This window comes from Pituophis catenifer, unplaced genomic scaffold (genome assembly GCF_029215685.1).
Source record: "Pituophis catenifer annectens isolate HBS135680 unplaced genomic scaffold, rPitCat1.0.hap2 SCAF_2, whole genome shotgun sequence".
Classification (NCBI taxonomy): domain Eukaryota; kingdom Metazoa; phylum Chordata; class Lepidosauria; order Squamata; family Colubridae; genus Pituophis; species Pituophis catenifer.
The window spans coordinates 52,293,488-52,537,280 of NW_027256882.1; the positions used below are offsets into that span (position 1 = coordinate 52,293,488).

At 39.7% G+C, this 243,793-nt stretch overlaps 1 protein-coding gene across 2 annotated transcripts; it reads left to right on the plus strand.

Annotated features, from left to right (window-relative positions):
* Positions 1-105,916: 105,916 nt before the first annotated feature.
* On the plus strand, positions 105,917-241,552 carry SLC25A26 (solute carrier family 25 member 26). 2 transcript variants are annotated; one of them, XM_070933541.1, is made up of 10 exons: positions 105,917-106,004; positions 112,372-112,528; positions 116,533-116,642; positions 126,863-126,967; positions 128,809-128,856; positions 206,706-206,750; positions 217,883-217,952; positions 231,451-231,515; positions 232,471-232,544; positions 240,731-241,552. In XM_070933541.1, exons 1-10 carry the CDS (start codon positions 105,972-105,974, stop codon positions 240,825-240,827), a joined length of 804 nt encoding a protein of 267 aa, XP_070789642.1. In that variant the 5' UTR covers positions 105,917-105,971; the 3' UTR covers positions 240,828-241,552. The 2 variants fall into 2 exon arrangements, with proteins under 2 accessions (XP_070789642.1, XP_070789643.1); XM_070933542.1 differs by lacking the exon at positions 206,706-206,750.
* The last annotated feature ends 2,241 nt before the right edge of the window (positions 241,553-243,793 follow it).

The window sequence follows — 243,793 nt, forward strand, 5'->3', positions numbered from 1 at the left end:
TCAAGCCTTACCATTATGTGTGGACCTCATCATAAATGCAATAAAGGAAACTGTGCCAAAATAAACCAATCTCAAGTCACTGGTCTTTGAGTTTTTATTTAAACCTCCTTTTCCCACTCTGCCTGTTTTCCTTATTTCCTTGGATCTATCATTTAGTTCTCTGTGTAACCGTTGCCTTGATTATTCAAAACTGGCTGAAGTAACAGTGAATGCGAAGTGTCTCCATCAGAGAAGTGCTATTGCCTTTTAAGTAAATCTATTTCCTAGCACGCAAACAGTAGGATGCTGATCGCTGTGTTATGGCATTGATTGGGGCATTTTTGTGTATCATTGTTGACTTCTGAATGTTTATTTTTAAATGGCATCATGTATCCATGTCAGTTTAGATATCGGAAATCTGTGTGTGCAGTTTGGGTATCCCTCTTTTTTTTATTAATTTTTATTTATATATATTAAACAAATTAGTATAGCTGCCCAACTCACACATAGGTGACTTTGGATGGTTTACAAAAATTTCCCATCTGACTATTCTGCAGTTATGCAGAGAGTAAGAATTCAATGACATATTTATATTCCAATAGGAAAAAAAGATGATCCCAAACTGAGAATACTTGTGGTTGCTTCATCATTCATTCATTCATTCATTCATTCATTCATTCATTCATTCATTCATTCATTCATTCAATTTCTATAGCTGCCCATATCAACCAGGTGACTCTGATTGATTTAAAAATATTTATTTACATATACTATCATTATGGGAGAAACACATATTTAAAAATGATCTAAACCAAAGCATTTTGTGTTTGGCATGCATTTTTAACATTCACAAGAGCCAGACACACATCCCAGCAGAAGCTTGGTATGTTTCCAACCAGCTATGAAAAAAGAAGAAAATGGACAGGTTCCTTCTTAACCACAAAATGTGAGACCAGATGCAAAAGCTACTCTTTTTCTATTGCTCTTTGGTGTAGGTAGGTAGGTAGGTAGGTAGGTAGATAGGAAGGAGAAGAAAGAAAGAGAAAGAAGGAAAGAGAAAGAAAGAAAGAAAGAAAGAAAGAAAGAAAGAAAGAAGGAAAGAAAGAAAGACAGACTAGAGCAAATGGAAGCACTTTGAATGGGCTAATGTTAAGAGATGCAACCACAGCATATCCTTTCTATTGCCTTTCACTGAATGAGTAACTTTCACTTAAAGTGGGAGCTATTATATACAAATAGATACTAAGTCATCCTGGGCTTGTAAACAAAAAACAACACTTTGAATTGCATAAGAAATGTTACTCTTAATTACGTTGTTTTGTTATGTTATCATGAGCCACTCTTGATTCTTGGCAACTACATGGCAACTTATCTGGCAGACTTCTGTTATACATGTGTAATACAAGCATGCCGTCTTTCTGGGGCAGAGTATTGTGTGGGCTGAGAAGAATAAAAAGATAAGGTGGCACCATTAATAAGGCTGACTTTGATGTGGGCAGCATACAGACGAAGAGGTGCTGCGTAAAAGATCAATTTTAGAAAAGGGAGAATGGTGATGAATAACTAGAACACAGACTTGATAACACTGCTTGATTTACGAGCCCAGGATTTATAACAACGCAACACTGAAATAGATCCTCTCCCTCCACCCATAGACACACATATATGGAACCACAAAGCAAATAGAAGTTTTCTTTCTAGGAACTTTGCAGAGATTTTTAACTTCAAGGCTTTTTACAGAATTACTAACTGGACAATTCAAAAAGTAACAGAAAAGCTAGCAATCTTTTCCCCCCAAAGATTTATTGGGTTTTTATTTTTAAACATAAATATGTTTAAACATATTTAAACAGCAATACATGAACAGTGTGGCCTCTGGGTATGGTTCATATTAATACAAATAACAACAGTCAATTATTACATTAATCAAACTTATATAATCTTAATATTAATGTACTTGATTATTTTAAAGTAGTTATTCAATATTTCAGTATTACATTCTAACATCAATGATCTTGAACATACATATTAATACCATCATTCAACCTCTCAATTTTCCATCTAATTATTACTTATTTTCAATTTATATAGAAATTATAACTACTAATATTCCCCCTAATTCTTGTTTCTACCTCTATTCTGGCTTCTGGTCAGATCATTCTTACTAATCCTAATGTTAAGACACATATTTACATAGTCCTTCACATAAAGGTGTATATTCTTATTTCTACCTCTATTTCTAGTTTTTAATCAGGCCATCATTATATTAGAAAAAAGAAGAAAGAAGAAAAAAAGGGAGGGAGAAATAGCTCTATTCTATCCATCATCCCTTGCCTGTTTTAATACTTCAATTCTTATTTGTTTTTTGGCTTTCCTCCCATACTCGTCTCTTGGATCTTTGTCTCTGTCAACATCTGTATCTTCATTATTTCATCTGAATATTTCTCCTATCTCAATCCTCCTAAACTGCCATATCTTCAGAGAATCCACCCGTACTGCTATCTTCCTTGCAGAAATATCTCCCAGATTATCCAATTCCAATTCAATTTTTATATCTCTCAAAAAGTTTTTCTCATCCTCTTGTTTTATTTGGTGACTTGGCTGTTCTATCTTTTCCTCCATTCCGCCGCCTCCTTCCTTTCCTGCACTCTTTGATCTTCATTCATTGTCGGTTGTATCATATTTTCTACTTTGTCACTTATCCCTTGGATTAAGTCTTTTATCTCTCTTTGGTTCTTTGTCATGGTATCCCTGATGCTTTGAAACATCCAAGCCATTTCTCTTGAAATCTCACTCATTTCCCCCTGAAAAGGCATCTTGTTTTAGTTTAATAAATCCACTTTTAGTCAGGGCCACAAACAACTTTTAGTCAGGGCCTGGTGGCTCAGCAGACTGAAAGCATTGTGATTAACGCCAGCTGTCTGCAATTACTGTAAGTTCGAATCTCACCAGGCTCAAGGTTGACTCAGCCTTCCATCCTTTCTAAGGTAGGTAAATTGAGGACCCAGTTTGTGGGGGCAATAAGCTGACTTTGTATAAATATACAAAAGTATGAAGGCTATTGCTTAACGCATTGTAAGCCGCCCTGAGTCTCTGGAGAAGGGCGGCATATAAATCAAATTTATATATATATATATATATATATATATATATATATATATATATATATATATACGGCCCCCAGGGGGAGAGCTTTCTCTGTGAGAGCACCTGCCCTCTGGAACGAGCTCCCCCCGGAGATACGGACGATTCCGGACTTACGTACTTTCCGTCGGGCCCTCAAAACTTTTTTATTTCATCAAGGCTGGCCTAATCCCTCCAATTGTGTAATTTTAATTTGAATTTTTAAACGGGGGATTTTAACTGTCAGGCCAAATTGTTTAATATATTTTTAAATTGTTTTTAAATTTTGTATTTGATGTTTTTTACTTCTGGCTGTTCACCGCCCTGAGTCCTTCGGGAGAAGGGCGGTATATAAATTTAAATATTAAATTTTAAATTAAATAATGTGCAAACCATAACCACAGTCCAGTATCGTTCAGCTTAGTGTGATGTGTGAATCCAGCCATTCTCAGTTGGAAGAATTAGTAAGTGTGGCTAATATCAGAATCCTCCATGTGAGATAAATTGTGATTTAGCTACGTTATAACATGAGAAGTCCATTTTAGTGCCAGGATAGTATAAATGCTGCCATCTACATTACATTTTACATTACGTTTTACATCTATTCTTTATATTCAATGCTTACTCTTACAGTTTTCATTTGAGTGAAGCTTTATTTTTTATTTATTCTGGATGATAATGCCATGCATGTTTTACTACAATTAGGAATGTAACCCACTGGAAGTACTGATGTTGGCAAGCAAAAGAATTAGATCAAGTCAATCAATTCATCTTTATTCATTTTCTATTTTGTTTATGCGTCACTAAATCTGCCAATTTAAAAGAACCTGTTAAGGAAAGATGTAACCACTGCAGAATACCTTGTGACTGGAAGCTGAAACAGCTGCCTGAATATTCTTAGACTTTCCAAGGATCTATGTAACAGCCTATGGTGCTGGGTTAAGCACAGAGGTATCTTATTCCTACAATATGATAGCTAATCCCTCTAAATTCCTGGTCAGTCGGAGGTATTAAGCACAGATAGGAAGGAAGTTAGGATGACTCCTCTGACCTTTTTTAATTCCCTTGATTTTTTTTTTAAGACTGCTGGCTATTGAACTCTCTCAGCAGTTGATAATAAACCAGGCAAGATTTTTGCTTTTCTCCTAAGCTTGGAGAGTTCATTATTCATCCTTTCACAATCCTCTCAGCTCGGTGCTGCATTCGATTATACAGAATGAATATTGTATCATATGCTCAAGTAACCAATACAATGGTGGGTTGCTACCAGTTCGCCCCGGTTCCAGCGAACTGGTAGCAGTGGTGGCAGGAGGCTCCACTCACCCACCCGGACATCATCAGAAATGCTCTGCGCACATGCGAGCGAACCGGTAGCAAAGGTAAGTAAAATTTACCACTGAACCAATACTGTAGCATGACCTTCTACATAGCCTTCATCGAAACCTCCCCAAATACTGCAGTATGGCAGAAACTGGCTGCAACAAATAAGGAGAAATTTTCAGACAATGAGAACAATTAACCAATGGAACAGCTTGCCTTCAGAAGTTGTGGGAGCTTCACCACTGAAAGCCGTCATGAAAAGACTGGACTGCCATTTGTTAGAAATGGTGTAGGGTCTCCTGCTTGGGCGGGGGGTTGGACTAGATGACCTACAAGGTCCTTTCCAACTCTGTTAATCTGTAATCTAGTACATTACCCCAATTCATCCTCAAAAAGATCATGGGTATCACAGAGAGCTATTTTACTCCCATGTCCAAATCATCAAGAAGGGCTAATGTGGCAAGCCAGTTTCCTAACACAATTCGGAATTCCGGTTCACATCCAGCTTCATCCAGTCTTCATGCAAACCTCAGCAAGAAAACAACCAATCTCAGAGAACACCAAGGACCCCTCATTTCAACCCTGAGCTTCAAATTTTCCTTCATTCCCATTAGTGCTGCCTGGAAAATTAAATACACAAAAATGATATTTGAAACCAGTCCAGGGGTGAAATTCCGCAGGTTCTGACAGGTTCTTGAGAACCGGTAGTGGAAATTTTGAGCAGTATGGAGAACCGGCAAATACCAGCTCTGGCTGGCCCCAGAGTAGGGTGGGAATGTAGATTTTGCAATATCCTTCCCCTGGAGTGGGGAGGGAATGGGGATTTTCAGTATCTTTCCCCTGCCACGCCCACCAAGCCATGCCCACAGAACCAGTAGTAAAAAAAATTGAATTCCACCACTGAACCAGCCAATAACCAAGCCATTGTGGTTAATGTATTATGTGAGAGTTGAAGAAGCTTCTTGGATGAGGAGTGAAACGTCTTCAAAGAAAAACCAAAAAGTCCAGTTGCCTCTTGAAAAAGCACCTTTGGGATTATGTGAACTCCCTCATTACTCTGTTGCATGAATTATGTCATAGGTTTGATTCACACAGACTTGTATACCCTAATAGGTTGGGTGGGGTTGGAATTATTTTTGTTTAAATTGTCATGGTTTATAAAACACGGCTTATGATCAAATCATGGTTAAAGCAAAACTTACTGGCTCATGCACTCTGTAAGTTGACAAGCGAGATGAAAGGCCAATAAAACTCTGAGTTTTGCCAAAGAGCCTGTATTTCATCTCGCCTGCCTAGGGAACAGATGTTGCTATTCCTTTCAAACGTTTCGTTTGTTCATTTTGACATATCCATTTTAATGCTGATTGTATTTCTGCATTTCAAATTTTAAAATAATGTTTAAACTGCTTGACAAGGCAGTTGTGATAAAACGCTCATCCGAATCAAGCAGTGATCCAGGAATCCTTGCAAACTTCCTTCCTATAAAGTTGACCTGGTCAACTCAACTCATCAAGGCTGGAGAAACATTTTCTTCTTTTAACTGTGTTTTAAAAGCTCCGTTTGAAAGAACAAAACTCTCCATCATTGTTGCTGCTGGCCTTGACGCCAGCAAATTGAGACTTTACAAGTAATTGCACAGCATTGTACATAAAGAACAACCAATGGGAATTTTCCTTTGGATGGTTTAAAGAAGTATTTTATATGGTTGACTAGGATGTTTCTTCTCCACTGCCAATAAAAGACATTTAAAAGTCTCCAAAGAATCACCGTGCCATTAATTTCTCTACTTGATGGGTTAATACCCAGCAAGAAAAGCTTTGGGTCAGAATTAATCTCTTCCTGTATGTGATGGTGGAAACAGCAACTTGGCTCAAGTTTTTATCTATTTAAATATGATGGAAGACTTACAGCATTTTAAAGAGATGTCCCACATCAGGTGATAGAAAATATCAATAAGTCAGTATAGAGAAAGAATTAAGGTGTTGGCTTACAACTTGGTGGCTGAGTTTCAATTTGCTATCCAACTACAAAGCAGGGATGAAATACAAAATTTTTCCCTACCGGTTCTGTGGGCGTGGCTTGGTGGGCGTGGCAGGGGAAGAATACTGCCAAATCTCCATTCCCACCCCACTCCAGGGGGAGGATACTGCAAAATCTCTATTCCCTCCCCTCCTGGGGGAAGAATATTGCAAAATCTCCATTCCCACCCCACTCTGGGGCCAGCCAGAGGTGGTATTTGCCGGTTCTCCGAACTACTCAAAATTTTCTCCAGAATCTGTCAGAACCTGCTGGATTTCACCCCTGCTACAAAGTATTTCTTAGCTCAATCTTCTATTTAAGTTGTTGTGGATGTAAAATTAGGGGAAGATCAGACAGTCAGACAGACAGACACAGATGTTTTTGCAACGCCTGGGCAGACAGATTTTCTTCATTTGCTTTACCAATTTTCAGTTAATATTCTGTTTCACTTCCCTTTCATTTGCACAGTTTTGTATATTAACAAACTTTTGCATAATTTAAATGTTGTCATGGGCACTAATCATTATGTCGGGGAGGAGATGCATATTTTAGGCTGTAAGCAGAATTGACAATCACGCTTAATAAAATACCATTGTGAAAAATCAATAAAAATTAAGAGAATTTTTCACTGACAGAATTGATAGACGAAAGAGTAAATTTAATAACCCTTCCTTGGATGTGGTTTTTTTTTCTTTTTGCCTAGGGACTAAATCAAATGACTCATCATTCATTTCTAACCAAACTTGACCTATGTTGTCCTTGATTCACTTGCTATGCCAGGCAATAATGAATAAAATATCTCTATTTCTCATTCTGACTCCTTACACACTGTGCATATTGCCAGCAAATCATTAATTGGCTTCTTAGATGCTTCCTTGCTGTAGCATTTGTGGTCTGCGTATGAAATCCAGATGTGCAATTTCTTCATTTTGACTTTCTCACTTTAAAAAAAAAAGATATTGAATACCTCCACATTATATTATGTTACCACAAATCACCAAGAACAGATGAATGTTGACACTTATATACAAATGCAGATAATCCTAGGAGAATTTCAGGAATGCCTGAAAAGAGGAAAATTCCCTTTCACTACATGGGCTCAATAGCTGTATTTAGGTGTCTGTTAACTTTCACAAGATTTGCTTTTGATTGTCAGTATTTGCAAGCAGCCTTGATCGTCCCTACATTAACATGCCTTGTAGTACATGTATACATTGGATTACTTCCCTAATGAATAGTTTCAAATCAGCTCAGAGCACAAACTAATTCAGAGCACATTTGCTATGTAGGTAAATTTGCTCTGATGGGAGGCAATAATTTGTTTGCAGCAACTCCTGAGCCTCTTAATGAACAGGAATGCTACTTAAGATTTTTTGCAGCATCGAAGCCTACTGCCAGACTGAATGAGAATATGAGAACTGAAGCCCGAGATATCTGAAAACTCCCAAGTTTGGGAAAGCTGCTGTTAACTGCTATACAGGTAGTCTTTGACTGACGACCACAACTGGGAACAGAATTTTCCAAAGCAAAACGGTTGTGAAGTGAGTTGCACCTGATTTTTTTGGCCAGTGTTGTTAAATGAAACTGCATTGGTTAAGGGCATTATGAGGTTGTTAAACGAATCCAGCTTCCCCTATTGACTTTGCTTGTCAGAAGCCCTCTGGGAAATTTGCAAATAGTGATCGCATGACTTGGAGTGCTGCAACCATCATTCATTCATTCGTTTGTTTGTTTGTTTGTTTGTTTGTTTGTTTGTTTGTTTGTTTGTTTGTTTGTTCGATTTATATGCCACCCTATCTCCGGAGACTCAGGGCAGCTTATAATGCCTTAAGCAATAGCCTTCATACTTTTGTATATACCTGCTTAGTAGGGCTTTTGCCCCCCCCACCCCCAGCAGTGTTCTTTTTTATACAAAGTCAGCTTATTGCCCCCACAATCCGCGTCCTCATTTTACCTACCTCAAAAGGATGGAAGGCTGAGTCAACCTTGAGCCTGGTGAGATTTGAACTTGCAGTAATTGCAGGCATCATAAATATATGCTGGTTGCCTGATCATGGGGATGCTGCAATGGTCATAAGTGTGAGTATTGGTCATAAGTCACTTTTTTCAGTGTTGTGGTAATTTTGAACAGTCTCTAAGCGAATGGTTGTAAGTCAAAGACTTCCTGTACATTCCTGTCCCCATTTATTTGTATTCATTTCCTTCGTTCATGTACATGTTCATATTTATACCTGCTATCTTGTACATGTTTGACAACCTAATAAATACATAAATAAATAAAATAAATAAATTCCCCATAGCACGTAAAAGACACGTCTTTGATCATCTGGAGTTCTAAGGCTATAATCAAAACCCAAATGATAAAGTTGACTCTTCAGAAGGAGAATACAGGTAATCCTTGATTTACAATCACGAGGGAGCCCGAAATTTCTGTTGCTAAGCAAGACATTTGTTAGGTGAATTTGGCCCCATTTTACGACCTTTCTTGCCACGGTTGTTAAGTGAATCACTGCAGTTGTTAAAAGTTGGTAACTCGGGTGTTAAGCGAATCTGGCTTCCCCATTTCTTGTCAGAAGGTTGCAAAGGGGGAATCACATGACCCTAAGACACTGCAATTGTCATAAATATGAGTCAACTAGCTGATAACCCGGCATTGCCCAGGTATTTATTTATCCCAATCCTGTATTAGACAGGAAGAGCAACTTCACCCTGACCCCTGATTTCAGCGAGAATTAAATTAGTTAAAAATGTTTTCCATGTGCCCCCAGAAGCGTCAAGTAAAATGATACCACATTGCTGTTTTGCTAGCTGATCCATGATCATTTGGTATGCTTTTTTCTGATCTTGATTTAGAAATGGCTTCTTGTCCGCGATATATGCACGATTTTTCCCCTTACCAGAGGGAGCCCCGTTGTGGAGTACTGTGAAGCCGTTACTATGGCAACTCTACTGTGCTGTACAGTAAAAGCCATTTTAAGGCACAACAGGATGTATCTTAAGAGAACACACACCCTGAATTGTGTTAGAGTTGTCTTACTCCCACAATATTTCTTTCCAGAGAGTAAATCATCTGTGTATCAAGTTTGGTTGAAATTGCTCGAGGCGTTCCAGAGTTATGCTGGAACATACACACACACGCACACACAGAGCCGTTTTTATATATATTTAGATTGCCAAGCATCCAAATTTTGATCACGTGACTGTAGGGAAGCTGCAACAGTTGTAAGTGTGAAAATCGGTCATAAGTCAAATTTTTTCAGTGCCGTTGTAACCTCAAACAGTCACCAAATTAACTGTGGTAAGTTGACGACTACCTGTAGTTCCCCTCACAACAGTGGTGGGTTGCCCCTGGTTTGGACCAGTTCTATAGAACTGATAGTAAAACCAGCGGGAGGCTCCACCCACTGACCCCGACATCATCAGAACGCTTCTGCACATGCTCAGAAGAGCAAGCACACGAGCGAAGCAAGTGTGCCTGCGTGGCCCCATTGCGAATCGGTAGTAAAGGTAAGTAGAACCCAGGGGTGAAATGCTCCCGGTTCGGATCGGATCGTCCAATCCGGTAGCAATGGCGGCGGGTGGTTCGGAGAACCAGTAGCAAAAATCCCTGTGCCCCCTCGATGCCCAGATGAGCCGCGTGATCATCAGAGGCTTTTTTTTTTACTTTTAAAAGCATTTTTTCTACAACCTCTTTGGCCGAAAAAATGCTTTTAAAAGTGAAAAAAAAGCCTCTGATGATCGCGCGGCTCAGCTGGGATCGTCAGAGGCTTTTAAAAGCATTTTTTTCTGCAAATGCTTTTAAAAGTGAAAAAAAAAACCTTGGCCACGCTCACCCAGTCACATTATCCCCCCCCCCCAAGCCATGCCCACAGAACCGGTAGTAACTAATTGTACATTTCACCACTGGTAGAACCCATCCCTGCCTCACAATATTTGTTGAAAACAGTCAACTCCTGAAGAGATCTGTATCCAAACCTATACTCAGCACTCAGAACTAGTGAAGAAAAACGATGGAGAAGCTCAATCAGCAGCAGGGTAGTTTGCCAAAGGGACCCTATCATAGAAAGGGTGGCAAACACACAAAAACTGCATTTCTGTCCAAGCTTTGGCAGACTAGCTCATTCTAGGCCTAGCCTTGAAGAATCCCTTGCAAGGTCAGGAGGAATCTGGCGATAATGGAGCTCGTTTCAAACCAAGGAGCTCCACCAGCCAAGTGGAAACATGTTAAATGCTGTTGGTTTCAGTGATGAATTAATCTAGGGAGTCAAGCTACAAAATTCTCTTCGCTCACCTGCAAATAAGCTCATTGAAATCAATCAAACTTTCTTCTGAATAGGCCTCTACAAGGTTGCTGAGTAAATCTCCCTGACTGGAATCCCTAGGACCCCAAAAAGCTTAATTTCAGGCCTCATTGCAAGAAAAGAAGTGCATGGATAAATAATAAAAATGACACATTATCTTCTTTTATGGACATTGATTATATGGGAATGACAGCAGGCAGAGCGATGCTCTGCAGTATAAAAGCTCTAGCCTTATTGTTTAATTTTAAGTGGGAAGCATATGCGTAGAGTTTGAAATTCACCGCTTTCAATAAATGTTGACATGCCATAGATATCCAGAGGAAACATCCTTCAGTGCTGGATGCATCCAGCCCTTCTCTGCGTTTTCTCTTCTTTTGCCGTTTGACCCTTTTTCTAAAGCATAAAGTGGAAATATGGGTTATAGAGTTGCTTCTGATGGAAACCAGAACACTCTTGGTTTTCTTAAAAAATTATTGCTGGGCTGCGGCCTTAGTTACCAAAGGATAATGTTTCCTGAAATGGACTTTGAATTGTTTCATGCTGTTCCCTGATCTTTTGCGGAGTCATATCCCACCCAGCCCACAATACACATTCATCCTGTAACTCAATCCCGCCTTTGCCTTTGATTCTAGAGTTAAAGTCCTGGGATCAATCTATTTAAAATGTTCACGTGGCAGTAATTAATTTGGCCTAGTTCTGGGCTACTGCACTGAAATATTCATATTGTCAGGATTATTAAGAAAAAGCAAGTCAACAGAGCAGAGTGTATGGAAGAAGGGAGGCAACTGTAATTATAAAAACATTCACACCCCATATTTTAAAATATATGGGAAGCATTTATAGGTGGTGTTCATTTATCATGTTAAACCATAATGTGTACTGCTTGTTTGGGGCTTAGAGTAATGAGAGAGTTCAGCTGCTATGCCTTGTATTATGTATAAATTGGGTCATTATGGTTTTGCAATAAACCCTAATTAAAAATGTTCTGGTTTAGTGTTTTTAAACTTAATTATACTTAATTATATTTGATTATATTGTATTTATTATATGAAGACAAAGACATCAAACTATGTTGGCTTTGGTACACAGAAACTGTAAACTCTCTCTCTCTCTCTCTCTCTCTCTCTCCCTCCCTCCCTCCCTCTTATCCATTCTTGAAATATAAAAGGAAGGACCATCACTTGAGACAAGCTGAAGGATATCCACAAGATATGGTCAAAACAAGCCAAGATAGTGGCTGTAAATTTATTTATTTATTTATTTATTTATTTATTTATTTATTTATTTATTTATTTATTTATTTATTTATTTATCAAATTTCTATACCGCCCTACTCCCGGAGGACTCAGGGCGTTGAACAGTCAAGATAAAATACAGATAATATAAATATTAAAAGTCCCTTAAAATTATTAAATATTTTGGCTGAAACACAGATTAAAACACCCAATTTATAAAATCAAACGAATTAAAAATTTTAAAAAGGAGAGTTAGGCCAGGCCAGCCTGCTGAAACAAAAAAGTTTTGAGAGCACGACGAAATGTGCGCAGGTCCGGGATCCTCTGTATCTCTGGGGGGAGCTCGTTCCAGATGGTAGGTGCCCCCAGCCGTAAAGACGGCTGTTCATTTTTAATATGCATTGCAAGCATCTCACCTCCATCCTTATTTGTGTTGACTATATCCTGAAGATATAGCCAAGGCCAAATCTTGGCAATTTCATGGATATGTCCATATAATCATCATGGCAAAACTACAAGTAACTGTTAACTTCTTAGAGATTTTTTTTTTAAAAAAAAAACTTTCCTGTCTAGCCTACCACCTGGATTTTCTGGTGATCTTCAGCCTACCCATTAGACCCAGCTCAGTTTAGGTTTTTCAAGATCAGTCAAGACAATCACACTTGGCTAATAAAGAATATTCTATATTCTATTAAGCAATGGCTTCCTTTTCTTTTTCCTTGTCATCCAGTCAAGTTCACTTTCTCCCTTGTCTCTCCTTTTCCTGAAAAACCTTCTTCTCTCAGTCTTTTTGTCATCATTCTGAAATCATTCATTCCCTGGTAATAGCAATAGCACCTAGACTTATATACCGCTTCATAGTGCTTTACAGCCCTCTCTAAGCAGTTTACAGAGTCAGCATAATTGCCTCAACAATCTGGGTCCTCATTTTACCCACCTTGGAACGATGGAAGGCTGACTCAACCTTGAGCCTGGTGAGATTCAAACTGCCAAACTGCTGGCAGTCAGTGATCAGCAGAAGTAGCCTGCAGTACTGCACTCTAACCACTGCGCCACCACGGCTCTTATAATGGGGCTTGGATTTTCTCTCCACTGTAAAGTTTCCTTCCTTCCTTCCTTCCTTCCTTCCTTCCTTCCTTCCTTCCTCCCTCCCTCCCTCCCTCCCTCCCTCCCTTTCTAACTCTAATGTGTAATCTGCTTTGGTCATATTATAATGTAGGTATGACAACAGTATTCTTGAATAGTAATTACTTTTTTGAATTTATAATGTTGTACTTGAGCTGGTCCTAAACCTTAATCCTGGCAAATGACCTGTCTAGGTTTCTAAAATATATCCCACTGGTTCTGAAGATTGCCCAACCTGGCCCTACTTTTTGTGTTGGGATAACAGCTCAGTAATTCCAATTTCTACTCCCTATCTTCTACATCAAGATTTGAAATCAGTTTTTTCTCCCTTCCCCAAAGATGGTGAGGCTGGAGTTTGTGACAAAGGGAGCCATACCTCACTTGTGAAAGTGGCTTGAAGATATCTGCAATATGTCTGCATTATGTCTGACAGGATATGTACAGGTAATCTTCGATTTGCAATCATTCATTTAGTGATTTTTATTTATTTATTTATATGCCGCCCTTCTCCGGAGACTCAGGGCGGCTTACAATGACTTATGACCAGGGTAGGATTCAAAAATTTTAGCAACCAGTTCTCTGTCCAGTTACTGGGTGGCTGTGGCCATGGTGGCCATGGCCTACTCGGCCTTCTGCAGCATTGTGGGGTGTGTTTGTGTTTTCACACTCCCCAGGCTCCAGAGGCTTTCCTTGAGCCTCTGGGAGGGCAAAAACAGCCTCCCCAGGGCTCTGGAGGCCCTCCAGAGGCCAGAAACGGGCCTGTTTCCAGATTTCCAGTACTTCCGGTAGGCCAGTTTTTCACCCTCCCAGAGCCTCCGTGTGGGCCCTGCACTTACCTGGCATCCAAAACAGGCCACATGAAGACTCCTGGGAGGGGTAGGGTGGGATGGGAAGGGCGGGGCGGGGCGGGTGGGGCCAGCAAGTCCTTGTAACTACCGGTTGCATATGGTTTGCCCGAACTAGTCCAAACCGGCTGAATCCCACCATTGCTTATGACTGTTTTTCACACTTATGAAAAACAGCATCTCTGTGATCACGGGATCACAATTCAAAGACGTGTCAACTAGCTCAGATTCATGGTGATTGCAGTGTACATACTGTTGTATAAAAGTAAAAAGTTGTGGTTGTAATGTTATCTTCTACTTTTCTAAAGAGTCGGAAGTTGCTGCCTGTTTCTTTCCTTTTCCCTCTTTACACCATATTTGTTTTCCTTTTTCCTCCCCCTCCTCCTAGCTTTTATTACTTTATTGAATTTTCCTTTGTAGTTTATATTTTGATAAACCAATAAAAAGTTCCATTGAAAAACAAGTGTGGCAAGAAAGGTCGTAAAATGAGGTAAAACTCACTTAACAACTGTCTCGTTTAGCAATGGAAATTTTGGACTCATTTGTGACTGTAAGGTGAGAACTTGTCTGAGCTAATAGCTTCTACAAGCTGCAGACAGAACAGTGGGTGCCTCCATTAAGAAAGCTTCCTCCCAGCCTCCCATTCTTTTTTTACAACAGAGGATCCTAGCAGACTGTTTTGGGATGAGCACACAAGGTGGCCTAATTTTGTCAGTCATGATGACCCTGGAAACTTAGGCCAAGCTAGATAGGACTTGAAAGGTTAAAACCAGAGATGACCTACGACAGGCATGTGTGCACCAAGGACATAAGTCTTTTATGCTTTGGGCCTAAGGAATATAAATTGAGATGTAATCTCTTTTATAGCTTTGTAACTTATGGCTTTGATCAAAGTGGAGAAAATGATTTACTGGCAACATTTGCCTTTTGTTATATATGGCAATGCTTTGTGGGTAGAAGCAGAAACTCAAGGATTGATAATATCTTCCAGAACCTTTCTGTGACTGTTGCTAGTTCAAATTAGATGTGAGCTAGTATTACTTAGGCCTGCTTCAGTTACTACATTTATTTTCTGATGTTCTGTGCGTAGAACACAGTTATTACAAGTCCTGCACATTTATTTGGCAGGGAGGGAACTTGGAAGATCATCATTTTTGCTACTGAAATTCTAAACAAACATTTACACCACACACTATTTGATGACTTTGGCACGCCCAAGGCAGTGGTGGGTTTCAAATTTTTTTACTACTGGTTCTGTGGGTGTGGCTTGGTGGGTGTGGCTTATTGGGCATGGCAGGGGAAGAATACTGTAAAATCTCCATTCCCTCCCCACTCCAGAGGAAGGTTATTGCAAAATCCCCATTTCCTCCCGATCAGCTGGGATTCAGGAGGCAGAGAATAGATGGGTCTATTTTATTAATAGAAAGGTCTATACCAGTCAGAGGTGGTATTTACCAGTTCTCCAAACTACTCAAAATTTCTGTTACCAGTTCTCCAGAACTGGTCAGAACCTGCTGAAACCCACCTCTGGCCCAAGGCCGTGATTTCTTGAGTAGGAAAACATGGCCGCCATGGCAGATTTTCAAGTGAGCGATCCCCTGAAATGTCTTAAGTTTATTTTCTTTGTAAAGAAGGGTATGGGAAAGGAACCATTATTCGGTGCAACCTAACAATACTTTCCTTTGGTTGGGCAAGAAGTGATTTAATTTTCTTTCTGAATCTTCCCATCTAGAAAAGAGGGACAAAAGAGAGATCTTGGGACCTTTGGGTAAACGGCTGGATAATTTGCAGGATTTATGAGTCATTGTTTGAGAAACAAAGAAAGCCAATAAAATATGCAATAAAATAATCCCAGCTCAAATTTATGACGTTTACAATATTCTGAGATCATGTGATTACCTTTTGCAGCCTTCTGACAGCAAAGTCAGTGGGGAAGCCAGATTCACTTAACAAACGTGAATTAGAATCATTGCAATAGCAACACAAGTTTGTTGCAGATAATCCCTTTTATGTCTGCAAGCCTTGAGGAAATTCCATATAGCAATAGCTCATAGACTTATATACCACTTCACAGTGCTTTTAGAATAGAATAGAATAGAATAGAATGTTTTATTGGCCAAGTGTGATTGGTCACACAAGGAATTTGTCTTGGTGCATATGCTCTCAGTGTACATAAAAGAAAAGATACGTTCATCAAGAATCATAAGGTATAACACTTAATGATAGTCATAGGGTACAAATAAATTTAAAGCCGTCTCTAAGCGGTTTACAGAGTCAGCCTATTGCCCCCAACAATCTGGGTCCTCATTTTACCCACCTCAGAAGGATGGAAGACTGAGTCAATCTTTTTTTTTTTTTATTGAAAAAGTTTTAAAACAAACACAATTTCCCCACAACCCCCCCTCCCAACCCCCCCTCCCCCTCCCCGACTTCCCAGAGCAGAACACAAGGTATTTCTATTGACCTTTAACAATAAGCTAAATTGCATAACCAATCATTAAACTAACACCCCTAAAAAAAAAATTCCTTAACCCCCAAGACTGAGTCAATCTTGAGCCTGGTGAGAATTGAACTGATGAACTGCAGGCAGCTGGCAGGCAGCAGAAGTAGTGTGCAGTACTGCACTCTAACCACTGTGCCACCACAGCTCCTATATGGTGATAAGAATCGAGTAAAGCTATGCAGCTCCTTTGGAAAGTGCTCTCAGCTATGTCCAATACATAGAATCCTAGAGTTGGAAGGGAGCTGAGATGTCATGAAGTCCACCCCTTCACATTACAGGATTCACGATCTCCACTTGATAATTATCCAGATTCTGCTTCAAAACCTTCAGGGGAAGAAATCACTCCATGTGGTAACCTATCAAGAAGTTCTTCCTAATATCTGATCTGTATCTACATTCTTGAATTTCAACCCATCAGTTCTAGTCTTACCCTCTGGAGCAAGTGAGAATACGTCCGAATCCTCTATAATGGGACAGTCCTTCAGATATTTATCAGTTATCACGTCTCCTTTCAACTTTCTATTCTGTAAGCTAACCATATCTAGATTTTTTAAAACCAATTCTTATAGGACTTGGTATTCTAGACCTTCCATCATCTGTGTAGCCTTTCTCAGGACTTGCTCCTGTTTATAAATGCTTTTGTAAACTGAGGTATGCAGAATTGGACACAATGCTCCAAATGAGTCCTAAACAAAGAAGAGTGGAATAGAATAATTAGCACCTGTGATTTGGACTCTATGCTCCTCTTAACCCTCCTTAAGATGTCATTGGTCTTCTTTTCAGTGGCATTACATTGATGGGACATGTTGAGTTTGTGATCTACTACTACAGGTAGTCCTCAGTCCTAAAACTGAGCCCAACATTTATGTTGCTAAGTGAGAGATTTGTTAAGTGAGATTTGCCCCATTTTACGACTTTTCTTGCCACATTTATGAAGTGAATCACGGCAGTTGTTAAATAAGTAACACGGTTGTTGAGTGAATTTGGTTTCCCCACTGACTTTGCTTGTTAGAAAGTTGCAAAAGGTGATCACATGACCCTGGGACACTGCAATTATCATAAATGTGAGTTAGTTATTAGAATAGAATAGAATAACAGAATTGGAAGGGACCTTGGAGGTCTTCTAGTCCAACCCCCTGCCCAGGCAGGAAACCCTACACCACTTCAGACAAATGGTTATCCAACATCTTCTTAAAAATTTCCAGTGTTGGGGCGTTCACAACTTCTGCAGGCAAGTTGTTCCACTTATTAATTGTTCTGTCAGGAAAGTTCTCCTTAGTTCTAAGTTGCTTCACTCCTTGATTAGTTTCCACCCATTGCTTCTTGTCCTGCTCTCAGGTGCTTTGAAGAATAGCTTGACTCCCTCTTCTTTGTGGCATCCCCTAAGATATTGGAACACTACTATCATGTCTCCCCTAGTCCTTCTTTTCATTAAACTAGACATACCCAGTTCCTGCAACCATTCTTTATTTGTTTTAGCTTCCAGTCCCCTGATCATCTTTGTTGCTCTTCTCTGCACTCTTTCTAGAGTCTCCACATCTTTTTTACATCGTGGCGACCAAAACTGAATGCAATATTCCAAGTGTGGCCTTACCAAGGCATTATAAAGTGGTATTAACAATAAAGTTATCAAGTATCTGAATGTAAATTGCATGACCACAAGGATGCTGCAGTGGTCGTAAGTGTGCAAAATGAACATAAGCCACTTTTTAAATTTGAATGGTTACTAAGCGAACTATTATAAGTCAAACATTAGCAATATATCCAAATTCTTCTCACATGTACTGCTCTTGAGCCAGAGTTCCCCCGTTCTGTACATCCTTTTTTTTTTGTTTGTTTGTTTCTTTTACTTAGATGTATGACTTTACTCTTCCCCCTGTTAAATTTCCTTCTATTTGTTTCTTCCCAGTTCTCTAGCCTAAATCTTTTTGAATCTACTGCCTATTACGCAGATACTTCACCTTTCTGGTGCACACATATGTGGAAACAGCCGCAAAAAGCTTCATCTGACCAAGACTGGAACAAGATGTGTCTGCTTGGACAATTTGAAAAGAAATACTTCAAACATGCCCCCACAGTTTTCAAAATTGTCCCTGTGAAGGATTTGCAAAGACCCAATACTGAGGAAAATTAAATTTTTGCAAGCCTAATCAGGTATTTGCATCTCAAAATTTGTAATGACATTTTTTACATTGCTTTGTAACAAGAAACACAAGACCGTAGTGTTCCATGTAGAGGTTTCCTTTTGACAAAGAGTTTGAATGTCAGCTTATGGAAAGCTATAAGAGTCTGGTGCAGTATTGCATGCTAACTCACCGCTCACTCCAGGAGTTCGATTCCTAGTGGCTCAAGGTTGACTCAGCCTTCCATCCTTCTGAGGTGGGTAAAATGAGGACCCAGATTGTTGGGGGCAATATGCCGACTCTGTAAACCGCTTAGAGAGGGCTGTAAAAGCACTGTGAAGTAGTATATAAGTCTAAGTGTTATTGCTATTGTTATGCAATATGGTAAACTTTCATTTTCAAATATGACCTCATCTCTCCACCACCCAAGAAAAAACCCCTGTAGACAGCTAAACTTTTGTTACTGAGTTAGGATAACAGGACAAGGATGCCAACAGCTATTCTGTTTCTAATAAGCTTGTCTGTAATTCTTCTCAATGCTGGCGTGTACGTAAGTTGTCTCAGAGTAGTTACAGGATAGTTCATGGGAACATTGGCTTAATGAAGGCCTTCCCTTTCTAAAAGATGTGATCTGTATTATTCGTGACAGGGGGCAAGAAACATTTAAGTTATAATACATTCCTAAAATTCTAAAGAGGAAAATTTTCAGCAGATGTTTCTTTTTTTAAAAAAAAAATCACCATTGTGGTTTTTTTTTGGTCTTGTCTGTAAAAGGAGGGGGAAAAAATAAAAGGAGACATGTATCACAACATAGTCTATCAGTACTTCAAGCATGTCACATGGTTTTTGTTATTGTCATAATAAGTCTTATTTTTTAAAAAAATAGACCTTGCCTATGAATATGCACAAACATACTTAAGTCATGCCCAAGTATAATGTAAACTCACATATACAATTCAGAGCACACTGGGAGTGTGGACATTATGTCAGTAATACGATGCACTACTGGAATTATTAATTGGACACAAGTTGAACTGGATAGGATGCCGGCTGCCAGCAGTTTGGCAGTTCGAGTCTCACTGGCTCAAGGTTGACTCTGCCTTCCATCCTACCCAGGTCGGTAAAATGAAAAGCCAGATTGTTGGGGGCAATAGGCTGACTCTGTAAACCGCTTAGAGAGAGCTGTAAAGCCCAGTGAAATATAAGTCTAAGTGCTATTGCTATTGTATGACAAAGTTGACGAAGCAAAGCCTGAGATACCCATTAATATATGTGATCAGTAGTGTAGGTAGGTCTTTGCATGATATTCTTCACAGGAAATCTTCACTATGTAGTAGAACAATACAGAGATCCAGATTTGAAAAGCAAACAGTGATATGGAGCATTGTGAACCTACAGGCAGCATGTGTCGAGATCATCTTAAACCAGACCTGTCTTTTCCTGGGATCAGCATCTACAGCAGGCCAAGAAAAGACACAGCTGCGAGATTAGACAATTTACAACATTCCAAATTCTAACAGTCCAATGGATGGTAGAAGCTATGGGTCAACATCATCTGAAGGGCCATAGCTTTTCATTCCTGGACAATCCACTCGCTACTCCATAAGGGATCTTTAAAGGGTTATACACAAGCCCAAAGGGATTATTCAATTTGTAGGAGATTCAGTTGAATCATTCCTTCAAACAAAAATGTCAGAGCCAATCTCCGAGTTGCTCTACATTGTCATAATGAATTAAATGCATTTGAATCACTATATATGTATGACATTTATCTGACTGCCTGAAGCCAGCTGGACTCTAGGCATCTGGCAGACTTTAAGTATTAAAAACTGAATACAAATCAGAAAAAAAGAAACAGATGATGACTAAAAAGACCAAGCTAAAAATTTGACGTGGTTGTGAGACTTAAAAATTATTGAAGTGCCAAAACAAGCATCTAGATTCTAAAACAATGATTCTCAACCAAAGCTGGCTGGGGAATTCTGGAAGTTAAAGTCCACACATCTTAAAGTCACCAAGGTTGAGAAACAGTGAGTGATGGGCAGGCAAGCAATACCATAGAGGAAGAACTGCTAGAGCAGGTCTGTCAAACTGGCGGCCTGTGGGCGTCACATGCAGGCCACACCCACCCTGGCTCCGCAAAGGCAAAAAACATCACAATATGTCATGTGACATGATTGAGTTAGACACCTGTGTGCTACAGCAAACTTCTTAACAAGATTTAAAGGTGATCTAGAGATTTGATAAGTTTTTTGGTGCTTTCTGGCTTCATAGAGCCTCTAATATTATTTTCTTTCCATAAACAGGAACGGAATGTGATGTGCTGTCTAGTGCAGAGGTACGTAGCTGGCTATTTATTTATTTATATTTATTTATTAAATTTATATGCTACCCATCTCACCGATAAGACTATAAGCTACTTGTTGCCAACAAGAAGAACAATCTGGAAAAGCATCTGTCAAGAAGTGGTAAACTCTTTCATCTTTACTAGAGCTTAGCTCTTAAAAGGTGTTTGAAAGTTTGTTTTATTTCTAAGTTGGAGTAGGACATTATTTCCAGTGATTTCAACACAATTCCTCCAAAGGCCTTTTGATGGACAATTGAAGATGCCTCTCTTCATTCCTTAATGCCTTAAAAGTGGTACCGAGGAAACATTTCATAAAATTATTGTAGTAAAACTCTTGAAGCTATTCAGCTTCAACTTGGCAGATTTGATGCCTCTCTAAAGGATCTACCACCTTTGATGTTTTGATCATATTCTACTAAAAAGGAAGCACTTGAAGGATTTTGATACTTCCTCATTACAGTCTATAGCTGAATCATTTATCGAACTGAACCTTAAACCTCACTTTAATTGGAATTGAATCAATTTTGTTGCTTTTAAATCTCAAATGTGAATTAAGCCTCTCTGTCTTTGAAGCTGGAACCCAAAAGAGATTTGAATGATTCACATCCCTGCAGTAAGAAATAAACTATTCCAACCTAACAAAAAAGTGAATCTCCATTATTAGAAGCAACAATGACCTTTGATTTGGAAAGGCATGGTCTGAAAATTTAAAACCTCCCCGATTTTTGTGGAGATTTTCTACGTGTGCAGAGACATGCTGGGCATTGCTTTAACTTTCCTGTTTAAAAAGAAACAGCAGCAGTACGTGATGGCTTTCAATGGATTTTTTTAAAAAAATCAGGGGAAAAAAAAGAACTTTCAAAGGCAAGATGATAAAACCATTTTTAAACTGTGTTTCTCTGGCCAATAACAAACCAGACTCAACTAACAGAGCACAGAAGCCTGCCTGGACAGGAAAAAGCTTACCTAAACAAGATGATGAACAATGCATCTCATAGACAAATATGGAAATGCATTGGGATTTATTGGGATGAAAGAGATTCATCCTTCAGATCATCTGCCTCTTTGCATTACGTGAAATTGCATGCTGTCCACGTGCACAAGCGCACAGGCAGGGAAAGACACAAAACAGAATTAGTGGGTTGTTTCCTAGTGTGCGCCGGAGATCCAGCTGCACTCTTGCCCTCTGCTGGATAGAACCAGATTCTAATTCTTTTTTGCCTTTTCTCTCCAATGGTCCTGCCCAGTGGAAACTATACATGGAATGTTTGTCCAGACTGACTACACCCGGCTGATAAAAACATTTTGCTAAATGATTTTTTAAAAAAACTTTCAGGCAACAAATACTTTTGGTAATAATTTGACCAACTCATCTCTCTGGGTGGCCTACAATTTAAAAGAACAATCATACATTTTTAGCTTAGGTTTTCAGGCATTTCTGTAATCTGAAAGTAGAGAATGTTCCGTTATAATTTGTTTAAATTATAGAAATATGTAGTAATATTGTGTATTTATTTGGAATTGATAATATATATTTTATTCAGATTATGAGATTATATCATAAACTGTTGCCATAACTATTTTATTTATTTATTTATTTTTCATATTTCTTAACTGTCCATTTCTCTCAGAGATATTTGATTGTTTGGTTTCTATATTTATATTTTTTTTTTGGGGGGGGTTGGTTAAACTAAAACAAGAGTGTATTTTATTATATGACTGCATCTATATTGAAGAAAATTGGAAGTAATCTTTTTTTATTACTTTTGTTATTTTGGTGGGTTTTAAACTTTTCCAGTTGTGCTCCTTCCCTCCTTTCCTCTTTGGTTGTAATTTTATACTTTAACCTTTCAAAAAAAAAATTTAAAATAATAAAATTCTGTTTTAAAAAAGAACAATAAGCCCATGCACAGACACAGAAATTAACCACAGGATGAATAAACACAGATTTATTTATTTATTGAGCTGATCTTAGCTTTCATGGTTAAGGCAGGACTTGAACTCATGGTCTTCTGCTTTCTAGCCTCATACCTTAACTACTGGACCAAACTGACTTAATTGAAACAACTCATGTAATCTGGGTGAACAAATCCCTGGCTTATCCCACAGCTCATGAAAAAGGCCAGGTAATTGAGGATCTATGAATGTTAGAAGATAAACAAGGTAAATGTTTGATAGGAAAAAAAAATGTTTGACAGAAAAAAAAAAAATCAATGTTGAAAAGGTATCCGGGTAGTTAGAGATCATCTTGGCAGGGCAACAGTTATTCCATTCAGGTTTTCTTTATTTGTTTGGTTTTTATAAACACTTCTGTTCTGATGAAAAGCTGTTTGGCTCCCTTCTCCTGATGACTGTCCTTGCTGCTGTGTTATATGAAACAGTAGAATGTAAAAATAGGCCATGTGGGAATAATGATTCAGAACTACATTCAAACGCTATTGATTTAAATAAACAGTCAGATATATCTTAATTTGAAGTCCATTTGCAGGAAATAAGTACAGACTTCTGAAAGTCTGACAAAGAAAACAGTTCCACATATAAATAAACATGCTCCTTCCTGCACTTAGCTTCAACCACAGTCTACAAAACAGCTAACAAAGTTAACTCTTGTAAATTTGGCAGATGAAGTAGGTGGACATACAATGGGGAAGGAAATGCATAACAGAAATGCAATTTATTTTTACAGAGTTGCTTTGAGTTAGCCCAGTTATTGGACGAAAAGGAAATGATGATCTCTTTTCTCCTGGTTTTTACCAATTAAATTGCTGTGTCTTTTGCTTATGACAATATAGACATCATAACTGCAGCACCTTTGCATGCCTATTTAGCAGTCCTGTTGAATTTAATGGGATTTTCTAAGAAATGTGTGTGGGTCACTTTTAATGGACAGGTAGTCTTTAATTTACAACCAGGATTAGGAACCAGAATTTCTGTTGTTAAGTGAAGTGGTTCTTAAGTGAGTTGTGTCCAATTTTACGGTCTTTTTTCACCACCGTTGTTAAGCAACTGCAGTTAAGTGAGGTTCTCTAAAAAAAAAAATAATCCTAATAAAATGATATTAAAGAAGAATTTTACTGGCAACCAGATTTAGATTTAGATTAAAAAGAAGATAGCAATAGAATAGCACTTAGACTTATATACTGCTTCACAGTGCTTTTACAGCCTTCTCTAAGCGGTTTACAGAGTCAGCATATTGCCCCCAACAAGCTGGATCCTCATTTTACCCACCTTGGAAGGATGGAAGGCTGAATCAACCTTGAGCCTGGTGAGATTCAATCTGCCAAACTCCTGGCAGCTGGCAAGTCAGCAGAAGTAGCCTGCAGTACTGCACCCTAACTACTGAACTACCAATATCCTTTTCTTTAGCTAGTCAATGCTGTTTCTACTTTCAATAGTGTGTTTTCATGCTACTCTCTGAAATACTTTTTCTTTATTTTGACTTTGGTACTTTCTAAAAATCTCACCTTGGTATTTTTCTTTATTCAATGCATTTCATTTTTTAAAGATCCCTTTAAAATAAAAATGAAATAGGAAATGTAGGAAACCCCACCCCCGAGAATGAAATATTTTGGGGAATATTAAGAGGCAGAATTTTATATTTCCCCAAAGGAGAAATGGAGAAAAATCTTAACAAAGGCAGAAAGCAGCCCAGACAGCCTCCAGCAGATGCCTTTTTAGAGATGGATATTTTGTGCCCATTAAGAAAGATTGGGCCAATCTATTCACAAACAAATAACTTCAGCTCCATGTGATAGGATTAAGAAGGAGAGGACAGGATTTTTAGGACATAGTAGGATTAACCTACCACCATTAGAATAGCAAAAGACATAAAGCTCACTACATTGCACAACCCCCGGAGCATTTCAAATACAAAACCCCAAAGAATGTATAAAAGCCCACCTATTCCAACCCCATTTTGTCAGCTGTCCCAGAACTACATGCTGTTGTTAATTCTGCTCATCAATAAATAGATTTTGATAGATTGAATTTGAAGATCGGAATTTCCCCCATTGAAGCTTTTATTCTAGGCCCTGATGCTGCCAAATCATTGATTTTTCAACGGCTGGACGACATTGATAGACAACTAAATCTGGCACACGGATCGGGAACATGCTCACTGTTTTCCCTTGGTATTGTTCCCTCGTCTCACCCTCCGCCTTACCTCTCCACGTTACACTCTATCAAACACAGGCTCACATTTATGAAGGCACGATTTAATGTGATCCCCTCAAATGTCCTCGACAGTAGGCTTTCGGGGGGGGGGGGGGGGTAAAATCCATCCATTGTACATGTGACGGCCGATCCCTGGAATCCCTGTTCCATATTACATTCGTATGTCCCCACTACCGGGATATAAGATCAAGACTCATTTCTCCTATTTCCCAGAGATTCCCTGGTTCACCTGATATGTTCAGCCTTTATTTCCTACTCCAGGACCCAGACCCCAATATAACTCTAAAGGTGGCAAAAAATTTTGCTACAGTCGTGGCTGGAAAAAACAGGAAAAGAGACGGGTAAGCCCGACGGCAGAGGATCACCAGCATTGACAGTACAGATTGTATTTGAGGCAGTAGATGGTGTACTGTCCCACGATCTATCCATATTTGTAAAATATGCTCCCTTTCTTTGTCTATTTTAATTTGGTCTCTGACTGCAATAAAGCTTACTTACTTACTTTCCAGTGCCTTTCTTCTGGCTTGGAACTAGATCAGATTTTTCTTCCAACAGAAATTAGCAAATCCCCAAGCAAATTCTCAATGCTCATCACCATCACAGGCCTGCCTTAGGGTGCCACTAAGCTCAGACTGAATGGGAAAGAGTTAAATGAAAATTTTACAACTGGCCACCTTCGTTAGGACAACTATTTTGTGAACAAGCAAGTATACCTGGCAGCCATTTTATAAGTACAGTATGATCATCAAATGCTCCCCTCCAGAAAGGCTTTTGATAAAATGAACAGGCCTTCTGATAGGTTTGCAATCTGACTAGAAAAGCAAGGAAGTCCTGTCCTGTACCTGTTAAGGCAGATTATATTTATGTCAGGTGCATAGCACTAGAAAAGACAAATTAACTTGTTTTCATTTTTTTCCCAATCCCTACTAAAAGTCCCTGAAATGTGAACATGGGGAATAGCTCTGGGACATTCTAGAGCAGTAAAACATGGCATTTTTCTGTATTATTGGTGGTGGTGAATGAAGAGAGAAATAATCACCAAGTAGGCTAACAGCAATGCATTTTGAGAATATGACTATTGACTAGAGCAAGAAGATAGATTGTAGCTTCCGCTGTATAAAACACTCTGTGACTCAGCAGATTAATGCTGGCCATACATCATGCACCGCCAGGATTAGAAATAAATATGAATATTCTTGTAACTTCTGGTACATCATGTGCTTAGCTATTTCCCTGTCCTCTTTCCCATCCTTTTCTCTCTTAGTTTATTTTTAGCTTTTGATGATGCACAAAGTTCAGATTTTAGTTAAAACACCAACACTTCAACCCCTTTTCTAATCATTCCTATGTGGAATTCATTTTTTTAACCGAAATATTATATGTTATATAATATTATACTAAGTGTTGTATCTTTTTATTCTTGATAAATGTATTTTATTCTCCTATTCTATTCTATTCTATTCTATTCTATTCTATTCTATTCTATTCTATTCTATTCTATTCTATTCTATTCTATTCTATTCTACTCTACTCTACTCTACTCTACTCTACTCTACTCTACTCTACTCTACTCTACTCTACTCTACTCTACTCCACTCCACTGTACTCTACTCTACTCTACTCTACTCTATATGATGGTGATTTTTTTCATGGTGCTCTCTATTTCCCATGGTTCTTTTCCTTGTTCACTTATTGCCATATTAGACTTCATTACTATATATGTAAAATTTGGATTTTTTTCCCTCATTAATTTCACTGGGCACTTGCGTTCACTGAACTATATTTGTTATGTTAAGTGTGTTTATTCTAGTCTGAAGCTTTGTTTGTTTTACATTCCTTAATGCTTTGTTAGCATTAGAAGGTTTAGCCACTTCAATAGTCCCTTTTAATTCTCAGTTAATTACAACAAATTCAAAAACACCAGTCCCAATACCGAACTTTGAGGTATTCCATTTTGCATATTAATGCAATATGTGAATTGTTGATTAATTCAGACACATCTACAGGAGAGAGGGAATTAAAAAAAATCAAGATGGGTCTACTGCATAACTGATCATGTAACTAAAAGTGTAATGTAATGTAATATAATGGAATGGAATGGAATGGAAATAGAATCAAATCAAATCAAATCAAATCTTTATAGATTTAATTATTTGAGCATATCAAAATATAAAACTTATGCAAGTAGGTACAAAAGAAACAATGGGATATATTCATAGTAAGTTGGTACTCCTGCAGTTAACCCCATTCCAAATATTCTGTCCTCTTCAACATGGGCTTTGATATAAACAGTGCAATCTTACTAGTGATATGCAAGTTCGTTCTCTGCAAAAAAAAAGAAAAAAAAAAGAAAAGACAGTTTCTCCTGAGTGCCTCAATATGAAGTTTTATTTATTTTGCAAATTGCTGCAAGTAACAATGAATGACTAAGGAATCCAACAGTGATTTCATAACCTGTGATCAGGGGTGGGTTCTACTTATCTTTACTACTGGTTTGCATCATGCCTGCACGCGCTCTTTTGCACGTGGGCAGAAGCTTTTGCGCATGCACAGATCACTTATGATGACATCTGGGTCAGTGGGCGGAGCCTCCCACTGGTTTTACTACTGGTTCTTGTGAACCAGTCCGAACCCATACTGCTGTGATAGTAGCTCGTCGAATAACTACTGCCCCCCACCCCCAATAACATAGGAATAGGCAAAATACTAATAAAAAGCATTTTTAAAAACAGTAAATAATTTGATTAGAAAAGTTTTGGAGTGCACAGAGATGGACAAGCTCACAAAAGAAATATAAGAAAAGGAGGAAACATAATACTACATGGTATGGGAAAAATGGTATGTATGGTTAGAGCAAGGAAAGAGTAAATGAGAAAGATATACGAGTTGAAATGAAGTGGAAATGGAACGGACACAAAATGTATGATTGAAATTGAGTACATTGTTATTTTTAAGTATATAAATCAATATTAGAATCATATGTATAAATGGTAAATTGAAGTAAGGGAGAAAAATGGATATGTAAGAAATGTTGAAAAGAAGAAAATTGTAAAAATTTCTTTTTTTGTTTTTTTAAAAAAACTGTTTAATAAAAATTATTTTTTTAAAAAACAGCAAGAAAGTACAACCACAAGAACACTTTTGTTGGCAGGAGCACGGAGGGAAAAAATTGATCCACACATCTTGGCAGCAATTCACAGTTGATAAGACCCATCTGACTTTTAAGATTTGAATTTCGCTTCTATGCAGGGCAGGACTGAAACATTGAAAAAGCAAGTCTAAAAGTCTGTTAAATTTGTGCACGTAAAGGAATCCCTTAAGACCTAGCACAAACTTCCACAAAGCCCTGGTCAGAAATTATGTAGGGAGAGGCCTCTGTAAAAGTCAAAGGACAGGTCTTCCTTGTCTTCCAAGCCAAGATGGAGAGATTGAGCAACACCTAGCAACCAGTGAAGAGACGATTCTGTCACAGCAACCTTAAGGTGGGCAGCGGAATTTGGACAGATCCCACCCCTGGCAATATCAACAACAATACAGTTTAGTGAAACATACCGAATGTCAAAACTGTGTCAGGAGAAGAGAGAAAACACCACTGTTCTTTAAAACTAGTAGTTAGATACAAATTTAAGCTCTGTCAGATCAGGGGATGAGATATAAGCCACGTCACCTTCACGCCATGCAAAGAGAAGGATGTGAGGACCTATGCTTCCATTTGTGCCTCAGACAGAAGTTTATTCATGATCTATTTACTCAGGCTTGGAGGCTGTTTCTGTAGGAAACAGACTCTAAGCAGCTTTTATGCCCAATTAGAGTAAAAAGATTAAAACAGTAAACAAAAGCTCAATAACAACAACAATCTCATATGGTGCCACCTGGTGCCAAGCGACAACAAAGCAAATGGATGTCTAAAGAAAAATCTTACTTTAGGAAAACACTGGTCCCGTTATTTCTCAAAGAGCTGTTGGACCAGCAAGCTCTTAATGAGAGAGGGCATCCATTTCTCTTTGGGAGCAGTTATTCAATAGAAGGAGGCAGCCATTAAATGCCTGGAATAAACAGTGTAATAAATAAATCTTTGGTGTTTCTTCTGTCCTTTCCCTAAATCTGCTTTCGATTGAAAGCTTCTTAGGTCACCCAAGAAGAGAGTTTAATAATTTTAACAGCCTGATACACCCGCAGAGAGAAAGACACAGACACATGTATCTGTCAATTATATTGTTTTTGTTTCTTAGTATGATTTGATAGCTTATTAGTAACCTTAACTATCACTAAGTGTTGTATCTTTTTATTCTTGATGAATGTATTTTATTCTCCTTATGTACACTGAGAGCATATACACCTAAGATAAATTCCTTGTGCATCCAATCACACTTGGCCAATAAAGAATTCTATTCTATTCTATTCTATTCTATTCTATTCTATTCTATTCTATTCTATTCTATTCTATTCTATTCTATTCTTATGTAAATTTGGTGTGGGTTTCCCTCCCTTTTTAGTTGTTTTGTTTTGTCGTTTAGTTACATTTTAAGGATTGTTTCATTTTCCAGGATTTGCCTCCCCGCACTTTTTTCCTTCGTCTCCTATAATTTGTTTTATAACAGAAGTCACCAACTGGTGGTCCGTGGACCACTGGTGGTCCATGATAAAATTTTGGTGGTCCGCAGAAAAATTATTTGCATTTTTAATATTGCACTAAATCAGGGGTTCTCAAATTACGGCCCCTGGGACGGATACATGCATTGAACATTTGTGTTGCTGCAGAGAGTCTCCCCCTTTGGGGTCTTTTTGTATGGGTTGGAGGAGGGAAGAAATTCCAACTCGGGGTTTGTTTCAGCCTCCTGGTATCAGCCTCCTTTGGGCGAAGGCTTGAGGAAGTGCCGCTGGTGGCAAAAAGCTGGAGGGCCTTGTTCCAGTGGGACTGTATCATGGTCTGGAATTGGCTGTCCATCTCAGCCTGCTAAGCCTCCAGGCATCGGTACCTGGCCTTGCACTCCCACAGGTCTTCCCTCTGTTTGGAAAGCCTATGCTCATAGTCTTCAGTGAGGTGCTTCTTCTGAGTCTCCTTCTTGGTCAGATCCAATTTGAACTGAGCCAGCTGTTTTGCCAACTCTTGGTGGCTGCTTAGCTCCAACAACTGCTTCTTGTTGGGGTCCTAAGGAGCCCGGGCGGGGAGGAGAGGAGTTGGTCACGCCCACCCAGTCACATAACCACCTAGCCACGCCCACCCAGCTGGTCATTAGGCAGATCATATTAGTGGTCCGTGGGATTTAAAATTATGAACTTAGTGGTCCCTGAGGTCTGAAAGGTTGGTGACCCCTGTTTTATAAAGATCAAAGTCAGTCCACTCACTATATTTCTCACTGTATATCCCTTTTTATATACTAAATGTCTATATATTTTTTTAACATAGACATATAATTATATAGTTACGCTGCTGTTTGTATATAACATTACAAATAAATATTTTCTTTAAAATGTAGGTATCTTCAGAAATAAAATAAAAAAACACTTTGCTGAGTAAAGGGCTTGTTCATTTTCTTAATCAGCTATGAAAGAATGTAGACGTTGTCCTTTAGAGGAGACGGAATGAAGGAATTATTAAAGATCTTCTGAAAATTTACTCGGTCCTGAGAAAAAGAAAAGCAGGAGAAAAAAAAACTTGTCTTGATTTTCTTTGGTGTAAGATGGATAGAGACAGGCTTTCAAAGCTCTTTATATCATTTACTGTTTTATTATTATTCTCTGATTATGGTTCGTCACAGATGTTCAGACTGGATTTTTATCTACCTGTTGAGTCCTTCCCAAGGACCTGGGATAGGTACAGTAGATGTGGATGTTTGATGGTGTTATAGGTGTCACAGGATGCAAGCTGTTCCAAGTAAAGCTGATTTTTTGCAATTGACTGATGGAAAATTTGTCAATGCCGATGGTGTTCAGGTTGTCTCCAATTGTTTTGGGATTGTTATTATTATTTTATTTTAAATGAATTTTAAATTTAATCTCCTTATTTATTGTTTTAATGTTTTATAATGCGTCCAACTGAATGTTTACAAGCCACCTAGAGTTGATTCAGCAAGTTGGGCAGCATACAAGTTTGGTAAATAAATAAATAATTATAATCAATCAAGATTATACCTTTCTTTCTTTTGCTCATTCACTTAAAAAAAATACAATGTTTTTAAAAAATATTTTCTTGTCCTATTCTGCAACAATAAAGAGCATTTCTAGAAACTTTGCTGCTTCTGTTTCTTAACCTTGCCTACCTTGAAGGGCTGACACTAATAAAATGTTATTTTTCCAGTGAATAGATTTAATAAGGTTTCTATATGTATGCCTTCCAAAAGGATAATTGAGCTGTTGATAAATAGTTCTACAGATTCTGAAGCAGTCAAGTATTTACTCAGAGACATGATTTATTTCTACAGGTAGAACATTCTGCTAATGCATTTATTATAGTTCTGTATGAATTTTTCATATTTCAATCTAAGCAAAATTGGTATATTTTAAGGTTATAAACAATCTACATAGAAATTGTCTTTCATGGCGAAGTGTTTCATTTCAGACAATCCTAACAATGAATAAAGAAATATGTCTGCAGCTCATGGTAAGAATCATCTTGAAATCCTTACAAAATTCATACTAGGCATATTTTGCTGCAGATAAGTGGAACACTCCATATTTCAGTAGTAGAGTACATGTAGAAAATCTAAGGCACTATCAGTTGTTGGAGGGCTGCTGCTATTCAAAATCAGAAATGTAGAGTAAATTAAATGGCTGCCTCAGTGCCATGTTCCCATGAAAGGAAAAAGTAGAAGAAATTCTAAAGAATTTTCTCAGAACTCAGAGTTGTTTAATAAAGCTTAATAGGGCAGAAATTTAAAACAGAAAAGAGGAAATGTGTTTTGCCTAAGTACGCTTTGCATTCACTAGGCTTCATGGTTTTAAAGAGGATTTGTATAAATCCTTTGATGATACCACCAAAATTAGAGGCAATGTCCTAGATCTCACATCCCTTTAAGCCATGCTTTACTAAATATTCTTTTTACCCACATTGGCATGCTACCTACTCATATGACACCAGTGGGCTCAAATCAACAGCAGTTGGCTAGGATTTCACTATATGATGAGTCTAATTTATAATAGAATAACAGATTTGGAAGGGACCTTGGAAGCCTTCTAATCCAACCTCTGTTTCCTGTGTACAAGTAAAGAACAGCCAATTGCTGGCCATCAACGCAGCAATCAACCAATAGGAAGGCACCACATAAATATGACTCATGGAATAGCCCAAAGCATATATTCCGGTACAAAGAAGATGGGCTGAAGATGGGCTCCAGCACAAGTCTGAAAGCTTGGAAGAGTAAACCTCTGGTCCCAGTGACCAACTCAGACTGGATCTTGCAATTTCTTGTTATTTCAAGATTGGTTCTCATCTTGATTAGTTTCCATCCATTGCTTCTTGTCCTGCCTTTAGGTGCTTTGGAGAATAGATTGATCCCCATCTTCTTTGTAGTAGCCCCTCAAATATTGGAACACTGTTATCATGTTATCCCAATCTTTCTTTTCACTAGACTGGATATACCCAATATATATATATAAAATTATAAACCAGTTTGGGTGGCTCAACATATCATGTTAATTCTAAACTCAATATTACTGGTTAGTGGAGACAATTAGTAGTGCAGTAGGTAATGGTGAGGAAGAACTCTCAGCAGTGTCCATTAGCAATGGTTACTAGTGATTCAGGGACTTTCTAGCTGAGCACCATCTGGACTATTAAAGACTGCTTATCCCTGGCTTAATATTACATGAACCCTATTAGAATGTGTGGATGAGGAACATCAACTATAGAAAAAGACTACTGCCCTCATTTCCTGCCTGTTGACTCCTACAGAGCACTATGAATATTCTTTCAAAGAGGTTTTTGATCCTATGTAGAATGAAAATAGTTGTGGCTTTAATGCCTGAATCTTCATCTGGAGATTCTGTCAGTTCTGGTTTAATTAAGCTCTTCTATGCCACACCTATTGTAGCCTATCTGGATCAAGAAATCTCTGTTAAAGCGCCATGTCTCAAGACTGATTTTTATTAAAGTTTTCCCATCAAGTTATTATTAAAGGTCATTTCATCAGAAATTTATCATAGTGGAGAGTCCAATAAGCTCTGCTTTGACAGTAACATTATTTTCCCATTACTATGTATGATGCCACTAGCAAGGAGGAAATTTGTACATTTCACCCTGTTATCACAAATATCTACTGAGGAACAGAGAGTGGTTGCTGAGTATGCAATAATTATTTCCACCATTTAGCCACCACTTGTTTAAACATATCATTTTTCATGTAGCTTTGATGGAGATGTCTCAATAGCACACGACACGTGCCAACCTGTAATCTCCAGAATCTTGTTCTGTCACAAATTCACACTGAAACAACAGGAAAAAAATGTAAATTCTGACACAGGAAGTAGTATATGTACCCAGGAAGTCCTCAAATTAGAACCATTTATATGACCTGTGAGGGTTCCGACGAATGCCCTAATTAATTCATGAGCCTCGAGTTGACATTCGAAGTGACCATTCGAACTTACAATAGCAGTAAAAAATGTGATTTATGATCAGTCCTCATACATATGACTTTTGCAGTATCCCTGCAGTAATGTGATCAAAATTTTGGCACTTGGCAACCAGTATGTATTTATGATGTTTGTAGCATCACAGCAGTGGTGGGTTTCCCCCGGTTTGCACCGGTTCTATAGAACCGGTATTAAAACCAGCGGGAAGCTCCACCCACTGACCCCCACATCATCAAAACGCTTCTGCGCATGTGCAGAAGATTCTGTGCTTGCGCAGAAGAGCATGTGCGCACATTTGCTTTGCTCGCACATGTGCACGGCATGAACCGGTAGTAAAGGTAAGTAGAACCCACCCCTGCATCACAGACAAGTGATCGCCATTTGTAACCTTCCCAGCTGGCTTCCTACAAGCAAAGTCAATGGGGAAAGCCAAGTTTGCTTCAGAGGCAGTCTATGAGAGAGATTGGTAGTTTATAAATATGTTCAATCAATAAATAATATAAACAGCTGTGGTGATTCACTTAGCAGCTTGGCAAAAAAAGTCATAAAATTGGGCACAATTCAGTTAACAACCACTTTGCTGAGCAATGGAAATTCTAGTCCCAACTGAAATTCTAAAGATGCAAAATAATCTAAAAGAGAGGTGTCAAACTCAAGGCCTGGGGGCCAGATTCAGCCTGAGGGTGCTTAGATCTGGCCCGCAGAGCCGCGCTGGAAACAGCAAAGGACCAGCCCGTGGTGCTTCTGCCAATGAAAATGGAGCTCGAGAGGGCCACATGTGGCCCTCCCGAGCTCCATTTTCTTTGGCAGAAGGTTGTAGGAGGCCGTTGCAGTCGAAAGCTTGGTACCCTGTTTTTGCTGGCAGAGCGCTCGGGCCACCACAGGTGCCTCCTGACATGAGTGACGTCATGCTGTCCATGCCCACCTTGGCCACATCCCAGACCCCCTGAGGTCCAGCACAACCATGATGCGCTGGATGAAATCAAGTTTGACACCCCAGACCTAAAATGATAAAAATCTAACATATCTACATAGATTTTTTTTTAGATACCTGCTATGCTCTTCCCTTTTGGGCAGGGATGGGGAACAATGGCCCTTTTATGATTTATGAACTTCAACTCCCAGAATTCCTGAGCTAATCCATGCTGGCTCAGGAATTCTGGGAATCAAAGTCCACAAATCCTAAAGGGACCATCTTTCCCCATCTCTGCTTTAGGGTAAGCAATGCCATGCAAAGAAGAGAAAAGGAGTAATGATTAGTAAGCAAAAGAGATAAAAGAAAAGGAATAAGAGCCAATTCTGAATCATACTTCATGATCACACAGCATAGACATCACATACAAACTTTGTACATGATGCGTGTCCATATCTTTCTTTCTTGGCAAATCATCCTTTACTTCCGGTATATTTGAACATCATTCATTGTTCTTTAAACTTTTCACCTTTTTTGTTTTGAAGAATTCAACTGCCTCATTTAACAGATTAACAGAGTTGGAAAGGACTTTAAGGTCATCTAGTCCAACCCCCCTCTCAAGCAGGAGACCCTATACCATTTCTGACAAATGGCAGTCCAATCTTTTCTTGAAAGTCTCAAGTGATGAAGCTCCCACAACTTCCGAAGGCAAGTTATTCCATTGGTTGATTGCTCTCGCTGTCAGAAAGTTCCTCCTCGTTTCTAGGTTGAATCTCTCCTTGGTCAGTTTCCATCCATCATTCCTTGTCTGGCCCTCAGGTGCTTTGGAAAACAACTTGAACCCCTCCTCTCTGTAGCAGCCCCTCAAATTTTGGAACACTGCTATCATGTCTCCCCTGGTCCTTCTCTTTACTAGACTAGCCATGCCCAGTTCATGTAACCGTTCTTCATATGTTTTAGTCTCCAGTCCTCTAATCATCCTGGTTGCTCTTCTCTGCACTTTTTCTAGAGTCTCAACATCTTTTTTATAGTGTGGTGACCATCAGAATGATTTTCTCATTTTTCTCGTTCCTGTCAACCCATTCACAAGTTTTCTTTGTGGTTTGGACCTCATTCATTCTTTCTAGGGATCAAAACCATTCGAAGTATTTTTTTCATATTGATAATTCACTCTTACATTCAATCCAAATTCCTTTGGCACTCATTCATTCTTGATCCTCTACCTTCTGGTTTTATCACCGTCACTTCTGAAGCAGCCCACACCCATTGCATTTTTCAAAATTATAACTCTATAAATTATAACTCTGTAACATTTAATAATTCTAAGTTGCTTATATCTCATAAGCCATTAAATATTCAATAAAAACATAAAACCCAGCTTGCTTCAGTGGTTGCCTCTTCTCACTTGCCTCCTCCTTCCAAAAGTTTCAAGGCTCTGCTGTCAATTTGTTAACAAAGGACTTGCTCATAAAATGTTGTAGAAAACTCTATAAATTAGATCCCCATATGACTTTCATGGAATATGTATATAAAGTATTATGAAGAGGAGCTTTACTACCATGTGATAGAAGGAAGAGTTGGCTTGGGACATAAGTTGGAATTGCATTCCTTCCAAATCCTTCTCCTCCCCTCCCCAATAGCAGCCAAGTAAAGATTTATTTTCCTCAGCAGAGACATCTCCAGTGTTTTTGTGAAGGCTGCTGGAGTTCAACATGTTGTAACTCCAGGACTTTATTCTGGCTCTTGCAGGTGACTAAGAGGTCACAGGGGGTAGGAAGAGGAACAATTTTGCCATCTGCTCTTCTTCTGTTTACCCCCCCCCCCAAACTGTCATGGGAATGGCACTGCCATTGCAGCTGGTGCATTTCACTGTTTGTGAGATAGAGAGATAGAGAGAGGAAATTATGATGGAAAATGGCACCCAGGATTCCTTGTTCCAGTATCACCAGTTTACAATATACCAGTTGTTTCATTAGTCTTTATGTTCATTCTCCCTCCCTCCCTCCCTCCCTCCCTCCCTCCCTTCCTGGCAAATAAAAGTCTTGAAGAAATTGCAGGCAGGGATGGAGTCCTAAAGGAGGGGATGCATTAAGAAAACCTTAGGATGCTCAGAAGTCAGAAGACATTAAGAATCAACTGGAGGGGAACAAAAAGTCAGAAATCAAGGTGGGGGAGAGAATGCAACAGCATATCCTTAGATGAAAACTCCATACTGTGACATTGGCTGCAATGTTTTGTTCCAATACCATCCATTCAACTAGAGTAATGGCGTGCTGATTTCTATTCTAGTCATCCTGTTTGCCAATATGAGCAAGAGCAGGCAGGGAGAACAAAGGTCTCTATGGCCCTCACCAGTTGAGTGCTAATTCATTGAGAAAGGAAGCACTGAGGAGAAAACCAAAGCTGAAATACCCCAATGAATTTTGACTCTCTTTTTTTGAGTGCAAGACTGGAACATGGCATATTTATTTTTCCCCACAATGAAGATGAGAGCAAGAATGGCAATAAACTAAGACAGAATCTTATTTTGGTCCTGGAGCTGTAATTTTAAGTTCCCTGGGCAGTCAGCAGGCAAGCAGTCTGCTAGGAGTGGTATTTAAAATTCACAGTCTTGGCTCAGAGTATTTATAGCATCTTGAGATCACCTTGATACAACTTTAAGCCGATAATGCTCTGCAAAATCTCCTTGCAATTAATTCTGTAGCGCTAGTTTTCATACACATAACCAGATGGTATAACCTTCCTTACTAGATTCTTTATCAGGTGTATACAGTACATGTTGATAATGCTTTCTGGGTAATAAACAAGCTGGCTCTAAATTCAGAGATACCAGTAATTATTAACAAGGAAAACCAGCTACGTTGGGGGGGGAAAATCACTTTTTGTAAACCGAAGAATGTTACTAAAGAATGTAAGCTTTTGAGTTTCCAAGACCTATTCATCAGGAAAGATTTAAAAAGTTAAGACGCTGGACTTGTCAATTGGAAGGCTGGCAGTTCGAAATCTAAGTACTGCATGATGGAATGAACTCCCACTGCTGCCTCAACTCCTGCTCACCTAGGAGTTTGAAAGCATACAAATGCAAGTAGAAAAATAGGTACCACTGCAACGGGAAGATAGCAGCGTTCCAAGCATCTTTGGCATATACACTGTAGTCATGCCGGTCACATGACTATGGAAGTGTCTTCAGACAATGCTGGCTCCTCAGCTAGGAAATGAGATGACCACTGCCCCCTAGAGTTGGACACGACTGGACAGGGAAAATCTTTACCTTTTTTAAAAATCTGACCCATGTTGGGAATTTCTTGGAAATGGAAATTCCAAGGAGTCAATCCCTCATTTTTGGAAATCCAACTTTTAAAGTAAAACTAGATCCCAAGTCTATAAGATTGTTGGAAAGGTGTCAGAAGAGACCTGAACTAGCACCTCCGGAGTCTGCAGTTTTTAAAAAGCAGAATCTCACTGCTGAATGGCCAGATCTGATATTTCCCAAATCACAGCTGTTTTGAGCATGACAAGACAAACAAAAGGCTTCTGCTTTGCTTGTTCTACATGCCTAGCAACACCTTTAAAATTATGCATGGATTGTGGTGTTAAAAAACAAGTTGCCTGGAGCCAGGGCATTCAAAAGAAGACTGGTGTGATAGTTGCAGGAATGGATGGCTGAGATTAGAGAGAAGAACCACTGTGAATGGGTGAGACAGGACATTTAGGTGGTGTCATATTCTACCAAGCACTTTTTAAAAATTAAATAGAATATTTTATGAAGTATTCAAGGATAGATTTTTTTTAAACAAATATTTCCATTAAATTAAAAAAATATATAAATGAACATAAAGAGGCAAAGGAAAAGGGATAAAAGGGATAAAGTTAAAAAGTGACAAAAATATGTAAAACCAATGTAACAAAGATGACTTCCAACTTTTTCCAACACAGAGATAGCAGTACCTCCTCTGTCTAAGTTTATTTTATTTTATTTATTTGTCAAGTACGTATTAGATAATATATATATAAGTGAATTGAATACATAAAATGAATACAAATAAAGGAAACATTAGGACAGGGACTGTAGGCACTTTAATTAATTAAATTAATTAATTAATTAATTAATTACCATACTTAAAGCCCTTCAAAACACTAATAATATTAAAAATAATCACATTATGTTCTTAATTTACTTTTAGTCTAACATATAATAACCTATCGACTATAAATAAATCACAACCATATTATTAAGAATCCACAGTATTTTTCTAACCAAATCAGACCTAATTCTCAATTCCCCAACTCCAAAGTTGAGTTTTCTTCTTTTCTTGTAGGAAAGAACTTCCAAGCTACAATAATTTTTTCCAGGGTGATTGTCTCTATTCAAAAGCAGTCAATTTTGCCATCTCAGCTATTTCCATTAATTTCAAAATCCATTCTTCTGTCGTGTATTCTCCTCTTTCCATCTTTTTGTATGTATAGGAGCCTTGCAGCCGAAGTCATGTATAAAGTCCCATATTTTCAAAGATTGTTGTCTTCTTGTGTGCTGCCTCTCCATTCTATGTCTTACTTTTCAACAACCCAAATCCAGTACACTGCATTTTTTAAAAAATTCTAACAAATACAGTAGTTCCCATTCATTTGCAGTTTCTTCAGAATGCAACAGAACAATTGCTACTAGTCTGGTCCTAAGAAGTGATGTCTTTTAGTATTTGTTGGCTTTCAAATATGGGTGCGAGGTGTTTCCTATCATTTTGAGTTGTCCTTGAAATAGTGGCCAAGGGGGCTGCTACCACTTGAAATCTAAATGCTTTCCATAATGAATGTGCTGGTATAAACATAGGCTTTGGGGCTGATTTACAATGGCATTCTGATATTTTATCATATAATGACTCACAGCTGAATGCCTGGGCCACTTCCCTATAAAAGCTCTCTGCCAAAGCTGATGTGAAATTATAAACATTTTATGTTGCTGCACCAATGTGCTTTGTGCACGCAATTCCTATTCCAACAATTTGATGATAAAGTTAGAAAAGTGAATAAGGCCTCTACTCCTGCCTCTTCTACTGTAAATAAATACTGAAAATGCCTATAGCTGGTTGTTTAGAAAATCCACTAATGTGTTTATTTGTCTTTTTTTAAATTCCTCCTTTATAGATGGTCCTCGACTTACAACCATTTGTTTAGTTCAAAGTTACGATGGCACTGAAAAATGTGACTTATGACCATTTTTCACACTTAATGATTGTTGCAGCATCCCCATGGACACAGGATTCAAATTCGGGTGCTGGCAACTGGCTCATATTTTAAAATATATTTTAAATTGTTTTTAAATTTTATGTATATGTGTGTTTTATTGCTGGCTGTGCACCGCCCTCAGTCCCTCGGGAGAAGGGCGGTATAAAAATTTAAATAATAAATAAATAAATGTTTATGATATTTGCAGTGTCCCCTGGGTCATGTGATTACATTTTGCATGGGCATCGCGTGAGCACGATGCGAACCGGTAGTAAAGGTAAGTAGAACTCACCCCTGAACTGAAGCCTAAATCTTACACTTGTTTTTTAAGATAAGTTATTGAACTTTCTTGAAACAGGTGATTGGAAACTAATGCTAGGAGGATTTAGATGTGTTTACAATGTCTATTTGCATAAGATAATATGCTATATACCATAGAAAAAAAGTCAGAGTGAACCCAAAACGAAAGCTAAAGAAAAACAACTATTTTTCTTTTTGTATATTTGTACTACCAATGCAGAATTATCACAAGAGATGTCTATATCATATGTTTGCTTTAAAAATAGCTCCAGTACTGAGAGCCATCTGTTCATGGAAATCTCTTTTTACAACATTTATCATTATTAAGTGGCAAGAAATAATATAATGTCTTAAACATCAGCTGAATTATGATAACTTTCCTAAAAGGTACAGTTAAACAAAAGAATAGGTATGTGGTAAAGAGAGATAGAATCTTAGAAGATCTGGTCATCTAAAATCATTTTAACGAAGTATGATGGACAGGTGGACGGTTGGACTTATCAGATAACATAGCAATGAAGATAAGAGAAGTGCTATAATTTCTAGGTTCCTCTACTGAAAAAAAACCAAGAAAGGAAAACCAGATGAAGTACTGCACACCAAAAGGCAGCTCTCTTATACCCAGAAGAATGCAAGAATGAGGGCTCAATTAGCTGCTACACTGTTGGGATTTTCAAACAGCTGGCAATATTTGAGCACAGTGAGTAGTATGTCTCACACATAACTGGGGGCCTGTATGATACATCTTTATACAAAACCAGGAATTTCTTTTACATATGTGTATAGGGCATGATATTTCTTTCTGGTTGTGGGATGCCAACAACATTCAGAATCTTACAGGGTCTGTGGCATATCTATTTTACTTTGAGAAAATGCAATGCAATAATACATTACCTCAACAAGTTTCCTCTCTCCCTTACTTTCTATTAATGGACAGATTTAAGCATCTGCATTAACATGGTAAGCTTTCCTAAGATTTGAACAATTGCTAGGAGAAGTATCTATTCTATCTGTAATCCTGTCTTCTTGTGTATTTAGCTATTACTTGACCAGGTAGCAATCGGCTCTGGTATTTATACTGACAAATCAATAAAACAATGGTTTTTATATTTTGTTTGTTTTATGCCTTACAGTTCTTAGATTCTCTGAGATTTTGAATACAGTAGAACCTCTGGTCACGAACACAAATTGTGGTTCACAATTTTTTTTTCCGCAGCTGATTTCCCCTTCCGTGCCATTTTTTTTTTTTTTTTGTAAGCACCAAATTTCCAAAATTAGGTTCGGGTCACAACCAAATCAATTTGTGACCAAAGTTATGGAACGAATTATGGTTGTGACCAGAGGTTCTACTGTATGTCTTTTTCTTTGGATCTTGTCTTCTGGATTTCACATGCCAATCCATGAATCTTTGCTGCATGTGAGACTTGAATCCAATTATTCTGCAATTCAGCTGAGAAATCCATGAACTAAAATAAATTGCATCTGCTTTCTTTGTACAAAAGAATGGTTTAGTGGTAAGCCTTAGAACAGAGGTGTCCAACCTTGGTAACTTTAAGACGTGTAGACCTCAACTCTCAGAATTCACCAGCCAGCATGGCTGGCTGAAGAATTCTGAGAATTGAAGCCCACAGGTCTTAAAGTTGCCAAGGTTGGATGCCCCTGCCTTAGAAAGCTGTTTTTAAAATGACAGAAAGTAAATGGAGCCTGAAGTTCTGAAAACCTTGTCATGAAGAGGTGTAGGAAACCAGGACTTAGTCCAACTTCAGTGGTGGGTTTCACATTATGTTATTACTGGTTTGTCCCATGCGCGCACGCTCGCTTCGTGTGCGCCTCTGGTTCATGCGCGTGCCTGCTTTCTGCACATGCGCCCGACTTTCTGCGCATGCGCTTTGCTCATGCGTGTGCCTTCTGCGCATGCGCCCGGCCTCAAAAATGTGCCTAAATAGGATGGCATAGAGATGGGGCGGTGGGTGGGTGGGTAGGCCCACCAGCGATTTCCGCTACCGGTTCGGGTAAAACGGTCCAAACCGGCTGAATACCATCTATGTCCAACTTACTAATATAGCTTCCTGCACATCTCAGGTGGTAATGGTAAAATATTAATATTTCGTCCCGACAATTGTCAAATGGAGAGCCTTTGCAAGTAAAATTTATATATCGCCAGAAATGCATGGTCATTTTCCTCCAGGGCAGTCCTTCTGTGACTGGATATATGGCTTCCTCAGCTTCATATATAATCATCTTTTTTTCTTGAGAAAATATGGGATTTTTGGATTCCAGTGTTGTGGTTTGTGCTAGGATCATTGACACCTATGAGATCAGTCCTTTTGACACCATGAAGTGAAACGGCATCTCCACAGCTATCAGCAGGCTGTGAATCGAGCTTTGCAAGGCACCTGAAACAGACTAGCCTGAGATGTGAATAAGCTATTCAGTTCCTTATCTGTCAGCATTCAGATATTTGCTTTAAGACTTAAGCTGGATTTTGCTCCTAAAATTAAATTGTCAGGGGCTTTTAAAGGCCTTTTTATAGCTGTAATGTTTTTTCTTTGAAGGATTTATGGTTAGTTTAATCTTGTGTGTCTGGCTGCTACTTTTATTGTTCCTGTTTTTGGGGAAGCTGTCCCTGTGAATTCTATATTAAATTGGGAAGGGGAAGTGTTTTACAAGAAATAGATATAGACCGTTTTTTCCTGGATTTTGCTTTGGGACTAATTAGGCCATGATAGGGGGATGACCTTATTTATCTGTTTACTAATGCTGTAAGACCATTATTGGGCAATGGGGACATTTTTCCTCCGATGTAAATAATATTGATGGAAATTGTTCTGGATTACATCTATAATGAGGACTAAGAGTTCCGCCTCTTTCCCCAATACCATTCTCTCAGTCTAGAATGAGATTGTTGCAGCTGCTATTTTTTAAAAAGGCATGCAATTGCTAATTGCCTGAATAATCTAATGAGTGTTTGGCCTTGGTTTCAACTCCCATTACTGCATTCATTTTTCAAACTGACCATGCATGATCTCTTCCTCCCTCCTTCCCTTCCCCCCCACTTTCTCTTTCTTTCCCTCTTCTGCTGCCCCTCTAAATGAACTCAAGGAAAACTTTCATAGATTTTCATAATGAATGTAGATTTGAATGAGGTAGATGAGAGGATTGCAACACAGGGAACTTCAAAGGGATGAAGACTTCTTCCTCTTCCTCCTCTCCTAGCTTCCCACTATGGTGGCTCAAGGTCAGGGATGAAATCTAGCAGGTTCTGACAGGTTCTGGAGAACCGGTAGCAGAAATTTTGAGTAGTTTGTAGAACTGACAAATCCCACCTCTGGCTGGCCCCAGAGTGGGGTGGGAATGGAAATTTTACAATATCCTCCCCCTGCCACGCCCACCAAGCCATGCCTACCAAACCACAGCACACCTACCAAGCCATGCCCATAGAACCGGTAGTAAAAAAATTTGAATTTCACCACTGCTCAAGATTGAGGCAGCTGGGCTGCTTCAAATCCAGCTTGAAGAGAAGAGAAGATGGGAAGGGATGCAATTCTCATTTAAATTTCCAAAGGGCACAAATGGCCTTAGTTATCCAACTGCCATCACATACAAAATTCTGCAGAGGCAAGGTCTTTTTCAACTTCAAAGTGTCATCTTAATACCTGGTGATTTCATGGACACATTCAGATAGTTTTCATGGCAACCATTGGAATCTTATTTGGAAATCTGTCTTTTATGGGTTGCTTCAATTAATAACAGGGACATATTGTGCGGGCACAAAGTCAAAAACCACCTTCAAAATATTTTTCAGAGGCCTATTTGGGTGTGGTTTGCCATTGCCTTCCTACAGGATTTTTGTTAACTTCCTAATCAAGTTTCCAACACTGGATATCCTGGCGGGATCAAATGATTAGCAAGGTACAGCCCTACTTAGTTTTTGAGTTCAAGCTAAGTGTTGCCACCTACTGCCACCCTCTTCAAATAGGATCATTCCACATATATTAATCTTGGTTGCATATCATTACTCTTGGAAATGTGGAGGAGGCTGTACTCCAGCATCATTGTGGTTTGTGCGACTAATGATGCCCAAGTAAGTAATGAATTGACAAATACTGGATTGAATACAACAGCAAAGCAAAGTCTTTTGGAAACTATTAATTTAACAAAGAAACAAAGAAAATATTGGCATAAAGAAAAAAAATACAGAGTGAATATAGTGTATCATTATCTTAAATGTCTCTCTACTAATGCACAAAGTATGAGTAACAAACAAGATGAAATATTTGCAGGGTCACAAATATAAATAATTCTACAGAGATGAATCAAAACAGTGGAACATTAGGCTTTATGGATGCAACTTGTTTCAAAGGAACAGATAACACAAGAAAAGAGAATGATCTAACAGAACAATTATTTTGCTAGGAGTCTGTTATAAACTACCAGATTAGTCAGAAGAGGTAGATGAAGATTTATTAAATCACAAAACTGAAGCTACAAGAGTCATGAAGATGAGATGTTTCAACTACCCAACATCTGCTAAACACAAGATACCACATAAATATTGAAGTGGGCACTGGGAATCTGCCACCTTGCATTTGTCTGTTATAACAGGAAGGAGTTGAGTGACTACAGTAAAATAGTAGGAACTCTCAGTGCAAAGTGGCTGTGTATTGATAAGAGTTCTTGAGCTTAACACAAAGCTTGTAATTTAAAAAAAAAATAAGCAAAAATTCAAGAAAAAACAATTTTAATTAGTTTATCAGATGAGTGAGTGACACGGAATTGGGTGTTTTGGCCCACACCCAAGATGTCAGCACAGGACTGCAATCAAATCTTGACAGAATGGAATATTAGGTTAAGAGGAACACATTGTCCTTCACAAAAGCAGAAATAACATTTAAGGAGAAGATATAAACATTTAGGGAGATATATAAAAGAAGGGGAGAGGGATTCAGAGCTTGAAAACAATATACTGAACCTCAACCAGCAGTATTAGTCATCAGCTAAAAAGGCTAAGCCCCAAAAGATGAACCCAATTCTAGCTTAGAGGAAACACTGTTTCAGAGATATATGAAGTCTTTATTCCCCTCTACTCTGCAGTGGTGAACCACTCTTGAAGTAAGATGAGAGTGAAATGGGCGGTACCTAAATTTGACAAATAAATAAATAATGCATATGTATCTGGACATCATAGTTCTAGAAGGCTATTGACAGATTAGAATAGCTTCATGGGAAAGTGACAAAGATGCTACAGAGATTCAAGGCACATCCTGGGAAGGCAGGACAAAGGAAGCTGCAATGTTCACTCTGCAGAAAAGACAATTGAGAGGAAGTGACAGCTGTTCCTTTACATTAAGGGAAACTACAGAGAATGGTCAAGAACTATTTTCCTATCAGACCCAAGGAACAAGAACAACAGGAGGAGTTACTGCATAGACATTTCTTTATTGCAGTTTCTCTATAGACAGAACTCTTGCCAGACCACCGCACTTATTTGCATAACTATTAGAGATATCCTGTGAACTGCTTAGAAGGGTCTGCCTTTGCCTGTTTTTTTTTTCCTACATGCCAAAGATTCCAAGCTATGTTGTCTCTTTGCTCCTGAGAAAAGACCCTCGCTTCTGCAACTCTGGACTCCATTCCACCATATTTCCCTTGCCACAAATATTACAAGCAGAAAGTAGCAGCTATCTAGAATGTGTTCAGATATATATTTTTTAAACAATTCCTTGTTGTAAAATCTGTACAAAGGCTATAAATAGTCTACTCATAAAAAAGACCACAAAATATTTTATTCTGTAGATTTTAAAGAAAAGCCTGGACAGCTACCTCTCAAAGGTGGCTTAACTTGTTTTCCTGGATACTGGAGAAGGTTGGACGGATCCAAATGGTCACTTCCAAGCCTGTAATTTTTTGTTTTTCTGAATCTGTCTTCCTTTCTATATACTTTGAGAGAGGTTGTTGAAGAGTCATGGCAATTATTATATTTTAATCAGTCCTTAAATGTTGACTAGACTAGTGTGGAATTCATTGTTTGCTCACTGATGGTAGCTCTAAACCAAATGTGTGATTTGAAATATTTATATATAAAGGTGCAATTTAGAGAACTAATTTTAAATTTCTCCAACACAACCCATTAATTCATTTCTCACCTAAATCGCTCAGATTCAATTAATATTCACACCACTTTCCAATGTCTGCAAACATTTCCTTCTAATTGTTTTCCCAGTTATTATTCCAATTCAGCACTAAGGAAATTGGAACGGCAATAATTCTGCAACTGAACACTAGAAGGCTGGTGCATGAAGCACTGATCTATCTTAGCATAAGGAACAGTCCTCTCTTTTATTTTGCTAGGTTTAGTCCTAGTACACTGCTTCTTGAATTAAATTGTCTCCTGTCTTAGAATTAAAGCATTTAGCTAAGCTCTGGGCTTACTTATTTAAGTACGCTTGCTTATTTAGATCATTTTCTACCTGGTGGAAGGGAAAAAAGATCCATATAGAAAAGGATCTTCTCTGAACACATTTAAATCAAGTAATGTAACCTTGAATCTAAATTTGCCTGCTAAGGCAGCCTCAGTGATTCCTTGTGAATTGTAAAAACTTGATTAATTTCTATTAGTTTCTAAAGTACCTTATTTTTTAAAAAAGAGAGACAAACTAGTTCTAGTTTTATTCTCCAAATATTTACAATTTGATTACAGCTATCAGATGGAGGTAAATCAGGTTTGTTGTCAGAGACTATTTTATGATGACTTCATCCCCTTTGCACTTTCTCCCCTGGTCCATAAGAATTCAGCAATAAACCAAGAAGCTTACATCTTTAACTATGACATTCTGGGGGAAAAAATATTTCCATAAATTTCAGACCTGAAAGGTTACAATGATGTATACCAGGGGTGAAATTCAGCCAGATCTATCTGGATCATGCGACCCGGTAGCGGAGGCAGCGGGAGGCTCCCCCCACTCACCTGGACATCATCACGTCCCATTTTTGACCCTCTGCGCATGCGCAGAAGGCTCTGTGCATATGTGGAGGAGGCATGCATGCTCACATTTATGAGCCAGTAGGGAAAGGTAAGTGAGTTTCACCCCTGATGTATACCATTGTTGGTTTGGTCATTCTTTTTGCAGGGAAAAACTTAATCAACAAAAGGAATTTTTTCAAGCTATTTTTCACTATGTTATCTAATAAAATGGCAAATATTAGCTTTCATGTGTTCCCAGGTTGACTAAGCACATTGTGTTTTTTTATTACCTGTAAATCTTAAAATAGCTTCTTAACAGAGTAACAAAATAACAGAATTAGAAAGGACTTTGAGAACTTCTAATCAGCCCTCTGTTCATGCAGGAAACTCTATACCATTTCAGACAAATGGTTGTCCAATCTCTTCTTAAAGTTGCTGCTCTAATGCAAAAAAAGTAGTTCATTTATATTAAACTGTCTTCCTAAGTGTTTGCTTCTCATGCAAAAACAGAAGGAAAAGGATGGATAAATCTGATGCAAATATGGATTTACTATGAGAAATAGGGAAATTACAATAACTTGGATGCTGGGAATCTGGCTACCTAGGTTATATAACTAAAAGGAATCAGAAGTAGAAAACAGGATCCTCAGATGTTAAGGCACAAAGAAAGTAATAAAGGTAAACTGAGCATAGACGAGATAAGGGATTTATTTGCTGACAGTGCAGAGCCCACAAGGAAATCAAAATTGAGGATCTCTCAGGGAGAACAGGTAGTTTGTTCCAAAGAGTTGACAGGAAAGAAACAAAACTTAAAGTCTGGAGGATAGTGTAAAAAACAGTGAAGCTGTTGAGTGCAAGGTACCTTCAGTGTTTAATTTGGGGTCTTTGAGTCAGTCTCAACTGCTTGCAATGATCTGAACAAGTCCCTGCAGTTTTCTTGGCAAGATATTGGAAGTGGTTTGCTATTACCTGCTTTCTAAAGTTGAACTAGAGGATTGGCCCAAGGGCACCCAGTTTGGCTTTATGCATAAGATGGGACTCACAGTCTCCTGGTTTCTAGCCTGATGCCTTAACCCAAACTGGCAATGGACACTAGTGAACGTATGGGGGAGAAAAGGAGAAAAGCAAAAGTTAGCCTGGCGCAATGGGCAAGATGAGTAGAAGAAACAGTTGGCCTAAAGTAAGAGGTAAACAAAGGACATAACATGGAGTCAAAACTTTAAAAGTAAGAGAAATAGAAATATTACTTGGAACTAAGAAAGATCATAGGCAAAGAGGTGTCAGCTGTGAGTGAACTGTGGCTGCTGGAGCCAAGAGGAACAGATGGGATTCAGGTGGCTTAAAAAGGAGGAGGTTCAACAAAGATCAAGTAGCCAAGAGAAGGTAACTATGAAATTGTTCCATGAAACTGTGGAGAGGTGACTATGGTTTGTAAAGCAGGTGAGGAAGAGGTGAATTGTTTGAATGTGTACTGTGCTTTTGAACTTTACTACTCCTTTAAAGATACTTTCTAGCTCTGAGCCAGCCTCTCAGAACTGAGAGATTCATCTTCTTCAGAATTGAAGAAAGCCAATGCAAACCCTGCTTTGGGAGATTTCTTGGGGGATCAGGTTCATGAACTCAGGATCAGCTAAAAATCAAGGCTATCCCTGAGTAACAAGCATTAATTGGAGCTGGAACTATAGGATTCCCAGCAGTGGGCTATCTTTTAAAAACAACAAGGACGCAGAGTTATTTTAAGAACAAGTTTCCAAAGTTTCCAAGTTTTAAGAAAGAAGGTGTAAGAGCTGGTTTCATGAATACCATATTGCTAATTCAATGGAAGAGTAAAGATTTTCTTGAGTTGAGCTTGACTCAAAGTGACTACCTGAACAGGTCTGTATACTTTCTTTTGGTGACATTGGAAAAATAGTTGGCCATTGCCTTCTGAAATGTTTGCTCTTAGTTCTTTTCCTGGTCATCTGTCATCTAAATGCTACCCAATTCTGGGCTTGCTCATCTTTTTGAGATCAGCAACATGTCAGCAATTCTTTCCCCAAACTTTCCTACTAAAATTAGGTGCAAATGAGTTTTAGGAGTCAAATTATATGGAGAGTATGAAATAAATACAAATTTAAGTGGTGCCTGAATACACCTTTGTGGATCTCAGCACAATAAGCATTTTATATATGAGAAATGATAAAGTAAGTAAACATAGATGGTTAACTTACATGATACACTAGGATTTTCTCAAGGAAATAAAATCAAGAAAAGTTTTGATAACAAAAAGATATGCTTTTACAATATTAGGCAGGTTTACAGTGGACAAAAGATTTTATGGTTTTGAACACTGCAGGACTGAATTTGAAATAGAACTTTATACAACTGAGAACCATTTTATTGCTAAAATTTACAAATTGTGTCGAATTTTGAGACAGAAAAAGAACAAGTGAAAGAATAGATAATAAAATGGGCTATTTTTTTTGTTTGCAATACACAAATGTATTAATGGGAAAATATATGGTTGAAAGGACTGAATTTTACTTTATATTCAAGTCTTAAAAAGAAAATTGTATGTCATTGGTATTTGTCACCAGAGAAATGATCTAGAATGTATATAAGTACTTTGAATTTACACTACATGCATGCATGCACGCACGCACGCACGCACACACACACACACACACATACATTCAGAAAATGTTAAAGAATAACATCTTTAGACCAGAGGCTTTTCTTTTTGGATTAAGGGATAGACAACTAAGAAAAAGTCATAGATTTTTTAATATATATATATGACAACTGCAGCGAGGTTAATATATCCTTAAAAGTAGAAAGATTCAATACTAGGCACAATGGAGGAATGGTTGATGAAGGTAATGAAACTTGCAGATATGGTCGAATTGACTTTCTTGATTAAAGAAAAGAGAGTATCAACATTTGTGGCTGACTAAAAATCCTTTTAGTTTAAAAAAAAACTTTGCATGGAATAGAAAAAAATGCACTTGGTTATGTGGTTTTGATGATTAGGAGAAAAATAGAAAATGTGAGCTTTTTTTATGACTATAAAGTAAGAGACGACTTTGTAATTAAACTTGTATTTGCTGCATAGGAAATTGGAAGCTTCTTTCTATTTCTTTTTATCTCTTTTTTCTGCACTTTTGTCTTTTAGTCTCTTTGTTTTCTTGGCCCTATATTCATGATTGTCAGTTTTTATCTTCTTTTGAATAGTTTGAAAACAATTTACATATAAAAAGAGGCATACAAAGGAACTATTATCCAAAATGATCTCTGTTTTTATAATTTATCACCCCTTCCTACACATATAAATCCTTAGATATATACTGTATGAAACTTCTTTACCACTCCAGAGAAGTGACATCAACATAAAGGCAATTACAAAACAACAAAAGAACGATATACTTTTCCTAGAATAAAATGCTGGTTGGAAGGAATATTGTACTGCCTGGAATCTGGCACTGTCAAATTACCATGATACCTGTTGTTTAGTGATATATTTTGCATCAAAGTTATAATTAGATCCTGTAAAATAAACTTTGCGATGAGTTTAACAAATTAACCTACTTAAAGAAAACAATTCACTTAAATCCTAGCTTTATTTATATTTTTGTGATTAAGGCAAATAACAAATATGTTCATAATTATCTGGGATTGCTTTGAAATTAAATTCTATATAAAAGAGAGTTTAGAATTAACAGTTTTATGTTACTGAGTGCTATTGCACACATGAGGTTCCTGTGGGAAAGATGCTGTTATTAAAACACACAACTGAGAAGGGCCAGAGACTGCATTTTTAATTTTAAAAAATAATTAAAATGTCACTGAATGTGGTAAAAGCGCTAGAACGGACAGCAATGAATGTTTTGCATGTTGTGTTGGAGAGAACATAAAAGCAACATTATGCGAGTCATACAAATTTCTAGAGAGAAAAGTAAATGACCTTAATAGACATGTACTAGAACTGTCACATAAGCAAATAGGGCTGAAACATTATTTTAGTCCTAAAAAGCAAAACAGCATATGGAAGAGATTCAGCCAGCTCCATCCTGATTCACTGAAATACCAGGAGGAAGGGACACAATCAGGTTTGAAAGATTTTGTTATTATAGCCTATCTCAGTGATGGCTAACCTTCGCGTGCCAAAAGTGTGGGGAGTGTGGGGGGGGGTTGCATGTGTGCGTGCCCACACCCATAATTCAATGCGCCCCGCCCCCCATGCATGCATGCGCGACCCCCCCCGCGTTCCACCCACTTTTGGCACGTGATGGCACAGTGGGCTCAGTAGGCCCATTTTGACTCCAGAGGCTTTCTTGGAGCCTGGGGAGGGCAAAAACAGCCTTCCCCACCCCACCCGGAGGCCCTCCAGAGGCCAGAAACGGCCCATTTCCCGACTTCCAGTGGGCCTGGAAAGCCCGAAAATCAGATGGCCGGTCCGCGCATACACGCTGGAGTTGAACTAGGGCAATGCTCTAGATATGCCACAGATATGGCTCCACGTGCCACCTGTGGCACGCATGCCATAGGTTCGCCGTCACGGGCCTATCTTAATAAAAATATAATTTTACTCTTCCTGAGGGTTTTATTTATTATTTATTTATTAAACAAATTTATATAACTATCGAATGGAGAAATTTCCTGACAGTGAGAACAATTAATCAGTGGAACAAGTTGCCTCCAGAAGTTGTGAATGCGTCAACTCTGGAAGTTTTTAAGAAGAGTTTGGACAACCATTTGTCTGAAGTGGTGTAGGGCTTCCTGCCTGAGTAGGGGGTTGGACTAGAAGACCTCCAAGCTTCCTTCCAACTCTGTTATTCTGTTCTGAACTCACATACAGTGACTTCAGGCAGTTTATAAAATCTGAGTTAATTTTTTGTTTAGATCTACCTGGTAGGATTGAGATTGAATCTATTGAATTTTGGGGGTGGGTGAGGGGAGAGAGAGAGGATGAAAGGTACAGAAATGTTGTCCAAGAAAAGGCCTTTGTAAAATGGCTGTCTCAGCTGGAAAAACATCTTTTCTTTTCTTGGAACCAAGAAATGCATCACTTACTTTTTGTGGAGGTTTGTTTGCATTTATAATCCCAGCCTCCAATCTCAAGGTAAAGAAACCTGTAAAACGGCTCGATAAATTAAATGATCTGGAAAGTTCAGTCAAATTCTGCTGTAATTTAGAGAGGAAACGTGAATTGCAGAAACCCTGCAGGGCATTCATGCTCCAATATAAAATTGCTAATGAATTCTAGTCGTAGATAGGTGGGTAAGACAGTAATGTCTGTCACCCTTTTGAGTTAGTGTAGAAAAGAAGCACTACCAAGGATACTAGCTCTATTTTCAATCAATCATAATAGAGCTGGAAGGGACCTTGGAGGTCTTCTAGTCCAGCCCCTTGCGCAAGCAGGAGATTCTATATCTGTGATGGTGAACCTATGGCACGTGTGCCAGAGGTGGCACGCAGCAACCTCTCTGATGGCACACGAGCTGTCACCCCAGTTCAGTTCTGCTGCACATGGCGCACGCCTCCTGCCAGCCAGCTGGTCTTTGGGTCTCTGCCGTGCATGCACGGGGCGGGGGGGGGGGGGGGGCAGGCAAGCTTCTGAAGGCAAGCTGTTCCCCTGTTAATTGTCCCTCACTGTTAGGAAGCTTCTCCTTAAGTCCAGGTTGCTTCTCTCCTTGATTAGTTTCCATCCATTGTTTCTTGTCCTGCCCTCTTGTGCTTTGGAAAATAAATTGACCCCCTCGTCTTTGTGGCAGCCTCTCAAATACTGGAATACTGCTATTGTTCTGCCCCAGCTATGGACCCCAAAGAACGCAGCACACACAAACTCTATACAAAGCTTATTTTATTCAAATAACTTAGTCTTTATCAACCAAAGGCTGTTAATACTGTCTTAACAGCCTACAGAATTCTAAGATAAAGTAATCACAGTCTTACTAGAGTTGGCAGAAAGCCCAGAAACAATTTTGCAGAGAATCCAGACACGAAGGAGATTGAACTAAAGTTGTTCCCTACAGTTTGCTGCAAGCGGTGTTCCTCCTTAAATAGGCTAAGGGAGGGGCCAATTAGCCCCAAGCCTTACTCTCGAGGAGACCTCCTCCTGAGGAGCCACTCCTGCCTTTTGGCAGCTCTGCGCGCCCGTGCATTGAGAAGAGGCTCCTCCTCCTCTTCTTCCTCTTCACTTATGGGAGCTTCTGGAGGTTCTGAAGGCCCTGGCTGAATCCCTGCCTCTGGCACCACATCTTCTCCAGCCTCTTCACTGTCCGACTCGAGCGCCAGCTTCACAGCTGCTGGCGCAGCACCACACCAGTCTCCTCGTTGTCGGAATCAGCTACAATCTGCACAGGCCGCTGACGTGCCACAACAGCTATCATGTCCCCCTAGTCCTTCTTTTCTCTAGATTAGCCAAACCCAAATCCTGCAGCCGTTCTTCATGTTTTAATCTCCAGGCCTTTAATCACTTCAGTTGCTCTTCTTTGCACTTTCTCCAAAGTCTCAACATCTTTTTTGTATTGTTACCAAAACTGAATACAGTATTCCAGATGTGGCCTTACTAAGGCTTTATAAAGCAGTACTAATACTTCATGTGATTTTGATTCTATGCCTCTGTTTATACAACCAGGATTGTATTAGCTTTTTTGGCTGCTGCACACTGCTGACTCATGTTTAAGTGATCGTCCACTATTTTTGAGCCAGGTTTTGCCTAATCTGTACTTGTACCTTTAGTTTTTCCTGCCCAGGTGTAAAATCTTGTTTTTCTCCATATTCTTAATCTTTTTGTTGGATAGGGCCCATTGTTCAAGTCTTTCAAGATCTTTTTGGATCCTGAGCTTGTCTTCTGGGGTGTTGGCTATTCCTCCCAGCTTAGTTTTGATTGTAAGGTTACATTAATATAATCTTAAATGTCTGAAAGTAAATCTCTCCTCCTAAGCTTTATACTCCAAGAAACTAAGGAAGGTCCCTTCTGAGATGTTTAATCCACTCCCATTGCTAAGCTGCCTCTTATCTGATTGTTGCCTAGTCTGCAGCTCTTTCTCCAGTCTCCCAAGGTGTTTCTCGCATACCATTACAAAGATGAAGGGAATGTTTGGATACTTGGGCTGTGAAAATTTTGGAAGGCTGTATCCATCTACCAGTGATAATTAGTTCTGCATGACAGATTGGTAAAGTAATTGATATGTTCTCACTGGGATAACTGCATTCAACTATCCAGCTACAAAAGGCAAATGTTAAATTACTGCTAAGGTTAAACTTTATTTTCCCATTAAGAATGAAAATCAATGACAAGCTCTCAGTCAATACCTATAAATAAAAACCATTTCCTTCCCCCAAAAAAGCAGAACTTTTCCCTAGAGCAATGGTTTATTTTATGAAAGTTTTCTTTTAAATGTTTTCTTTTAAAAGCTTTCTTTTAATTCAAGACAATGTGAATTTTAAATCTTTAACCACATTCTCCCTCATTGGTTTATTTGAATATTACAACCAAAGTTCTTAGCTCGTTTATCAGGCATCCCTTAACTGGCTCTTCAGTTTCAAATCTCAGCAAAAGTTCGTATATTTTGGCAACCAAACGTTCATCATGTATGCATAATTCATTTTCAAATTCCATTTTGTGATATTCTGGCGCTTTTACAGATAAAAACTCTTTCTCTTAGTTGTGCATATGAAAACCATCAAAACCTAAATCCCTCTGCAGTTAATTATTCTCTTGATTTCATCTTAAATTCTCCATTGATTAGATGCACTCATTGTATCTTTTTACCTTTGTTTGTAAAATGAACTCATATGGATGGATTCACCTATAATGTTAAGGCACAAACCAGCATTCAGAAACCATATGGACTTTGTATATCACAATGAGCCCTCTGTCCCCAAAGGCAAGACAAAACATGCCATGTTTTAGCATGCTGTAGAAGCCCTGTCACTGTGAACTTTGTACTCTAATATACAAACTAAAGAGACAGTCTTACAAGTTCTAATATCAGGTCTTCCAAGAATCCCAATGACAAGCTTGTTGTTAGTTCCTGTTAATTTCCTACCATCTCACTCAATGATGAATTTGTTGTAAGTTACCTCATGGGATCAGAAAGAGCAAGAAAGCCATTACAGATATCAAGTAAAAAATTAAGAAATTCAGGTTTGCAAGTAAGAGTGCTTTCTCAACCACCGCTGGCAACTTCTCTTTTTCTCAAATCAGGGGTGGGTTCTACTTACCTTTACTACCAGTTCGCAATGGGATCGCGTGCGCTCGCTTCACTCGTGCACGTGCCTTGCTTCTGCACATGTGCAGAAGCTTCTGCGCATGCGTAGATCGCTGATGACGACATCCAGGGCGGTGGGCAAGGCCTCCTGCCGGTTTTACTACCAGTTCTTGCGAACTGGTCTGAACTGGGGGCAACTCACCACTTTTTCAAATGTTAAGGCAAACCAAGGCCCAACCAGCACTAATCAAGATCCACAGACAGAATGTTATGGTCTAGCCTATAAAACTCTCTGAGTAGGTATATGGCCAAGTCTTCTACAGATGCCTGGACTTCAGGGGGGAATCTGAGTGCCTCAGTAGATAGCAATGCCAGGTGTCCTTGGCAGATCTAGAAAGTTAAATGGGATCATCTCTGTTTAGTATTTAGATCAGGGGTGTCAAACTTGTGTTGTCATGGTGGCGTCACATGATGTATCATGACTTTTTACCCCTTCGCTAAACCGGGCATAGGCATGGCCAGTGCATAACACATCCAGCCCATGATGAAGGACAAACTGGGAAATCTAAGACTATGGGAAATTCAAGGGGAGGGGGGAATCCAGAAAAAAGACAAGGTCAAACTACTTTTGTCAATAACATTTCATGGATGTATCTAGATAAATTACCAGGAGTCCAATTCATCTTGGAAACAACTTTATGGGTTTAGAAAACAGGTATCATGGTGGGGATTGATTTTTCTAAGTGTTTTCTGTATGGAACTGGTCTATCTCATTACAGAGAGTAACAGTAGCACCCCTTGGGATTTAGGGTTGGATTGAGGATCTTCTTACTGTCTAGGAGGACCAAGATTGGTCACTTTGCATCACTTGCATCCACATGCCTCACTTTGCATCCAGCAATTAATACATTAAATTTAAATATATTAAATTAGGAAATTTAAAAGCTTTTATCATATGTACAGAAAGTACATATGATACAGTATGTATATGCAAAATATCGATAGCATTTCTCATTCATTATCTCAGTTTTCTATTTATAAACTTCATACAATTTTGCATTTAAAAGATGTAGAAGTAAAAAAAAAATCATTTGGTGTATTGTATGTGAGAAATAGTTGTTTAAAAAGAAAAGAAACTTGATTCTGTGCATGTGTACCCCCATCATTCTGGCTTACCTCATGCGGGTAGATGACTTGAGACTCAGATGCCATGTGTGAATAGTTTGAATAAAGGGACTGCTCTGAGAATCAAACTGAAAAGCATTCTCAAATGCTTTTCATAAATGTTTCTATGCAAAGACTGATGTTGCTGCATTTTCAGGCCTCAAAATTTGAACGATGTGTGGTGATTCTTCCAAGCTGGATAACTTATTGTCTTATTCCTATGGACAATCTATCTCCAAACATCTATAAATATCTACAACTATTAGAGCAGAGCTATCTTCATCCTCTTTCTTTCACATACAATATCTGAACTGAGCTGCCTCTTACTCCTCTGGAATATATCCCCCCCTTCCTGAAAACATACCTCCTACAGTTCAGGTAGTAAATATGGTTGGTTTTTCCCATGGGTTGACTCTATTCATTGTTTGCATCCTTCTATTTTTTTTTTTAGAGTGTCTGATCTCATTATTTAGATATGCCTCCATCTAAATTGGCCTATTCAGAATTTGAAAAACTGCAAGTAGCATTGATCAATTCATTGATACAATGCATTGTGTATTGCATTATAAGTAGCTCTTGCCAGGTTGATGAACAGTTATTCACAAACATGCTGGATGTGTGATAATTTTTTCTGATCTGTAATTTCCCGAGAGCAAAAGGGGTTCTTTTAAAAAAAATATCTGAGGAAGCTATAGCAGTCAGTAACAAAATGTTTTATAGCTATTTAGTACTCTTAACTGTTCATTCTTGGCCAGAAGTGGATGAGATAAAAACCAAATGAACCGAATGCCCTTTGTCTTTCCTGGTTGAAGCCATTAATACAAGGAACTTGTAAATTAACCTAATCCAATACCTCAGACAAGGAAGCTGCCTGCCACAGAAGGACATTTCTTGTTCTTCTTTCGTTAGACTTAGACTGTTACAATAGCAGGTTGGGAGGCTCTTTGGCTGTGTTTGCACTAAACATTAGACCAGGAGTGTCAAACTCAAGGCCCTGATCCGGCCAGCGGGGTGTTTAGATATGGCCATCAGGGCCACCTTGGAAACAACAAAGGACTGGGCCACAATGCCTCTGCTAGCGAAAACGGGCTCCCAATGTAGTAGTTTAACTTAACTTTATGGCTTTTTCTATCATCCAACCCAGGGGTGAAATGCTCCCGGTTCAGACCGGATCGCCCGATCCGGTAGCGATGGCGGCAGGTGGTTCGGAGAACCGGTAGCAAAAATCCCTGCCCCCCCCATGCCTAGCTGAGCCGTGCGATCATCAGAGGCTTTTTTTTTATTTTTAAAAGCATTTTTTCTACAACCTCTTCAGCTGAAAAAATGCTTTTAAAAGTAAAAAAAAAAAAAGCCTCTGATGATCGCGTGGCTCAGCTGGGATCGTCAGAGGCTTTTAAAAGCATTTTTTTAACAACCTCTTCGGCCAAAGAGGTTGTAGAAAAAATGTTTTTAAAAGAAAAAAAAGCCTCTGACAATCAGGCAACTCAGCTGGGATCGTCAGAGGCTTTTAAAATTATTTTTTTAAAAGCTGAAGAGGTTGTAGAAAAAATGATTTTAAAAGTTTAAAAAGAAAAAGTTGGCCATGCCCACCCAGTCACATTAACCCCCCCCAAGCCACACCCACAGAACCGGTAGTAACAAATTTTATATTTCACCACTGATCCAACCACAAAGCAGCTGCCCTTTGGGCTTTACAAAAACCAGGACTTGTAGTACAAGATGGATCTAATTCTTGGTTTGGAAACACAAGCAGCACCCAATTTCTCGAACATATGTCTTCTTACCTTCTATCCTACATTGTCTACAATTCTGGTATCTATGACTATACCCTTTCTAATTCTAATTTTCCTCTCCTCTTCTCTTTTTCCTGAATGTGTAGACTTAGTTCTCCCAATCCACACTGTCCCACAATCAGTCATGTGGCCTCAGTTGACTGGGTTGCCACCACTAACATAGAACATTTTTTAAAGTTCACTTTGGACTTTACAGCTTTTTCCACAATTTCAGGCCAGCATCTGAGCACCCAGTACAGGCTGGTGTCAGGTCCTGCTGCGTCTTACAGTGGAGGGCAGTTGCTGACCACTGCTGAACTCTCCCTTGCTTGGACCTTCTGAAGCCTCCTGTACCATTCTCTTGATTGTTTGGAGCTGACTCCCCTCTGAGCTGCCATTTCATTTTGTTATTGCCACGAATGTTGTATCTGCCCACCTATTCTGACCCAGCCTTAGCAAAGCAAGAAACAGACTCCTTGTCATGAAAACCCCCTCTTTATTTACCTCTTGTGAATTAATTGCATTCACCCACCGAAAAGTCCAGGCAAGAGTCCTGCAAGGAGTTAATTGCAGTAACAGACCTTATCTGTTCCTTCCGATAATTGCAAGGCCATGAGCTCCCAGCCAAAAGGCTGCAAATTAAGTTCTGGCAAGCAGTCTTTGTGATATGAAACACAATGAGCAAAATCTTCAGAAATATGAACTGTTATCTCCTATGACAACCACTTCTATTTATTCCCCAGCCAGGGAGGGGCCATTCAGCATCCACGTGTGCTTTGCTTCCCGAGTCAACTCCTTGTCCTCCGTTGTTCACCTCTCCGAACTGCTCTGTGCATACGTGCATCTGGGACAGGCCCCAGCTGCTCTTCCTCCTCACTCATATCAGCCTCCAAAGGCAGCTGCCTCTCCAGTGGCTGGGAAATGTCGGACAGCCCTGGCTCTATCTCTGTGTCCCACGCAGAGCATCTATCAGAGCCTTCCCCAGACTCCAGAACAGGCCCAATTTTCTCCCCAACCTCCTCATCGTCCGAGTCCGCCGCCAGCTCTGCTGGCAGCTGGCAGGCCACAACACCGCCTTATCCAATCTAGCAAGATGCTCCATATGCTCTGGATCCTGTCATCTACAGAATATTTTTTCACTGTAGCACCTGCCTTCTGAAACATTCTTCCTCCAGAGATTAGGGCGGTTCCAACCTGATGGTCTTTCATAAAGTCATAAACACCTGGTTCTATTGTTGTAATACAGTTAGCCACCCAGAGTAATTTTTTGAGATTTTTTTTTTTTTTTTTGCTTTAATTTATATGCCGCCCTTCTCCGGAGACTCAGGGTGGCTTACAATGCGTTAAGCAATAGCCTTCATACTTTTGTATATTTTATACAAAGTCAGCTTATTGCCCCCACAATCTGGGTCCTCATTTTACCTACCTTTGAAAGGATGGAAGGCTGAATCAACCTTGAGCCTGGTGAGATTTGAACTTGCAGTAATTGCAAGCAGCAGATGTTAATAACAGTGCTTTAGTCCACTGTACTATCAGGCCGCCATATCAATTGATTTAATAAATAAATAATTACCAGGCTGTCATGAGATTTTGTCAGCATCCAGGCCTCAAGGAGATATGGCTGAGTTCTGCCAAGGGCTGTGGCAATTGCTGCCAATGTACCATGTTATATCATTTAGATTCTCTTGCCTGGACTCCTTCACTTCTCTGTTCTCCACTGCACATGGCTTCATTCTCCATTTTTACTTTCTCTTCTTCTTTGTTTTGGCTCTTCCTGTGGAGTCATCTTCTTCCCATCCCACCTTCCTTCCTTTCAGGTGAATCTTGCTTAAAGGGCTAGATCCCTGAAAAAAGGCCTGGATGGGGCCTTTAAAATAAACAAGGTAGGAAGCAGTATAGATGTTCTAATTGTTCTGCCTTCTTCTTCCTCTGCCGCCTTCTCAGAACTGAGTTTGCCTCTTTTTGAATTATTATTTTCTTGTTGTTTATGAAAGTTGTGGAGTTGAAGTTAATTCAAGATTTGTCCCTAGGATTGTGACTGTTGAAGGATGTCTTCAGGCTCGGTTGCTAGCCCAAAGAACCATTCTGAAAAACATTTAACTAGACCAATCCTAAAATCCAGCTATGGATTCTTGTTTTCTTCAGCAATAACATCACTGTAACATTTATTTGGGAGTGTTGCTATCAAGCAGTCTGCTATGGTTTGTTCAATAAATTACAGTTAAAACAAATCACAGCTTCATGGATTAGTGTGATGTATGAATCAAATACGGAAGCAAAATAAAAGGAAAAATTAAATCTTTGTTTCATGCCCAAATGATGAATTGGAATTGGAAACCCTAGTGAAGAGGGGGGGAGGGATTTGTTTTCTTCTATCAAGCTGTGTTCAGTATATAAATTTCCGAAACTATAATATTTAAGGGAAACTTCTATAAACAATGCCCATAGGTTTTGGAAGACAGTGGTTCATATTCCCCTCCCCTAGCTCAAGTGTTTTATGTTCTACATTGGGAAAAGGGGAGAATAAGAAATAACTACATAAATTGCTACTGGAAGCAATTTCTTTCCTGGCTGTCTGTTTTAGTCTTATCCACTCCTAAGGAGAAAGCATATAGAGATTCTAATCAGGTCACTTTGTTTGTGTTGGGCATTTTAACAAGGCTGCGGGGGGGGGGGGATATAGAAGCCCATTTTTCTTATAACTTTACATTCAAACACAGAATGGTTCCTCATGTTTCCAATACTCAGAGGTTGCCTGGGCAAGTCCCTGCAGTTTTCTTGACAAGGTGGTGGTGTTGTTTTTTTTAGAAATTTGCCTCCTTCCTAGAACTGAGAAAAAAGTACCCGGCCTAAGGCAGAACTAGAAGTCCCATTCTCCAGATTTTTAGCCTGATGCCTTAACCATCACGCCAAAGTGGCTCTCATTACCATTTTAGGTCATTACATTTGGAAAAGGACAGAATACACCTGAAAAAAAGTATAGAATGATAAGAAGTGGACTCAAACACTCTCCCTACAAGAAAATAGCTTGGAAAAAAATGATTCAGAGGTGTATCTTGTAAGGCGATTGTTATGTTCTGGGTGAAGAAGGGAGGTGAGGCCAGAGTGATTTCTAACAGCTCTTTACTCAATACTGCCTGTGAGGCAACTGTTGCTCCCTGGCTGACACAGCTCCTTTTATAGAGAAGCTGATCAGCCCACAACCAATCAGGAAAGAGTATTTTCCTGCTCCAACAGAGGACCAGACTGAGAACTTCAACTGACAAATACATACAATACATAATAGTGATTAAGGTGTATCTTGTAACTTTATGCATGGCATGGAAAATGAACAGGGAGAGAGCCCCCCCTTTCAAAACACTATAGAATAGAATAGAATAGAATAACAGAGTTGGAAGGGACCTTGGAGGTCTTCTAGTCCAACCCCCTGCCCAGGCAGGAAACCCTACACTACTTCAGACAAATGGTTATCCAACATCTTCTTAAAAATTTCTAGTGTTGGAGCATATACAACTTCTGCAGGCAAGTTGTTCCACTTATTGTTCTAACTGTCTGGAAATTTCTCCTTAGTTCTAAATTTCTTCTCTCCTTGATTAGTTTCTGTTAGATCAAGCGCAGAGAAAGAAGACACGACCAGCGTTGGTCCATTCAGCACTTTATTAACTACAGGAAAAGACTGGCGGCTGCGCTGCCGGAGCTCTCCTTTTAAGCCACTGGTTCTCAACCTTCCTAATGCCGCGATCCTTTAATACAGTTCCTCATGTTGTGGTGACCCCCAACCATAAAATTATTCCTAAAACTATTGAAAATATGTGTTTTCCGATGGTCTTAGGCGACCCCTGTGAAAGGGTCATTCGACCCCCAAGTCGAACGAAGACCAAGACTTGCTCCGGCAAGTCGCACTGCCCAGAGACAGCATTTCAAATTTCCTGCCGGTAGATTAGCCAATCCCCAGCGGATGTCCTTATAAGGACATAACAGTTTCTACCCATTGCTTCTTGTTCTACCCTCAGGTGCTTTGAAGAATACTTTGACTCCCTCTTCTTTGTGGCAACCCCTGAGATATTGGAACACTGCTATCATGTCTCCCCTAGTCCTTCTTTTCATTAAACTAGACATATCCAGTTCCTGCAACCGTTCTTCATATGTTTTAGCCTCCAGACCCCTAATCATCTTTGTTGTTCTTCTCTGCACTTTTTCTAGAGTCTCCACATTTTTTTTACATCGTGGCTACCAAAACTGAATGCAATATTCCAAGTGTGGCCTTACCAAGGCATTATAAAGTGGTATTAACACTTCATGTGATCTTGATTCTATCCCTCTGTTTATGCAGCCCAGAACTGTGTTGGCTTTTTTGGCAGCTGCTGCATACTGCTGGCTCATATCTAAATGGTTGTCCACTAGGCCTCCAAGATCCCTCTCACAGTTACTACTATTGAGCAAGGTACCACATATACGGTATCTGTGCATTTTGTTTTTCTTCCCTAAATGTAGAACCTTGCTTTTTTCACTGTTGAATTTCATTTTGTTAGATAGCGCCCAAAGTTGAAGTCTCACGATCACTATGATCAAGGCCATCCAATTAAGCTGACTGGAGAGGGATTTAGAACAAATAATTTACAGCATTCACATGGCATATATTAAAACAGTAGAATTCACTAGCATAGGACTTGGTGATGGTCACTAACATGGATAGATTTAAAGGGAGAATTGAATAAAGTCATTCAGGACAAATGTCCTGGTACTCAGGACAAATGTTAGTGCTGCTTTGAGAATAAAGATAATAAATAAATTGCAGGGGCACAGTGACAGAATGGAGTAGAAGACAATAACAAGAATTGGGGTTGTCAGAGTGTTTACAGCGTGACTACTATTTTGAGACAGCCCAGGAGCAAAATTCAGGACACAGAGGTTTTGTCATTACAAACAGTGGTTTATATACAAGACTTCTATATACAGACATACAGGCACATACCAGGCAAGCAAGCAATCTTCAACTCTACACGGAGAGCTACAATCCAGATAGAACACAATGAGGAGAGTGATACACGAGGAGAAAGAGAGAGACACCCTCTAATGGCCTCCCTTATATAGACCGCTTCTTAAAGCGGCAATAACCCTGCTGACTCATCCTCAGTCTTAAAGGGGCAATAACCCTGCTGACCAGGGGTGGGTTTTACTTACCTTTATTACCGATTCGCAATGGGAGAGTGTGCGCGCTTGCTTTGCTTGCGCACACACTTCTGTGCATGCGCAGAAGCTTCTGCACATGTGCAGATCACCCATGATGACATCGTGGTGAGTGGGCGGAGCCTCCCACCAGTTTTACTACTGGTTCTATAGAACTGGACCGAACCAGGAGCAACCCGCCACTGCTACTGACTCATCCTGGTCCACAGCCTTGCCTGGTCAGCTTTAAATCATCATTACCCTGACAGGGGCCTCACCCACATTAGAAACTCAAAATTAAGCAGCCAGATTGTTTTACTGTTGCCTTAAGAAAATCCTCAACAGATCTGAATATTCTGATAAATTGTGAATCCAATCTGGGAAAATGTAGGTTCCGGTTTCAGTTTAGCTTAGTTTAGTTTTTGGGACAAAAATATTTCACTATTTCACTAAGATAGTTGAGCAATTTCATTTCTTTAATTTTAATTTCTTTAATTTTAATTCACATTTTTTCAATGTTTTTGTTTTGTTTGTCTCCGTTCCATTTTCTTATTTTGGATTTTAATTTTTTGAATAAAAGTACAATTGTTAAATAAAAGCAGAAGTTTTGAGGGATTCCTCATTTGAGGATCTGCAGCAATGGTGGGTTTCAAAAAATGTTACTACCGGTTCTGTGGGTGTAGCTTGGTGGGCGTGGCATGGCTTGGTGCGCGTGGCTTGGTGGGTGTGACAGGGGAAGGTTACTGCAAAATCCCCATTTCCTCCCGATCAGCTGGGACTTGGGAGGCAGAGAATAGATGGGGGTGGGGCCAGTCAAAATTTTTACTACTGGTTCTCCGAACTACTCAAAATTTCCGCTACCGGTTCTCCAGAACTGGTCAGAACCTGGTGAAACCCACCTCTGATCTGCAGGCCAGTGTGAGCAGGAAAGAGTTTCCATCTGCTGCTTATGAGTGCTCAGACTACCAACTGTGAAAATAAACCTGGAGCTAAGATGAGTTTTGGCCTCATCCAGCAGAGCTGTTCTTAGGTATGTGTTTGTGTATTAAATAGAATGTCTGGAACTGATAGTTTGTAATTCCTATAGTATTTAATAAAGTGTGAGTATACATGAGGAAATGTGATAGTTTTATTTTGAAATCTTATTCTGCATTGGTTTTATAATTTGGAAAGAAGTGAACTGAACTGAAATCCCAAAGGTGCTTTTTCAGGAGGCAACTGGACTTTTCTTGCTTTTTTTTCTTTGAAAAGTCCAGTTGCCTGCTGAAAAAGCACCTTTGGGACAACCATGACCTGGATGACTGAGAATCTCCATAGACTTTTAACTGAACTGAACTGAAAATGCACAAGTTCCCAAAGGTTTAGCCTTAAAAACCTACAATTGTACTGTAATTTACACTCATTTAATCAAAGTTCCCAGATATCGAATAAATCAATTTTGACATGTACTTTTGGGGCATGGGTAGAATGGATTCATTAAATATTTTGTTCTTTCACTTTCAGAAATTTTTGATAATTTTTGGGTTCATACAAAAGGGGATAAAAATTAGCTGATGAATGACTTAAATATAGGAAGCAGAGAATAAGGGGAGCCTGATCCCAAATTTCTATGCAAATTTCCTTTTTAAAAAACCTTACCTTACAAAGGTACCTGATTTCAAGACAAAGAGTAAGGTAGCCAGGTTTGCCGAGGATACAAAAATACGTAGTGTAAAAATAAATAGAGTTGCAAAGACTTTTTAAAAAATGAATATTAATACTGCAAATCTGTGCAATGGAGCTGAAGCAGTAGATTCAATCCACACAAACACTATTGGATATCAGATGACAGTAATGGTTAAGAAAAGGCTCTTCAGCTTGTTACAGATAGCCCAATGAAAATGCTAACTCGCCATATGACAACAAAAAGCATATTTCGTGTTAAGGATCTTTAACAAAAAGCTATCACCTAAAACTGCCATTGTCCATTTTGGGAACTAAAAGTCCTTTCAAATTCAAACCAGGTAAATTGGTTCCAACCTTGGCACAGGTGCACAACCATCTTGGATCTGAGGATTGTCTGTTTGACCTTGGAACCACTTTCCCAAAAGTAAGTGATGTTACAATAAAGTTTAATTACAGTTAGTATTGCTACTTATGATCAGCTAACTTAGTTATGCTGAATTAATCAATGAGCTCATTCTTGTTAAATCAATTGATTCTCCTCCAATCCACCTTTAGAATATATTGGGCATCAGCTATCCCATCATCACTGCAGTTAAAAGGATGTACCTGGGCTATTGAAATCAGTAAAAATATTGTACAGATCATTGCAGGTTTTCCCTTTCCGCTTCTGTCCATATTTGGTTGATTTTGAATTAGTACTAAAAATCTGATAATAGATATTGTCGTTGCTTTGCTAAAAAGAAGATTCCAAAAATGTTTGTGTAACATAGGACATTAACTGTTACAATAATCACTTAAAGTAAACTGTTTGCAGATGGATGATTAGACATTAATTAGCACATAGCTGGAGAATCAGATCAGCTATCTGTTCACAGTTCTCTGTCCTTGATCGCTTGCTGACCTTCAGCAAATCATTTAACCTTATTGGTCTGTTTGCTCTAACCCACAGTTTGACCGGCTGGTGTTTCCATTCTAATTTTATCTGTCTTACCAAGTAAAAATTAATTGACTGGAAAACAATATGAAAGTGGTACAATGGAGTTATTTCTCATGTGAGTGGCATTTTGAACATATCTGAAGTTGAAAGCTAACAACGTGGGCTAAATGATTGAATGAATATTCTTAAGAATAACTTCAGTGTGAAAATTTCATTGGTGCATCTGCATCTCCAACTCTTGCTTAGTCCCTCTGTCAAGCCATGGTTTGTTCAACCAGACTTTTCAAAATAAGCCACAAGTGACTATAGTTCCACAATGTGCAAAGGCAGAATCAAGCAACATATCTCATTCCTTTATTTTTACATTTATTTCTATATGCTCAAGGCCTTACATTTTTTTTGGTCTTTTAATGACCCCGTAATCCCTTGCATGGGGTGGAGTCGGGGCAACTGAATGGAGCTCAGTGCTTACTGGCCGGATGCAGTGGTGGGTTGCTACCATTTCGCTCCAGATCGGGCAAACCGGTAGCGGCGGCGGCAGGAGGGAGACTCTGCTCACCCTCCCGGATGTCTCTGTGCATGCGCAGAAATGTCAGTGCGCCTATGTGTGCGTGCCCACGAGCGAACCGGTAGTGGCCAAAATTAAAACCCACTACTGGCTGGATGCCCTTCCTGTCACCAATGCAGAGTTCGCAGCTGATATTTACTAATTGTGCCCAGAGAGAGAAAACTCTGCCGCTATCTAGGATCAAACTCACAGCCTCCTGATTGTGAGGTGAGAGCTCCACCTGTAGGCCACTGCACCTTACATGATATATACAAAAATAAAAGCCACTATATAACTAAAATACTAATAAAGTAATAGTCCTAAAATCTCACATCAAAAGACATGATAGAAAGTAAAATACAGGAAAAGAATAAAAGACCACACAGCATGTGAGCTCAATTAAACCTGCTCTCCTTTCTAATCTTCACCTGAAAACCAGCAACAATTGTGCTACCCTGATCTCCATCTGGATTGTCTTATCTACACTAGTGTTTCTCAGACATAGCAACCTGAAGATGTGTGGATTTCAGCTCCCAGAATTCCTCAGGTGACATGAATTCCAGAGTTCTAGCAGTTGTAGCTCACACATCCTCAAGTTACCAAAGTTGAGAAACACTGGTGTTATGTATTGTATATACCGGTAGTTGTCAGTTGAAGTTCTCAGTCTGGTCCTCTATTGGAACGGGAAAATACTCTATCCTGATTGGTTGTGGGCTGATCAGCTTCCCTATAAAAGGAGCTGTGTCAGCCAGGGTGCAACAGTTGCCTCACAGGCAGTATTGAGTAAAGAGCTATTAAAAATCACTCTGGCCTCACCTCCCTTCTTCACACAGAACATAACAATCGCCTTACAACTTGTTGGGCTATAAGTGTGATACTAAAAAGCTTCTCACCCTCACCAAATTGTCCCAGCATTGTCAATAGGAAAATTGACATGTCACAGCTTCAAAACATTTATCAAATATTTACTCTGAGATATAGTAATCACATATGCTAATAGTGCAGCATTTCCTTCTTATGAAAACCTATGCATGCTGCAGAGATGTCTTTTATACTAAGAGGAGGAGACGTTTGAAAACATTTTCAATCATCCCTAGATGTCTTGGAAAGGAGAGGACAGTTCACTCTTTCTCCTGTGCTGAACTGGGGTAATAGGGGACATGGGAGCAGGATTAAAGATGTTTTTGAAACCTTTTATTCTTCTCTTCCCTTCTATCTACAACCCAGGTTTTCACACATACTGAACTAATAAAGTATGGCAAATGTAACTTATTCAATGTCATTTCTAAAACATCTGCTGTGAAATCTTCCATGTAATTGAAGATAACATTTTCTAAACAATCTGATGCTTCAGTTACCAAACACTGATTTTTTTTCCCCTTCTAATGCCGAGTTCTGAAAATAACTTTGTAGCACTTCAGGTGATACTGTTCACCTTCCCTGAAATTATCTGTACAAATTCTTAAATATGTCTATATTACAGAATGCTAAATTAAGAATGGGTGTAAAACATTGGTACGTAAGCACTCAAGATGGGACAAGTGGAACCAATCCAGAATGGCAAAATAATGCACTAGGTTAGGAATAACTTAATAATAAGGAGCAAACTTAAAGTGAGTTAAATGCTTGTTACATTTAGCCTACTTCAAATTTAAATAGTCATTCAAAGTGTCGGAGATCTTTCCCAACTATGCTATCAGAAGGACTTGTAATCCTTTGTAGTTTTACTTATAAACTACAAGGCTACACCCATCATCTTCTTATACTCACATTTTATCCAGCAACTGTTGTCAGTCTCAACTAGGAAAGCCAATGTGTCAGGAGCAAGGGAATAACTGTCAGTTCACAAATTGCACACTTGTGCAGTGTTACCAGTGGTGGATTTCAAATTTTTTTACTACCGGTTCTGTGGGCGTGGCTTGGTGGGCGTGGCATGGCTTGGTGGGCGTGGCACGGGAAGGATACTGTAAAATCTCCATTCTGTCCCCAATCCAGGGGAAGGATACTGCAAAATACCCATTTCCTCCCAATCAGCTGAGACTTGGGAGGCAGAGAATAGATGGGGGTGGGGCCAGTCAGAATTTTTACTACCGGTTCTCCGAACTACTCAAAATTTCCACTACCGGTTCTCTAGAACCGGTCAGAACCTGCTGAAACCCACCTCTGAGTGTTACCCCTTTTGGTTATTGGGCTGGCCACTAATGATGAATAACTAAGCTTTTTGATATTGTATTATTGGTGACAGGAAATGATTCCCTGTAATACCACTTTTTACTTTAAATTTTCTTTCCCTTGAAGCTAGTAGCTTAATCCCAAATAAAGCTTTGCAGTTTTCTGCTATAGTCGTTTCAGATAATAATCCCAACATTCTGCCTCTGTTATCTGATGCACTTTTATTTTTATATCGTAAGTAGATTAGAGCAGAGTGACATTATCTCGGTAGTGCATTGTGCAATCCACGTCTAATCTAGTCACACAAGATTTTTTTTAAAAAGGGGGAGGAAAGAAGAACTTTTGGCTGACTCACTGCAGGTAAATCATGCTTTTGAGTGCAACATTTTTAGCATGACTCAACAACCTGCAATATACCCCGTATATGAAAGGACTCTTTTAAATAGGTCCTGCTTTTGACTTGAGCAGCACCTGCTGGCTTGTAATAGATTTTGCACCATTATCAAGGTATTTCTGAAATCTCTGCAATCTTGGCAAATGTGCCAGGCAAGGACTTAATTTGGTTCTAGATTTGAGATTAATGGTGAAAGAGGGGATAGGTATACACATAGGATGTCCAACTTTAGCAAGAAGCTGGTCAGCCAATTCCTATCACAGCCAATAAATGATAAAGCCCTGGTAGCACAGCAGATTAAAGCACTGTTATTAACATCAGCTGCCTGCAATTACTGCAAGTTCAAATCTCACCAGGCTCAAGGTTGACTCAGCCTTCCATCCTTTCTAAGGTAGGTAAAATGAGGACCCAGATTGTGGGGGTAATAAGCTGACTTTGTATAAATATACAAAAGTATGAAGGCTATTGCTTAACACATTGTAAGCCGCCCTGAGTCTTCGGAGAAGGGTGGCATATAAATCAAATTAAAAAAAAAGCACACTGCACTTGCAGGAAAATGCTAGAAATGCTTCTTACCCTTATGGATACTCTGAGTCTTCTTCAATCTTGGATCTTCTACCAGAGGCCTGGGAGTTGCATGGTTCTATGCAGTATCTCAGATGTTCCTAGCATTGCACTCTTCTGGACAGAGAGCTCTGATGTCATTCCTGGGATCTGTTGGAGTCCCTCTTCCAGCTTACGACCACAGCCCTGAGTGCTTCAGCCAGCACTGGGATCATTTTGGGCTTTACTTTCTACATCCTCAGCAGGAAATTTGTTACATTGACTTCAGGTGTTATCAACTACAGCACCTGTCTTAGAATAGCTCTTACAAATGTTATAATAAACATTAGACCACCAGCAGAGAGAGACACAGCATGCAGTCAAGCAAATTCTCTCTCTCTCTCTCTTTAAAAAAGAGCTGTTAACTTTAATTCATCCTACAGAAACTGTCTGGATTATAATATATCACCCAAGTTATCAACACTACCTGGTCAAAAATATCCCTTTTTTTATTTCTGCAGATTCTGCAGAATTGTTTGAAGTAAAAATATTATTGGAAATTCACACTTGAGATACAGAAAGTTACTCTCACCAACTCGAGTATTTTATCTGTGGGAATTCTTTTTACAAGCCTGACAAAAGTACAGCCACTTTAATAAGCAGACTTATGAAACTGTATGCATTCCATTGAGAATCTTTATACTGCCTGAGCCAGAAAAGGGCTGAGAAAATATCTATAGATTTCTCACATTCTGGACATAAATTGTTTCAACCCCTCCCCTCAGGAAGCCACTATAGAGTATTGCATGACAAAACAACCTTACAGAGAGATAGTTTTTTCTTCTGCTGAACACCTAATTACCACAGTATTGTCTTATGTCTAAGGATATTTACCCATGTTGTAAGGCTTTATTACTATTATCCTTCTCAGCTTTTCTACTACCTTCTCCTATTGGTATCTTATGATTTATCACTTTGTTGTTTATATGTACACTGAGAGCTTAAGCATCGGAGACAAATTCCTTGGGTGTCCAATCACACTTGGCCAATAAAGAATATTCTTCTATTCTTCTTCTTAATGTAATTTCTTAGAACAGTTGCATCTGTTTTCAGGCTCATAGAGAATTTAAAAAAGAGGCAGTTGCTTTAAAAGGTATAATAATCACTTTATGAATATTCTGAAGCATTCCTTTCAGATTATGGTTTAGATCAGTGATGGTGAACCTTGTCGAGTACCCAAAAGGGAGTCCGCGCTCGTCTGGGCCGCAACTCGGAAAAAGAGTTGCCCAGGGTGCATGCACACTCCCAAAAATGAACTAGCCAGCTAGCTAGTCTTCCAAGTTTCTGGCGTGCACATGTATGCAACAATCAGCTGGCTGGCGCACATGCTCATGCAGGAAAATGGAAGACCAGCTCTTCCAGTTTCCGGCACTGCTGAACACATGAAGGCCAGCTGATCATCGCATGCGCATGCGTGCCAGAAACCTGGAAGACGAACAGACAAAGCTGCATGTGCCAGGCGACATGGCTCCATGTGCCACTTTGGGCACACGTGCCATAGGTTTGCCATCACGAGTTTAGATAATCACAACACTGGAACATTCTATATATTTTCTTGTGGCCCTAAAGAGGTAACATTTTGGGAGGAAAAGGCTTAAAATGAATAGGTATCCTTTAAATCAGGAGTAATGGATAGGAAAATATCCTTTAAAATGTATGTATAATAGTTATAGGATATGGATTTTCTATAATAATCATTTAGTCAAAATAGAAATGCTGATATAAAATATAGATGTTTATCATATAATAACTTGTAAGACACCTGAAGCCTTCATTTTAATGAAAACCCATTTTTTGCTAAATAGGTTTAGGCAAATTGCTTTCTTATAACCTCACACTTTCTTCTCTCAAAGTCTAGAAAGTGAATAAAAAGTAACAAGTAATTATGTCCCCAGTCAGATGGCAGCATAACAATCATCTAAATGCTCTGTGTTTTTTTTAGGGTGGATCCATAATAAAGTTAATCTCAAGTTTCACATTTTATCCTTAGTATTATAAGTTAGAGATCCCCTTAACTTGCAACACCAAGAATAAAATTTGGAACCAAGTATTAAACTTCTGTATGGTTCCTTAAGAGACTGAAAATGAGAAAGATATTTCTTACTCAAGCCTTTGCTTGCCAGAGCAGACCATTGTGAATACCCCTATAATTTTCTGTTCTTTTGGAGTTTTTAACTTTTACATTTTTTATTATGTCAGAAGATTTGTGTGCCATCTTTCCAAACCCAGTTTTACAATCTACTAACTTCTTGCTATGCAAATCTCTCTCCTGTCCCATATCCTTGTGTGTCCCAAAGGTGCTTTTCAAAAGGCAACCGGATTTTTTGTTTTTACCTTGAAGACATTTCACTTCTCATCCAAGATGCTTCTTCAGTTCTGAAGTGAAATGTCTTCAAGAAAAAAAAAATCCAGTTGTCCTTTGAAAAGCACCTTTGGGACAAGCATGACCTTAGATGACTGAGAATCTCCATAGACTTCTCCTTGTGTATTGAAAGGGGAGGGAGTAGCATCTTCACACATCACCAAGTCATTTCAAAACCATGAACTAACCAACTATATTTTATTCAAGTGTATTGTGTGAACTGAGCCCATGGGTCAAGTGCCGTGATAGCGAACCTATGGCATGCGTGCCAGAGGTGGCATGCAGAGCCCTCTCTGCTGCCACATGCGCCATCACCCCACGTCAGATCTCAGTGGCATTTCTTTTGTGAGCTTCTGTTTTCCTACAAACGATGAAACAGAAGCTCACGAAAGAAAAAGATCGTACCTTTTGCCACGTTGCCTGTGTTGGGATGCCCTGCCTCCCGCGGGCCAGCTGGTCTTCGGATCTCTGTTGTGCATGCACGCATGTCCATGCATGTGCACATGCATGTCTGCACATGCGCATGTTTGTACATGCACATGTTTGTGCATGTCGGCACATGTGTGCGCGCATATCAGTGCATGTGCACATTCATGCACACATACCTTTCAGTTTGGGCATGCATGCACACAGTTTGGGCACTCAGTGTCTAAAAGGTTCGCCATCACTGGTCTAGTGTGTGCTACTATATATTAGGCGAACCAATGTAATGCTTCACAATTGACCATGGATAAGCAGTCACGCAAACCTAATCTCCAAGTTGTTAGTCATCCTAAACTGCACTGATATTTCAAATTTAAGGACATTGGACTCATGAAAAAGATACCGTCATCTTATCTTCACTAACTTCAGGGGTGGGTTCTACTTACCTTTACTACTGGTTCGCATCGCGCATGCACGCACACTCCTATGATGACGTCCGGGTCAGTGAGCGGAACCTCCCTCCAGTTTTACTACCAGTTCTTGCAAACTGGTCTGAACCGGGGGCAACCCACCACTGACCAATTCCTGAATTCATAATAATATGTTCTGACTTACTTCGTTTTATACAATTAGGAAAGGAACCCAACTGAAAAATAATTTGTGTAATCTGATGGGTATCTACTTAGAACTAAGTCCAATTAAACTCAATGATTCTGGGTAGAAGTGAGTTTCTTACTAATTGTTTGTGGATCACATTTTTTATAGGGCAATTTTCTTTTTAAAAGAAAATTGAAATGTCATATGCCAGGACATATGCCATTAAACTGTGTTTAAATTCTGGCAAGAGCTCTAACAAATATATTTAAGAGCTGGACTTTGACAGCTTTCAGTTCAGGCTACTGAAATATACTGTATATATTCTGCTGGCATTTCTGCAATAGGCCCCACAATTGAAGAGTATGTTCTAGTTAAGAAGATTATTATTAATCGTATGTATATACTTTAAGCATCTTGGATGCACAGTTCCTGGTTCTTAGGCGGAAGAAGACTGGGCAGCCTATGGTTGTCATGGTGATCAGGTATGTTCTCACATTTCTTAAACAGTAGAAATGACATTTAAGTTGATTAACTTCTACATTTCCAAGTGGTGCAGAATCTCAGAGGAAAGCAGTTAACTGCATTTTTTGTTACAATTCCTTGTGCAGCAAGTACATGAGCTGTCATGTCATGGACTCCTATGCCTAGTGATAATTTGGGAATCCTCTGTAGGTTTTAAAAATATTTTCTGAGTCCAGCATGATTCCTTAAGTTCACATCATTCTTTGGCAATAACATGGAATAAAATGATTTTTTAAAAAAAATTATAGTTGCAGAGGTCAATTGAACTAATTGCAACAGGATACAAATGCAATAAATACATGTTTGTTTATGTCTTGTGGTCTTCCACCCATTACTGGCCTGGCTTTGCTTGGCTTTTGAGCTCAGACCTAGTCAATTTGCTTATGCAAAACAATATACAGAACCATTCCCAATGGCCTTGAGTCAATCCTCTATTGTTTCTACTAAATTAACTGTGAGTCACTAGCCTACTACTGCCTCTTTCAAGACTTTGTATGTTAAATGGTAAATCAAAAAATGGAAATATTTTTTCCTGGCATTGCATGTCCATTAGGGAAAGCTTCTTTATGGATCCACCAAGCTACATATAAATGCTGGAACTAGAGCAATCCTGTGAACTGATCAGATTCTTTATTGCTGCTTGCCTATTTACAAGTATCTCACCAGACTGACTGCATTCTCTTGGGGACAGTCAGATAGAGGCTTCAGGGATTTGGGAAGGAGGGGTTGGGTGGGTTGAGATAGTTAGGTCTGTGTTGCTTCCTGCTGTGCAATGACTCTAAGCTTGCTAGTCTCTTCACTCTTTACTCCGTCCTCTACTCTAGCAGGAGATACCACCAGATTTAAGAAAGATGTATGACGTATTGACTTTTGTTGAAGGGTTTTTTAGTTAATGGCCAATACAGCTCCTATCATGTGCTACATTGCTCTCTCTTAAGAATGAAAGAACTGGCTTGGTTGGGTTTTTTTGGTGGAACCACACAGTGAGAGGTAATTTCCAAATGCCAGCTCTAAGTCAAGTTGATTTATTTTATTTTAACCTCACTTTTCTGAAGTAAAAATTCCAGCTGAGCAAATCATGTTTAAATTTTGGGGTGGCCTCTGTTATTATACTTAAAAAATAATTTTAAAAATCAAGAGAAACAAGGGGAAAAAATGGGACGAAAGGAAAAGTTTTAGTTTCTTATGACCAGAATGAAGTCGTAAACTACAATCTAGGATTATATGTAGTTTCTCCATGTTGGGCTCTCCTTGCTAGCATTCTTGGCTGAGTAACAACAATTGGGTGTGAGTTATTCTCTAATCCCATGATTGCCAAGAGATCCACAAGGGGGATGGGAGTGGGGAGAGTACACCGGCCCCATATATCTATCAAAGAAAAATGTCTATTTGAGTTAAGATCACAATAAGGGAGTTAGGAAGTGGAAAAACAACCCCTTTGTAGCTGTTTATTTTCAGAACAATGGAAAGGGCCAGATAACTCTTCCCTTGCCATGATGTTCTTTCTCAGAGGCAGAGGCTATAAACTTGGTCACTCGGTGTCCTGGATGACAGAGAATAGTAAAATTTGGAGGTCTTCTAAAGTTTCGAGGAGAAGCACTGAGGTGTGTACATATCTTCCTAATATTTAAGTCACAGCTTTAGACACGTAAGTAAGCAAAGACACAAAATCTTCAACTCAACATCAATCAGCTAGCAATTTCCTTGCCTTATAGATTTGGCAAAAGGACCATCTCCATTCCCAGAATCTTAGTCCAAATAACTTCCTCAAGATCCACTACTACAGACCTTAAATGCAAGCTACTTAACACAAGAAGCATCGCAAACAAAATGCCTGAATTCCTCCTCTTACTAAATACAGCTATATTCGACATTATATTTGTCTGCGAGACGTGGCTGAATGCATCCCTCCCGACTCCATTACCACAGTAAGTGACTATCATGTTTACCAGTCTGATTGTGAAATCTGTAGAGGGGGGGATGTTGCTATCTTCTATAAAAAAAATCCCTAAATCTAAAAAATATTCAAATTACACAGGATCTTGCTCTTCCTGAGACCATCATCTGTGAACTCTCCTTAAATACCACATTTCGCTTCTTACTATGTTACAGAGCCCCTGATTATGACCTCATACATGCGAACAAGCTAACTTCACTACTAATGTGGGCAGCCTCCTGCCCACACCGTCTTATCTTTCTTGGTGACCTCAATCTACCTTTTATTAATTGGACTCTAAACGAATGTACAACTGAACCTATACATGCAACCCTGTACAATGACGTTACTAACCTGAGACTGGATCAACTAGTAACAAACAACATGAGACTCAACAACTGCCTTGAGCTCATCTTCTGCAACCATTTAAACTCAATTCATGGTCTACAAATAAAAGAACTGTTTTCCAACAGTGACCACAGCATGATTGACTTTTGTCTCAATTTACGTCCTTACAATGATGATCATAATGACGGAATCCCAAATTATAACTTTTAAAAAGCCAACTATGATCTCATAGCTGCTGACGTCTCATCTCATGATTGGCAAATTCTGTTCATTGACTGTAATACTGCCGAAGACCATTATAAAGCTTTTTTGCTGGAAGTCAAAAGAGTCATTAAACTATATGTACCACTAATAACCCCCAAAACCAGAAAATTACCCATAACAATAAGGAAGCTTCAATAAAAAAAAAATCTCTATAATAAAAAAAGAAAACTGGCTACTTTGCTAACTTTAAAAGCTGCTACAAAACCTTATGCCACCAGATAAAGGCAGAATGCATCAATTACCACAGCAAACAAGAGGAAAACCTTCTACGCACTAAATCCACCTGCACCTTCTCTAATTTTGTAAACAACAAACTTAAAGACTTGAGATCCATCCCACCCTAAAAGGGCCTAATGGGAAAGACTGAAATGATGAAACTGTTAAGGCCAACCTCTTCAACACGTTCTTCGGTTCAGTCTTTGTAAACAGCAATGGCTCATGGCCCACATTTCCTAGTCGTACCATAACTAATTGCAAAGATCTACTACATGTCAATTTCACAGAAGATGCCATTGAAAAGGCACTATGCAGCCTAAAACCATCTCTATCTATTGCCCTTGATGGATTATGTGCCTACTTCTTTAAAAAGCTTTCCACTGCCATAGCAGAACCTCTAAACATAATCTATGAAATATCTTCCAGAACCAGCTCCTTGCCCAACCTATGGTCCCTAGCCACAGTCATCCCTATCCACAAAAAGGGCGACTCCACCCTAGTTGAAAAGTACAGACTAATCTCATTGTGTTGCATCACCTGCAAAGTCATGGAATCAATCATAAACCAATCCATTACCCTCCACTTAGAGACAAACAACCTACTCTCTAACAAGCAGTTTGGTTTCAGGAAAAAATTGTCCTGTAATCTGCAACTCTTACTCTGCAAAAACATATGGACTACACAACTCGACCAGGGTAAAGCAATAGACGCAATCTACATAGACTTCTGCAAAGCCTTGATTCAGTGGTACACGGCAAACTACTTTTAAAACTCAAATCTTATGGCATTTCCAGATCCCTGCATAAGTGGATAGCTGTGTTCCTGTCAAACAGGCAACAAGTAGTCAAAATAGGGAGCGCCCTAACAAACCCTGCACCTGTTAACGCGGTGTCCCCCAAGGCAGCATTTTAGGACCCACACTCTTTATACTTTACATAAATGACTTTTGCAATCATATTATAAGCAACTGTGTTCTTTTCGCTGATAATGTAAAACTATTCAACACTACCAACAATAATGCTGCCCTACAAAGAGACCTTGACTATGTGTCAGAATGGACAAACAATTGGCAACTCCAAATATCAACCAACAAATGCTCTGTCCTACACATTGGAAAAAAAATCAGAACATCAAATGCAAGCTGGGCGGGTATGACCTCATAGACGACCCTCATTCTGTCAAGGACCTTGAAGTATTTATCTCAAATTATCTAAGTGCCAGAGCTCACTACAACAGCATTGCCAAAAAAGGCATTAAGAATTGTTAACCTAATCTTGCGAAGCTTCTTCTCCGGTAATATTGTACTGCAAACTAGGGCATACAAAACCTTTGCTAGACCAATTCTTGAATACAGCTCATCTGCCTGGAATCGGCTACAGTACAACCGCACTGTATATTGGACATTAATACAATTGAGCGAGTCCAGAGGTATTTCACAAGAAGAGTAATCCACTCCTCTGCTCACAACAGAATATCTTATGCCACCAGGCTTGAAATGTTGGGATTAGACAATTTAGAATTACGCTACCTTTGGTCTGACCTAAGCGTGGTACACAAAATTATCTGCTACAACGTCCTACCTGTCAATGACTACTTCAGCTTCAACCACAATAATACATGAGCACACAATAGATACAAACTTAGGGTAAACCGCTCCAAACTTTATTGCAGAAAATACGACTTCAGCAACAGAGTGGTCAATGCCAGGAATGCACTACCTGATTCTGTGGTTTCTTCCCCAAACCTCCAAAACTTTAACCTTAGATTGTCTACTGTTGACCTCACCCCATTCCTAAGAGGTCTGTAAGGGGTATGCATAAGCACACCAACATGCCTACCGTCCCTGTCCTACTGTCCCCATTTATTTGTATCTTTATCCCAGGGGTGAAATGCTCCCGTTTGGACCGGATCACCTGATCCGGTAGCGATGGAGGTGGGTGGTTTGGAGAACTGGTAGCAAAAATCCCTGCTCCCCCCCCCCATACCCAGCTGAGCTGCATGATCATCAGAGGCTTTTTAAAATTACTTTTAAAAGCATTTTTTCAACAACCTCTTCGGCGGAAAAAATGCTTTTAAAAGTAAAAAAAAAACCCTCTGATGATCGCACGGCTCAGCTGGGATTGTCAGAGGCTTTTAAAAGCATTTTTTCCTACAACTTCTTCAGCCGAAGAGGTTGTAGAAAAAATGCTTTTAAAAGCCTCTGACGATCCCAGCTGAGTTGCCTGATCGGCAGAGGCTTTTAAAAACATTTTTTTACAGCCTCTTCGACCGAAGAGATTGTAGAAAAAATGATTTTAAAAGTTAAAAAAAAAAAGTTGGCCACGCCCACCCAGTCACATTACCCCCCCACCAAGCCACGCCCAGAGAACCAGTAGTAACAAATTTTAGATTTCACCACTGCCTTATCCTGTATTCATAATCATGTTTATACTTATATCTGTTATCTTATACATGTTTGACAAATAAAATAAATAAATAAATAAAATTGGACATGCCAAGGATTTCACTTGATCTTTGAAACACAGGGACTGGATTCCAGAAAGTAGGACCAGGACAAAGAAGAGGATTTAGATACAGGGAATATAATCATCCTAGAATCTTTAATAATCTTCTGTTGGAAGGAAAATCCATCTGGTTCAGTTCCAAGCTGGGAGAAAGACGTTGGAAATAACATGGAGGCTGATTAGAAAAGTCCATGTACAAATCAAACCAATTGGTCAGCTGACCCAGAACTGCACGCTCTGTGTGTGTTGGTTCTGTTCACCAATAAACAGAAACTTTCTTTCCAATCGGCCTCCATGTTATTTCCAGCATCTTTCTCCCAGCTTGGAACTGAATCAGATGGATTTTCCTTCCTACATTTCCTCTTCTATCACATTTAATATTCCAATGGAGAACTTCTGGGAACTACACCCAAGGCTTTTTTGGGGGGGGAGGGGTGGTCTGTGAGCCTGGGGCTTCAAAACAACAAGGTCAGGAATCTGTCTTACCCCCACCCCCAGGGAATTCTTATTTCTTGTTCTGGGCCAACACTTAATTCCTTACAGATGATAGAATGAGGGATTCTGAGAGAACCATTTTTGTTTTAGTTTTAAACTAAGGTATCCCACCTTACATGATGGATAACAAGAGAATAGATGTTCACGGCTGAGGAGTTTCAGCAATCAGAAATGATGAGAAAAGGTAGGCACAAATCTCAGATTAGGAAACATAAATCCCTCCAGGGTTTTCTAATGTTTAGAATCACTCTTGTCAGGACGGGATGATTATCCATGTGCATCACAGACATATTAATCTTAAAGGAAAGGGCTGGAATAAGGATGCTAGCTGTCATATATATTAAGGCTCTGCGTTGCGGTGGTATACGTTGTTGAGAAAGACTGTTACAGAGGCTGGAAACATATTTGCTTCTTTCCACCATGTTTATTCTCCATTCACAGAAGCAGAGGAGTCTTAACTCCAGAGAGGCACTCTTTACATTAGAAAGGAATTTGAAATAATTCCTCTTACTGATTAATTGCAAAATGAACGATAACACGGAAGAGCAAGCTTTGACAGCAATCACTTGCCTACATCTTCCATAATTTATGATAATGAAGCTCACTATCTACAATTTATTTTTAGAATAGAATAGAATTCTTTATTGGCCAAGTGTGATTGGACACACAAGGAATTTGTCTTGGTGCATACACTCTCGGTGTACATAAAAGAAAAGATACATTCGTCAAGAATCATAAGGTACAACACTTAATGATAGTCATAGGGAAACAGTCAATATAAATCTTAAGGATATGAGCAACAAGGTTACAGTCATAAGTGGGAGGAGATGGCTGATAGGAACGATGAGAAGATTAATAGTAATGCAGACTTAGTAACAAGTTTGATAGTGTTGAGGGAATTATTTGTTTAGCAGAGTGATGGTGTTCGGGGGAAAACTGTTCTTGTGTCTAGTTGTCTGGTGTGCTGTGCTCTATAGCATCGTTTTGAGGGTAGGAGTTGAAACAGTTTATGTCCAGGATTTGAGGGGTCTGTAAATATTTTCACAGCCCTCTTTTTCACTCGTGCAGGTCCTCAATGGAAGGCAGGTTGGTAGTAATTGTTTTTTCTGCAGTTCTAATTATCCTCTTAAGCCTGTGTCTGTCTTGTTGGGTTGCAGAACCAAACCAGACAGTTATAGAGGTGCAGATGACAGACTCAATAATTCATTTTCAATTTATTTTCACGTACATGAATCCTCTGAATCTTCCCAAATTTCTGAGAGCAGCTTGTTTTATTTTCTTTCTTTCATTTAAGTGTAATGGGAGTTTAGGTCATGAAGTTGTCACTCAAAAATGAAGTTGCCTCATGACATGCATTTGATGCAGGGGAAGGGAATCTGCTGGCAAATTCCACCCATAAAGGGAATTTTTCAGCTTGTAGGGAGGACTGAGCCAAAAGGGCAGAGTGTGATGGGTGGGGAACTTCCAGAGGAGGAATGGTGACTTGAAGACAGCTGGATGAAAGTGGAGCTAATGACCTTGGTGAAGATCAATGAACTGGTGAGTAGACTAATTCTTTGGAACCACTCTGGATAAAGAGGGGATGGGAGATTGCCCATGTGAGCTCCAGACAGTTGCTCCTTGCAAGCAGACTACAGGACAGTGGTTTCCGTGGGAGATGATGGGATTAGCCATTTTGTTCGCAACCACAGCAGATATTGATAAAGGACTATCAGTTCACAAGCTTCACTTTCTAATTGCTTTTGGAAATTGCTCATTAGCTAGTTCTAAGGTATTATTTATTTAAAACATTTATATAGCCACCCATCTTTCAATCAACTCTGGGCAGCTCCCAATAAAAAATTAAAAAGACTTTAAAAATCACATCAAAACTAAAAACTCAAGCAATTAAAACATTAATGACATTATTTCTTTATATATTTCTTTTTTGATTATATTCTTTTGTGTTTCTATTTTTGCTTTCTTCTTGCACTTTTTACTTCTTCGTATTCCTAACCCTAACCCTAACCCTAACCCTAACCCTAACCCGTTACTAACTTATTAACCACAGTGATTCACTTAATAATTGAGGCAGGAAAAGTAGTAAAATGGGGCAAAACTCATTTAATAAATGTCTCACTTAACAACAGGAATTTTGGACTCAATTGTGGTCATAAGTCAAAGACTACCTGTACATAAAAACTAAAGCATATTTTCAATAGATATTGTAGCCAAATCAATCTCATCCATTTTTTACTGCACTAGGTCCAAAATAAATCACTGTTCTATATATTTTGTTAGCCTAACACTTTTAAATGTTTTTAACTGGTTTGTCATTTTTTTTAATTACGGGGTCAAATTTATATATATATAATAGTATTTTAATGTTTGTAGTTTATGTTTTTATTTGGCTGTACACCGCCCTGAGTACTCAGGGAGAAGGACGGTATATAAATTTGATATAAAATAAATAAAATAAAAAAAGATATTCCTGAACTGTTTTGGCCCTTGAAAAAGGAAAAGTATGGAAATATTTGTATGTGCAAATAGAGCTGACTATATTGTGAGGCTTGGAGAGCAAAGCTTACAGATTTGGGAGGAGGTGAGATATAATAAAGATCCTTCTTCTCCAGGTTATGCATTTTGTGTCAGAAAAGTTATGCAATTGAATTATATAATAAGCTGAGTGGACAAAATTGTGTAAGCTAATTCATAAAGCAGCAGGAGCAGCATCTAGTGGTAAAGGAAAATATCCTTTGAGTTTATTATTTCTTTCAAAGGCCTCAGTTAGTGTGCAGAACAATGAAATAATTAGCAATAATGGTTTTATTTTTAACTTAGGTTATTTTTAATCTTACTACTATTGTGCAGTCTGTTAATCATTATCTGTTTTAATTTCTGCTGTTTATCAGCTATCAGCTGATTGTTTAATTTCTACCCTGTTTTACTGTGTTTTTGAAACCAGCATGATTGTACATCATTCTGAGAACAGCTGCTATCAGTCAGCGAAGAGCATTTCACATCATGTTTGGGCTTTCCACTTCCTCAAGAACGGTTCAAAGCTCCTGTTGTGGTCTTCCTGTTGTCACCAAACATGGGCAACAACAACAGAGAGCACCATGAGCTGTTCAATGCTCCATGCTGAACAAAAAGGAGTGCGCAAAACCAGGAATGCTGAAAATGATAATGAAATAAATTGCTACCAGCCCACCAGTAAGGGTGGGTATGGTTCTGCATGAGCCTGAAGAAAGAGGTAGCTGCATTAATAAGCTACTCTTCAAAGTCGAATAATTTGGAACCCTGAAAAAAAGTTGTGCCAGCTTAATAACAGAGCATTATTTTGCTCTCATAAGGTCTAAAGCAATTCTTCCAAATTATTTTTGAAATATGCATAGAGTTGTTAGCACATACTACTACTGTATGTACATTTGTCTAGGTGATCATCATTATCACCGCGATCATCATACTCCGAGCAGATGATATCTACTGTTATAAGTAGCATTTACGCATTCCTTCTGTTTCAATTTATAGTCCACCACAAATTTGCAAAGCCAAAGAGATAATGTATTGGTTTTTTTTTTTCCAACAAGGTACTTTCATAATAGAGGAAGAAGCACTGCTAATGCAACAATCAGATAAAAGGAGTCTGGAACAGGAAAGTAATATGCATGTAATATGCACGTTTAGATCAGCCTTTTCCTTTCAGATTTGCAAGATTCGGATACTATAAATTTACAATAAAAGTAATATTGGCCTAAATAATTTTTGGTTTGCTTGTCTAGTCTACCCTAAAGAACCGATACCACTTTTGCTCTCGTAAAGTCTTAAGCAATTCTTCATACAGTATATGTGCTAACGACTCTATACCTATTTCAAAAATAATTTTGAAAAATTACTTTAGACGTTACGAGAGCAAAGTAATGCTCTGCTATTCATTAAGTTGACACATTTTTTTTCAGGGTTCCAAACTTTTAGACTTTTAAGAGTAGCTTATTAATGCAGCTGCCTCTTTCTTCAGGCTCATGCAGAACCGTACCCACCCTTCCAAAGTATGGTTTATTGGATAGTACATATGTATTCTATTAATACCCATGAATAGCTTTCTTGGAAGTAAGAATTGTCCTTCAGTGTGGTTAGGTCAAAATCAAACACAGAAAGAAGACAACAGGACTCATCATCAATTTCCTAGGTAAGGTCATCAGCTGGCATGGGGTAAATCAGTATGTTGATGATACCCAACTGTACATCTCTACCTTGGCCCAACCAAGCAATGCTATTGAGATTCTTTCCAGTCTCTGTGGGGGTTTGGATGAGGGAGAAAAGGCATTAGCCCACCCTGATAGGATTGAACAGCTGTGTGTTTTGAGGGCACCAGACCCAAAGGTTCTCTGTTTTTAACTTTGAATGGGACAGCAGTCTCTGAGATCTTTTGGAGTCATGAGTCCTACTCAAAGAACAAGTGTAGATCATGGCCTTGTTTATGGTGACTAACACCTTAGCCACCTCTCATTTGGATTACTGTAATGTGTTCTACATGGGGTTGCTCCTAAAGACCATTCAGAAGCTGCAGCTGGTCTGGAATGTAGCAATGTGGACAGTTTATGGCATTTCATGATATGCTTATTTAACACAACTGCTTTGTGACTAAGTGTGATCTACAAACTGTTTCCAATTGTTTCTGCTTATGCCACCAAATCTCTGCATTTTTAAAAAATGTCTAGCAATATTATCTTTTTGAATCCAGGCATTTTTAGTCACAGCAGAAGACGATCATACCCCGGAGACTCAAATAATACAAATAAATTGAACTAATAAAATGGCTCCCTCTCCCAGTTAGCCTTTCATAAAGCACTCAAACCACGGGTGCTATTCAGCAGGTTCTGAGAGGTTCTGGAGAACCGGTAGCGGAAATTTTGAGTAGTTTGGAGAAATACCACCTCTAGCTGGCCCCAGAGTGGGGTGGGAATTGAGATTTTGCAATATCCTTCTCCCAGGAATGGGGAGGGAATGGGGATTTTGCAGTATCTTTCTCCTGGAGTGGGGTGGGAATGGAGATTTTGCAGTATCCATCCCCTGCCATGCCCACCAAGCCACAGCCATCACGCCACGCCACGCCGCATCACACCACACCACACCCACCAAGCTACGCCCACAGAACTGGTAGTAAAAAAAAATTGAATTCCACCACTGACTCAAACCCTGAGTGTTTCTTCTGGGATCCAAATTAGCTCTATTGGCTGGTTATTGTTTTTTATTCCTGGTTTGTTTTTGTTTTTTTTGCATGGTAAATTGGGAATTAGTTTTCTTGACCCTAGATTTATATTATTGGTTGTTCAATTTTTGTTGTTTTGTTTCAGCTTCTTGTATATCACCAAGAGTCACTGCTATGTGATGAGCAGCAATGTAAAATGGATGAATGGATGAATACTTGTTCAGCAGAAAAACTATTTAATTGCTATTTAATAGTGACATATAGGAGGGTGACACTTGGAATCTCATATCTTGAGAAGTTTCCATCATGGCTCAGGAAATAAGTATCCTTGAGGTAGAATCCAAATCCTAAAAACTTTATTCTCCATTTCTACACATATTTCTATTTTTCTAATCTGGAGAAGTTAACATGTCTCTAACATAGTCATTCAAAGAAAAGTTGTACTGTATTGTCAAACACTAGATGGCAACCTGAGACCAGACAAATTACTGGCTGCATAGTTCACTGAAAATAACACAGAAAAACATGGAAAGCATGTCAGCTACACACCTCATATATATATATAGATGAATTCTAGTCTTACGTTTTATTTATATGCATACATATGCGTACAGGAGGGAGAGAACAGGTTGCTTCATAGCTGCATCCCCTTCATTTTGTGCCTTTGTTATGATAATATAACACAGTTGGGTTCACAGCATAAAATGGAACGCTCAATTTTTGGCTTAGTTAAAATATTGTGGGTTGTGAACCATTGATTATGCATAGAGTATTATATGAATCCCTGCAGCTGTAACAGAGTTGTCAACGCCTGGAATGCACTGCCTGACTCTGTGGTTTCTTTCCCAAATCCCCAAAATTTTAACCTTAGACTGTCTACTGTAGACCTCACCCCATTCCTAAGAGGTCTGTAAGAGGCGTGCATAAGTGCACCAGCGTGCCTACTGTCCCTGTCCTAATGTTCCCTTTTATTCGTATCCTTTTCATGTATTTATTTATTTATTATTATTTATTTATTTTATTTCTATACCACCCTTCTCCCGAAGGACTCAGGGTGGTGTACAGCCTAATTAAAAACACAAAGACAGACAATATTTAAAAATAATTAAAATTATTAAATATTAGGCCCAATTTATAAAACCCCGAATTTAAAAACCCAATTTAAAACCAATTAAAATCTTTATATTGATAGCCCAGCCTGGCAGAACAACTTGGTTTTGAGGGCACAGCGAAATACACGGAGATCAGAGATTTTGTGAATTTCTGGGGGGAGTTCATTCCAAAGGGCAGGGGCTCCCACAGAGAAGGCCCTCCCCCTGGGTGTCGCCAGCTGACATAATTTGGCCGATGGCACCCTGAGGAGACCCTCTCTGTGGGAGCGGACTGGCCGGTGGGAGGCTACTGGTGGCAGAAGACGGTCTCGAAGGTACCCAGGTCCAATGCCATGGAGCGCTTTAAAGGTGGTAACCAACATCTTGAATCGCACCCGTATCTGTCATAAAATACATGCTTGACTAAATAAATAAATAAATAAATAAATAAATAAATAAATAAATAAAGCTCTGATCTATGCAATAACTTTGGCCTTATTTGAATCTTGCTAGACAGTATTAAGAAGATGTGTTTGGTCTAGTACAGAGGTGTCAAACTCACATCGTCGTGGTGGTGTCACGTGACATATCAGGGCTTTTTTCTTCTTCGCTAAACTGGGCATGGGCGTGGCCAGAATGTGATGCATCCGGCCCACGTGTCTAGTAGTGACAGCCCTGGTCTAGTGGTTAAGATACTAGGCTAGAAAACAGGAGATTGCCTTGCACATAAAAGCCAACTGGGTGACTTTCTCTTAGTTCAACCCACTTCACAAGGTGGTTGTTGTGGGGAAAATAGGAGGAGGAAGATGTGTTGGATGTGTTTGTTCCCTTGTGTTATTTGTAAAATAAGTGGGATCCAACTAAATAAATAGTCACGGCTAATGCCAGAACGATTTTAAATATAAATGCATTTTTTTCATTCTTAAATCAGGGGCAAGGATCAGAGCTCCAAAAAGCCAGATTAGTGTCACTTCATACAATCACACATAACAAATATTGATTTCCCAGCACATAAAATGGTTGCGCAACATCAGAATGGCCAGAGAGGAATAAGCGTAATAAAATGATTTATTAAAGATTTTCAGTCTTTTAACAAGTTGCTTTTAAAGGAGCATGTATCATTCCAGCTTTGTGAATGCACTGGAAAATAAACACTTGTATGGCACTTGGGCAGATTGTCTCTAGTAGTAGTCATAATGGATGAAGATGGTGTCACAGATTCTTTTTTAAATCATATCCAAATGGATTGACCTAGACTCAAGGCAGACACAAAAGCACTGGACCTTGATAAAGTTTGTATATCTCCCTATAAGAGATGGGGAGACTTTTTATTTATTTTATTTATTTATTTATTAGATTTCTATACCGCCCTACTCCCGAAGGACTCAGGGCGGTGCACAGCCAAACAATAAAAACACATACAATACAAAATTTAAAAAATAGAATAAAATCAAATTAAATAATTTTGGCCCCGACAAATTTAAAACCCCAAACTTTTAAAACCAATTTAAAATTGAATATATAAATACTAAAAGATATTTAAAATTTTAAAAATCTTTTATAAAAGAGGGGGAAAATTAGGCCAGGCCGGCCTGGTGAAATAGTAAGGTCTTTAAGGCGCGGCGGAAGGTGCGCAGATCCGGGATCCTCCGTATCTCTGGGGGGAGCTCATTCCAGATAGTAGGTGCCCCCACAGAGAAGGCTCTCCCCCTGGGGGCCGCCAGTCGGCATTGTTTGGCTGACGGCACCCGGAGGAGCCCCTCTCTATGGGAGCGTACCGGCCGGTGGGAGGCTATTGGTGGTAGTAGGCGGTCCCGCAAGTACCCGGGTCCTAAGCCATGGAGCGCTTTAAAGGTGGTAACCAAAACCTTGAAGCGCACCCGGAAGACCACCGGGAGCCAGTGCAGCTCGCGCAGGAGAGGTGTTACATGGGAACGCCATGTCGCTCCCATTACCACCCGCGCGGCCGCACTCTGCGCCAGTTGGAGCCTCCGGGTGCTCCTCAAGGGGAGCCCCATGTAGAGAGCGTTGCAATAGTCCAGGCGGGAGGTGACAAGGGCATGAGTGACCGTGCGTAAAGAGTCCCGATCCAGAAAGGGACGCAACTGGCGAATCAGGCGAACCTGATGAAAAATCCTCCCGGTCATGGCCGTTAAGTGCTCTTCTAAAGACAGCCGTGAATCCAGGAGGACGCCCAAGTTGCGAGCCCTCTCCGTGGGGGCCAATGATTCGCCCCCAATAGTCAGTGATGGCGTCAACTGACTATATCGGGACGTCGGAAACCACAGCCACTCAGTCTTGGATGGGTTGAGCCTGAGCCTGTTCCTCCCCATCCAGATCCGTACGGCCTCCAGGCACCGGGACATCACTTCAAGGGCATCGTTGGGGTGATCCGGGGTGGAGATGTACAGCTGGGTGTCATCAGCGTACTGATGGTACTCCACCCCGAAACCACGGATGATCTCGCCCAGCGGCTTCACATAAATGTTGAACAGGAGAGGCGAGAGGACCGACCCTTGCAGCACCCCACATATGAGGGGCCTCGGGGTCGACCTCTGTCCCCCTGTCAACACAGACTGCGACCGGTCAGAGAGAAAGGAGGAGAACCACCGCAACACAGTGCCTCCCACCCCCAACTCTTCCAACCGGTGCAGCATGATACCATGGTCGATGGTATCAAAAGCCGCTGAGAGATCTAACAGGACCAGGACAGAGGAGCACCTCCTGTCCCAAGCCCTCCAGAGATCATCAACCAACGCGACCAATGCCGTTTCCGTGCTGTACCCGGGCCTGAAGCCCGACTGGAACGGATCCAGATACGTCGTTTCATCCAGGTGCTGGGGGAGCTGTTGCGCGACCACACTCTCAACAACCTTCGCAACAAAGCGAAGATTGGAGACCGGACGATAATTTACCAACATTGCCGGGTCCAGGGAAGGCTTCTTGAGGAGAGGCCTCACCACCGCCTCTTTCAAGGCGGCGGGAAAGTCACCCTCACTCAGCGAAGCGTTTATAATCCCCTGGAGCCAGCCTCGTGTCACTTCCCGGGAAGCCAGTACTAACCAGGAAGGACACGGGTCCAATAAACAAGTGGTCGCGTTCAGTCTACCCAGAATCCTGTCCACGTCCTCAGGGGTCACAGGATCAAACTCATCCCAGATAACATTCTCAAGACCTGCCCCTGTCTCTCCCCCTGAGACTACCCAGTCGGAGTCCAAATCTTCCCGAATCTGAGTGATTTTGTCATACAGATACTGAACAAAATCCTCGGCTCTACCCTCCAAGGGGTCCTCCCGCGCTTCCTGGTGGAGCAGGGAGCGGGTCACCCTAAAGAGGGCGGCCGGGCGATTATCTGATGACGCAATAAGAGCAGCAAAATAACTACATTTCGCTGCTTTTATCGCCACTAAGTAATTCCTAATGTGGGATCTTACTAGTGTCCGGTCAGATTCAAGAAGACTGGCCCTCCAACTACTCTCTAGGCGTCTTTTCCGGTGCTTCAACTCCCTCAGCTCCTCGGTAAACCAAGGAGCCAATTGAGATCGGCGCCGGGTCAGAGGCCGCAAAGGCACGACCCGATCCAGAGCACCAGCAGCCGCCCTATCCCAGGCGGCCACCAGGTCTCCAGTCGAGGCGTGTGCCAGAACCTCAGGAAATGGCCTAAGCTCCGTCTGGAATCTGTCAGGTTCCATCAGGCGCCTGGGGCGGAACCATCTGACCGGCTCCGCCTCCCTGCGGCGGGGTGCAGCGGTTCGAAAGTCGAGACGAAGGAGAGAGTGATCTGACCATGACAAGGGTTCAGTAACTATATCCCCTATATCAAGATCCCTCAACCACTGTCCAGAGACAAAAACCAGATCCAGCGTGTTTCCCCCTGTGTGGGTAGGGCCATGAATTAACTGGGTCAGGTCCATAGCTGTCATGGAAGCCATGAACTCCCGAGCCATCTCTGACGTCTCACCCACGGACGGCAGGTTGAAATCCCCCATAACCATAAGCTTAGGGGTATCAACCGCCACCGCGGCGATGACGTTGAGTAGCTCGGGCAGGGCTGTTGCCACGTGGCAGGGAGCCAGGTACGTGATCAGCAAACCCATCTGAACCCCATGACCCCATTTCACAAAAAGGGATTCACAGCCGGCCGTCTGAGGAACAGTGGCCTCCCTCGGTCTCAGACCTTCTTTAATGATAACCGCTACCCCCCCCGCCCCTCCCCTGTGACCTCGGCTGATGGAATGCTTGGAAACCTGGCAGGCACATTTCAACGAGGGGAACCCCCCCTCCTGGCCCAACCAGGTCTCCGTAATACCTGCCAGGTCCGCACCCCCCTCCTGAACAAGATCACAGATGAGGGGGGCTTTATTTACTACGGACCTGGCATTGCACAGCATCAGCCGAAGGCCTGGGTCCTGAGGGTCTATGCAACCTGAGGAGCGAGTAGAGCCTTGGGGGCCGGAGCACGCCACCGCTCGTAGACAGCGAGTGCGCACTCCCCTAACACGATATGGCCCCCTGCTCCCGCCATATCTACCCCTCCCACCTACAGTACTGATGTTCAAAAAACTATCCGGACAAGCTCTAACCCCCCCCTCGATCCCGGGTCCCCCATCCCCCACACCACGCTTCACTGCCAGACCCGACCCTCCCCCTTGTGGGTTATCCCCCATACCCAGAGCCCGAATTCCAATCTGACCCTCCCCCTCCCTAGGACCCCTTAAAAATTTGACTAAAAATTTTGTTAGAAAACCCCTCAATCCCCTCGTTTTCACATGCCACCTCTCTGGGTCCCAAAATCCTTCCTTGAGGTGGGCCCTCGATAGTGAGGAGGGCCACATCTGCGAGAAGGGGGAATCTCGCAGCGCAAGAAGATCTGCAGTCGTATACATCTCCAAAATGCAGCGATGGAGGCCCAAAGCTCAGACAGGGGACTTCACAAAAGATGTAACACAGCCAATTGTTCATCAATGTGCTGTTGGTGTCTCAACTGTCCTCCCACAACAGCAGGAGGGTCCTAAATTATCTCCTCCAATGGGGGTGACCTCTGGCCCGCCCTCTCACAGCGGAACCCCACGGGGCCGTAGATTGAAAAAGTTCTCCCACAGACAGAGTTCCCACAAATAAAATAAGACAGATATCCCACAAATAAAACCCACAGAGTTTTATTTTGTAAAACAAAGGAATGTCATAAAAATAATATGTAAACTTACAAATATATATGTGAATGCTTCCTGTTACTACTCTTCCATATTCTAATTCTATTGCTATTACTTCTACACAGTATTATTACTATAACAACTGCCTCTATACCAGTGATGGCTAACCTTTTCTGGACTGAATGCCCAAAGCGCACACGCACACACGCAAACCCCCCAAATGCAATGTGCGCACACTCCCCCACATGTGGCCAGTCCCCCCATGCATGATGTGCAGGCCTGCTGCACATGCCCTGCCCCTGCGCATGCGCCCCCTGCACACATCCTGTCCCCGTGCATGCATGCAACCCCCACATGTGCCCCGCCCCCAGCATGCGCAGCAGAGACCCAAAGATCAATTGGCCGGTGGGAGGCATGTGCACATGCATGGCACAGCTGAACTGGGATGACTGTGTGCCATCAGAGAGGGCGCTTCGTGCCACCTCTGGCACGTGTGCCATAGGTTTGCTATCATGGCTCTATACTAAACAGTATTACTTCTATACTATATACTATTACTATTATAAAGGTAGTCCTCAACCTATAACAGTTTATATATAGTTTAGATTTCCCTGTCCCTTAGAGAGTTATAATACAGATTTGCATGACACTTGAATTCATTGGGTTAACATTTGGGTTGGGTTTCAGGGGGGGTTAGTGAGACAGGTTGATATGTACAAGATGTAATTGTAAAGCAGTATAATTGTCATTCAGCAACAGGAAAACATAGGAATTCAGCTCATGCATCCTTTTGACCATGCTACTGGGGAATTCTGGGAAGTCTCAGCTCACTGGGGCCACTCACATATACTCTTTATCATCTTCATATACCACAGTGGCATCTTTATTTTTCTTTGAAGCAACTTTAAAAGTAAGGCTGAGAGATGTGTGGAGAGTATTAAGATCTAAGGAACCACTTCAAACAAGCAAATAAACAGGACTTCAATTTGAGAATAAATCATTTACGTTCTGTGGGGCAAATGGGAATATAATACAAGGAGAAATCAGAAATACATTAGTAGCAACTTGGGCCATTTCACAGTTTCAACAAATTGCAAACTATTATTGATTTTTATACATAAGGTGCGAAAAAAGAATTACCAAACTTTTCAGGAGACTGAAAAACCAATATCGACCAGCCAGCAATGACATTTAGGAGAGCGATGCTTAGCTGATGAAAATAAATAGCAGTAAAATAGCTTCTCACTTGTAATTTTTATCTAATATTGTATGAGCTCGGTAGCCCTTTTAGAGTATCAGCTCATGCATCATTGTTGTGGAGAAACATGCATGGAATGAACAAAGGGTGATTTCAGACAATAGCACACCTGAGCTACTAAAACTGATGCAGGACTTTGCTCTCTGATTAAACTCTATCACAAATGACAGCACCTTTCCCTACTCAGGTGCTTTGATCTAGTTGGAGAAACTCATGTGAGGCAGCGGTAGGTTAGACTATTAATCCATCTTGTTCACTCAGCCTGGCAGTAGCTCCCCCTGGCCTGGACTAAATCAGAGAGCTTTCATATTAGCTGCTATTTTACCCAATAGTCTTTTTAATTAAGCATAATAAGGATTGAATCTTGGCTTTCCACCTGCACCCAAACCTATGCCCACTGTGTAGATGACAATAACTAACCATCTCATCCTCTGCCATCCCCTTCTCTTTTTGCCTTCAATCTTTCCCAACACTTTCCCAATTACAATAGTCTTTTTCAATGAGTCCTCTCTTCTCATTTGATGGCTGAAGTATTTGAGCTTGTCTGTCTCTGTCTGTCTGTCTGTCTGTCTCTGTCTGTCTGTCTGTCTGTCTGTCTATCAAATTTATTGGCCACCCTATCTATATATATCTATATATCTATATATGTCTTCTCAAGTTTTCGCGGGTGTGCTTCTAAACTGAAAGTAGGAGCCCGATGATGACAAGTTAGAGAGCTTGTCAAAACGTTGCCAACGTTAGGATTTTAGCCAGAGTTTCAAAAGACCTTACAAAGTGTTTTGTTGGGATTTTGGAGGATTTTAAGCTGGGATTTTAGCCAGGATTTTAAGTATTTCAACTAACAGACTTTTAATGACGTGGGAAAACACTCGAGATTTTAACTTTGTACATATCTATATATCTATACACACTATACATACACACACACACATACACACACACATAAATAAAGGGGCGTGCAGATCTGTTGTTAATCAACCATCTCCACTGCTGTTCCCCTCTTGGAGGCCCAGGCCAACTGGCTGAATATACAACTAGTGTATTTCTGTGTTGACTGTGTTTATTCGTACCTACTCTCAATCACTTTCATGTATACACCCTTGCTATTCAAGGATTACTCTGCGAATTCCTTAACAAAAATGGCTCAAAAAAGGCCCAAAAAACAGCCTGGTTTTTGGCAGTTTTTCATGCCATTTTCCAGTGCTCCGGTGCCCGCGAAGACCAGCTGGCAAAACCAGGAGAGCAACTGGCGATGGCGTGCATGCCCACAGAGAGGGCTCTGGGTGCCACCTCTGGCACGTGTGCCATAGGTTCGCCATCACGGCAATAGACCAACTAGGGATTGAATGACTGAGCATAGGGAAACCTGATCCAGGAAGGGCCACAATTGGAGCATAACACGAAGTTGTGAAAGGCTCTCCTAGCCACAACTCCAACCGTGATAAGTACATGCCAATTGCCAAGCATCTAAATTTTGATCACGTGACCACAGGGATGCTGCAATAGTTTCCAGTGTGTAAGCGGTCATAAGTCACTTTTTCAGTGCTAGTGTAACTTTGAACAGTCACTTCATGAATGGTTTTAAGTCAAGGACTACCTGAAGTATCAACTTAAATTTGTATTAAATACTCTCCCATTTCTTCTTCAGATTAAATCTGACTGTAGTCTTCCTACTATGTAGATTATCCTACTATCACCATTACAGCATAATGGAATGCTGTAAGAGTAAAAACTTCATGAGCTACAGAATACTACATATAAGACGAACAAACAAGGAAAAAAACCAGCAGCTTACAAAGACATTGCTTCTTTCAAAGCTGGATTTGAAAATAACCAATCTCCACTGTCGCATTCACCACCCAAAATTCTGTAACTGATGTTTGCTGATTAGATCTAAATTCTTTTTGATCTCCAGAGTCTGCCATGGTGATTTGTCTTTGTGAAATCCTGAAGAAGGTGAAACGTTCTTCTAATAGAAAAGGCATTAACTGAATGAGGAAAAAAACCCAAACCCAAATAAGCCGCTTTCTACCCGGCTTTACTCATTTGGTTTCCATGTATCAATTTAATTTCACCCATGGGGGTAATAAAGTGCCGTGGCTATATATTTTTGTAAACACCATCTGATTTAGAGACTGGTGATTTCTCTTAACAATCAAAACTTGAATAAGGCACAGGTTGGTTTGAAGAAACAAGTCAGCAACACAATTTACGAAGGAACTGAGGCGTGTAATTGAGTTTGTCGGGATAATTGTATTTTAGGATAGATAGCATTTTTAATTTTTTTTAATTGCTAGCAAGCCTTGTATTTAGGGTGCTGATTAATTCTATTAGAGGAATTAATTAGATAGGGAGGAGAGATGTATGTTATAGATTACATCTAAATCATTGTAAACACTGTACCTATCTTTGCTGGGCTAATTTTCTATGTGGGGGTCAGGCAGGGTAGTTGCGGGTGGTCTGAATTTATGAAAGAAGAGGGCCCCAGGTTTCTGAACATTTAAATACCACAGCTTTATACATTGTTTTAATAAAAATCTAGATCAAATGTTTGAAACAGCTGTTGTTTATTTTTAAAGTTATATTTTGACTTTCCTTCAAGAGCTGAGGTTGGAATACCTAACATTTCCTTCTGAATGTTCATTTATTTTTTTATTTGTAAAATTTATTAGCCGCTCATCTTGCCACATGGTAACTCTGAGTGGCTTATGTCAGAATATTCGTAAACTGGAATGGAGACATGGTAGCAAGGTCAGCCAATGAATAGGCATAGCAACTGGGCCAGCCAATGGGGACTGTTTTGGAAACTGAAACTGGAAGGAGCCTGGGCGTGGCTCTGTATTAAGCTCTGAGTTCTGGAGCTGCAAACAAGTCTGGTCTTGTCTGTCTGCAACTCATCTCTGCTGTTTTCTCCTCTGCTTGTGTTTTTTGCCTGTAACCACGTTGGAAGAATCTGCTGTTGGTATTGTATGTGTTATTTTATATATAAAGAGAAGTTAATGAATCCTGCTGATTCAGTTACCTGTGTGTGTTTTCTGTATTTGATTTTTGCAACGAACTCTGACAGCTTACAATTTTTAATATTACAATATTAAAAAAATAAAACAATAATTCATAGTAATATAAATACAATACTATATAATCAACCTGGCTAAAATATGGGATTTAGGACCTCAAGGGAGAGAACAAAGCACTCCCACTTCCTATTTTTCCTCAGGGCAACAACCCTGTGTAGTTAAATTAAGAAGAATGACCTGAAATAATGCACCACGTTTTTTGTGGCTGCACATCAACCTGTCCCTGAGTCTCCCTATTCATAGCCCACCCCTTAAACCACTAGCTCTCATTCATTTGATTGAGTGATCACAGAGGGGCTAGAATTAGCTGGAAGCTAAATTTGAAGAGTACTTGTGTGTTGTAAACTTTAATCTACAAGGTCATATCAACTCTGAATTGCAGGGTTGTTGTTAACCAAACTTTCCTTGACTTCCCCAGCTTGCATCATAGATCCAACAAGCCCTGGACTGTGGAGAAGAGGATTGTGAACTCACTAGTATGTTATAATTTTAATAGTTAATTATTAATAACTAGTAATATAATTATTAATAGTTAATACTGGTAGTTTTTCTATTTTCTGGAGAGGTCTATGGAGATTCTTAGTCATCCAGGTCATGGTTGTCCCAAGGTGCTTTTTTTTTTTCAAGAGGCAACTGGATTTTCTGATTTTCATCCAAGAAGTGAAACGTCTTCAAAGAAAAACCAAAAAGTCCAGTTGCCGCTTGAAGAAAAAAGCACCCTTGGTATTTATGTTATTCTATTTCTGTTACATTATGGTTTAACTTTTCTTGTATGATGCTTTGAGTTATTTGTTAATTAGGGAGCCTTACACATCAAATCAAAACAAATTAACTCATATTAAACACTTGGATGCATTAGAATTAGCCTTATTATGCCATCTCCCTCCCTCTCTCTCTCTCTCTCTCAGAATTTATAGATCAGGAACTGCTGTTTTTGCTAGAACCTTTTGATGTGCAAATTAAACATTTCTCCATTTCTCCATTTTTTGAAGTGACACTTTCTTATTGGACGAAGACAGCTTTGAAAATGCCCTGTCTAGACAAGTGCAGATATGATTCATTTCCAATCTTACCTATCACGGCCTTTCTATGCCCATTCTTCTAAGACATCATTCTTACCATTGGCTATGCTGGCAGGATTTGCTGGAAAGCTGGAAACCAGCAACAACTGAGAGGCCATAGATTGCACAGGATTTACCCAGCAAGGTAAGGGGATACATTGAGAAGGGATCATAGTCATAGAGGTAATTTTGTGTTCTATTATCAGCTGATGTTTGCATTATTTTTGAAATCCAGCAGGTTCTGACAGGTTCTGGAGAACCAGTAGCAGAAATTTTGAGTAGTTCAGAGAACCAGGAAATACCACCCCTGGCTGGCTCCAGAGTGGGGTGGGAATAGAGACTTTGCAGGATCCTTCCCCTGGAGTGGGGAGAGAATGGGGATTTTGCAGTATCCTTCCCCTGGAGCGGGGAGGGAATGGAAATTTTGCAATATCCTTCCCCTGCCACACCCACCAAGCTACGCCTACCAAGCCACAACACACCCACCAAGCCATGCCCACAGAACCGGTAGTAAAAAAATTTGGATTTCACCACTGTTATCAGTGTATGAATCACTCCATTAACCCTAACTGATCACATGAAAAATAAGCAGGGTCAGACCTGATTAGTACTTCCAGGATTGTAGATTATACTGGAAACTTTGAAAAAAAAATAAAAGAAATTAATGACAAATCATTTCAATATTATTGTCAGGATGCTGGATTGCACAAGCATCACTTATATCCCAGAGTAAACATGTTCTGAAGTTTCCATAGCTCACTCATTACTTTACACTCACTCTTCTACAGTTTTAGTATTTACATTAGCTAACATTTTTTTTAATCTTCTTGTAATAGTCACTCCGTCTAATTATTCTGGGGAAGGGCTATGGTTATTCAGTGGTAGACTTTACAGTATACGCTCCAGACTCCACCTTTGAGTTAAGGCTCAAAAATATTCCTATCTAATTATCTGCAGAACTACTGACAGTCAGTGCATAACATTTTTAGGGTGAAGATCATAGATGGCCTCTTAATAGCATGTCAAGAATAAATACTCTAAAGTGCATTGGGTTGAGATAAAAACTAAATTTGATTTAATTTGTAATGGATTATAATTAAATTATATTTAAATAGAATTCTACCCCTATGTGTAACAATATTCATTGAAGAGTATGTGTGCCAACAAGATAGAACCTGGAGACTGATTTAGCATGCTGAACTTCTGTAAATGTGAATCTGAGGTGCAATAGGAAGAAATAAATACCAAAAATTGTAAAAAAAAATGGAAAAGTATTCTTGGAATTTCAAAAAGAAAAATAATCCATGTGGTTTCAGAATAAGCTGTTATGAGAGCCAAAGAACGATGGAAGCCGGCAATCCTAAACATAAAGAACATTTATTTATTAGATTTTTATCCTGCCTTTTTACTATATAAATCACCCAAGGCAGCTATAAAACTCCTTCCTCCTATTTTTCCTACAACAATAACCCTGTGAGGTGAGTTGGGCTGAGAGAATAAGTGGTCCAAAGTCACTCAGCAAGTTTTCATGCCTAAGGAGGGACTAGAATTCACAATAGTCTCTTGGTTTCTAGGCCAGCGCCTTAAACAATATAAAGCAAGAAAAGGCAAGGAAAGGTATATTTAGTCTAGAATGACAACAAATGGAGCACACTCCTAGGGTCAGAAAAGGGAAACAAGAGGTGCTTTTAAGAAGCTAATAGAAATCACAAATAAATGTACAAATATGGTAAGAATCCTTAAAAAAATCATGGAATGAATTTATCAGAGGCAAATGTGATTAAAGATAAAACTATTACATTAAATTGTATTGCATTGACAATAATATGTGTAGAAAGAGAACATATAATGACCCAGAGTTATCATGAGCTGGGCAGCATATACATGTAACTAATAATAATATTCAAAAACTGTTTTTGCTAGAAAGTGAGACATGATTTAAGCAGTAGACCAGTTGATGAATAGAAAAGCACTAGACACAAATTATTCATAACTCAATGAATAATTTTAAAACTGCAGAAGAAGCAGTTTAAGCATTCCTGCTGATATGTTGACAAATGTGAAATAAGAGTGTGTAGCTCGGAGAAGAGAGAAGATTGATGTATAAGATACCTGAAGAAGAGTAGAAAGTGCAAATTACCAAATAGTTGCATTAATTACTCAAACTCGGAAATTTTGCTTACAAACACTACAAATAAAGAACAGAGTCATGTATTAGGACAGAAATGTCAAATGAATGGAACAGTTTTAGAACAGGCAGAAAAAAATGAGTTCATTTAGCTAATATATACAATATTAAGATGGATAATGAAAAGAGCAAGAAAATACTAGAGATTTATGTTTGTTCCATGGAATACAGCAAGACCTTTGATTGTATAAACCATGCCAGAAGTTGCAATATATTAGGGCTAATTGGTATGCTCACCTGATTACTTTTCTAAGAACACGTTACAATAAACAAGAAATTATTGTTAAGAGCTGGAGAAACAGAGTGGTTCAGAATAGGAATGGATCCTGATATTCTATAAGTTTAATAGAAAAGGATAGGAAAAGGACAGACATATATTAATATCCATGAGAGTAAACAGTGTATGCAGAGAAAAGGATTAAGCAAATAACAGCTGAAATAAAACACTACTTGTTTGGAACATACAAACCATATTGTTAATCAAAAGCAAAAAAAAAAAAAAGACTTCAAACTCATTTGAAAGTAAAAACGGAAAATAGAAAGTGAAAATTCTGGGCTATTGTTAAATATTGAGAAGATAAACTGGCAGATATATATTTCTTTCACTTTATTTACATTATTGTGATATATTCAGATTTTTGTCATGTTATTTCCAGAGGGAAGGTTTTTTTTTTTTTTTGCTTTTATGAGCCTCCTAATTGTTAGAGCTTTAGGACAACATGCAAAAATATTAATACAATACTATGAATAATATCAGCCAGCATGTTCAGTGAATGCATAATTGACAACAAAGAAGTGAAGGTAGTAGTTTTATTTTGATAAAATAATAGAGATGGGCAGTATTTTAGACAAATAAAGATAAGATTAACCTTAGCTGGCAATGACAAAATTAGGGGGAAAAAATCACAATACACATTTCTATGATAATGAAGATCATAATAGCTAAGAGCCGAGGTGGTGCAGTGTTTAGAATGCAGTACTTTAGGCTATTTCTGCTGACTGCCAGCTACCAGCACTTTGGCAGTTCGAATCTCACTGGCTCAAGGTTGATTTATCCTTCCATCCTTCCGAAGTCGATAAAATGAGGACCCAGATTGTCCTCATATTGACAATATTGTCATATTGTCTGGCAATAGACTGACTCTGTAAACCATTTAGAAAGGGCTGTAAAGCACTGTGAAGCAGTATAGAAATCTAACTGCTATTCCTAATAGCTAAAGTTGGGACCTTTCCATAACATGTGGCTATGAAAGTTGGACATTCTAAAAAAAGTAATAAAAAGATAGATAACTTCTAATTATGACTTATAAAATTTGAAAGTGGATAATGAGAGTACCAGATATTGCCAAAAAAAAAAAAAAAAATCACTCTTAGGCCAACTAAAGACTGACTGCGTTCTATGTACTGATGATCAGCAAGTAGAAAACTCACATACTTTGAGGAAATGATGTGAATAGAAGTTCCAGAAAAAAAATTATGCTTCATAGGTTTTGAAGAGAGGAAGAGTAGAAAGCCATAGATGAGGATGGATGTGATCAAAGACATGATTGGCATATCCTTGGAAGAGCTAAAAACAAATTATTATAAGAGGCAAGTAAATACAGCAAACATTTATCTACTGGTATATTGTCATCAGGAATCAAGCCGGGGTGAAATTGAGCAGGTTCTGACAGGTTCTGGAGAACTGGTAGCGGAAATTTTGAGCAGTTCGGAGAACCGGTAGCAGAAATTTTGAGTAGTTCAGAGAACCAGCAAATACCACCTCTGGCTGGTCCCAGGGTGGGAGGGAATGGGGATTTTGCAGTACCTTTTCCCTGGAGTGGGGTGGGAATGGAGGTTTTGCAGTATCCTTCCCCTGGAGTGGGGTGGGAATGGAGGTTTTGCAATATCCTTCCCCCAGGAGTGGGGTGGGAATGGAGATTTTGCAGTATCTTCCCCTGCCATGCCCACCTGTCAGAATCTGCTGGATTTCACCCCTGAGCCTACCTAATATTTGGGAAATTAGTCTCAGGTTAACCAGGCATCCAGGAAAGAACTTAAATCTCAACCAAACTGAGATGATAAGCTGTAGAACTCCAGTTCTTTTCTAGCTGTGAAAACATGACATGTTCATTAATCATTTTTTTCTTTATGAGTCTTGAAACAGGTGTTTTTATTGTTAAGTGCTTGGAGGAGCCATTAGCTGACTGGCTGGCTTATATTTACCACAATTAGCACTTTAGCCAAATTACTCTAATGTTCTTACTTTTCACCAACTATCCCCTTTACCCCAAAAGCACCGAAGTTTCTTTGCAAGATGATTTCATAAACAAAAACAGTTCCCAGATGGTTACCCCTTGATGAGAGTTATTAAATGCATATACTACACTATGGTTGTAAAAGTTTGGATTTCCACTATTGTTTTTAATCAACATTTCTGAATCTCATGTCAGCTTAAAAATTCATTAATATATAAAAGGAGGGCTAGTGGCAAAATTCTTTCTATCTGTATGACATTATTTTTAAAGCTTGTACTCAACTTTTTAAAAATAAGATTTGCATTTATAAAAACACCACCAATTAAAATATTTATTTTAAATTTGTAACCGTGGTGCGCTCGGTGCATGCGAATTAGTCCAGGAATTCAGAATTCTTGGACTAATTCAGAATCTCAGAATTCAAAATCTCACTGCCCACTGCAACTACCTATTGAGCATCCCTAAATCCATGAAACAGCAAAATCTCAAGGAAGATTTGGTTGGCAGTTCAGTGGTAATTACACTCTTTCCCCATACTGATGCCTACAACAGGAATGACAACTTCTATACTAATTTGAAATCCAGGGAGCTGTAATTCCAGTGTCCTGGTCAGCTCTCGCTTAGAAAAGAGTAAATTAGGACATAGGACATCTGTTGCACATTGTGTTATCTCTTTATACCTATAAGCTTTTTGACCTCTAGGGCAAATTGTGAGATAGACAAGGGACAGGATCTTCATAGTTATCTTAGGAGAGTAGGAAGAAAAGAGGTGAAGTGGGTATCAGATGGATAAAAGTAGCTTTGTGGCACATTCAAAAGGAAATAGTTTATGAAATGACAGTCTAATGTTGCTTTCATCAGAACCCTAATGGCATATGAATTAAATAAGTAAATAAAATGGTGTTTTCATCTTGTCATTGCCACCATTAATTTCTTTATACGAACTTTATGCAGTCTTGTGTAGTGTAAATGCAATGCTAATATTCTAATCCTGACTTTGTATCTCTATTCAACCCAACCTTGTAGAAAAAAGACACAAGAATTCAGTCAAAGTTCCCCCTCTTCTACCTAGTGTTTTATTTTTTTGGGGGGTGGGGGTGGGGGAGTTGGTTTGACAATGGGGATAACCATAATATAAGCAATATTGAATGTTTCTCTTTCAAAGTTTGTAGATTTTGAGACTCTAGAAAGAGTACAGAGAAGAGCAACACATGTTGATTAAGGGACTGGAGGAGTCCCTTAATGAAGAGAGGCTGCAGGAATTGTGTATTCTAGCTTAATGAAAAGAAGGACTAGGGGTGACATGATAGCAGCATTCCAATTTCTAAGGGCTGCCACAAAGAAGAGTGGGTAAATTTATTCTCCAAAGCACCTGAGGGCAGAACAAGAAGCAATGGATGGAAACTAATCAAAGAGAAGCTCAACCTAGAAATTAGAAGAAATTTCCTGACAATGCGAACACTTAATCTGTGGAATGGCTTGTCTCCAGAAGTTGTGGGTGCTTTGTCACTGGAGGTTTTTGAGAAGAGAGTGGACAACCATTTGTCTGAAATGGTATAGGGTCTCCTGTATGACAAGTTGTGGTTGGAGGAAGCTGATTTAGAAGATCTCCAAGGCAGGGGTGAAATCCAGCAGGTTCTGACAGGTTCTGGAGAACCGGTAGTGGAAATTTTGAGTAGTTCAGAAAACTGGCAAATACCACCTTTGGTTGGGTGGGAATGGAGATTTTGCAGTATCCTTCCCCTGCCACGCCCACCAAGCCACCGAACTGGTAATAAAAAAATTTGGATTTCACCACTGCTCCAAGGTCCCTTCCAACTCTTTTATTCTGTTATCACTTTCTAAGAAACTATAGCGGGCTTAGAAATCAGATACATATTTTATATAAGACATATCTGGGGAAATTCTTTTCTGAATAAGATGAACCTGTTGTTTATGTCTGTATTAAAGCAAATTTTCATGTTCTGATACTAACATACTCAGATTGTTAACAGAGAGCTGTGATGTAAATAGATTTATTAACCAAAGTTTACAAAGGCTGATTTCTGTTCAATGCACAGGAATAAATGGGATTCTTTTTCATTTATGAAATTTCTTTCAAAAGTTCATCTCTTTAATGGAAGTCACCATTTAGCTATTAAATCACTCACTGCCAGCAGTGATGGCAGATTTCATTTCTTTTAACTGGTTTGTTTATAAATAAATATTTTATAATTCAGCCATAGCAAATATGAGAAAATCCTTTAGCAAAGTTAATAAATCTTAGCCCAATTTCAGCTGTCTATCAGCTTCAGCTGAAAGGACTGTTCAGATAATTGAAAAAGACTTGATCAGAGGAACTTCTCATTATGGAAAGATCTGCTTGTCACTGTGTTGTTTATGCACTATATAAAAGTGAATGATTTTATTCTTTATTGCTACATTATTCAAAATTGTCTATTGACTAAATTAAAACAAAAAGGAAATAAAATAAATGCCCTCAGAGCTCATTTCCTTCAAAGCCCTTCTCAAAAGACTTATTTCTTATGAAGCATTTAATACAACTTGGTTGACCCTAAACCAGCAGTGGGTTTCACATTTTGTTACTACCAGATTGCCCCGCGTGTGCATGCTCGCTTTGCACACCTTCTGCTCATGCGCCCGGCCTTCCGCACATGTGCTTTGCTCTCTCACGTGCCTTCCACGCATGTGTCAGGCCTCAAAAATGGGCCTAAATAGGACGGCATAGAGCCGGGACGGCCCACTCCCAATTTCTACTACCGGTTTGCTGAAACTGATCCAAACCGGCTGAATACTACCTCTGCCCTAAACCATATTTTAAACTACATCTATGCACTTTACTATAAACTACATGTAACTGGCATGGATATTTCTTACCTGTTGTAACTCTTTCCCCTATATTTCTTTCGGCGTTTCCTTAGCAGAATGTGTAACGTAGGAGTGTCCAACCTTGGCAATCTTTAAGACATGTGGACTTCAACTTCCAGAATTCTGGAAGTTGGAAGTCCACGGGTCTTAAAGTTGCCAAGGTTGAAAACCCTAGTCTAAAGCATTGGACACCTGGCAATAAATGCATTCCCATAGGTAGTCCTTGGCTTATGTCCATTCGTTCAGTGATTATTCAAAGTTATGGTGTTGCAAAAAAGTAAATTTATGATACATCCTCAAAGTTCTGGCCATCACAGAACCCCACAGATGATTATGGTCCAGGGGCTTGGGTGCCTGGCTTGTGATGATAATGTCACAGTGACCTAGTCATGTGATTGCCATTTGTGACTTTCTGTTCCTCTCCATCCACCCACGATCTCCCCTGACCTATGTATAACCTCCATCAGCCCTTCCCAGGCCTCCCCTAACCTGTGCAGGTTCTGATGGCTTCTCAACTCCGTAGTGCCTATCCATGGTACCCACTTCCCCAGGGCACCACTGCATTCCTTGTCTGGGACATTTAACAACTTGTGGGGTCCTGAGTTTATGATGGCAACCAGGATTGCCATCACTAAATGATGAGGTCATGTGATGTGCGTTATGATTGCTTTGCTTACCAATAGCAATCCTGGTTCCAATTGCCATAGTAACCACAAGACTACCTATATAGCTCCACCTCACAGGTTTATTAGGATCTTGCAAAATTTGTTTCAAGGTTTCAGGCTCTTTATTTTAAAAAACAAATCATCAAAGGGAAATACTGATGTTCTGTGTTCTAACTCAGGAATGTCAAACTCACAGCCCGGATGCATCACGTGCTGCCCATGCCCGGTTTAGCGAAGGGGGAAAAAAGTCATGATACATGACACCACCATGATGATACAAGTCTGACATCCTTGTTCCAACTCATTTAGGTTGTTACCAACGGTATTCCCTCCCTTATGGTGTCATAACACTAGATTGAAGGATCTTTTCACAATATTGAATTGTTCTCTGAAGAATCTATGTATTCTTTTTAATATGACAAGTTGTGGTTGAAGGAAGCTGACAAACCGGTGAGAAATTTAGAGAGCAAAAGGCAGTGTATAAAGCAGCACATGGATATAGTTGAAACAAGCATAAAAAGCTATGAAAGAAGCATACAGAATGGTATTAGCAATTTTATTTTCTTCTCTCATGCCTTTAATTTTTGGGGTTTGTTTTTACTGATTTTCTACCCTCTGCATAACTTCTTACCTGGAATAGAAAAAGTACTTTTTACAGGTAATTTTAGTTTGTTGACCCTACCACAGCCAGGTATCCACGGTGTGTGGGCTAAGACGAAGTACTGAAAATGCTGCTGCTCTAGAAAATGCATCTCTCCAACATTTACTGCAATCACAACTAATTATGGGTTTTCTCTCACAGATGGTTGTGCAACTAGCCCCTAACAGCTGTTACCAGCCCTTTGTGGGTTGTGAGGGGGAAGGCTTCTGTAGGGCTGGCCATAAATTAAGTGAAGATTAACACCTTCAGATTATAGTTACAGCACTCGGTAGGTATCATTTATCAGCTTCAAGCAAGCAAAACAAATTCCCCTTTGTGTTATAATTAAACGTTGTATCTCACATGTACTATTTCACTGCTGTCAATGTATCTTTGTTTACATAGGGAAAATGTTTGGCTTTTTAACCTTTGGAAATGTTTATAACCAAGAATAAAAGAAAACGAGCCAATTGGAAGCATCAATGTTATTGAAGGAAAAAAATAATTGCTGGCAATTTGAAACACTAAAGGGAAAGGGGGGGTGTTTACAGCTAAAACCATATCTGGGCTGCAAACACCTGCACAATTGCTCAGATTACCAGTATCCCTTTGCTGCCATCTCTTTTGTCGTTTAGAGCAGTTGTTTCTCAACCTCAGCAACTTTTAAAGATGTGTTCGGAGTCTTAAAGACTGGGGAATTCTGGGAGTTGAAGTCCACACATCTTAAAAATTGCTGAAAAACACTGATTTTAAACAACGGAGCAAGAGAATTTGCTTACTTTCCTCTGCATTGCCTTACAAATAAGCATTTTTTTTCTCTGCAAAAACACTTGAAAAACGCGCCTTCTGTTGCACACAGGCAAAACTGAATATTCATACAAGATGTAGAAATCCGAATTCCCACTATTTGAGCAAGCACATTTCCCTACACTCCCCCAATAGCTGTGCCCCCTAATCCACTTCTAAAGCAAAACCCATCGCGAAGCGATGAAAGACACGCGAAAGAGTTTAAGTACTTTATCGGCAGCGCGCATGCGCTACTGGAGGGGAAAAAAAAATCTGCCAGCGCTTCGGAGAGGCAACTGCTCACGTGATATTAAGAGAGGCGGTGCAAGCTTCCAATATGGCTGCGGCCATAGGAAGCAAGGTTGCAATGTAGTTGCCGCATCTCGATGGTTTTCTGAGACCGCATGGATCGTGGGGATTTCTTGGTCTCCCTTGTGGTGAGTGAAGGAGACTTGCAGCCCGCACTAGATAAACTTGGTTATCGGTGGAAGATCCAGTAGGAAAAACCTCTGAAAAGGCTTTGAGATCGAGATCTTTCAATTATGAGTTTTTAAACTGCATAGCCCTGTGCCTACTAAACTCTCTTGAACTCTCCACGATCGTCTGATATTTTGCATACAATGCCAACTTGATGTGTGGGGCATTTTGCTGACATCTTCACAGTTAAAAAGTATTAAAAGGTATATATGCAAAAGCAAGGTAGAAGGGAATGGTACGAAAATGTGACAACTCCCCAGTGGGAGTCTTTTTTTTTTTTTTTTGCTGCCATCTGGTGTAAACCGGATTTTTTGCAGATCAGATCTGGTAGCTTACTGAAAAGGGCTTAAAGACATGCATATGGTATACATCCTGCAAGGGCAACACTTTCCAGAATTTGGAATTACTGGATTTAGCGTGAACTGATTTCCCTTTTGACACTGAGCTTTTTGACTTTGAACAAGTTTCCTAATTATGCTGCTGCTAGCTATCATCTTGCACAAGACCCCTTTAGAAATAATCCTTACATCATATCAAATACGATAGACTCAGCAGATGTCAGCATTGTCTGGGGTCAAAAGCTGAATACTGTGAATCCTGATTAGTATTTTGATAGGACACCACCAAGTTATTTGCATGGATGTTCCTTTGTAATCTGAAGTTAAGTTTGATTAGAAGACATCTCTGTTATAGAGTAAAACACATGCACTTTAGGCCATGTTTTAAAAATTTATTAGTAATAATAATTTAGTTCCCTCCCAATGAATTGTATGTGAAGTTCTAATGAGAACTATAATTGATTGAATATGCCCACCATTCAGCTTTCTGCATATTATTGTGCTTAGAAGGCACTGAAGATTTAATGGGGTTTATCCACTTAGAGGCTAGTGGTATGATATTACTTGCACATTATTTAAAAATAAATGCATCTGAATTCACTGTGGTATGACAGGCATATTGGAAAGAAAATATGTGTAAGATCATGCAATAGGTAGTGTCTCAGTCTTATAAAAATAATACCCACAGTTATTACAATAATGAACTTTCAGTGCCCTCATTGTGCTTTCTTTAAGGTCCTAATCTTTAAAGTCTTCCAACAAGACAACAGCAGGGATCGTAGATTGGTCAACCTTTGGGTTCAAAGATGATTCATTGTTGTGCAGTTCATGTGCGGACACTGGAGTAGCTTTACTGCAGGGCTACCCCAGTGTCCACACATGAACTGCACAACAATGTATCATCTTTGAACCCAAATGTTGACCATATCTACGATTGCTACTCTTGTCTTGTTGGAAGACCTTAAAGATTAGGTTTCAGACAGATCATAATGGAGAATCTGTGAAGTTGTTAAGAGTTGACAGCCATTTGATGACACATAATCAAACACAAAAAACAAAATATAAGTAGAGTATATAAAGTTATAAAAGAAGAAAAAAACCCAAAATACACAAAATATATTTGCGCATTTACAAGTACCAATGAATTGGAGCCATGATTCATAACATATTCATAGTTGATCTGTTTTAATCAATACTGCAAACCACTGAATAACTATGGAGCCGTATGCCTGTATTTCCAATGTTGAACAGCAAGTCTTATGACATTTTTTATTTCTATTCTCTGAGATCACATTTGCTAAAAATATTTGTGGTTTTAAATCAAATTTAATTTCTGAACTTTTTAGGGTATTTCTTTCTAATACTTTTGAGGATTTTTACATAACCACCGCATTAGATACAGCATTCTTTTTTATTGTGGCATTTCTAACATTTCTTGTCAATGTATTTATTTGATTGATTGATTTTTTTAGCCACCCAACTCAACCAAGTGACTCTGGGCGGCTGATTTATCCATCCTGGCAGTTGTTAATAGAGTTATATACCATGTTTCATTTTGCACCAAATTTTCCCTAAGACTATAGCTTGGTATAAATGTTACTGACTTCTTCCATTGATCCGTGACTATTGCTTCTTTGACATTTTGCATGCATTTAATTATATAGTTTAATATTTGCTCTGTCTCCATGTCATGTTTAATTAGCAATTTGTAATTATGTGTCTTAATAAATGATTTTAATTCTTTGTAGGTATTTTAAATTCTGTTATCTTTTTCAGAGTTCCTCCTTTTGTAAGATTGTTTTTTTACTCTTTTGGTTGTTTACAAATAGATTAACCATGGTAAATTATTCCTTCATTAAGAAGAATATGTTTTCTCAGTGTAGTCTATATATTATTCAAAAGAATATGAACATATTAAACATTTTCCCAGGTATTCGGGTGTCTAAAACTATCTCAGGCTGTCCAAAAATAATGAAATGGCATAAAAAAATATAAAATTCTGTGCAAAGCTTTCTATTTTTCTCTTTTAGAAGTCTAAAAGTAGTTCCAGAAAGGGTATCAATGTTCCTTCGCTGTCCCAAAAATCATTATTGTTTTCCACAGTTAAAATAGTCATCTAGGTATTTGTACTCTCTGGCAGATGCTCCACATTAGCTACTTCATGAATTTAAATTACGTATAAGATACAAAAGTTTCAAATCCAAAGAACCAATTAGTAACTTTTGATTCATGCTTTTGCCAGATGGCTAGATTAAAACCAGATCAATTTTCTTTTTCTTCTCTTAATCACTTGCTACAGATAAGAATTCTGATGGAGAAAGAGCTAAAAGGATAGGGAGTAGTGAAATCAATGCATGCAAAATAGCCAAGCAGATTAAAAGAGTAATTAACTTATTGATTAAAATTTTAACTGAAGCTAGAGCACTTTTTGAATGAGATATCATGGCTGAAGATGACCAACCTTGACTTCTGCTGTGAAAGAACCCAACAATACAAGGCAAACTAATTCTATATGAACTAAAGTTATTGACAGTTGCTTGTTGCTTTTTCATTTTTCTTTGATAAATCCTTTGCTCCTTCCTGTGAGAATTTCCTGAATTAGTCTGGGCTGTCATCCATCAGGATATTGGAGTATTTTGAGGTGTCATTGGGTTGTTGATGATACCCATCTCAGGACAAGTACAGGATATAATAGAAGTGTTGACCCAAGGTCTGGATTCTGCAAGGGCTGAATGGGAAGGAACTGAGTTTAATTCCAGTAAGCAGAGGTCTGTTTTTTTCAGAAACTATTTGGCCTTTGCCTGCTCCATTTACAACTCTGCATGGGAAACAACTCTCCGCTAAGACCGGATTTGTGACTTGAGACTACTCTAGACCTACTGCTACCGGTAGATAGGCAAATGCTTGTGGGTGTTTTGCCCAATTTGGGCTATTGAATAGCTGTTACCTACCACATTATCAGCTCTAAGATTGACTGCTGCAGTGCCCTATGCTTGGGGTTGCCTTTGAAGACTACTCAGAAACTGAGTTGATATAGAAAGCAATGGTGATGGCACATAAAAGCTATAGCACCCATTTTGGGCCTCCTGCATTAGATTCCTGTAGCCTTCTGAGCATAATTCAGAATGCTTAATTTATAAGATTGTTTTATTGCCCTAAACATTTGTAGAACTGCTTCTTTCAGAACTGATCCATCGACTTATGTTTGTCCCCAGATATGAGAGTTCTCCACCGCTGGAAATTTGGGGAGGAATACCAGATCTTGATATTTTTTCAGTTTATGCTTGGTTAGTACTGCTAACCAATACTTGGTTAGTATTGAAGAAGAAATTCAAAGTTGTACTCTTCTGCAGAATTTTTAATTAAATGGCACTTATAAAGTTGGTGTGGCTGTTTAATATGGATATTGGGACCTGTTTTGTGATTTTGTTACAGGTATTAATTGCCTTAAGGATTTTATTCTTTATTTTCTAAGACATCATGAGTCTTTTTTTAAAATAAATATTAAAGATTTTCACATAAGTAAAAGATAAACATAAAGTTAAAAACAAAAGAAAGATAAAAGAAGTAAAAAAGACAACATACAATTTTACTTCTGCCCTCTCTACTTAACTTTGCTTAAGAGTTGAGGCACACAAACAACAATCAGGTGACTTTAAGACAATATGGTGGTTGTAATTGAAGGAAATGAATAATAAGTTACTCTTTTATAAAAGTGTTTAATGTATTAAAAAGCTATGATGTTCTTACTATTGCAAACTGACCACAAATTGTAATTAGTAGAGACAATGTGTTATGACTTGCTAAAAGCTCCCTTGGAGACAGGAACCTATGCCTTGGGCAAGACCAATATCAGTAGGAAAGGAACATCCGCTCAAGGTGAAAAATAAAAGTAAACATGATAAGATAGTTGTTGTTAGGCAGGAAATGTCAAGATGACCCTTTAAAGCAGTGGTTCCCAACCTTCCTAATGCCGCGACCCTTTAATACAGTTCCTCATGTTGTGCTGACCCCCAACCATAAAATTATTCCTAAAACCATTGAAAATATGTGTTTTCCGATGGTCTTAGGCGACCCCTGTGAAAGGGTTGTTCGACCCCCAAAGGGGTCGCGACCCGCAGGTTGAGAACCACTGCTTTAACGTGTAAAACAACTTGGAGAATGACTTAGGAGAATAGAGGGGAATTGGGAGGGCTTATTAGGCGTGGTGTGCATTGTATAGGAGTATAAAATGTATAGCTTGAAAACTGCTTTTTGCGCTCTTTGAACTCAATCCATTTGGGAAGGGTCTAAGAGGCTGCGCTTGCAACCGCTTTTTATTTTTCTTCATTTTATCTCCAATAAACCTTTAATTTTGTGAACCAGTCTTGTTTATGAATAGTGAGGATTAAAATATTTGGGTCTTTATATCTCACATAATTGTGTGCCAGTTGTGAGGCACCCGATGGGAACCATATGAATGCAAGTTGTTGCAGAGGTTGTAAATGCGAAGGTTGGTTGCAAAGCTGTTTTTTTTTAACATTGTAATTTAGAGTGATCACTAAATGAGGCAGCCAATAAGTGAGGACTACCTGTACTGCAGTGAACTCTGGGTTGAACTCTTGATTGCTGGCAGATGAAGTGAACATTTGGGGTTGTGTGGTGCATGGTTCATGGTGAATGAGTTGTTTATAGTAAATGGAGAGATTTGTGCTATGCTTTGGGGCGCATGGTAATTAAGTCAATTTTCACATTTAAGACTAATGGTTCTTTTCTAAAACACAACTGGACTTTCTGGGCATTAGCACTCTGCAGATGACTGCAAAGAATATAAATCCATCCATTCCCCACTTTCCCTTGGATTAGAAACGAAATGTTTGTAAACCATCCAAAGTTAGTCTATGGTAAGATAAGCGGCCAATAAATTTTATAAATAAATAAATTAAGAAAGTCTAGTTGCCTTTTGGAAAAGCACTGTTGGGACAACCATGACTTGGATGATTGAGAATCTCCAGGGATTTAAGATTAGATTTATGAAAATATTTGTTGTTTCAAAAAGGTGAAAAATCTTGAAAATTACACATGGCAGTTAATATAAAATATGACCTCTACACCACAAAAGCATTTAAACCCTGGGTCCTTAATTTGATGCTTTCCACCCACCCACTTTATGAAAGTTACACTTTTTGTCCCTTAATCTCTCTGCTGTCTCAGCTGAGACAGAAGCAGTCAGTAGAGACTTTATAATTTAGGCTTAGCACAGTTTTGTCAGTGGATAAATGTTAGCTATCTGATCATGTCTTATGGTTGTTAGTGCTACGTATTTATATTTCAGAACTGTTTCTTGTGCTAATGGCACATCATGTTGACATTATGTTTGCATATTGTAATGAGCTTTCCTGGATTTTACCATCAATATTGGAATAGCTGATTTGCTTCTGTCATTTCATCCAACCTAGAGAAGAACAATTAAGTCCAAATGCAGCAGTGATAAAATGTCGAGTTAATTATTTTTCTTCCCAAATGGCACTGTTTAAATCTATAGCTTTCATTTATTTTCTTTTCGAATATTCAGTATAGGTACTTACTTCTGTGGGTGTCATGTCATTTCCACATTTTCATATTGTATCATATTGGAAAGTATTTTTAATTTGCTTGTATGTTTAGTTATTTTCACTGTACACCCCCATTTAGCTAGATCAGAGTGGGACAGTGATAATTCTGGATAGCTACAACTTAAACATGTTAATTAAACTTTCATTCTCCAGCATTAATAAGCATTCTTCTTAATTTTTCTTTTGCTTGAAAAATTGTCTGTTTGATTTCTATTCGAAAAATGATGACATGAAATTACTTAGTGGCCCAGAACAGAATAGGAACTGAGCCGCCTATATCAAAGGCTGATTTTCAAATAAATTGGCTTATTAGGTGGTCTTCACTTCTGACAAATCACTGTTTTTTATTAATAATGCTTCTTCTTGCTTGTTTCTTTCTTTTTTTTTTTTTTAAGGCTGGTGGGCTGGCTGGTGTGTGTGTGGACCTGACATTATTTCCTTTGGATACAGTCAAAACTAGACTGCAGAGTCCCCAAGGATTTAAAAAGGCTGGTGGTTTCCGCGGCATTTATGCTGGTGTTCCTTCTGCTGCCATAGGATCTTTTCCAAATGGTAAGGCATTCTGTGCAACTGTCTTTCCCAGTTTTATTGCAAGCTGGTCTCCCTCTAATTGACCAAAAATGCTTTTCCAAGGACTTGCTTAGTTTTTTTTTTTCTTGAAAACGTTTTGCTTCTCATTCAAGAAGCTTCTTGAATTCCAACTGAATGGTGGAGAATACTTCGTTTTCAGCTTAGTCCAAATTAAGTCCAAAATAAATTTTTCATAAACACCAACGGCCTTATCACCAACCTTTGTCTACTTTGGCACCCTGCCAAAGGCTTTTCTTGACAAAAGTTCAGAAGCAAGAGATGCTGACAAGAAGCAAATGTAGCAACATTGCTTTCCTACAAAGATCCCAAGAGCCGTTACTGCTCTTTTAAGCCTTCTGGGAGGGGCCAATCATCTCCTGGCTTTACTCCCGAGTCGTCCTTTTTTGCTTTAGCTGCTCTTGCCTTCTGGCAGTTCTTCGCATGCGTGCACTAGGAACAGGCTCCTCCTATGCAGAGCCCTCGTCTGGGCCTTCCCCTGACTCCAGGACAGGCCCATTGTCCTCCCCAGCCTCCTCACTGTCTGACTTCGCTGCCAGCTCCACAGGCTGCTGGAGGACCACAACAGAAAGGTGTTTCTCCTATGGGAGCCCCTTCCCCTAATGAAAAAAAGCAACCAGGAGACTCTGAGTTCTAGTTCCACCTTAGGCATGAAAAACTGGCTTGGATGACTTTGGGCCTGTCAGTCTATCTCAGGCCAACCTAACCCACCTCACAGGTTTGTTATTGTCAGGAAACTAGGAGAAGGAAGGAGTATCATGTATTTTTGCTGCCCTGAACTATTTGTAAACAATAATAAAAGCAGAATAAAGGTGCCTCAAACTCTGAAATGGGCGGCATATAAATCTAATAAATAAAAATAATAAATGAAAGCCAAATCAATAATAATAACATACTCCTGCTGATAGAATTGCCACATTTTAAAGAAGAAACAGTTTTATCGCACAAGTGAGTGTCTGTTTTGGACAATGTAAGGGTCTCATCCTGTTTGATATAGACGCTTGCATTTCTAACTTTCTTAAACTTAATTTTGCTTTTTAATTTCCATGAATACAACGGTGTTATCATTGTTTCTAACCTTTTTCTTCGTCCAATGGTGGATGCTAACATAAGTTTATAGATTCATCCTCAGGCATCTTTTAAACTTACTAAGCTCTTCCCAACTTATTAATTTTTCTGTTTCTTTTTTAAAATCTTCTCTCTCCTTATCTTCTTTTGGAGAAGATAAGCATCTTTTGATTAGCCACAGAGGGCAATAGAGGTAGCCCTGAAACAGAATTAGCAAGTGCTCCTTTTGACACATCCACTATTTTTCTCTTACACCATTTCTATTTTTAAATTCTGAACTTTCTCCTGTTTTTACAGATGCAATAAAAATCTACTTGAAGTCCTGCATAGTTAAAAAGCCACCTTTTTAATATCAGGGGAAACAGATGTTTTGGTTTTAGTTTTTGCCAGTATGAAATACTGCTGCCAATTCATAATTGCAGTCTTTCATTTTATCCTGCTTTTTTAGAGCATCTACACTGCTGGTGAATTTTAGAAGGAAAAAAAAAGATATTTAGAATAACACCTGACTGAATTGGGTTGAATTACAAAATCGCTTATATATGTGCAGAAGTCCTAGAAAACACAAGAGGTGGGGAAAGACATGGTTTTTGATTTGATGCAAGAAGTAAAATGGTTTATATGTATTCATTTTTACCTTTATGTTTTGCTTTGTTTTTTGTTTTCTTTGTCTCAGAAGTTCCCATGCTAAATCCTTCAATTGCTTTTTTAAAATTTAGGGAAGTTTTGTAAGCTAGTTTGGGGATTCATTGAATTGAATAAGTGATTGAAATAAAGTAACACGTTACATTGGTGAGTCTTTGGAGCTTCTATTCTCATCTCTTTGATCTGTGTAAATTTTTTTTAACATTTTATGTCCACATCAACAAAATGTTCTGCTACCTGAAGATAGGACTTCTATCAGATTTAGATATTCTCTACCTGGAGTAAGAGCATCCCTGGTATTTTTCTCTTAAAAACTATTTTAAAATTGCTGGCTTCAGTTGCCCAGTGTTTAAAAGGACATGGTTTTTCAAAAATCATTTAAAAACATTTAACAAACAATTCTAGAACATAGTGTTAATAAGGTGGGATTCAATGCTTTGGATCTGGACCAAAGTGCTGTTTGTAAGTACAGATATTCTTTGACTTACAACCATTCCTGTAGCAACTTTTCAAAGTTACAACAGCATTGAAAAAAATGACTGATGACTGGTCCTCGCACTTATGACCAGCATCCCATGGTCACGTGACCAAAATTTGGATGCTTGACAACCAGCATGTATTTATTATTGTTGTAAGGACCTGCCCCAGCTGGTCCCTCAGGAAAGCAAAACTCTTGAATCCATTAAGTTGAATCAAAAGAACTTTTACTGAGAGAAAGTGGTTGCAAGAAAGCAAGACAAAATCTGAAAAATCATGTGCAAAGCACAAAGCAATTCTTCCGTTTCCCCAACTCCAACTCCTCTGACCAGTCCACTGGCAGCCAATGTGATGCCGCAAGGTTGTTTTGAGAATGCTGAGGTGCTAGGCAGATAACAGTTCACTCTCAGGGCATGACAGCCTTGAAACCAGGCTGGAACTGGCTGGGAGGGAGTCCGCTCTGTCTCCAAAGACAATCCCCCTCCCTAATTCCTAAGCATTTACACCAAAAGCATGCAAAAAATGCCAGCAAGCCTTTCTCCCCACCACTTCCAACAGAATGGTAGGACACTGACCATAGTTGCAGCAGCCTGGGATCATGAGATCCCCATATGTGACTTTCCCAGGTGGTTTCCAACAATCAAAGTCAATGGGGGAAGCAGATAAAATAAAATAAAATCAGGCGAGACTAACTTAACCACCACTGTGCTTAAAGATGGAAATTCTGATCCCAATTGTGGTTATAAGTCGAAAACTTCCTGAAGTGAATTGTATTAAAGTAATATTACTGCCTATCTCACTGTAGTGACACTAAGCAGCTAAGTAATGCTAAAAATGTACAAAATAACAAAATATAAGACAGTATAACTGTGTACTCCTAACTCTCAAAGTCACTCAGTCTTGCTAGGGTTCAGCTCAGAGGTGGTATTCAGCAGGCTCTGACCAGTTCTGGAGAACCGGTAGCGGAAATTTTGAGTAGTTCAGAGAACTGGTAAATATCACCTCTGACTGGCCCCGCCCCCATCTATTCTCTGCCTCTCAAGTCCCAGCTGATTGGGAGGAAATGGGGATTTTGCAATAACCTTCCCCTGGAGTGAGGAGAGAATGGAGATTTTACAGTATCTTTCCCCTGCCACGTCCACCAAGCCACGCCCACCAAGCCACGCCCACAGAACTGGTAGTAAAAAATTTTGAATCCCATCACTGGTTCAACTGAAGGCTGTTCTTCCTAATCCAGGACCTCACAGCCTCCACATACCAAGAAAGCATCATATGATTGGCCCCCAAATGTCCAACCTTTTGTTTGTTGGTATTTGTTTTATTTCCAAGAAGACAATCATTTGACTTTTCTAGTTGCCTTATCATGTTTCCATATTGTCATTTTTAGTTTTATCATTTTTGGATCCTGCTGACTTGGAAAAAAAGAAAGGTTGTGTTACTAAAACTCCATCTCTGGAAGATTGTGTGTTAGATAGCGGGGGAGCTAGTCATCTTGGTTGTTGGATATATCAGACAATTTGACAACATGAAGAGAATTATCATAGAGATGGCTTGCTCCCTGACAAAATGACTATATCATAGCAGCATGGCTAGTTAAAAAAAACTGGAATGGAGGGAAAGATGCATGATACTATGGAGAATATTTGTAAATATGATGGTTCCTGCAAGCAAAGGGACAATCTTCATCTTCTTTCATATTTACTGTCTATTGTACAAACATTGCATGTAATCATAAGGAATCTTAGGGGACTTAAGAGACATTCTATCTTGTGTTTCAGCTGCTGCCTTTTTTGTCACTTATGAATATATGAAAGCTGTCCTGCACACAGATGCTTCTCCATATTTTGCTCCAGTTATTCACATGATGGCTGCCTCCCTTGGAGAAGTAGTAAGTAAAAGTTTACCTGTAATGAAATGTGCTTACACAATCGAATGGTTACAATTTTTCCTACTTTCTGGAGAAACGGGGTAGTAATGTATAAGATAATAATTATTATATAACATACAAATAATTAAAGCATACACTCATGACAGTGTATTTAGCAGCTACAAAAAAGATAGATACTGTAGCTTCAGAACTATATGACATCTCATCTAAAGTAAATACAATTGTAGAAGATAACTAAAATTCAGTGGCACTAGGGTCAACTGTATCTCCTAGAAGAAGGATCCATAATTGTGGTTCTTCTATGAAATGTCCTTATTTTAAATCACTACCCCACAAGGTACATCAGTAATAAAACATGGATTTACCAACACCGAGAGAGACATATATATTTACTGTATCCTTGCAATAATCCTTCTTTGAAGCTGTTAGAGTATGGATAAATCAATCCACACAATTCCATTTTAGGAATGGCTGATTGAATAGGCTAGTTCAGTGTTTTTCAACCTCAGCAACTTTAAGTTGTGTGGACTTCAGCTCCCAGAATTCCACAGCCAATATGCTAGTGGAAAAATTCTGGGAGTTGAAGTCCACACATCTTAAAAGTTATTGAGGTTGAAAAACATTGGCCCAATTGAAAATCTGCAATGCTTCTTCTAAGGCTACCCTTACTTTGGAAAATAACTTTGTGTTAGAGAGATGCCGTATTTTTTGGAGTATAAAACACACTCCCCCCCCCAAAAAAAAGTGGGTGAAAATTGTGGTGCGACTTATACACCGAATGTTGCTGAAGCCCCGCCGACCCACCAGCCCCCACCCTTCTGCCGTTTTTGGCCTCCGCGTGTCACGTTTTTGGTCTCCCCACATCGCATTTTCAGCATCCACTTGCCCTGTTTTTGGCCTCTGTGCGTTGCATTTTTGGCCAGTTCCAGGCAGCGGGGATCTCCGCTGCTGCTGCCGCCAATCCCTGCCTTCTGGAACCTGATGAAAATGCGACGCACGGAGGCCAAAAATGGGGCGTGCAGATGCTGAAAACGCAATGTGCGGAGGCTGAAAATGTGACATGCGGAGACGGCGATGGGCTCTGGCGATCCCTGCAGCCTGGAACAGCTGATTGGCAGTATTCCGGGAGCCCAATCCAACTGCCAATTAGCTGTTCATGATAAATCAGGCTGCGATAACCTGCTGAAGCTGACCAGGCTGTTTGCTGTTTGCTGCAAGGATGCTAGCCAGATGAATACCGACGGATGCTAGTAGGCAGAGGCAGATTTTTTCCCCCTTGTTTTCCTCCCCAAAAAAGGTAGGTGCATCTTATAGTCCGGAGCATCTCATACTCCGAAAAATACGGTATATGGACCTGTTTCTTCCCACCGCCAAGCATCCTCCAGGAAGGATGTGACCACCCACCCACAGCATTGCCCACTTCAGCTAATTGGGTATCAGTATTATCTCCAGATACCTGCCTGGCCATTTAGTTAGAATGGGCAAATAGTAGATGGGTTATACTTTTTCTTATCTAACTTGCTGGTTGCAAATAGCTGAGCCAAGAACCTGGAGCCATGGTGTGCTGGCCCCAGAGCTGGTACAAGTGGGTGGGAGTTTCTCATTCCCTTCTCCCCTGCCAAATGCTATTGAACCGTCTTTGATTGATTCTTCTTTGTGTCCCAAATTGCACACAAAAGGGTAAAAATTGTAATTATAGCTTTATTGATTAGTCATTAGACTTTAATCAAGCCACAACCACAGGGAAAGGCTATTATTTGGTAAGCAGGCCTCAACTTTCAGCACGGCTTCCCTCCCCACACTTTAATTGTTGTTGGACTGTAACAAATGGCTGGTCTATAGATATGTAGTAATAAGATGCAGGCACAAGTTTAGGTTCCTATGAAATGGCTGTTTTATGTTCTCAGAATGTCGAGTGTATTGCAAAATCATGGCCTTACTGTATAGATTGCTCTGATTGAGTTGGATAAGGATAGGAGGCGCTTTCATTGGCAGCTCCTTGTGAATTCTCATCAGGGGAGAGCTGACTTCTACCTTGCTGCTTTCTGTTGGAGAAGCAGGCAAGTGGTCCTTGAAGCTGCTCAGCTACCAATTGTGATGCTCTCTGTTTTAAGGAGGCTCCATGGCTGAGTGATCCAGAGCATGCTTCGCCTAGAGAAGGTCCCAGGTGGCCTGGGATCAGACTGAAACCCAGAGAGTCATTACTCAGGTAGTCCTCGACTTACGATAACAATTGAGCCCAAAACCTCTGTTGCTATGCGAGACAATTGTTAAGTGGGTTTTGCCCAGTGGTGAAATTCATTTTTTTTTACTACCGGTTCTGTGGGCGTGGCTTGGTGGGTGTGGTATGGCTTGATGGGCGTGACTTGGTGGGTGGGGCAGGGGAAGGATATTGCAAAACCTCCATTCCCTCCCCACTCCAGGGGTAGGATACTGCAAAATCCCCATTCCCTCCCCACTCCTGGGGGAAGGATATTGCAAAAACTCAATTTCCACTCCACTCCAGGGGAAGAATACTACAAAATCCCCATTCCCTCCCCACTCCTGGGGGAAGGATATTGCAAAACCTCAATTCCCACTCCACTCCAGGGGAAGGATACTGCAAAATCCCCATTCCCTCCCCACTCTTGTGGAAGGATATTGCAAAACCTCCATTCCCACCCCACTCCAGGGGAAGGATACTGCAAAATTCCCATTCCCTCCCCACTCTGGGGAAGGATACTGCAAAATCCCCATTCCCACCCCACTCTGGGGCCAGCCAGAGGTGGTATTTGCCAGTTCTCCAAACTACTCAAAATTTCCACTACCGGTTCTCCAGAACCTGTCAGAAACTGCTGGATTTCACCCCTGGTTCTGCCCCATTTCTTGCCGTAGATGTTAAGTGAACCCCTGCAGTTGTTCAGTTAGTAAGACAGTTGTTAAGTGAATCTGACTTCCCCATTGATTTTGCTTGTCAAAAGGTAATCGTGTGATCCCAGGACACTGCAACTATGAACACTAAATATGATTCACAAAAACTGGTGAACCAGAAAAACTGGTTATGAAAATATGAACCAGTTGCCAAGCATCTGAATTTCGATCACGTGATCTTGAAGACGCTGCAATGGTTGAAAGTGTGAAAAACGGTATAATAAGTCACTTTTTCCAGTGCTGTTGTAACTTCAAATGGTCACTAAATGAATGTTTGTAAGTGGAGGACTAGCTATAGTCCCTACAGGCACTATAGTTACTTGACTTAACTCTTTCATTCACAATATAGCTTGGTTTTGGATTACTGTGTTGTATGAATGCAGGGTTTATGTTTCAGCATATCCAAACAAAATGAGGTCTTTTTTTAAATAACCTGTTGACTGCTTTTTCTTCTTTATTCATAACATAGACATATACATAATTTGTAAAAGGGGGAGGAGAATTTACTGCTTTTTTCTTTTCAACACCCAGCCAGGGTGGATCCTACATGTTAAATTTAAATGATCACTTTTCCCTCTTCTTTTGTACACTATATTTTTCTGTTGTTGTTGTTGTTGTTGTTGTTGTTGTTGTTGTTGTTGTTGTTGTTGTTGTTGTTGTTAGGGTTGAATATATGCTTTTGTTTCATTCTGTTTGTTTTACAGTTTGTATTTTATTTTTTTATGGTAAAACAATATTAAACAAAATGAGGTCTATTAAGTAAATAATTATTAAACAAACGTTTGCATTAGTCAACTATTTATCTGGCTTGAACAAGATCTAAAGCTTTAAAGTATGGTTTATAGATTCACATGCTGCTCCAAACTACCCTGTTTTCCCCCAAATAAGACATCCCCTGATAATAAGCCCAATCGGGCTTTTGAGCACATGGCAATAAGGCCAAACGCTTATTTCAGGGTTCAAAAAAATATAAGACAGGGTCTTATTTTTGGGGAAACATGGTATAATGTAGCCTGCTTTGGTTTTGAATGTTGTATGAACCTCAGCTGCATAAATCAGATGTCTATGATCCAATGTACAACAAAGGGACCGATAGGACATAAGCAGTGACTCTTGAATGAATCACAGTAGGTTCTGAAATATTCATAAACTTTTGGGCTTGTTCATGTTATAAAGATGCTAGGATTCTGCCAAACTCCTGTGCAAGAGAGCAGATAACATATTGTTAAAAGTGCTGGGGGGAAAAAAATGAGATTCTGCCACTAGAACCTGGTGGAGAAAATGAAGGACAGTTATATTGGGGGAAACTTAAATTACAGCTGCAGCTTGAAATTGCTTGTAAATCAAGATGAATGGAAGCAGAGAGTTACAAGCAACGCCAGCAGATTCATCACGCAATTAAAGGCTAAACCAGCAAATTAAGAACTGTCAGCTATCTGAGCAGCTGCCCACAGGGTTTTTATGGGAATTATATTCAGGCACGTCCCCTTTCTGTTTTTTTACTACCCATATTACTTTGGTTTATAGGATTTACTATGCTGTGGATGTTGCTGTTTCCTCCTAACCCCCGAACTCCAAGAGTTTTTTTTAAAGGGATGAACAGTATAGTAGTTACAGGTAGTCCTGGCTACGTAGTAGACATGGATATAGGTAAGATAAAGGTTCCCCTTGCACATATGTGCTAGTCATTCCCGACTCTAGGGGGCGGTGCTCATCTCCGTTTCAAAGCTGAAGAGCCAGTACTGTCCAAAGACATCTCCGTGGTCATGTGGCCGGCATGACTAAACACCAAAGGCACACGGAACGCTGTTATCTTCCCATCAAAGGTGGTCCCTATTTTTCTACTTGCTTTTTTACATGCTTTCCAACTGCTAGGTTGGCAGAAGCTGGGACAAGTAACGGGAGCTCACCCTGTTACACGGCACTAGGGATTCGAACTGCTGAACTGCCGATCTTTCGATTGACAACCTCAGCGTCTTAGCCACTGAGCCACTGCGTCCCTTGGACATGGATATATATTTGTAGATTATATGGGGATTACAGCCCTGGATCAGCAGCAGACTTCATATCATTTTCCACCCCACTCCCGCTTTTTCATGCTGTAGCTGTGACTTAAGTCTTCCCTTCCCTTACAATTAACATTTTCAAGATTTATTTTTTGTGATTGGCCTTTTAGTTTAACTCTCAGGAGAGCTATCGGACTATGATCCCCAGCCTTCTTCATCCAAGGGCCTTTCAAAATTGTTGGGGCCACAACTCTCAGAATAGCTAAGCTAGCTTTAATGCCAATGACGCTAATATGGCTATAGTTTATATCATCTGTCTATCTATCTCCATCCATCCATCTTTCTCTCTTTCTCTCTCTTGCACACACACAGAGAAGGAGAGATGAGAGGGGGAGAGAGAGAAAGAGAGATGAGAGGGGGAGAGAAAGAGAGATGAGAGGGGGAGAGAGAGAGAGAGAGAAAGAGATGAGAGAGAGAGAGAGATGAGAGGGGGAGAGAGAGAGAAAGAGATGAGAGAGAGATGAGAGAGAGAGAGAAAGAGAAAGAGAGATGAGAGAGAGAGAAAGATGAGAGGGGGAGAGAGAAAGAGAGATGAGAGAGAGAGAAAGAGAGAGAGAGAGAGAGAGATGGGGGGGAGAGAGAAAGAGAGATGAGAGAGAGAAAGAGATGAGAGAGAGAGATGAGAGAGAGAGAAAGAGAAAGAGATGAGAGAGAGAAAGATGAGAGGGGGAGAGAGAAAAAAAGAGAGATGAGAGAGAGAGAAATAGAGATGAGAGAGAAAGAGAGAGAGAGAAAGAGAGATGAGGGGGGAGAGAGAAAGAGAGAGAGAGAAAGAGAGATGAGGGGGGAGAGAGAAAGAGAGAGAGAGAGAAAGAGAGATGAGGGGGGAGAGAGAAAGAGAGATGAGAGAGAAAGAGAGATGAGAGGGGGAGAGAGAGAGAGAAAGAGATGAGAGAGAGAGAGAGAGAGAGAGAGAGAGAGAGAGAGAGATACAGAGACGGACCTAAGGTTCTTTCTTTTAAGGTTTCTTCCAGGCTTCAAGTTTGCATAGCTCTCCTTCCCTCCTCCAAGTTTATTCTTAAAACGATAGCCTTGTGAAATGGGTTGGACTGAGTGACCCAGTGGACCTCCATGGCTGCGAGGAGATCCAGCTACAGGGTCATAAAGACCACAACTACTAATGCAGACCAGCTTATTACTTCAAGAGGAAGGATTGCTTCACTCTGGCAATGTCAGGACACAGTGTGCCCATTTTTGTCTGGGTCATGAAGCAGCAGCTTCATTGTTAACTTTCACATCATGCTTTCTGATCACACCTCAGTCTGTCTCCTCTGATTAGGTGATGAGTTAGTGCGATAAAAAAAGAATGATTGATGATACTGGCCTGTGATAAGAAGTTCACGCCAAGCAAGTTAAATGATAAAATTTTACTGATGAAAACTGTGTTTTTGAGGCATACCTGTTTTGAAAAGATCTTGGTTTGTTTTTGTTTTTTTTGGTTTTTTTTTGTAGAGGGTCCAATCTTCTGAATGCTAAAGTCTAGGTTACAGTCACTCATAGTGAGTGTCCATAGAACTCAAGATGAAGTGTGCTGCACCAAACCAGACAGCAGAAATGATTGGAGGGATGAGGAGTAAAGGTATTATTCATGTTTAACATATTATTGTAAAATATCATATTTTGGAATCCAAAAGTGAAGGGACTACATGACTGGTAACACAGCAATGATGAATTTCTGTCCTTTCAAATCTATTGGGATGAGATTTGTAGGGGATTTAAGGGGGAAAATGGATGGTTAAAAAAATAGTGAATGCTTAACATGCTTACTTTGTCCCTTACTTTCTACAGAAAATAGGTGAAAATAGGTGATTTTTCTGCTGAATTTTTGGCAGCTTACTGTAAGAGATCAAATAAGGTTGCATGTGGCCTCTGTGGCTTTCTGTTATTTTTATTTAGATTAATTTCACTGCCTGGTTCCTACAGTGAGAAATGCAATTCAGATTATGAATCTTTCCAATGTAGAGATAGCCCTCAATTTACAACAGTTCATTTAGTGACTGTTTGAAGTTACAACAGCACTGAAAAAACAGCACTTGAGTTATGACCGTTACAACAGCGCATGAGTTATGACCATTTTTCACACTTACGACCATTGTTTCTTTAAGAGCCACATGATGAACCAATTCCTTGCTATTGGGTGAGGGCAGGAGCAAGGGATTGCAAGACTGGCTGGGAAATTGCCACAGACTGTTCAAAATGGCCATCATAAGACCATAGCAGCAACTCAAAGCAGCCACAACATCCCCAAATTTAATTCCCTCAGGAATTACAGGTCTCTTGATTTCGGATGCATTGGATGCATCTAAGCCCTTTTGAGGTAGCTTGATTCAAAAATTCTTGCCCTATGATGCACTGTTTTGCCCACTTAACGGTAATGACAAGAGTTTTAGTAGTATAGAGGTAGATGTAGATCACAAAACTTGTGATTTTTTTCCCCCATTGTCCCTGTAAACATTTGAAAGAGTTAGTGTCAATCTTTCGCAAGAAAAATAGACCGGTAGCTATGAAGTACTGCAGTCTTGATCGCTAGATGGCAGTATTGACCCATATAATAAAATGTTTAAGGCAACCCTCAAAAAAAGGAAGATAGGAAAAAAAAGTACCTGAAGATATAGGTATTCATTCAATTCATAGAAAATTGCTTCGGAAGACAGTATAAGGGATAATAGAGTTAAAATGCAAGATTTTGGTTGAGAATCAGAAAAAGATTCCTATTGTTAAGTAATATTTAAAGGTGAAACAGACAGATTTGGGAGATAGTGATCTCTCTCCCTCCCTCTCTCCCTCCCCTCTCTCTCTCCCTCTCATATGCTGGATGACTGTCTGTCAGGGATGTTACTGTAGATTTTTGATTGGGCAGGGTTTCATCTAGCTGACCTTTAAATCCTTTCCATGCTATGTTTCTGTGACTATACTGATCCTTCATAACATTTGTCAAAGAAAAATATCAAATGGAAAAAATTAATAGGTTGGTGGGTTGATTATAATGCAAGCGTTCAATGCAGGGAAACCCATGTTTTCCATCAGTCATATAAGGAATAAGATAAGTGGTCCAATACATCTAGAAACCTATTGAGGATTGACTTTCAAGAGTCTTCAAGTAACTATCTGGGTCAAAATCAGTGGGAATAATTTATTTCTGTAGGTAGCCTGTAGCTTGAAAGCACACGGAATGACTGCTCTTTGCCATTAGCTCTTTGTGACATGTACAATAAAATAAATGCAATCAGCTGAAGAGTTCTGATGTAAGGTGAAATTGTCACCGTTCTATCGTGGAACTCAATTCATCTTGACAAACCTATAAAAGGAGAAAGTTCTACCGACCTGAGAAGAGGAGATTGAGGTTTGTTTTTGTTTGTTTTTGGAACAACAGAATTTGAATCATGTCAGTGTATAAGAAATTATGAGCTGGTAACAACAGGTCAGCCAATGGGAACTCTTTGGTGACTAAGAAACAGGATCTGTTGTGAGCCATATGAGATGGCTTGGAGCCTGGGAATGGCTTAGCGTAACTGGTCTGTATATATAAGAGTGTTGTGACTTCGGCTTCCTGAGTCATTAAAACACATGAGTAGTCCCAAAAACCTCTTTTATTGCAACAGCTGTGAATTACGTTCATTCACAGCTGAGTCCCAATTAGTTGCAAAAAGTCCTTCGGGAGAAGTCCTTTGGGATAATCACCAACCTTTATCTCCCTTGACATGCTGCCAAAGACCTATTTGGCAAAGCCACATGGAGTCCAGAATCAAACAGAGATGCCGACTAGGAACAGAATTAACAGCGTTGCTTTCGTGCAAAGTGCACACGTGCCTTTGCTCCTCTTTTAAGCCTTATGGGAGGGGCCAATTATCTCCAGGCCTTTCTCCCGAGTCATCCCTTTTGCTTGAACTGTTCTTACCTTCTGGCAGCTCTGCGCATGCGTGCACTAGGAACAGGCTCCTCCTGTTCCTCTGCCTCTCTGATGTCCGACTCCAGAGGCTCTGGAGTCCGCTCATAACTCCCAGATGGCCCTGGCCCCATCTCTGCAGAGCCCTCGTCCGAGCCTTCCCCAGACTCCAGGACTGGCCCATGGTCCTCCCCAGCCTCCTCACTGTCCGACTCTGCTGCCAGCTCCATAGGCTGCTGACGGACCACAACAAAGAGTTCTTCTAGTTTTGATCCTCCCTTTTGCTTCTACTTCTTGTCCTTGTACTTGCTATCACATTGCAAGAGCTGCATGGGTATTGTATACATGCATCATGTTTTATTTTATTGTATATAAACAAGTTTCTTCTATAAATGAATCCTCCTGAATTATTTACTTGTGTGCTGTTAGAGATCAGGTTCTGAAAAGGCTACCCATTACACTCACTATGCCATATCATCACCAGTGAAGAAAATAGAACAGAACAGATTTAGAATTAAATAGAAATAGAAATAAATAGGAATAATAGAAGTATAAATACTGTGTTTCTCTGGAAATAAGACCCTGTCTTATATTTTTTTGAACCCCGAAATAAGCGCTTGGCCTTGTTTTCAGGGAGGTCTTATTATTTTGGGGTGCGTGGAGCAAGATGGGGCTCCTCTTGCCGTCTTACCTGATTTCCAGCTCTGTGTTTAAATATTTTTGGGGAGGGCTTATTTTCGGTGGGGGGAGGCTTATTTTAGCGCATGCTAAAATAATTAGGGGATGTCTTATTTTCGGGGAAACTAAATAAAATAAAAATAAATAGAAATAATAGAAATAGAAATAATAGAATAGAATAGAGAACATTTTATTCAGCCAAGTGTGATTATACACACAAGGAATTTGTCTCCGGGGCAGAAACTCTCAATGTAAATGCAAAACAGCAGAGTAATAATAATCATAATATGATACCAATAAGATGGGGTAGTAGAAAAGATGAGAAGTATAATAATAACACTACAGCCATACTGCATGGGTAAATATCCTTAAGCATAAGACAGTGCCGTGTGAATTAGGTGTTCAGCAGAGTGATGGCATGAGGGAAAAACAATCTTTAGGTCTAGCTGTTTTGGCATGCAATGCCTATAGTGGCTTCGAAGAGGAGGAGTTGAAACAGTTCATATCCAGGATGTGAGGGATCTGTGGATATTTTATCGGCCTTCCTTCTGACATCTGATTTCTGTAGTATATGGTGTAGTGTTAGTCCTCCACTGCTCACATTAAGGCCACAGGTTTCTTGGCCATTGTAATCCTCCACCAAAATCTTACTTTAGTCTAAATTATGTATTTTTTTTCAGGTTGCTTGTCTAATACGAGTTCCTGCTGAAGTTGTGAAGCAAAGAGCACAAGTGTCCCCGTCTTCCAGTACCTTACGGATCCTTTCCCAAACCATCTATGAAGAGGTAAGGTTGAAGAAAAGTCAGGAGGGTAGGCTAATAAGTCTCTAACTTATTGGAGCGGATAAATAGTATATTCAGGAAAGTCACTAACTTTGAAGGATTGAAGGATACATCATCATGAGGAGATATTGTGAACACTTTTGAAAAATGGGTATGGGGTGATTTGGCTATTTACAATATGGCTGCTATGACCCCTGAGTGTTCAGTGAGATATTTATCCCTAACTTTCATAAGAATCAGAAGTTCTGTCAAGAATAAAGCATTACTGGTTTAACAAAATACTGTAGGCACCCACACACTTGTACGCACTTATATCTCCAGTTATCTCTCCTTACTAGAACTGGCCAAACACCAGTATGAGAGAAAGGGAAACTCTTATCTAGATAAGAAGCACTTTATCTTCTTCAGCTTTTATAGTTGTCATTGCTGGGCCATTGCTGGGCCATTAATGGATTAATTGCTACTTGTTCATTTGTCTCTTCAACTGGCTTCCTTAGATGTTTGCTTTTATGCTTTCCATGGAGTGCAAACTGTATGTGCATATATTTTCAGATAATGGGGACTCTCTTAGTCTTATGGTAACTGTATAATGGTGTTGGTTCTAACTTTCCAGAAATTTTATTTTTCTTTATTACAGCAGATGGGGACACTTAGCTGAGGCAACTATCTTAAAAAATTTTTTAAGAGTACTTAAACGGGAAATTCTTGGCAGTAAAATAAGATGCTGGAGACGAGCATTGCAGGGCCTCATATTGTTTTTATTTTTAATTAGAATTTAATTGAAATAAGTTAATTCAAACAACTTCTATTATTTTATTCATTTTAATCATTTAATTATTACAATTATTTCAAATTAATTAAATTGTTATTAAGTATTATTTAAAAAAATCGAGCATTTTAATTATTACATTGGAAAGTAACTGACAATAAAAACAAAATAGGAAATTTGACGCTTTCATGACAATGAAATCAGTATAGTTTTTTAAAATTTATTTTAATTTATTACATTTCTTTGCTGCCCATCTTGCTGTTAAAGCTGTTAAAAGCAGTATATTTAATTTTCCCTAAATTTAACTTACAAGTAGTTCTTGCTTAACAACCAGTCACTTCATTATGATGGACACCTCAAAAGTTACTTGTGAACCACTTTTGGAGTTTTGATGGCAACATACACAGACATACACACACAAACGGTCACATGATTGCATTTTGGACACTTGACAACCAGCTGACCTTTACGGCTAGTTGTAGCATTACATGTCACATGAGATAATTTACAAGTTGCCTTTTTGGCTGGTTTGCAACCAAAGAAAAAATGCCCATAGGAATGCACTGACTCACTTAATGATTGTGACATTCATTTAAAGACTGCGTTGTTTGCTTAATGACCTGGTGTTTGCTTAATGACCACCGCTAAAAAGTTTAAAATCAGGTCAGTCACCAGGTTGCTTCAACATACAACCATCATGACTTAAGAGGGAAATGTTGAGCTCCATTACAGTCATAAGTCAAAGTTAACCTCCACTTTCTTTTATGATACATATTTTGAATAGCTGGTGATTATAAGCATCAGCAATAGATTTCTTTCTGTCTTGGTTCTTCTAGGTTACTAACTAAATATTATCTCTTCAATGTGCAGCTCTAGCTGACGAACTCATTCAAAAGTGAGATAAAACTCAGGAAATCAATAGGTAGTGTGTTTATAATCAATATTGTCAATTTCCTGGAAGCCATTACATTATCCTCAGTAAAGCTGTTCTGCTTATCATGTAATCCTCAATATGTTGGCACCCTTTCCTAACAATTTGCAGTAGCTGATCGGTTTTCTTTGTTGATTTTTTTAGGGTATCCCAGGACTCTACCGAGGTTATAAAAGCACAGTATTAAGAGAGGTAACACAATTTATTTTTCCAATTCATTAAGGAAAAAAAAACATTGATAAGGAGCAATAAAAAAAATGCTCCTTCACTGAATGGAAAACTAGCCTCATCAAGGAAGAATTTGCATTGCAGACTTCACAGTACTTGGCTTTGCGTATTGCTCGGTGGCTTTCAGTTATAGTATGATTTAAAGCCTGGATGAGTAAATGAATAACATTAATAGGAAAAATGTTAATATACAGTCATTAATCCTGACGTTGCATTGAATACATTCTCTATTATGTAATGGCCTGAACTGGCAAGCTTATTGTAGTCTTCCTGCGGTTTTAATTTGTGTACACATTTAAGTAGCAAAAAAGTAATTACTGCATGTTCTAAATGATTGAATGAATTTCACAGGGCCCTCAAATACAAAATGAAACGAAGAGTGGTATAGAAATGCTTCAGATAAATGAAGTGCTAACTTATTAGGTGTATCTTCCTTCCTTCCTAATACAGAAGCTAATTAAAGAACCAGTCTGGACTTATTAAAAAGTACAATTTGTCCCACAGCTCAAATCCAGATTAAATATCTTATTTAATTTGCAGTGAATAAATTGAACCAGCGATACTAGCAATTTTTGATCGCAATTAATGCAAACTATTTTTAAAAATATATAATTTATATGATTTATATAGATGACCGGGCAGCTGACAAGATTAAAGCAAACAATCCCACCAAATTTAACCTTCCACACACCCAAGGATAACCCACTCATTATCAATAGTAGCAGAACTTACCTATCTCCTGACCCAAATATCTGGGAAGATAGCCAGATCTCCAATGCCTTGCCTCATTAGGATTTGGATCGAACAAAGAATGACTTCAGTTAAAGTGAAAAGCCTAATTCTAATAAAAAGGCACAAAAAGACCAAGAGACAAAGTTCACCTGCATGGTGTGGCATTTATGAGCTGCAGTAGTTTTTCCTTGATTCAAAATCTGTCCTTTCATTTTCCTTCTCTTATATCCTTAAAAAGAAGTCTAATCCAACCACAGACTTTCTGTAAGTAAAGATTTGATGGCATTGCCAATAGAAAAAACAGAAAGATATCTCTTACACATTCAGGTTATCAAATGCTTTTTCCAAGTTCACAAATTTCAACGCGGTTTGATTTTCAATATGTTGTTACGAATATTTTACTGTGTTCAGAAAATATTTCTAATATTGCTTCTTAACCATATTTTAGGCAAAAAGACACATTGCTCATCATGTATATAATCATGTAAGACACTTTTCGACCTTTTAGCTAAATATTTTTTAAATTATTGCTCAATAAAGATATTGGCCAGTAATTTTTTTCGATAGTCCGGTTTTCGCCTTCTTGAGGAGTTAATGCTATATTTGCAGCTGACCAACTTTCTGGTATCCTAAAACTATCCAGAATAGAATTCATCATTTTTTGAAGATGTTATAAAAGTTCATCTTCAAAATATTTATAATAGGAGGTTTGCAATCTGTGTAGGCCTGGAGTTTTCCTATTTTAGTGTTTTTTGTTTTTTTGTAGCCTCACAACATTCCGTTACTGTTACCATTCCATCTACTTTTATTTATCCATCATTTTTGCTGAATTTTGGTTCTTTGAACGTTCATCCACTTTTGCTGGGAAAATTTCTCCTCCTTTGTATAGTTTTGTACAATACTGATATAATATTCTTTGCATATCCATATCATCCATTATGATAACATTCCTATTTTGTAATTTTAATCTATTTCTTCACACTTTTTTTTCTTAGTTTATATGCTAACCACTTCCCCAGCTTATTTACTAATTCAGAATTCTTCCATTTTGCAAGATTCATTTTTATTTTCATTCGTTTGATCATTACAATAAAGAGCTGGTATTGTATATGTATGTGCTATATACAGTATATAGCCTTTGAGTCAGCACTGACGTCTGGTGTAATTTCCCGTACAAGTCCCTGCAATTTTGACAAGTTTTTGGAAATGGCTTCTCAGAGCTGAGAGAGGACTGTGCCAAGGTCACCCAGATGGCTTCATGGTTAAGACAGGACTAGAATGTATGGTGTCCTGCAATATTGTCAGATGCCCCAAATTTTTGTAGTTTAAAGCAAGTGTAGTCCAAAAGGACACAACCTGCAAATGCCAAAAATTTCCCATAACCAATCTCAAAAACTAGCCCAAATGGGCAGAAAAACTACCCAGCTGTAATAGTGGTCTCCCTATTTCTAGCTCAATGCCTTAACTACTAGACTAATTTCTCTCCCTCTCCCTCTCCCTTTCTCTCTCTCCCTTTCCCTTTCCTCTTCCTCTCTTCCTTTCTCCTTCTTTCTGTCTTTCCCTTCCCTCAACATTCGCCTTTTGGGGAGTTGGATGAAAAGATTGGGCACCATAAAGCAAGGAGATTGACATGTTTCACTTGTTCAACATAATATAACTTGTGGAAGAATTCAGAGTTAGGTGGCATCTGAAAATTGTTAACTTCAAATGCCAGTTTCTTCAGTAGTTTATTTTTTCTTTTAATTCTTTTCCTCAATGGGTTTTGATCAGCTGGTAATGGCTATCTCGGGCTGAAAGAGCATCACAATGACTTTTTGTTCTTTGTGTAAATGCTGTTATATAATTGCAAGAACTTTCACAGTTCAGTTCCTCTAGTTACTGGGGGAAATTGGGGATGAGGTGTGCTTTGTTATAGCACCTCATAAAGTTGTATGAGGAGATGACACCTGCTTTTCTCGAAAGGAACACCTTCCACTTTCTTGTTTTCTGTGCTTGTTTTCTGGCTCAACAAACACATGTGGCTTGGTGAAGATTCCACTTAGTTTCAAAAAAGAGAAAGAGGAAAAAAAGCAACAAGAAGAAAAAGAAGATGAAAAGGCTAACAAGACTTTTTGATTTCTCTAAGGGGCGCTGAATAAATGTAGTTGGTAAAGAATGCTGATTTGATTTCTTTTCTTTTTTGCATCCTATCAGATAAAACACACACTTGCAATTGAATGCTATTCCCTTTCAAAAATGTATTTTGACATGTATCAGGGTGGTAATTAATTTCCAAGCGGGTATCTTAGCATAAAACCTGACCCTGCCGAGAAACCTTTGTTTACTGAAAATGGCAACATTTTGTTGAAATTTAATTGGGGCCTTTTCCATTATGTATATTCATAAAAAGTTCCTTCAAAACCAATTTCATTTGAAATATTGCTTTTAGAGGGTGGGAGGGAAGCACCTGCCCAGATAGAACGAGAAACAAATTATTGTTGAAATGAAATGTGACTTCGCTACAGAATGAAACAAATCACAAATGATCAGTTGTACAATGCTGTTAAGATTTTTTTCTAATGCTGTATGCTTAACTCTACGTTAAGAGGCTGCTGTTTCCCGACTCAAAATATTGCTGGTTTGTGGGAAACTGTTAAATTGTTTGGCTTTTTTTTTATATGGGTGGACAAGACACTGGCATGTTGTGAATCCATATTTAAGTTGGATAAAAGAAGAATAAAAGAAAATACAGGCATTATTATTTTTCTTGAAGCGGGAAAATGTTCTATAATGTATGGGAAGCATGTTGTTAATTATTGAATATTTTTGGTTTTTTTTTTTATGTTGGTTATGGATGCTGATAGGACCAGAATTATGTTCACCTCTTTTCTGATAAAGTGTGGAGTACTGGACAGGTAGTTCTTGCTTAATGACACTCATTCAGCAACTGTGTTAACTTAGTGATGGTGCTGAACAAGTGGAACTTAAAATTGGACCTTACAGTTGTGGCTGTTGCAGTGTCCCCACAAGCACAATCCAGGTGTTTGTCAGCCAGCTGGCGATTATGATATTGCGGTGTCCCGTATTCACGTAATTTCCATTTGCCACAGTGGTGAAATCCAATTTTTTTTTACTACCGGTTCTGTGGGCGTGGCTTGGTGGACGTGGTGTGGCTTGGTGGGCGTGGCTTGGTGGGCGTGGCAGGGGAAGGATACTGCACAATCTCCATTCCCACCCTACTCTGGTGATAGGGTGGTAGGGTGGCCAGCCATAGGTGGTATTTGCCGGTTTTCCAAACTACTCAAATTTTCAGCTAACCGGTTTTCCGAACTGCTCAAAATTTCCGCTACCAGTTCTCCAGAACCTGTCAGAACCTGCTGGATTTCACCCCTGATTTGCCACCATTTTTGCTGCCTGCTTTGAACAAGCAAAGTCAGTGGGGAAGGTTGGAGGTTGCAAATTGCAACCATGTGATGACGTGCATAACAGCCTCATGGGATTCACTTAACGGCATTAGTGGAAGAGGTGAAGTCATGCGAGGTCACCTTTTAGAACTTTATCACTTTAGTGGTGGAAATTCCAGTCACTTCATTAAACAGAAGAGCTATCTGTCATCTTTTGCAACTCTCAGATTTCCCAGAATTCCTAGGTAATATTAGCATTTTGGGATTTGAAGTCTAATACATCTGGCACCACATTGAAGAAGACAGGGGTAAAAAAAAAAAAGAGAATAAAATACAGGTAGTCCTCAATATACTACCACAATTGAGCTCAAAATTTACGCGATTCAGTGAGAAATTTGTTTCAGTGAGCTTTGCCCTATTTTATGACTTTTCTTGCCACATTTGTTAAGTGAATCACTGAAGTCGTTAAATTAGTAACACGGTTGTTAAATGAATCTGGCTTCCCCGTTGTCTTTGCTAGGCAGAAGGTCGCAAAAAGTGATTATATGATCCCGGGATACTGCAACCACCATAAATATGTACCAGTTGTCAAGCATTCAAATGTAAATCACCTGATCATGGGGATTCTGCCATGGTCATAAGTGTGAAAAATGGTCACAAGTCACTTTTTTCAGTGCCGTTGTAACTTCAAATGGTCACTCAATGAACAGAACAATGGAAGCCACGATGGTTTAAGTTTCTCCATTGCGATTGGCAACCCCAAAATAGAAAAAAAAAGGTTGCCTCATAATCATCTCAAGCTGTATAGTTGCCCAAAGTCATGGAAAAAGGAAGAGGAGGATGTGTAATGATTCTGTTTTTGGCAGAAACCGTGAAGCACTTAAATTCTAGTGAAAGTGTGATGCTTTGGAGCTCATAACTATGGTTTATATGTAGTAGTAGGAAAATGACAAATTTGTAAACTCCCATCCAATTCTCTTAAAAAATGAGCCTATCTTCTCCTGCGTGGGTAGAAGATGAGGTAATGGAGTACAAAAAAAGGACCGGGCCTTTTTTCATACCCCATTAAGCTTCCTGATAGTCATTTTCAACAATGATGGGGCTTAGCACGTGGAATTATCTCTCTGCTGTGGAATGTTTCCCTGAGCAATTAAAGGCTTATCTTTTTGTTCATTCATTTCAGCTGAATCTTTTTTGCCTAATGATCGTGTGTGATGTTTTTAATGACTATAAATGGTTCGGATGCTTTTTAACAAAATGAACAATTATATATTATGTTATGTATACATTGAATTGTGCTGGAAGCATCCTGGAATTCTGTTGCATGAAATAGAACGGAGGCATATTGACACAGCTTGTGCTGGGGAAAAAAAAGAGAGTAAGAAGGGGTAAGTTAAGCCACAGCAGGGGAAAAACTTTCCATGTGGCATTCACACACCATTTTTGCCAAGTGTGATCATACCGATAAGGCCAGTGGTGTGGGGAATTGAACATCCTTGGGCTCATAGTTGGATGATGAGCTGGTGACATCTATAGTTCGTCTGCTGAAAGTTTATCCTGGTAAGCTGAGCCAAGCTTTTCACTGTCTGTAGAATTCATTTTATTAACTATGACCAAGGAGAACATCTGTCAAAATTCCATTATATTTAGTTCATGGGAAAAAGCACAGAAAGGAGGGAATCCCTCTGTTGATCTTCAACGCTCCCTTTACCAGATGTGCAAAATGGACATTATAATGAGTGCAGCTGTAGAAATAAAATGCAAGTTTTGAATTTAATTGCAGTTTTACTAGAGTATAGTGCTTAATGATCTGTTCTGTTTCACTATAATGCAATTAAAATTAACATTTTTCCATTAAATTATTGGATGTAGCCTTGCAAGTTTGTATGGATTAGGCTTTTTAAAACTCCTTTGGCTCATAAGATTGTTAATCAGCAATATAGTGAAATGGAATATAAGCACATAAGAAAAAGAAACATTGATTTCTTACTAAGCTGTTGTGATCTTCTTTCAAATTTACTTACAACTTCAGAGACTTGGTCTTCTGTAGAATATGTCATCAAAATGTAAACTCTCTAGAGGTATGATATTTTAGTGCCATAGATTATGTTCCCTTCCCCAGTGTGTTTGGGTCCTGTCCCCCTATTTTTAAGCCTATGTTGCTTCCTTTTTCATTTGTTTTCTTTGAAAAAAAAAACCCTTTATTTTTGGGTCTGCATTGTGTTTATGGATTATACTCATATTTAAGTAATGCTTAAAATACAGTCACTTTAATACAGAAGATAGCAATAGCAATAGCACTTAGACTTATATACCGCTTCATGGTGCTTTTACAGCCCTCTCTAAGCGGTTTACAGAGTCAGCATATTGCCCCCAACAATCTGGGTCCTCATTTTATCCACCTCTGAAGGATGGAAAGATGAGTTAACCTTGAGCCTGGTGAGATTCGATCTGCCAAACTGCTGGCAACAGGTGATCAGCAGAAGTAGCCTGCAATACTGCACTCTAACCACTGCGCTACCGTGGCACATACTAATCATTGAGTATCAATTACTGGAGTCATCATTCATAGTGCTTGTAGTTGCCACTTGGCTAATTGCAAAATGTTTCTTTATAGAACACTTTTGTGAGCGGTTTGGTAGCCTACAGTTAAGGTTTTGCCTCAAAATCAGGAGGCTGTGAGTTCAATCCTAGGTAGCAGCATATATTTCTCTCTCTGGGTGCAGTGAATTATTGTCTGCTGTGAACTCCATGTAGGCGTCAGGAAGGGCATCCGGCCAGTAAATACTCAAATTCCGTTCAGTCACCCCGATTCCATCCTTGATGCAAGGGATTATAGAATAAAATAAAATAAAAATAGAACACATTAGGACACTAAAATCAGATATTTCTCTTCTGAACTCTTCAGAATAGTATGTGTAGAATAGGATAGATTGAAATTGAACTACTTCCAACATTCCAGCCTATGACTTCTAAGCGTAGTGTGCCGATTTGTCTTGACATATCAACTGTGCGGATATTGGTATATTCTGTTTCGATTCATACAATTATATGTTTGTAAAAATAGCCCTGAAACTTAATATCATTTTATAAACAACAACTCTCAAGGTGTTGAGTTTAGTACATTCCAAAGCCTTATCTGTTCTGCTTTTAGAAATAATTTCATGCCAATCAACAAATATAAATGGAATAAATAAATGCATAAATAAAGGACTCATGATCGTCTGAGATTGAAGTGACAAATAAACGGAGAACCTCTCATCAAAACTAGATTCCATTGTACTGTACATTGACAGATTTTAATTTCAGCTCTGAAGGCTTGGCACAATTTCTTTGACTTTATTTCTGTTCACATTTCATAGCTTGTTTATGAGTTGTTTTTATGTAATTTGCATTGCACTGATTTCAGTGTGGATCTAATCTAAATAAGACTGCATGGATTTCATTTTCATGAAATGCTTTCCATGTTTACAAGATGCTCTTAGGCTAAGTAAAGGAATTCTTTCTTGGAATCGTATTTGTCCTTGATTTAAGTCAGTGGAAGTTTTCTGTTTTTTTAAAAATTCCATTCAGATTTCAATTAGAGATGCATTACTTGCTTTCTTTAAGAACCTGAATCCTAGTCTCTCGTCAAGCAACCCAAATTTGCAGGGGATGGGGGTGAGATTTCCAAATAATTTAAACCAGCTATAACAACAATGGAGAAAGGAATGTACAGATGAAGGGCTGATGGGAAAGGTAATTAACATGTGGTGATTGTGAATATAAATACCCTGTGAAAATTTTATACTGAAACTCCCTCTAATAGACTTTCAGTGTGAGAGTATGTCGTTTTAAAGGTCTTGGGATAAAACAAAATATTTGAATTGAATAATTTCATGGATTCCTTCTGTCATTAAACACACATGATGTTGACTACCAGTGTGTGTAAGTGCTTAATAAACTTATAGCAATCCTTTGAGACAATTAAATGTGAAAAAGAAAGGAAATGATATATTTTCTGTATATTTCAGATTTTTTTTGTTTGTTTAATATGCTATTTTGATTTTAATTTGATCTAGGGATTTCATTTGTCCCCCTCTCAACATTCCTTTATTTTAATGAATGATATTTATTTAGTGTATTGCATAGTGAATGACAATGTTTCTATGACTCTTCTGAAAAAAAATTACATAATTAAATTATGAATTACACCTTTTGTTTGCCTGTTTCCTCTCTAAGGTTCTGGTAGGAGTATTACTGTAGCAATATTCCCTATTAATTGACAAAGAGAAAAGAACATCTCTTTGAAAACCTGGATTCTGAAGAGTACTTTCCTTCAGTAAAAGGAATAGTATTTTGATTTCTTTTTGAAAAGGAACATAATAGTTAGAAAATATAAAGCTGATTTTCATTGTACATAAAGTCATTGAAATACCGTATTTTCCGGCGTATAAGACGACTTTTTAACCCAGGAAAATCATCTCAAAAGTCGGGGGTCGTCTTATACGCCGGGTACCCGAATCTGAGTTGCTGGCGCTGACCGATGACACTTTGGGAGCGCCGGCAACATTGAGGGGAAGCTGTACTCCGAATTAGTTCCAACCTACAAGAGGTGCCAGGCAGTGCGGGGCCCACGAGAAAGGAACGCGTCCCCACTCTACCCCGGAATTCGGATCACCTTCCTTCCTTTCCCAGCAGTCCACGGTGAAAGCGGCGCCGCGGTCGACCTGGGCCAGCGCCTTGCACACCTGGCTCTGCGTCTCCATTATGAGAAGCCCCATGCGACTTCGCATGTCTCCGCCCCAGTCGCGCAGCTCTCGCAATCCGCTCACCGGAGGAGCCATGAAGTGCTCGCACCGCCTTGCCAGATCTTCCTCGTCCTCCTTTCCCCACAGCTTTTCCCGTTGTAATTGCTGCTGCTGCTACCGCCGAGGCTGCTCCTTCATCTCCGCCCACCGCACCAGACCCAGCCCGGCCAGCACCGCCGTGGCTCCCGCAGTCCAAGCGGATCGGCGCCCGGGCTCGCAGGCGAAGGGTGGGAGTGCGCAGCGCACTTTCCTGGCTTGGCGCTGATCCGGACGGCTGCAGAAAGAACTGGGCACCGGCTGTCATGTCTTTTCTGCTGTGCAGGGTTCGGCACCTGGGCTCCTGGGGTTTAAGCCTTTGGGCCGGCCCGTGCTGCTCCAGGATGTTCGCTTCGGGCTCCTTGGAATTGCTGCTGGGCGCTTCTTCCCGTTGGGGCGATGGTGAGTGGACTGCGGGAGCCACCGCGGACTCCTTCCCCACGAGGTATTGCTCTGCATTTCACCACCTCTTCCAGGCTCGCAGCCACCCACCATCGCCCCAACGGGAAGAAGCGCCCAGCAGCAATTCCAAGGAGCCCGAAGCGAACATCCTGGAGCAGCACGGGCCGGCCCAAAGGCTTAAACCCCGGGAGCCCAGGTGCCGAACCCGGCACAGCAGAAAAGACATGACAGCCGGTGCCCAGTTCCTTCTGCAGCCATCCGGATCAGCGCCCGGGCTCGCAGGCGAAGGGTGGGAGTGCGCAGCGCACTTTCCTGGCTTGGCGCCGATCCGGACGGCTGCAGAAAGAACTGGGCACCAGCTGTCATGTCTTTTCTGCTGTGCAGGGTTCGGCACCTGGGCTCCTGGGGTTTAAGCCTTTGGGCCGGCCCGTGCTGCTCCAGGATGTTCGCTTCGGGCTCCTTGGAATTGCTGCTGGGCGCTTCTTCCCGTTGGGGCGATGGTGAGTGGACTGCGGGAGCCACGGCGGACTCCTTCCCCACGAGGTATTGCTCTGCATTTCACCACCTCTTCCAGGCTCGCAGCCACCCACCATCGCCCCAACGGGAAGAAGCGCCCAGCAGCAATTCCAAGGAGCCCGAAGCGAACATCATGGAGCAGCACGGGCTGGCCCAGAGGCTTAAACCCCGGGAGCCCAGGTGCCGAACCCCGCACAGCAGAAAAGACATGACAGCCAGTGCCCAGTTCGTTCTGCAGCCGTCCGGATCAGCGTCCGGGCTCGCAGGCAAAGGGTGGGAGTGCGCAGCGCATTCTCCTGGCTTGCTTACCTTAGCTCAGTGGTTGGGGGGTCAAACAACCCTTTCACAGGGGTTTTGATGGTGGTGCAATACAGAAAAACGAGCGCAGCCCTCGCCATCCGGAATGAATGGTGCTGTTGTGGCGGTGGGGGAGGGGGCGGCAGAAGCGGGAAGAAGTGGTGTTTGCGATGGCTGGAAGCTGTGGGAGTGAAGCACTACTTTCATTTGTACGGCAGCAGCATTCCGCCTTGGTATATTTGTGTCAGGAGTGGCGCAAGGCAGCCTTTGTTTCCTGCTGCCTGGGACTCAGAGTGGTAAATAGCGTCTGATCCGGAGAGCTGCTGGATTTTGCTCTCTAATCCGGCTGCCAAATCGGCCCCCTGCAAACTCTCGTCTCTCAAGGAGCGCTCCCTGAAGCGGGGCTGGAAACTTTGGTTGGACTGCTTGAGAGAGGAGAGCTTGCAGGGGGGCGATCTGGTGTCTGCAATGGAGAGCGGCATCCAGCTTTTTCTCTCCGCTATAAGAGTGCTGTAAGAGCGGCAGCCCTCATCTCCTAATGTTTGGGACTCGGAGCGGTAAATGGTGACTGGTCCGGGGAGCAGCTGGATTTTGCAGTCCCAAGCATTAGGAGATGAGGGCTGCCGCTCTTACAGCGCTCTTACAGCGGAGAGAAAAAGCCGGATGCCGCTCTCCGTTGCAGACACCAGATCGCCCCCCTGCAAGCTCTCCTCTCTCAAGCAGTCCAACCAAAGTTTCCAGCCCCGCTTCAGGGAGCGCTCCTTGAGAGACGAGAGTTTGCAGGGGGCCGATTTGGCAGCCGGATTAGAGAGCAAAATCCAGCAGCTCTCCGGATCAGACGCTATTTACCACTCTGAGTGCCAGGCAGCAGGAAACAAAGGCTGCCTTGCGCCACTCCTGACACAAATATACCAAGGCGGAATGCTCATGCCGCACAAGTTCAAGTAGTGCTTCGCTCCCACACTTCTTCCGGCCCTCAGTCTCTCAGGGAGATGCTTGACTTCCTCTCAGCCCCAAGACACTGGCTGGCCCATGAGATGAGAGAGAGAGAGAATGAGAGAGAAAGAGAGAATCAGAATGAGACAGAGAGAGAAAGAGACAAAGAATGAAAGAGAGAGAAAGACAGAATGAAAGAGAATGAGAGAAAGAGACAGAGAGAATCAGAGAGAGAGAGTGAGAGAGAGAGAATGAGAGACAGAGAAAGAGACAGAATCAAAGAGAACCAAAGAATCAGAGAGAGAATGAGAAGAGAGGGAGAGAAAATGAAAGAGAATCAGAATGAGAGAATCAGAATGAGAGGGAGAGAGTGGGGAGAGAGAGAAAGAGGGGGAGAGAGAGAAAGAGAAAGAGAGAGAGTGGGGGGAGAGAAAGAGAGTGGGAGAAAGGGGGGAGAAAGAATGAGAGAGAAAGAGTGGGAGAGAGAGAAAGAATGAGAAAGAGGGGAGAGAAAGGGAAAGAGTGGGGGAAAGAAAGAATGAGAAAGAGGGGGAGAGAGAAAGAGAATGAGAGAGGGGGGAGAGAGAAAGAGAGAATGAGAAAGAGTGGGAGAGAAAGAAAGAGAGGGAGAGAGAGAGAAAGCGAAAATGAGAGAGAGAGAAAGAGAGAATGAGAGAGAAAGAGTGGGAGACAGAGAGAGAGAGAGACAGAGAGGATGGAGAGTGCCTGAAGGACCCCATCCCGTACTGGGAGTCCAGGTGCTTCAGCAAGCGGGGCACTGGATTCGTATTAGTGGTCTGCGAAATTTAAAATTATGAAGTTGGTGGTCCCTGAGGTCCAAAAGGTTGGGGACCCCTGGCCTAAGACCATCGGAAAACACATATTTTTGATGGTTTTAGGAATAACTTTATCGTTGGGGGTCACCACAACATGAGGAACTGTATTAAAGGGTCGCGGCATTAGGAAGGTTGAGAACCACTGCCTTAGCTGCTTGCCTTGCTTCGCTTGCCTGAATCCATTCCATCAGCAAGCAACTCCCTGCCTGCAACCAAGCAGGCAGGGAGTTGTGGACTTCAACTCCCAGAATTCCTCAGCCAGCAAAACAAAGCTGGCTGAGGAATTGTGGGAGTTGAAGTCTACAAGTCTTAAAGTTGCCAAGGTTGGAGACCCCTGTTCTATTGGGTACGTAAGTTTTTTTCCCCTTTGGGATCTTTAAAAAAAAATAGTTAATTGGGTTTTTTTTTAGTTCTTTTTTAGACCTAGCCATTTAAAGTTTAGGAAGTTTTAAATTTAGCTTTCATATAAAAATAAAAATAAAATAAAATAAAATAATATTTGTGTAGCTTTCTGAGATTTAGTGTGTTTCTGTAGTGTTTCACTCTAACTACACAAACACACAAAATCTCACAAAGCTGTATGTGGAATTTTGTGTGTGTGAAGTGTGAAAGTTGGGTTTTTGGGCTTTTTGTGGCTGTGTGAAGTTCCTGCTTGTTGCAGGGGCCATTTTGGGTCTAGCACAGCTACTTTTACATTGTGGATGAGCCAGTTGTGTTGTGTTGTGTGTGTGTAAAGCGTGAAAGTTGTTTTTTGGGGCTTTTTGGGGCTGTGTGAGGTTCCTGCTTGTTTCAGGGGCCATTTTGGGTCTAGCACAGCTGCTTTTACATTGTGGGTGAGCCAGTTGATGTTTTTTTAATTTTTATTTGGTGTGCGTTGGAAGAGGGGTAGTCTTATACGGCGAGTATAGCCCAAACCCTATATTTTAACAGGAAAAGTAGGGGGTCGTCTTATACGCCCAGTCGTCTTATACGCCGGAAAATACGGTAACTAGCTTGTTGGAACAATATTGTGACAATTCTATGACGGTGCACTAGAGGGCACTTAACGTCTAACTTTGTGTAGCTGAAACGTTCCTAAAAGAAACATCTTCAACAGAGAAATTGGTTCAAAACATTTTAGAAATGTCCGTTTTGATTGTGTGACAGATTTAGAAAAACATAATGCTATTTGCATTTGGGTCACAATAAATGATCAGTTTGCTTTTCAATTATGGATTTCAGTACAGGTAATCGTCGACTTACAGCCACAATTGAGCCCAAAATTTATGTTGTTAGGTGAGAAATTTGAGTTTTGCTCCATTTTACAACTTTTCCTGCCGCATTTGTTAAGTGAATCACTGAAGTTGTTAAATTAGTAACACGGTTGCTAAATTAATCTGGCTTCCCCATTGACTTTGCTTGTTGGAAGGTCACAAAACAGAATCGCATGACCCTTTGACACTGCAATCGCCATAAATACAAACTACTTGTCAAGCACCCAAATGCAAATCAGGTGACCATGGGGATTTCACACATAAGTATGAAAAAACGGTCAGAAGTCCCTTTTTTCAGTGGCATTGTCACTTCAAATGGTTGCTAAAGGAGCTGTTGTAAATCGAGGACTACCTGTATTCTAGATTTTCAGTTCTTTAATTTACCTCTCCGCTCCGCTGTTCTCCGCTCCGCTGTTCTCCGCTCTGCTCCTCTCCTCTCCTCTCCTCTCCTCTCCTCTCCTCTCCTCTCCTCTCCTCCTCTCCTCTCCTCTCCTCTCCTCTCCTCTCCTCTCCTCTCCTCTCTGCTCCTTGTCTTCAAGTCAACATTTCAGAAGTGGCTTGCCATTGCCTTCTTCTTCTTTTTTTCTGAGAAAAAAAAATAATGACTGGCCCAAGCTGACTTCATGCCTAAAGCAGAACTAGAACTCCTGGCTCCCCATTTCTAGCCACTATACCAAACTGGCTCTCAGCGGTCCTTCTTGCCTTATTTTGAAACCCTAAACCAAGCAATGTAGTTTGAAAGTTTAGACATAGTTTCCTGGGGAAGTACTAAATGCCAGGGCCTGACAAAGGTGGTGTATTTTTATAGAAAGACAATTGTGCTTTGTGACACATTAGATTATTTGTCCTTTTGAACCATAATTACCTGACCAACAATGCCTTTCCAGTATTTCAAGCAGATATAATTGTAATCATCTGCTGATGCCACATACTGAATTTGGGATTTTTCAAATGCAAATTATATATACTATATAATTATATGTTTACCTGCCTCCACAAAAATGATTTTCCCTGCAGATTTTCTGAAAACAGTTACAAGTCACCCGGAATACTCATTCAAGTTTTAGTGAACAACAATTCTCATGGAGTTGAACTTATCTTTCAACTTTTGCTGCTATCTAAAATAAATATTCTTGTCAGTGATCCAAGCAGTTTTATTTAGATTAGATCCACTCAATCATAGCAATTTTTGACAAATTCTGGTAATGTTGTTTTCAAAAATAGTTTTCTAATTGTCTCATTTTCAAGAATAATTTGTATCAAATAAAGACTTTCCTTTGCATTTGTTATTTAAATTAAATTGACTAATTCTTGTTAAAAGCATTAGATAGATATGAATAATATTAGTTTTAAACAATTCTTTTTATTTCAAACTTATTCCTGTCAGCTTCAAGAAGCGTTTGAGACTTTCTGCTGCCTGATTTTATTGGCAATCATTCTCTAATATAGTTTTTAGAAAATATGGGTAGCTTTTCTGAATTGAAGACCAGATTATTGGCATTGTAATTGTTTGTAAATGCTTTGCTTAATAATAAGATTTGTTAATAAATACACTATAATTCTAAAGATGTTTGGTTCAGATTATGTGGTTGAAAATGATCCATAGTTTATTCTTTTTAGCTGGTCAATATTGTGGTGGTGAATTTCTCATTACAGATAACCTTGGTAAAAGTTTTGATTGCACAGTTTGATTCAACAGTTGCTAACAAATCACTGTGTAATTTTTCAAAGTAAACTCTCCTCTCTTCTCTGATTAGTCAGTTTCATAGGATTTACCCCAGGGGTGAAATGTAAAATTTGTTACTACTGGTTCTGTGGGCATGGCTTGGTGGGGGTGGGTGGGTTAATGTGACTGGGTGGGCGTGGCCAACTTTTTTTTTTTAACTTTTCAAAGCATTTTTTCTAATGCTTTGAAAAGCCTTTGCTGATCAGGCAACTCAGCTGGGATCATCAGAGGCTTTTCAAAGCATTTTTTTACCACCTCTTCGGCCAAGAGGTTGCAGAAAAAAATGCTTTGAAAAGCCTCTGACGATCCTAGCTGACCCGTGCGATCATCAGAGGCTTTTTTTTCTTTTTAAAAGCATTTTTTCGTCCGAAAAAAAAGCCTCTGATGATCGTGCAGCTCAGCTGGGCATGGGGGGGGGCATGCAGGGATTTTTGCTACCGGTTCTCTGAACTACCCACCGCCATTGCTACCGGATTGGGCGATCCGGTCCGAACCGGGAGCATTTCACCCCGATTTATCCCCAACGTAAAAATAACAGACTCTGTGTGTGATTTGAAGAGCAGAAGTAGACTTCTCATGAAATCAGGCTTAATCTCCTATTCCTGAATTTTTCTGTCTTCAAAATATCCAAATTTAAATGACGTCAGCATAAGAACAAAGTTTACAATCGGACTGTGAGAACTTCAAATTTGAATACAACTCTCTAAATATGAAATTCTGCAAACAGCAACTTCAAAGGAGACTAAAGGCAGGGATGCTCTGATGAATTATATGCAGGAAAATAAGTTCATTTTCAGATCTCTGAGGATAATCATGTGTGTTTTTGAAAGTTTTGTGATAACATCATGACACATGTCCTTTTCCCATCACAGACAGTTCTACTCTCTTCCTACATTTTTCCTGTTTTTCCTTCATCTCTTTTCTTCTCCGGCAAGAAAGGATCACAGCCATCAAAATTGGCAAGCGTTAAGCATGTTAATTAGTTCAATACACTGACCAATTCTCTGAATTACAAGTTCAAAGAAACATGTGGACATGGATGAAATCAGATTTTGGCATTTCTCACCCAGATTGTTCCAGAATACTCCGAGCTTCTTTGATCTTCTTAAATAACTGGTGGGTTTTAATGCTGGGCTCAAAATACTTCAAACACATTTTGCAAAATTTTGTTTTTAAATTTACAGCGAATTTTATGTTACACCTTTGAACTGTGCAGTGAAATTGTTCAAGTTTTTTTAATTTCAAGAAGCACTGCTAATTTTTCAAATTACATTAAGGACTTTTTCATTTTTTGTTTATTAAGCAAGGTCTAGTATGTGAATGAATGCATTTCTCTACTTAATTGTAAGGCCTAGATTATTGGGTTTTTTTCAAAAATGCATTTCAACTGCATTTCAGCATCTACTGTTCAATAGCGTAGTGTTCCCAAGGTGGCTTATAGAGTAAAAACAGTACAAAATGTAATGTTTAATGTAAATAATTTGAAATAAAACCAACTCTAGTGAAAGATCTATCAAGAAACAACATCAGAATGTTCATTAAATATCCATGACCATGAGCCCTAGTGGTGCAGCAGTTAGAATGCAGTATTGCAGGCTAATTCTGCCCACAGCCTGGAGTTCGATCCTGACCGGCTCAAGGTTGACTCAGCTTTCCATCCTTCCAAGGTTGATAAAATGAGGGCCCAGATTGTTGGGAGCAATCTGCTGACTCTGTAAACCTCTTAGAGTGTGCTGTAAAGTAGTATAGGGAGGTATATAAGTTTGAATTCTATTGCTATGCGGTAAAAACATCTACAAAGTGAACCAATTGTTTTCTTCTGAAAGTAAATTCTATATTATTTTATTTATTTATTTATTAAATTTATATGCTACCCCTCTCACTTATAGGGCAACCGTGTATAGTGGAAGCTACTAAAAAGGCCAAGTCCACCAGATTTACTAAGTTTGTGGCAAGTGAATAAGTATGATATCTAAAACTGATTTTGAAACAAAGGCAAGTTCAAATGGGGATGGATGGGATTTTAAGTACCAAGTGCCTTACCCTGGATGGGGAAGACTAACATAAAACATCTAATTCCTTCATCACACAAATAATAGACATGCATTTATTTAATGCTGCTGTTTAAAATCAGGTTTCCCAAACATGGTTTACAATACAGTTTAATTTCTGTTTGTTAATGCACCCATTGGAACCATAATAGACTTTTTCAAAACTGAGTTTTGAAGTACAGGTGTTCCTCAAATTACAGCCATTCTTTCAGCTACCATTCAAAGTTATGGTGGTTCTGAATGAATTGTAACTTATGCCCAGTCCCCAAAGTTATGGCCGTTGCAGTGCCCCCATAGGCATGTGATCAAAATTCTGGCACTTGGCAACTGGCCTACACTCAGGGATGCTTCAACTTCCTCACTTGCCTATCCCGATCTCTGCCATCTTGGCAGAGACCCTCCGTGGTCCCTGCCGCCTGCACTCTACTGCAGCAATTGACTTTTGACGTCTTCTTGCTGCTGCTGTTGACCAAGCATGCCCAACCTGGACCTTCACAAGGCAACTGTTGACCATGCATGCCCTCTTCTGCAGCCAAAAGGGGATAGAGATGTGGAGGAAATAGGCAATAGAGAGAGTTGAAGGGATGACGATCCCTTATTTTGGAAGAACCAAGGTTCGGGGCTGGGAGGAATCAAACAGGAATGGCTTAGTGTGGCTTGAGTCCTTAGCTAACCACCAATAGAATTTGGTTAACAATGGCAATGTGGAGTGCCAGGATTGCGCTCACTAAGCGATGTGGTCATGTGATGTTACACTTTATACCAACGTAACTTGAGGGCTGCTTGTACTTAATCTTTGCCACAACTTAAGGATTCCCTGTACTTAACCTTTGTTGTAACTTGAGGACTTAACCTTTCACCCTACCACACACACTCACTTGCTTCTAGCCACAATAAAAATAATTAGAATGCAATTTTAACAAGAGTTTTGTTTTTTAAGTATATACATGTTCAACTGGCATTTAACATTCTATTGCGCAATTTGAGGCTAGATCATAGCTGGGAGAAACTGGTGTAAAACCCTTTTATGCATTATTTTATTATTTCAACTCTTGTCATGCTTGGACCATATGGCGATTTGTATCAAATTTTGTAAAAAAAAAAAATGTATCTTGCCATCCCAAGGTGTCTATGTTATTGTTTACAGCAGTGAAAACTTCTAAAAAATTAAAATAATTCAAAAGATAAAAAAGATCAGGATTTCAAGCAACTACCTTGAATATTACCTACAAACTAGTACCTCCTGAAATGGCTATACGTTTAATTAAAAAACGCAGAATGTAGAAAAAAATGTCAGGTGAACTTTCTTTATTTATCAAATTTTATCTGTGGAATTGCTATGAGGATTGTATTGATAATTGTAATTCTCATAGAGTTGAGGATTGTCCTTAACTTTATAGCCACGACTAATAAAAAAGGAATGTGATATCTAATATTTGATCATTCCTAATCTGATAACCCACTTACTCAATAACCTTTTGGCTGATGTGTACATGAGATTACTCTAGTAAAGAGGGCCTTCAGAAAGTTAACAGATTTGTTTTAAATTAGTCATGCATGTGAGGATACCCTGAATCTAATTTCACTTTGCCCACTCCCTTTCGCACAACTTTAATATAAAAGCAATGTATTTCATAATGTTTCAACCATGGTTGAAAGGGTTCTTGGGGAAGATGGTTTGGTTGCCCTTCATCTCAGTTCCTGATTTTCATGTAAGTTAGATGTGATGTTCTGATTTCTTTTTCTTCCCATTGCTCCCCATATAGAAATGAGATAAGTCAAGATCTGCACGAATTCCATATGTTCGCTCACAAATTCCTTTTGTGAGAGAACATATGGAATTCGTGCAGATCTTGGCTTATTAAACTAGGTTTTGATTATTCACTGTGGACCAGTGCGGAGTTTGGATTTCTTCTCAGTTTGCTCTGTAAAATGAATGACTTCCAATCTTCTTTTAATAGGTTTGTAGCAAGGATTAAAATAAATTGCTTACTTTGCTGTGTTTTAGAGCAAAATGCAGTATATAACTTTACAAAACTTATTATTCCTCATTCTAATTTGGAAGCTATTTTGTGCCAGAGTAAACGTGTTGCTCATAAACCAATAACCAGGTGGACGGTCACAGAAAGGGAAGAGAAAAAAAGGCAAGTAGAACATTATGGAGTGATGTCTTTGGAGAATTCTATTAAGCTTTGGAACAAATTCATTCTGCATCTGCTAGGTTTTGGCAGTGAGGTCCATTTCCATTTCATGAGGGACAGGGCGGTGGGGGGTGAATTGTGGGGGTGGGAATGGACATTTAGTAGACACTAAAGTCCATATGCACAGCCTGAATATGAGAAGGAAACAAATAACATTGTAATGTATATATTCAGAGGGGTGGGGGTGAGTGGTTCTTGCAACAATAGCTAGTTGGAATAAAACTTGTGTGGTGTCAAAAGAGTATGGTGGATGAAGAATAGAGGAAAAACAGCATGAACAAATGAGAAATGAGGCTGCCTTTAAAGTTAGAATGAGAGAGTGAATGATAAAGGATTGAAACAGTGGAAGGGTTTCTCCTCTTCTGAATTCTTCTTTAGATTTTCTGAGATATATCATATGTTTGAAAGAACTTCCGGTGAGATTTTTCTCATGCATTGCCTTAATCCTTTCCTGTACAGCTTCCCCTTCCCCTCCGAAATTCAGGGGAACAGTTCCCCTTCCCCTTACGAATTTTTTTCCTTCTTTCCCAACTGTCATTTTCCTCAGCCACCATTTTAGTTTTTCTGTTGAAAAAAAATATGGTGGCCTTCCACACCCACTTAAAGAATTAGCCTTCATACAGTATGTAATGTCCAATTTAGAATTCATAAGGTTGTGATGCGGTGGCTCAGTGGCTAAGACGCTGAGCTTGTCAGTCGAAAGGTCAGCAGTTCAGTGGTTCGAATCCCTAGTGCCGTGTAACGGGGTGAGCTCCCATTACTTGTCCCAGCTTCTGCCAACCTAGCAGTTCGAAAGCACGTAAAAAATGCAAGTAGAAAAAATAGGGACCATCTTTGGTGGGAAGATAACAGCGTTCTGTGCACCTTTGGTGTTTAGTCATGCCAGCCACATGACCATGGAGACATCTTTGGACAGTGCTAGTTCTTCTGCTTTGAAACAGAAATGAGCACCACCCCCTAGAGTTGGGAACGACTAGCACATATGTGCGAGGGGAACCTTTACCTAAAGGTGTACATATAAATAAAACACTAGATTACAGCATTAGATAATTAATTTTTCAACCTAGGGGAGAAAATTTTTAAATTTTATTCTTTTGGAAAGTCTACAGCAGCAGGGAAAACGAATGTCAATTTTCAGTTATAATTTGGTAAACCAAAGGTAGGCAACACAACTTTTTGGTTGTCCAAAGATGCACTGCAGTTACTTGTGTGCTGGGGGCTACACTCTAAAAGCTATTGGGACAGACAGACAGACAGACAGATAGACAAATACTCACTCACATAAAAAACAGAGTAACAGAGTTGGAAGGGACCTTGGAGGTCTTCTAGTCCAACCCCCTGCCTAGGCAGGAAACCCTACACCACTTCAGACAAATGGTTATCCAACATCTTCTTAAAAATTTCCAGTGTTGGAGCATTGGTAATTTCTGGAGGCAAGTTGTTCCACTGATTAATTGTTCTAACTGTCAGGAAATTTCTCCTTAGTTCTAGGTTGCTTCTCTCCTCACACACAAGGAGAAAACCAGAAGAAAACTAAATTTAAATTTGATTTAAATATTAATTCATTTGGGTTAGTCATCTGTTCCGCTGACAGGCTAGATGTTGTATCAAAGCAAGGTATAATCTCTATTAAATACAGTTAACATAACTATTCCTGATGTGTTTAATCATCTTTTTGTTTTGCCACTTTAAAAATGAGAACTTGGCAGCAAGTTTTGGAATTTCTGTCCTCTGGTCATTAAGAAATTGTTTTTATGGAAAAAAACAGAACAAAACATGACATCGTGTGCTTAGAGAATCTCAGAAATTCATCCATAATTAAAATGTTTTAAAAAGTTTCTTTTGTAGAGAAAGTTATCATTTACTGTATAGCACATTCACATCACATTTCAATCAAAAAACACAAAAGACTAAAATACAAAGCGTGAAACACAAAATCCAAAACATAGTATGCATGTACTACACTGCAGCACTAATGAACTTTGTAAATATGCCGACTAATTTTTGTATAAGTAGTCCTTGACTTACAACCATTTGTTTAGCAAATCTTCAAAGTTACAATGGCAAGGAGAAAAGTGACGAACAGCAGTTCTTGCACTTAAAACTGTTGTAACAGTCCCACTGTAGTATTATCAGATTTTGGGCACTTGGCAATCGGCATATATTCACGACGGTTGCAGCATCCTGATGTCATGTGGTCATTGTTTGTGATCTTCTTATCTAGCTTCCGACAAGCAACATCAATGAGGGAAGCTGGATTCGCTTAACAACCATGTGATTCAATTAACAATTCGCTTAGTATCTGTAGCAAACACGTCATAAAATCTGGTGCACCTCACTTAACAACTACCTTGTTTAGCAATGGAAATTCTGGTCCAATTACAGGTAGCCCTTGAATTACAATCTCAGTTTGAGCCAAAAATTTCTGTTGTTAAGTGAGACATTTGTTAAACGAGTTTTGTTCCATTTTACGACCTTTCTTGGCACAGTTGCTAAGTGAATCACTGAGGTTGTTAAGTTAGTAACACGGTTGTTAAGTGAATCTGGTTGCCCCATTGACTTTGCTTGTCAGAAAGTGATCACATGACTGTGGGACACAGCAACGGTCATAAATATGAACCAGTTGCCAAGTGTCTGAATTTCATGATCCTGGGGATACTACAAAGGTTATAAGTGTGAAAAATGGCCATGAGTCACTTTTTTCAGTGCTGATGTAACTGAATGGTCACTAAATGAACTTTTGTAAGTTGACTACCTGTATGGTCGTAAGTTGAGAACTACCTGTATACTGTTCTAATACATGGTAAAGTAGTTACAGAAATTTTAACTATGGCTAAACATTTCTAAAAGTAAATGAGGTGGGAAATCTACCAATATAGCTTCCCTGTGAATTACTTTGCTTGAGTTAATGTCAGCAAACAAGATTAAAAAACTGCATTTTACATCTGTTTATTTGGGAGTAATCTCAACTGAATTCAGTAGAATTTGCTTCACCCTAGTCATGCATATGTCTAGAGAAATGGATTAATGTCTAAAATAATTTGTCATTTGCTGAGTCATTACCATTCTCTAAATTCAGATTTCAATCAGGTCTTTGAAATTATTGAGTTCATATGTGCAGATATAGCCTTCAATGCTATTTAGACTTTACATATGCTGTCTAAAGGTTTGATTGTAAGATACTGGAATATCTCTTACAAAGTTGGAGGATATTTTCTTTAATTTTTCTGTACCTCTTGCCTGTGAATATGAGGAATGAGCTTCTCCCACTAAGCGACTATAATTATTGATAGGACTTCCCAAAACATGATGTCTTACTAACAAGTCACAAAGGGAATTAAAAGGAGAACATTTTCCTGAAGAACTGATCACAACGTGAAATTTCTTCACTGTTCAATTTGGAATGCTGTATTCTATTAGTGTTGCTATTTTGGGAGACCATATTAACTTTTTCTATGAGTGTTTGATAACATCTGTCATCCATCATGAGTTATATTTTTAGTATTATATTTTGTAATCTGATTTTGACTTAACGTTTTAATTTTTAACTCACCAGTGTATGCAGGTTTGTTCTAGTATGATTTGAAGCAAACAAAACAAAGCCTTATTCTCGTTTGCAATTTTCAAATTCTTTCTATAGACTTGCCTCTTAATGAAGGAAGAAGTATATCCATATGGAAAGCTTAGAATGCTTTCCTTAAACATTTTCCTTTTTTCCCCTCTCATAACCACTTTTGCATTTTTTTCAGCTATACAAAATTAATCTTAAAAGAATTATTTCATATAAGCAGTTGTTGCAGAAAAAATACTTTCTTAAGAGTGGCGATTTTTAAACTAAGTTTCCTGTAATCGTGTTTGACATTTCACTGAAGGAGAATGCTGGGGAGGTGGTGGTGGGGGGAAGAGAGGGGATTAATTTATTTTAAAAAAAAGGGAATCACTGAAGAATTTCAGAGGAATGGCACGCAATTGTCCCATTTTCCTGGAGAACTGGTTAGTAGAAACGCACCGTAAGTGTCCTTGTTTCAGTTTCTCGCAGTTATGCAAATTTACATACTTTACACTGGCTTTTATGGTCTGTTTCTCTAAGGATGTTTAAAAAAATGTGCAACCTTGTTAATTTAGTCATCAGAGCCTTTCTTTTCTTTTTCTTTTTTTCTTTTTAATAGAGCACATGGGCTTTAGCTAGGCTGCTTGGGTTTTGCCTGGCAAAGGGTCATTTGCTTTATAAGGCTTTGATGCTTGCTGTATCAGCTGTTTTATTCTTAGTGTTTATAGTCCAGCTGTATGGAGGCTCTTGTTGCCTATTCATGCTGCTAATTCATTTGAACTTCAGCTTCCAAGAATTTATCTGTTCTTTTCTTGTTATTTGGAAATGGTGGCGGGGAATACTAGCATAGCAATAGCAATAGCACTTAGATGTATATACTGCTTCATAGTGCTTTTTACAGCCCTCTCTAAGCGGTTTACAGAGTCAGCATATTGCCCCAAAGAATCTGGGTCCTCATTTTACCCACCTCGGTAGGATGGAAGGCTGAGTCAACCTTGAGCCTGGTGAGATTTGAACTACTGAACTGCAGCTAGCAGTCAGCTGAAGTAGCCTGCAGTACTGCACTCTAACCACTGTGCCACCTCAGCTCTTCTCAACTAATCTCAACTTCTATTAATCATGTGGATGGTACACATATTTTATTTCGGATAGTGATTTCAGTAGAAATCAAGGATAGTCTTATACAGGAATTGGGTTTTGATGGCCTTAGGGTACAGGTGTGAAACTCGTGCCATCACATTGCCATTACGTGATGTATCGTGATGTTTTTTCCCTTCGTGGAGCTGGGGTGGGCATGGCCTGTGTGTGATGCATCCGGCCTGCGGGCCGCCAGTTTGACACCTGCCTTAGGGGTTGTGTATTGAAAGAGAATGTATTTTGCAGAGTGAAGAGTTCTGGTAGATGTTTGTGTCCTGTGTTAGGATATGGTATAAGTCTAACAAGTTGTCCAGGCAATATATGTGTTCTATAACTTTAAATGTATTCTGTAACTCTAAGATGTAATGCTGAGTAATTGTACTGCTGAGTCATTGTAATGACTAATGACTGCTGACTGCAATTATCATAATTGTACTGTTGAGTCATTGCACTGCTGACTTCACTTATCTTAAGTGGATAATTACTAGTGTAAACTGTATATAAGAAGGAAGCTGAGCTATAGTCATTGTTGGACCTGCTCTCATCATTGCTTGACTTCTTGCTTGACTTTTTGGTTGGAACTGTTACTGTCGTGTGTGAAGACATGGATGGATATGCTATCATCGTGATTGGTTACCAGCGTGAATTACTGCTGTTTGTCTGGTAAGAAGATATCTGTAACTTCGGATTGATTTGAATGGCTAAAGACTTGGATTGATTAAAAGACTATGCAATTGTTTTTCACTACAAAGTAAAAGCTTTGTTAAACCAGTTTGTATGTATTGTATTCATTGCTCTCAGTACCGTTTCTCTGTGCACTTACTCTGCTGGTTGGTAACACAACAATATCCTTAACATCCTGATTAGATTCTTTTTGAGGTGCTAGCTTGGATTCGTACGGTTCCTTTATATTTAAAGTGGTTAACATCAAAGAACAAAAGTCTGTAGAGATTCTCAGTCATCCAGGACATGGTTGTCCCAAAAGTGTTTTTTTAAGGAGGCAACTGGACTTTCTTGTTTTTTCTTTGGAAGACGTTTCGCTTCTCATCCAGAGCTGAAGAAGCTTCGTGGATGAGAAGTGAAACATCTTCAAAAGAAAAAAAAACAAGAAAGTCCAGTTGCCTTCTGAAAAAGCCCCTTTGGGACATCAAAGAACAGCTGTTCTTTCTCGCACTGAAAGTCTAAGAAAGCAATTACATTGGACATCTCATCCTGAGAGATAGCGCTGATTGTCCCTAATCGTTTTGTAATTTTAGGTCTCTGTATGCAGACGCAGTATCTTTTCAAAGGGACGTATTTGCCTGTCTGGGATGTTCCTTGTTTGGACAAATATTGCGTGATGTTCTCCTCCTCTCAGGATCTTACTCTTCCAATCTCTACTCAATCCTTTTATCCTCTGTTTTTTTTTTCTTTTCTAAAAAGACATTGCACATACTAACCACTCCCATTATCAGAACGTTCCACTTAAAACAATTCTAATCTCCCTGAAAAAGCACACACATTTCTTGGTAAAAATAAAAAGGGTGATATCTGACCTTGCATAACTCTGGTTAGTTAATAATGCTACTGAGAAAGGCTGAAGTAGATTACGAGGGTAGAAATGTGACTGCCTCTGCAAAGAATCAGGCATTTTGTTGGGTATTTTGTTTTCTTTTGGTCATCATAGTGTTTGTAATATATATGAAGGGATGAATCCAGATATTTCAGATAGTCCTCGACTTGCAACAGTTTGCGTAGTGAGCATTTGAAGCTACAATGACACTGAAAAAAGTGACGTATGACACTTTTCACACTTTTTCACACTTATAACCATTGTGGCATCCCCATGGTCACATGATCAAAATTTAGACGCCTAGCAGCTGGCTCCTATTTATGACAGTTGCAGTGTCCCAGAGTCATATGATCACCTTTTCGTGTGATCGTCTTCCGACAAGCAAAGTTAATGGGGAAGCCAAGTTCACTTCATAACTGTGTTATTAACTGCAGTGATTCACTTAACAATTGTGGCAAGAAAGGTCATGAAATGGGGCAAAACTCACTTAGCAAATGTCTCACTTAGCAACAGAAACTTTGGGTTCAGTTGTGATTGTAAGACAGGACTACCTGTATGGATACTGTGAATGTATAGTATGATCTGTTTTACCTGCAGACTGATCTGGCATATTCCCATCTTCCTTTCTGTCTCCCACACTCATTACCATACAAATGTATATACTCCATTTTCTACTTGGAGACACATATGGTTTTCATGCTATCATGAAATATATTGCAGGAAACAACTTCTCATCCTTCCCCTGTTTAAGTTCTTCTCTGGGGTTCACCTTGTTCAGGATTTCTCTTCTGTCTTTCCAGTTATTTTCTCTTCATCGTTTTCAATTCATTTCCAAGAACCAAATCATTTCCTCTTTGTTATTTTCCCAGCCCATTATTACTCTCTTCCAGCTCCATCCTCATTCATCCCATTTCTCTGCATTTCTCTGCAGGGATGTGGTGGCTCAGTGGCTAAGACGTTGAGCTTGTCGATCAAAAGGTCGGCAATTCAGCGGTTCAAATCCCTAGTGCCGCGTAACAGGGTGAGCTCCCGTTACTTGTCCCAGCTTCTGCCAACCTAGCAGTTCGAAAGCAAATAAAAAATGCAAGTAGAAAAAGAGGGACCACTTTGGTAGGAAAGTAACAGCGCTCCATGTGCCTTTGGCATTTAGTCATGCCGGCCACATGACCATGGAGACGTCTTTGGACAGTGCTGGCTCTTTGGCTTTGAAACGGAGATGAGCACTGCCCCCTAGAGTCGGGAACAACTATCACATATGTGCGAGGGGAACCTTTACCTTTAACTAGGCTTCCTATACCCTTGTCTGCAGTTCTGTCTCCACTGTTGGGAGTATTTCTCCCAACATCAATTAATCTAGTCCCTGTTTTTCTTCTTATCAGTACATTTAACATGTTCTGAATTTATATCCTGTCTTTCTTTCTATATCTCCATTACCTTTGATGATTTTCAGGTAAAAGATTTTAGCTACAGCTTTTCAAGTAGAATGCCTGACCCTACAGGAAATACTGGCTTTGGGGGAAAGGAGGAACTGCTGGATCCCTTGGAAGGAGGATTCTAAGACATTTTTTGTACACAGTCACAATGGCGGCGTAGGGTGGTGAAAGAGTGAGGGAAATTGGCTCACTTAGTCAGTCTGCTCAAGAGCCTGATGTGTCCTAGAATATTGTCTGTCAACTACAACCTTTAAGATTTACTGACAAACTATTTCCTGTTATTTGAAATGAGAATATGCTGAATCCTTTAGCTTACTTCTTCTGTGACCTGTTTCCTATCAACTTGGTCATTGATCTATTTGTTTTTCCTGGAAGAGCAGACTGGGATATACCAGCTGGGACTCAATGTGACCTATTGCTAAAATAAAAAGTAATTTTGAGGAATACAGGATTAATATTTAGTATAAGGTTTATATGTTTTAGAGTGCATGCCGTTGCTCAGTCCCAGTCTGTTGCGTTTCAGGTGACATAGTCTATGTCTGGGGTCTCCAACCTTGGCAACGTTAAGCCTGGCGGACTTCAACAAGCTGGCCGGGGAATTCTGGGAGTTGAAGTCCGCCAGGCTTAACGTTGCCAAGGTTGGAGACCCCTGGTCTCTGTCACTTTATATTTGCAGCAAGATTTACTAAAGGTTGTTTACTTGAGTACGTGGGGATTGATATCATCCTTGTCTCAAGAATCAGAAAACAAAATTAATAGTTGCATTCCAGCGAAAAAACATTTTGAAAGGATTATTTATTAGAAGATAGAAGGGTCTATGGGAAAATATTATATCATTAGAGAAGCATAGAGAAAAATAGTAGTGCTGAGGGGGAACGAGCTAAAGCTACCATCAGTGAGAAACTAGGGGAAAGCAGTGGTGTCTTGGGACAAGTGAAGTTCTATCATGATCAGATGGGCCAGAGTTCTGACAAGATACCATGGGGGGAAAAGAATCTCTTTTATAACAATTATATGGCGGGAAGAAAATCTCTGTGGCCTTGCACTATAGTTCTGATAATTATCAAACCACTTCTATCAAAAGCTTCTGCATTTGATTTAGGAGAATATGTCAGCCTGGAGAATAGACTTTGGAAGAAGATCTTGTCTTTGTGGGAGATTTCGGTGGAAATTGAGAGATAGAAAGATAGATCTGGCTAGTATTTTCAGTAGGGACTGAAACATTTCCAATAACATTTTTCTCCCCATCTATTTCACATATGGTGTTTATGACAGTAGCTAAGCAAATAGTGTTACAGTATTCTGCATTTTGTTATAAATATAATGGTTTTTCAGAATTTTTATAATTTGACTCCAAATGTGCCAAGTTTGCTCCCCTGTCTAAAATCTACTATATTATATTACACTAACTACAGTACATTACACAACACAACAGCACATTACATCACACCATACCACACTACATTATACTATACTATAGTATACTATATCATATCATACCCTACCCAGCTCTACCCTGCCATGTTAAAATATTAAAAGTTTTGCTTTGTTTTCCAAAGACAAAAGTAAATATTGTGTTTACTTTAATTGGGAAAATAAAGTTTTCTAATGCATTAACAATGGGAGGAGGGACTCTCCACAAATTTAATAGAAATAGTGGTAGTGGCCTTACTATATATTGGTATAATTTTTAGCCTAATGGATCATATAGTTTAGGTATGAAAGTCAGAAGAAATGACTTTGAATGGGAATAGTGATCTGTGGAGTAACAGAAAATTCCATTGGTCTCATTGCATTGGACAGTTCCAGAACTTCCATCAGAATGTGGCCAGATGTATATATGATCACACCCCAAAACAATTGAATTAACCGAGAATAAAGGAAGTTTGGAATTATTCAGAATTCCATGAAAGAAACTGCAGGTCCTACACCAAGGCTTTTTTTGGAAAACAGCAAAGAATGTGAATTAATGCTATGCTCTCAGCTATGAATTATGTCTATGAGATCAAAAACTTAAAAGTTTGCTGTGTTGTATGCTTTTGTTTGGATGAATTGTTGTTGGATTGAACAACCAAGTTTTTAGATTTAAAAATGATAGAGGAGGGAATTTCTGATGGAGAACTGACAGTAGGGGAGTATGATCCTAAGTTTTCTAGAGTGCTATACAACAGTGGTCACCAACCCGTGGTCCACGCACCACTGGTGGTCCACGAGAAAAGTTTGGTGGTCCGCAGAAAAATTATTTGCATTTTTTTATATTGCACTAAATATTATTTATCTTTTTAAAAAAATCATATTAGTGACTGTGGGATTTAAAATTATGAATTCAGTGGTCCCTGAGGTCCGATAGGTTGGCGACCCCTGCTATACAACATGGTTTTGAATTTGGGACAAGCAGAATCTCCATGTTACTGAGGATCTAACTTTTTTGTTTTCATATCAAGCTTGCATTAATTTCAATCTTATACTAGAAATCTGATCTTTGGGTGTTCTGGCAGCGGTTTTATAATCCGTAGTCTGAGGTGAATAAATTTCACGATCTGGAATTTAAAACTTCTTTTTCTCTCTCTCCCAAACGGAAGATATATAACTTTTTTGTGTTCTACCCTTGGTCTTTCTACTCCTCAACAGATGCTGTATCCTGGGGAGAATTCTCATCTCTGTTTATGATGTCTTGGGCTTCTCTTTATATGCTTCCCTGTAGCTGTTGCTGCCCCTGTGTCTCGTTCATCAGGAGACCATCGATGTAGAAATGTCAGTTCTTGACTCACATGGGCCTATTGTCCCTTTGATGGCTGTTTGGTTTTCCAGGTGCATCATCATCCATCTCATGCTGCTGTTACAAAAGAAAACCATGGTCTCAGTCATAAACAGAGTCTTAAGAGTTGGAAGACATCTTGATGGTCTTCTAGTTCAGCCCAGGGCAGAAATCCTCAGATATCCAGACAAAAGGCTGTCAGTCTTTAAAAATCTTCATTGATAGAGCCACACTACAGCTCCAAGAAATTAACGTTTCTACTTTTCAATAGTTTTCATTCTTCTTATTTTATGTTTGGATTTCTCTCTGTATAGGTTCTCCTCACTGCTTCTTGTCTTTCCTTCCCGCACCCTCTTCCCTGTGACAGTCCTTTGGATATATTGGCAACATCATGATGGAACCATTTCTGCTTTTATTTTTTTGGCCTTCTGTCATCATAGAAGCAATCACTTTGTGTTATGTTTTCAGAATTGCCCAAATGTAGTAACATTTCTTGGGCAAATGTGCTTCACTGATTGATTCAGCTTAGTTATTAAGAAATTATATGAAAATATTTTTTACCTTTATTTGTTTTTGTGAGGAGCCCAAAAAAGAAGACTTGAATTTCTAAGGAAACACACAGCATCCTTTTCAGGAAAGTACAGATTAAGAGGATGACATACAATGTGAAGAAATATATTTGATGAAGTCCACAATACAAATATTGCTTCTATGTTCTTTTAAAGAATAAAATGGAATTTCATCTGGGTTCAGAACCATTATGTTTACATCAAGATGTAAATGCGATAATCTTATGACTGCATACTTGGTTTTTTAATCACAACGACAAATGTATGAAATTTTCTTCAAACCAAAAAGGGCCCTAAAATTAGATGCACTTTCCTTCTTGGAGAATGAACATTGCAGTGAAGTTGGTTGAAATTGTAGTGTCTACACAAGACCAACTTGGAGAATGTACAGGTCAGCTGTCTTTACAATGCTAACTGCAAAGGGTTTTTTGGGTTTTTTTTTTTTGGTATGTGCAATAAATCAATTGGTTTTATTTAAAACAGACTCACACCACAACAAAAAATATCTCCTAGTAGTTCTTCTGTTCTTCTGTAGTAAGCCCTGGGAACTTAAGTTTCCTTTATGTAATGTCTTGAATAGATTTGATGATCTGATTATAGTATTTAAACTGTTTCATTTTCTGACGATCGTTTTATAAATAGCTTGGAGATATGTGTTTAAATATATTGTGCTTCCTTAATTGCAGAATCTAAAATCCTTGTTCATACTTAATAGTTTGCTTTTTCTTTACCGCTGCCGTCTGGCCCCGGGTGTTACATTTGGTTTTGCTTCTGCTCGCTCCTTAGTGGGTGGCGATGCCTGCCTAAATTGTGGGGATTAGATGTGTAATAGCCAATTTATTTTTTTACAAGATACGAAACCTCACTATTGGCTCTAGGTCTTTTGTGTTAATTGCTTGGTTCACGCTGTCTAATTTTAATAAATACATTTTCTTTGAACATTCTACAGAGGTGGAAAGAGATAGGGGAATTTAGGTGTGTTCAGTTTTTGGCTCTAATCCAAGCATACCCGTATACTAAGTCAGCAAACAGAGAGAATTTGATTCTTGGCATATGTGGAATAATCCCACCAAGCAATAGCAGATGTTCGTTGAATTTTCTAAGGAACTAGAGAGGATGAAGTCATATCATTATGGCTCAGTTGTAAATTTATAGTGGAAAAAGAAAATTCTGACCTTTGTTTCTCCTTGCCATGATGTAGCCAATAGCTGATCAATTAGTCAACCCTCTGGTGTGTGATGCTGATGCTTGGAGTGAATCACTCGTATTACAACCCATATCAGCACTCTTGTATACTGTACTCTTCTTCCTTATTATATATGATGACTGCTAAATACAATGTATTGTACATTGCTCACCAGTTGACTTTTTTTTTTTAAATTGCTGATTAAAAAGTGCATGATATTACCATATTTTTCTGTGTATAAGATGCCCCCATTTATAGGACATCCTCCCATCCACTTTTCTTACCCAAAATTCAGAAATCAATATTTTAAACATTAAATAGAAGACATTTATTTTGCAGAATAAGACATTTGTTTACCGGTACCGGTATCTATTTTCTTGTTTTCTGACATTTTTATGGGCTCAAAACCCTCTGACATTACTGCTCCCTGTCACATCTGGGCACTGTCTACTGCTCTCCGCAGCATCAGCTGATATCGTCAGTTACATAAGGCTCGTGATTGGAAGAAACTTGTTAGCTTGTCTCTGCAATCGGAAGTTTCGCTCATGAGGCTAGTTTTCAGAGATAAGATATTGGCAATTTCGCAAATCCCCCCTCTTGCCCCCCCTCCCCCGGTGTATAAGACCCCTCCATTTTTAGGTAAATATTTTTAAGAAAAAGTATCATCTTATACATGGAAAAATACGGTAATTCTTTTTAAAGAATTCACTTATTCAGCTGATTCATTTTAATCCCACAGTTAAATTTCCTGCAAGGCAAAATAGATATCATAGTAGAAGGCAAGTAGAAGATTAAATACTGTATTAGTTATGCCAAAAAACTAGGTATAATCTTCCTTCCACTTGAGTGAACAATTTCTTCAATGATTTAATTGTTTAAAATCAGGAGAATATATTATAAATTATATTTAAATTTGTCACTTGAAATCCTGCAAAAAACTTTATTTACCAACTGTTGAAAAACATGAAGGATTAAGTTATTTGCTTTACCATTATGAGACTTTAAGGAATTTATATTAAAATAGAGGAAGAAGGGAACATCTTTCAGTAATGACAGTAAAGGTAGTGAAAGGTATGAATGATGTTTGGTGTATGATGAAGATAATGATTGATGGTATACTGCTGAAAAAACTCTTCACCCCCCTTTTGAATTTTCTGAATTTTTGATTAGCTTTGCCATTAATTTTATCAGAGTTTCATGTAGGTCTATATTGCATGAATATATAATACCAAAATACCAAGCTTGTTTCATGTATTCCATACTCAAAATTATCTTTTGCCAAGGTAGAAAAGTGCTGGATTCTGTATCCTTGGATTCTGTAACAGCTTGCATCAACTTTAATTAAAATAAGAGTAACCAGCACTTCCTATAATTGGCGGTACCTCTTTCACTTCTCTTGTTGGAATTTTGGCTTGTTCCTTTGTAGTGAATGACTTCCACTAAGATATGATAGTTTTCTATAATTAACTGCTTGTTTCAGGTTGTGTCACAATATTTCTATGGAGTTTAGTTCTGGTTGTCAGGGTTCCGAGTAACGCATCCACCAAAAGCAGAACTCCAAGTCAGGTAGATTCCTCAAATAACATGTTTATTGGATACATCATATCGGCACAGCTAGTGAAAACCATCTCTAAAAATTCTTGCGGTTTTCCCCTAATTAAAAGAGCAAATATTTCCCTCCCCATATGTCACCAGTCACATTGTCGAATGAAAGTATCTGGGAGGCTGCTTGGTCATTCCTCTCCTCCTTCACTTGCCACCTGTTGGGATGATCTTGGTTCCCACAAGAAAACTTTTTGTTTTGACTGGTAGCCGGTCTATCTAGTGCTCCCTCCCTTCCTCCTTTCAAAGTTCGTGGCAACTGTGAGGGAGGAAAAGAGGCTTAAGCCAGGTTCGCTTCAGAGTTGACACTGGTCTTTGATTTGGTCATTCCAAACCATTTAACTTCTTGATCTTCATACATTACTTTGCATGTTTGGGATCATTATCTTGCTTGATTATTTTGAACATTACTTTGCATGTATGTTTAGATCAGTATTTTACTGCTTTATTAATTTATGTTTCTGTTTCAGTTGATGGACCAATAGTCCAATTTCCTGTATTGCCTGGTAGAATTCGTGCTTTCCTCAATGATTACAAGTAATGAAGGTCCTGAAATGAGGTTCTTATTGTGGAATGCATCATATGATTTCCACCAAACTTAATACCAACACAGTTATCCCCAAAACTTCAGTTTGGAACACTCCTTCAGGAGCCTTGAGGATAATCAAAAGGCTTATGATGACATAAATATCAATCAGTGTTTTTAACAAAGAAGGATTTCTGCCTTTTACCCTTCCATTAATTCCATCTTCACCCAGTACTTTGTAATGGTGGTATTGTGAATGGCTTTCTTCAGTCAAAGTGAGAATGGCCTTCAGATCTCTGGAGGTTGTCTTAGATTCCTTCTAATGATTTTAGGATATATTATCTGGATTTATTATAATGGGATACCATTATAATAAATCCACCTTTATAGCGCTCCATGGCACAGGGCCTGGGTACTTACGGGACCGCCTTCTGCCGCCGATAGCCTCCCACCGACCAGTACGCTCCCACAGAGAGGGACTCCTCAGGGTGCCGTCAGCCAGGCAATGTCGGCTGGTGACCCCCAGGGGGAGGGCCTTCTCTGTGGCAGCACCTGCCCTCTGGAACAATCTGCCCCCGGAGATACGTAGGATACCAGATCTCCATGCTTTTCGCCGTGCCCTCAAAACTTTTCTATTTCACCAAGCTGTGCTGGCGTAACACCCCCCCCCCCCCTAGATATTTTAATTGTAACAGATTTTAGTTGGGATGTTTTAAATCTGGGCCAAAATTTGTTTAATTCTTTTAATAATTTTAAATTTTGTATTGGATGTTTTTTATTCACCGCCCTGAGTCCAGCAGGAGAAGGGCGGTATAAAATTTTAATAAAATAAATAATAAAATAAATACCTACTGTTGGGCAGATTCATTTTTGTCCCACATTGTTTCCATTTCAAAAAAGTTGAATTGTGGGTAAGGGGAAACCCAGAGCTTTGAAATGGTTTCTTAACCTTTTGTAACCTGATAAGCATCCATGACTATTTTGGTGAGTCTTCAAATATTTCTTTTGAGTGGGACATCACATGCCTCTAGAATCTTTATGGTTCACTCTGATGAGGAGAGCCAAAGTTCATGAGATTTATATAGGGCAAGGCTGTCTCAAGTCAACTCTAATTGTGTAATGAAACTGTTATATAATTGGTCCTAGTTATCCCTTTAAATGGATTGATTGAATTAGCGAGTGATTCTTTTTTCTCACTGGGACATCACATGTTGGGTGGAAATAAATGAAACAAGCAGCACACTTTGGCATTTTATGTTTATTCAGGCCCCCTTTATGAGATACATATGAAGCTTGTTATAGAACATTGAGTAAGTAAAGTGGTAAACATTGAGTGGTTAAACCTCATATAATCCAAAGTGGGGGATGAATATTTTTTCACAAAGTTGCATATGGAAACTAAACCAAAAGTTTTGTGCAAAAAGTATTTTTATATATTTGATGCTGTCATGTGTGTTTTGGAAAAATTGTATTGCCGTAATGAAATATCTTAAATTAGCTTTTTAGGTTTCAGCAATGTCATGGGATTTTCCTCCCAAACATGAGAAAAGATGAAATTTCAAGGCTTGTTTTCCCCTAAATAAAAACACTTCAGATTTTGGAAGACTCCCTTACTTAAAAAAGAGTGCTTATGATAAAAAGAGACATGGCATTATTGTATCCACAGTTTAGCCAAGAGATCCTTTAAAGTAACATTTTAAAAACAAATGGATGGGTGGAGGAGGCTAATTGTCTTCAAGAAGGGTGGAAGGACGTTTTAAAAATATTCCAAAGACAATTGTGCAAATCATATGCAAAATGCATAATACCAAATACATTAAAAAGCTTTACCAAACCCAAAAAATTGGCAGCCTTGATATATAATAGAGCCCAGGAATCTATAAAAAAAAATAATAAAAAAATCAAACATGCTTTCTTTAGAAGTGGAAATGGATTTAGAGAATAATATGAGCTCTGAAAAAAGAAATATGAATATTTGTTTCTTAAATATATATCTCTTCTTTTTTTAAGGAGTTCACACCATTTCATTTCCTACGGAATTCCCACAATTCCTGAACTCTGGTGTGGTGCGATGTCTTGGGTCATCACAATGGACTCACAGGGGCTTTGTGTGATCTCCAATTTTAAGTATTCTGTAGCATCCGCAAGTGGCTGAAGTTACTTCAGTGTACTGTTTAGGAACTGTGGTTTCCATTAAAAAATTACTGAGACACTAAGGTCACTATGAATGGAGAAAGTTTGGGAACCTCTGTCCTTCTCCATTTTATGCTCATAATAATATAATTGAGAGACACCACACCAAACCATTATCTGAGTTTTTCTGGATTTGATTTCGTGTGATATAAGAATCTCAGAATCTCTGATTTGGCAAAGCAATTTATAGCTTGTGTGATGAGCAGATCTAGTCAATTGTAGCTTATTTAGCAAATTATGGTGATGATTTTTTAAAAAATGAACTTGATCTTGGTCTTCCTAATGGTATGAGTATGGCTTCACAACCAATATGTTACTGTGGGTGCTTTAGGGCCATGCACATTTGATACAATAGCTCATTTAAGTGCATTATCTGTTGCTGTGATTTTAGTCTAGTCTACAGTGAGCTACATAGTTGCCTTATCCATATTTTCTTCACTGTCATGCATTGAAATTTCCATCTGTATGGTTGTGTTCTTCAGAATAGTTTGTATGGGCATCAAACTGGGTCCATTCTGAAAATAAGCCCAAACCTTCTCAGTGATTATTTGGAAGTTTCATCAGCTGTTGCTGGCCAGTTGTAGTATTGTAGCCGTGCAGTGGCGGGTTTTAACCGGTGTTACCACTGGTTCACTTTGCTTGCACGCTTCGCACAAGCGCATTGAATAAAAATACAGCTGAGGCATGGCAATCCATTCCGCCGTGCCTTACAGCTGGGCTAAAAACAAAGGAATAAAGGTAGGTATAGCACGGGGGCGGGCGGGCAGGCCCATCTGATGATCAGAGCGAACCGGTTTGCTCTCACATCAAGATTTCCGCTACCGGCTCCCCAGAACCGGGGAGAATCGGTAGCAACCTACCACTGTAGCCATGTCCATGATTCAGTAACACTGGTAGCATCACTGACTGAAATATTTGCATTTTAGTTTATATGGTAATATAGGCTCCTACCGTAAACCCAGATGAGTGAACCAAATACAACGATGGCAGTATCAATTTTGGGGTTTTACTTCAGGCATTCTTCTCTTCCTGTATTGTGGAACTGAGGTATTTGAATTCTCGTAGTTGTTCTACTTGTACTCTATTTAGCTGTAAAACAATATTATCTTTATTCCATTTTGAGGTGTTGCTGATAACATAGTGGAATTGTCAGTATTGGGATTTGTTTATTAATCTGCAATTAGTTATATCCAAACAACTTCAATCTTACATTAGAAGTGGCTACAATACAAGCAGAACTGAGTTTTTACATTTGGTTAGAAATCAGAAGAACTAATGCTCAAGGCGTTGTATATGTAATAATTCATTTTTATTCATCCATCTATTCCTTTAATGTAATTTATCTACGTCTTCAATTTAAATGTGGGCAACTACTGCTTTCCTGCTTTTTAGCTTTTTACGAGAATTAGTCTTCATTTTTTCCAAGTGGTGAAATTTTAGGATAACTGTCTGAATATATTTTTTCTTCTTTTTTTTTTCTCTGCAAGCTTAGCACGCTTTCCATAGTTCCCCATCATTCAAGCAGCAGCTCGTCTCGGTTTTCATTGACTGCAAGCGCTCTTTTCATTTTGCCGTTTCACAGGGCTGCATATTTGTTTCCCACAGTTTTCTGCATGTTTGTCTGAAATGAACCGTGAAATGATTCAGTGCCAGCATGTGTTTCCAATAACTAGGGAATGTGGGCCTATGGAAGGGTTCAGAATATTCAGTTTGATGTTCGAAGTACATAACATGGGTTAAAATTCTCTGTGGATTTTTCTATGCCACTCTTAGCCAAAGATAGTTAATTATGTTAAGATTATGTAATGTCTTGCATGAATCATCTGAAACCTTCAGTAAGCTTTAAATATGCGCAAAAGCAGGGTTGTGAATAGATAAATTGTAAAACAAAAATAAAATTAGAAGAGGCTTTGATGGATCAGCCAGCTGAGTTCCCAGAACTAAAAAAAAGTTCAATTTTCCACCACCACAGCCACCACCACCACCTCCTCCTCCTCCTCCTCCTCCTCCTCCTCCTCCTCCTCCTCCTCCTCCTCCTCCTCCTCCTCTATCTAGATCAAAGTTTAAACTGAAAATGAAGCCACTTTCTTGGTTTTGTCAATGGCCAAAAATAAGTCATTATCACTACATGTTTCTGGTAGTAGCTGACATACCAGCAGAGCATATTGGTTTTACATTTAGGCACTCCGTTTTTCAACCTATTCAGGGTCCTCCAAGTAGTATAAGGGAGGTCAGATCCTTCAGCCTGATCCTTCTTTAATGTTATTCCTTGCTCAATAGTCTCCTTCCTCCATCTTTTAATTTGATTTTGTTCTTATGTACCCTCAAGAATATTTGTTCTTGACATAAAACTGCCTTATGATGTTCATTCTATAAACCAGGGGTGTCAAACTTGATTTCATTGAGGGCCGCATTGGGGTTGTGTTTGACCTCAGGGTGGGGGGATGGGGGGCATGGCCAGTGTGAGGATAGCCAGCTCAATGTCACTCGTGTTGGGAGAGCCTGTGTTGGCCTGAGCGCTCTGCCAGAGAAAACGGGTTCCTGAGCTCCATTTTTGGCTGCAACGCCTCCTGCAACCCTCTGGCAGCAAAAACACATGCAGCCCTCCCAAGCTCCATTTTTACTGGCAAAGGCACCGTGGGCCGGTCTTTCACTCTTTCCAGGGCGGCCCCGTGGGCCAGATCTAAGCACCCCGCGGACCGAATCTGGCCCATGGGCTTTTAGTTTGACACCTCTGCTATAACCCCATTGAAATAAATTTTCCTTTTTTTGTCATTGGGAAGATTCTCATATCTTTTCACATCTCCAGGGATAGTCTGGGCCTCCATATAAAGCAGAGTGATGTGAAATATTGTTGCAAAGATGCTGCATTGCTTCAGTCAGTGGTCAGATAGAGAATGACATTTGACTGATTCCCAAATGCAAAACAATCACAGGAAGAGGAACTCATCGAGATCAAAGATGGCAGATCAGCCCTTTTGGTCTGTCCTTCTGATTTCCTCATTTCTGATCATTCTTGCCCCATTCTTCACCTCTGTGTCCCTTTGCTTGCATTGTAGTATGAAGCATGTTCACGTGCTTATCAAACCAGAACCTTGTATTTGTGGTGAATTGTTAGATGCATCGCATTTACTTGTAAACTTAATTGCATCAAGAATGATCCCGGATGAATTACGGAGGAATTTTCTCTTAAATGAAAACTGAACATCACTACCATCTGACTCATTACAAGGGACATTCATCTGATAGCACATTCCTTTTTCTTTAGAACAAACTTTTCTTTAGTTCAGGGGTCGGCAACCTTAAACACTCAAAGAGCCACAAAGGTCCTAATCGGAAGCCCCCATTCAATTCTGGAGCCAACCGGAAGTCTGGTTCCCCCACCATAGAGTCTCCTAGTGTGGTGTCCTTTTTCCTCTACCTATCCTAACTGAAAGCCCTATCAATTGTGGAGCCGACCCGCGACAGGGAGCCGCAGCAGAGGGATGAAAGAGCCACATGCGGTTCCAGAGTCGCGGGTTGCTGACCCCTGCTTTAGTTACTAGCTACATTCTACAGATCATGAATTTCAGGAGAGGAGAATTATTCTGTGATTGTATGGTTTAGGATAAGATATAATTCTAGGGAAGCGATTGTGACAGCGGTCAGGAGAGGGTTAACTACCCTGATCTGGCAGAGATCGAGTCAGGAAGTTAAGCTCCTCCTCCCGCTGCTCCCTCCAGCTTTCTGACTCGATCTGTGCAGATCGGACGCACTTAGCCAATTCTCCTGATCGAGTGTCTTTATTACTTGTGGAATAATTTATTTGAGGTGCAGTCAGCAGGAGAGGCTTTGTCTCTTCCTGCTGGGGCCGCTTGCGGTCCTCTGGGATTGAGGCTGTTATCGCGCCTCTCCCTTTACCGGCGCGTACGGCTCATGCCCAAACCCGCCGAGGGGAACTCCTTCTAGAGTTGCAGTTCCCTGGCTGCTCGGCGGCTGAAAAACCTATTGGCGGTTTGAATTCCGGCGAGCGGGGCTTTCTCCGCTTCCGAAGGCACCTCGCGGCTGAGTAATCCCTCTGCCGCTGTTTCAGCCGCCTCTTCAGTTGCAGCCTCACTCCCACGTTCAAACTTGCCGCCTGGGAGACCCGTCTGCGCTCGGCGCGAGGGTGATTGACAGCTCCTGATCGGACTGTTTCCTGGAGTGAAGACGGCGGTATAGTACCTGGCTCAGACTGGATTGGGGCTTAACGTGGGAGGTTTCCCCTTCTATTAACTGGGACAGTAGCTGGTGAGGCTTGTATTAGCCGCCATTAAAGCGCCCCTCCTGCCGCCATTTTGCTGCTGCCTCGTGGCCAATTGAGGCCTTCCCTTCCAAAATGGCGTCTCGTACTTCCAAATCATCCAAACGCCAGGCCTCTGAGGACCCTGAAGCCGGGCCTTCTTCGGCCGCACCTTCCAAGAGGGCAAAAAAGACTCATTCCTCCAAGGAGGATAAAAAGGCAGCTGACAAGGCCAAAGAGGAACTACGCCTTCATCAGGCAATTGAGCGGTCTATCCAGAAGGCCATGAGGGAGGCCTCAATTAGAGACGCTCCGGCTCTCCCTGGGTCTGCCCCCCCTCAACCTCCTCTGGCTTCCCATCTTTCCTCTGCTCCTCCACCCGAGGCATCTGGGGAGCAATCTCAGGCCTTGCAGCCCCTATCTCCTGATGGGGACCACTCTCCCCCTCCTCTACAAGAGGACGTTTGTGAGGCCCTTTTTGGACCCCGGTCGGAATCGCCTCCAACCCAGGGACAGGCAGCGGCCTCTTCCACCCCCAGGGATGCTCCTAATCCCGTGGAAAGTAATTTTCCTGCTGGCTTAAATTTAACTCCAGAATTCCTTAATTTCTTTCAAGCTGCAATACAAAAAGGGGTACAAGCCGAACTTCAGCGCAGAACCTCCTCCTGGGTGGCAGGTTCTGACTGCTCTCGGGCTGACTTAGAGGGTTCCCTCTTAGAGGAGGCCCATCCTTCAGCGGGGGCCTATACCCAGTCTGGGGCTCCTTCGGTGCACCCATCCGTCACTGCGGATGATGGTAGGGACAGGGATCTGTCCGAGGATGAGGACTTAGCACCTGATCAGCCGTCCTTCATTGGACTGTTTAAGCCACAGCTTTTCAGGTCATTATTGCACAAAGCCAAACTGACCACCCGCCTGGGGAATCCTCCTGCCCCTTCCCCTTCAGGGGGCGACTCAGGGACTCCTTTGCCCCTCTTTGAGGTTCCAGAAATTGAGACTGAAGAGATACCAGGGCCCAGACTATTTAAAGACGTATTAAAGAAGCAATGGTCGGCTCCTTCATCGGGGCCTAATCCCAATCAGCTTGACCGGCGCTTCTATAATCTGGCCCCGGAACTGTCATCACTTCTGCAGATTCCCACAGTTGATCCTCCAGTAGCGGCCCTTACGGCCCAGGCTAATGTTACGGGTCCCCCTGAGGACAACCTCCGTCCAGAGGATAAACGGCTTGAGCAGTCTCTGGTGAAATCCCATCTGGCCTCGGCCTGGGCAGCTAAATCTGCCATGGCTTCATCCTTCTTTAGTAGGGCATCTATTCTATGGATCCGACAACTGCAGGATAGGCTCCCAGTGTCGGATACCAGGACCCATCAAGATCTCAACAAGATCTTGGCCGCTTTGGAGTTCTCTGCGGACGCGACGCTCAATGCGTCTCGCTTTACGGCGAAAGCAATTGGTGCCTCTGTTACTGCCCAGCGCCTTTTCTGGCTCCGCAATTGGCAAGCAGATGCCAGATCAAAATGGCGCCTCGCCTCGTCCCCTTTTTGAGGGCCCCTCCCTCTTCGGGGCCCCGTTGGAACCTCTCTTGATAGAAACAAGGGACAAGAAACGTATCCTTCCCAGTGTCTCTAGAAGATCCGAGTACCGGGGTTCCTTTCGCCCCTTTGACAGTCCCTCCCCAGGGGGGCGGTCTCCCAGGGCATTCCCTCCACGATCACGGCCCCCTGACCGTCAGGGATTCCAATATCAGAGGGGATTCTCCAGATGCCAGCCCCGCGGGGGCCGCGGGCGGCCCTTCCGCAGGTCCCGTTAACTGCACGTCCAACCCTCCCATTGGGGGCCGCCTGGCTCTCTTTGCAAGCCAATGGGAGGTTTCATCTTCGGACGCTTGGGTCCGGGAGACGGTTAGGTGGGGCCTCTCCCTAGAATTTCTCTCCACTCCCCCCGACAGGTTTCTCCGATGCCCCCTTTCCCGGGATCGGCGGAAACGGCTCCTTCTGGCCTCGGCCGTCAAACACCTCCTTGATATCCGGGCCATCGAGCCGGTGCCACAGGAGCAGCACGGACAGGGTTTTTACTCCCGCCTGTTCGTCGTTCAGAAATCCTCGGGGGGCTGGAGAGCCATTCTGGACCTCAAGTCCTTGAACCGCTGGGTCCCCTACCGGCGGTTCAAGATGCAGTCCCTCTCTTCCATCCTGGAAGGCATTAGGGTTAGGGACTTCCTCACGTCAGTTGACCTGACGGAGGCCTATCTACATGTTCCCATTCATCCGGCGTATGTCAAATTTCTCCGGTTTTGTCATGCGGGCCGTCATTACCAGTACCGTGCCCTCCCATTCGGCCTCTCATCGGCCCCCCGGGTCTTTACCAAATTAATGGCCGCACTTGCGGCGCACCTTCGAACTCGACCAATTCGGATCCAATGTTACCTAGACGATCTTCTCATACTTTCGAGTTCGGAGGCGCGGGCACGTCAGGATCTGGACACCACCCTCCAGGTCCTGGAGGCTCACGGTTTCTCCATCAATCGGACCAAGAGCCACCTGGTACCTACGACCCGCATCCAACACCTCGGGGCTATCATTGATACGGTCGAGTGTAGGGTCTACCTTTCCGAGGAGCGGCTGTCCAGCCTGCGGTCTCTGGTCAGCTCTGTTGCTCAGGGAACCCCGGTTTCCCTGGCAATCCTCTCCCAACTCCTGGGAAAGATGGTTTCATGCATTGGCATCGTGCCATGGGCCCGTCTCCACTGCAGGGCCCTGCAGTGGTTTCTTCTCCCGTATCAGAAGTCCCGGAATTTGGCCTCCAACATGATTGTTCACCTTAACTCTTCTGTCATTCAGTCCCTCCACTGGTGGTCTTCCGGGGCCCTATCCAAGGGGAGGGAGTTCAGGGAGCCCGACCCAGTCATTCTAACTACAGATGCCAGCCTCTCTGGCTGGGGGGCCCACATCCACTCCCGCCTAGCCCAAGGGCTTTGGTCTCCAGAGGACAAAGGCCACAACATAAACTGGCTAGAGCTCCGAGCCATCCACCTGGCCCTCCGGGTGTTCAGGGAGGTGGTAAGGGACAAGCATGTCATTGTCCGGACGGACAACGTGGCCGCCAAGGCCCATGTCAACCGCCTGGGGGGAACACGGTCTCGCCCCCTGATGGAGGAGGCAGAACGACTGGGAGCCTGGGCGGAGGCCAACCTGAGGTCCCTCCGGGCCTCCCACATTTCGGGCCTGAGCAACACCCAGGCAGATTGGCTGAGCCGGTCGATGGTGGACCACGGCGAATGGCAGCTCGACCCGGCCCTGTTCCGGAGGATCACACAACGGTTCGGGGTTCCCGTGGTAGACTTGTTTGCGACGAAGAACAACCGGCAGACGGATCGCTTCTTCTCCAGGTTTCCGGACCCGATGGCAGAATCCACGGACGCTCTCCTGAGCAGGTGGCCCAAGGGCCTCCTCTATGCCTTTCCTCCCCTTCCCCTCCTGTCCAGGGTCGTCCGGAAACTCCTGGAGGAGCAGGCGGACCTGATCCTCGTCGCTCCCTATTGGCCACGTCGGCCGTGGTTTGCCGACCTCCAGGCTCTGTCGGTCCATCCTCCCTGGCGTCTACCTCTCGCCGATGTCATCCTCCGGCAGGGCGCACTCCTCCACCCGGACGCTGCCTGGCTCCAGCTAACTGCCTGGCGGTTGAGCGCCAGCTCCTGACGGAATTTCATCTTCCCACCGACGTGGTCGACACCATCCTGGGGGCTCGTCGCCCGGCCACAATACGCATCTACGGCGCTACATGGCGATCCTTCGCGGGGTGGTGTGACTCAAAAGGGCTGGATCCGAAACTGGCTTCTACGGAACAGGTACTCGTTTTTCTTCAACGAGGGTTGGACGCGGGGCTCTCCCCCAACACCTTACGCAGGCAAGTAGCCGCTTTATCCTCTATTCTCTGTTTGGGTTCCCGTCACTCCCTGGCCCATCGCCCTCTAATAAAGCTGTTCCTTAGAGGTGCTTCCAACTCCCGTCGTCCGCCCGTACGTCGTTACCCCACCTGGGATCTCCCAAAGGTGCTAGATGCCCTCACACGGCCACCCTTTGAACCTCTTCGTACCGTAGGCCTGCGGTTCCTATCCTATAAGGTGTCCTTCTTGGTTGCCATTACTTCCGCTAGGCGGATTTCGGAACTAGCAGCCCTCTCCACGAGAGCTGACCTTTGCACCTTTCACTCCGACAGGGTGGTCCTTCGTTTAGACCCCACGTTTCTCCCTAAGGTTAATTCCCTGTTCCATCGATCCCAGGAACTCGTTCTCCCGGATTTTTGCCCGCACCCGTCCCACCCACGGGAACGGGTTTGGCATTCTCTGGACGTTCGACGGGCCCTACGCATTTATATTCACCGAACGTCCTCTTTCCGTAGGTCGGAGGCCCTTTTTGTCTCCTTTCAGCCTTCCACCTTGGGTCTAAAGGTTTCCTCTCACACAGTGGGTCGTTGGCTTCGCGCCACTATTGCCTCTTCCTATGAGGCACTGTCTCTTCCTACTCCTCGCCGCATCACTGCTCATTCCACACGCAGTGCGGCTACCTCGGCAGCGTGGGCCACCCAGGCCCCTCTCCTTGAGATATGCCGGGCCGCAACGTGGGCGTCCCCCACGCCCTTCATCCGCCATTACCGAATAGATAGTTTTGCGTCGGCGGAGGCGGCTTTTGGTCGCCGGGTTCTTCAACAGGTCTGTGCGGACCAGGCCTCCACGTCCCGGGCGGGTCCCTCCCATTAGGTCACGGGCTTTGGCACGTCCCTCTCCTGACCGCTGTCACAATCGCTTCCCTAGAAAGGGCGTTGTCTTACCTGAACGCCCGTTCTGGGGACCGATGTGACAGCGGTCAGCCCCGCCCCCTTTTTTCTTCCGCCGGTCCGTCTCGGCTAGGAGCACTCCTGTTGTTTGTTTGTTTGTCTTTCAGATGGCTAGTGCGTCGTCAGGACATCACTTCACATTCCTCGTCCGAAAGCTGGAGGGAGCAGCGGGAGGAGGAGCTTAACTTCCTGACTCGATCTCTGCCAGATCAGGGTAGTTAACCCTCTCCTGACCGCTGTCACATCGGTCCCCAGAACGGGCGTTCAGGTAAGACAACGCCCTTTCCTTTGCTGAAAGTTTCTAGAATCCTTGGGCAGGTTTCCAAGAGCTATGCAACGTAATTTTAAATGTTATCCCCCCTGCTCACAATATTTTAAGGCTAAAAGTCTTGGGTTAGGAGAAGGAAGACTGCAATGGTAAATTTACCATTTTGTCAAAAAGAACTGACATTGTAATGTAATGTGTTTTTTCTCAATGCTTGTGTGAAGCAAGCACAGTTTTGTGTTGTTGTGTGTGATAAATATATATTAATGCCAATCTCTGATTCCTTTTAAGGGTATGATTCAAGTAATAGTAGAAAATCTAAATATTCAATTGCTTACCTTAAAAACAATCCATTGTACATAATAGATGGCTAATAATAGTTCTTGTGCCAGTGGATCATTTGTGAATATTCTTTGCTTAGATAGGCTGAACTGAGTCTGTTCTCTCTCTGCCACAAGCTACTCCATAAATGGAAAAAACTGGAGCACTTTTATTTAGTTTTATGCCTGCTGAGGGAGTTGCTACCTGACATATATATTTATTTTAAAAATTTCCATAAAGTTTATATTACTTTCAAGATGCATATAATATTAAAAATGGATAGCTTGCCTTTGACTTGTGTTAGATTATGTGGTTTTCCTTTAGAACTCGGTAACTAGACAATATGAAGTACAATATGTTAATAGATGGCAGTAAACTATTGCTCACTTCACTTGTTTCGAGAAGTGTATAAAGGCTGTACTAAGGTTTTTTTTTAAGATTATCCAGCTTGCTTGCTTTTCTGAAAGAGAGGACTAGAAATTCAACCAGGCTTCTGGAAAGACACAGACAAGCATGAACTTTAAGAAGACCCTACATATATAAATTGCACTGCCCATGAACCCAGTCTGAGGTTCTGTCTCCCTTAAAAAGGGGCTCAGAACTCTCTGGGTCCCTCCCGTTCAGGTATGAGAAAAAGTTTTGGTCCTGTTTTACAGGTAGTCCTTGACTTACAATGTTCATTTAGTGACCGTTTGAACTTACAACAGCACTGAAAAAAGTGACTTATGACCATTTTTCACAGTTAACAACCGTTGCAGCATCCCCATGGTCATGTGATCAAAATTCAGACGCTTAGTGTTCTGCCCCAGCTACGGACCCCAAAGAATGCAGCACGCACAAACTCTTTACAAAGCTTATTTATTCAAAATAACTTAGTCTTTATTATTTCAAAGAATATCAGAATTCTAATATAAGGTAAATCACAGTCTTACTAGAGTTGGCAGAAAGCCCAAACTGCAGACACGAAAGAGAATGAACTAAAGTTGTTCTCTACAGCTTGTTGCAAGCGGTGTTCTTACTTAAATAGGCTAAGGGAGTGGCCAATTAGCCCCAAGCCTTACTCTTGAGGAGACCTCCTCCTAAGGAACCACTCCTGCCTTTTGACAGCTCTGCGTGCCCGTGCATTGAGAAGAGGCTCCTCCTCTTCATCCTCTTCACTTAAAGGAGCTTCTGGAGGTTCTGAAGGCCCTGGCTGAATCTCTGCCTCTGGCACCACATCTTCTCCAGCCTCCTCACTGTCCGACTCGAACACCAGCTGCACAGGCTGCTGGCGCAGCACACCAGCCTCCTCCTCGTCGGAATCAGCTACAATCCGCGCAGGCCGCTGGCGGGCCACAACACTTAGCAACTGGTTCATATTATAAGGGCTGCAATGTCCTGGGGTCATGTGATCATCTTTTGTGAACTGCAGTGATTCACTTAACTGTGGCAAGAAAGGCTGTAAAATGGGACAGAATTCACTTAACAACCATCTCGCTTAGCAACAGAAATGTTGGGCTCAACTGTGGCCATAATGAGGACTACCTGTAGTCATTTTGCTGTTGTGACACCAAAAGTAGTGAAAGTACAGCCCTGGCCTCTGTCATAGCAAAGGAGCTGTTGCCGAAGTTATCTCCAAGCCCAGTTTAGAACATGGGAATAGAAGGAATGAATTGTAAAAATACTGTTGTCTGAGTTACAAAGCAGCCAAAATGACTTTTAAAAGTGGATAGGCAGGGAGCATTTCAGGGGTGGGTTCTAACCGGCTTTACTACCGGTTCTCTTTGTGCGCACGCTTTGCGCGCGATCGCCTCTTCGGTCGCGCGCTTTGCGCACCACTACCGGCTCGGCCGAACCGGGCCGAACCGGGAGCAATCCACCACTGGAGCATTTCTACCTTTGACACTTTCATTGGTGGTGACTAACTATAATCTTAAATAAATGGGACAAAACAAGCTAAGAACAGTTAATACTTGAGTACTAACTATAATTCTGGAAAAACTGGAGTCTCTGATGCAAAACGTGAGCTGGAAAACTGGAGGATAGATTTTAAAATAATACAATTGGGGGAAATGTGGTTAAATCCACTTTCAGCAGCAGTAGGACCAGCTCATCAGCCACTAACAATTAAAAGGAGTCTAAACATGAATGCAGTTGTGTAATAAGCATCTTCTGCAGGAGATGCTCAGAATCTTCCATTCCCACTGGATTTAGTTAATTCTTGTCCAGGCAGGATTTTTCCTTAGGAAAAAAACTTCTCTACCAAAAGTAATTCAAGGTAGTGCTTTTATAATATTGCATCTCAAGGTCAGCCTTAGTGCTCTATGCTGAAATACAGTACCATGAGATGGCCATTTAATATATTTTTCTTGATGCTGTCATTATGGAAACTGTAGTTTATGGCAACTGACAAACTGCAGGCAATGAATAGCAGCCAAGATGTGTTTATGGCTCCTGCATATCTTTAACAAACTCAGGTTTGGAGACTGATATGTAATTTGTGTGTGTGTGTGTGTGTGTGTGTGTGTGTGTGTGTGTAAAATGAAAGTGTTTTTCACGGCTACTAAATTTTGCTGGAGGTTTTTTTCTTTTTTTAACTGGATTATTAATTTTTGGAAACTCATTGCAGAAAACATAGGAGGCACTACGAGGCACCCTGGAATATTATACAGAGCCTTAAGATATCTGTAAATCCAACGTGGGCCTTGGTTGCTTTGAGATGCAGTCGTTCTTTTGTGGGCCCTTGTTTCAATTTCCAAAACAGTTTGAATGGTACACATTGTAGAAACGACTAAATGTTATGACATGCCCTGAAATAACTTCAGTTCCACTTGTATAAATTCTACATGTGTGGTAGTTTTGGGGCTTGACAGGTGGAATGTTATTAGGATTCTGTTTAGCTCTCTTGACATAGTAAAGACTTCTGCCATTTATCTTCTGGCACTTGATGTTCCAGAGCAAATGAAGAAGGTATTAGATTTTGACTTTAAAAAAAAAAAAAAAATCGGCCGCTTAAAGGAAAAAAAAAAAAAACATTGCTTAAAAATGCATGGGCAACCAGAATGAATGCTGATGTGATAAGTCCAAATGACCATCTTCAAAGTATGAAGAAAGCATAAGGGGAGTTGTCAAGAAAGGTAACTATGAGCTTTGTTAGGTCAACTTAGCAAGGATTCTAGTCATCATTGATGATGTTATAATGGGTAAAATTAGGTCTGGGGGAACCAGAGTCCAAACAAGCAATTGTGAAACTTCCCTGAGGGCAGTTTCTGACTTTCAGTTTCGCCTACCCCTTAAGTTTGCTTTGAGAATAAAATGGAGGACGGGCTATTTATGCACGGATAGAGTTTGATCTACATCTTTGGTTGCCTTGGGCTCTAGGTATTTTATAAACATTAAACTAGCAATAAGAATAATGAATACAGTCTGGAATCATAATAACAAAAAATACAAAATCTAATAATAGGGAAATACATATACAAACTGGGAACCATCTTGCTGCAGTACTTAGCTAGTCCATGACTAGAAACTAGAAGATTGAGTTCTGTGCTTCTCTTGGGCATGAAAGCCAGCTGCTTGACTTTGGGCCAATTCCTTCCTTCCTTCCTTCCTTCCTTCCTTCCTTCCTTCCTTCCTTCCTTCCTTCCTTCCTTCCTTCCTTCCATCTTCTCTCTCTTCTTTCTCTTTCTCTTTTTTCTCTCTCTCTCTCTTTCCCTCCCTCCCTTCTCTCTCCCTTCTTCTCTCTCTTTCTTAATTGATTTTAATTAATTTTAACTATGATATTGTATATTTATGTTTTTAATCTTGGCTGTACACTGCCCCGAGTCCTTCGGGAGAAGGGCGGTATATAAATAAAATTATTATTATTATTATTATTATTATTATTATTATTATTATTATTATTATTATTATTATTATTATTATTATTATTTTCTTTCTCTTCTTCTCTCCCCCCCAACCTACCTTACAAAGTTGTTGTGAGGAAAATAGGGGACAGGAAATGCTCTCTTGAGTTGACTAAAAATAAAAGTGGGATTAAAAAAAAATCAAATACATAAATAAATAAACATGTACACATGTTTGCCTCTATAATTTGGAAAGGCCAAATATGTATTGGCTTCCAGAAAAACATGAGTAGGAGGGCCAGGCTGTTCTGTAAGAGGAGACGTATCTGATAGGTAGAACCTGATAGTTAGAGACTCTTAGTAGGTGCTCTCTGCCTGCCCGGGTTGGAAGAGCAGAAACAAGTCTCTTCAAAATTCTGGCACTGAACCATAAAGGACCATACAGATAGCCAGTATCTTGAATTTCATTCAGAAGCACACTGGCAACCAGTGCAGTTCTATGATAGTAGAGATCTTGGGCACTGTACTGATCTTGCATTCTTGATCAGTTGTAGTTTCTTAGAGGTCTTTAAAGGTAGCCACATGTAGAGTGACTTACAGGAGTCTAATCAGGATATATCCAGGATATGAGTGATCAACCTCTAAGTTTCTTTTCCAAGTTAAGGCTGCATCTGAAGTACCAGTTGAAGTTGGGAAGTGGATTTCCTATCCATGGCTTCTATAGGTTCCTTGAGCACAATCTGCAAGGCCAGGATCCCTTGCTCTTGATTCTGGTAAGAGTCAAATATGGTACAATATTGGAATACCGCACCCCACTTTTGCTTTCATGTGGATATTAAGCAGGATAGGAGAAAGGACTGTTATTTGTCTCCCAATATCAGACCATCCAAAGGCCTGACACCTCTCCCAGCGCCCACACCCTTGACTGAAACTGTCTGCTCAAGTAGGAGTGGAACCATTGTAGCACAATGCCTTGCAGTCAGCTCAGAGGTCTGATGGAATATCTGATAGATCCCAAGAAGAGGAATTTGGACTTTTTGAAAAGGAAAACCTCAGCCCAGGAGAGAAGAAAAACATGAAATAGGGACTTACAGCATTTCTGCCTTAAATATGCTAGTTAAAATAAGAGGAAGAATTGCTTTGACAGCTATTCATACATTATGCTACTAGCAATAAACACCTTTCCAGAAATCCAAGTAGTTCTTGCTTTCTCACATTGTCAACCTTGCAGGATTGACAGAAGAATGCCATGGTCAGAAGCCACTGGCAGCTCTAAGAAAGCAAGGATAGTCATATTCCTTCCATTCGTATCTCTCTTACTATGACAGCAACCGAAGCTTGATTTCCATCCTGTGCCCAGGTCTGAAGATAGACTGGTATGGGTCAAAGAATACATTTCCTTCAAGAACTCTCTGTGATTGCAGTGGAATCATTTTTTTTTCCCTGAGATGTTCCTCAAGGCGAAGAAATAGCATGGTAGTGGTTTCATATCTTGTGGTCCAGACTGGCTTCTTGAGAAGTAGCAAGACCAACATATTCAGGGTTGCTCCAAAGAAGCAGCCATCCAGCTTCCAGTCTCCTCCCTAGGTGCTTTCATCAGCCAAATGGTGCAAAAATCCAATCCAGAAGTGGTGGAATTGATCTCACAGAGAATTCTAACCATTTTCTTGAGATTCATAGGCTTGTAACTTCACAAGATATTTACCTCTGTCAAATCACTAGATACCGTATCTCCAGTTTCTAACCTGAACTGAATGAAAGTAATCAGCTTGTACCTTGCTTTAATTTTATCTTAAAACTTAAATTTAAAAATTATCTTCATTTTATCTTTTCATAGGAAGGATCACAGGTGAATCTTTATTGAATTAGAATAGTTAATTCATTAGTTAATTGGCTACACTGTACTTCATTACAGTTAAGGACCAAAGCTGGCTATAATGTTAAGTCTATTTGGAATAAAATAAACCAAAACACTGAAAAAATACGGTTGGATATTAAAAGAAATAAGTTCCAAAATTAATTTATGGAATTATAAAGCTGTTACCAAATTATCAGTTACTAAGAACAAAAGTAGCAATGTGCTTACATTTTAATTCAGTAATTAAATTTTAGGCTACTTAAATGATAGTACTAGGAACATAAATATGAATAACTGAATGATTTTTAAAAAATATTGCTTGGTATTACTTAACTTTGCAAAGACATAAAAATAGTTTTTAAATTTTGTTTGAGGGCCCATAAATTTCTAAACTATATTATACTATACTACTTTCATCCTTTTTATTATTGCTGCTGTAATATCCAAGAAATAAAAATACTCTCTTTTTAAAAGCAGAAACATACTGTCATTCCATGTTTCACCCTACTCTTTTTATTTGTATCTTTCAATATGACTTTGATTGGCATTTCTGTTGAATCCTTACTCCAAAATTTGTTAGCACCATTGGAGCAGGGGATGTAGACATTCTGTAGCTCTGAAGATGAGCCCTCTGGATGAACTTCTTCTGGAATATTAACTTCAGAGTAAGCCCCACCAAACCAGTAAGAATTCATAATAAATATGAATAGGCTTACACCCCAAATGTGATTTCAGCAGGAGTTTCAAGGAAGAATGTGTGTTTGGGTTTATAGCCTTGAATTTAGGGACTTCTGCTCTTAATCAGTTTTCTAAACAATTCAGCATTCACTCATAGGTATCAACATTTTAGAGAAAGTGGTGGTGTTTTTGGTCTTTCATTATTGCTTTCTAGGGTACTCCATGTTAAAAATCCAATTTTACAAGAATCTTCCGAATGTTATCTCCAAGTTTTGAAACATGGATCTCTGGCTAATAGAGCGGAATAGATCTTCACACATTACTAAATAGCTAAGACCTCCAATAAAAAGTGCATCTAATCATTCAAACTGGCAGAATTAAGTTTACGCTTAGAATGTTTGCTTTAAGTTTTGCTTTTAAAGGATAAATTCCAAAGAAGTTTAGCTATTAAATATTCTTTTGTTGGTAAACGAAAGAGAAATTACACATGTTCAGGTTGTCCTAATTTTATTTTTACAGTTTGTATCTAATATTGTTTTCTACTGTTCAGTGACAGGTTCAAACTTGGTACCATTTTAGAGAGAGGGAGAAAGAGGAAGACAACGAGAAGTGTGGGGTTTGCAGGTTTTTCTACCCTCCTCTCTCTACATATCAAACTCAAAGAACAGTTCTTAGTCTAATGAACAGTGCAGAGTGATAGAAAAAAACAAGCATGTATGAGCTTCTGAAATTGAGAAGACCCAACCTAAGGATGGGATGCAAATGCTGAAAATGAATGTTCTTTTAATACAACGAAAAGCTGACTCGAAATACAGATGATTAAATTAGCAAAACGTGAGGATTCATTTTTAACTTGCAAGCTATTTAGAACATTATAACAGAACAGAACAGAACAGAATAGAAATCTTTATTGGCCAAGTGTGATTGGACACACAAGGAATTTGTATCTGGTCCATAAGCTCATAAGCTCACATATAAACAGCAAGTAATAGGTCATAGGTCATAAATCATAGTTACAATTATTAATCATAAGGGACAAACAACAATTGATAAATCATAAGGAACCAATAGGAAAAGATAGTAGGAAAGATGAGAAGATGAGAAAAGAGACACTGCTGTGGAAATTAAGTGTTCAGCAGAGTGATGGCATGAGGGAAAAACTATATTTGTGTCTACTTGTCTTGGCATGCAATCATCTCTAGCGGCCTCCTGAAGGGAGAAGTTGAAATAGATTATATCCAGGATGTGAGGAATCTGTAGATATTTGAGAGGGGACATTTGGAGAATAAACAGTTTTCATTGGCAGATTGGCCCATAAATATTAATAATGATGTCATTGCAGTGGCTTTTGTTTTCAGAGCCTGAGAAACGTCTGCGATAAATTTCTCAGCCACATGATGGGGATGGTGTCAGATAAAAGTAGTATGATTTTTCTAGCCGAAAATTAATTTGTATTCATTCTCTTTATCGCAAAGCGATCTTACAGTTGCTTATAGTCTTAGAATTATTCCCTTTTCTTCCATCCTGGATTAAAAAATTTGGAGCTACATGATCTGCAGTCAAGGCAGTTTATTTGCAGTTGGCAAATCGATGATGATGATGTTATCCATTCAATTGTATCTGACTCTTGGTGATTCTATGGGCCAGGTCTCTCCACGTCTTCTGATCTTGCACTATTTCTTTGAGTTGTTCTATGCTCTGGCTGATGTCAGCTTTGATGGTGTCCAGCCACTGTGTTCTTTGGCGGCCTGGTTTCCTTTTACCACTAACTTTTCCAAACATAATTGCTTTCTCCAGTGAATTCCCCCACATGACATGGCCACAATAAGTGAGATGCTGTTTTGTGATTTTTGCCTTCCAGTGACATGTCTGGTGTTATGCGCTCCAATACTTGCTGTCCAAGGAATACGCAGGAGCTTTCTCCAGTATCACAGCTCAATTGGGTTGCTTTTCTTTCTATTTTGCTTTTTTAAGGTCCAACTTTCACAACCATAGTAGTCCCAAAGGTGCTTTTTCAAGAGGCACCTGGACTTTCTGGCTTTTCTTTTAAGACATTTCGCTTCTCATCCAAGAAGCTTCTTCAGCTGTCGTGACTGCCACGTGACTGCATTTTATGATGGTTTTGCCAAAAAAAACCCAGCATTTCCAGTTTTCAGCAAAACCATAGCCATAGTGAACCATGTGGTGTTTCCTTAATTTTGTTAATTTGAAACTTGAAACTTGAATACATGAAACTTAATTCTCATATATTAGAAATCTTTTTTCATTTTTTGCTGTAGAAGATACATATTTATTAAATTTTAAAGTGCTGAAATAGACTCTGTAATCTCATTAAGGCACCTACACCAATTCTGTAATGGGTCTATTAGAAAGTAATCCTCCAAAGTTCAAGAAGACTGGGAAATGGATTTTTCTCTTAAATTGAAAGGGAATCTTGCTTGTTGCTATTTATACATTGAACTGTGTTATGCTAATACACATGGAAAATTTGGTAGCATTAACAGACTGCTTTCCCATGCAGAGTTTAGCATGCCAAGGTCATTCAATTTATTCTTAGATATCCCTGGATTTAGGTCTGATAGAATAAGTGTGGAAGGTTTTTTTTTAAAAAAATAAATCAGTGTTAATGAACAATTATTATTGTATTGTTTTTAAATATTATTTTGCTTTATAGGGGATCCATTACATTACATTAATGGGCATGTCCTAGACTACGACTCCTTACATCATGACTGTGCTATCAATATGCCTATAGATGTCTCTCTTAACACCCCAAGCATCCTGCTCTGTCTGACATTTTCATTTAAAAAAAATAATACTGTGTTTTCCCCAAAATAAGGAATTATATTAAATATATGTCTTATATTTTTTTGAACCCCGAAATAAGTGCTTGGCCTTATTTTCGGGGAGGTCTTATTATTTTGGGGTGTGTGGTGCAAGATGGGGCTCCTCTTGCCATCTTACCAGATTTCCAGCTCTGTCTCTAACCCTAACCCTAACCCTAACCCTAACCCTAACCCTAACGCTAATCCTAACCCTAACCCTAACCCTAACCCTAACCCTAACCCTAACCCTAACTCTTAGCCAACCCTAACCCTAACCAGAAGAAATGGCAGGGACCAACTGCGCATGCGGTTTAATATTTTCGGGGAGGTCTTATTATTTTGGGTTGCATGGAGCAAGACGGGGCTCCTCTTGCCATCTTACCAGATTTCCAGCTCTGTCTCTAACCCTAACCCTAACCCTAACCCTAACCCTAACCCTAACCCTAACCCTAACCAGAAGAAATGGCAGGGACTGGCTGCGCATGAGGTTTAATATTTTCAGGGAGGGCTTATTTTTTGGGTGGGGGGCTTATTTTAGCACATGCGCTCAACAGCCTGATTGAGCTTATTATCTAGGGAGGTCTTATTTTGGAGGAAACTGAGTAAATATTGAAAAATTGGGAGCTGGCCTCTATCATATTTGCTTCATGCAAGTATGAAGCATCATCTTTATTTCCAAGAATACTCTGGACTCCAACTAGGCCCCATAACCACGTTCAGAAAATTTTTAAAAAGTGCTTGCTAATACAGTGGGTACTCCATCAGGATTTGAATGGGGTACAGATTCACCATTAAAGATTTGTGAGACAATGAGAACAGTTATAAATTGTTTCTTCAAATACCAGGGCCCCTGTATTCACATACATTTGTGGGTCAAAAGGACCCCCCCTCTCCTACCCAAGAAAGAATGGGGGTTGCCAGCTATGGGTTTTTTTCCACCAGTCTAAAGAAAGTTTCAGCCTTTATGGTCCTAAACTCAATGCATCTGCATGACTTAAAGGCATTACCTACCAATAAATAGAAGATTAGCTGCGGCTTGTATATTTCCTGATCATGTCTCATTTTTTCAGATGGCTCATTGTTATCCTGTTTCCTTTAACGATGGGACACTAATGAGTTTGCCATCTGACATACATCTGCTTCCTGTTAAACAATATATTCATTCTTCCAGAGCTGTTAAACTCATCTGTTATCCTATGAGATTTGTATCTTTGCCTTGAAAACAGCAAATACAAGGGAATTGCTATATATTCTGTTTCCCTTTGAATGCCTCCTTCTTTGTCCTCTTCCTTATGACCATATTTTGGTAAATGACCCCTAGAACAGAGTGGAAATCATAATATTCTAGAAGTCAGCAGTGAGTTTGCATCTTTTGGGTGCAAAGACACAATTAGAAATGGCATTTCATAAATTTATGTCTCCCAGTTTCTAGCTGGAAGGCATAATCTACAATTTCTTTATAGCATATTCCAAATATAAATAATTTGAAATCAGAACACACAAAACTTACAAAAGTGACTTGTGGTTGGATACATATTGTAACATTTCGGCATGACAATAAAACAATTAAACATCTATGGTAGACCTAAATCGTAAACTACTGTGTACTGCTGTATGTATCTGGATTAATCCTGACAATGAATAAGTCTGTTGCACAAGTTAGTTGTAGAAAAATGATAAAAAGTTGAAAATGTTCTTCCCTTATTGCATACAAAAGAGGAGAAAGGCTATATTGCTATAATTTTCCTTTGTAATTTTATTAGAACTTAATTTATTGTGGAACCTGCTCAGTAAGGCTTCGGGACTGTTGACATAAGGATAGTCAGGTCCTTATTCTGTTAGTTGTCTGACTCAGCTTGAATCATAGGTGACCTTAAGCTAATGGCATGGACAAGAAATGTGCAAGTTTGCTTATGGGCTAAGAAAATCTTGCATGCTGAGGGCACCAATAGATTTGTTTAGGGTTGAACTGTAGGGTTTTTGGTGCTCTCTGAGCTTGGTTGTTTTCTTGGAGACATTTCATTACCTAACTAGGTAACATCATCAGTGCTAGTAAGGAAGTAGTGTTTGCTCTCATTTTATGTACTAATGATTTGCCATGACAGTATTGGTGAAAGGACTTGCTTACTAGCATTGATGATGTTAACTAGTTTGGTAATGAAATGTCTCCAAGAAATCAACCAAGCTCAGAGAGTACCAAGGACACTAGTCTGAGAACATCTGAATCTGGACAGGTTTGCTTCTCACATTATGAGAGTCTTGTATTTAACTCTGCAATTCTGTGCTGCTTGTTTTTTGGCTAAGTTGTCAACACTGTAAAAGGATGCCCTACCTTGGCGCCTGCTTGACCCTATCCTCATCTCTTAAGATATTAAGTGAGATGTGAAGATATACCTTCAGATATTAAGCAATTTTAGAGATTTTTTATTGCATTCTTCTTTGATTGTCCTGCTCAAAGGTAAGTCCTTTCTTTCTTCTCACTCTTGCAGCATTAGGGCTGGTTTGTGTGGGGGTTTTGGGGGGTTTTGTTTGGTTTTGTTTGTGCACACATGAGACAGACTAATAGATGGCAGTATATCCTAACAATCAGCTGGCCATACATGTTCTCCTGTTCTTGAACAAGGCAATTGAAATTCAGCTCCCCTCCTTTTCTTCCCCACACAAATATCTCTGAGATGACCCATTACTCTACCCTGAAATTTCTACCCCGAAATTTCTGCCCATTCACATTTGCCTAATAGTAGCCATTGTCCTGCTAATGTCACAAATTGTGGTTATTTCATGTGATGACATTTCTTTCAGTTCAGTTTTGTGTATGTTTGTGTGCACGCACATGTGTGTGTGTTAACTTTTCTGCTCTTTTCTTGTCTCTGTCATGGAGGGAGAGAGTAAAACATTACTTGACGACGTTCCAGAAATATCCAGAGTGCATCATGTTTACTGTAATTTATGAATTGAAATTAGATGGTGCTGAATAAAAAAATAATAAGAAAAGGTGGGACCGTGTTACATAAAATGGGAGGAGTAAACAGAATCATTACTTTGGTGTTTTCAAAGTTGGCCATAGACTGAAATAGTTCATTGGCAGGAGATTGTTTCCGTATTTTGGAACATTCAACAGGATTGAAGGGAAGCCTTTGAATTCCCCCCTCTTCCTCAGCGAGGCCGAATGATTCCAGATGGAAGACATAAAATGTCAGGTATGTTAATTGAGCATGTCTGAAAGCCACAAGCCAAATAGGGGTCATGCTGGTCATGGCTAAGATGAAGGCCAGAAGATATGTGCTGTGGACAAAACTGAGTGGTATGGTGCATGTCTTTTTATGGGGGAGAGGCACAAGCGCATGTGGGTAAGTGTACTGTACATCTGAGGAAGGTTGACTGAATGAACAAAAGAGAAGAAGCCTTACCAAGAAAGTCCAAAGCCAGAAGAAAAGCTAAACAATAATTCTGGTCCATGAGCATGAAATATAATCCAAGATATGGACACAAAGAGGCCTCCCTCAAATGAAGATTTCTATATTTCTACTTCCTCCAGCATTATCTCAATATCAAGTACTCTTGAAGGTCTTCTGCATCTCAAGCCTGACAATGGGAATATTGGGTGCATTTCCGCCTCTGCTTGAGGTTCTTTCGATCGACAAGCTCAGCGTCTTAGCCACTGAGCCACCACATCCCTGAAAGAAAGATAGGCCATATCTATTCACGTACTGTACATCATTGACCCTTCATGTGATAGACTACAATTTCCATCATCCCTAGTTGCCAATCAGGTTGAAGCTAGCTGATGCATACTTCCATCCTACTGCTGTTTCCAGGAGTGAGCGGGGCTGGTAACCATGATTGAGTTTTTCAGTACACTAATCCAATGGAGGAAGAGGAGATGGTTGTAGAAACACAATTTTCTGATTACCAATAAACATTTCTGTACCACTGGCATTAGGAAGTGCATGGGTTTAGAAAAGAATTTGACTTTTGTATTGCCATTGTTGCTTTATTTAATTCTTTGTTTTTATTTCTTCTTTGCTCACATCCACTGAGCAAAGGGAAAGTGCTTCATGACTATATGTGGATGCTGAGTTTACATATAATTGCCAAAATTTTGCTTTTCTGGAGCCTTCATCTGTTTAAGTTCTGCTTGGTGATATATTTAGCCTCTCTACAGAAAAGCAGAGCTGCACCTGTTGAATTAAACAAAGCCTGCTGTTACTGTAAGGTGAGCTACTTCTCTCCCGAGGCTGTTTACGCAGATCTTCTCTTCCAGTATTTACTTTAGAGTTTTGCTAAAGGACTTAATTTGGAAGGCAGAGACTGTCCTGCTTCAGAAACAGACAGAACCTGAATAAACAAATGCTTGCTGCAGATTAGTAAGAACATCTGTAGTTTTTAGATTGTTTTGAGAGTTCATGCCATTGTTTTCATTTGGGAGGGGGTTACCTCTTGTTTGTCCATTTTTTTCTTCTTCCCATTTAAAAAAAAATAGTAACAAAGGATGAAGCCGGAAGGCACAGCTGCAGTAGGCATGTCATGCCACTGTTTTAATTCTACATTTTAGGGCCCCAGCAGAAGAGTGACTTTATTGTATCATAGAAGAGAATAAGGCCACATGCAAATTCCAACCGTGGACATCTGTTTCCTCTTGATGCGAAGAATTCTAGAATTCTGAAGACTGTTTCATTTCTCAAGGAATTTTTCTCATATTTTGCCTTGTTTCAACATGCTGTGTCTGTTGCGGGCTTTCCAAAATGCTGCTCAACATCAGGATTTGCAGAGGGCCTGCTTAGGCCCCGAAGAAGGTTGTTTCTCATCTGTTTTGTTAAGGTCCACATTGTCTCCCAGCTGATTTGCACAAATGAACTGCAGCGAATTCCCACACTTGAAGATAACCGCAATCTATCTTGTCTGACCTTTTAAACTTATGCTGTAGGAGGAATACAAAAGAACTCTTATGCATTGTTGAACATACCATTTTTCAGGCTTTTATTATGGAAGCATATGAAGCTTCCGTAGCTTTTGACAGAAATGTTTGGTTCCTTTATCCATCCGTGCTGTCTCCTATTAGGTGGCAAAACAAAATACCAGAGTTGATAGGGGCCTTGGAGGTCTTCTAGTCCAACCCCCAGTTCAAGCAGGAGACTTTATGCCAATACGGACAAATGACTGTCCGAAACATAACTTCTGCAGTTTTCTTTTTTGTAGGGTTTCATTGGAATAATTGGTCTTTCTGTACGAATAGGATTGGAGTAGTAGGTGAAATCTGTGAATTCTAGAAGGATCGAAAGGCTTTGTGCGCTCCTTATGACTGTTGACCTGAGTATGGTGGCAAGTTCTGTTAATAAATCCTGATGCTTAAATTTAAATTCTCCATTATCCTAGATCATTTTTTCTAGCCTAGAAGTAAATGTAGCTTAGTAGTCACATTGATTATTGATTATATGCCGTAGAGTTGCAGTTGACTCTTAGTGACCATGCAGATAGATTTTCTCCAGGAAACAATGGTAAATACAATTTTCCTTATACAAATTTAACATGGACATCAAAATGGTTTAAGATTTTAATTAAAGCTAATCAGATTTCGATTGTTTGAGACCATTGAGTCCTAAGAAAAGTCTTTCATTCTTCTTGCGATTATCTAAAATAATCCCAAATGCCCCACATTGGTTCCTTCCTTCCTTCCTTCCTTCCTTCCTTCCTTCCTTCCTTCCTTCCTTCCTTCCTTCTTCCCTCCCTCCCTCTCTCCCTCCCTCCCTCCCTCCCTTTTTTAAATCTCAGTGTGCCATGTGATGAATCTGTGGCTTTCACATACTGCTTTTTGATTGAGAAGATACAGATAGATTACTAGATTTAGTTGTATTGGCATTCTCTAATTATAAAGGCAGACTCATCAATTTTAGTACATTTTGCTGGTACATTATAAATGTGTAACCAATGCTCAATTTTACTCTAAATGTTATTTGTAAGTTATTTCCCGTCTTGCAAGCTAGTGTACAATTGCATCTACCCCACCTCTAGGAGATATAAGCAGTGCTTTGGCATCCACTTAGGAAACTCTTTCATATTAACTATCCATCATGACATAAATTTTCACAGGCCCAAGCCCTTAGAAGTAGATCATTTAGAAGTCAAAGTTGATGTGCCATTAAATACATATATCATTTCAAATTCTGTGCTTCTTTTATGACTATAAATATGTGCCATGGGGGTGGGGTGGGGAGGCTGGCAGTATCTGTTTTGTTCTAAAGCGCATAAATGTTTGCATACTCTAAAGCAGTTCATTCAAGAGAGGTGATCTTCCATTTATACTCATGGAAGCTTCAACACTCTAGAAAAAAATATTTGAGAGAAGTAGATTTTGGCAGGCCATGATGAGAGTTGGTGGTTTCTCTGCTATTCCAGTGAAAATGAAATGTAAGAAGAGATACAGCAGGTTCAGAATTATACCAAGTTTTGGTCCTATATAGGGATCCATGACAGGGGTGGGTTCTAACTGGCTTTACTACCGGTTCTCTTTGTGTGTGCACTTCGCGCGTGATCGTCTCTTCGGCGATCACCGTTACTGGCTCGGCCGAACCGGGAGCCACCCACCACTGATCCGTGAGGAAATGAGTCAACATGGCCAAACATTGAAAGACCTTGTAGTCAGCATGTTTGAATCCTACATAGAAAAGAAATGAATGCAAGCTCCAAACCAAAGAATAGAATCAAATTGAATGGGTCGCTAAATCGTCATGGCAAAACCAAAAGCATAAACAAATCTAAAGATCTATGCCAGTGTTTGCTCTGATAAACACAGCTACTCCTCCGAAATTTGTCACCCGGGAAAGATAGTTTACTGAAAGTATGTTCTTCCTCAGAACTAAATCTTTTGTAGAATATTGACAATGCTTCACCATTCAGACAAGCGGTAGAATTCTAGCCCAGACAAATTTGTTTTGATTAAAAAGTATGCCCAACAAATTATGTGCTAATTTGATAATGTGTACAACCTCTGTTCTGTCTCAGAAATAAATATAACATCTCTTAAAATATAGATGGAGTATATGAATATGGATTTTAATAGGAGACTTTATATAAAGAGAGGTGAAATTAATATGGATAATTAAAAACTGTAAAACTTGTAACATTTGCTGCCATAAAATGGATGATATTAATATCATTGGTTATATAGTTAGTTAGCCAGATGTTTAAACTGTATTTGGCATTCTGTTCATCTATCGGACTTTCCACTATCGGACCTGGGATAGGCAGATGTTGTTTGTTAGTGTTAAATTGCAGGATTTAAGTTGTTCCAAGTAAAGCTTTCTTTTGTAATTGGCTGGTGTTGATTTTGTCTATACCAATGGTGTTCAGCTGGTGCTCCAGTTGTTTTGTGATTGCATCCAAATCATCTTACACTATTGGTACTATCTTTGCTTTCTTTTGCCACTGTCATTCAACTTCTATTTGCAGGTTTTTTATATTTTGTGGTTTTCTCCAAAGATTTACTTAAAGTCCAACAAACTGTTGAAGAAGAAAAACATGCATTGGCTGATTATATAAAAGAAGTACAAAACAAGCATTGATGCAAGTTAAAAACTGGAACTTACTACATGTGCAGGAATCAAAACATGAATATATCAAAAGAATGTAATAAAAACAAGAATGCTGGCAAGGAAAAGCATTACATGCTCAATTCCTACAAAAGACTGAGGGGAAAATGGATAAAGCTAAAATCTGGCTGTGGCTTAAAACTGGAACACTGAAAAAAGTAACTGAAGGCTTCATTTTCATTGCTCAAGAGCATGCTATTTGAACTAATGTGATCAAGGTCAGAGCTGAAAAATAAATTATTCAAAGTGCAGACCGTTCAAAGAGACAGAAGAAACAGTAGATCATATACTCAGATGGTGTAAGAAGTTCGTACAAACTGATTATAAACTGACATGATTCACACTAACATCTATAAAAATTATGTGCTTCTGATGAAAAATTGGTGGGAACATACAGTTGAGAAAGAAGTAAAAAAAATGAACAGGTTAAAATAATGTGGGATTTCCAAATACAAACTCATAAAATCTTGGCTCATAATATGCAACATTTAATTGTGCTTGAAAATTTAAAAAAAGTATAGATAATTGATGTGGCAATATCTGAATATAGTGGAATAAAAGACAAAGAATTGGAGGAGTTAAGAAAGTATCAAGATCTGAACATTGAAATTGAATGATTATGGCACAAACCAGCCTCCCAGTGCAAGTGGTTATTGTCACATGGGTGCCATATCCAAAAATCTTGTACAGCACTTAGAAGATCTGTGCATTGAAAAAATTCCCAAAAGGCCAAATTGCTTGAATCTGCATATATACTGTACTACACCAATGTATTACGACATCTTAAATTCTTGGGAAGAATTTGATGCATATGAAGGCTGACACCAGCTAAAGAATTGGCAGATGTGGTTTATTATTATGAATATTATTGTCATTATTGTGGAATAAAAATCTATGTGGCTGATAGAGAATTGACATTATTAATCTGTAAAACGTTCTGCCATAATTGATGTCTGTCTGGAAGTAATTCCATATTTGTCAGCTCTGCTGAATAATCAGTATAGTCATATAACTTCAAGCCAAAGAGTTGGTACTGCAATGTCTGTTTTCTGTGAACATTGTAGGGGAGTCGATGGAGCCAGCCAGCCAGCCTTTTCCTGGCAGAAAGTTATGCACATGTGGGAAACACATTTTCAATGTTGTTTTAACATATTTCAGGTGTAAATAGAAATGCTTGGCAGGGCGTGATGATTTTCTGTTTCAGTGATTTCGTTAGGAAAATAATCTCAGAATGCAATCAGTTCGCAAACCACCCAAAAGAAGCTTGCTGCAGCAGCAAGAAAAGTCTTTTCTGGTGCAAGACATTTTAATTGCTTTAATTGTGGTGAAGTTGTAAAAAAAAAAAAAAAAGCTTGTGGTGAATCCAATCAATTTTTGTCAGTCTTTGAATGACCTCCTAAAGAAAGCAGGCTTTGTATCATTGTCTCAGTGTTGGGGCCTCTCTTTTTCTCTTTATGGGTATTCTGTGAAAATGGTGTCAAAACATAGACTATTTTTTTTTAAAAGAGGATTTTACGATTTGTGGGGAATTGCAGCTAAGGAGAGCAAATTACATTGGATTTCTGTCATTCCTTTCTTTACTGTAGGAGGATTTTTCTCATAGTCTAGGATGAGCACTAAATGAATGTCAACCATGAATGTCTCATAGAACTCTGGGAATATGCCAGAGTTCATACGGTCAAACAGCTGAAGGAGATGAACATGTAATGGAGTAGAGTTGCTCAAACTGGTATTAGTGACTCAACATAGACAATCTCAAAAGGCCTCAGGAAAGACTCAAATGTTACTAGTTTTCAGAAGACCATTAGAGAGGGAGCTAGGCATCTTTGGGAGACAGCTATTCCAGAAGAGGGGAGCCACCTTAACCCCCCCCCCCCCCGCTGATCCAAATTATGCTTGAAAATGAAGCAATAGCCAATGCAACTCCCATGGCAGTAGTACAGGTCCTGTACACTGTACAGGTCCTGCCTACAAAACCCAGGTCTCTGCATTTTGAACCAGTTGAACTTTTCAGGTGGCCTTCAAGGGAAGACCTACGCAGAGAGAATTATAACAATGCAGATTATAAATCACAAGTAGCTGTCCTTAGTGCATCCTTTTCCAGGTAAATCCTCAACTGGTGTACCAGCTAAGACTGGGCAAAGTCCCCCTTGATAACATCCTTCGTCTTTGAAGAGTTTGAAGATAACTATTCCAGCAGTACGAGTTCCGAAAGACTCCCGAGTTACAAGCCTGCCCTTATTGCAAACGGTCAGTCCCCTTGACAATCAGTTTATATCAGTAGGCTTCTGAATTATCAGACACTCTGTTTTCCTTGGATTTAGTCTGAGCCTGTTCGCCCGATCCAGGTTCTTAGTCCTGATTGAGCCACCATACAACAGTACCTCCAATTCCCAATCCTTGCAAGCAGTCCAGAAGGATACAACTCATCCCCGTCCAAGTCTCAGCCCAATCATCAATGAGATTTGTGCAGTAGCATATTAATAAAAAGTAATATTGACTCCATAGCAATTGGAGAAATTCCACAGCTTCTCTGCCAGTAGCCTGGCTCTTGTATTCTAATCCAGGTGTTTTCTTCAAGGCCTGCCCTATTTAGAATACACTGAAGTAGTCTAATTATGTGGTGTTCAGTAAATACATTGCAATCACCGAGGCTTCCTGGTTGAGGTAGAAATGTAACTGTCACATCAACCAAAGCTGACCATTTGCTGTTCATGTATCTGAAACCATTCATTAAATTAGAAAATATGTAGAGTATAGAAATAGAATAATGCATTTCTATGTTAGTCCACATTATAAATTGCATAGAAAACACTCATGCTACAGAAAGTTCAGATACATTGTAGCTTAATATCTCAAGCAGTTGCTTTTAGCTCAAAGTGGGCACAAAAAAGAGGGAGTAATATATTGTAGCTTTCTAAGTATCAATTAAAATAAAATAGCTTGGACGAGGTATGCAAACTAGATGTCTAACTATTTAATAAAAATGAAAAATTCAGAAATATTTGCACCAAGTTTCTGTCAAATCCTCGGACTCCACAGAAAGTTCTGGTCATAACTGGCATGCATCAATGTAATGATAATAATACATCTATTTATCCCCTTTATCTGCAAACTTTAAAAAGATCCACATGAGCATTCATAAAATATTTTGGAACATGCTTTCTTATTTTCCTTCAAATCACAGTGTAATTCTCAACCTATATTTATATGTACCGGCCAGTTTGTTTGTTAAAAAAATGTCTAAGCTGATAATGGTAATAAGCTTTGCTGCAAAACACAACCATTCCTAACATTTTTTCAGCCAGCTCACTAATAAAGGTACTGATTTTCAATTTCCATGGCAACTAACTACTCCTTTATCTCATCCCTGGCATTATTGTTTGAGATGCATAAAACGAGATGAATGGTTAATCTAGTGAATTGTGGTTAATCAGTAGTGGTTTATTGCATGGGCTCCTTTTTCCTTTATTGGTCTCTATTTTTGAAAAACAATGGGTTTAGAACTCAGTGTCATGAATGAAATGGATTGCCTGGGGAAACTGGAACTCCAGGAGGCCTGGTTTGTGTATCTGTTGGCCTTTGTTACTTTGGAAAGTGGTTGGACTAAATGCTGTAGTGAGACTAGAAAAAAGAAAAGTGTTAAAACACATCATTTATCCAAAAGGAGGTTGACCCCAATTTTGAAATGACAATTCACCTTTCCCTCACAAAAATAGGAGTGCACAGGGACAAAAATGATAAACATTCCCCCAAATCTATCTATCTATCTATCTATCTATCTATCTATCTATCTATCTATCTATCTATCTATCTATCTACCTACCTACCCACCCACCCACCCACCCACCCACCCACCCACCCACCTGTCAAGCATATGTAAGATAACAGGTAAAAGTATAAACATAATTTGAATACATGAAAAGAGTAAGAGTAAAAAGGAATATTAGGACAGGGATGGTAGGCACACTGGTGCACTTATGCACACCCCTTACAGACCTCTTAGGAATGGGGCGAGATCAACAGTAGACAGTTTAAGGTTAAAGTTTTGGGGGTTTGGGGAAGAAACCACAGAGTTTCATGCCCAACCTCTCTAGTTGCTTTCATTTTAGGTTTATTTATCAAATTTCTATCTATACCACCCATCTTACCTTAGTGTCTGTGGGCATCTTATTAAAAATGTAAAAAGATATTTACTTAAAAAACAATAAGAACAGTTAAAAAGTTAAGAATGACAAAAATTAAGAGTTAAAAAAATTGGGGGAGGGGGCAGCTTAAGCTTCCAACCATCCCCAGGGTTGCCTGCCACTCTTAGACCCCCATGCCAGTTGGCAGAACCAATCTTGACTTTCTTCAAGAAGACTAGAAGGTTGGTGGTTGATTGGAGGTTGGAGATTTTCTTATAACATCTAACAAATGTAACATAACATATACATACACTGGCACTCACACACAACAAACTACATTCCCCAAAAAGGAGGACCGGGGGTGGGGGTGTTAGATAGGAACAAAACAAGAGAGAAGAAAATGAATCCTTGTCAACTGAATTTACTTTCCTGTAAATTAAGGCATCCCATGTATAAAATTATTTTTACCCCATTTTCTATGTACAATGATTACAGGTATATATACACTTTTTCCCCCTACTCTCCTTCCACCTGAGAGTGTGAAATAAATAAATAATAAATAAATAAATAAATAAATAAATAAATAAATAAATAAATAAATAAATAAATAATTTTATGGAGAAAACTTGAAGAGAAGGGTCATGACAGTGAAAGGGAAGAAAAGAATGAGAGAGGGAAGGACTAAATTGGATGGAGAGGAGGGAAGGACAGCAGCAATGAAACAGGGAAATAAAGAGAAGGCATATAAATAAAGACATTAAAGAGTTGAAATTCCTTAAGTAAGCAGTAGGGTGAACTTGCTCCATGAACCTGTTGGTGATCTCATCTTCAAAGACATTCATGCTTTCAGCAAGGATGTGAGCAATTTGGAAGAACTCAGGTCTCATTTTTGCTCTTTCTCTAATGCGTTGTAGCCCCCCCCTTTTTTTTGTTAAAAATGGGCAATGTCTGAGCAGTACTAGAGGGTGAATGTTTACAGTGAGGCTGGAGAGTAGGAAAATCATTGTGGGGTCTTTGGTGATCATCTACAAGTCCTTGGTCTTTGAGTTTGGAGGTTTTCTTGTAAATGTTTCATTACCAAACCAGGTAATGTCTCAGCGTCTTTATTTCTGATGTGTCATCCATTGATTCCAGTTTTCTTGTAGAGTACTCTCTGACAAGCAAGGCAGAAAAAAAAAGTCATTGTCAAGAGTGTGTGTTGCCTTTGAATAACATCCAGTTATTTTGATTTAATATTTTCTGTGACTATAAAAGAACCTTTTGCTTCCATATTTATATTTCAGTAGTGAGAGAAACACCTTGCCTTTTTGTTAGATAAATTAAGCATCTGGGAAACCAGATTGTTTTCTGTATTTTATTCATTAGGTCTCTTGGTAAATCTACCTTTATTATGCATTGAAATACTTTGCAGAAAGATTTAATTTCATTCATTCATTAGGTTTGTGAGAATGCATAATAATAGAATAGAATAGAACAGAATAGAATAAAATAGAATAGAATTTTTATTGGCCAAGTGTGATTGGACACACAAGGAATTTGTCTTGGTGCATGACAGACTTGGAAGGCACCTTGGAGGTCTTCTAGTCCAACTCCCTGCTCAGGCAGGAAATCCTATACAGATAGTCCTCAATTTATGACCAGAATTGAGTCCAAAATTTCTGTTGCTAAGTGAGATAATTGTTAAGTGAGTGTTGCCCGATTTTATGACCTTTCTTGCCACAGTTGTTTAGTGAATTAGTGCAGTTGATAAATTAATAGCATGTTTGTTAAGAGAATCTGGTTTCCCCATTGACTTTGCTTGTCAGAAGGTTGCAAAAGATGATCACATGACCCCAGGATATTGCCAATATGAGAGTCTAACCATCCGAATTTTGATCATGTGACCATGGGGATGCTGCAGTGGTCACAAGTGTGAGAAACAGTCTTAAATTACTTTTTTCAGTGCTGTTGAAACTTTGAACGGTCACTATACAAAAGAGTGTAATTTGAGAGCTACCGGTAACCGTTCTTTTTTGTATGTGAGTCAATCTGGGAAGAGCCCAGTATATTTCTCTCACGATCAGATTCCTCTCATACATTTGCAGTCTGACATAATGGGATGACCATTTGCTTGTAGAATAGCTATTCAGAAAATGCCGGCTATAAATATTCTGTTCGTGACAGCAAAATCTTGATATAGAAGTAGAATTAATGAGAGTTACTAACATACAAGATCGTGAACAACTTTGACTATATCTTCACATGTAATGAAGTAGCTGCTTCCTGCAACAGAGGTGCTAAGAAGGCAGGGATTTGGCAAACCAATGTTATTGTGCTACACAACAAGCATTCTCCTCCTAAACTATCTTGCCCCTGAGACAGAAGATGTTGTCTTGCTGATGGTGTTGAAGTATTATTCAGATGTCAGTTTGCTCTGGTGTGATGGAGGATATCACATTTTTGTCTCAAGGAGAAAAATGACTTAATTGGTCTATGACCAGAGGAATGGTGCTATTAGTAATGGCATCAGATTTAAGAACTATATGTTTATATGAATACTAATATTATTGTAAAGTGATGGAAGATGTTTGGAACCAGTGATGTCATATCTATGTCCAATGTTTTTTTAATGTTGTATTATTGATTAAAAACTATATAGGTTGGATATACAAAGTGGATTTTACCCCCTTTTGGAGACCTTCAGTTCATAACTCTATATGTTGTTCATTTCCCTCCCCCAAATGACCAATCACTTTGTTTATTTGTGTTTTTATTTGCAATTACTTTTCTTATAAGCCACTTGGGAGCTGTGTTATTTTGAAAAGCAAGGAACAAATAATTTAAATAAATTCATAGCTGAGTTATTATGTCCTCTTCATTTCCGTTGTTTATGAAATGGCCAGATCACCTTTGCCCTTCCCATTTCCCCAAAGAGTCTGTTGCAAATATGTTTCTCTTGGCAAAAATAACTAAATCCGATTTTATGCTATGAACCTATTAATGTTTGGGAATGGAGCTAGTCCTGGAATGGCTTTACATGCAGGATATGTGCTCTGCAAAATTTGCCATTAGAATCTGAAACACCCAGTTTGCACATCCAATATGAGCATTAATTCAAATTAGAGGATATGATTGATTAGGAGAGGGTGGCGGGGGATTGTGGGAATTGCAGTCTGACATATCTGGAGGCCGCCACAGTGGGGAAAGTTTAATTCCTTGGTGACATCAAGACTATTTGACTTTTGCCCGGCAGGAGACAATCGGAACTAAGACACTATACTGAAACATTAAAACTTGTGTTAAATCAATTCATTTTTTTTTCTTATTTCATATTATTTATTTTATTTTATCCACAGGAATCAAATACAAAACAGAAAAGCATACATCCAACACTAACAACTACAAAAAAAGAAAAAACTGTGTACAAAAAAGAAAAAATATTAATTTAAATATCCTATAAATTTAACATTAAACATATAGAATCCACCCGGCTGGATGCTGAGGGGGAGAAAAAAGAACAAGAAAAACTGATAAATTTTCTCCCCTGCTTTGCATAATGGGTCTACAATAGTTATAAACTTTCACATCCTGATTTAATGTATTAAATAAGGAAAGTGAGGGGATCTCTGTCTGATAATCAAATCAAAACAACATCTGATCATAGTATATATGTAAAAAAAGAAAGAAAAGGAAAAGTCAACGGGTTAGCCCAAACATTTTCAGTATTTATGCATTTTCACTGCATTATTCATACTATTGTTAATAATATGCAAATCTTTCAGGCCTGAGGTGACTTTTAGTCCTTTAAGCATGTCAAAGGACCTCTGTTAAAATGGCTGCCACTGGGACAGAGTTCTTTGTTTCCTGGTTTCTTGGACAGGATTGCACATTTCCAGTATTTTTTTACCTTTAGGAAAAAGTCTGCACTATCCCCTGCTGTTATTTTCTAAAATATTTTTTTTCTTAGATTTTCTTCTCATTATTACATGTATGAGCCCAAGAGACATTTTGGTTAAAACAATGTTAGAGGTTGGAGCTTGGCAACGTGTCAATTTGTATCTTATTTGCCTTTAATTAAAAGGTTATTTCAAATATTTACTGAAGTGGGACAGGAAACCCTGTGAGAATGGATTGGCGAAGTAGGTGCTCTATAAACACACATCGGTGCCTACAGACATATCCTTGCCTGCCCTTCCTCCCTAGGCATAGGCACACATACATTTAACACATGTGTAGATAGCATTGTACAGGTAGTCCTTGACCTATGACTGTAATGGAGCCTGTCCATTATAGTTAGATGTCATAACAGTCATAAAATGGATCAGTTACATGACCAACCTCATTTAAGACTTTTTTGCACCATTCATTAAGGCTAGACTCATTAAAGAAAGAGGTGGGACAAAATAAAATGTGAATGACAAAAATTAAAATATTTTAAAATTATTTTAAATATTTGAATTGTCTCACAGCGAATTGTCCCACAGTGAGTTGGCCACGGAGAGTTGGTCAGCTTTGAGAGTTGGCCATGGCAAATTGGCTGTGGAGAGTTGGCCTCAACGAGTTGTCCCATTCCATGCATTTGATGAGGGCAATGCCAGCTCATTGCCGTCTTATTGCTAAGCAATTCATGTAGGCAAGTCTATGGAATGGAGCCAAACTCAATTCTGTAAAGCCCAGCCCTTTTGCTCAGACGTATTTTATATTGAAAGCTGCAAAGATTAGAAAATTAAAACAAAAACAATTGAAAATTAATAATTGAAAGGCAGGTTGTTGAATTTTGCATTACTGTGATGTGAACTGCACACTTATTTCGCAAAAGACAGCAATGTTGCATTTGCTTCAGCAGGACAAGGCGATCATCCAGCTAATTGCCGCTCAGCAACAAGGTAGCAAGCATGAATCCCCTCATAAATATATTATAACTTTTTGCTGTAAAATGAACTGAGCTTTGGTACCTGAAATTGGGGCTTGGAAGAAACTTAATCACAGCACTTGAGTTTCATGGCCCTGATAAATAAGAACCATGTTTGACCTTTACTGTGGGGTTTTGAGATGCCACAAGGGAAATTCCTCCTTGTTTGCGATGCCAAATTTCCTATGAGATTTCAGTCTGTCAGCTCCGTGTGCAGCAGTGACATTGATTTCTTCTCCATGCTACTTCCTGCCAATCCAGATAACAAATTTCCCTTAGCAGGTGCCTATCAAACTGAGTTTTGCCTGGTAGAGGAATGGTGTAGCTTCATTTATTAATCATTAGCTGCAATGTGATGAACCAGACCTTAATCTTTAACTCTGCGGGTATTGAAAAAGATGGGGGAGGAATGGACGTGGAAACAGAGCCTTTTCTGACGACATGGAGAATTTTTATTGTGGAAAATAATAACCCAAATTCTAGTTTATTCTGGCTTTATTCATACTTGCTTTGTACAGAAAACTGTGTGTTTCCCAATCTTGGTGGAAAAAATCTTTCTGTGTATTCTTTCAAAGCAAAGTTTCCCAATTTAGTATCTCCCGATGAGTTAGACATGTTGGAAATTTTGAGAGTAAAAACTCCAATTTATGCAGGATGCCAAGATGGAGAAAGCTACAGTAGACTGTAGAGTATTTTTAATGGGTCTATTGTTTTTGCATAAGGTAGAACAAATGCAAAATAAAAAGTACCTCCATTGTAATCTATGTTAATCTGCTCATCACTTGCAATTCAAAGGCAAAAAACTCATTTGAGGCATCTGGGACATTCAGGGTCCTTGGTACTCTCTGAGCTTGGTTATTACCTTGCAGAGGTTTCATTGCCTGATCATGTTACCTAGTTGGGTAATGAAATATCTGCAGGAAAACAAGCAAGGGGCACCAAGAACCCCATTGTTCAATCCTGAGCTGCAAATATTCTTTTCTAATGATATGCTCAGGTATATCTGCCTGCAACTCCTTCAGCCATGTTGCTTTCCTAGAATTGTGTGGCTGTTCAGGCCGAGGAAAAGACATACTTGGTAGAAGGAGTTGCACACAGTTGTTACAGTATATACAGGGGTGGGTTCTATTTACCTTTACTACCAGTTCGCAACGGAGCCGCACGCTCCTCTGCGCAAGCGCAGAAGCATTTTGGTGGGGTCGGTGGGCGGAGCCTCCCGCCGGTTTTACTACTGGTTCTATAGAACTGGTTCTATAGCCCACCACTGGTTATATATCTCATCTGCCATGCACACACTAGCATCTTTGACTATTTTGACATATCAGAAAACAAATGCAGTCTTCGACTTCATATACATTCAAATTTGGGCTGATTTTGAAGCAAGTAACTCATAACAGTATTATTTTATGAAGAGCTCTCAGCAAGATGAATTGAGAGATTAAATATGCATCCCATTAGTTATTCTCTAAGAGCAGACTTTTCAATAAGTTGTGATAGGGCCTCTTGGTTACCCAATTTAAAAGTGGTGTCTGAATTGTTTCATTTTCATTGTGCCTCATTTTCTTCTACATTTCATACTGTATATTCAGCAAGTCAAGAGAAGAACAGCTGTTTCTGAACCAGGATTTACCTTTAGCACTTTGAGTGACATGTAGTGGTTGCCCTTCTAAAAAGTAGTGCATAATCTAAATTCCAGCTCATTTATATTAACATGGATATAGTTAAAAGGATTACTCTTCTGTCATATATTTCACCGGACTGAGCAAACCATTTCAGTGCTTTGCACAGACCTAATACATAATTATTTTCTGTGTCTACATCATTAAAAATTGTAATTATGGGAGATAACTTCTGGAAGCCTTTGAAAGCTTTTAGGGACTGTATTTAGTCCCGTGACCTCAGGTTGGGTTGGAGTCTCAAGGTGTGACTGAACAGCAAAACTGAAGTGCTTTATATAGATAAAAACAGCTGAGAAATCATGTTATGACTGCTCTTGTATGGTTAATAAAATAAATTGATGAACAAAAACCTGGAGTAGCTTTTTTAATTATGTAGAAATGTGAAGCATGAACTACATTATTGCAAAAGCCTAAAAAACAGAAATTAACTGGGACTCTTCTGTAGCAAATCAATAATGGAATGGAGAGGAGAAAAGAAGATGGAAAAAGAAGAAAAAATGGTGGAAAGATTTATTTATTCAACAAATTTATATAGCCACTTAACTTTGCTATATAGGTGGATTCTGGGTGACTTACAACATTTTAAAATCTGCCTAATAAAGAAACCCATAAAAAAACCCACTCCACCCCCAATGGTAGCAACAACCCAATCAAATTGGCCACTTGATTGGCCCTATCTCCACTGACAAAGCCCATGTCTTTAGGGCCTTTTCAGGCTGGGGGCCAACCGTACCTCTGGGCGTATGTTGTTCCATACAGAAGGAGCCACCACTGAGAAGGCCCTTTTTTGTGATCCCACCAGATGACAATCCGTAATTGATAGGGCTGGTAATATATCCTACCCTCTCATCCTGGTGGCCTGGGTGGATATAATAGTGGAGAGGAAGTCCTTCGAATAGCATGGCCCCAAACCATGTGGGGCGTTCAAGGTGATAACCTGCATCTTGAATTGTACCCGGAAGGAGATTGCACCTTTTGCAAAAGAGGTGACATATGTGTGAATCTAAACTTGCAAAAAGTACTCTGGCTGCTGCATAAGAACCCCATTTGCACAAGGTCTGAACCTCAGTTCTGACCTCTAAACCCAGGGTTTGTTGGGGAAGTATGAAGGAGCAGCAGAGGGAAAGGAGTCAAGAAAGCCTTATCTCGTTTGGTAGGCATGGGGTGGATTTCATCCTGCCTTTTCAAAGCCACTTAAGAACACCATAGAATCTTCTGCAAAGCAATCTATTAAATGGCTGTTGTGGTCTGCTGACAGCAGAGTCGGACAGTGAGGAGGCTGGGGAGGAACATGGGCCAATCCTGGAATCTGGGGAAGGCTTGGACGAGGGCTCTGCATCAGAGGCAGAGATGGGGCCAGGGCCATCTGGGAGTTATGTGCTGACTCCGGAGCCTCCAGAGTCTGACGTCAGTGAGGCAGAGGAACAGGGGGTTCCTGTTCCCAATGTGCATGTGCAGAGCTGCCTGAAGGTAAGAACAGTTAAGACAAAGGGGGCGACTCGGGAGTAAGGCTTGGAGATGATTGGCCCCTCCGAAAGACATAAGGGTGGAGCAGGAAGTAACTTTGTTCGTTCTGGTTGGTTTAAATTCTGAAGCTCCGTTTTGACTCTGTGCTCCGTGTGGCCTTGCAAAGCTAATTGCCAGTTAGGTCTTTGGCAGCGTGTCAAGGGAGATAAAGGTGGTTGCTTATCAGTCTTATCCCGAAGGACTGTGGTAGACTTTGTCGGACTCTTTACAAACTATTTGTGTCTCATTATGGGCTGTGAATGAACATAATTAACAGCCGTTGAAATAAAAAGAGGGTTTTTGGGACTAGCTGTGTGCTTTTTACTGTCTCAGGAAGCCTAGGTCAGAACAATGGCTTTAACATCTTCAGGATAGGGATCCCACAGTCTCAACTAGATTTTAATGAAGATTTCAGGAGACAGACATTCAGATGTGGGTGGATCCTTTGAATTGCACCCGACGGATTTCTGTATAACGCGCCTCACAACATTATTAGACTTGTGAAAATAGTATAGCAGAAATGGCCATTTCCCCAACATTTTGAACAGGGAAGTGTTAAAATTGCAATGCACGTGGATTGTAGTATGCTGAATTTCCATTTTTGGAAGTTGAAACTGAGAAGGAGACAGATGGTGATGTGGACAGATAACAAATGGTGAAGGGTGGTTTTTTTTTTGGAGTGAATATATTAAATTAATGTTAAATGGTTACATCTGTTTCTCTGCTATTTTGTTTGAATGCACTGTATGTCATCTTCATAATTTTAAAAAAGGATAAACAGTTTATCTCAGAGTTCTCAAACACATTTTAGTATCACATTAAATTACATGTCATTATGAATAGTTTACTGCATTCTCATCTTGAGTCTTCCTTATTATATGTCTGAACAGTTTTTTTAGGTTAACTAGTTGTGACATAAACTCGAAGCTGAGATTGACAGTCATCCTATAATAATATTTTACATTTGAAAAATTATAGCTTTTAAGCAATGTAGGTTTTGTAAAAACAGTTTGTCGACATGTTCAAAAATCATGAAAAAGTAATGAATACACTATCATAACTGGCTACATTGCATTGTAAAATTAAGCGTGCTTGTTGAATTCAGATGGGTGTAAGTAGATTACCTGTTTGCAGACACATACATAGAAAATACTAAATAGACAATCGTCTTTCAAGGTTAACGTTTTGGTTGAACATGCAGCTTCTTGTGAAAAAAGATTCATAAACAAAATCTGAAAGGATCTGATGTATTCCACCAAAATTTCAGAGATGAAAAGTTTGGCTACATGGTAAAAGTGGCATCCCAGTTTAGCATTATAGACATTTTCCTATCAAAAAAATCTTGCAGTTACAGTATCTATTAGTAGTTGTGTTACATCCCTGCATCTGCTAATGGATTCTATGCTGCTGGGTTACTTTTTTTACTGTTACTGTAGCTTTCCTGTTATTTTGTTGCTTTCGTTCAGTGGCAGTGGTGGGTTGCTCCCGGTTCGGTCCGGTTCTTGTGAACCGGTAGTAATGGTGGCAGAAAGCTCCGCCCACCCACCCAGATGTCATCATGAACGATCTGCGCATGCACAGAAGCTTCTGCGCACGCGCGCTCCCGTTGCGAACTGGTAGTGGAGGTAAGTAGAACCCACCCCTGTTCAGTGGATACCAGAAACTTGAACTTTAAGGAAGTCAGGAAGTAGTGTTGGATAGGAAAGGATATCTTTTTTTAATTCAGAAAGTATGAGTGTTTCTCATAAAGGAATTTCAGTGAATCAATATGTGATTGAAAGAAGTTCAGTTAGTCCTCAACTTATGACCACAACTGGGACCAGAATTTCTGTTGTTAAGCAAGGCGTAGTTAAATGAGACAGACCTGTTTAAATGATCTTTTTGGCAATGGTTGATAAGTGAATCACTGCAGTTGTTAAATTAATTGTGTGGTTGTTAAGTGAATCTAGCTTCCACAATTGTCAGACGCCAACTGGTAATCACATGAGTCCAGGATGCTGCAACCATTGTAAATACATGCTTGTTGCCAAGAGCCTAAATTTTGATCATGTGACTGTGGGAATGCTGTGATAGTCATAGGTGTGAGAACCAGTAGTAAGTTACTTTTTTGCAGTGCTTGTGTAACTTTAAACAGTTGCTAAACAAATTATTGTTAATTGAGGACTACCTGTACCTTCTCAGGATTCAGACCACAATCATTAAATGGGGAATTTTTAGGATCAGAAATGAACATTCATCACAGGACTTGGACTTGTAGTAGCTTTTAGTTTCTGGAAACCAGCTGTCCTGAATCTCTTGGGGTCCCAGCTAATGAGTGGGCTGCCGAGAATCATCATATTCCTTTAACTCTAGCAAAAGGGAATAAATCACGGTACATTGTCTGTAATTTGCAGCAAACACATACTATAACGATTGTATCAGTACTCATTGGGGAAATTTGGGGACTTGTCTAATAGTTAAATGGTCTAGTGGTTAAGGTACCAAGCTAAAAAGCAAGAGACAGTGAGTTCAAATCCCGCTTTAGCTATGAAATCCATCTGGATGACCTTGGGCTAGTCCCTCTCTCTCATCCCAACTCACCTCACAGGGTTGTTGTTGCATAATAGGAGGAGGAAGGTGTGTTGGATATGTTCGCCATTTTATGTGTGAAAATAATAAAGGCGGGATATAAATAAATGAATGCGGCACACAAAAATAAATTAAAATTACTCCTTGCATTTTGGTATTAAGGAGAGAGCAAAAGCTCCCTTTAGTTGGGAAGAAAAGCTTCATGGCCAGTCTTTTCTCCTTAGTAAAGTGATCGGCATATATGTGTGTGGAGGGAAAATCTGTTTGTGTGCCTTAAGATGTCCTAACAAGAATGGTCTCCAAAGCTCTGGCTTGCTGTGTGAAATGTCTCATTGGCCAAAAATGGTTACAGCCAGTCTCTTGGTCTAAATATTTATACATTTGTGTTGAAAACAAATGGAACAGCAGTGTTTAGGCTTTTTTCAGCATAGGGCTGTTTGCAAAGGATAGATGGCAACCCCTTGGAGATATAGTTACTTGCATTGACAGTTTGAGTCCCAAAGGATTTATGAGTTAGAGATCTCTGTGTCAGTATTGAACTGAGCTTCCTTGTGAAAATAGCTGAGTCTTCAGTTAAATGTCTCTGCTGAGCTGCAAATCTGAGCAGGCAGCTAGCTCTTTGGCAAATATTTTTCTGTGTATACCTTCTAGGCTATTCTCTGTATTATTTTTCCAGGCTTTAAGTCATTAAAGTTCACCATACTTGGTAGTGCCAGTTCTGACTCTCAGAGCCCACCCTGGCTATAATACTTGACAGTAAGTCAAAGGTTCAGCCTTGTGTATAATATAATACTCTGAGATTTATAATTTTAAGAAGCCACAGTTCATTGAGTGAATATTTTTTTCCTAATTTAGTTAGCTAACAGTATCCAACTTAATCATGCATCTCATTTTCCTTTTTCTTTCTTGAACTCCAGATTCCTTTCTCTCTTGTACAGTTTCCTGTATGGGAATCTTTAAAGGTAAGTCCCTTTATATAAAATTCTGTTTGTTTGATATGGTTTTTTTTTTAAAAAAATATAAACTATTACAGATTAAAAGAGATCCCTGGTTTAATCCCTGGTTAAAAAGGCATTGCAGAGTCTTGCAGAAACAAAAAATACAGAAAAGCCAGTGAAAAAGACCAAGGGGGGAAAAAAAGAAAAATATCAGATATTTTTACAACAGTTGCAGGTGTTTTGATGAATGTAAAATCACTACAACATATTTTTTATGTATTCAGAAATTTGTACTAGAGAGATGGACAAAAATGATTTGAACGGTAGAATTGTATGGGTATAGTCTTCTCTTATATCACACATTCCTTTTCACAATTTTCTTTCATTATTCTAAAGCATTATGGTATAATCCTAGAGTAATAGTTTCACCATACTGTGATACTTCTGAAGTGCAGAACTAATTCTATTTGTGGCATCTTCAAAAAGAAGCTTGTATGAATTTGAAAGCCTTCTCCCATCTAAATAAGTGGAGTCAGTATAGAATTTGGAGAGTTAACATTCACAGACATATCTGAAAGGCTGAACTGATAGATAATGTCAATATAAATTGTGTGAAATACACCTTACAGGCTTCACCTAAATATTGCTGTTTTTCATCATCATCACCATCATTTTAGCCATTGTCCATCCACTGCAGGATGAAGGCCTCTTCTGCATGTTTCCAACCTTTCCTGAGCTTCTTTGGCAATTGGACCCGCAATACTTGCTGATGTCGTCCATTTTGTTTTGGATCTCTTTCGTGAACATTTTTTATCAAGTGGGATTCATTCTATGACTGCCTTGGTCCACCTGCCATCAGTTCTTCTTGATATGTGACCAGCCCTTTTCCATTCCAATTCTTCTACCCTCTTGATGATATCATATACTCTAATCCATATGCAGGTTTTTCTATCTTGTCTTGTAATACCGAGCAAGTATCTTTCCATCTTTGCACCACTTGTAGCTTCTGTATTGTTGTCTTTACCATGCCTTAAATATGGGAGTGTACTCTGGCTATGATCCATGATAAGTGTCCGGAAGTTGCAAAATTTAATGAATGCAAAATGGAGGAGTTAAAGTGGTCACAGAGCAGAAGTTCAATATGCACTGCTCTAGGACGCAGGTGTCAAACTCATGGCCCATGTGCCAGATGCGTCATGTGCTGCCCCCCCCCCCCAGTTTACCAAAGGGGAAAAAAATCCCGATACATCACCTGACGCTGCCATGACGACACAAGTTTGACACCCGTGTTCTAGGAGCTCACATAACTGCCTGCACCACTTATTCTCTCCGAGCTGAAACTTCCAAATACTTGTCAAAGGCAGCTCTGTGCATAGTGCATTGCAATAGTTCAGTTTGGAAGTCTGGGAATAGATACAACTGGTGTACCACATGAGGCTGTGCAAAAGCTCTTTGCACAACTGCTACCTGCTCATTAAGCAGGAATTGTGAGTCTAGGAAAACCCTCAGTGTAAACTGGGTCTCTGGTATAGTACAACCCCACCCAGCCCCAAAGATGGCAGAGTCTTGGAAGTAGTGGGCTCCAATCCAAAACCACTCAGAGCTCCCAGAGTTCAGCTGAAATCTCTTGTTTCCTAGGTCCTTCCAGCCTCCAGGAATTTTAAAGAATTAAAATGGGTTCCTCAAATATCTGCAAGGATAATGGATCAGTTAAAATGTCTTGAACCCCTCAAAGATTTTTTTTAATGCTACATTTTGCCCCATCTATTCTTATGGATTCTGAAAACTACAAATATGATTTGGGTGCGTCGCATCTTTGCTAGTTACCTTTTAGCTGTATGTGAGAAGCTGTCTCCTGAACAGTAAAACAGACTTTTTTTTGTAAGCATTTCATCTTAGCCTGACTAGATGTTTTAATTTGGAAAAAAAAAAACACAGAAATGGCTTGTGGGATCTATGGTCTTGGCCAATACAACATAGAAATAGTCTGTGAACATTTTCAGGGAAGATAATTCATCAATTCTTTGAATGCCCCTAGTCTATTTACCCTTCAGTCCTTCACTCAATTATCTAGAATTTTGTGAGTTACAGTGAATAGAGCAAGGTTGCCAATCTTTTCAAATGTCAAGCACGCCCTCCTCTAAAGGGGAGAATAAAGGAAAACGAAGGCCAATGTTGTTGCAAGTTGGCCAAATTGGGCTCCAGGATTGTTGTTCCCTACATTGACCTAGATATTCAGTAACAGCTTGAACAATGTTCTTTCTTGCCTTGATGGCTAACAAAACCAGCTTGAATACATAACATATCCCAATCTACCAGCTTAATTTTTCTCTGCAAAACATCTTCAGAAGCATCTGTGTCATAGCTCGCTCCTTTAAAGTATTACATAAATTGTTTTATTTTTAATTGTTAGTTATGATTAATTAGAACCATGGTGGTGCAGTGGTTAGAATTCAGTACTGCAGGGCTAACTCACTGCTTCACTCCAGGAGTTCAGTTCTGAGTGACTTAAGGTTGACTCAACCTTCCATCCTTCTGAGGTCGGTAAAATGAGGACCCAGATTGTTGTGGGCAATACGCTGGCTCTGTAAACCGCTCTGTAAAGCACTGTGAAGCGGTATATAAGTCTAAGCTCTATTGCTATTGCTATTATTAGTTTTTTTACTGTTCAAATTTTATTTTTGGCAGCTCATGGTGAGAGTACTCTCATGCACATTGGTTAAAAAAGCAATTGTTTTTGGCATCCGAAAGTTTTTTTTTTTAAAAAAATCCCTAAATGCAATCTACCTCTTTCTCATTCTCTTTTCACATCCCTCTCTCTCCTTTCCACACCCCTCTCCCCTTCCCATTTCCCCTTCATACTGTTCTCAGTGGCATTAAAAACTCAGGCTAGATGAAACCCAGACAAAAGCTTTAAATCCATTTCCTTGCAAGCTGTGCAATAAGTGTTCTACCATTCATCTCTCCATCTCGGTGTAACGACTGTGCTTCTTTGGGGGATTAAACACTGATCATTCTGTAACATTAACGTGTCTACCATTTGGTTGGGTGCTTTTTCCCCCCGAAACCCGATTTCTAGGGCACCGTTTCAAAGGAGATGATGTCACTTCCAGACAGTGGGAGTGTACTTGCCATTCACCTAATGGTTGCCTTTTCTTCCTTCCCCGTCTCTCTCCCCCCCCCCCCCAGGCTCGGCCATGCGAAGAACACTGTAGCCCCAGCTGTTCAGCAAACAAGCCCTTACTTTATTCATGTCACAAGAATGGTTATTCACAGTGACTTTAAAATACTGTCAAAGACATTCTTGTGCACCATCTGTACGTGGCAAGAGCAAGGAGAATGGGCCTTGCTGGCAATGTTGAAACACCCTTTGAAACCACTTAAGAATTTGGAAAGACACAGCTTGTTTGAAAACAAGCTGCCAAAGAACAGAAACACTGGGTGTTTCTCCAGGGCATCCAAAACCTGCTTTTTGAATGAAATGCAATCCTTTTTCTAGAAAACAAAGTCTCTCTGCTTCATTCTAAATATGTACAAAAAAAGATATCAAAAATATATTTATTCTTCAAGGGCTTTGCATTTAAACAACCAAGTTTGCATAGCAACACACACACACACACACACACACACACACACACACACACACACACACACACTAACTCCGTGAATACCACAATTCCTTCAAATGCTACATGGATTTTTGTAATAATACATAAATATGTCAGTGCTGGTGCAAGAAATAAACATGCTATTTTAATGATTAAATTTTTATTTTTTTTTATTTTATTTTATTTTGAATTTGTATACCGCCCTTCTCCCTGAGGACTCAGGGCGGTGAACAGCCAAGTAAAAACATCAAGTACAAATATTAAAATACAGTTAAAATATACATATATAAATTTGGCCCCATTAATTAAAAACAATAAACAAAACACTTAAAAACACTTAAAAAATTAGGCCAGCCCGGCTTGCTGGAAAAGGAAGGTTTTAAGGGCACGGCGGAAGGCACTGAGGTCTTGGATTCTCCTTATCTCTGGAGGCAATTGATTCCAGAGGGTTAAATTAAATTTGAATCTGGGGATTTTCTAATTTGCGGTACCATAGATGCTACTGCAAGCTTGTCTAGGCCAAGCAAGGAACAAAGCCTGATAAAGTTTTGACATTTTTTATTTATTTATTTATTTTGTGTTTGTTTATTAAATGTATACGCTGCCCATCTCACTATCCAAAGTGACTCTGCTCCTGTTTTACCCTTGCAAGACAGATTAGGTTTTAAAATGTTTTGCAACCTTCCTGTGGGATGTGATTCCTAATTTGAGAAGTCCCTAATTTGAGAATTTGATGCTTCTTTGCCAATATCTCATTGTATGGTGGACTGTTCTTTTGTTGGGCTGCAAAATTGTCTACAAAGAAAAAATTCCTACAGAAATTCATTAGAATATCTTTTGGACATGTAGGTTTATGGCAAAAGTTGGAAGAAGCTGGAAGGAATCTTTGAAGGAAGTCAGTCCCAGAATTATAATAATAGGATTTAATCTCTGGTATGAGCTCTTCTAATGTTACTTACTGTTGGGAGTTTAGTTAAGCCTGACATATATCATCTGAATGAGAAGGGTATTTGAGCATTTTTTTAAAAAATCTATCTTAAGGATGGTATATCTAAATTTCTTCACACATTAAAAGTATATAAGAAGGGATACAAAAGTATAGATCATCATAAGCAGGTTGGTTATAAAACTTTCTGGCAACTAAGGAAGAACTTGGTTGGCCAAGGAGGCGATCTTGAATTAGGCGGGAAGGACTACGCAGTTCTTCCTAGTGTAAAGGTGACAAGATTGCTTCACTAGATTGTGTTAGATTGTTGGCACCAAGGAAGAGAAGAAGAATAGCAACAAGACTGAAACTCTTTATTCTTTTTTGTTGTTGTTAGGGTTGAAGGTATGTTCCTGTTTTGTTTCATTTGTTTGTTTTACTGTTTTGTATTTTATTTTCTACAATAAAACAATAAATTTACAAATAAAGTCTAACATTATTTATAGAAAGTGTTTGCATCTAATTTTACTAGAAAGTTTCAGTTTATGTTCTCATTGGTAGAAGTAGGAACAAAGATTTTTATGGGTATTTCAGTACCTTGACTTGTGACCACAATTGAGCCCAAAATTTCTGTTGCTAAGGAAGCAAGCTAACTGAATTTTTTGCTTCCTTTGTAACCGTTCTTGACACCATTGTTGTTAAGTTAGTAGCATGGTTGTGGAGTAAATTTGGCTTTCTCAATAACTTTGCTTGTCAGAAGGTTGCAAAAGGTGATCACATGACCCTGGGACACTGTAACCGTCATAAATACATGCCAGTTGCCAAGTGTCCGAATTTTGATTACATGATTATGGAGATATTGCAACGGTCGTAAGTATAAAAATCAGTCATAGGTTACTTTTTTCATGCTTGTTGTAACTTTAAACAGTCACTAAACAAATGGTTGTAAGTGGAGGATTACCAGTACTTGCAGAAGATTTAACATTGTTAATGAAGTAGCACATGGATTATTATTTTTTTTTTAGAAAAATGATAAGATTGGTTTTCTTTGTCCAGAAATAGTGAAAAATTTTTTGCATTGAATGCAACAGTGTGCCTTTTCCTTCCCCCCAAGAGCAGCATGATCTGTCAAACAGTGATGTGCAAGTATGGTACTAGTAGACATTATAGCAGGTGGATGAAGATAAGACACATGTGATAAAAAGTATCAGAGGCTTAAATAATATAATCCAGCATAAGAATAGCCTTTGTCTTTTGAAAAAGATGTTCTGTGTATCTTATGGAATACAGAAATATATTTGTGTTCCAGCGTAGGTCCTACTTCGGAATTTCTTAAGCTATTTAATAATAAATCAAAGGAACGTAGCACATGAGTGACCTAGGAAGATAGGGACAGCCCAGATTGTGTGCGTTTCCATGTGTTTTATCCCAAAGATTTATTTCGAATTTGTTATTCATAAAGGAAGAGCGCAAGATTGGGATGGGTCCTTTGAAGTGGAAAACAAAGTCTCCTATTCAGGCTTGGATCTAATAAAATACACATGACACAGGTTTGGCATCACGGTCTGCTGTAAAAGTGCATTGCTTGTCATATTTTGCTTTCCGATATTGGGAAGACTGGTGGGAACAGGTATTGCCCTGGAACAAAAACATAATTAATTAAATCCTGCTGTCTCCAATAGTACATGCTCCAGGCAATCAGATAAAGGAATATTAGAAAGATGTAGGGTGAGTTGGCCAGAGAATTTTTAAGTTCAAAGAAAATTAGACCTAAAAGAAACAGATAAATAGCTTTTGTCGTTTTCTAGTGTCTCTCTTAGAAGAGCAAAATACGTACTATCTTATTTGAATACTTCGTTGTTGTTGTTAGTTGCGAAGTCATGTCCGATCCATTGCGACCCCATAGACAACATTCCTCCAGGCCTTCCTGTCCTCTACCATCCCCCAGAGACCATTTAAGCTCACGTCGACTGCTTCAGTGACTCCATCCAGCCACCTCATTCTCTGTCGTCCCCTTCTTCTTTTGCCCTCAATCGTTCCCAGCATTAGGCTCTTCTCCAGTGAGTCTTTCCTTCTCATTAGGTGGCCAAAATATTTCAGTTTCATCTTCAGGATCTGGCCTTCTAAGGAGCAGTCAGGGTTGATCTCCTCTAGGACTGACCAGCTTAATTGCCTTGCAGTCCGAGGGACTCACAGGAGTCTTCTCCAGCACCATAGTACAAAGGCCTCAATTCTTTGGCGCTCAGTGTTTCTTATGGTCCAACTTTCACAGCCATACATTGCAACTGGGAAAACCTTGAATAGTTTAGTTTATGGTTAATCAAGTGTCTGTTTCAGGGGCATTGGGTTTCATACTTATCTTTTGACTTCATGGAAATACAGATAGCCCTTGACTTACGCCCGCAGTTCAGCCCAACATTTTTATTGCCAAGCAAGATAGTTGTTAAATGAGTTTTTGCCCCATTTTACAAACTTTCTTGCGACACTTGTTCGGTGAATCACTGCAGTTGTTAAGTTGGCAACACGGTTGTTAAGTGAATCTGGCTTCCCTGTTGACTTTGCTCATCAGAAGGTCGCAAAAGGGTATCATGTGACCCCCCCAAGACACTGCAACCGTCATGCCAGTTGCCGAGTGTCCAAATTTTGATCATGTGACCATGGGAATACTGCAATGGTCATAAGTGTGAAAAAAGTTCATAAGTCATTTTTTTTTCAGTGCAGTTGTAACTTTGAATGGTCACTAAATGAATAGTTTGTAAATTGAGAATTATCTGTACTACATTTATTAATGTAAATTTAAAAGACTGGGACTATCTTGTGTCATCCAGTCACACAGTGTTGGATTATTTGGTCCCAGTGAGCCACGAGACATATTTTTAACATCCCCAAACCAATATAACTATTGCTGTTGTTGGCATTCCACTGGTTTTGCTAATCTCTTATCAGAAAGACACTTTAACACAATAGTATTTGATATTGATTATCATCAATAAGTATCTTATATTCTGAGTCAAGGACACAAGTTTTTGAGCATCAGATCCCACAACAAGGCAGCAAGCGGTTTATCATGCTTCATACTATATTATTGCAATGTAGCACACTAGTTTGTGGATTTTCTGCCTCTAAAACCAGATCAGAGAACAAAATGAAGAGAGGAGTAATTTTGCACTTCAAAAAGAATGCCAATTTGTACTTGCTATGTGTGTATGCACAAATCCTTTTTTTAAAACTTCTCTCTCCTTATCTTTTCTGTTTTCTTGCTTATCTTTAACTGAAATCTGGGGACTTCTTAGGATTGCGTCCCAAGATAATATGTTCAGGAACGATTAGTTGAAAAATCTTCACTGCCCTGTCAATGGTAAATGTATGCCCTTTGATATTTTTGTGTGGGGAAATCACCTGGGTTCCCTGGGCGCTCTAAACGTCTTACTGAAATGTGGTCCCAAGTAGTAGACCCACACAACTATGTTGTGCTTGTGTGGGTTTTGTTTGTTCTGTTTTGGTTCCATAAAGGAAATTTTAGAAATTGATGGCTGCAATCGAGAGACCTTATTTAGTCTTCATAAACAGTTGAAAAATATTCCTATACAGCATCTTGCTTTTTGCTGTTTAATTTCTTCATTCCACAGAGGAAATATTTCAATATGTAGTCATTTATTTTATTTCTTTAATAGATGTATCTCCTGCTTTTCCTCCAAGAGCCTTCCATGGAGAGGTCTTTTATATTTATCCCAGCAAGAGCTGACCTATGAGGTAGGGTGATCTGAGAAAGAAAGAGAGAGTGAGCATCCCAAAGGAATCCAGTAAGCTTCTGTAGTTGAGGATGGACTTGAACCTGGTACTCTTTGATGCCAGTCCATGACAATAACTACTACAGTCTATCTGTCTATCTATGAATATAGGCATATCAGAGAGGTACAGATACTCTTTTGAGATTTTCATTTTTTTAAAAAAAAATATTTACAAAGGAATTTTAACTCAGGCTTTCAACTATGGCTGGCTTGTGGTAGCTGTAAACAATTCTGAAGGACATCAGATTTGATCCATCTTCCTCTGCCAGGCATTTATATCATTTTTTTTCCATCCAGGCAGAAAATGTTATCTGATCTGATGCCTCATAAGCATTCACCTTATGAGGTTATTTGGAAAAAGTAATTACAACACACATAATAAAGAATTTGCTGTATATTTCACAACAAAATAGCATCTTGAGACAGAATGTCTAAAAACTATACCATAGTTAGAGTAATCCTTGGTTTTCCTAGTGCCAGAGTTATCTGTCTATATCTGTCTGTCTGTCTGTCTATCTGTCTAGATCTATCCATCCATCCACCCACCCATCCATCCATCCATCCATCCTCTACATTCTAATTTAGAGATCTTTCATCTCACTTACTACCATAACCAATTTAAGCAACAGACTCCAAGGGATTTTTTAATCACATTCAAAAGGTCCCATACAGTCTTATTATGGGATTCCTTTCTATCCACATCTATCTTCCCAAGCTCCCAATGTTATATGTAGCATAAATGAATAAAATGCCATGCAAAATTTTACATATGACATTCTGCCTAATTACATGTAGGAGAGACCAGTATGAGAAGGAAGATGGAAAGGAGGAAAAAAAAGGGAAGGAGGGGAAGGGAATTGACAGGAGAGAAGAATAGCAAGCATATACTGTATATGTAGTGGGAGAGTAGATTTCTGCCATTGATTGGCTCACATCTCAGGTGGAAGCCTTCAGTCCCACCCTGATAAATTTGTGGAAGAGAAGGGAATGGAAAAAGAGAGAAGTACAGTATGTGTGGAAGAGAAGGAAGTATATGTGTGAGGGAGGGAGAGAAAGGGGAGAGGACAGAGTAAGATAACTAATTTTTTTAACCCATTTTTGGTTTAAAGTTCTGAATGTACTCCTCAAGAAAATACATACACATCCTTGTTCTCTAGGTTAAAAATTCCACCAAACTTTGTAGACTTTGTAATTGTTATAAACCATTCTCCTCCCCTTTAACAGATAGGGGTTTTTCCTCCCTTTTTCCTTTCACATTTTCAGCTGGCTCTCCATGTAAAACAAGGAAATGGAAAGAAACATGTTAGCTCATTTATGTCAAGTGCCAGTGGTGAATAATTCCCTGTAGTATGCTCTCAAGTGCTGCATTCTGTGGTCTATTTTTAAATGATTCAGAGAGTAGGGCTTTTCCTGCCTTGTGGAAACACCATAATTAAATTGGCCTCTTTGTAAGGGGATTATCTTATTTCCTGTTGGTCAGTTTGCATTCTCCCTTTGGCCATGGTCATCTAAATTGCTTTGACTTCTTATATGGAAAGTTGTTGTCCAGTTTTCTTGGTTCTTGTCTCTCAGTTCAACTTTTTTAGAAGTTAGCATGTACCTAGGTTAGAGATAATACTACCTGTAATACCTCTTCATAATCTGGTGCCCTTAGATGTTTTCTGATGAAACTTCCACCATTCCTTATACCTGGCCATGCTGGTGAAAGCAGCTAAACATCTGGAAGGCATCACAAAGAAGGCTAGTCTCAGTTTGAACTTTTGAATCTCAGTTTTCTCCAGAAATAGTTGTGGCTTTTGTGGTTGTGAGATGAGCCTTGCTTTGGATATGCTCTATCTACTGATACAAGACTTGGCTGTTGAAATTTCATTCGCCAGCATTCTTCAGATTTTTTTTCTTTTTAAATGGCCTGGAATTAGGGCTGCTGTTTAAGGAATTGATACAACTGCTTGTCAATCAGTTTTCTGGGGAGACTGGAGGAGAATGTGCTCATAATTAGTTATTATTTTTGAAACTGTAAATTAGCTTTCAGTTTAGATGTTTCTTCCCAAAATGTGGGTCAGGTGGGAATACAGATCCACAGCTCAGCTGTTAGATATATAAAACCCTATACCATCTAAACAATTTAGCCATACGTATAGTTAGAGCAATGTTTCTCAACTTTGGCAACTTTAAGACATGTGGAGTTCAACTTCCCAAATTCTCTAGGCTGGGGAATTCTGGAAGTTGAAGTCCACATGTTTTAAAGTTGCCAAGGTGGAGAAACACAGAGTTAGCGAGTTGTCTAGGGCAAGTTACTATTTTCTGGCCATTTTTCTGCCTCATTAAGATTACTGCTAATAGTGATGATTGCTTAGCTTTGGGACTTCTCAACTTAGTATATCTTAATACTATTAATATATAAGCCAAAGTTGTTTGGAAAAAATATTGTTTGGCATGAATATTCAGCTTGGAAGTCACTGCTGGTATTTTTTTCCAGTATTTTTTTGTTCATGTTTTATCTTCCCAAGAGGAAGAAAGATCCGGGCAGTATCTGCAAAATTGCATTTTATCCAGGCTGAAACAAATATGTATTTAACTCTCTGCAAACAAGCTTCAGTGCTGTTTATCATTCCTTAGATCAACCTCTTTTACATGTGGCTTTTTGGCAGGGTGGGTGGGGGTGAATGGTGGGTAGAAGAGACCTACTCATTCTATAAATGAAGATGCCACAAAAATAGCCATTTAAAACTCTAGCACCCACTCACCCTGATAGGAAAGTAGCAAGCTGCAAGCAAGGCAGAGACTAACATTTTGTCCACCCACCTCCTCTCTCTCTCTCTTTAAACACAGGAACTTTGGTCATGGAAGCAAGGACACGTGGTGGATTCTTGGCAGTCTGCAGTCTGTGGAGCATTTGCAGGTGCAAAGGATTATATGTTATCCTGGGAAACATAGTAGAAGAAAAGCAGGGAGGAGGGACAGAGTGCAACTCTATGAAGGCCAGCGAGGCAGCCACATTCTTTTATAATTCCGGTTTGTTTAGAGTGAAGAAGATGGAATGTGGAGAAGGGTGGAGGTGGGGGGAACCAGGGAGAAGAAGGTGAGTCTAAAGAGCCCAGGCCAGGGTGTCAGTTTGAAAGACAGCCAATTTGTTTTTGGCAAATTTCTGTTATTGAACAAACAGGGCCTGTCAGTCAGCTTCTGGGATTATCCAAAGGTTGAGCTGTAAAACTCTGTGAGGAGAACGTGCATTTGGGTGCGGGGTTTTGTGCAGCTGCCTGCCCTGAGCTCCTCTCCAGGCTCAAGGGCTCTCGGTAAGGCCCATGATTCACTCTTCATGTGACAGCTCTGACAGGACTCTAGATTAAGGAGAGTCAGGAGAACAGAACGTCTATGCGCAGCAGCCTCCAGGCGGAAACTTTCCACGGAGGAGAACCGGAGGCTGAAACATCTGGGCAGTCTCCGGACACTCTGCCTGGAATGAAGAGTGGCAGGACATGCTCTGGGATGATGGATTGCAAAAGAGCCTGAAAGTTAATTGAATTCTTAAAGAGCCACCTTGCCCTATTATAACAGCCTGCTTTAAAATAATTTCCTTTCAGATGTCACAAGTGCCACCCATCCCATACATCTGACAAGGGGGCAGGGAGGGGAAGTGTAATGGTCTGATAGAAATCTCAAATTAGGGGCAGCTCAAGATTGAGTGGCAAAAACCCTGCAAAATGGTCAGCCTCAGGTCCTGAAGGTGGAGGGAAGGAAGGTGCAAATAGGAGTAACAATTATACTCTCGGGTTGCTGCCAAGTAAAACTCACCCAAATTGAATACAGGTAGTCCTCGACTTTCGCTTAGTGACTTTTTGAAGTTACAATGGTTTTTGAAAAGTTCTGAATCTTTTGTTGTTCTTCTCATTATGGCTGAGGTATCCTAACATCTGGAGTCTTTTCTTAGAAATTAACAATTCATTCAGAGGCAGGGTAAAATAAAATGGTTGTATGAATGATTAAATAGCTGAAGATGTTATAGTAGCCTTCCCCAGGGCAATTATGATATACTCCCTCACAAACAGCTGCGTGGCCAGTTGTCATGGTGATTGGGGATGATGGAAGTCATAATTCGACATTTCTGGAAGAGTTCAGTTTGAGGAAACTGCTAAATCTTTATAAATACTGGTTCACTTATTCAGTTCGGTCATGTACTTACTTACATTGCATGAAATTATTTTAATACATAAAACTTCTCTTCCTCCTTCATGATATTTCAATCTCCTCCCATGTCTTTACATTTTTTACTATTTTTAGACTATAGTGCACTTACTCATTAAACGCATCTTTCCATCTTTCCGTTTTCTTTGCCAATAGTGTGTAAAGTCACTGGAAGAAATTAACGAACATTAGGTACTTATTAATATCATTACTATTTCAGGCAGTGAAATTACTTGAAAATGTAACTTGAAGATTTTGTTCCAATTTTCTTTTAAGACTCTGCAATCATTATTTTTTGAAACATTGATCTCAGAAATAGAAGTAAGAATATTATTCCCTGCCCTTTTCAATGTCATCTTGAAATTGAACCACTGAATCAGTCAAACATAAACTAGAGGGCATTTTCTGGTATAAAGTTTGTACGCAGCTTCTATAGTTAAGCTTGGAGCCTTAGGTTTTCGTTGCCTTGCTATCCCTTTGTCTGAGTAAAAAGCCCATTTCTTTGAGTAAAAGCTTCCCAGTGGTTTTAATGAACAACACACAGAACTGTATACATGCTGCCTAAAAAAAAGTCTTGGACAGACATAATTCGTGGGGTTTTGCCAAGTATTGGAGTTCCTCTTGACTTTAACAAGGTTTTGGAAGCTTGAACTGGACTTGGTTTCTCAGTTTATATGTAAGGTAGGCTATAAATTATCCTCTTTTTAATAGAAAAAGAAATGCACTGAACTTAGGGACTGCATATTCTCTATTTGTGTACCATTATGCCAAATACTTTTTCCACATCTAGAAGGGGGAAGTCAGAAGAAAAAGGCTTGAAGGCCTATTCAGCTTCTCTTAAATTATGTAAAACAAAATCTCATATTTTGTATAAAATAAGGCAGACACATTAATTAGAAATGGGCACCCACACAATTTCTCAGTCTTGATATATCTTGAGTTTGTCTCCTAAGTAACGTCGTATCCCACCTGAGAAAGAATCAGTCCTCTACTTACAACCAGTCCCTTAGCACCTGTTCGGAGTTATGATGAACCACCCCAAAGATACCACTTGGTTCCAAAGTTCTGATGGCCAGCCCCACCCCTCCACGGTCACATGACCGGATTTTGGATGCTTGACAACTGGTCCACATTTACTGCCATTTGCAGTATCCCACCATCACATAACTTCGGGAGAAGGGTGGTATAGAAATTCAATAAATAAATAAATAAATAAATAACTGCAATTTGCAACGTTTTTGCCAAAAAAACAGTGTTTAATTCCAGTTTTTGCCAAAAACACCCCATAGCAAATAGAATTTGCTTATCGACCACCTCAAAAGGCTCATAAAAACAGGTTGGTCACATGACGACCCACTTTATGACCTTCACAGCTGCGCAGGCTCCATACGGTAGTAAGATGAGGACTCCCTGTACTGATATTCTAGTTTTCATGAGCTGTGATCTGGGGAACATTCTGTGATCTGTGAAGAGGCTTTATGTGGTCTGGGCAGAAGCCATTACTACATCTCCAAATGCTGCTAAAATGCTGACTTTCCAAACTGGATTTTGAAGGAGTCACAAAGTGTATTAACAGTTGTTGAACAAAAGCCAGTATCGTCACTTACTTTACTTCTCACATTCCCCTGCAGGAGATTCTGGCTGTCTCAGTCTTTTCATATATCTTATAAGAGATTGAGGAACAGACTCTAGACAGAGTATAATTTTTTTAACCCTCTTTTCCCATGAAATTTAGAAGCCTAAAATATTTCGTCTACTGAATTGTGCATGGATCATGAAGAGATGAAGATATATAATTACACTTCAAAATGAAACTGGACTTACAGTATAAAATCTTTTAAACATATATAAGTAAGATCAGTTGCCTCTGCATTATTTAATTCGGTTACAGTATTTTGGAGGAAGGAAAATAAAAGTGTACAAATGGGCCAATCCTTAATCAAAGCAATGTTGCCAATACCACAAAAAGCATATTCAGACACTATGACTGTCTCAGACACCCTCTGTGCTCGTGGTCTTTGCTTTACCACAAAATTTACTTAAAGTGTTCTAGAGGTCAGAGAACGGGGGGGGGGGGGGAATTAAACAACATATACCCTTTGATTTTTCATCTCTCATGTTAGCCAAAAAAAAAAAAATGTTGGCTCCTTTCTTAACCAAAAGGTTTTATACTTGACAGAAAAAACAAACATTACTGTGAAGTTAAATCACCAGCACTGTCCTTTTCTGTTTTTAATGCTAGTAAAACTTGAGTGGTTAAAGTCAACTTTCTATGATGTTTTAGCAATGTATTTTTTGATTATGTTTACTGGTATGTCTATAAAGAATAACTATTCCACAAAGGCCTAGGTCTAGGAATACAGACTTTAAAATGCAATCAGAAGCCTGCAATCAAATAATTGTCTGAGTGATTGAAATCAATAAATGAAACTATGAATGGGTTCTATCACTCTCTTCTTTATCTTCTGTATACTACCGTGTTTACCTGAAAATAAGCCCCTCCCCAAAAATAAGCCCGCCCTGAAAATAAGCCCTCCGCAGAAAATAAGCCCTCCCCGAAAATATTTAAATGTATGTGCAGCCGGTTCCCACCATTTCCTCTGGTTAGGGTTAGGAAGACAGAGCTGGAAATCAGGTAAGACGGCAAGAGGAGCCCCGTCTTGTTCCATGCGCCCCAAAATAATACCTCCCCGAAAATAAGGCCAAGCACTTATTTCAGGGTTCAAAAAAATATAAGATCCTGTCTTACAGGAAACACGGTAGCTGCTGTCTATTTTATTTAGCTTGTTTAGTTTTTTAATCTATATCCCACCTACATTATTTTGACAAAAAACTCAAGACAGAAAACATATCCAACACACTTTCCTTCTCCTGTTTTCCCCACAACAATAACCCTGTGAGGTGGATTGGGCTGAGAGAGAGAGAAAGTCAGCAGCTGGCCTTCATGCCTAAAACAGGACCAAAACTCACAGAGTCCTTGAATCTTTCCTGAATCTAGTTTTAATTCCAACCAAATTGAGACACCTTTCACCTTTTTCTTTTTTAATATGTATGAATATGTATGAATATCTTTTATTTTATGTACACTGAGAGCATATGCACCAAGACAAATTCCTTGTGTGTCCAATCATACTTGGCCAATAAAAAGTCTATTCTATTCTATATGAAGAATTATTGAACATAAACAGATGGATGAACTTTCAGCTAATGTAACGGTACTGATCTAAGTGCCAGACTATACAAAATTATCAAAATTGCAAGTAATAGTAGATCTGTTGTTTTACGCTATTAATTCTCATTAATATTTATTGGTAATATTGCAACCAGGTACAAACATATGGACTACAGGTAAATACATGCAGTTGCAAGCATTTTTCTGCAATTGTGTTCTTTTTCTATCAGAAAAAAATTGATTAAGTACCAATATAAACCCTAAAAACAAAAATGGATAGGTGTGCTTTAGTGATACGCTTTTTCAATGTGTATAATAATCATAAACTAGAGTGTATTCCTCTCCACTGGAAAATTCCTGATAGAATCTGGAATGCCCCAGTCTGTAACCTGGAAAAATGTGTTTTTAAGTTTACTTTTTAACTGTAATCATTAATTATATAATATAAGATTACTTTATATAAAATAAACTATTACTTTGAATCTTCAGAGAGTAAAATAAATCTCTCCTCCTGAAAGCCACTTTTGCAAGTACAGGTGATCCTTGTTTAATATCCCTTCATCCGATGACGATTCAGAGTTAGCACACTGCTGTACCACGTTGTCTTACGATGGGTCTGTGTAGTTGCATATATACAAGTTAAATAGATCTTTCTTAAAAACTAGTCACAAATAGTAATCACGGGACTTCAGGATGCCGCAACCATGTGGTATTACCTGACAACAAAAAATGGGATTGCTGCAACTAATCTCCTTATAACATCTTAAAAAGGAATAGTCTGATTCTAGCAAACAATTTTACTGTAAGATTGTTGTGAAATTTCTATTTGCTTTATTTTGAAATTTTGTAGGATTTTTCAGAAATTCTCCCCCCCCCCCTTTCTCTTTCTATAACGGGGGAAGATGGTTCAGGCAAACCTGCGAAAGTGTAAGGTGCTGATGTGAACCTTCCAAGTTAGAGAAATTTTATAGCAACAATCAACACCTCTGCTTTCAGTTCTTTGTGCTATTATTAATAGGTTAGTAATAGGCTTGGCTGCTTGCCTGAATAGAGCAATAATAGTCTTCAGCTTCAAAAAAGGAAAGAATATGAACCCTGTTAACTGCTGACCTATCATTCTCCTTTCAGTTGTATGGAAATTGTAGGTCAGATTTCTAAGCAAGAAATTCTTCATGTGGGCTAAGTAATAATATCATGGAAGAGAAATAGAGGATGTTGTAATTCTGGCCCATTGCTTGGTAGAACACAAAGCTGGCTGAGAAATTAACCTCAGTTTCTTGTATTATAATTATATTTTATATAAAAGACCATTCTGTTATTCTGAATTGTTGTGGATGTTTGTATTTCAGAGATGGGTTTCAGCAGGTTCTGACCAGTTCTGGAGAACCGGTAGTGGAAATTTTGAGTAGTTCAGAGAACCGGTAAATACCACCTTTGACTGGCCCTGCCCACATCTATTCACTGCCTCCCGAGTCCCAGCTGATTGGGAGGAAATAGGGATTTTGCAGTAACCTTCCCCTGCCATGCCCACCAAGCCAGGCCCACAGAACCAGTAGTAAAAAAATTTTTGAATCCCACCACTGTTGTCTTTGTATGTTTAATATTGGACTGTTTTAAAAAATATTGGACTGTTATATTAAAAATATTCAAGTTGATGGACTCTGAAAAAGGATGCCATATTTCTCCACATCTACAGTGCCAACTCTACTGAATCTACTCTTTCTATACCCAGATAATTTCACTAGTAAAGGTTCAGCTTGTGTACACTTTGCAGGACCCAGGGACACTATATAGATAGCCCTCGACTTATGACTACAATTCAAATACAACCCAAAATTTCCATTGCAAAAACAAGACGGTTGTTAAGTGAGTGTTCTACAACCTTTCATGCCACAATTAAGTGAATCACTTCAGCTGTTAAGTTAATAACATGGTTGTTAAGTGAATATGGCTTCTCCATTGACTTTGCTTGTTACATTACTACAAAAGGTGATCACATGACCTTAGAACACTGCAAACATCATAAATTCATTCCAGTTGCCAAAGTGTCTGAATTTCTGATCATGTGACCATGCAGATGCTGCAGTGGTCATGAATGTGAAAAATGGCGCTAAGTCACTTTTTTCAGTGTTGTTGTAACTTTGAATGGTCACTAAATGAATGGTTGTAAGTCAAGGACTACCTGTATGAATTTCAGCATCCTACACAAAATTGTATTTATGGATGAGTAAGGACTTCCTTTAATTCTCCTCTTCTGCATATGAAGCCATCTTATAAAATGTATATGTCGATCCTGAGCCTTCAACAACAGGATGAACTAAAAAGATTAAATAAACATATGCGAAACATATGTAACCATTGGCATGTCACAAAATTTCAGTCAGTTTAAATAAAGACGACTGAAGGAGTCTTTTCTAAAACAAACTGATGAGAATTCTCCTTCTACCATTTTGAATTGTCTAGGCAAGATTCCAAGTTCTTCCTCTTGAAGTGAAAAAGGCAAGAAATATGTTAGGCAGATGCCTCCGAAGACAGTCAAAATAGCTTCAACAACTGCAGGTTTCCCATCTTCATGTCACCCTTGCTTCGCTGCAGCCACTGCTAGCATTGAATCACAACCAACATCACACCAGTGTAATTCTGCTTGTCCTCAATGTCTCAGATGTGTCCTGCAGAGTCTTCTAATTCTCTGTAGTAGGATGAATGGGGTGCACAGGACAGATGAGTGACATTGAATGACACAATTGGACATGGGCTGAGGGCCTCACTTGATATTAGGAGAATCAAAGAGACTCAGTGGGTAGATGATCAGGTAAATGGATGGGGTTTTGATTTTTACTTTGGCAGTCACGGTTTTCAAACACTAGATTGTTTATTCTAGGGTTTATCCTTCAGTTTTAATGTGCTTTCTGTCTCAAAGGGGTAGAAAAACAACTCCATTACTTTTCAACAGTTACCAAAAGGGGGAAAATACCGCAGGTTGCCCATATTTGCTAGAATGTTTCTTCTCTTCAACTTATATTAACATAAGAAAGAAGCAGTTTTTAAAAGGATTGGGGAGAGGGGGGTAGGGGAAGATAGAGGAAGGAGAGAAGAGAAAGAGAGGAAGAGGAAGAGAAGGTTGTCCTGCATGAAAACTGCTTCTGTAGTTCAAGCAAAGAACTGGAAGGGATGCAGCCCCCAGTCTCTTAATCCCCTGGCTGATAAGTGAGACCAGAATGGAGTACTTGCTGTGCAATTCTACAACAATCCTCCCAACACTTTGAATTGGGCTAAATTGTCCAGTTTAGTTTGTATTATAGCAAAGGGGAAAGAGATGCTGTCATGATCAAGGACGCGGAAATACAAAGTCCATGATCAGAGGCACTGATGTCAGATGTTCTACAGAGGCAGAGAGGCTCAATGCAATGTTTTGTTGAGAAGAGCTAGAGGCTGTACTTTTTTGCAGCTTGTGACCAAGATTGGAACTGATAGAAAATCTCAGAAGGAATCAAGGCTAACCAGAGGCAGAGACAATCAGTATATTTGGGGATATACTTCATCCCTATGCCTCCAGGCTTGAAATTTTGGGCTTGGACAATCTGGAATTGCGCCGCCTGCAGTCTGATCTAAGCATAGTACACAAAATTGTCTGTTACAACATCTTGCCTGTCAATGACTTCTTCAGCTTCAACCACAATAATACACAGGCAAATAATAGATACAAACTCAAGGTAAACAGCTCCAAACTCTTAGTGCAGAAAATACGACTTCAGCAACAGAGTGGTCAATGCCTGGAATGCTCTACCCGACTCCGTTGTTACAGCCTCAAACCCTCACAGCTTCAATCTCAAACTGTCTACCGTGGACCTCACCCCATTCTTAAGAGGTCCGTAAAGGAGGCATGAATAAGCGCACCAGCGTGCTTACGGTCCCTGTCTTACTGTCCCCATTTATCTATATTTACTTCCTTTGTTCATGTTTATGTTCATACCTATACTTGTTATCTTGTATATGTTTGACAAACAAAAAATAAAATAAAATAAAATAAATAAATAAATACATTAAAGCAATCCTTTCTACTGCTACAGGTGCCTTCCCCAAACTTACAAAACAAGACAGTACATCTCTCAACAGCCATGAAAATGTTGATACAAAACACATTTGAACCAAATATTGGTCTTCTCTAGTGAATTTGCAAGGTCAAAGCTATAATATCTCACCTTAATAAGGAGAAAAATATAAAAGCTTATCCTTCAGCCAAATATTTTAAATGCATTTAATTTTTTAGAGACTCCTCCAAAAGTTTGGATTATTGAATGTATTTATTGGCAACCCTATATCCCAACTTCATTATTTAATTTAAAAAAAAACATAGTTATGATGGACTGCTCTGAGAAGGGAATTGTTATCTGAAGTAAGCCTAGACTTATAGATTGCTGTTAATATGGTTTTGTTACTCTGTGCAGTGTAGAGGTTTCCTTCCATCAGTTAGATTGATCTAATCCACATTGATGCTTTTTATAATGTATTGGATCGACAATACTGTTTTGATGCATTTGAAGAAATTGATGAATGCTGTAGCGTTTTCCACTTCATTCAGTCCACAAAACACATTTCTTCTTCAATCGTGGACATGTCATAAGAGCAGAAATCTATTGAAAGTGAAGATTACAAACAATAAAATTCTAGCAACGGCTTTTTTGCCCATAAAACTGGACAGCTGCCTTGGTTTCCCTTCTGCTTTAATTAGGTCTGACAAGTTTACAGTGCTGCGTTTATAGAGAGTTTCCTTGCCCATACAAGGCATTTAAAGTCAACGATGACATCTCTCTTTAGAAGTGACTCTGGGCAGATGCTGAAGACAGTTCTTCCAATCCTAAATTGGTTAAAGAGTTACAGAGGAAATGCCCAGTTTTGAAGTTTCTACTCCCCTTGTGTCTCAAATTTTCCTTTTATAAGATATCCGAATTTCCTTTCTAACTGATGAAAGTCTTCAGGCTGCTGGGTTGTGAGTCCTCCAGGAGCTTTTAATTTAAACATACAAATATGGATGGTGATATTTTAAAATCTAAGTCTTTGTTGTTGTTAGTTGTGAAGTCATGTCCAACCCATCGTGACCCCATGGACAACATTCCTCCAGGCCTTCCTGTCCTCTACCATCCCTGGAGTCCATTTAAGCTCACACCGACTGCTTCAGTGAACTCCATCCAGCCACCTCATTCTCTGTCGTCCCCTTCTTCTTTTGCCCTCAGTTGTTCCCAGCATTAGGCTCTTCTCCAGTGAGTCCTTCTCATTAAGTGGCCAAAGTATTTGAGTTTCATCTTCAGGATCTGGCCTTCTAAAGAGCAGCCAAGGTTGATCTCCTCTAGGACTGACTGGTTTGATCACCTTGAAGTCCAAGGAGTCACAGAAGTCCTCTCCAGCACCATAGTTCAAAGGCCTCAATTCTTTGGCGCTCAGCGATCCTTATGGTCCAACTTTCACAGTCATACATTACAACTGGGAAAACCATAGCCTTGACTATACGCACTTTTGTTGCAGGATGATATTTCTGCTTTTTACTATGCTGTCTAGATTTGCCATAGCTTTCCTCCCCAGGAGCAAGCGTCTTTTAATTTCTTGGCTGTAGTCCCCATGTGCGGTAATCTTGGAGCCCAGGAAAATACCTGTCTGTCACTACCTCCATTTTTCCCCATCTATTTGCCAGGAATTGAGAGGGCCAGATGCCATGATCTTAGTTTTCTTAATGTTGAGTTTCAAGGTAACTTTTGCACTCTCCTCCTTCACCCGCATCAAGAGGCTCTTTAGTTCCTCTTCACTTTCTGCCATTAGAGTGATATTATCTGTATATTTGAGGTTGTTGATATTTCTCCCAGCAATCTTAATTCCAATTTGTGATACATCTATCCCCGCTTTTCTTATGATGTGCTCTGCATATAAGTTAAATAGGCAGGGCGACAGTATGCAGCCTTGCCGGACTCCTTTCTCAATTTTGAACCAATCAGTGGTTCCGTGTCCAGTTCTCACTGTTGCTTTTTGACCCACATATTTCTTGTAGACGTACGACTTAGCCAGTGGGCAGACATCAACAAAAGATTGCCCACTGGGGGATAGGTACCATTATAGCATATAATTGTCATTGTTATTTGATTCCAGATGGATTATATTTCCTTCAAAGATCTGTTAGCAATTAATCTTGGGCAACCCAGACACCAAGTTGCAGGAGGCAGAACTCATTGTTTTTTGCATTGTTTCCATACCTCATCTTTTAATTCTCCTCGCAGAGGCCGTGAGAATCAGAAACGCTATGAAGTAAAATGTACACGAGGCTGGCGCTTCATGATGCAACATGGAAGGCATCTTGTTTAAATTGTCGTTGTTGAATTATTTTTGTGTATGGTCTCAGTAGCATTGTTATTGTTTGCTAGAGGAACCAATTATGGTGGCTTTTTTCTCTAAGAAACTCTACTAAAATATAAACATGTCTATTGGTTATACTTTATACCTATATTAAATAATTACAATTGAAAATGCTGCAATTCTGAATTTTGTGTGTGTGTTTGTGTGTGTGTGCGGTTTCTCCACATAGGCCATTAGTTTCTGCAAAATATTGTGTCAACATATTATCAGATTTTGAATATTGGGAGCGTGCTTAGTATACTGGGGATTTGGAGTGATCATCTCTATTCAAAGAGTGTAGACCAAAGGTGTCAAGCTCGATTTCATTGAGGGCTGTACCAGGGTTGTGTTTGACCTCGGGAGGGGGGGGGGGGCTGAGGTGGGTGTGGCCAGAGTGGGCATGGCCAGCTTGATGTCACTCGTGTCAGGGATGCCTGTGGTGGCCCAAGCGCTCTGCCAGCAAAAACGGGCTCCCAAGCTCCTGCAACCCTCTGCCAGGAAAAACAGAGCTCGGGAGGGCTGCAGGCAGCCTTCCTGAGCTCTGTTTTCACTGGCAGAGGCACCGCAGGCCAGTCCTTCGCTGTTTCCAGGTCGGCCCCGCAGGCCAGATCTAAGTACCCTCCAGGCCGGTTCCAACCCCCAGCCTTGAGTTTGACACTCCTGGTGTAGACCTTTTAAACAGTTCCTACTGCATCCCTACTGTATGACCATAATGGAGCCTTACAGTCTTATGTTGTGACAGCTGTTAGACGAGACAGCCTCACTTAACAACCCCCCAGTTTGATCTACCTGTCTGCATACATATATGAAATTAAATTTATAAAATCAAGAGGTTTTTCCCAATTCTTACAAAATTAGTTGGAAAATGCAGTTTTCAGCCTTTACTGATTTAAATATCTGTCTCCCACCTATATTTTGGAAAAGCACATGCTTTCTGTACTCCACAAAGCTAAGAGGAAAAGCTCACTATTTATAGATATCTCCAAGCCAATGTTACTGCACTGGATTTTCTGAAACAAGTGGTCTGATCTGGGCCCTTTATATATTATACTGTACTCTTCTTCGAGAAAAGTTTGCTTTTTTTAACCTCTTTTTTCTTCTTCTTCTTTTTATTGCTGTAATTCTTTTCTTAGCTAGAGTGGTATCAAAATTGCATTGTTAGAACAGTAACTTTTATTCCTAATTCTAAATGCATTAGTGCTGTTATTGTTTCTGAAGAAATAGGTATAATTTTCCATTTCTTACAGCAGCACAGTTACACCCACAGTTTAGAAGCAAGGTGGGATTGTTCAGATGCAGTCATTTTTTTCATAATGAATTTATTTAGGAGTTACATTTAGTCAGCAGTCCTGGCTTTAAAAGTTATACGAGTCATTCTTTCCCCCCCCCCCCCAGTAACAAGTAAATAAATTGTACAAGTGTATTTCTGTACTGGGAAAGATTTTTGGATAATCCTGGATTATGGCAAGCAGGTTATTTGCTTGTTTGCTCTTGTATAATTGTTTCCATATCCACTGCATGCCAGGTATACAAATTAGATTTAATACTGGTTATGGATCCTAACTTGTGTGAGAATGATAAATCAGAATCTCTAGTTTGAATAATACACTAAGCTGTTCCATCTTTTTAGCTTTGTCCTTTTTCCATTTTATCAGTTTTAAGAAAAATTAACATATTTGAGGATTTAAGGCCGTGATGGCGAACTTATGGCACACATGCCACAGATGGCATGTGGAGTCATATCTGTGGGCATGCGAGCGTTGCCCTAGCTCAGCTCCAGTGTGCATGCGTGCGCTAGCCAGCTGGTTTTTGGGCCTTCTGGGCCCACCGGAAGTTGGGAAACGGGCCGTTTCCTGCCTCTGGAGAGCCTCCGGGTGGGGAGGGAAGGCCATTTTCGCCCTCCCCAGGCTCCATGAAAGCGTTTGGAGCCTGGGGAGGGCAATAACCGGGTCCACCGGCCCACCGGTAATCCTTTTGCCATTGTGTGCCAAAAGCGGCAGGGGGGGCAGAGCGTGGGGGCATTGAATTATGGGTGTGGGCACGCACGTGACCCCCCCGCGCTCCCCCCGCTTTTGGCACGCAACAGCAAAAAGGTTAGCACACGGGAAGCACGTGCACATGTGGATGGAGTGCTCCCCCCGCTTTTGGCATGCAACGGCAAAAATGGTTAGCACACGGGAAGCATGTGCACATGTGGGTGGAGCTGGGCTGGGGCGACGGCTGGCGTGACTGCAGAGAGGGCTCTGCGTGCCACCTGTGGCACGCATGCCATAGGTTCGCCATCACGGCTCTAGACAATCCATTTATTCTGGGGTCTTCTGTAAATGCAGCTTTTATTTCTTTTCAACAGTGTTCCTCTAAAAAGGAAGGTTGGAGGCTAGACAAAAATTGTCCAGAGAATTTTTATATCCAATATAAACAAATACACACAGAAATATACAGTGTTTATACATAACACACACATATGCATACAGATGCATTTTTGAACTGATTACCACAAGTCAACGTGGCTCTGACTTCAGATAAATGTTGGAGGTGAAGGACAAGGTTCAGGAGTACTCATGAAGTGAATTTGGCAGAAGCTGTGGGAACTATGGGGCTAAGCAGCCTGCATTGTAAACTAACAAAGTCTTGTTTGTATTTGGCATTTTTATATGCTCAGGTGGATTTGCAGCTGCAGTGACCACTCCTCTGGATGTAGCCAAGACAAGAATTATGTTGGCAAAGGTAAGAACTTGACGAAGAGTGCAGAGATGGCTGGCAAGTTTTCAGATTAATAATTCTGGCATCTTGCTTGGTAGCAGCAAAAAAACTGAATCCAGCATCTATTGCTAATTTTAGTATAAGAATCATAATGAGAATAGGTACATTTCGTTTCTGCATTGAATAGAAGAGCTGCTACCTTTCTTTTCTTCAATAAACTAATCCTAGGAGCAAACTTGTATCTTTGAAAGACCAAGCAGCTTTCTAATTCACTATTTTTTTGTGTGACATGGGCGATAACAACATTTACAATACTGCTAATGATGAGTATCTGTTTGGTCGAATAAATGGGAAACTTTAAGTGCTTGACTACGAGCTGTAGAGCATTTTGTTCATTCATTCATTCATTCATTCATTCATTCATTCATTCATTCAGAAAGTGTATATGGTTGCCTCCATATAATATCAATATATTATTATTTCATATTATGTTACAAATATATATTAAAATGATGTATACAGTTGCCTCCATATAAATTATATAAATAATGAGTTCCCTCACTGTGAGTCCTGGAGGTTTACAGAAGTAAAATCCCAAATATAAAACCCAATAAACCCCTATCAAAGAAACCACTTAATGGGCTTCATATTCCCCTGGAGTCCCTAGGCCTATTGACAAAACTATGTCTTCAAGGCCTTTGGAAAGAGTATCAAAATGGAGGCCAATCTTATCTTCGCAGGGGTGATGTTCCACAGGGAGGGAGCCACCACAGAGAAGGACTATTTTTGTTCCACTAGAACCAAACATTCATTATCCGGTGCAGATCCAGTGCAGATCATGGTTTTCCACTTCAGTCATTCTCATCTCTTGTGAAAGAGTTCCAGCTGTGAGAGACCTTTGTGTGACATTTAAGCTGAAATAATGGTCTTCTTGAAGGCAGCTTTTTATATGTATACATCTCTTTCTTTGTCTATATAGACTGGCTCCAGAACCGCAAGTGGGAATGTGTTATCAGCTCTTCAAGGTTTATGGAGAACCCAAGGGATATCTGGGTAAGGATAAATAAAGGGGCAAGGATGAATTAAGGGAAAATGTAAACACTTTTTTTTTCCAGTAGAAAGTAGATTATTTTTTTCCTGAATGCCTATGCAAAGCAAGATATTTGTATATTTTTTTACTTAAATGTTCCATGCTTTAAAGCTTGTGTATGTGCTGTCTGGTGATAATTCATGAGAAGTTTTTGAGTAAGTTAAATTGATGTTAGCTAGATAGTTTTTGTGCAGGGCTATGAACCAAGGAGGGGTTTTTTTTCAGATGTTTTGTATATTGCAAGAGTTTAAATAGTTCACGATGGGAAAGGGAGGGGGAAAAAAAGCTTTTTTATTGCTTAGGGAAGCCAACAGTTATAATCTGTTTTGTAACTGGTATGAATCCATGGTTAAGACATTTTGTAGTTTATTTTGGATTAAAAGATAGCAAAGTCTTTCCCAAAGATGCTAGGAAAGTTACGATTTGCACAAAATATTATAGATCTATGTTTTCTTTTTTATTTCATAAATTTATAATTCACCTTTCCTCTAGGAATTCAGGCGCTGTATCTGTCCCTCCAGTTTTATCTTCCCAAAGCAAGCATTAACTTAGTTAGGCTGTGAGACAATGAGTAGGCTGAAATCATCCAATGGATTTTTATGGCTGAATGTAGACTTTGCCTTGAGTATCTTCAGTCCTTAGCCAACTTTTAAAGCGATCTATTAAAAGAATGTTTCATTAGTTGTGTACTACAATGCATTTACTACGTCTGCTTTTTTTAGGTGTAGGTGTGTGTGTATGTGTGTTTTCAAAAATACTATAAGGATCTGAAGTGTGTGTACTGTTTTCTAGCTGCCTTTTATTTGTCAGTAAGCAAACACTTTCTGCTAGTGAAATGTACTGCATTAAAACAATATTGTTTTTTCCAGTTGTCACAGAATAAGTCACAAAATAAACAATGGCAACGAAATAAACAGGAGAGCTGGGAGGCAAAGGAAATTGAGTCTGTGGATCCTTTAAATGTTTCACTGATCTTCTCCCAGGCAGTTCTGGTGCAAAGAATCCTTCCTCACCTTCAAATCTGCTTAGTCTAACAAGGCTCATCAGTCATTGCTTCCTCTTGGTCTTAACTTACTCTTCCTTCCAGCACATTAACTCACCCCCCCACCCCTATTTATTTTCTCTCACCCATTTCTTGAGAAAGTTTTTAATCTGTGTGAAAAGTTATCTGCTGTTCTCTCCAGCCCATATCAGGGTAGAAGAACAATGTGTGTGTCTGGGCAGTCATGTAACCCAATGACAGACAGTGCTCAGCTGTCGCATTCTGTCACAGCAGCTTTTAGCCCCAGCAGCCCTTGCCAGCTCCCCAAACTCTCACTTTCATATGAAAAGGAGACACCTGTGGACCCTTAGATTATAAGGCTCGTAAGCTTCCCTGAGTCGCTTGATGGTGTGATGGGAAAGAAAGAAAGAAAGAAAGAAAGAAAGAAAGAAAGAAAGAAAGAAAGAAAGAAAGAAAGAAAGAAAGAAAGAGAGAAAGAAAAGAGAGAGAAAGAAAAGAGAGAGAAAAGGAAGGAAGGAAGGAAGGAAGGAAGGAAGGAAGGCAGGCAGGCCGGCCGAATGGGTCACGTGGGCCACGTCCGCCCCAGCTCCATGAAAGGAAAAAACATTGTAAAATGTCACATGACAACAACGTGATGCCGCGAGTTTGACATCTGTGATATAGTGTTTGGATATTTTCCTCAAAAATATATTGTAGAATATGTCATTTTGAGAAATGAAAGACTATAGTCAGCAAAGTGATATAGATTGGATGTAACAGTACTATGGATGAGGATGGTGATGCAAGTTGGCCAAAGCAATGATATTCTGACTTCCTCTTATCCCTGCTTTCTAGTAAAAGTTTTATTTTAAATGTTTAAAATTGTGAATCGTGTACATTAGATTAGCCATGTGTTTCCATGACAGAACACTGAAAATTGATAGTGTAGCTGCTAGCAGGGGTTGTATGTGTCCCAAAGATGATGCTGGCCTGTCTTAAAGAGATGGAGGCCTTTCAGAGAGGTCTTCTTGATGATGTTTTCCTGCTTTGGGGTGCTTCTCTGGCAGGATGATCCTCTCTAGAAATGGCTGTAACAGAAGGCATTGCTAACCAGAACTGATAAATGTAGAAAGCTTGAGGAATTATGGAGGAATACAATTTATATAAAATTGCAACAACAAAAAATCACATTTCATTGATGGACTCCTTCAGCTGCCAGGCTTGGAACCTACAATTGCATTCCTTTGTCTGTTCTGGGGATTTATTTATTATTTTGGTGACTGAAATTTGTCTGGGATCATAGAGTCAGAAAAATTATAGCTCTGAGCGATGTCTAGGAAAGGAGAAGTGGCAAACTGGGGCAACCTCAAGGAAATTTTGGAAAGCGGCTGGAAATATTACAGGCCAATTCTGCAAGGTTTTCTACCAATTATAAATGGTTAATCAAACAGGAAAAGTGTCAAGCATGGTGTCCATCTGAAAGGATAGAGGATGAACTGCCTTATCTCCTATGCTGTTATTTCACAGCCAACTAAGAGAAACTGTAGAACCTCAGACTGCAGACTGCTACCTTATTAAAACCAGAGGCTACATATTTGCTTCCAACTGGCACTTGAAGCACAGGCCAGCGGTTTAACATCCCATCTTCTCTTTGCTGATGTTAATTCTTTTTTTTAGTCACTGTGATGTAATGGGGGAATTATAAAAAGAGACTAAAGAGCCATAAACCAGACATAGACTTGTACCAGTTTTGTTCTTTCGAATCCATGCCCGGATGAGTGACTTCCAAGTTTAGTCTATCTATCATTTCTCAACACCTCATATCAGTATTATATGCAGCCCTACAGAGTGCCAGGCAGTAATTATTAGCTGAGATATTTTGAACAGAAGCTGGGGAAGGGCTTGCAGTGGCCAGGGTTGTGAGTTGAATACTTTCCCTTGTCAGCTTTGGAAGCCATATTAGGCCGGAAGCTTCCATGCTGCCACCTTCTCATGTGTGGGAAGGTGGCAGCATGGAAGCTTCCGGCCTAATATGGCTTCCAAAGCTGACAAGGGAAAGTAGGAGAGGCGATTTAGTAGAGGGGTTGTCTTTAGACATAATAGTATTCTTCCTGTCGGTTAAGGTCAGGCCGATCCTGCATCTGGAGAAGGAGTGGTCGGAGTGCTGTCTCGAGATGGGACGGATGGTGATTGGAGCATGTGATCGACTGAGGAGTGAGGGGATAGTTTGGGGAGTTTTGATTTACTGAGGGAAAATCCGGACCTCTCAGATTCAGGTTTTCCCAGATGTGCCAGTTTACCTATTCTAATAAATAGAACTTTGAAAAATGCTTGCTTCAGAGTTTTTATTTGGAGTTGGGTTTTTTTTTTAATTTTTAAATTTTTTATTAATTTAAGAAACCACATAATACATTTATAAATGCAAGTAAAACAATTTACAACAAGCATCATCTTAATAACATCTACCTATAATATCTGAATGGGTTTTTTTCTGGAACGCTGACATCCCTATTCCTTCCAATCCTAAACTTTAATCTGTTGGGCGTTGCAACCAATTGATGGGCAATCAAGTTCTCTGAGCTTATCTGTGCTTTTAGTCAGCATAGTTTATGCTTGTTGGAGTTGGCCGCCATTGTGAAGAGGGGGGAGAATTAAACTAAACTGTCTTAGATGCAGTCCTTAGCTTGCCTGTCTGATACTACATATGACTGGATTTAGACTGGACCCAGCTCTCACTCTGGACCTAATTGTAGACAATACCTTTGTTGTAATAAAAAAGGGACAACTAGAAGAAACACATGAAACAATCAAGATCTTCAAAGGAATAAAATTCATAAGGGAAGAAGAATACAGCAACACACAAATGGCAGCAAAACTGGGCTGCCATTAAAGATTTCAGTGGCACAACCTGATTTATAGGGGTCTGCCGTAGGGATGGACATGAGGCTTTCCTTGACTCCTTGATTTCACATTAGTCTAGTGAAGAGAAGGGCCAGGGGAGACATCATAGCACTGTTCCAGTATTTGAGGGGCTGCCACAGGGAAGAAGGGTCAAGCCATTTTCCAAGGCACCTGAAGGCCAGGCAAGGAATAATGGACGGAAACTGATCAAGGAGAGATTCAACCTAGAAATAAGGAGAAATTTTCTGACAGTGAGAACAGTCAACCAATGGAACAGTTTGCCTTCGGAAGTTGTGGGAGCTTCATCACTTTCAAGAAGAGATTGGACTGCCATTTGTCAGAAATGGTGTAGGGTCTCCTGCTTGGGCAGGAGGTTGGATTAGATGACCTACAAGGTCCCTTCCAACTCTGTTAATCTGTAATTATTTTCTTTCCACAGTAAGGATCTGATTGATAGTCATCAGTTGAGATAGGAAATACTACTAGAGAGAATACCTGTGGACAGGAATCAGGTCTTGGTACACAGTATCAGTCTTGGTATTCGTATTTTTTTTTTTTTTTTTTTTAAATTTGATTTATATGCCGCCCTTCTCCGGAGACTCAGGGCGGCTTACAATGCGTTAAGCAATAGCCTTCATTCTTTTGTATATTTTTTATACAAAGTCAGCTTATTGCCCCCACAAACTGGGTCCTCATTTCACCTACCTTAGAAAGGATGGAAGGCTGAGTCAACCTTGAGCCTTGGAGAGATTCGAACCAGCAGAAATTGCAGGCAGCTGTGTTAATAACAGGGTTCATTAACCACTGTACCATCAAGGCTCGTATGAATTTTTTATAACACCTTTAAGCAAAGAAGGGTGACCAAACTCATCTCAAAGGGGCCTGGTGGCACAGCAGACTAATAGCCTGTTATTAACATTCAGTTGCCTGCAATTACTGCAAGTTCGAATCTCCCCAGGCTCAAGGTTGACTCAGCCTTCCATCCTTTCTAAGGTAGGTAAATTGAGGACCCAGTTTGTGGGGGCAATAAGCTGACTTTGTATAAATATACAAAAGTATGAAGGCTATTGCTTAACGCATTGTAAGCCGCCCTGAGTCTCCGGAGAAGGGCGGTATATAAATCAAATTAAAAAAAAAAAATCTGCAGAGAGAGCCAAAAATTTTGGAAGGGATTATTAGGCTAAATTAAAATGTAAAGCAGAGTAAATAGGTAGACAGAGATCCCTCAGCATACTCTAATAAATGTGTTAGCACCTAGTGAAATACATTTATTAAAATACTTATCAAGAATTATTTTGGATTATATCCCTTTATATCTTTATTTAGAAATAACTGCTCCTGATCTGACACCTTGTAAGCATGCCTTATTTATCACTGCCACTTTAATAAGATTTCACAGTGTGCTAAAGCAGTGAGGTAGGAGGTTTATGAGTTCCGTATTTCCATATATTTCACCTCATTTCTGTTAGTGGCCTGAGAGTGGCCTACAAGTTATAGAAGTCTGCTATATCCATGGAAAACAACACAGTTATTGGGGAAACAACACATGGCCCTGGGAAGAACTTGAAATACTCCAGGCAAATTTGTTTCCTGAGTTCTTTGCTTAACAAGAAAACCAAACTAAAGTGTTTCATTCTTAAAATTTTCCGGTGTGGAATGAGTTAATAAATGGCTGGACTGTAATCAGAACAAGAAAGAGCTAGGTAAGCCAGAACTCTGTTGAAGAATTAGCATTTGAAAGAGAAATTGAATAGAGAAAATAATAGTGGCAATTTCTTTGGCTGTGGATCGGTGCCAGTTTAACCTTTTCCAGTAGGAATCTTCTAATCTCCAGATACACGTCTTGGTGTAGATGTGCCGATCTGCTGAGGGAATCTTCTGTCAGTACTTGTCTTGCTACAAATTACTTAGCTTTAAAGCTGTAATTATGGTAATGCAGTGGATTGCTGTCTAGTGAAACCATAAAACATTTCCATCTGCCTGCCACAGCCCTGAAGCAGACCACAGACAAGTGCAGGAAGGAAGACAAAGAAGCCTGAATCTGATTTAGCAATGGCTTGAGGACGAGAGAAAAAAATCACAAAAGGCTGTGATAGAATTTGTCTCACATTCTCCAAAGCACAGATTAATCCGAAGTTTTGATTACGGCTGGCTTGATTCAAAGCAACAACCCTTTCTTTTTAGGATATTAGTAGTAATTGTTCTGACCCAGCCTTAACAGAAGCAAGAAACAGACTCCTTGTCACGAAAAACTCCCCTTTATTTACCTCTTGTGAATTAATTGCATTCACCCACCAAAAAGTCCAGGTAAGAGTCCTGCAAAGAGTTAACAGCAGCAACAGACCTTATCAGTTCCTTGTGATAATTGCAAGGCCGTGAGCTCCCAGCTGAAAGGCTGCAAATTATGTTCTGGCAAGCAGTCTTTGATGCACGAAACACAATGAGCGAAATCTCCAGAAATACAAACTATTGTCTCCTACGACAACCACTCCCCTTTCCTTCTATTTATTCCCCAGCCAGGGAGGGGCCATCAGCATCCATCTGTGCTTTGCTTCCTGAGTTGACTCCTTGTCCTCCGTTGTTCACCTCTCCTAACTGCTCTGCACATACATGTATCTGGAACAGGCTCCAGTGGTTCTTCCTCCTCACTCATCTCAGCCTGCAAAGGCAGCTGCCTCTCCAGTGGCTGGGGAAATGTCTGACGGCCCTGGCTCTATCTCTACGTCTGACGCAGAGCATCCATCAGAGCCATCCCCAGACTCTAGCATTGGCCCAAGTTCCTCCCCAACCTCCTCATTGTCCGAGTCTGCCACCAGCTCCACTGGCAGTTGGCGGGCCACAACAGTAATATCCTTGTTGATTCTGATGAGCTTGTTTCGTACAAGGAAGAAATCCAAAAAGAGATGTCATAAGGCTACCCTAATCTGAATTTTAGAGAATTATATTGTTACTGTTGAATGAGAGCAGAGTGGTGGCTTAGAAATGGCGCTCTCACTGCACAAACAGGAGGCTGTGAGTTCAATCCTAGGTAGTGACAGATATTTCTCTCTCTGGGTGCAAAGAGAAAACATCTGCTGTGAGCTCTGCATAGGCATCAGGAAAGACATCCAGCCAATAAACTCTTAGCTCCATTCAGTCGCTTCGATTCCATCCCAATGCAAGTGGTTACAGGGTTGTTAAAAGAAAAAAAATGGTTGTTGAATGAAATGAAAGAGTTTTGGTGTGGTAATTAAGTTATGGGTAAACATTATTGGAAATGGCAGATCACCATTTAGTACCGCCAATTAGCTATTTATGTAATTATTGAACAGGCCTGGCAATTAAAAACTATCACCATTTGCAATTATATTTGCTTTTAGCAATATTGAACACAGTCTCAGAGCAACCCATAGGCGATTTTTAGAACTAACTGTCTTCTATAAGCAAAAAATGTAAATGAAAGTGGCAAAACGGAGTAGGCTCTTGGGCCATTGTTTCACATCGAAAGTACCAGGAGGCACACTAAGTTTTTGTAAGATTTTTTGAAGACAATGGAGTCAATGGGTTGTAATGACTGCTATGGTGTTGGCATGGGAGGGAGCAGTATGAAGAGTGCTGGGTTACAGCAGAACCCTTGTGTTCTTCAAGTTGCCCAAGCTTGCCTAAGTTTTTAAAACCCATGCCTCTTTTCAGGAAACATACACAAGTGTGTTGTGAAAAATAATTCAGTTATAAATTTATGAGATAAACCCTGATCTTTTAGATATCAGGAAACACCCGTGTGCAGAATTTATGTAAAAACTCATCTCTCAGAATTTGAAAGAAAACATTATTTTGGACACATGAATTTTCTTATATTTGATTATTTTTGTTTTTCTGTCACATTATTTATAATTTGGTGACACGTTTGGAGTTGTTGGGGATCGTATTGGGGAGCCCTGTTTTAGAAGAGAACAGTGATGGCCTCAGGGCCTCATTTTGACAGCTGTTTAGTGGCCCCCAGAGCGCCATTTTTGACACAAAGTTTGTAACTAGATGGTGCATTTTTGAGGTAGGAAGGGGCCCAAACTCTCTCCTCACTAAGGTGACCCCATCTCAGAAAGTTTCGCTCCCAAATCTGCCCTCATGCAACCCTCAGTTACAAATAAGTTGAGCTCAAGTTGACATTCAGGAAAGCAGTTTTAAAATGGACGGGAGCCTCTGTACAGTATTTGTGGTAGTGGAGGGTAGAACATCCTAGTGGTAGAACTTCCAAAATGTTAAATCACTTTTGTTCTTTTCTTCCAGTTTGTTTGCCGGAGTCGTCCCTCGAATTTCTTCCATTAGCCTTGGAGGTTTTATCTTTCTCGGGATGTATGACAAGATCCGAAGCTCGCTTTTGTGATTTTGGTCAAGAGGAACAGCTGTGGAGCCACTATCCCACCCAGCCTTCCTTAATTCTAAGGGGAAAAAATTACACATTCATAAAAGTTATTCCTTTACATTTCTCCCTTCCCCTTCGTCCTGCCATTCCTGCCTCCTGTGGTTCAGCAGCTGTTCAGCAGCCCGGACTTCATGCTCTCTATTTAAACAAGAATGAGAAGTCCTGTAATTCCATTTGCTTAACAAAAAAGTGTCCATGTATGGAGAGTCCTGTTATGGTGGTGAGCTCATGGAGAAGAGTCTGCCAAGAAATTCAGCTTTGGGGGGCAAAGAACCTATTTAGGGGCTCCAGCCAAGGGACTGAAAAGCATTATTATTATTAGCAGTCACTTTAGGGAGTGTGATGTGCAAATGACAGCTTGGTCTCCATGGCATAGCAGCTACACACATTCATCATAGAATGGCACCAAAGTCACCCCAGAGAAGAAAACAGCACCGTTAACATGACTGAAGACTTGTCATGCTCTGGAGGACAGACGGAAGAAGCAACAAGGTTTTTTTTTTTCTTTTTAAAATGTATAGAAGGGGAAAAACTCATTTGTTTCTTGTTTGAAACCCATTTGGAAAATCTAGACCACTGTTCATATCTACAGGTGCATAGCCAGCATTCTTGCTTGGATAAGCAAGACTGCCTTTTTTAATTAGACTCGAATTTCTTTAGTACTGATTGAGTACAATGTTGTATTATTTTACCGCCTAACAAGGTTGCCTATGGAAAAAAGAGCAAGCTTGGGTTTTTTTCTTTTCTTTCCCATCCTTTGCCTCCGAAGAATCAGTTTGGCAGGAGGTGGAAAAAAAATTGAAGATACAGAGAAAGGGGAAGAACTGATGAAGGGTGGGGAGAGGAAACGAAGATGCCATCTCATGCAGGAAAGCTCAAGTCCTCTTCTCCAGGGACACTCACAAAAACGAGAGATCTCATTTGAGATGAGAGGCAGAGTGGGATAGTGATGGACTACAACAGATGCAGAGTCCAAAAAGATCACAGTGCAAAGGGGTAAAGTGGCTTTAGTAGCTGAAGAACACTTTGGGAATTTTTAGGACACTTGCAAATCCTTAGGGAGGTCAAAGTCAAAGGGTCGTAAGGTTTTGATTGCATGCCACAATCTGGGCTATTTTGAGCTGCATCCCAGCTCCAATATATGAGCTTGACTGCCATGATGGCTCACCCCAAAGAGCTATTCACACTAGATTACATTTGTCTACTTGGGTTTTGCCTGATGGCTATTCCCAACCAAGCATTGGGTTGTTGCCATTCCATGAGCCTTGGTTGCGGAATGGTGGATTGGTGGATTAAAATGCAGTACTGCAGGTTACTTCTGCCGACTACCAGCAGTTTGGCAGTTCGATTCTCACTGGCTCAAGATTGACTCAGCCTTCCATCCTTCTGAGGTCGGTAAAACGAGGAGCCAGATTGTTCGGGACAATCTGCTGACTCTATAAACTCACTTAAGAGAGGGCTGTAAAGCACTGTGAAACGGTATACAAGTCTAAGTGCTATTGCAATTTCAGCAATTTCAAAATTCCTCTGCTGACCTCATGCAGAATTTGAATGTCTTCCCTGCAGTTTCATCTTAATCCACAACGTAAAGTTTAACTCCCTGAAAACACAATCCTATACTTTTTACTCAAAAGTAGGCACTGTTCAATTCACACCAAGCTTATTTCCAGCCCAGATGCTGCAGAATTGGACATAAGATAGAGAATAAGGGACATAGAGCCATGGTGGCGCAGTGGTTGAGTACAGTACTGCAGGCTACTTCTGCTGATCACCGGCTCCCAGCAGTTTGGCAGATCGAATCTCACCAGCCTCAAGGTTGACTCAGTCTTCCATCCTTCCAAGATGGGTAAAATGAGGACCCAGATTGTTGGGGGCGATATGCCGACTCTGTAAACCATTTAGAGAGCGCTGTAAAGCACTGCAAACTGGTATATAAGTCTAAGTGCTATTGCTATTGCTACAAGTGAGACTTTTTTGCTCAAAGGAACCACCTAATTTACTGGATTTGGTGTAAACGTTGTGTCGTTAAAATGAAGTCTCCTTCAAGCTGAGCTCTCATCCGGGTGACATGTAGGGCACAGTTCTCTGTTAATAGGTAGCTATTGCAAACTTCCAAAGTAAAACTTCAAAAAACAAAACATCAGTTTACCCTACAATCCTAAATGTTTCTAAATAGTCCTGCATTCAAAGACTAATCAACTCTGACTCTTCCAATAGGAACTGGGTGATTCCGGGCGACATCAGAATTAGAGACAAGAAAGTGGGACATTGGCTAAAATTGGCAACTAAATCTCCCCAAACTGATTAAAGGTAACTTATGTGTTTCATTGGACTAGTGTAGTGAATGACTCAGAAATGGGCTCTGTCCATGATCCTAACTGTGAGGTCTTTGGTGCTCTCCTTGATGTAAACTCTACTCATTCCTATCACTGATGTTGCCTAGTTGGGTAATAAAAAAAACAAACTCAAGAAAGCACAAAGAATCCCATCGTTCAACTCCGAGCTATAAATATTTTATTGCTATTCAAACAAGTTCCATTTGGTCACCCTACCCCATTATTAGCGGGTTATGAAATAGTGATAGCCTTTTAAAAAGTCTTCAAAAACCAGGAAGCGTAGTAATGCAGAATTTCATTTTACTTCACCCAAAACCAAATTATAAAAAGTGCAGATCAATGAATCAAGGCAGAATAATTGGTATTATAAATGAACCTTTATTAAAGACACTTCAATGCCATTTGTTAAACACTTCCAATATCTTTACAATGTATTCTCAATGTACAACATTGTACCACATTAGTCTAATAAATAAATAACTTTTTACACAAAAATTAATACTTCCTCTTTCACATTGCCTCTCAGAAGCAGCAGATTCACATATTTAGTGGAAGTAACAACATTTAAACAACTGTATCTAAAACTAAAAT

Bases quoted from the DNA above. Each gene is read 5' to 3' on its own strand.
- SLC25A26 (XM_070933541.1), top strand. From the start codon at position 105,972: ATGGATCGTGGGGATTTCTTGGTCTCCCTTGTG. The intron at 116,643-126,862 runs GTAAGTAAAAGT...ATTTTTTTTCAG, and splicing joins CTGCCTCCCTTGGAGAAGTA to GTTGCTTGTCTAATACGAGT. The intron at 206,751-217,882 runs GTAAGTCCCTTT...CTTTAAACACAG, and splicing joins CTGTATGGGAATCTTTAAAG to GAACTTTGGTCATGGAAGCA.